Source organism: Oncorhynchus gorbuscha, linkage group LG25 (genome assembly GCF_021184085.1).
Source record: "Oncorhynchus gorbuscha isolate QuinsamMale2020 ecotype Even-year linkage group LG25, OgorEven_v1.0, whole genome shotgun sequence".
Lineage (NCBI taxonomy): Eukaryota > Metazoa > Chordata > Actinopteri > Salmoniformes > Salmonidae > Oncorhynchus > Oncorhynchus gorbuscha.
The window spans coordinates 6,176,251-6,464,608 of NC_060197.1; the positions used below are offsets into that span (position 1 = coordinate 6,176,251).

The 288,358-nt window shown below is 43.7% G+C and overlaps 4 protein-coding genes and 1 long non-coding RNA gene across 24 annotated transcripts in view; 1 reads left to right on the top strand and 4 right to left on the bottom strand.

Moving 5' to 3' along the window:
• Positions 1 to 14,656, bottom strand: part of LOC124013754 (synaptotagmin-1-like) — a 282,762-nt gene extending 268,106 nt beyond the window's left edge. For 2 of the 3 annotated variants that reach the window (XM_046328254.1, XM_046328250.1), the window contains exon 1: positions 11,199 to 11,522. The gene's annotated coding sequence lies outside the window, so the exon portion shown is untranslated. Of the gene's footprint in view, positions 1 to 11,198; positions 11,523 to 13,182; positions 13,236 to 14,262 lie in introns of those variants that run through there. The other variant, XM_046328251.1, reaches the window with a different exon arrangement.
• Positions 14,657 to 57,050: 42,394 nt separating this feature from the next.
• On the bottom strand, positions 57,051 to 156,192 carry LOC124013911 (PRKC apoptosis WT1 regulator protein-like). Of its 2 annotated transcripts, none has more exons than XM_046328472.1 (7): positions 156,050 to 156,192; positions 155,019 to 155,736; positions 86,898 to 87,029; positions 70,647 to 70,681; positions 68,063 to 68,186; positions 64,162 to 64,266; positions 57,051 to 60,394 (listed from the first exon to the last, which is right to left on the bottom strand). In XM_046328472.1, the coding sequence occupies exons 2-7, from the start codon at positions 155,577 to 155,579 to the stop codon at positions 60,308 to 60,310; spliced, it is 1,044 nt and encodes a 347-aa protein (XP_046184428.1). In that variant the 5' UTR covers positions 155,580 to 155,736; positions 156,050 to 156,192; the 3' UTR covers positions 57,051 to 60,307. The 2 variants fall into 2 exon arrangements, with proteins under 2 accessions (XP_046184428.1, XP_046184427.1); XM_046328471.1 differs by having other exon boundaries at positions 68,063 to 68,189.
• An 837-nt stretch (positions 156,193 to 157,029) lies between these two features.
• LOC124013912 lies at positions 157,030 to 161,683 on the top strand. The gene is made up of 3 exons (XR_006834936.1): positions 157,030 to 157,152; positions 159,843 to 159,911; positions 161,261 to 161,683. It is a non-coding gene; the product is annotated as an uncharacterized LOC124013912 (long non-coding RNA).
• An 8,005-nt stretch (positions 161,684 to 169,688) lies between these two features.
• LOC124013626 (putative ferric-chelate reductase 1) lies at positions 169,689 to 187,813 on the bottom strand. Of its 6 annotated transcripts, XM_046327959.1 has the most exons (15): positions 187,551 to 187,813; positions 187,221 to 187,354; positions 176,747 to 176,844; positions 176,395 to 176,536; positions 174,980 to 175,174; positions 174,605 to 174,706; positions 174,276 to 174,420; positions 173,836 to 173,943; positions 173,568 to 173,683; positions 173,087 to 173,173; positions 172,831 to 172,922; positions 172,659 to 172,717; positions 172,377 to 172,514; positions 170,654 to 170,679; positions 169,689 to 170,521 (listed from the first exon to the last, which is right to left on the bottom strand). In XM_046327959.1, exons 1-15 carry the CDS (start codon positions 187,741 to 187,743, stop codon positions 170,432 to 170,434), a joined length of 1,725 nt encoding a protein of 574 aa, XP_046183915.1. In that variant the 5' UTR covers positions 187,744 to 187,813; the 3' UTR covers positions 169,689 to 170,431. The 6 variants fall into 6 exon arrangements, 4 of the variants coding, with proteins under 4 accessions (XP_046183915.1, XP_046183916.1, XP_046183918.1 ...); XM_046327960.1 differs by lacking the exon at positions 170,654 to 170,679; XR_006834904.1 differs by lacking the exon at positions 169,689 to 170,521 and having other exon boundaries at positions 173,615 to 173,683.
• A 30,321-nt stretch (positions 187,814 to 218,134) lies between these two features.
• On the bottom strand, positions 218,135 to 281,102 carry LOC124014555 (protein phosphatase 1 regulatory subunit 12A-like). 12 transcript variants are annotated; one of them, XM_046329694.1, is made up of 27 exons: positions 280,773 to 281,102; positions 262,958 to 263,088; positions 258,206 to 258,324; positions 249,150 to 249,309; positions 248,332 to 248,476; positions 248,120 to 248,194; positions 247,794 to 247,885; positions 247,217 to 247,377; positions 246,570 to 246,676; positions 240,913 to 241,176; positions 240,388 to 240,479; positions 239,829 to 239,948; positions 239,124 to 239,276; positions 238,611 to 238,775; positions 238,216 to 238,374; positions 237,301 to 237,391; positions 236,582 to 236,761; positions 236,164 to 236,368; positions 233,204 to 233,337; positions 232,848 to 232,913; positions 229,303 to 229,319; positions 228,886 to 229,000; positions 228,652 to 228,756; positions 228,479 to 228,526; positions 223,889 to 223,939; positions 222,832 to 223,051; positions 218,135 to 219,900 (listed from the first exon to the last, which is right to left on the bottom strand). In XM_046329694.1, exons 1-26 carry the CDS (start codon positions 281,007 to 281,009, stop codon positions 222,911 to 222,913), a joined length of 3,333 nt encoding a protein of 1,110 aa, XP_046185650.1. In that variant the 5' UTR covers positions 281,010 to 281,102; the 3' UTR covers positions 218,135 to 219,900; positions 222,832 to 222,910. The 12 variants fall into 12 exon arrangements, with proteins under 12 accessions (XP_046185650.1, XP_046185649.1, XP_046185648.1 ...); XM_046329693.1 differs by having other exon boundaries at positions 238,611 to 238,760; positions 246,543 to 246,676; XM_046329692.1 differs by having other exon boundaries at positions 238,231 to 238,374; positions 246,543 to 246,676.
• Positions 281,103 to 288,358: the final 7,256 nt, after the last annotated feature.

The following is a 288,358-nucleotide window of genomic DNA, read 5'->3' on the forward strand; positions in this document are numbered from 1 at the left end:
CATAAAGTACGCAATTAAAATAAACCTCCAGGAAAAGAAAGTCATTGGCGTGAATAGAATGGTTTGGCACCTAAGGTTCTTGGTTCCCAGTAGCAAATGGGAAGAGTATAGGTTATCAACAGGGGAAGGAAATGGGTGTTACGCATGCTCCACGCCCCAGAAGACAGTTGTTGCCCATCCATATAGTCCATCTTGTAGCAGTCATTTGCTGTTGGTTGTGCTAGGTGTTGCTAGGTGTTGGCCCCATGCTGGGGAGACCTAGCAGATGGACAAGGTCAGACGAGACCCAGCTGAGATCTATCTAAAAGCCTTCCCACCTCCTGGCCTGGACACACACTCCCATTCTCATCTCACTGCCCATTACAATCAATCAAACCGCAAGCCAGGGGGAAATTGCACACCCAATTTACGCCCACAACTGTTTGTTATCGACGGCTGCCTCACATTTGTAGTGGTGGAACAATGACGACAAACCCCCTGAGTGGGGTCCTCTGTGCGCTGAGCAAACAGCTATTTGTTGAGATTGCTTTGGTGGTATTGTAGGAGGCAAAGCGACGGCTAGCAGAGCCTTGCTCGGGGTTTGATATACCTTCAGTTCAGAGGGGCCATGGCCACAGGAAGTCTATATACTGTAGGAGGGAGTTATATTTTTTTGCCCCAGATCTTATCTTCCTTCATTTTCTTTCTCCTCAAGAGTATTCATCTGACTGTAGAGTGAGGTCAAAATCAATGGCGAGAGCAGTGGCGAGAGTTAGAACCTGGGCTGGGAATCTATCACCGTACATATGGGAGGGGACAGCCATGTTCCATTACACATTCAAGGCCAATCTGTGCAGGGGATGGAAGGCAGGGTGTCAAGGTAATGAGTTCATTTAGGAGATAAGGAACGGCAAATGTATGCTCTGAGATTTCCCCACCAGCAACAATATGGACTCTCCAGCCACCACCCACTGAAGAGAGGAGAAAATGGCCGCTATTGATGCTGCCAAATGTGATAACAATGGCCAAATATGCAAATGTTCTACATTCTCTACATTTATTCAATAGAAAATGTTACATCTTATGCTTCAAGCTGTGCAATACAAAAGTCACAAGGTTTAATAGAGAGGAATATTATCTGTTACTACACTCCAGACTTCAGACTAGACACAGAGCTAGTACTACAGTTTAGCCAATTTAACCAGATGCATGGCTATTATCCCCAATGGGGCGAGTTGCCCTCTTGGCGCTGTGGTAATAAGTGTTGTTTTCTGTCTGACTGGGTGGACATGTTTTGGGGAGGCTTCCTCTGTCTGGCTCTGGAGAAGCCTGGCTCTCTCTCTCTCTCTCTCTCTCGTGAAGATACATCCCACTGGACACTGACGTCAATTCAACGTCTATTCCACGTTGGTTCAACCGGTGTGTGCCCAGTGGGATGTGCCGTTCCGTAAGCATGCCTACTCATTTGTATTGTCCTTCAGGGGATCCCAAATCCGTCAGACTGTTCCATTGATGGAGGGAGGGGAGACCAATCAAACAAAATATGAAACTAAGCAAGATGTCGCTATTTTTCACTTTTTTACATTTTCATTCTGCAGATGCAGAGCTATGGGCTTATTTTGCTATGTTATTATTATAGCAATTGACACGCGCTTAGCTCGCGGGCAATTTCATCTTTCAGGCGCAAGAGAGAAAAATTGAAGAGCCATGACTGGGGGTGTAATGTAAACGCAGCACCCTGAAAGACAATGGACTGGAAGAGGGTGGAGAGGCTCATTTGACAGATTGGGGAGATAACTAGATGGAGCACGCTGTGGCTTGTAACAAGGAACTGCCTGTGTTCATCTACAGCGCTCACAAGGGAGGAAGAGGGAGGGGTGAGGGAGGAAGAGGCGGCATGACAACCCACGGCAGGCGGCAAGACTTGGTTGCCATGGTGACAAACAAGGATGTTTGTATCAGAGGCTAATCTCGTCAGGCGGCCATGAGAGCCACACACACCTTCTACCGGGCAGTAATGGAGAATCACCGGAGCTCGACACTGGCCATTCATTCCAAAGAGGGGGGGTGGGGGTGAAACAGGTGTGGGAAAGGTATATCTTTTCTTATCACTCGGCATCCCTCCTCAATCAGGGTCTAGTCGAGCCGAGACCAGAAGAGGGGTTCCATTCTAGTACAAGTCGGGCTGGAGCTGCCATTGGTCTAGCAGCTATAATGTTTACTACCGCCTTGCTCTTCGGAAGGGAGGGACACTATCATCCACATACCAGGTTTCACTGTTTACTATCATTCATCCTTAGTAAATGATCAACAAGGATCAACAATGACGTTGGTAGTAAAACAACAGAGGAATGTCATTGGCTAGTGTGGGATTCATCCAACCAAATCTCCTCCTACCGAGTCACATCAGGGCAGAGGGAGGTCAAGAGCCAGACATTAAATACACTGTTTATAATCAATGTTAAGGGTATGGGATGTTATGATCTGTACACTAAAAAAGACCGCCCATACCCACATGTACTGATGTCATTCGTTTCTACTAGGCTAATCAAGTTAGTATGGCCACACAAACTCAACAAAGGATGTTTTCTGACATGGATGCAGTAGTAAGACATTGATTGTAATTGCGTGTACGCCTTGGAGGTGGCGCTGTGTCTTGTACATTACTGTCTGTCCTGTCCTTTATGACTCATGCGTCTTCCAAGGGCACCAGAGGCACTTGCTGTTGTTGCTGCTGTGCAATAGCTCAGAGGCCAATCTCTTGGAAGTAGTTTCTCTCATTTCGAAGCTGTCATGCTGGCCCTATTTGAGGGATTTCAACAGAGGGACGGGAGATAAGTAACTGAACGCGCTATTATAGTCAAATGCAATATAACAACATAAAGCAGCTCTTCAATAACACGCAACGTGGATATTCTGTACTCAGACTAGGCTGCTTTGTCCAAATAGATACGGTATTAAGAAGCTATTCAGTCTAGCTGTCATGTCTTTTCACCCTAAATGTAATACAGCGGCATGAGCCAATTTCCTGATCCTCTTTTTATTGTTGACCTTAATAAAGCAGTGAAAGGGTTTTTTCTCTGTGGTCATGGCTCTGATGAATGAGGGTCACAATATGACTCACCCCCACAGTGCCCCACCGAAACAAGTCTTATCGCTCTGATGAGACTGCCCAAACCATGTTAGCCAAAAACCATTGTACAACTCAGACAGTCATTACTAGATACTAGACATAGTTAAATGAAACAGCATCCTCTGTTGTATTAGCTTTTTTTTATCAACTCATTGCATGCTGACCACAGATGCATCTTGGGATGCCACGGACTGGCTGAGTGAGAGCATTTTAGGAAAGTGGCAGAGGGGAGAAGAGGGGAGGTAAATAGCATTCCTTTGAATGCTGCTCCCGTTCCTTATTGCGTTCATAAAACCGTCAAAATGTCCCACAACCCACCTCTGCGGCTCGGCTTTGTAATTATTAACATGTTCAGAAGCCTGGCGTTGAGCTTTTCCCCTCCAGGGCTGGTCTCTCTGAGAAGTTTTGTCCATACAGATGCTATTAAACTCTAATAACTTGTCTCCGCACCACCTTCAGGGTAGCAACAGTAAAATGCCGCTGGGTATTAGATGCATTTCACTTGGCTCAGTAAAAATCTGGATATTAAAAAATTGTAGGAAGCGAAAAGCAATATCCTCTTAAAAGGGATTTTGAAATTACAGCTTTGAGGGGGTAGTACAGTAAGTTTGTTGGCTGACAATTATTATAATTTTTTGGGCCCACCGTGTTCTACTTCTCCCCTGTTTATATACCTCACATCCCTTATAAATGACAATACTTATCTTTGATGTGGCCAAAAAATAAAGGCTGCTTGAACAGGTGTCGGAAGTTCAAATGTCCAGCTGAATGGCTTGATAAAAAAGGAATTTGTCCTCTAGCATACACTCCTCATAGGAGAACCCTTTCTGGTTCCAGGTAGAAATCATTTTGGGTTCCATGTAGAACCCTCTGTGGAAAGGGTTCTACATGGAACCCAAAAAGGGTTAATCTATGGATTCTAGATGGCACCTACTATGCTATCGCTATTCCATACTTACAGTTGAAGTCGGAAGTTTACATACACTTAGGTTGGTGTCATTAAAACTCTTAAAACTCATTTTTCAATATCTCCACAAATTTCTTGTTAACAGACTATGGTTTTGGTAAGTCGGTTAGGACATCTACTTTTTGCATAACACTAGTAATTTTCCAACAATTGTTTACAGACAGACTATTTCACTTATCCTTCACTGTATCACAATTCCAGTGGGTCAGAAGTTTACATACACTAAGTTGACTTCTAGAAAATGATGTCATGGCTTTAGAAGCTTCTGATAGGCCAATTGACATAATTTGAGTCAATTTGAGGTGTACCTGTGGATGTATTTCAAGGCCTACCTTCAAACTCAGTGCCTCTTTGCTTAACATCATGGGAAAATCAAAAGAAATCAGCCAAGACCTCAGAAAAATAATTGTACACCTCGACAAGTCTGGTTCATCCTTGGGAGCAATTTCCAAATGCCTGAAGGTACCACGTTCATCTGTACAAACAATAGTACGCAATGATAAACACCATGGGACCACACAGCCTTCATACCGCTCAGGAAGGAGACGCGTTCTGTCTCCTAGAGACGAACGAACTTTGGTGCAAAAAGTGCAAATCAATCCCAGAACAACAGCAAAGGACCTTGTGAAGATGCTGGAGGAAACATGTACAAAAGTATCTATATCCACAGTTAAACAAGTCCTATATCGACTTTTTGGAGAAATGTCCTCTGGTCTGATGAAACAAAAATAATTGTTTGGCCATAATGACCATCGTTCTGTTTGGAGGAAAAAGGGGGTGGCTTGCAAGCCAAAGAACACCATCACAACCGTGAAGCACGGGTTGGCAGTATCACATTGTGGGGGTGGCAGCATCATGTTGTGGGGGTGCTTTGCTGCAAGAGGGTCTGGTGCACTTCACAAAATAGATGGCATCATGAGGTAGGAAAATGATGTGGTTATATTGAAGCAAAATCTCAAGACATCAGTCAGGAAGTTAAAGCTTGTTCGCAAATGGGTCTTCCAAATGGACAAGGACCCAAAATGGCTTAAGGACAACAAAGTCAAGGTATTGGATTGGCCATCACAAAGCCCTGACCTCAATAGAAAATGTGTGGGCAGAACTGAAAAAAGTGTGTGTGAAACAGGAGGCCTACAAGCCTGACTCAGTTACACCAGCTCTGTCAGGAGGAATGGGCCAAAATTCACCCAACTTGTTGTGGGAAGCTTGTGGAAGGCTACCCAAACCATTTGACCCAAGTTAAACAATTTAAAGGCAATGCTACCAAATACTAATTGAGTGTATGTACACATCTGACACACTGGGAATGTGATGAAAGAAATAAAAGCTGAAATAAATAATTCTCTCTACTATTATTCTGACATTTCACATTCTTAAAATAAAGGGGTGATCCTAACTGGCCTAAGACAGGAAATTTCTACTTGGATTAAATGTTGGGGATTTTGAAAAACTGAGTTTAAATGTATTTGGCTAAGGTGAATGTAAAACGTCCGACTTCAACTGTATCTCATTTGCCAGTTAGTTTGGATTCCCCCTCAATAAAAAAAAGATTGTATGCAGGATGATGAAATGTTGTTGTTCATTAGTTTTGACTACTGTGAATCCATTCAATTGTTTTGAATTGTCACTTCATGCGCTTCTTCATTCCATTGTTGTGGCTCAAATAGGAAACAGACATCTCCAATATAGACGGTGCACTTCTACAGGCCTCATTAAACACACTGTTTCCAGCCTACAGTCTACAGTCATTGGGTCCACAGGACTAACTGCAATGGAACTGCAATTGTTTTCAGCACAGCGCACTCTGTAAATATGTATAGAAACGTTGGACAACAACATTTGTAGGCTAAACAGATTGAGCCTCGTTAAAAAGAGCTGTTTGTTTTTATGTTTTGCTATTGCACCAATGACAATGGCCTGAAGAAACTTCCACATGAAGGGAAGGACCTTGACCTTCACCCACTTCAGTTCAGTGTGAGTGAGTCACTTTCAAACTCCTCACAATATCCTTTGTACATGCAGTACATTCAGGGTCTGAGACAGAACTGGAGCAAAACCACAAGACAAAGATGCCCATGCCATCCTTTCTCTATGCATCAGCAGTGCCAGCGATTGCATTGTCAGGACATGTGGAGTGTGGTGTGCCCTGGGTCTGTATTATAGTAAAGGCCTCATTGATCACGTAATCTCTGCCTTATCTCCCCAGGTCTAACAGAGATCAAGGAGCCCTGAGTCCCGTAGACCTTGTTAAATACTGAGCCTTGTATCAGGATTTAGCCTTAAACCAGACTAATTAGACTATCAGAGCCGGGCCTTATAACAGAGTAATACCACAGGACCAAGCCCAGCAAAGCCAGAAATAAGCCATCACTAACAAAATAGAGGAGATCGATAGGCCAGAATTCAATGCGAACAAATAGTGTTTCAAAGTGCAACAAACCATTTCAGTTTCAAGCTCACCAGTGAGCCAGTTGTTTGAATGAGGAGTTTAATGCTCCCAACATCACATTGGTTGACTGTGGGCATACTGTACTGAATGTAGCACCATGGTAACACAGCTAGTCAAATGACAGCTCCTCCCTCCACCAATCCCTCCTTGCATGAAACCAACCCTCAACATGCAGGCAATATCTCATTGTTCACTATGTACTATGTTCACTCTCTCCTCTACAACAAACTCTTTTAAACACCAATGTTCTAGTGGTGGTGGTAGCCAAATACATGACTTATACAAATGTATTGGTATTCAATGCTTAGCTATAAACTATATACACACAAAAGAATGTGAACACCCCTTCAAATTAGTGGATTTGGCTATTTCAGACACCCCCATTGCTGACAGGTGTATAAAATCGAGCACACTGCCATGCAATCTCCATAGACAAACATTGGCAGTAGAATGGCCTAACTGAAGAGCTCAGTGACTTTCAACGTGGCACCTTCATAGAATGCCACCTTTCCAACAAGTCAGTTCGTCAAATTTCTGCTCTTCTAGAGCTGCCCTGGTCAACTGTAAGTGTTGTTATTGTGAAGTGGAAACGTCTAGCAGGAACAACGGCTCAGCCAAGAAGTGGTAGACCACACAAGCTCACAGAACGGAATCGCTGAGTGCTGAAGCTCATAGTGCATAGAAATCGTCTGTCCTCGGTTGCAACAATCACTGCCGAGTTCAAAACTACCTCTGGAATGTCAGCACAAGAACTGTTCGTCGAGAGATTCATGAAATGGGTTTTCCATGGCCGAGCAGCCGCACACAAGCCTACGATCACCATGCGCAATGCCAAGTGTCGGCTGGACTGGTGTAAAGAGTGCCGCTGTTGGACTCTGAAGCAGGGGAAACGCGTTCTCTGGAGTGATGAATCACGCTTCACCATCTGGCAGTCTGACAGACTAACCTAGGTTTGGCAGACGCCAGGAGAACTCTATCAGCCCCAATGCAGAGTTTCAACAGTAAAGTTTGGTGGAGGAGGAATAATGGTGAGGCAGTGTTTCATGGTTAGTTTCAGTGAAGGGAAATCTTAACTTTTAGACAATTCTGTGCTTCCAACTTTGTGGGAACAGTTTGAGGAAGGCCCTTTCCTGTTTCAGCATGACAATGCCCCCGTGCTCAAATCGAAGTTAATACAGAAATGGTTTGTCAAGATTGATGTGGAAGAAGTTGACTGGACTGCACAGAGCCCTGACCTCAACCCCATCGAACACCTTTGGGATGAATTGGAAAGCTGACTGTGAGCCAGGCCCAATCGCTAAACATCAGGGCCCAACCTCACTAATGCTCTTGTGGCTGAATGGAAGCCGCCTTTATTTTGTGGCCGGCATTGAGGGCGCAGTACGGGTGCTAGCAGTGAGATTACATTGATTGGTTGTCGATTGAAGGCTTGTTTAAAGGATCTCAGAGGGGAAAGATCAGGGAGGGTAGCTGGCCCAGGAGCTAAACAAGAGCAGAGAAAACCACAGAGAGTAGCGTTCTCTTTGATCTGTCCAGGGGCTATCACACCGCCCTCTCTGAGCCCCGTTGTCTGTTTGAATTAGAGGTGTGAGAAATGCAACTGAATTCATGCCTTGGAAATAAGATGATAAAACATATCAAAGGCATGATTCCAATTGTCGTCCCTATCTGGACCAGGTAAAAAACAACATTTGGACAATATAGAATTCTGTTCCACATATACACACGGTTGCACTAGGTATGTCATCACTATTCTCCCACTCTCCTCCACTTTCAATCTGATCTTGGGACAACTTGCTGCCTGAACACCACGAGATTTATCCGGCAACACTACACATCACTGGGGACCTCTTGCCCCCGTGATGTATCTGGCCCATGCAGAATGGTTAGCCAACTACAACCTGCTCTGTGATCCTCTGTCTTTGTCTTTGGTTTGGATGTTAAAAGGTGCTCTATGATTCTTCACACTCAAGGAATCTAAAATGCATTGCTTTTTATAGCTGGCTATAAAAGCTTCTTTAGATGAAAATAACAGCCCGTTCCACCTCTCAGACAGGCTCAGACACCCTCATATCTGTACCTCTTGACAGCCGAGAGAAAAATATATGTTTTAAAGTGAATTTCTGCAATTCTACACATTTTGCCATGGGGTGGAGAGAACAGTTTGTGGTTTTAAAGCTACTGTTATTTCATGCAATTCGACACATTTTGCCATGACCTACTGCTCATGTCGCTTATGCCTGGAGCCGGTCTTGTATCTGTACCATCTAGCCAGCCGACGTGAGTGTTTCTGGGGCTACTGTGAAGTTACTTTTGCCTTTGACATGGACAACCGAATCAGCTGCAGACAGTGAAAGGTGAAAGGGATGTCAGATCCTGATATTGGAAGCATTCATCAATGGCCAACGCCGAGACACAGGCCACTTCATGAGCATGTCATTGATCGGTGCACTTCCTTTCAGAGCAACCTGCTGCCAAGCGGTTGCACAATGTCGAATCATAACAGAGACTATTTTTAACCGCCTGTTTTGCTCTGACAACAGCGCCCTCCCCCTCCTCCCTCTCACCTCCTCTTCCCCCTTCTCCTCCTCAATCCCCGGCTCTCATTAACGCAGTTGTTTAAAATAAAGAGCTCTGAGCAAACACCAAGTCATCCTGCCAGCTGCCCTTTCTGACCCAGAAGCCTTGGGTTTTGAAAAGGCAAACCCAAAATAACCAGGGCTGAATCAAAAGGTTAGGGCTGGTTGCACATCAGGCTCGGGGCAGCAGCCTCCTAGTCCTCCTCATTATTGGCGATTTAACGAGGATGATTAAACATGATGCTACCTCCGGCGACAGAGGGGATGCTTGAATTATTTAAGGTCAACATCTGCCCCTCCCTCTCTGGTTGGGTGGTTGTTGCTCTCACGAACATTGTCTTGTTTGGCTTTCTCGAGGCCTTATTGGATTATTGGCCTAATTGGCCTTATTGTGGCGGCAGGTAGCAAAGCATTGGGCCTGTAACCAAAAGGATGCTGGTTCAAATCCCAGAGCAGACTAGGTGAAACAAATCTGTCAATGTGCCCTTGAGCAAGGCACTTAACCAAAATTGCTCCTGTAAGTCGCTCTGGATAAGAGTGTCTGCTAAATGACTCAAATATAAATGTAAATGGATGGGAAAAGCATGTCACACAGATCTACCCCAACGGTGTTTCCTGTATTCCCATATGACCGGTGAATGACAGAACTATTCTCTGCCTGTTGTGTTTCAATAAGTCATCACAATAACACAGTGAACATGGCATCCACCAGCTAGAGACCAGCCCCATCTTCCCCTATCACATCTGATTCAGTTAGTGGTTATGAAACGAAGCGTCTGCAAAGCTCTCCCAGACAGTATGTAAACAACAAGTTGCTGTCTGGGGAAATGAGCTGGGGAGGTAATTGTGATTTGGGAGAGGTGGCGGGAGCGAGGGAGGGAGGGCAGGAGGGAGAGTTGCTTCCCTTCTCGCTGCTATCACCTGGCAACAGTTTGACATGGGCACCTCCCGGCTAATATATTCACAGCGACCGAGGGAGGCTGGGGCTGAGAGTCTCAATTGCATGAGCCCAGGGCTACAGCTGAGCAAACCTGCTCGGTAGTCTCTCTCGGGTGGACTCTCATAGCAACGGGCTTATCCACACCACCTGAGATACGAGGTAATAATGGGCGGGCGGGGAAACAGGCGACCTGTGCCCATGCCTTGTTTGTCAGAGAGAGGAACAGTACAATAACTAGGGATATGCTTGACATGTTTCACACTGGGCTCAGTACATGGGGATATCACAGTACCTGTGTTCACTGTTGCAAAGGCCCCATGTTAGTGGACCTGAAGCCACCTGAGAGTGGTGATAAGAAGCTATCCTATTGGGGGTTTCCAACAATCACGACAATGACAGACGTTTGCAGCTCGAGGGCTCGCAACGGCTTTTCAATCTTATCAACAGCCATAGACTGCTGTGCAAAGAAGATACTGAATGTATATTAGGTTCATCCCACACACCTGTGCAGAAACAGGAAGCAGCACAACTAAGGGGTTAAAGGATTGAGATCAACGCCTGGCTCCCTATTCCAAATGTCATTATAGCTCTTTTCCGAATCAATAGTGTGCTCCGTTCCTCCCTAAGCAAGTCATGCCAAAGATAAACCCATCACGTGACGGATGGAGGAGGAAAAGACGGAGCCACAGCCGGGCCATTTCATCTGATGGTGAGAGAGATTAGCTTCTCCAGGAAGAAAGCAGCTGCTCGTCTTCCGCCCCCTTCCCTCCTCCTCATCCCTCCATCCATCCACCCAGACATCAACACAGTGGTCTCTGTTTCCCAACCAGAGCCGTGCCTCCAGCTACTCACCTTTCTGCTTATATCACCTCATCTCAACCTGTACACACTGCCATCTCCTAATAACCACGGCAACACCTCGCCCGCTGGGGCGCAGCCACACAGAAATGGGCGCCAAAAATGGTGCCACAGCAAAAGGGTGGGAGTTGTCAGAGAGTAGACTTCCCATGCCTCTCTCCCTCCACTCTTCTTCTCAATATCAATCAGATAGCAATCACACTCACCCAAACAAACACAGCCCCTCCCCCACATCCAAGCTACTCATGCCCATAACTTTTGCGGTACCCCAGAGAAGGAATGTCTCATTTTACCTGGCACAGCATGCTGTCAGCTCCCGATCTGTCCGTCCGGATGTGGAGAAGATCTCATCTGGAGGGAACGAGGGAGTCTCTGGGAGAGAGAGAGAGAGAGAGAGAGGAGGAGTCTCAGACAAGAGGAGGAGGAGAGCAGAGAGGAGCCTCCTGCTGCTAATGCTGATGCTGTCACCGTCTGCCGCCTTTATTTTGTGGCCAGAGTTGAGGGAGCAGTACGGGTGGCGCTCTATTATCCCCCGTTAGAAACGACAGTGGATGCAGCGAGCGCTGGGCTGAGAGAGAGAGAGAGGGAAAGGGTGAGAGGGAGGAGGTGGAGAAAGAGAGAGAAGGGAGAGACTGGGCTGTTTAAGCGGACCGTCGTCACGTGGCAGTTCCTTCGGAATCCCTCAAGTGAGAGGGGCGCTACATCACAGAGTCCTTGGCTGTGATTGGTTGAGCCGAGGGGAGATGCTAGGGACGGGGGATCTGTCGTGCTCTGCTCTGGCAGTTGTGAAGTAAGCTGACCCTCTCAGCACACATAACATCCCCTCCTGCGTCTGAGCCCAACATCGCAGGGCACACCATCAATGACAAGCAAGGACACTCCCAAAAATTCCCCCTTTGGGAGCTGTGTGAGTGTGTGTCTGTGCGTGTGTGCGTGTGTGTGTGTGCGTGTGTGCGTGCGTGCGTGTGTGCGTTTGCGAGTGTGTGAAGGGTGAGTGGTTTCTGTATGCATGGAAATTCACACACACACACACACACACACACACACACACACACACACACACACACACACACACACACACACACACACACACACACACACACACACACACACACACACACACACACACACACACACACACACACACACACACAGGTCCCATCAGATCATGCCCATGAAGGAGACATGATTTCCCCAGAGAGGAAGGGAGGGCTCATCCATAGAGGAGCTTGAAAAACACTGCAAGGCAATCTTTCATTAAAATGATGAATGGGTCATGACTCTGACCCAGACACTCCATGTTATACCAGCCTGCCTTCATTCATTTTGAAACAGCCTGGAAGGAGATCAGCAACACCATCCAATAAGTGCTATCCTCTGGTCTGCTCTGTATCCTTCAGGAAAGTTATTTGATGAGGATGTGTAACACTGGGCACCATGATAACATTGCTGAAAGTATATATTTATACCTCATTATGCAACATGGACGTAGTGGATCCTTACCTTTATAAGTAGATGGAATTCACAAAGGAAATATACAGTAGTTCACCATTCAAGAAAGTGTTCCTCTGTGCCTCAAATCAAAATCTCTGAAATACCAGTAAGGAATCAATAGGGGATTGAATGAGGAGCAGGGCTGGCTGGGCTGAAAGGTCATGATGGAGGTTTCCCACACACACAGTGTCAAACACAGCCTTGGTACATTCTGGGAGTGAAAAGGGGCTAATCTCAATCTGGAGATGTCATATTGAAAAGAAAATAACAATCACTATGAACAGCACGAGTAAAAATAATTTCATTTCCATACATGTTCTAGGCATTATCAAAAGGGCTCTAGTTGAAATTCAGAAGACAGAGGGGCAAACCAAGTTGTCATTTCTTCACCTCAGAGTGAGAACCACAAAATCACCTCGCCAGTCCTGACTGGACGGGGTTCAACACGATTCTTTAAACAATTTGGACATCTCTTATGTTCCGGTATAATTCGAAAATTCTCATCTTTCTCGCCATGAGTTCTTACATATGTGCATCGCCGCACCAGAAATGTGGCGGTGTTTTGAGAGAAGTACATTTTGCCTATGGTTATGCTATAATGAGGATTTACAGTTTAAGCATGTTGACAAGAACAACCCCTCCACTCTATCAGTTCCTCCCTATTGATATAATGACATCATTCCCTCATCACAGAGTAACATAGTTCAATGATCATTCTCGTGGTTCCGGCAGGGTGTGCAGACCCATAAACAACATGCATCAAGAGGTGTTAGTCATTTCCACCTGGCGGTGTGCTGATCAGAAGTAGCTTCTGTCGGTGTCTTTGTGTCCCCTCTCTGGCGTGGCGTGGGGGAGAGTGAGTCATCCAGGAGGAGAGGAAAAGAAAATAACTCAATCACTATGAACAGTACGAGTAAAATCATTTCACTTCTATCACTCTGCCATGCTTTATTTATTCAAAACATTTCTAGTTGAAATTCAAAGTATAAAGGGGGCAAACCAAGTAGTATTTTCCACACAGAACTAGCCTGAGTGGGTGAATGGGCATCATGTTTAATAACGTAGCTGACCCTTTTAGGATTTACTTTGACATCGGCCCAAATATGTTACATACAGTATCCATGTAGATACACTGTGCATCCTCAGTTAGAAACCGTTAGACGCCTGGTGGTGTCTCGGAACAACTGCTTTCCTCGTACAGATAGTCATCACAAATACCTACAGTGCACTCTCAGGAAACAGTCTCTGTGAACTCTGGGATGGGGGAGTACCAATGGAAGTCCTCTCTAACTAACTTTGGTGTGTAGCACCAACAGCTGCCTGGTCAGCAGCTATAACAACATGATGACAAAAGCTAGTCGTTCAGAATGGTAAAGATCAGTCGCCATTTTGGTATGGGTGACCTTGGCAATGACAGCTTGAACCCCCCTCCATACAAATGTCAATTTGATTTCCTTTGCCTTTCAGTCTATGTCTTTACTCTACATAATAAGGTAATTTACATGAATACAGGCACATGACTATATCTATTATATTTTACAATGCACATCAACATAACGGATGTATGTATTCAACTAGAAATCAAGCTTCCCCTGGTCTAATTCATTCACAAAAGGCAGTGAACATTTTCATATGCAAGCCCCATTACATCCAGTAATTGCCCAATGTCCAATTTCTTCACAAGACACCCGTTCGAGAATCACGATTTACAACCATGATTTCCAAATTCCAAAGCTTCTCTCTGTAGGTGAGTCACCAAGCTCCCTGCTGAGCTATCCCCACCTCCCACACTCCAAGGTCATCCTCCTACCACACAGTTACACAGAGCCATTAGTAGAGAAACATTAGAATATTCATACTTACATGTAATTGCCTTGGAACTTTGTGGCCATTCAAATTCCTCATCTCAAACGGAGTTTACTGAACTGTGTATTGGACAATTCCACAGTAACACAGTGACACAGACTCAGATTGTTCACTTTTTTTTTGTCCAACAAAAAACAATGATTGTTTAGGTAAACAAATCATACAGCACCCACGCACAAGGACTACTTTTAACAATTTCCACAGAAAAATTTACAAAAACAAATTTACTTGAAGAACGATGATTTGCGCTGTTTGTGCCGTCATTCTCTTACAAAACGATGCGTCTGCACTGTTCTTCAAGTAAATGTATTTTTTGTGAAACAAAATCCGTAGCAATTGTTCCAAGTAGTCCTAGAGTTGTTTTTTAAAGTGAAGAATCTGAGTCTCTGTGTTACTCCGTTAATGTGGAATCGCTCTACTATATTATTGGCTTTGGCCATAGATCTCTGCGCTGATTGTAGAGGGGGGGCCGGACCCATCCCCTTTGGAGGGCATACGGCAGCTCAGTGGCTCTGGGCTGAATGCCCGTCAGCAGAGTTGGCCTGGCTGTGCGTTCCACAGTGGGGACACCAGCTGTACCCTCCCCGCTGGCCTTCACACACAGCCTGGCCCAGCGACAGTCTGGCCAAGCCCCAGCCAACACCTCAACCCACTACGCTCCAACAGGCCCTGGCTGGCCCGACAGTAGATTTTCTGGAGGTTAGACTTCAGAGACTAAGAGGGAAGGGGTGGGGAGGGGGCAATATGAAGTTGGCACAGGGGATTGACATAATGTCATTCACCCCTAGTTGTGCTTCCACGATCTGCAGTCACATGGTCTCTATAATTTAATATCCTGACGAGAAAATCAAAGTGACAATATTAATCATGTGGTGGAGGAATAAAATGACAGACTAATAAAAAAGTAAATGAATCCCCCCTTCAGCCATCTGCACGGACAGATTACTGTTTGGCCGAGTGGGTAATGAAAGTGTGCATGCCTGTTTCTGCATGCAGTCATCAACAGCCAATCCATCCGTAGACACCTGAAGTCTTTCTGCCCTAATAGAGAAAATATACAACCCAATAAAACTGTCACAGTCTTCATTTCATCACCTCAGAGTGAAAACCACAAAATCACCTCGTCAGTTGAGGGGGTTCATCACGATTTTTGAAAATAATTTGGACAACTCAAATGTTCCGGTATAATAAAAAATAAAAAATGTAATCCTTCTCGCCATGAGTTCTTATGTGCATCTCCGCTCCAGAAAAGTGGTGATGGTTTGAGAGAAATACATTTTGCCTATGGTTATGCTATAATGAGGATTTAGGTTTGCAGTTGCCAGACAGCCTTAGAAGAATCCTTTCAACATCTCAATTTAAGCATGTTGACAAGAACAACCACTCCACCGGTGCTCTATCAATTCCTCCCTATGGATATAATGACATCATTCCCTCATCACAGAGTAACATAGTTCATTGATCATTCTCGTGGTTCCTGCAGGGTGTGCAGACACATAAACAACATGCATCAAGAGGTGTTAGTCATTTCCACCTGATGGTGTGCTGATCAGAAGTAGCTTCCGTCTGTGTCTTTGTGTGTCCACCCTCTGGCGTGGCGTGGGGGAGAGTGAGTCATCCAGGAGGAGAGGCCTGCTTGGCCTGCTGCACGGGACACAGAGACGGCTGCGTCTCTCACTCCATTGTTTACAGATCCGTGGCATTCCTGGTCCGGTCGACAGCCAATGACAGCCTGATGTGACACAGCAGAGTGCCATGGCACCCCCGGGGGGGGGGGGGAGCGAGGGAGACGAGACGAGACGGGCGACAGGCGGGAGGACGAGAAATTACCAAAACGAGACCAAATGCATCTGCATGGAAATGAGAGGCGCAGTGTCCAAATTACACATCGGAGATCTTCTCTGTGAGAGGCACAGTGTCCAAATTACACATCGGAGGTCTTCTCTGTGAGAGGCACAGTGTCCAAATTACACATCGGAGATCTTCTCTGTGAGAGGCACAGTGTCCAAATTACACATCGGAGGTCTTCTCTGTGAGAGGCACAGTGTCCAAATTACACATCGGAGGTCTTCTCTGTGAGAGGCACAGTGTCCAAATTACACATCGGAGGTCTTCTCTGTGAGAGGCACAGTGTCCAAATTACACATCGGAGGTCTTCTCTGTGAGAGGCACAGTGTCCAAATTACACATCGGAGGTCTTCTCTGTGAGAGGCACAGTGTCCAAATTACACATCGGAGGTCTTCTCTGTGAGAGGCACAGTGTCCAAATTACACATCGGAGGTCTTCTCTGTGAGAGGCACAGTGTCCAAATTACACATCGGAGGTCTTCTCTGTGAGAGGCACAGTGTCCAAATTACACATCGGAGGTCTTCTCTGTGAGAGGCACAGTGTCCAAATTACACATCGGAGGTCTTCTCTGTGAGAGGCACAGTGTCCAAATTACACATCGGACGTCTTCTCTGTGAGAGGCAAAGCTTCCCCATCAGGTGAAGGAAGTAGAGACCACAGTCAGAGTGGCAACACGGCCTGTCAAGTGGATCACTGACCATATTTCCGTCGGACAAATGGCATGCATCACTAATCTAGTTTTCCTCTCCACGTCGATGCTTCCTTACTCAGAGTCGCACCAGAGGTGACTCAGCATGTTCCTCGGATACGCACACAAACAAAACAACAGCCACGGACTACAATAGATTCATTAATTGCAAAATGATTAAGAGGCGATTCAAGCGCTCAACGTTGCTATTGAATCATTCTTTCTTCCAATCAATATGATGTCTCCAGGAACACCTTGATGTGGATGAAAAGCTGAATGACTTCAAAATGGTGAACTGTGATCGATGCTCTTTGAGATGAGACATTGTTGTTGATCTATGAAATGTATAGACCTTTAAATATTCCCATCATCGCCCTGTCTTATTAGTAACGCTCTGCATGCTGTTGGCTCAACCCATCGGCCTTCACATTGATCTGTTTTGTCTGGCAAAGCACTCGCTCACATAATTAAACCCGTTTTACACAGAAAAGACACAACAGAGAGAGGTCACCGGGGTTCAAACCCCAGACATAATGTGTAAGGTGTTCAACGTGACACACATTCTCCACGGACATAATACTGACAAATAATTACAAGAATTTCTAAAGCTGAATTGATTTGTCTATGAAACATGATTTGATTCCCCCAGGAGGACAGGGATGGATGGTTCGGGAAGAATGTTTGGCTGGAAACCATGCAATTTACTAGCCATTAGGGGGGACATTCAGATTAGAATGTTGGGCTTTACAGTCATGCTAATTGGATGTAGGTTTGGATAATATACAGTTTATACCGTGTACTGGGGTATTTCAAAATACCTACACTACCGTTCAAAAGATTGGGGTCACCTAGAAGTGTCATAATTTTTTTTTTTAATTGTCCATTAAAATAACACCAAATTGATAAGAAATACAGTGTAGACATTGTTCATGTTGTAAATGACTATTGTAGCTAGAAACGGCTGATTTTTAATGGAATATCTATATAATGGTACAGAGGCCCATTATCAAGAGGGGCTGGGACCGAGAGACTGAAAAACAGCTTCTATCTCAAGGCCATCAGACTGTTAAACAGCCACCACTCACATTGAGTGGCTGCTGCCAACACACTGACACTGACACTGACTCAACTCCAGCCATTTTAATAATGGGAATTGATGGGAAATGATGTAAAATATATCACTAGCCACTTTAAACAATGCTACCTTATATAATGTTACATACCCTACATTATTCATCTCATATGCATACGTATATACTGTACTCTATATCATCGACTGCATCCTTATGTAATACATGTATCACTAGCCACATTAACTATGCCACTTTGTTTACATACTCATCTCATATGTATATACTGTACTCGATACCATCTACGGTATCTTGCCTATGCTGCTCTGTACCATCACTCATTCATATATCTTTATGTACATATTCTTTATCCCCTTACACTGTGTATAAGACAGTAGTTTTGGAATTGTTAGTTAGATTACTTGTTGGTTATTACTGCATTGTCGGAACTAGAAGCACAAGCATTTCGCTATATTCGCATTAACATCTGCTAACCATGTGTATGTGACAAATAACATTTGATTTGATTTATCAGCATCCATCACTCCTGTGTTCCAATGGCACGTTGTGTTAGCTAATCCAAGTTTATCCTTTTAAAAGGCTAATTGATCATTAGAAAACCCTTTTGCAATTATGTTTGCACAGCTGAAAACTGTTGTTCTAATTAAAGAAGCAATAAAACTGGCTTTTTTTAGACTTTTGAGTATCTGGAGCATCAGCATGTGTGTGTTCGATAACAGGCTCAGCATGTCCAGAAACAAAGAACTTTCTTCTGAAACTACTGATAGGCATCAACAGGAGTGTTAGGAAATCATTCAACAGCAAGGTTCCAAACTGACATTCCAACTGAATTTTAATCATAAGAGGCCATGAGTTGACCATTTCCTGTAAATTAGGCAAAGTGTGCTTGAAGACAGCCAGATTGGATTCCACTTCCAGGGCTGTGCATCATACACTCCCAGTAAACCTATACTCTCTCTTCCTTCCAATCAAGGTGACCCCAGGTACGCACTGGGTCAATGAGGGCTCACCGCTCCTCAGGCTGTTTGACTTGCTAATCTTCTCTCTCCCTCCATATATCCCTCTTTCTCTGGTCTCTCTCTCTGGTCTCTCTCTCTCTCTCTCTCTATCTCTTTCCATCTCTTTCCATCCCTCATCTTGGGAGGCTGTGTCGCTGTGCTGGGATTTTATTGGCAGATTACTAATACTAATCATTTCTTTTTGTTATATGGAAATTGAGTTCAGGAGATGAGCCATAAGACGAAACGTGAGGCAATCCTCTGTATGCACAATGTGCATGATTGACTTAATGGGGATCTGTCATTATTATCTAGTCTGTCAAGTAAACAAGCAGCAAATACTCAAAGGAGAAGCTTAAGCCAAGGTTTAATCAGGTCATTAAATGAAATTATCACAATCATATCGCATTCTTCTCATCTAATGCCAGATAATGTATATCATTTGGAGTGATACTGGCCATATTTACCGCTAATAATTTGCCATATCTTTAAGGTAGATTCATCAAGATGCCGTTGCATACACTACATTACAAACACAAAGTATTGTATTGTGCTCATCTCAATAACTGCAGTGCTCTTCGTTGCAACATCGTTTCACTGGGCCTACCTTTAAGGTAAATCAGATTTACACCAAATGCTTAGAGACAACTGCAGGTGGTGGGGGACTAAAGTAGCTTTAAAGGGTTCAATCCTCTTAAGGGTATACCGAGCACACAGGTCTTGAACTGAAGGCCCACCTCTGATGGCGGGGAGCCACTTCTTATTATCAGTGGATCCAGACCTCCAGCCACCTGATCTCTGCTCATGCCCTTAGAGATGAGCCTGCAGTCACCATATGCCCAGGAGGCTCCACAGACATGTGCATCATATACAATCGACTAGTCTGTCGTCTCCTTCCTCTTTCAGAGAGGGATAAGAGTGGCTGGATTGTCTGTCGGCTCTGCCCTCTTTGGGAGAGGGATAAGAGGGGCTAGATTGTCTGTCGTCTCAGTCCTCTTTGGGAGAGGGATAAGAGGGGCTGGATTGCCTCTCGTCTCCGCACTCTTTCAGAGAGGGATAAGAGGGGCTGGATTGTCTGTCGTCTCAGTCCTCTTTCGGAGAGGGATAAGAGGGGCTGGATTGTCTGTTGTCTCAGTCCTCTTTCAGAGATGGATAAGAGGGGCTGGATTGTCTGTCGTCTCAGTCCTCTTTCGGAGAGAGATAAGAGGGGCTGGATTGTCTGTCGGCTCAGTCATCTTTCGGAGAGAGATAAGAGGGGCTGGATTGTCTGTCGGCTCAGTCCTCTTTCGGAGAGAGATAAGAGGGGCTGGATTGTCTGTCGGCTCAGTCCTCTTTGGGAGAGAGATAAGAGGGGCTGGATTGTCTGTCGGCTCAGTCCTCTTTCGGAGAGAGATAAGAGGGGCTGGATTGTCTGTCGGCTCAGTCCTCTTTCGGAGAGAGATAAGAGGGGTTGGATTGTCTGTCGGCTCAGTCCTCTTTGGGAGAGGGATAAGAGGGGCTGGATTGTCTGTCGGCTCCGCCCTCTTTGGGAGAGGGATAAGAGGGGCTGGATTGTCTGTCGTCTCAGTCCTCTTTGGGAGAGGGATAAGAGGGGCTGGATTGTCTGTTGTCTCAGTCCTCTTTCAGAGAGGGATAAGAGGGGCTGGATTGTCTGTCGGCTCCTCCCTCTTTCGGAGAGGGATAAGAGGGGCTGGATTGTCTTTCGGCTCCGCCCTTTTTCGGAGAGGGATAAGAAGGGCTGGATTGTCTGTCGGCTCCGCCCTCTTTCGGAGAGGGATAAGAGGGGCTGGATTGTCTCTCGTCTCCGCACTCTTTCAGAGAGGGATAAGAGGTGCTGGATTGTCTGTCGTCTCCGCCCTCTTTGGGAGAGGGATAAGAGGGGCTGGATTGTCTGCCTGAGAGCAGAAACGTTCTTCAGGAGCCATATGAAGATGCCTCCCACTTTTGCCCTCCAGCCCAAACCCAAGTCCAAAGTGCCTGTAGTGTGCCTTCCTGACAGTATTGATAGGATGTTGTGTTTCAGTTCATGCCAAATAAGAGGAGTTTAGATCTACATTGAAAACATAGGAAATCCTTGGGCAACAGTTGATGGAATATATATATATATATATTCCGTTGCTTCTCCTTCATAGGAACACAGGTAATGTATGATGGCATATATTTAATATTTATATTTTATTTTCAATATTGTTGTTTAACAGGAGAAATGCCATCAAAGTAACAATTGAATATAGCCATGGGCAACGCCAAGCCTTTACAAAACAGAGGCTGAGCTGCCTGAATTGGTTTCAAGCTTACATAAACACAGAGAGAGCTAACAGGCAGGCCTAAGGTTATCCCCAGCAGAACACACTAATATTCAGATCCATGGGTTTGATCAGGGCCTCTCGGAGAGTGTCTTAATTGCACATTCCCTGCTTCCAAAACTTGCCACCGGAGGCTCTTTATTGAAAGTGGATGGTGTAATGAGATGTGTAATCACATCATGTGGTCTTGAGATGTTTGATGGCTCATAAAACAAACAAAAAGGTACAGATGTAGGATCTTAATTAGAGACAGTTTGCTACAGCAGGAAAATAATCCTGCAGCAAAAGGAAATGTGAATTATTATGCGGATAATAATTCATGGACATGTCTTTGAAGGGGTTAATACATTTTTCATTAGGGCAAATCAAGTCTGACATTTTAAAGTGGAAATTACAAACTGATGAAGCGTTTTTAAACCTTGAATAAACGACAAGTTAGCATTTTCATCAGCAGAAAAATGTTGACTAAATTAAGATCATTTTATGAGCCGTTTCCGGCCTCCTCAGGCTCGGCCTTGCCCTGAACGTTCTGGACTCTTTAGTGTGCTGCCTGATGCTCATGGTCATTTCCATGTAAGAGGACCCATGAGAACCAACATGTGAAATTTGTAGGAGCATACCAACGTTGGTGTTCATTGAAAACTAAAGAGTCTATATTTTTGGGAAACAAAGGCATAGATATGTTTCCTATTCTAAAAATGCGGAATAAACAAGGGTTTTGATGTCTGGTCACACAGACGGGAAAATGGGTCTTAAAAAACATCTACTATAAAAGTCTTAAAATGTATTAGAAACACATACAAACAGAATAATGTTGAAGAAAAGACCCCTGCCAACTAATATCAACATTTATATTTAGTTTTGCAGAAATTATTTGCCTTCCGTAAGTTTAAGAAATATTGTCGACCGTCTTGTCATTCTGTTACCAAAACCCCACATATCTTTAAGATAGTCTAATTTCTCTCCTTCGTGAGGAGGGAGAATTCTGAAAGTTCACAGAAATAACAAGTAAAGGCAAATATAAATATTATTAAGTGATTAAAAGGAGTCCCTCTGTTACTATATTGGTAATGGAGTGACTGAAAAATATTTTGCAGCAGAGCACAGTACAGCACAGTAGAGCACAGTAGATCACAGTAGAGCACTGTACAGTAGAGCACAGTACAGTAGATCATAGCAAAGCACAGTACAATCGAGCACAGTGCAGCACAGTAGAGCACAGTAGATCATAGTAGAGCACAGTACAGTAGAGCCCAGTACAGTAAAGTACAGTAGAGCACAGTAGATCATATTACAGTACAGTAGAGCACAGTAGATCATAGTAGAGCACAGTACAGTAGAGCCCAGTACAGTAAAGTACAGTAGAGCACAGTAGATCATAGTACAGTACAGTAGAGCACAGTAGATCATAGTAGAGCACAGTACAGTAGAGCACAGTACCGTAGAGTCCAGTACAGTACGCATGAAGTAAAGAAAAGTAGAGTAGAGTATATTACTCTATTGGACTGTAATATACTCTACTCTTCTTCACGCTACTGTTGTTGTTTTACCTTTATTTAACTAGGCAAGTCAGTGAAGAACAAATTCTTATGTTCAATGACGGCCTAGGAACAGTGGGTTAACTGACTTGTTCAGGGGCAGAAGGACAGATTTGTATCTTGTCAGCTCGGAGATTTGATCTTGCAACCTTTCAGTTACTAGTCCAATGCTCTAACCACTAGTCATTCTGCATCTTTACTTTTACTCAAGTATGACAATTGAGTACTTTTTCCACCACTGCAAATTTGGTCTTGTTTGGTTGGCAGATTTCATTACAATAATAGCCCATGTGTAGAATAATACCCAAGCATGAAAAAGAGGATATTACATTTTTCTACCCTTGTGTACCTATTTAAGATACATCACAGTGAAGACAATGACATTCATAATTATGTATTTCTGTATAGTACAGATCAAAGACCCACGATGTCATTCTGTTCCCGTCACTCTGTTTTTGATTTTGATCCACTTCACTTATTGTAGTTCAATAACCAACATAAACTCAGCAAAAAAGGAAACGTCCATTTTTCAGGACCCTGTCTTTCAAAGATAATTCGTAAAAATCCAAATAACTTCACAGATATTCATTGTAAAGGGTTTCCCATGCATGTTCAATGACCCATAAACAATTAATGAACCTGCACCTGGGGTACGGTCGTTAAGACACTAACAGCTTACAGGCGGTAGGCAATTAAGGTCAAAGTTATGAAAACCTAGGACACTATAAAGAGGCCTTTCTACTGACTCTGAAAAACACCAAAAGAAAGATGCCCAGGGTCCCTGCTCATCTGCGTGAACGTGCCTTATGCATACTGCATTTAGGCATGAGGACTGCAGATGTGGCCAGGGCAATGAATTGCAATGTCCTTAATGTGAGACACCTAAGACAGAGCTACAGGGAGACAGGATGGACAGCTGATTTTCCTCGCAGTGGCAGACCACATGTAACAACACCTGCACAGAATCTGTACATCTGAACATCACACCTGCGGGACAGGTACAGGATGGCAACAACAACTCTCCTCGTTACACCAGGAACACACAATCCTTCCATCAGTGCTCAGACTGTCTGCAATAGGCTGAGAGAGGCTGGACTTAGGGCTTGTAGGCCTGTTGTAAGGCAGGTCCTCACCAGACATCACCGGCAAGAACGTCGCCTATGGGCACAAAACCACTATTGCTGGACCAGACAGGACTGGCAAAAAGTGCTCTTCACTGACAAGTCGTGGTTTTGTCTCACCAGGGGTGATGGTCGGATTCGCGTTTATCGTCGAAGGAATGAGCGCTACTGTACTCTGGAGTGGGATCGATTTGGAGGTGGAGGGTCCGTCATTGGTCTGGGGTGGTGTGTCACAGCATCATCGGACTGAGCTTGTTGTCATTGCAGTCAATCTCAATGCTGTGCGTTACAGGGAAGATATCCTCCTCCCTCATGTGGTACCCTTCCTGCAGACTCATCCTAACATGACCCTCCAGCATGACAATGCCACCAGCCATACTGCTCGTTCTGTGTATGATTTCCTGCAAGACAGGAATGTCAGTGTTTTGCCACGACCATCGAAGAGCCCCGATCTCAATCCCATTGAGCATGTCTAGTACCTGTTGGATCGGAGGGTGAGGGCTAGGGCCATTCCCCCCCAAAAATGTAAAAAGAACTTGCAGGTGCCTTGGCGGAAGAGTGAGGTAACATCTCACAGAAAGAACTGGCAAATCTGGTGCATGAGGAGTCCATGAGGAGGAGATGCACTACAGTACTTAATGCAGCTCGTGGCCACACCAGATACTGACTGTTACTTTTGATTTTGATCCCCCCCCTTTGTTCAGGGACACATTATTCCATTTCTAGTAGTCACATGTCTGTGGAACTTGTTCAGTTTATGACTCAGTTGTTGAATCGTGTTATGTTCATACAAATATTTACACATGTTAAGTTTGCTGAAAATAAACACAGTTGACAGTGAGAGGATGTTTCTTTTTTTGCTGAGTTTAGGGTTAGGGTTAGTAAAATGTTCAGAGGCAATTGTTAAAAGTAGACTTCTGCATATTCTGCAGGTGTGTGGCTTGTAAAACTTCACAATCAACGGTTTTTGCTTGGCATACATGTTTTGGGGGAAAAGTCAGTCTCAGCATCACTCCGTTACTGTGGAATTTCCCTCATGCATTAATAATGAGGACTTCGCTGTGGCAGGTAGGAGCAGTGTACAGACTGCATTAGTGGAGCTCTCAGGAGTCTTATCAACACTCCAGCAGGGACTCAATGGCCCATTTGAATTAATGCATAGGGAGGGGGACATGGGGTACAATAAGGACAGCAAAATGGTTGCCATGGGGAGGTGCATGTCATATACATGGATCTGCATAAGGACACTGTCTTTGGTCCTGAAAGCAGTATTGTCTGCGACCGTTCTGAGCCCTCTCCTGTACTACCTGTTCACCCACGACTGCGTGGCCACGCACGCCTCCAACTCAATCATCAAGTTTGCGGACGACACAACAGTGGTAGGCTTGATTACCAACAACGACGAGACGGCCTTACAGGGAGGAGGTGAGGGCCCTCGGAGTGTGGTGTCAGGAAAATAACCTCACACTCAACGTCAACAAAACTAAGGAGATGATTGTGAACTTCAGGAAACAGCAGAGGGGACACCCCCCTATCCACATCGATGGAACAGTAGTGGAGAGGGTAGCAAGTTTTAAGTTCCTCGGCATACACATCACAGACAAACTGAATTGGTCCACTCACACTGACAGCGTCGTGAAGAAGGCGCAGCAGCGCCTATTCAACCTCAGGAGGCTGAAGAAATTCGGCTTGTCACCAAAAGCACTTGTCACCAATCGAGAGCATCCTGGCGGGCTGTATCACCGCCTGGTACGGCAACTGCTCCGCCCTCAACCGTAAGGCTCTCCAGAGGGTAGTGAGGTCTGCACAACGCATCACCGGGGGCAAACTACCTGCCCTCCAGGACACCTACACCACCCGATGTTACAGGAAGGCCATAAAGATCATCAAGGACATCAACCACCCGAGCCACTGCCTGTTCACCCCGCTATCATCCAGAAGGCGAGGTCAGTACAGGTGCATCAAAGATGAGACTGAAAAACAGCTTCTATCTCAAGGCCATCAGACTGTTAAACAGCCACCACTAACATTGAGTGGCTGCTGCCAACACACTGTCATTGACACTGACCCAACTCCAGGCACTTTAATAATGGGAATTGATGGGAAATGATGTAAATATATCACTAGCCACTTTAAACAATGCTACCTTATATAATGTTACTTACCCTACATTATTCATCTCATATGCATACGTATATACTGTACTCTATATCATCGACTGCATCCTTATGTAATACATGTATCACTAGCCACTTTAACTATGCCACTTTGTTTACTTTGTCTACATACTCATCTCATATGTATATACTGTACTCGATACCATCTACTGTATGCTGCCCTGTACCATCACTCATTCATATATCCTTATGTACATATTCTTTATCCCCTTACACTGTGTATAAGACAGTAATTTTGGAATTGTTAGTTAGATTACTTGTTGGTTATCACTGCATTGTCGGAACTAGAAGCACAAGCATTTCGCTACACTCGCATTAACATCTGCTAACCATGTGTATGTGACAAATAAAATTGGATTGGATTTGATTTGATTTGATTTGACCTGAGAGTGGCGCCTGCGCAATATGAGCATCTATTGGTCCTATCGGCTAAAGTGAAACAACCCATTCAAACTATTTTAGCAGACGCTCTTATCCAGAGCGACGTACAGGAGCAATTATGGTTAAATGTTTTGCTAAAGGACACTTTGACAGGTTTTTCATCTAGTCAGCTCGGAGATTCAAACCAGCAACTATTCAGTTACCAGCCCAACGCACATAACCGCTAGGCTACCCGCCTTCATTTCCTTTTTTCTTCATTTTAATCTTAATCAAACCATTCCTGTGGCAACTAGCAGAGGAGGATTCCCATTGGTGGGGAATAGCACAGTACAGTAGTGGGATGAGCCTCATTTACCTGACAGATACTAATTACTGCACAATGCAGATTACTATGTCACTGACGGCACTGGAACCAATCTATTGCTCAATGTTGAAACTCCTTATGGCAGCCAACTGGTGATTTAATCCCCTACCGCCCTCCAGTGAGTCTATTTATAGCTATGGGCATTATCCCCATTGTATGTTGGGAGTGAGGTTATTTTTAGGCGGGTAGACACGTGATCACACCAGCTAGCTGGAGATGTAATTATGGCTCTCGTAGCGAGAATACACGGCAGGTGGAGTCACATCGCTCCAACATGTTATAGACCCACACAGCCCAGAGGCTGAGACAAATAACTACTATCCTGTAGCTTTCAGTATATTCACTAATACTCAATAATGCATGGCTATCTGCAGACATTTGAGTCATTTCCTATTCTCTGAAGCTCTGTCAACCAACAGGCTAGTAGTTCATGTAATGGCACTGGCACTTCCTCCAAGTCTGATGGGAACCGTGATGCTCGGGGAGCCCCTGGGCAGTAAACCTCCTTTACTGTAAGACAAACACACATTATCTTCACCTTACACGCCCCAGTGAACAGATATTACCCCAGTCAACCACTGTCATGTTAACTCTCTGTAGTTTAGCCTACACCCCTCTGTACGTGGTATTGTACTCACTCACCTCAACACAGGTTTAGCATGGACAATAGAGGTCAGTACTTATATCAATACATCACACTTCTACGGCAATGTCTAGAAATCGTGACTGTGCTGTAAAGAAAGAAGAAGAACGCACTAACAAACAACAAACTGCTCTTAATGCAGACGTGTGTGCCAGACTAACACCCTCACACACTCCTGTAGGGATGGAAGCTGATCTGAGGCCAGTACAAATCAAACCGGTGTTTAAGTAGAAATGACAGAGATGACTGACACACTATAATTTCCCGATGCGACTCTATCCATAATTTACCTCATTACATGGCACAAAGGGGTCATTACTCAAAAGTGCTCTATTAAATACTTTTGTTTGATAAGAATGGAGGCTTTGTCACACATGGCATGCTTGAGAGACAACTCTGTCATTTAAATTTCAAATCATGGGTGGGGGTTATAGTGGGCGGCAGGCATGGTCAACTGCTTCTGTTAAAAACAGTCACAACTCCCACACCTGAGAGAAAGATGATCTGAACCTGGGGTGGTGTTTTCCTGGAGAACAATGGGAGAGATGTTTTCACTGTCAGTCACTGCACTTAAGAGGTGGACTTCTCATTATCTCTCTCATCTGACGCTATAATCACCAAGTAGATTGGCTGGTGTTTTGCAAAGTTCAGCAACAGGAGCAGCAGTTTGTGATGAAAATGAAAGTTCAGGTGTTTCATGAACAAGGTAAATCTGTACATTTACTGAAAGCGTGCTGACACACACATGCCCTCCCTTTTGTTTATCTGTTGAATTAAGAGGTTTGAGCAGGTTTTCTTAATCTCACACAGATGCAGCAGAACACTGATGGGAATTGCGGCGTATTGCCTCACTACGGGGGATAATAAACCACATTCATTTCCAGCCAAATATATTACCATATAGCCTTTCCTCTTTCTCACCATTTCTCTCACTGTATTGCTGACTGACATTAGCAGATGTATTTCTGCTTTTCGCCATTTGCATTACAACTACTCAGACTTTTAGTGCATCGAAAAAACACCATTTTATATTGGCCAAACAGGTTTGCTCCATTTTCAGACCTTTTCCTAATGGGAAGGCTTTCAAAGCTTATTTTTACACAAATTATTCAAATACAAAGAGGAACGTTGTCTTTCATAAAAGAAGATTGTCAGTAGAAGTCCCACTTTATAATGCAGTTTTAAAATGGGCTTCATATACACTAAGTGAACTTCATATACACTATACAGCTATGACAGGATAAATAGCAACCCACTGTGTGTCGACATACGTGCTTAGGCGGCATGCAGACACGTCCACGTCGCTCAGGGAGAGAGAGAGAGAGAAAGAAAGAAAGAAAGAAAGAGAGATAGAGATAATGAACAGACATCTCCTTGGAGGCCCTGAGGCATTGTTCAAGAACCCTCTCCACCGGCTTCCTGAGAGACAATGTCCCAGCCTCATTTCAATTACGTGATGCCAACTCATGCAGACCGATAAGTGGCTATTATGAAATTAGCCAGTGATAAGCCATTCATTTATCTGACAAGACTGTGGCTGGAAAGCAGTGCTGAAGGAGGAGATGGTGGCAGGAGAGAGGACACAAATGCAGGTTGACAAGACAAGGCATGAACCGCTGCTTTAACTATCTGGTACAAATGGAACTGAATGAGTATTGTACTCAATATATTTTAAATGTTCGATGTGGGTTATTATAGATTGGCTTGGTATCGTAGCTTCGAGCAAGTACAACGACTAAGGTAGATGTGATCTTGGGTATATTGTACCTCGGGGACAAGGTGCCCTTTCTTGATCCGCTGTTCTTTAGCCGCCTGAGTCAGAGAGGCAGGGTTTAAACCTGCTTAGTTATGATTCTAATCAGATAGATCACATAGTCGCTCTCCTTCTCAGAGTTCAACGTATGACCAGACAAGGTCTATGGGTGGCACAATGCCTCATAATTCAGCTCTTAAACAGGGATGTTGATAAGATGTATAACATGCATCATCTTTTTGCTGTGAAAGACATATTGCTGTATGCTCAAAGGCATGCTTTCAGTCATTCTTTTTGATGAATGAATTCACATCACACAAATACTCACAAGAGGTAGAATAGCATTTAATGGTACAGCTTTCATGAACCTCGTCAACCACAACAAACATTGAGTCATGATCCCATTTCCCCTTCTAACTCTCACACAGCAGGCAAATCAGAGTGTGAGGGCCGACTGATTGCAGCTTTGCAGCCAGTCAGCTGGAGCCGCTCAACCACCACTGTCTAATCACCAGAATGCTCTCCTGCAGGGTTGTGACGAGATGGAGTACAGCTACGATCAGAAGTGACATTTCGTAGCAGGTTAGGAAAGCATTAAGTCTAACGCTAACCTTTTTCCTAACCTTAACATGATTCTCAAACCGGCTACCTTAATTCTCCTAACCTGCTATGGAAACAATCACTTGCGTTCATCGATGAATACCACCTAGTCAAAACCATCCTGTAGGGGTCTGTTCCTTCAAGCTGCAGAGTAGCTGAGGGATGTGGGTACTGTATACCCCACAGTCAAGCTCCCCACTGAAACCTATAGCTAAAAACCCAGAGACTAATGTGTTTTAAGGGCACACTGGGCCAAGTCACAAGATCAGACGGACACACTCGCTATCCTCGCTTCCCAGCTGTGCACCGCTGCACAATGGCATTGTGGGAGAACACTCCCTGGGCTGAGAGAACCTGCATGATCCCCTAGGCTGAGCGAACGTCTAGTCCTTAGATCGCATTGCCTCATATCCTGCTACTGCCAAGTCCATCCTCTCCCTCCTGGTACATGATTGTCTGTGGAGTGGCAAGTGGATATATCCCTTTCAAGTCCTTTTATGACAGAGCATAATGGCCATTCTATACAGGCTATGAAATGAAGAGCTCGCAGGCCTGAGAGGATGTCTCAGCTGCAGTCATCGAAGGAGTGTGTCCAAAGAGGCGGTGGTGACCTGCAATTGTTTGGCTGTGGAGTCTCAACCTAGTCAACTGTGCACTTAGTACCTACTATAAGGAGTCAGTGAAAACGTATATCACGGTGTTCTTCATGGACACCGAATCATGACAACCTACAGTACAGTTTGGCCCGAAATATTATACGGTCGATAACTCCATCAGTAGTCGCTGTTCTATATTGGAGTCATTATTTCTGCAGGGACAATGGCTGTAAAATAAAGCCTTTTGTGTTCTGTTCCCAAGACATGTTAATTAGAGCAAGAATGTTGTCTTTTTCACACATCGGTTACTCCAGTTGGGAAAGAAGGACCGTGTTGAGTGCAACTATGACATGATCTATTTCCCGCTCTCAATTATTCCGTTTAAATTAGGGAACATTCAGCGTGTTTTTTAGAATGCTCCGATGCACACCAACAGAAAAAGAATGTTTATTTCACGCAAGCTAACTCCTTGTAAATGAAAAAGGACCAGCAAATCTACAGTTACTGTCAATTGCTGATTGGTTATCCGTTTCACTTTGGAGTGCAGAGTGGTTTTGTAAATGAGATGTTTGTTTATTTCAGGAAAGCATTCAAAACAGAAAGGAGAGAGTGATAGCTAGATTATAGGTGATGCTAGTTCTGAACAGTATGATTTCATATAAAGAGTTTGAATGAGGACGAAACAATATGTACCGGTATATCGTGTATACCCTGAAGGGAGATGACGTCAACAAGCCACTGGAAGAGTACGTCAAGTTAAATCAAATTGTATTTGTCACATGCGCCGAATACAACAGGTGTAGACGTTACAGTGAAATGCTTACTTACAAGTCCTTAACTAACAATGCAGTTTTAAGAAAATCCCTAAAAAAGTAAGAGATAAGAATAACAAATAATTAAAGAGCAGCAGTAAATAACAATAGCGGGGCTATATACAGAGGGTACCGGTACAGAGTCAATGTGTCAATGTGTAGGGGGCAATGCAAATTGTCTGGGTAACCATTTGATTAGCTGTTCAGGAGTCTTATGGCTTGGGGGTAGAAGCTGTTTAGAAGCCTCTTGGACCTAGACTTGGCGCTCCGGTACCGCTTGCCGTGGGGTAGCAGGGAGAACAGTCTATGACTAGGGTGGCTGGAATCTTTGACTATTTTTAGGTCCTTCCTCTGACAACGCCTTGTACAGAGGTCCTGGATGGGAGGAAGCTTGGCTCCGATGATGTACTGGGCCGTACGCACTACCCTCTGTAGTGCCTTGCGGTAAGGAGGCCAAGCAATTGCCATATCGGGCAGTGATACAACCTGTCAGGATGCTCTCGATGGTGCAGCTGTAAAACCCTTTGAGGATCTGAGGACCCATGCCAAATCTTTTCAGTCTTCTGAGGGGGAATAGGTTTTGTCGTGCCCACTTCACGACTGTCTTGGTATGCTTGGACCATGTTAGTTTGTTGGTGACGTGGACGCCAAGGAACTTGAAGCTCTCAACATGCTCCACTACAACCACTTCGATGAGAATGGGGGCGTGCTAGGTCCTCCTTTTCCTGTAGTCCACAATCAGCTCCTTTGTCTTGATCATGTTGAGGGACAGGTTGTTGTCCTTGCACCACACGGTCAGGTCTCTGACCTCCTCCCTATATAAGTTTGTCATATGCAAACTTATTGATGGTGTTGAAGTCGTGCCTAGCCTTGCAGTCATGAGTGAACATGGAGTACAGGAGGGGACTTAGCACGCACCACTGTGGGGAAGTGTTGAGGATCAGCATGGCGGATCTCGGTGAAACACAAGATATTACAGTTTTTAATGTCCCATTGGTAGGATATACGTGCTTTCAGTTCATCCCATTTATTTTCCAGCGATTTAATGTCAGATAGCGGAATGGGAGGCAAGGGCAGATTAGCCACCCGTCACCTGATCCTCACAAGGCATCCTCATCTCTTTCCGCGAAACATACGTTTCCTTTTCCAGCAAATCCAAGGGATCTGGGCCTGGTCGGTTGTCCGTAGTATATCTCTCGCGTCCGACTCATTGAAGAAGAATTCCTCGTCCAATATGAGGTGGATAATCCCAGTTCTGATGTCCAGAAGCTCTTTTCGGTCATAAGAGACGGTAGCAGCAACATTATGTATAAAACATTTTTGATTCTGATTGCGTGAGATTACTCAACTAAGTGGTGTTTTCAATGTTATTTTTGTATGGAGGGGAGCCTTTGATTTATCAAAGCACTTCAAATACACATCTTTGTAAGAGCTGATGCCCATCATCCAGTCAAGGTAAAGCTTGCCTATATATTATGTTGCTTGCTTACTAACAACCAATGATCAAAGCAGAAAGATGAAATTGTCAAGGCAGATTACCCTAACACATTGCCTGAAGTAGGAATATTTTGAATAATTCCCACCACAACAAAGGCCCATTGAACTCTAACCCGCTTTCATCTACCTGATGGTACACACGCACACACGCACACACGCACACACACACACACACACACACACACACACACACACACACACACACACACACACACACACACACACACACACACACACACACACACACACACACACACACACACACACACACACACACACACAATGCCATCTTCTTAGTTCACTCACTAATGGCTTTGGAAAAGTATTAAAACTACCTGTTATTCTCCCTTTCTAGTATCAATGCACCAGAAATGTTGATCTAAATGCCATGATCATCTAGGCCAATTAGCTCCGTTGGTCAGGTGTGGTGCCTAGTTGGAACGTCATCCTGCAGTACCTGCATCACTCCAGGAACAGGGTTGTCTACCCCTGATCTAGGTAGCTAAATGTGCCATTTGAGATGCTGTGTGATGTTTCCAAACTACATTTAAATACAGTAATACAACTTAACCAAATTCAAGATGACTGATCTGGTGATGGCTGCTGGAATGACACCCGTCTCTCATATTGGCAGTGATGTTGGAGTGAAATTTGAACTGAATGTGCAGAACATGTCAACAGCCTGTCACATTGCCTAAACATCAGACTGTTACCATGGTTACTCCAGAAATGTTCAGTCTGACCGAAGTCACCCTAAAAAGGACTCTACAAGCGATCTACAAGCAAAATGTATGTATAAAATGATACACTACATGACCAAAGGTATGTGGACACCTGCTCCTCGAACATCTCATTCCAAAAGCATGGACATTAATATGGAGTTGGTCTCCCCTTTGCTGCTATAACAGACTCCACTCTTCTGGGAATGCATTCAACTAAATGTTGGAACATTGCTGCTTTCCCCCTTCTGATGACCAGGTGGCGAATCGCATCTCTGCATGTCTGGCAGACATATCAGTGTGGATGACGGATCACCACCTCAAGCTGAACCTCGGCAAGACGGAGCTGCTCTTCCTCCCGGGGAAGGACTGCCCGTTCCATGATCTCGCCATCACGGTTGACAACTCCATTGTGTCCTCCTCCCAGAGCGCCAAGAACCTTGGCGTGATCCTGGACAACACCCTGTCGTTCTCAACCAACATCAAGGCGGTGGCCCGTTCCTGTAGGTTCATGCTCTACAACATCCGCAGAGTACGACCCTGCCTCACACAGGAAGCGGCGCAGGTCCTAATCCAGGCACTTGTCATCTCCCGTCTGGATTACTGCAACTCGCTGTTGGCTGGGCTCCCTGCCTGTGCCATTAAACCCCTTCAACTCATCCAGAACGCCGCAGCCCGTCTGGTGTTCAACCTTCCCAAGTTCTCTCACGTCACCCCGCTCCTCCGTTCTCTCCACTGGCTTCCAGTTGAAGCTCGCATCCGCTACAAGACCATGGTGCTTGCCTACGGAGCTGTGAGGGGAACGGCACCTCAGTACCTCCAGGCTCTGATCAGGCCCTACACCCAAACAAGGGCACTGCGTTCATCCACCTCTGGCCTGCTCGCCTCCCTACCACTGAGGAAGTACAGCTCCCGCTCAGCCCAGTCAAAACTGTTCGCTGCCCTGGCCCCCCAATGGTGGAACAAACTCCCTCACGACGCCAGGACAGCGGAGTCAATCACCACCTTCCGGAGACACCTGAAACCCCACCTCTTTAAGGAATACCTAGGATAGGATAAGTAATCCCTCTCACCCCACCCCCCCTAAGTTTTAGATGCACTATTGTTAAGTGACTGTCCCACTGGATGTCATAAGGTGAATGCACCAATTTGTAAGTCGCTCTGGATAAGAGCGTCTGCTAAATGACTTAAATGTAAATGTAAATGTACTATAAAAGTCTTAAAATGTATTAGAAACACGGGCACTGACGTTGGGCATTTAGGACTGGCTCGTAGTTGGAGTTCCAATTCATCCCAAAGGTGTTTGATGAGGTTGAGGTCAGGGCTCTGTGCTGGGCATTCAAGTTCTTCGACAAGGATCTCAACAAACCATTTCTCTATGGACCTCGCTTTGTGCATGGGGGCATTGCCATGCCGAAACAGGAAAGGGCATTCCCCAAACTGTTGCCACAAAGTTGTAAGCACAGAATCATCTAGAATGTCATTGTATACTGTAGCGTTAAGAGGCCTAGCCCGAATCATGAAAAACATCCCCATTATTCCACCTCCAAATTTTACAGTTGGCACTATGCATTTGTACCATTCTCCTGGCATCCGCCAAACCCAGATTTGTCTGTCAGACGATGAAGCGTGATTCATCACTCCAGAGAACGCATTTCTACTGCTCATTTCTACTGTCCAACGGTGGCAAGATGAACACCATTCCAGCCAACACTTGGCATTGCGCATGGTGATCTTAGGCTTGTGTGCGGTTGCTTGGCCATGGAAACCCATTTCATGAAGCTGGATGAACAGTTCTGGTGCTGACATTGCTTCCAGAGGCAGTTTGGAACTCGGTAGGGGGTGTTGCAACTGAGCAAAGACAATGTTTACACACTATGCACTTCAGCATTTCAATTCTGTGAGCTTGTGTAGCCTACCATTTCGCATTGTTGCTCCTAGACATTTCCACTTCACAATAACAGCACTTACAGTTGACCAGGGCAGCTTTATTTATTTATTTATTTATTTATTTATTTTACCAGGTAAACTGGCTGAGAACACAATCTCAGCAACAACCTGGGGAATAGTTACAGGGAAGAAGAGGGGGAATGATTGAGCCAATTGTAAGTTGGGGATGATTAGGTGACCGTGATGGCCAGATTGGTAATTTAGCCAGGACACTGGGGTTAACACCCTTACTCTTATGATAAGTGCCATGCGATCCTTAGTAGACACAGAGTGTCAGGACACCCGTTTAACATGCCATCCAAAAGATGGAACCCTACACAGAGTAATGTCCCCAATCACTGCCCAGGGGGATTGAGATATATATATATTTTTTGAGACCAGAGGAAAGGGTGCCTCGTACTGGCCCTCCAACACCACTTCCAGCAGAATCTGGTCACCCATCCAGGGATTGACCAGGACCAACCCTGCTTAGTTTCAGAAGCAAGACAGCAGTGGGATGCAGGATGGTATGCTGCTGGCAGTTTAGCAGGGCAGAAATTTGATGAACTGACTTGTTGGAAAGGTGTATTCCTATGACGGTGCCACGTTAAAAGTCACTGAGCTCTTCGGTAAGGACATTCTACTGCCAATGTTTGTCTTTGCATGGCTGTGTGCTCGATGTTATGCACCTGTCAGTAACAGGTGGGGCTGAAATAGCCGAAGCAACACATTTGAAGGGATGTCCACATACTTTTGTATGTGTATTTACAGTTACTTGACTGTTTATACAGTACATGCTGTTGGTGCTTTTGGAGGTAGGAGGTAGAGATTTGTTATCCACAGGAAAGTGTTCATATCTGTCACATGTATTTTCAATCTCTTAATTAAAGCATAGCAGATGATGCACAATATGTAAACGAACATGGTCGACCGAAGCACATTTCCTCACAATCAGCCGAGATTGTTTGCAGTTTGGTCGGTGGTTCAGTTAGGCTCAGCCATATTGTGCAAGTGTTGATCACTTGCGAATTGCATCAGTATTGAAAATAAAAACCCGAAGTACAAATCGATATACAGACCAGTGTACTGACGGTCGGCTTGACAACACTTCCCTGTGAATATGTTGTATCAGATTACCTCCGACACAGGGAGAAGACATTCTGACTTGTAATGGGACTTTTGGGGAATGCTGAGCCTACCAGTGTGGAAGTATTTCCCTTTCTGATTCTAAAAGAGGCTACCTGTCACGGTGACCCTTGCAAACAACAGTGAAATCTTATTCAGTTGTAAACAATATGTTTGTGGCGGTCTGACAGCGGCAGTGTTTTCAGAAATGCGAGTAGTCTTACTAGGCTATTCTAATGAATGATTTGCTTCCAGGGAATATGTGTTGTTTCATGACTAGTTCTTATGACCTGTCCTTGTTATGATAAATTGAGAGATGCTGATCATTTCGGTGACATTTTTGAAAGGTTTGTTTTTAATGAACCGTTTCCCAGCTTGTTTATCTTAAGTGTAGGGAAGTAGCCTGCTGGTAGGCCCAAACCTATTTAGTGCAATCAAATATCACCTGGCGTGTGCATTCGACATTCAAACAAGCAGATAGATATGTTGTTTTATGGACAGGAATGACTACATGTCATGAAGTCATCATTGCCTATATGATCTGGCCAATAGAATATATTTAAGTAATTAGCCCAAAGAAATGTGGCATATGGCTGAGGTGCCTAATTGCTATTATAAACTGGTTAACCATATAATTAGAACAGTAAAATGACATGTGTTGTCATACCCGTGGTATACAGTCTGATATACCACAGCTTTCAGCTAATCAGCATTCAGGGATCAAACCACCAAGTTTATAATTAAGTGATAATGCTTGAGAGACCAGTGTTTGGAGGATATGTTGGCACGGGTGTTGTTAGGCCCGAGACGAAGTCGAGGCAAACAGTGCCAATATATCCTCTAAACACCGGCTTCGAGAGCATTATCACTTTTAGACAAAGGGTTACCAACCTATTCAAATAATGATTGACATATTTTCATTAAAAACTTTATTTTGATGAATTTATTTATACTATTTCATCCTTCCACAAGATATAGTCCCGAAAGCAAATCTACAGTAGGGTTGCTACCCAAGCCGGCTGGTCGTTTGTTCGATTGGTTCGGTTGCCAGAGACGCGACCCAGTCGTTCAGTCTTTTTTTTCTGTATCTACAGACGCGACCCAGTCATACGTTCTACATGTTCCATTGCCATTCTGGCTGCAACGATCTTTGACCTTGCTTGCTAGCTAGCCAACTACGGCTAAATTACAGTCACGTCAAACAGTGCAGCCAGAACAGTAGCTGCATTTGATTAAGCTGCAACATTTATTTGGATGCATCCATAACAATGAGCTACTGAGGCACGATTTCACCTGGCATAGAACATGTGCTCTCTCTTTAGTATACAAATCTCCGATGTTGAAAACGAAATGTTAGTCTAAGAGAAATGTGAGATAATGTCTAGATGCTTTTTATAGTGGAGATCAAGTTCATAACTTCCCTGCCTGGGCTGATGAGACAGTGGATTGTGCAGTCAGATGGAACAGAGTAAATAGGCATTTTAAAGTCATAGATTTAGCCGGTGATAACTTGTGGAATAGACACCTGCTAGAATACACTTTTAACCAATCGGCATTCAAGATTAGACCCACCCGTTGTATAAAGTATGATGTACCATGGCTTTCAGACAATCAGCATCCAGAATGCATCCGGAACGTTGCGCCATCTGAATGTCCCCATTTCATTTAGTGAGGAACATTTAGTGAGGAACGTTTAGCCTTGTGAAATAGACACATTCCTCATAAATCATTTATGTTTTTCTAAGTAGGCTATTCATTACAAAATGAGCGTGGAATTATAATAACCTCAATGCCAGGTCTTGAATGCAAAATATCCTCTTATTTCTGTAGCTACACGTTCTTTGGAATGAAAAAGTCTATTCACAGTCACTAAGGATATGATATACTATAAAAACAGAGCTCTCATCTGTTGGGCAAAAAACATTGATTACACAACTAGAGTAGTGTCCTCCTCCATCTCTCCCCAGTAACAAGCCAACATGACCCTGGCTATGGCACCGCTGTCGTTCCGTGAGGTTGGTGACATGCCGTGGCAGGGTGGACCCGTAGGCAGGACCACGCAGAGAGCGACCTTTCCAGTCATGTGTCACCTGCTTCTTGCGCTCAGGGAACCGCGGCGACCCTCTAAGCTCGGGTGTGTCTGAATGTCACTGTTGTGCTGCTCCACTGGAGCATCAAAGCGCTGGAGCTAAGCATCAGCCAAACAGACTCTGGTGGTGTGAAATCACTTTTATTCATTAAGGACTAGTGCAGTGGTGTCAGATTGTATTTCCAGTGAGGCTTTCTTTGTATTGTTGTTGTTGTTGTTGTTATTGCCTCTGTGGTCCTCCTATGTGGAGGCTTCTCAGAAGATGCTGCTGCCCCTTGCAGGGTCTGTGTCCACCTTACTTCAGAGCGTAATTTAACCTGTGTCAGAGGGGCATCCCCAGTGGGACCATTGGCTCGTTAGATCCTCCTGTGATACTAACCCCCAGGTTCGGTTTTTATTTTCGAAATAAGTTACGTTTTTTCTTTTAACGTGAGAAGGAGGCTTTGTTTCCGCTACCTTCGTGCCTGTAATTGGTTATGGTGATATCTTGTACATGTATGCCCCTGTGCTCTTATGACGTAGTCAGGACGATGAGGTTTGTTACAAACTCCAAAGCCCTCACTCATCACTGTACCGTCCATAAGAGAGTGGGCTGGCATTGTTACGTTTTTGCTTACAAGCTCACATGGTGTTTTGTTGACTGTGACTGATGCTGTGTTCGTAACCAAGTGGGAAGTTGGAATTTACCACTTACTACTGGGGGAAATCCACTTTAATGGCCCTTTGGCAATTACTACACATTTATCTTATTTTAATTTATTTTACAAGATATTAGACCTTAATCATCTCATCAGGTAATGAAGTTACTTTAGGTTAGGGCTTATCAAGTTAAAATAAGCAAACTCATCATTAGATAATTTAGCTTGGTAAGAGAAAGGAAAATAAAAAATACAAACGCTCAGTGAATTATCACCTAATGTAAGATATCTAGTTTGCTTAGAGTTTACTTTTTGTAGTGGGGAACTCCCACTCTTTCTACATGCTGACTAAGGAACTGACCTCTAAAACAGCATTTTTGGCAGTTAAACGCAACAAAACATTATTTTTCTTAAAGCAATCTATTCATACGGTTTTGGAACATAATATAATTTGTTTACAAGCGTGATAGCTGTACTTTTATTTTATGGTTTACGCGGCTTGTTGGACATTAGTGAATCGGCTTTGTTCAACAAGTTCAAAGCACGTGAATGCATCCAACTGGTATTTTTGACTTCATAACTGGTAAATCTCCACCTCTCATTTGGTTATGAACATAGCATAAGGCCTGTACATAGCTAGGGGGGAAAGCGTTCCAGTTCTCTGCCACTTATGTTTGGAACAAGCTTCAAAAGGTCCTGAAATTGCAGATTTAAATCTAAGGTAAACACTATGATGGGAAATTAAGTGGAGGGTCGTCAATGCTTTGACCCTTGGTTGCAACACACCATCTTGCTGCTCAATGTGTAAATGTATGTTTTTTAAACTGTGGTTCTTCGTGTTTATGTTGTAAATGTGTGAAGCTTTGTGTGCTGCTATTTTGTCCAGGTCTCTCTTTTAAAATATTTTTTTATCTCAATGAGACACCTGCTAAAATAAAGATTAAATAATTAAATAAAAAGTGAAGGCTCATGGAAACGGACATGCATAGATGAACCGTACTCCCACACTGCTAGCAATCACCCGTGAGTTCATAGGTGTTGATCATGTCAATGGATGGATGGATGGATGGGTGGGTAGATTCCATAATTGATTGATTCAATGATAGCTGAATGTTATTCTACCACAGAACCTGAATTGGAAGTTTTTATACATGACTTGTCTGATACAGTACTATCTCAGCTGTCAACAGAGTGTGAGTGAGAAAAACTTCAGGCACTCTGCTTACTGCACAAACATTATCCCCTGGAGGTGTTCTGCTGTCTCTGCGCCAGCCCAGCGGATGAGTCGTGTTGTGAGTGTTTGCGTCCCCGGGGAGTACTGAGAATGAGACTCTGCCTCTCTCCGACAGAGAGAGAGGCAGCGTGTGTGTGTGTGTGTGTGTGTGTGTGTGTGTGTGTGTGTGTGTGTGTGTGTGTGTGTGTGTGTGTGTGTGTGTGTGTGTGTGTGTGTGTGTGTGTGTGTGTGTGTGTGTGTGTGTGTGTGTGTGTGTGTGTGTGTGTGTGTGTGTGTGTGTGTGTGTGTGTGTGTGAATACTTAAATCATATTACATAACAACAAAACCACAACAGCAACAAGCTTTCCCAGAAGGGGAGCTAGACAGGCTGTCATGGAAACAGTGTAAAGTGACCTTCAGGGACCATTGATGCTCCCCAGAGATGTTTCATATTCAGTATGTCATGTGGCTTTTATGTGTAACCATCACAACCTTGAGATCCTGGCACTTTCACTGGAAATAGCAACTAGGAACCTATTTGAGGGCTTTTAGTATTCATAACGTGACAACTGTTATTGTGTCAAGAATTACATTGGGATGCATCACTATCATGAAACAAACGAAAGTATCCAACGGTCACAAATATTATCAGGTTTTACAGTCCAGAATATGGGCAGACTCAAGAGATCCTTTCTTTCTCTGCCTCCATAGTATTGACAGTAATAGTCTTATGCCTTTGTGTTTTGTCCATAGCTAGTGGTGGTGCTGTGAGAGGGAGGCTATTGTATAACACAGGACTCCCACAGGGGCTTTATGAGTTTCCACAGGCTTGCATGCCACGTTAGCATGATAACAGCACCGTTTTTTAGAACATGCTGCTCATTTGTGACTGTGCAGTGCAAAGGGTATTTTTATGTAATACAAACAACAGCATCCTGTGGCGTATGGCATTAGCATCAAATAGCCCCCGCGATATGCAACTTATCAGGGAAGTTGCCAATTTGTAAGTCGCTCTGGATAAGAGCGTCTGCTAAATGACTTAAATGTAAATGTAAATGTAAATGTTACGAACCAATATAGACAGGCAGTTAGGAAAGCAAAGGCTAGCTTTTTCAAACAGAAATTTGCATCCTGCAGCACAAACTCCAAGATGTTCTGGGACACTAAAGTCCATGGAGATTAAAGTCCCCCCAGCTGCCCACTGCACTGAGGCTAGGAAACACTGTCACCACCGATAAATCCACAATATTTGAAAATTTCAATAAGCATTTTTCTACAGCTGGCCATGCTTTCCACCTGGCCACCAATACCATGGTGAACAGCCCTGTACCCCCCACAGCAACTTGCCCAAGCCTCCTCCATTTCTCCAAATCCAGATAGCTGATGTTCTGAAAGAGCTGCAACATCTGGACACCTACAAATCAGCAGGGCTAGACAATCTGGACCCGTTCTTTCTAAAATTATCAGCCGAAATTGTTGCAGCCCCTATTACTAGCCTGTTCAACCTCTCTTTGTATCGTCTGAGATCCCCAAAGACTGGAAAGCTGCCACGGTCATCCCCCTCTTCAAAAGGGGTGACAGTATAGACCCAAACTGCTACAGACCTATATCTATCCTACCCTGCCTTTCTAAGGTCTTCGAAAGCCAAGTTAACAAACAGATCACCGACCATTTCGAATCCCACCATACCTTCTCCACTATGCAATCTGGTTTCCGAGCTGGTCATGGGTGCACCTCAGCCAAGCTCAAGGTCCTAAACGATATCATAACCGCCATCGATAAGAGACAATACTGTGCAGCTGTATTCATCGACCTGGCCAAGGCATTCTTATCGGCAGACTCAACAGCCTTGGTTGGTCAAATGACTACCTCGCCTGGTACACCAACTACTTCTCAGACAGAGTTCAGTGTGTCAAATCGGAGGGCCTGTTGTCCGGACCTCTGGCAGTCTCTATGGGGGTGCCACAGGGTTCAATTCTCAGGCCGACTCTTTTCTCTGTATACATCAATGATGTCGCTCTTGCAGCTGGTGATTGTCTGATCCACCTCTACGCAGACGACACCATTCTGTATGCTTCTGGCCTTTCTTTGGACACTGTGTTAAATAACCTCCAGACAAGCTTTAATGCCATACAACTCTCCTTCCGTGGCCTCCAACTGCTCTTAAATGCATGCTCTTCAACCGATCACTGCTCGCACCTGCCCACCCATCCAGCATCACTACTCTGGATGGTTCTGACTTAGAATATGTGAACAACTACAAATACCTAGGTGTCTGGTTAGACTGTAAACTCTCCTTCCAGACTCACATTAAGCATCTCCAATCCAAAATTAAATCTAGAATCAGCTTCCTATTTCGCAACAAAGCAACCTTCACTCATGCTGCCAAACATACCCTCGTAAAACTGACTATCCTACTATTCTGCCCTTGAGTTGCGTTCCCATGCAAAACTAGACAGATAGCTAACAACTAAGTCTTCAATAAAACTCCCAAGGCGTGACTTTTCTTGAATGAATATATTGAAACGTTTATGTTGTGAAACTGCAAAATACAGAAAAGAATATACTTTAGTGTTCAATTCACACCAACATACTGTAGCTGTACATTAAACATTTGAAGTTGCATAATACAAAGCACGTGCTAAGGTACCATGCATCTGGCATGATGCCAAACCATATATCTAATTGTTAACCATATGGTAATTGCTCCTTTCATTACTCTAATAATGTATAACCATCTATGTAGAATAACAAAGCATATTACACTAGAAACAGTAACAAAACTACAGTATTGTATATTTTACAATTCGTTTACATGACGCATGAGCAAAGTAATACAGCTAACGACATACACAAAAGGCATTGCAATTTGTGAGTAAATGCAACCAACATTGATATGTAAGAAACTCTATCAATAACAAGATTATCATCATTAGCTAAATGCTTGAATCGAACTTACAAACAAATATTTTTCCAAGCCTGAAGCGTGACAAGAAATAACTACATTGAAAGACCTGCACCGTAGCGTTGTCTGTAGCTGCTTCTATGCGTGCAAAACCAATTCTGAACTTCCCGTTTGCGTTGTCTTTCTAAGTACCAGAAAGCGCCACTAGGGGGCAAATAACACCATTGAACACAATGAAAATCCAATTTAACCATTGTAATAAAATAATCTGTTACCTTCTAACAGGATGGCAGCACACTCCCCACCTGGTATAATGAAATTGTGCCACTATTAAATAAAACATATCAAGAAACAAATGTCCTTTCTATTTTTATATTTTGTCTCTAGGATGCTTCAGAAAGAAAAACAACAATCTCTGAGATTGGTCTCAGAAACACCTTAGCAGCTCCTTGCTTGACAATTTTTAGTTCTACTTTCCTAACCTTTTTGTCAGTACTGGTAAAGGTTTTTACCACAAGCCCGACTGGCCAGTCATTTCTGTGTGCCTGACTGTCTTTCAATAAGACAACATCTCCCACTTTTACATTTGGCTTTTCTGCTGTCCATTTTCTGCGTCTCTGCAGCGTTGTCAGGTACTCCTGTCTCCACCTTTTCCAAAAGGTGTCAGCGAGACACTGGACTTGCTTCCACTGTTTCCATTTCTCTTCTTTTTCTGTTGGAAGAGTGACATCCCACTCACTCTGATCAGAAGAGAGTTATCTGATTAAGGCTTTACCTTGCATTGTTATTGGAGCCACGAACCCAAGGGGGTCATAAAGACTATTCACTGTGGACAGGATGCCTCTCCGAGTAAAAGGCTTCTCATTGTGGGACACCTGGAATGAGAAGCTGTCTGTTTCCAGGTTCCAGGAAAGTCCCAGGCTCCATTGAAAGGGGAGAGGATCCACTCCTAGGTCCAGATCTTTTAAGTCTTTTGCACGGTCCTCCATAGGGAAGGCTTCCATAACTGTTTTGCTATTGGATGCAATCTTGTGTAGTTTCATGTTGGACTCTGCCAACATTGCTTGTGTTTTTCTTAGAATGTTGACAGCTTCTTCTGTAGTAGCTACTGATGTCAGACCATCATCGACGTAGAAGTTCCTCACTACATATTGCTTGGGTTCTGGCCCGTGTTCCTTCAAATCAAATCAAATCAAATCAAATGTTATTTGTCACATACACATGGTTAGCAGATGTTAATGCGAGTGTAGCGAAATGCTTGTGCTTCTAGTTCCGACAATGCAGTGATAACCAACAAGTAATCTAACTAACAATTCCAAAACTACTGTCTTATACACAGTGTAAGGGGATAAGGAACATGTACATAAGGATATATGAATGAGTGATGGTACAGAGCAGCATACAGTAGATGGTATCGAGTACAGTATATACATATGAGATGAGTGTGTAGACAAAGTAAACAAAGTGGCATAGTTAAAGTGGCTAGTGATACATGTGTTACATAAGGATGCAGTCGATGATGTAGAGTACAGTATATACATATGCATATGAGATGAATAATGTAGGGTAAGTAACATTATATAAGGTAGCATTGTTTAAAGTGGCTAGTGATATATTTACATCATTTCCCATCAATTCCCATTATTAAAATGGCTGGAGTTGGGTCAGTGTCAATGACAGTGTGTTGGCAGCAGCCACTCAGTGTTAGTGGTGGCTGTTTAACAGTCTGATGGCCTTGAGATAGAAGCTGTTTTTCAGTCTCTCGGTCCCAGCTTTGATGCACCTGTACTGACCTCGCCTTCTGGATGATAGCGGGGTGAACAGGCAGTGGTTCGGGTGGTTGATGTCCTTGATGATCTTTATGGCCTTCCTGTAACAACGGGTGGTGTAGGTGTCCTGGAGGGCAGGTAGTTTGCCCCCGGTGATGCGTTGTGCTTCTCACCCTGTAGCGCTGCTCGTCTCATGCAGTAGATGGATACGGCTGGTGAAGGGCTGTTCCCAAATACATGGACTTTCATCCTGTACTCAGTTATGTTTCTATCTGGGTTGTTGTCTTCATACCAGAGAAACCTTAAGTAATCTCTGTGATCCTCACGTACACCAAAACAGTAAAACATTTGTTGCACATCTGCTGTTAGTGCAATGCAATCCTTGCGGAAACGCATTAGGACACCCAAGAGTGTGTTGTTTAAGTCTGGACCACTGAGCAGAACATCGTTAAGTGACACGCCTTGACACTTAGCACTGGAGTCAAATGCTACTCGTATTTGTTCAGGCTTTTGTGGATGGTAAACACCAAATATGGGCAGATACCAACGTTCTTTGTCTCCCTCTGGTGGCTGTGAAGGTTCGGCTTGGTCGTTATCCAGCATCTTTTGCATGAAGTCAATAAAATGACGCTTCATGTTAGGCTTTTTGTCTAAAGTCCTGCGAAGTGATGTGAGACGGTTCATGGCCTGCTCCCTGTTATTAGGAAGGCGACGTCTATTGGGCCGAAAGGGTAGTGGAGCCACCCAGTTGTTTCCATTATCCTGGAAAACCTGTTTGTCCATAATGTCCAAGAAGGCTTTGTCCTCCACTGATGGTGCTGGTTTATCATCGTCTTGTGTTTTGTCGAACACGGAACATCCCAGGCTGTCTGTGTTCACAGTTGTGATTGGATCTCTCAAGTGCACTGTAGAGGGAGAGATGTGTTTCTGAGCTACGCTGTTGTAGTTCTCTTTTACCTGGATGATGTCAGGGCAAGGGCTCAGATAGGATGTGCGACCATTTTGAAGTATGTTTGTCCTGAACACGTTAACATTGGCTGGTCAGTGAGCCGTTCCCGAGTCGCTGTGCATAAGGAGTGTTGTGGGGCCCATTGATTTGCTCTCGTACCTTGTGTACCCTTAAGATGTCTCGTCCTAAGAGCAGGAGGATGGGAGCGTCTGGGTCCACAGCTGGAATTCTGTCCATAACTGGTTGCAGATGGGGATGATGATACGCAATGTCGGGGGAGGGAATCTCCATCCTATCGTCTGGCATCATATCACACTCTATCAGAGTAGGGAGAGTGAGCTGCATGTGTCCATCTATAGACTCCACCATGAAGTTGACGGCTCTCCTGCCTGAAGTCTCTGTTACCCCAGAACACGTCTTCATGGTGTATGGAGCAGAGTTGTCATTGATGTTGAAGAGACTGAAAAACTCTGTCTTGGGCAGAGATTTGTTACTTTGTTCATCAAGCACTACATACATTTTGACAGCTTTCTCTCTTTTCCCAGCCGGATAAGCTTTGACTAAGCATATTTTTGAACATGATCTTGGATTGACTGCCTCACCACAGATCTCTGTACACTTTGAGGTGACAGATAGAAGAGCATCGTCACCTTGCTCCCCGCCATTATCTGTCTCTGCTGTAGCGGTGTATGTATTTGTAGGGGCTGGGCCTGGATGCAGAGCAGCAAGATGCCTGTCGCTGTCGCACTCAGAGCACTTGATTGAAACCTTACAGTCTTTAGCTCTGTGCTGAGTTGACCCACAACATCGGAAACAAATGCCATTGTCTTTGAGATATGATTTGCGCTCATCTAGAATTTTGTATCTAAACCCACGACACTTTTTAAGAGGATGAGGCTTGTTATGTATTGGGCAGTGACGGTCAGGGTTTTCAACCTTTGTCTTACTGGGTTTGGTTTGGTGGTCTGAAACCTCAGATGACACATCTGTCTTGTATACAGTCACAGGTGTCTTGCTGCTGTACCTGGCAGGTTTCTCACTTTTCATGGACACCTGGTTAGTTGAGGTGTAGAGGGTGAAGCTGGGGTCATTTCTAATTTTCGCCTGGTTCCTGATGAATCTCGAGAAGAACGAGAATGGTGGGAATGCTACCCGATAGTCCTCCTTATATTTGGATCCCTGTGCTATCCATTTTTCTTGTAAACTGAATGGAAGTTTCTCTACAATAGGGTTTACCCCCCGAGATGTGTCCAGATAAGCGAGGCCTGGAAGGTACCCTTCTACTTTAGCACACTCCAGTTCGAGAAGAATGTCACCTAGTTCTCTCAGTTTGTGATTGTCTTTGTTAGCCAGTTTTGGAAAATCATCAATTTTCTTCAACAGTGCATTCTCGATCACTTCGGGTATACCATAGCACTCTTCTAGTCGTTGCTAGACCATGTTAAGCCCTGCTGTTGCGTTGAAAATATGGACAGATCTAATTCTGTTTGCTTGCTCAGACGACTCTGCCTCTAGCCACTTGGTAATTAGATCTATCTCTTCCCTGGCTGATAAATTCAAGTCTCTGGTCGCATTGAGAAAGGATGCTTTCCATGCCCAATAATTTTCAGGGCGATCATCAAACTTCAGGAGTCCTGAACTCACCATCTCACGTCGTAGGAGGTACTTGGTGAGGTCTGGTGCCACTTGTGACTCAGGGAAGTTGTGTGTGTGTGACTGGAAGTGGGCTTGCTTTCCATTTCCACCATGCTGCTGTTCATTTCTTTTGAACGGAGAGTCTCTGCTCATGTTCTGTTGTTTGCTACTTTCTGGATTATGGCATGTAGCTGGGTCAACACTAAGCTCTTGTTTCTCCACTTCAAATGGAAGTTCAGCAAAGTAGGGCCTAGCATGTTGTTGCACATACTCACATGTACGTTGGACTGGACTTAAGGGCTGTGTCCCTGTGTCTAGTTCTTTGTGAAGCTCTCTGCGTTCTGATTCTACAGCTTCTTCAAAGGCTGCAGCTTCAGCCAACGCAGCAGCAGCTGCTCTCTCAACTTGGAGAACATATAAAGTTGCCTCGAGGTCAGCTTTTTGCTTCTCTGTTTCTGCCTTTTGCTTCAACAAGCTGGCCTCTATTTCTGCCTTTTGTTTCATCACAGAAGCTTCCTTCTCAGCATAAGAGACTTGTGCGCGTGCTGCCTCCGCCTTGGCGCGTGCTTTGACGGCTGCAGAACTCGCCGTTGAGGATCTGCTTGACTGTTTTGATGACCTTGATCTTGTAGATTGAGACTTGGTCCCAATGTGCTGAAGAGGCTCTTCCATCTCTCTCTGTTGAACACCTGGCTCTGGTTGTTGCATCGTAGACTGCTGGTCTTCCCTAGGATAAGAGGCTTTGTTGGCTGATGAACGTAGAAACATAACCACCGTGTGCAGTTATTCTTGTGCTTGAGCCCGCTGTGATGATGTTTTTTCACTATTCTGCCCTTGAGTTGCGTTCCCATGCAAAACTAGACAGATAGCTAACAACTAAGTCTTCAATAAAACTCCCAAGGCGTGACTTTTCTTGAATGAATATATTGAAATGTTTATGTTGTGAAACTGCAAAATACAGAAAAGAATATACTTTAGTGTTCAATTCACACCAACATACTGTAGCTGTACATTAAACATTTGAAGTTGCATAATACAAAGCACGTGCTAAGGTACCATGCATCTGGCATGATGCCAAACCATATATCTAATTGTTAACCATATGGTAATTGCTCCTTTCATTACTCTAATAATGTATAACCATCTATGTAGAATAACAAAGCATATTACACTAGAAACAGTAACAAAACTACAGTATTGTATATTTTACAATTAGTTTACATGACGCATGAGCAAAGTAATACAGCTAACGACATACACAAAAGGCATTGCAATTTGTGAGTAAATGCAACCAACATTGATATGTAAGAAACTCTATCAATAACAAGATTATCATCATTAGCTAAATGCTTGAATCGAACTTACAAACAAATATTTTTCCAAGGCTGAAGCGTGACAAGAAATAACTACATTGAAAGACCTGCACCGTAGCGTTGTCTGTCTATGCGTGCAAAACCAATTCTGAACTTCCCGTTTGCGTTGTCTTTCTAAGTACCAGAAAGCGCCACTAGGGGGCAAATAACACCATTGAACACAATGAAAATCCAATTTAACCATTGTAATAAAATAATCTGTTACCTTCTAACAGGATGGCAGCACACCTACCAATCCCTGACTTCGGTGATGTCAATTACAAAATAGCCTCCAACACCCTACTCAGCAAATTGGATGCAGTCTATCACAGTGTCATCCGTTTTGTCACCAAAGCCCCATATACTACCCACCACTGCGACCTGTATGCTCTCATTGGCTGGCCCTCACTTCATATTCATCGCCAAACCCACTGGCTCCAGGTCATCTATACGTTTTTGCTAGGTAAAGCCGAGCCTAGTTTTTGCTAGGTAAAGCCTAGCCTAGTTTTTGCTAGGTAAAGCCTAGCCTAGTTTTTGCTAGGTAAAGCCTAAATTTCACCGATCACCCCCAAAGAAAATTCCCCCTTTGGCCACCATTCCTTCCAGTTCTCTGCGGCCAATGACTGGAACGAATTGCAAAAATCACTGAAGCTGGAGACTCATATCTCCCCCACTAGCTTTAAGCACCAGCTGTCAGAGCAGCTCGCAGATCACTGCACCTGTACATAGCCCATCCAACTACATCATCCCCATACTGTTACTCATTTATATTTGGTCCTTGCACCCCAGTATCTCTCAGTCATCTTCTGCACATCTATCACTCCAGTGATTAATTGCAAATGTGTAATTATTTCACCTCTATGGCCTATTTATTGCCTTATCTTACCTCATTTGCACATACCATATATAGATTTCTTTTCACTATTTTGTTACTGGCTGTATGTTTGTTTATTCCATGTGTAACTGTGATGTTGTTTGTGTCACACTGCTTAGCTTTATCTTGGCCAGGTCGCAGATGTAAATTAGAACTTGTTCTCAGGTAGCCTACCTGGTTAAATAAAGGTGAAAAAAAAGAAGAAAAAATAAAGAAATTGCAGCTATTGAAGTCATTATTGTTCATGTCCTTTCATAAACATACAACTGAGGTATGGCAGGCAGGACTTCTGTATCCAAACAGAACAAGGGTATAGCATTAACAGGACACCGTGTATGTAGCAAACAGAGATATGAATCAGTCTTGTGCATGTGTCAAACTCATTCCACGGAGGGCCTAGTGCCTTACGGGTTTTCACTCCACCCTTGCACTTGATTGACAAATTAAGGCCACTAATCAGTAAGGAACTCCCCTCATCTGGTTGCCTAGGTGTTAATTGAAAGGAAAAACCAGACACTCGGTCCTCCGTGGAATGAGTTTGACACCCCAGTGTAGTGGATTGAATAGGTTGCATGGATGTGGTGAGAACACTGCCATCCACTGGTAGAGCAGAGCAACTGAAGCAGGGTAGGAAAACACATTGGTACTGAACATGATTGCTATCTACACAGTGTAGGTCCTTCTTTGAATTGAAATTCCTTTGAAAGTTGAAGACATTGGATATGTATGTTATTTCAACTAGTTTCTTCCACATAATTAAAATACGTGGCTCAAGGTGGTTTTGTCCAGCAAAAAAAAAGAAAGTGGTAACAAAATTCCCAGTCTATATATGAGGTATTCTGTCATTAGTGTTCTCACCCAACAATGCAAAGGATGTTGGTGGAATTAGCAGCCGGCAGGTTCTGCGTGTGTCTTCATGGGTGTGCGCAGACCATAGTTTAGAAAGATTGATCGGGATTCGCATCATAGCTCGTTGCCATGGTGACCAACATGTTTTTCTTTTGGAACAGCCAACTTTATTCCCAGCTGAGAAAGGAGGTACTGAAGCTTGTGGTGCTCTGGTTCTAATCACGGGACCTGACAATTCCATATGTTGTATGAGGATCTCTTGACTAGAGCATCGACAACTGTACACAAAAACTATTGAATGCATTCTGACTTACACAATCCATGTTGAGGCCGATGTAGTTCATTTTGAGGACGCAGCTTCAAGGTGACATTGATGCCTCCAACGTGACAGTGATCAGGACAATGAGACACCAGTGTACTAAGAAAATAAAAGGACATGTTACAACTACCATTACTACGGTGCCTGGCTGTTCAACTGTCCTGACTTAAAGTGAACTTGACCTCAAGTTTGACAAAAGGACCACATATAGAAATTCAGGTCCAACAATATCTCTTGTCCTACTGGCCATCACAGGCCAATGTCTGTGGCTTTGAGGAGAGGCACTCAACTAAGAGGAAGAGAAACATTGTGATTTCAGAATGCAGTGGGGCATACAGAAAAGCCAAGAGGACATGGGGTGCTTCCATGTTTGTTTTTACTTAGATGTCAGCAACCCCCCCCAAAAAAAGTAGAATATACATTTTAAGTCAACAAGAAAAAGGAACAACCTTCAAGTCTTACCGATTCCTTATTATACCCATGTAGCCCCTGAAGGGACTCTTATTATACCCATGTAGCCCCTGAAGGAACTCTTATTATACCCATGTAGCCCCTGAAGGGACTCTTATTATACCCATGTAGCCCCTGAAGGGACTCTTATTATACCCCTGATGTAGCCCCTGAAGGGACTCTTATTATACTCTTATTATACCTATGCCCCTGAAGCCCCTGAAAGGGACTCTTATTATACCCATGTAGCCCCTGAAGGGACTCTTATTATACCTATGTAGCCCCTGAAGGGACTCTTATTATTATACCTATGTAGCCCCTGAAGGGACTCTTATTATACCCATGTAGCCCCTGAAGGAACTCTTATTATACCCATGTAGCCCCTGAAGGGACTCTTATTATACCCATGAAGCCCCTGAAGGAACTCTTATTATACCCATGTAGCCCCTGAAGGGACTCTTATTATACCCATGTAGCCCCTGCCCTGAAGGGGACTCTTATTATACCCATGAAGCCCCTGAAGGAACTCTTATTATACCCATGTAGCCCCTGAAGGGACTCTCTTATACCCATGTAGCCCCTGAAGGGACTCTTATTATACCCATGTAGGCCCTGAAGGGACTCTTATTATACCCATGTAGCCCCTGAAGGAACTCTTATTATACCCATGTAGCCCCTGAAGGGACTCTTATTATACCCATGTAGCCCCTGAAGGGACTCTTATTATACCTATGTAGCCCCTGAAGGGACTCTTATTATACCTATGTAGCCCCTGAAGGGACTCTTATTATACCCATGTAGCCCCTGAAGGAACTCTTATTATACCCATGTAGCCCCTGAAGGGACTCTTATTATACCCATGAAGCCCCTGAAGGAACTCTTATTATACCCATGTAGCCCCTGAAGGGACTCTTATTATACCCATGTAGCCCCTGAAGGAACTCTTATTATACCCATGTAGCCCCTGAAGGGACTCTTATTATACCCATGTAGGCCCTGAAGGGACTCTTATTATACCCATGTAGCCCCTGAAGGAACTCTTATTATACCCATGTAGCCCCTGAAGGGACTCTTATTATACCCATGAAGCCCCTGAAGGAACTCTTATTATACCCATGTAGGCCCTGAAGGGACTCTTATTATACCCATGTAGCCCCTGAAGGGACTCTTATTATACCCATGTAGCCCCTGAAGGGACTCTTATTATACCCATGTAGCCCCTGAAGGAACTCTTATTATACCCATGTAGCCCCTGAAGGGACTCTTATTATACCTATGTAGCCCCTGAAGGGACTCTTATTATACCCATGTAGCTCCTGAAGGGACTCTTATTATACCCATGTAGCTCCTGAAGGGACTCTTATTATACCTATGTAGCCCCTGAAGGGACTCTTATTATACCTATGTAGCCCCTGAAGGGACTCTTATTATACCTATGTAGCCCCTGAAGGGACTCTTATTATACCTATGTAGCCCCTGAAGGGACTCTTATTATACCTATGTAGCCCCTGAAGGGACTCTTATCAACAAAGGGGTTATATTGTCTTCTCAGGAATTCAACATTCTCTGTGTTGTCTGACCAACCTCTCATCACACCTGTGGGAAGAAGAGGTTCTGTTGTCTTTACATCCTATAGGTCTGATATCTGATTGAGGTTAACTTTACAGTAATAATATTGGTCAACAACTCCGATTTTGAATAGAAACAACTCCGATATTATGAAGGGGTCTTAAAATTCATTGTTTCTCTCTTTTGTTCTAGACCTGCACCGGCTAGATACACTTTCTTTCTTCCTTCCTTCACCCCAGGGACTCTTGGTGCATGGTCTTTCAGGCTATGACCTCTCTCACTCTTCATGAACATCCTTAGTGCCTTGTAATGCTTGTTAATGCTTTGTAACTTAAGTTTGTGCCTTGTATAGTGTAGCATTCATCTTACAAATGAATGAAATACAATTTTGTATTTAGAATTTCATTCCCATTCCTTTCTTGATTGCCTATTACTAACTCAACAATAGTCTCTTGCATATTTGATGTTTGTTTATGGAATCAGATAAACAGGCTAATTGCATAGTCTTATCATGGGTCACGTGAGGTATACAGTCGTGGCCAAATGTTTTGAGAATGACAAATATTAATTTACAGAGTTTGCTACTTCAGTGTCTTTAGATATTTTTGTCAGATGTCACTATGGAATACTGAAGTATACTTACAAGCATTTCATAAGTGTCAAAGGCTTTTATTGACAATTACATGAAATTGATGCAAAGAGTCAAGATTTGCAGTGTTGACTTTTCTTTTTCAAGACCTCTGCAATCCGCCTTGGCATGCTGTCAATTAACTTCTGGGCCACATCCTGACTGATGGCAGCCCATTCTTGCATAATCAATGCTTTTATTGTCAGAAAGTGTGTGTTTTTGTTTGTCCACCCGCCTCTTGAGGATTGACCACAAGTTCACAATGGGATTAAGGTCTGGGGAGTTTCCTGGCCATGGACCCAAAATACCGATGTTTTGTTCCCCGAGCCACTTAGTTATCACTTTTGTCTTATGGCAAGGTGCTCCATCATGCTGGAAAAGGCATGGTTCGTCACCAAACTGTTCCTGGATGGTTGGGAGAAGTTGCTCTCGGAGGATGTGTTGGTACCATTCTTTATTCATGGCTGTGTTCTTAGGCAAAATTGTGAGTGAGCGCACTCCCTGGGCTGATAAGCAACCCCACACATGAATGGTCTCAGGATGCTTTACTGTTGGCATGACACAGGACTGATGGTAACGCTCACCTTGTCTTCTCCGGACAAGCTTTTTTCCCAGATTCCCCAAACAATCGTAAAGGGGATTCATCAGAGAAAATGGCTTTACCCCAGTCCTCAGCAGTCCAATCCCTGTACCTTTTGCAGAATATCAGTCTGTCCCTGATGTTTTTCCTGGAGGGAAGTGGCTTCTTTGCTGCCCTTGACACCAGGCCATCCTCCAAAAGTCATCGCCTCACTGTGCGTGCAGATGCACTCACACCCACCTGCTGCCATTCCTAAGCAAGCTCTGTACTGGTGAAGCCCCGATCCCGCAGCTGAATCAACTTTAGGAGATGGTCCTGGCGCTTGCTGGAATTTCTTGGGCGCCCTGAAGCCTTCTTCACAACAATTGAACCGCTCTCCTTGAAGTTCTTGATGATCCGATAAATGGTTGATTTAGGTGCAATCTTACTGGCAGCAATATCCTTGCCTGTGAAGCCCTTTTTGTGCAAAGCAATGATTTCCTTGCAGGAAACCATGGTTGACAGAGGAAGAACAATTATTCTAAGCACCACCCTCCTTTTGAATCTTCCAGTCTGTTATTAGACCTGACAGAGTGATCTCCAGCCTTGTCCTCATCAACACTCACACCTGTGTTAAGGAGAGAATCACTGACATGTCAGCTGGTCCTTTTGTGGCAGGGCTGAAATGCAGTGGAAATGTTTTGGGGGGGATTCAGTTCATTTGCACGGCAAAGAGGGACTTCGCATTGCCATCATATAAACTGAGGCAGCAGACTTTGTGAAAATGTATATTTGTATAATTCTCAAAACCTTTGGCCACGACAGTATACTGTATAACAATCGCAGTATATTCTATCATATTGAAATGCTTGCAGAGTTTTACAAATCATGTAAAAGACATACTGTATCAAAAATGTAATACAACAGCAATAACAACTTACTATAAGCCTAACCAAAGTACACAAACACAAAGAATGTGTAATTTACACCAAACCATATCTCAGTCATTGCTATGGTAACAGTTGTGGGAAAATGAAGGCATGATAATCTATCGCACTATGAATCATACAGTCGTAGGAGTTCTGTGGTGAATGAAATGCCTTTGGTCTATCAGCGGTTTATGTTGCTTATTGGTGTGAAAATAGCGCCTTTCCTCCTTATTGAAGTTAACAGGGCATTTCTGAAAGGGCAGCCCAGCTCGTGGTCCTGGTGTGTTCAGGGAAATGCATGTGTCTTGTGTTGTTCCACCTCCCCTCTCTCGGACATGGTGTTGTTCACGTTCCAGAGCGTTTTTGGGAGAGCACGAGTCGAAAAAAATCCCTCACTGGTCCAGTAGCAAGCCACAGAGATCCATCAGGCTTCCACAAATGCCAACGCTAATAATCTGTGTTACAAAAGACTTACTGCAGAATGTATCCTAATTTTGATACGAGTGCAATGTGTGGGAGATCTCGTAGGTTCCATATCAGTAGCGCATGATCTACTGGTTACAAAAGGTTTTCGGGAAATGTTATCTTATCCTAAACAAAACTCTATATGGGAAATATTTATTTTAGGAGGCATTTTTCTGAGCAGATGGTTCCAAGCCAGCCGGCCAATTCAGGGGAGACGAAATAACCCACATATATTCTCTCCCGCTCGCTCTCTCTCCCAGACCCCTGCCATCCTCAGCTGGGTGAGTGGTTCCTTGCACCAGAGATCCCAGAGATGGAGGAGATTGGCTCTGAGGACCAAGAGCAAGAAATCACTGATAATGAAATATGGCCTCCTTCAAGAAACAAGATAAGGGTTTGTTTGATTTTTTTCTCCAATGACTATCAGTTCCAAAAGATCAAATGCATTTCGGTGGACACGGATGTGCCCATTCCATCCATATCAACTAGCCTCCAGGCCTAATCTCAGTGAAGATCTAAGGTCTTCACTGAAATAAAAAAACGTTACCTCTATTACATTTCAGATCTACCAAAAGAAAACAAAGTTATTGCTTAAAAGTACAAAGGTAAAATGGTATCTGATAACACTGCAGTCCTGTAATTTCATTAGTGCCATCAGAGCCCAACTGTGTCGTGTACCAGTAAGAATAATAATTACATTAATTTAGCATGAACAAAACCTACATACCTCCATTTTCCAAACATGTCCCCGTGAGGCTGTGTGGTGGTGGTGAGAGCCTTTCAGAGGGCTGGTTAAGGAACCGATGAGGGGTTTTTAAATGAAGCTGAAGTTGAAACTCCGTTAATGATAGTTTTACTAAGCAGAGAGGAGAAGCAGTGAAGAGACTGTCAAGTTTGTGAATAACAAGACGGGAAAAAAGACAAAGCAGGGGGTTTAAAAAGGAGATTATTTCACAAACTAGAGGAAGGATGAGGAATGAACAGAATAGTTTCAGGCCTCCTATAATATATTACCAAATCACACGCACCTTACAACTTCCTATTAAAATGCTAATAGGAATGGTGCTGAACCACCCTGGGGCAGTTCTAGGAAGATGAGACAATTACCTTTACATTAGTCCTGATAGGAAGCCCTCTTCTCTCAAGGTGAGGGAGACTAATGACTTGGATGGCATTGCTGTATTAGTGCAGCGTCACAGTGTGTTGGAGGCGCAGCTTGCCAGGGATGGGTGGTCCCTCTCCAGTCAGACTACGAGGTGATTGGCGATGATGAATAACCATGGTCGGGGAGCACACAGTGTGTCTATTGTGACAACTGAACCACCACTGTCACATTACATTACCGGCTCAGTGGCATCGTATCATCACATCAAATTAGCCTTAATGAGACACTAACGAGTCGACAGAGAGATAATCAAACTTTTATTCAATGACTTCATCTTTTGTACATGCATAATGTAGAGAGAGAAAGAGGTGTCCCTTACAGAAAAACACGTGTCACATGATCACGTGAAGTTCATGTGACATGTAAAACAACACGCGATAACATGATATTGTGTGAAATAAAATGTGACAACATGGGAAGCAAAATGTCAACATGACACCGCTAAACTACACTTGACACCATTTGAGTAAATGTGGGGATGGGGATGAAAAACTTTAACATGTGGCAACATTTGAGCTAGACAAAAACCTCCAGGGGACCATGACAACATGCCAAGAAGGTCCTAAAAACGTCATGGGGAAAATCCTTGAAACAAACCGGGAACTAGATAAAACCTCCAGGGGACCATGACACAACATTCCAAGAATGTCCTAAAAACATCCCTGGGGAAAATCCCTGGAAGCAAACTGGAACTAGTCATTGAGGAACATGTTAGGGTGTTTGTAAGATGTTCTCAAGACCTTTGTGTTACCATTCATCAGGACGCAACGTGACGATAAGTCAAGTAATTACATGGTATGGGAGTTTTAAAGTAAGTGGTAAGCTGTTCAGCTAAAATAGTTAAAACATTTAATCAATGTCAATATGATTACATTAGACATGATCACTTGGTAGTTAAGTACTGACTTTTCAATATGTCCCCACCTGGGATTTGAGCTAACAACCTCTGGATTTGGGGTAAACTGATCTTTCTGCTGCGCCACAAACTCTGTAGCATTCCCCTACACCTCTACACTTACCAAAATAGTGCAGTCTACACTGCTATTTTAGTTAGCAGTGACTATTCTCTCATCATTTAATTAATTAACTTATTTCAGCAATTTGAGGATTTTCTGTATAGTTGCCTAATGTTTGTGGGGCATATTATTCTGTTTTAACGTTACTCCTGAATCACTCACTGATAAATATGTACTTTTAACAAAGCTGAGATTGACTTTGAAGTCCAAAGTGTAGGAGGAATGTGTCAGAATGCCATGAACAAAGAGGTTGTGAGTTGAAATCCTAGGTGAGGACATGTGGAATAATAATTACTGTCTAAACAAACATACACAATGTAATCATGTATGTCAAAGTGTGCCAAATATGGAAGTTGAAAGCATGATGTTATAAGCCCTGTTTGTGTGTTCTAACAACTCTTGTTTTATTTGCAGGGCATCACCTGTGAAATCTAAAGTGAAAAATATCCCCCAAAAAGATTCACATTTGAAATGAAAATGTGAAAGGTTATGTGAAACTTCAGCACGTGAAGTGTTCCAAAAACACATTGTGTTTTTTCCTGTAAGGGCTCTCTCTCTCTGTGTGTGTGTGTGTGTGTGTGTGTGTGTGTGTGTGTGTGTGTGTGTGTGTGTGTGTGTGTGTGTGTGTGTGTGTGTGTGTGTGTGTGTGTGTGTGTGTGTGTGTGTGTGTGTGTGTGTGTGTGTGTGTGTGTGTGTGTGTGTGTGTGTGTGTACAGGTAAGCAGGGTTTCTATATCAAGATGTACCCCAGTAAAGTCTAAAAACCTAAAATATTTACCACCAAGTGGGCTTTACAGAACACATGATGCAACAGCCACACATTTGTTTGTTTCAGCACAAAAATGGGCCCCTGTATGTAATGCAAAGACCTAAATACGGTCGGGATAAAGTAATAGAACTTCTCACAGCCAAGATCACAGTCTTGAGAAATCAAAAAGAGATGCATTTGAAAAAGTATGTTCCTTCAGTTGATTTGGTTACAACAAAATGCACTGCAGTAGCTTACTCTATAACTTTTGCTCACTATATACCAAGAGCAGCTACACCGATCAATATTGCAAACAAAACAAGTTGTAAATGCTTGAGTTACAGATGCAAAACACATTTCAAAAGATTCCATATGTATTTCTACCGGGGTGTAATCCCAGGACTTCTCACCATCAACAATACTATAATATTTCATTTTCAACATTGAAATGGCTATAAAGCATAGAATGAAATGAAAACAAATTGCTTGCTTTTTATGATTTATAAATGGGGATACATATATATATATATTTGAATGACTTCAGGTTTAAAATATACCGCCTGGATTGAAATCAGGGCGTCAATTGAGTATGGCAGTCATCATATCCTAGCTCAACACCAACAATATAAAATAGGCTACTAAAATCATTCCAATCACCATTAAAAGGTAATAGCAGTTTAGTGTATTATGACTGGAGTAAATTTTGCTGGTTTTTGCTGTTCTCTGAATAGCATTTTAGAGTTATAAATTGCGTAGAAACGCAGTAAATAAAGCGTCAACTTTATCCCCCACCCATGTCACCGGCATACCCTAGTTTTAGCTGAAACAACCCCACTGATTAAAATGTACCAAGTCCAAATCGGAACAAGAGAGTAAAACCGGCATTGACACGAACAGAAAAAGCACCAGGCTTTTTTTTATTTATCCCCCTTGGGGAAATGGAACTAATGGATTTTCAAAAAAGACCTCCGTAACATGCAAGGCATTATGCCCACTTTGGCTGATGGTAGCAGGGATTTTGTTTTTGAATTTGGTCTAAATGACACAGGCTTTATCACAGAGCCGGTTCTTTCACGTGCAGATGGAGACCAGGTTTTAGTGCTTTGAAGGACAATACGGCCTCTGAGCTGACAATGCATTGACACTGTAATGATGCAGATAAACAGGAGCACAGAGAGCCGTTGCACATAATCTACGCAAGTACTGTATACTTGGTCAACAGATCATTAGAGTCAAAATGGCCAAGAAGTCTTTAAGTTCCTAAAACCTACAAAGCATCCCTCATGTGCTCGGTGATGCACCACGTACATTCAATTTCCTTTTTAAGATTCATCAAAAAGAACAACAAATCTAAATGGCCTATGTACAAGAGATTTACATTAAATATACCATCACAGAACCTCATTTAGACATCCCATGGGATCTAAATAGGACTAGAGCTTTCGGTGGCTTCAGTTTCCCCTCTGAACTGAATAAAAGCATCCTTAGAGAGGACGCTCAAGGTGCATTTAAGACACAAAGGATCTAGAAGCTACTTTTAAAATGTCCTCTACCACCCATCGACAACAACAGAGACACCACCGACACAGAGAAAGGATATGCTGCTGGACTTGGAACGAGGGTGGAAAGGGAAGGGGGTGGGTGAGAGCAAGGCCTTGAGAGGGGCACTCCGTTGGAGGGGTAGGGGGTGGTTTGTTTTCTTTTTGGAAGTGGAGATCCGTGGCTCGTTGGGTTCTACCTAGTCAGCTGGCCCACCACCTTCAGGAGAGTTTTGTTCTCCTGCTTCAGCTGCTCGTTCTCATCCTCAATGTCATCGAGGTCCTGCAAAACAAAAACAAAGGATACAGCTCCACTTCAGCTTGATCTAAAGGAAGTCATATACCATCATTATGCAAGATCTGCCTTATTTTTTACCTCAGAGGAGTTAGCTTGTCAGTTTAGAGAAAGATGAGAGAGTGAGAGGTGGAACGAAGAGTTTCACCTCCCGGGTCTCCCTTCAGCAGAATTGCCTTGATAATAACGAATTAAACTTGAACAGCTCCAATTAGGCACAAATGAGGAGCCCCATTGCTATGACGCCCTCTCATCAAAGCGCTGATCTAAAAGTGACACTTCTCATTTTCGGCTTCCTCCATCACTGGCGGAAGCGACAGGCGACCGTCAGGATTAGCTAAGCCGCACTTGCCGGAAACTTAAAAAGCGAGGTAGTCTGCAAGTCAAACACTGGAGGTCGCAAAGCCACAGACATGGTGTGGCTACAGAACAGATCACTGTCTGAGCTCTGACACAAGGGGAGAAAAGCCGTCTCATTTCGCATCAAACGGCTGCTAGATTCACTCGATAGCCATGACATTGTTTTTCTGGCCTCCGGCATACCACTTTAACCTTTTTAAGTTACAACTGACTAATAACTTGATTCATATTTCATTTAATCTCCCTACATAGATTATATCTACATGTACTTCAACTTGCATGCAACCTGCTTGAGCCTGTATTCTATGTAGCCAATACCCAGAGTCAGATGTTCTCCGGGGTCATATTGTCTGCCAGCACCTCAGCCTTATCCAAGCCTTCGCTACAAACTCTGCTAGTGAGTCACAGTTCAATCTTCAAGCGCTGCGAGAAAGAGACGCCACACTGGATCTGTTCCTTATCTCCTGCCTTCCCATCAGGCCTTGCAGTAACCTCTCCGAGGGACATTTCTGATCACTATCGCACCGGCGAGAGTTCCCACAGGGCGACTTCCTCTTATGAGGTCCTGTTCATGTGATGCTATCAGGGCTCTCTGATCCAACAGTTATATGGCCTCCTCCACATGGCCAGATGGCTCATAGCCACTGCAGTCTCCACAGCCTTATCGAACACATGTGACGATAATAAAGACAGCCAGGCATAGAGGACAGGCAAGGCAAGTTCCTGAAATGTGCAAAATCAACACTGACCAGCAACTGTATTTGTTGGCAGGGGAGACTCGGGGCTTGTTTGCATTGGAATGCCTCATCGAGGAGGGCTGCAAACTCTCTTTTGGAATATTTCAGAGATGAAAGGCTTTTGGGAGCCCTCCTGCTGAGTTTCCCAATGCCAAAAACATTGCCAAAACCTGTGACCCAGATAGCGGGAGCAGGGGTCATGCGATGGGGAGAACTTGTTGATGGTCTCAGAGCGCTGGGAACACTGGAATACTGGCCCAAGACTGTAGACTCAGGAAACAGAAACTCTGACCTCTTATGAAACCAACAGCAAAGAGACCTGCTGTTCTCAATATTCAATGCCAGGAGCTAGACAATGATCTATGAAACATTGAATACCATCTACTTTAGAGAAATACTAAATAACAACATTGGGAGAAATGCTGAGGAATTTGTGTTTCTGAGGACCCTACTATTTGCCTCTCTGCATAATGTGGGTCTATAGTAGGTATGGAGAAAGGGGGTGGGGGTTTTGCCTCTCTGTATACAGTGTGGGTCTATAGTAGGTATGGAGAAAGGGGGTGGGGGTTTTGCCTCTGCATAGTGTGAGTCTATAGTAGGTATGGAGACAGGGGTGGGGGTTTTGCCTCTCTGCATAGTGTGGGTCTATAGTAGGTATGGAGAAAGGGGGTGGGGGATTTGCCTCTCTGCATAGTGTGGGTCTATAGTAGGTATGGAGAAAGGGGTGGGGGTTTTGCCTCTGCATAGTGTGGGTCTATAGTAGGTATGGAGAAAGGGGGTGGGGGTTTTGCCTCTCTGTATACAGTGTGGGTCTATAGTAGGTATGGAGAAAGGGGTGGGGTTTTGCCTCTCTGTATACAGTGTGGGTCTATAGTAGGTATGGCGAAAGGGGTGGGGGTTTTGCCTCTCTGTATACAGTGTGGGTCTATAGTAGGTATGGAGAAAGGGGGTGGGGGTTTTGCCTCTCTGCATAGTGTGGGTCTATAGTAGGTATGGAGAAAGGGGGTGGGGGTTTTGCCTCTCTGTATACAGTGTGGGTCTATAGTAGGTATGGAGAAAGGGGGTGGGGGTTTTGCCTCTCTGTATACAGTGTGGGTCTATAGTAGGTATGGAGAAAGGGGGTGGGGGTTTTGCCTCTCTGTATACAGTGTGGGTCTATAGTAGGTATGGAGAAAGGGGGTGGGGGTTTTGCCTCTCTGCATAGTGTGGGTCTATAGTAGGTATGGAGAAAGGGGGTGGGGGTTTTGCCTCTGCATAGTGTGAGTCTATAGTAGGTATGGAGAAAGGGGGTGGGGGTTTTGCCTCTGCATAGTGTGGGTCTATAGTAGGTATGGAGAAAGGGGTGGGGGTTTTGCCTCTCTGCATAGTGTGGGTCTATAGTAGGTATGGAGAAAGGGGGTGGGGGTTTTGCCTCTCTGTATACAGTGTGGGTCTATAGTAGGTATGGAGAAAGGGGGTGTGGGTCTATAGTAGGTATGGAGAAAGGGTGTGGGGTATTTGCCTGTAGGCTGTCACAGATCTGACTCCCTGGTGCCAAGGAGAAGTAATATAATTGGTCTCTAGAGAAAGAGGCACATGCGACACAGCTGTCTCTTTAAATTCAGAGTCTGTGGATTTAGCCTAATGCGTGGACTACTAAATGGTTACATATTATTATTATATTATTATTATTACATAACATTCAGGAGCAGATCGGAGGGGAGATTTAGTAACTCTTGACTAATGACAAACTAATTACAGGCTGATAACCCTAGTGGTTATAAGTCACGTTACATGTCAAGGGATGATTGAAATCAGAGTTGTACTTCACACTAGAAGGGTGTCTCTTGACCACAGTGTGTAGGATGTTGATTGGCATAAGGACTCTGAGTTATAGCAGGGGCCTAGTGTTTTCTTAAGACTAGATCCAATAGACTGTCAGGGAAGGGAAAATGTCATGTTTTGAAAAGAGCAGCTGTTTTAAGTTAGGAGGCACACAGCGAAACTCAAAAGTTGTTTCTCCAAACTGCCAAGGGGTGCAGGGGAGTGGAACTGAAGAGCTCTGCACCTTGAACGGGTCTGCATATCGTTTACTTCAGGCTCTGTAGACCAAAACCGGATGGGGTTACGACCCGTGCGGTTGACAATGAGTTTAAAATGTTGATAAAATACCAACATCAGATCCAGTTCAGAGGTTGGGGTACGGGAGATAAATAGAGCGAGAGAGAACATGAGAAAATCACTCTTTTGGGGGGGGGTGCCTGTGCGAGTGTTAATCCTTGCAAGCGCTGGATAATTGTAATCTTCTGCTTATCCGAGAAGCAGCTTCACAATATCAAGCTGATTGCCTGCAGATAGCGACGTGGTAATTTGGCAATCGGTTCTATTTAGTCCTCAGCTTCACTCAACACAGCTGTGTGAGACTGAATATCTCCAAGTTTCCTCTGCAGTGCACAGTTACTAAAAATGACAAGCTTTCAACTGAAAATAAGAGAAAATATAATAAGATTCACATAGAAATGGGTGTTATAGATCAGTCACTCATTGAAAGCAAGGCTAAGAAGTGGTAGATCTGTTCAATGTGTGCTATTTATATGCTTCCCTTACGTTACATTTTTTACTTTTAGTTTTGTACACCTGCTTTAAGCAAATGAAGAGAGAACCCTCTCCAACACTCACTCTATTAAGCAAGTCAATCTCCTCCTTCAGCTTTCCAATTACGTCGTCTTTATCCTGGTGGGCTTTCAGCAGCTGCCCGTTCTCCTGCCTCTGTCTGGCCAGCTCCTGAGGAAGAAGGGACAAAGTTTAACGTTAGAACACATACTGCAGCACTTTGGTACGGTCCACACACACACACACACACACACACACACACACACACACACACACACACACACACACACACACACACACACACACACACACACACACACACACACACACACACACACACACACACACACACACACACACACACACACACACACAGAGAGAGACGGAGTCAGAGAGACGGAGAACAAATATAGAAGCCGTAGCCGTGTTGACGTGGTCGCGCTCGACGTTGATCTTTACGCTGCTAAATGAAGCCTCGCCAGGAATCTGCCTCTCCAACTTATCTGTAGTAAAAACAACGTTAAGCGTGAACTGGTTTCCATGGAAACCCATAGAGCAACGAGAAAACAATCAAACATAATGAATGTCGCACGATGCCCATACCGTGGCAACCATACATCTTCAGGCCGCGGAAGATAAATGTTATTTTATGGAGGGTTACCCGGGTTACATGGGTAACTGAAGCTTCGAAGTGACACGTTCATTATCATGATGAATGACACTATAATGCGATACTCAAAGCAATCAAGGACGCTGCACATTTGTCAATGTTGTATAAAGCTATGAAATCTGCTGCATTTAAACAACAAGCCTGAGACCAGCGACAGAACTTGCTGAAATCAATACAAAACTATAGTGCGCCGATTGCTCTCTCGAACTCGCCAGTGATGTGCAAACTTTCATTTACAGGCGTCGTGGCAAGTGAAAGCAGTAGTTTTTCTTTTAGAAATGGACTGGACCGGGGTGACATTTGAGAATCTAAAAAGTGATTGAGAGGGAAAACAGAGTGTTGGGGAAGAGAGAACTCCTCCTCTCCCTAACTCCAGTAAAAGACATTCTCTGACTGAACACAGAGGAGTTATTGCCGCCAGGATTATAGGAAGGGCGACATCTGACTGAAGACGAACAGCGAGGCCAGACTGGGCAGCCGCTCAAACGATCCCGAGAGGAATTCATCTTTTTAAAATAAATCCTCAAGATTTATCAGGATGCTGATAGACGCTTTAAAAACAATTATAGGTCACCTCTCCCCAGGCCCTGCTGCTATCAAAGTATCTCTGCCCCTGTGACAGACAGACAGACAGACAGACAGACAGACAGACAGACAGACAGACAGACAGACAGACAGACAGACAGACAGACAGACAGACAGACAGACAGACAGACAGACAGACAGACAGACAGACAGACAGACAGACAGACAGACAGACAGACAGACAGACAGACAGACAGACAGACAGACAGACAGACAGACAGACAGACAGACAGACAGACAGACAGACAGACAGACAGACAGACAGACAGACAGACAGACAGACAGACAGACAGACAGACAGACAGACAGACAGACAGACAGACAGACAGACAGACAGACAGACAGACAGACAGACAGACAGACAGACAGACAGACAGACAACAGACAGACAGACAACAGACAGACAGACAGACAGACAGACAGACAGACAACAGACAGACAGACAGACAGACAGACAGACAGACAGACAGACAGACAGACAGACAGACAGACAGACAGACAGACAGACAGACAGACAGACAGACAGACAGACAGACAGACAGACAGACAGACAGACAGACAGACAGACAGACAGACAGACAGACAGACAGACAGACAGACAGACAGACAGACAGACAACAGACAACACAGGCAGACAACACAGGCAGACAACACAGACAGACAGACATACAACACAGACAGACAGACAGGCAGACAACACAGGCAGACAACACAGGCAGACAACACAGACAGACAACACAGACAGACAACACAGACAGACAACACAGACAGACAACACAGGGCTTTCAGGAAATGTGAGATGGATATAGAAATAGAAATAGCAGTAGACAGGAAGGATATCAAACACCAACAATAAAATGTCAAATGTGCCAAGAAGCGTAACAGTGATTCTGAAATAATCAACACAGACAGACAACACAGACAGACAGACAGACAGACAACACAGACAGAAAGACAGACAACACAGACAACACAGACAGACAGACAGACAGACAGACAGACAGACAGACAGACAGACAGACAGACAGACAGACAGACAGACAGACAGACAGACAGACAGACAGACAGACAGACAGACAGACAGACAGACAGACAGACAGACAGACAGACAACACAGACAGACAGACAGACAACACAGACAGACAGACAACACAGACAGACAGACAGACAACACAGACAGACAGACAGACAACACAGACAGACAGACAACACAGACAGACAGACAGACAACACAGATAGACAACACAGACAGACAGACAATACAGGCAGACAACACAGGCAGACAACACAGGCAGACAACACAGACAGACAACACAGGCAGACAACACAGGCAGACAACACAGGCAGACAACACAGGCAGACAACACAGGCAGACAACACAGGCAGACAACACAGGCAGACAACACAGGGCTTTCAGGAAATGTGAGATGGATATAGAAATAGAAATAGCAGTAGACAGGAAGGATATCAAACACCAACAATAAAATGTCAAATGTGCCAAGAAGCGTAACAGTGATTCTGAAATAATCAACAAAGACATGTCGTATTTTAATATTTCAAACATCACAGTCACATTATAAACATTAAGCATCTACAATCCCAAATTAAATCTAGAATCAGCATTCTATTTCGCAACAAAGCATCCTTCCCTCATGCGGCCCTCTTAAAATTGACTATCCTACCGATCCTTGACTTCGGGCGATGTCATTTACAAAATAGCCTCCAACACTCCACTCAGCAAATTGGGACGCTGTCTATCACAGTGCCATCCGTTTTGTCACCAAAGCCCCATATACTGCCCACCATTGCGACCTGTACGCTCTCGTTGGTTGGCCATCACTTCATACTCGTCGCCAAACCCACTGGCTCCAGGTCATCTACAAGTCTCTGCTAGGTGAAGCCCGCCTTACCTCAGCTCACTGGTCACCATAGCAGCACCCACCTGTAGCATGTGCTCCAGCAGGTATACAGTGGGGCAAAAAGGTATTTAGTCAGCCACCAATTGTGCAAGTTCTCCCACTTAAAAAGATTAGAGAGGCCTGTAATTTTCATCATAGGTACACTTCAACTATGACAGACAAAATTGCACTGCTCTAGAGGAGATCTGCATGGAGGAATGGGCCAAAATACCAGCAACAGTGTGTGAAAACCTTGTGAAGACTTACAGAAAACATTGAACCTCTGTCATTGCCAACAAAGGGTATATAACAAAGTATTGAGATAAACTTTTGTTATTGACCAAATACTTATTTTCCACCATCATTTGCAAATAATTACATAGAAAATCCTACAATGTGATTTTCTGGATTTTTTTTCTTCATTTTGTCTGTCATAGTTGAAGTGTACATATGATGAAAATTACAGGCCTCTCATCTTTTTAAGTGGGAGAACTTGCACAATTGGTGGCTGACTAAATACTAAATACCACTGTATTTCACTAGTGTAACTCTGTTGTTGAATGTGTCAAACTGCTTTGCCAGGTTGCAGTTGTAAATGAGAACTTGTTCTCAACTAGCCTACCTGGTTAAATAAAGATTAAATTAAATAAAAACATTGGATAGTGATGCTGGATAGACCTGCGTTGAAATTCAGTCAACTGGTGAACAATAGGCCTAATGCAGATCCCACTAATCCAATGTGTTCAATGCATGAGGGGGTGTGACTGAGTGCACACTTCTGGGGGAATGGTAGAGCAAGCCTAATTTTGAATACCTTTTCCAGTTCCTCCATCCTCCTCTCCAGTCCTCCGGGTGCGGCGGCGTTGCCGTGGCGGTTGCCGTGGCGGTGTCGACTGTTCCCCCCCGCCGCCTCCTCAGAACCAGGACCTCCAGAGCTGCTGCTGCCACAACACACACATCAATACTTCTGACCAACACCAATGTCCATGCTTTCAACACCGACTCATGTCAACAATAGAACTGGGTACGGTGCACGTGCACAATGCGCACACGCACGCGTAGTTTGTGAAGTAAATACAATAAACAATGTGTAAACCTTTTGAAAGTTCCCTGACATTCAAAAGCATCACATAAAAACTGAAAAGCTGTTGCAGGGTATGATTCAGAGCCTGCTGAACACACAACACAGCTCTAATGGTCATCTTAAGTGTGAGGAGAACAAGTACTTATACCTTTGATGCTTTTTGACCTTTTATTCCATTATGACATAAAAGCTGTCAGAGTTCTATTTCAAAGGGCGAAAAATGGATTCTGAATATGAGGCAATTTCAATATGACCATCTTGAATGCGGAGATGTGTAAAGAGAGCCCTGCATAAATCCACTTCATGTCATTAGCAAACAAAAGAGTCCCTATTCATCGGCTAGTGAAGAGAGGTGCTACGGGGTCCATGGTCTGCAGCTAGTGAGGAACATAAACCTCTCGCTCCCCCCTCCCCACACACACACACACACACACAGAAATCAGACCCATCTCCCCTCTTCCATCTCTTTTTTTAGCCAGGAGGCGCCACCACTCATAATAAAAACACTCAGATAATAATGCCGTTTTTTGAGGCTATTTGACATTTACTTCCTCAGTAACTCAGAGGCTGAGCCCACAGAGATTATTTTCACTCTTTTCAGAACTAAAGAGTGTTGTGCCCATTGCTTTTGATATAAAGTCCTTGAAATGCTCTCCATGGCACTTGCCTAAGCCAATATTTTTGCTGAGGGTCTTCGAGGCCACTCTTCCCTTGTAGATGCAAGCAAACACGCGCACACGCGCACACACACACACACACACACACACACACACACACACACACACACACACACACACACACACACACACACACACACACACACACACACACACACACACACACACACACACACACACACACACACACACACACACACACACACACACACACACACACACACACACGTTCGCTCTCTCTACATCCCTCTGTCTCTAGGGCTTGCAGCATCTGCCAGGCACCCAGTCTAAACAGCCATGTCCTCAGTGCTAATCACCCCATCTGGTCCATTAGCACCCCGCAGAGACCACACGGGAGACAGGCAGAGGCAATGATCCACTCCTGGAGGTCTCAGCAAGTGGGGGTTGGAGAGGAGAGGCAGAGCCAATAACAGAGTAGTAACCCAATGGCCACACACAACAAGCACTGAGATGCCTGGTGTGGTCTGCTAGCAGAGCCAAGGGGAACAGAGAAGACCCATCCATCATAAAGTCAAACTATCTCCAAAGACTGACAACCAGCAACAGGCTGATCGCTATAATAGCCCATTTCGACCATAGTGATAGTGTTGTGAGAGAGGATGGTGTGAATGCATTAGCAGCCTGTTGTATAGTTTTGTTGGCGCGTTCACAGAGACAGGGTTGTCCAATCTCTCAGCCATCTTGTGGCGCCCACCTGGCAGCCACTCCACTCCACAACACTGGACCATCCGACAGTGGAGGCCAGCCAATCACAGGAGGATATCTATACTGGGCCAGATTGGGAGCGTCAGCCGGTGTGAACTTGGCCGGGATCACACAGAACTTAACAATTTGATGGCGATTTCCTTAAGCAAATAGTGGAAAAGAATGCCCAATTGGTGGTTGGGAATTTAGCAGTGTGGTGTCCAGAAAAACCGAGGTGTCAATGGCCACACCATAAGCAAGAAATATACTGACTTGGTGTGGATTAATTGGCTCTTGTATGCTCTGATAAGTCAATCATAGTAAGTGTGTGGTATAAAGAGGATGTCAGCTGTAATCAGCAACTACTGTTTCCGACCTTGATTGAATTTCAACCCCTTATCGAGACATCGGATCGGCTTGATATGCCCTCATGTCACGTCAATGTTGCATCGCCTGCAAACGATAGTCTGAACAACACGCCTGTTGTTGGCGTACAGTCAACTACTAGAGCAGGTTTTTCCAGAAACTCGGTCCTGGGGCCCCCCCTAAGTACACAGCAGATTCAAATAGTCAAAGCTTACTTGAATTAGGGTGGGCCCCAGGACCGAGGTTGGGAAACCCTGTACGAGAAGAAAACCCGGCGAGTTAAGCTGTTCTGTCATTTCTGATGCATTGATATCAAAAACTGGAACTAAATGTTTTGACAGGCACCGTAAAACACAGAGGACATTTTCAATTGTGAAACTTTTAGATCTATTTAAGTACATACAAGGTCATCTGCTATGGTAATTAATGACCTAAACTGCTGCCTTCTCTTCCTGGTCTTCCAGGTTCTCTGTTTCTTCACTTAATCACCACCTTCCCTCCCACCATACCAGAAACAATAATACACGCCCTCATTCTCAACAGAAGTAATATGGAAAGTTTCTCACCTCTGGTGGTGGCCACTCCCGGATCTTGGAGTATCCTAGGAAAACAAAGGAGAGCCATGTCAGAGGAAGGGGATACTCAGACAACAAAAAGGCCCAGGGTTCTTTGGTACAAGTATATTACATACTGGTGAGCTATGTCAGGAGGAGGGCCATTTCTAATTGCTAAGGAATACATGAACAAAGGCAAGGGAAGTCTATCATACACATCAGAGGCAGATATGTTTGTTAGGATGAATACTTTGCCGGAGGAAAATGATGATCTGTAGCTTATGAAACTGTTTAGTCAGCATTTTCGTATTCAAACACTTGTGTCCAGATTGTGAAATTCACAGAGGAGACTTAAAATAAATCAGCTTGAAAAGCTCACTGCCTGACACAAAGCCCACCTTTCCTCATGAATCTGCCTTGGGTGCAGACAAAAACACACGCGCAGACAGACGTACACATACAGACGCACACCTACGTAGACACAGTGCAGGGGCAGGTGGTTGTGTGCAACAGAGACACGACAACAAAAATAGCATTGCGCCATCATCAGCAGAGAATCATCAGGAGTAGCTATTCCAGAAAGCCTGTAGGTTGTGTATAAACCTTCTTGAACCTCTACTGCTGAACTGACATAGAAAGCTCCTCTGAATCTAATAGCGTACCTATCACCACACAGCCTCCAGTTGCACCGTGGATACAATCAGTTGTGTAACGCGAGGTGCACACGTTAATCATGTTTCCCATTCTAGTATAATCTTAAGAGTTAAAGGTCCATACATTGGCGATGCCCCCACTGATCCCCTATGGTACAAAAATCGCATTAAAAAAAAACACAAAAAAAAGGTCAGGCCCAGAGATGCATACACACTACGGATGGATATCTATTCATCCCCTCAGGCCCTGAACAGTGAAACTCCTCTGGTGTGCTTGAGGGTCTCTGCCTCTCCTCCACTCGATCAGAGAGTGTGGTTTAGTTGGTGCCGGTGGTGGACCTTAGGCCCTACTGTAGCCGTCTCCCTGACAGTAGAACCAGAAAGGCCCCTTAATAAACTCTGGAAGAACTTCAAAGGAATCACACTTACTCAGAGGCTTTAGGGCTTCAAATACGTAGGTAAGACGTAGGTTTCTCGCTATAGAGAAATCAGAATCATTTTGTATGGTACAGAACTTCCACAGAGCACTTCAAATGGTTGTCTAAATGCAAATCTGTAAGTGTAGTGTGTAAAGTACTATGTTTTATGAATTGACTACAGTTGTTCCTAGAGGCTCTGGCTTTCGATATCAATCTATTCATGTCCTTGGGCTTTGGGATGATTATGCTCATATCCTCCTCTATGGTGGAAACACTTGCTGACAGCTTAATGAAAGAGGCACTGACACAGGGCTTTACTGTCAACTGTTATTTTTCACCTGGTGTTAGTATGAGAAACACTAAATAATGCATTGCGTGTACACCAGCCACATACAGGTAACTGCCAAATTAAAGGAAACGTCAACATAAATTGTATTAATAGGGTGTTGGGTCACCGCGAGCCGCCAGAACAGCATCAATTCCCCTTGGCGTAGATTCTACAAGTGTCTGGAACTCTATTGGAGGGATGCAACACGATTCTTCCACAGGAAATTCCATCATTTGGTGTTGTTGTTGGTGGTGGAAAACATTGTCTCAGGCGCCGCTTCAGAATCTCCCATAAAGTGTTCAATTGGGTTGAGATCTGGTGACAGACACACACACACCCTTTAAATTCTCTATGCTTCTTTGAGACCCCTCTTTCAAAGTCACGGAGATCTCTTCTTCTAGCCATCGTAGCCAAAATAATGGGCCACTGGGCATTTTTAGACAAAAACCTAAGCATGATGGGATGTGAATTGCTTAATTAACTCAGGAACCACACCTGTGTGGAAGCACCTGCTTTCAATATACAGTACTTTTTATCCCTCATTTACTCGATCGAGTGTTTCGTTTATTTTGGCAGTTGTCTGTATATTTCCATAGTGATAAGATCAAATCAGATCCAAAAGGTTAGTGAACATAGCAAATGTTTTCCTATAAACCCTGGGATTTATAAAACACATGATCAAGGGAGTAGTAGATTACAGCAGCTCTCGCATGTTGTAGAGCTCTCGCATGCAATGCACTGATCAAATAGATATTTGACTAGACAAAACAAGATGTACTTTATCGTCCATTAGCTTGCAGAGAACGGAATGCATGTCTTCATGCTCACAAACCAACATGCATGCATACCTGAAAGTGTCTTCATCTGGGGCGTATAAAACACACACAATGGTTACACAACAATAATGGCTTAAATGCGAGCATCTGTCAGCCCTTTTACGGAGCTGTGTGCTGCTCTGCACGACTCCACGAATACCAAGGGAGTCAAGGACTCGGAGGCTCGCCTGGCTGTTCTGTCGAGAGTTGTGTGAGAGAGAAACATGACACTGCTGCTGCGTGTCACGTTGAAAAAAAATGACTTGTTCTCAGATATTCTCCCAGTTTGCATGCATCACATTAACAGTCCACCGTGCGGCGGTTGCTTCCTGTCGTCTTGCATCCCGGGCTGGGAGTTGCTGAGACAAGGTTAATGACATTTAAGTGAGGATACTTCACAGCATTGCATTATGGGGCTGTGGGCTCCATTTATCTTGCTTAACAGCCTCTGCTGCGGCCCTAAGAGACACTATTACAGAGAACAGACAGGCCTCAGAGAAGCAGAGAGCATCGGAAACAACACTATGAAGGAGCTGTATTCATGTTACATTCCCAGCTCTTCTGTTTACATTGCTTTTGGTTTCAAGTTCTATTGATAACACTCATATAGAAGTCAATACAAACAGAAATCCATGAGCATACAACATATTAATGGGTACCAGCAACAAAATAAACAAACGAGTAACAACAAAACAATATGAATAACGTCTTGTGGTCTTAAAGTGACTCATTAACCAATGAGCAGACATGGATTGGTGACGTCATGCACCTTTCTGTTCTAGACTTTGGTAATAGTCCGTTTGTTTTGGCTACGGGTGTTCCTGCTTCCGGTCAGGGGGTAGCCAGTCTCTGAATTTAGACTTTAGGAGGCTGACAGCTAAGTCAGTGCAGAGTTGCGTCTTTCATGAAGCCGGGGTAGGGACAGTTGGCCTTCTTTTGATTTCATAGGAATACATATGATGGAAGAAAGATGTACAACGGGATCTTAACAATAGAAAACAATCCAACTGAAAAATACCTCTATATTGCTCAGACAGGAGAGTGTGTGTGTGTGTGTGTGTGTGTGTGTGTGTGTGTGTGTGTGTGTGTGTGTGTGTGTGTGTGTGTGTGTGTGTGTGTGTGTGTGTGTGTGTGTGTGTGTGTGTGTGTGTGTGTGTGTGTGTGTGTGTGTGTCTGTGTCTGTGTGTGTGTGTCTGTCTAAGATACACAAATCACACAGGATTTACAGTATGTTACCTGTAAAAACTTTTTCGGGGGGCATAAACCATTTATATATTCTGTGCACATGCCGGCACTGGTGATTGAGGGAGTAGGGGTATGCAGATGTGGATGGGCGTCTATTTTAATAAATCCATTGAATATACACCATCACAAAGAAATCTATGATTACTTTGGTTTAGGCAGGTGCTAAGAACCATAAGACTAATAAAATGCATTTTCAAAGGAATGAAATGGCATATTTTTTTGTTTAATTATGTTACTGGTCTATGCAGCCTGCAGGATACATGGCTGCGCCATGCAGATTAAATTAATAGTTGGCTATTTTGTTAATTAAAACAGAGAAGACGTACTTACATTCCCCTGCTCTGATCACAGGCAACACATTTTATAGTAATAATATAATGGAATATACTGTAACATTATCAAATATCAATAATATTTTCCCGCAACTTGAGTGACACGGTAACGCATGGAAACGCTGCCACGTAAACAAACAAGTTCTATTTTGAAACAGAGCCCATTGCCCTCATTTTTCAGAGTTGGTAAGTGATTGTATGTTAGAAACCTTAGAATCTGCTCTTTCCGATAATGTAAAGAAATGTAAAAGCTGACCTGGATCAACGTCCGTAGGATGATTTGAAAAAGTCACTGTTTTATCCACGTTTCATACATTTTCCTACCTTCACTTTGCTTTGTTAGACATCATGCACATTGATGTCTTGCTAACACATGTTTGCCAATTTCCTTTTTAATAGTAGGCAGCAGATAGTTATCTACAGTAAATAGGACTAATTGTAGGGTAGGGCAGCTCAGCCGCCGAAGTCACTTTAACAACCAAATGCAAGAATCTCCTCTGTGTTGTCTTAGGAATTCAACATTCTCAGTTTTATTTCTCCAACCCCCCATTGTCTCACCTCTGAGAAGCAGAGTTCACATCATATAGATCTGATATCTGATTGGAGGTTAACTTTATAGTAATACCATTGGCCAACAACTCAGATTTAGAATCTAAACAACTCAGATGCTTAAAAAATAAATAAATAAATAAATAAAAAATTTAAAAAAAGAGTCTAAGATTCATTGTTCTTTCTCTTTTTGTCTTCCTGACCTGCTGTAGTGAGATGCTCCCTCTTTCTTTCCTTCTTTCTCTACCCCATAGATTTCTGGGGCATGGCCTTTCAGGCTATGATTTCTCTCCTTCCCTCTCTGATCATGCATAGAATCATGCATAGAATGATTTGTTAATGTCAGTATTGCCTTGTAACTTCAGCTGTATGCCTTGTATGTGAATCCATTCATTTTCCAAAGTAGTAAAATACACTTTTATTTCAAATTCCATTCTCAGACATTTCTTCATTGCCTATTACTGTAACTCAACTATAGTGTTCTTTCATATTGCTAATTATCTTTATGGAGTAAGATAAACATTTTAATAGGCTAAATACTTAGTCTTATTAAGAGTTGCCCTTGAGGTATTTATAATATCATCTACACTGTACAAATATCTACACTGTCAAATATTACTTCCCACTACAGTAGCAAAACATGCTCAACATAAATGTCAACAAGTTATTGAAGCCTATAGCTTTGTGTGACTCCAGGAAAAGAGGAAAAGTACCATGGCAATGTTCTCCCTCTCATAAATCACATGCACATTGTTTAAAAAGGAATTTATGGGTGTTTGCGATCTGAAAGCCTTTGGCGCTTCGCAGCCCATTCAAATGTCAGAAATTCCAGAAGGCATTTAGCTTAATAAAAGTTCACATTAAAAGCAGAGTTGTAGTTTAAGTTTGACACGTATGTATATTTACCCATAAGTTCTTAGGTAGATATGAGGACCTTTAAAAATGTACCTTGTTAAATGTCAATACAAAAATATGAAATGCAGATTCCTGTGTGTGTTCGCTCAGGCTAAATGTTAAAGCATTTCTGTGACAATAGACATGTCCAGCTCAAGGACAGAACTACAATAATGTAAATGGAGAGAATAAATGCATTAAAAGGAATTCAGTGAAGCTTTGTAATTGACAGGTTTGATGTCGGACAAGAATAGACTGTTCATGATTTATTGTGTGCCAAAGCCGGTAAGATAAAAGGCAACGTTTTATACTGAGGCGTTGGTGGGACTATTAAACAGATTACTGCATTAAAGACTACCTCGCCAAAGAAAATCAATGTACAGGCTTTTTTTTACAGACAATACCTTTCATGGTAAAGTTAACAGCTTTTCAAGTCAGTCAGTCTGTGTCGGTCTTCCCATCTATCCATGGCCAAATATATAATTCATGACAATGTTCTCCCACTCATAAATCACATGCACATATCTTTTTAAAGAAGGAATTTAAGGGTTTGCAATCTGACAGCCTTTGTGTGCGAGACAGCCCATTAAATGTCTGAAATCCCAGAAGGAATTCCTAATAAAAGTTCCACAATAGGCCTATTTTTGCGTTCCAGCATTCTCCATCTATGTCTCCTTGCAAAGCTGCTAAATATCCCTATCTGTTACTCTGGAGGCTCTCGGTCATATTAGGAGTACACGATTGACATTTCAAAAGGTGAGGCCTAAGAATTCAACTGGAAAAATGAAAAGACTACAGCCAATGACCTATTTTAGCTGGCAGCAGTCTTGTAAAGGATAAATATGAATCTGGTTAACCTGATTTACTGACTTGTAATCTTGATCAACAAACGTGATACCCTCTGAAAATATTGTCTCGGGCTATACAACCAAACATCTGAACAGCTTAAAGAATATTACATCTAAGCAGGGAACCTTCATTTAATGCATTTGAAAACTGTCTAGGCAGGGAGGAGAAAGTGCCTGCCTTAAAGAAAGGATTCTCAAGCTTTGCTAGACTGACAGGTGCAAATAACAAATGGAAATGAGGGTTGTTAAAGTGTTGGATACCACAATGGGGTATGTGTCTTATTCATGTCGTTATACTCTAGAACGGTTTGCTTTAAAATCATTTGCACATACAGTACCACAATCAAAACATAATTGTTTTGCAATACCATATACTGTAGCTACATGTGTATACAGTGGGGAGAACAAGTATTTGATACACTGCCAATTTTGCAGGTTTTCCTACTTACAAAGCATGTAGAGGTCTGTGATATTTATCATAGGTACACTTCAACTGTGAGAGACGGAACCTAAAACAAAAATCCAGAAAATCACATGGTATGATTTTAAAATAATTACTGGGCCAATTGCGTGTCGCTTCAGGGGTCTCCCAGTCACGGCCGGCTGCGACACAGCCCGGGATTGAACCCGGATCTGTAGTGACGCCTCAAGCACTGCAGTGCCTTAGACAACTGCGCCACTCGGGAGACCCCCAAAAATATTTTAAGTCTTGAGACAATTGAGACGGATTGTGTATGTGTGCCATTCAGAGGGTGAATGGGTAAGACCAAACATTTAAGTGCCTTTGAACGGGGTATGGTACTATAGTAGGTGCCAGGCACAACGGTTTGTGTCAAGAACTGCAACGCTGCAGGGTTTTTCACACTCAACAGTATTCCATGTGTATCAAGAATGATCCACCACAATAAGGACATCCAGCCAACTTGACAACTGTGGGAAGCATTGGAGTCAACTTGGGCCAGCATCCCTGTGGAATGCTTTCAACATCTTGTAGAGAATATTCTCAATCCAAGATGGCGGCGCAGTAGGACGTGTATATCTGGCTTTGTCTCACCCAGTCTTATCCCTTGTAAATAGCCAGTCTTTTTTCGTATACATATCTTAATCTCACTTCTATCTACGAACTAAATATACTTTCCTGCAAACTGCCTCACCCAATGTTGTACGGATCTGCTATTTTTATTCCTTATAACTGGAACTTCCATCAGGTACTAGCCAGCTAACTAGCTAGTAGTCTGTTAGCTACGGCTAGCGGTCCTCAACTTCCCCCGGCCCCCCGGCATCAGCCAGCCCTAGCTCGGACAACACCTGCCAGTCTTGCACAGCGCGATATCAATCCCAGAGCATATCGGACTGCTTCTCTCTACCATATCACCGGATTCCTGCCGCTCTGGATCATTACTCCTAGCTAGCTGCTAGCTAGTTGCAAACGAGTGGCTACTGTTAGCTAACGCCTCTGTCCCGAAGCAAGCACGAGCTAGCCTCGAGTTAGGCCCATATACCAACTAATTCTAGGGCTACAATTACCTCCTTTGCCAATTGGCCTGGATCCTTTATTGTCGACACAGAGCCCTGCCGATCCATCACGACTGGACTGCCGACGTGATCACCCGATGTGGACTCAACAGGCTATTCTGTTACGATATCGCCGCAACTACAGAACCATCTACTAGCCCCGACCCGTTAGCTTTTTCTGAATGCTGTGTCACCTGCTCGCCCAGCGTTGTAGTGAATACCGTACAGCACCCCAACTCACCTATTGCTACTCTTTTGACCCTATGATCACTCAGCTACACAGCTGATGGCCCCTGGACAGTTTCAATAACACTGTACCTCATTTTGTTTACCTGTCGGTCCCAGCCTCGAACTCAGGTCCTGTATGTACCTAACTGACCCGCTCTGCCCTTTCTTCGCCATTCACCCGTTGTTGTCTTAGCTCTCCCAATCAACACCTGTGATTGCTTTATGCCTCTCTCAAATATCAAAATTCCTTGTCTACTGCTGTCTTGGCTAGTTCTTATTGCTTTATGCCTCTCTCAAATATCAAAATTCCTTGTCTACTGCTGTCTTGGCTAGTTTTTATTGCTTTATTTCACTGTAGAGACCTCAGTCCTGCTCAAAATGCCTTAGATAGCTTATGTTAATTGATGCCTCCAGACAAAGCCTCGCTCATCATCACGCAACACATAGGTTTACCTCCACTGTACTCACATCCTACCATACCCTTGTCTGTACATTATGCCTTGAATCTATTCTACAACACCCAGAAATCTGCTTCTTTTATTTTTCGTCCCCAGAGCACTAGACAACCAGTTCTTATAGCCTTTTAGCATGGGTTAACCTCTACATCACCAGAGGAACTGAGGAGGAGAAGGATAAGGGTATAAGAGTAGGATAATGTAGAGGTTAACCCAGGCGCTGTAGCCCCCAATTCCACTCCAACTCTCCTTCAATGGCCTCCAACTGCGCTTAAATGCATGTAAAAACTAAATGCATGCTCTTCAACCGATCGGTGCCCGCACCTGCACGCCTAGCATCACTACTCTGGACGGTTCTGACTTAGAATATGTGGACAACTACAAATACCTAGGTGTCTGGTTAGACTGTAAACTCTCTCTCTTCCAGACTCACATTAAGCATCTCCAATACAACATTTAATCTAGAATTGGCTTCCTATAAAGCAATAAAGCATCCTTCACTCATGCTGCCAAACATGCCACCATAAAACTGACTATCCTACCGATCCTAGACTTTGGTGATGTCATTTACAAAATAGCCTCCAACGCTCTACTCAGAAAATTGGATCCATCACAGTATCATCTGTTTCGTCACCAAAGCCCCATATACTACCCACCACTGCAACCTGTATGCTCCCGTTGGCTGGCTCACGTTGGCTGGCCCTCGCTTAATATTTGTCGCCAAACCCACTGGCACCAGGTCATCTATAAATCTAGCTAGATAAAGCTCCGCCTTGTCTCAGCTCACTGGTCACCATAGCAGCACCCACCCGTAGCATGCGCTCCAGCAGGTATATTTCACTGGTCAACCCCAAAGCCAACTCCTCCTTTGGCAGCCTTTCCTTCCAGTTCTCTGCTGCCAATGACTGGAACGAATTGCAAAAAATCACTGAAGCTGGAGACTCATATTTCCCTCACTAACTTTAAGCATCAGCTATCAGAGCAGCTTACAGATCATTGCACCTGTACATAGCCCATCTGTAAATAGCTAATCCAACTAACTTATCCCCATATTGTTATTATTTTTTAGCTCCTTTGCACCCAAGTATCTCTACTTGCACATTCATCTTCTGCACATTATCACTCCAGTGTTAATTTGCTAACTTGTAATTATTTCGCCACTACGGCCTATTTATTTCTTTACCTCCCTAATCTTACTTCATTTGCACACACTGTATATAGACTTTTCTATTGTGTTATTAACTGTACGTTTTTTTATTCCATGTGTAACTCGGTGTTGATTGTGTAGCACTGCTTTGCTTTATCTTGGCCAGGTCGCAGTTGTAAATGAGAACTTGTTCTCAACTGGTTTAAATAAAGGTGAAATAAATAAAATAAAAAACATATACCTGACGAATTGAGGCAGCATTGGGGGGGGGGGGGGGGGGTTGTTAGCGTTCTTAATGTTTCATATAATCAGTGTTTACAACGCACACCGTTTCAGAACTCAGAACCCAAACCACTCCCCCCTTTGGACCAGGCGCCACATGTGAAGCAGATAAGCTGGAGGAATGTTACCTATGGTGTTGTTTATCTGACAAGGCTCCAGGTTTAGGGAAAGTGTTTTCCTTGTACGGCTCACATACCACAGAGGGGTAAGGCCTGATAACCAGGAACACATGGGGTCCCCAGAGAGAGGCCCTCTGTGACACGGACATCACTGATTACACTACCTCACAAAGGAACGCAACCACAGGCAAGGAGAGAAAGACACCCATGTGTGTGTGTGAGAGTATTTGTGTATGTGCGTGCATACAGGTGTGTGTGTGATTCCATGTGTATCACAAGGTGATACTGTGTGGGGGAGGACGGGTTGGCAGCAGGCGATGGGGATACGAAATAGATGAGTAGGAACAGAGAAAGGATGACAGTGGAGGAGATAGTGCTGCAGCCATTACAGAACTCTCTCTGTTCTCCCTCTCACTGAGACTGGCTGGTCAGTAGGGCCGGGAGGATACCAGTATCACGATACTCGTTAGTATCGGGGGAAGGAAACAAAACACGAAGTGGGTTTAACATCTTTAGGAAAACAGCCCTGATGTTGGAAAACAAAAATCATTATGCTTTCATCCGGAGTCACATTTATTTTCCAAGCTGTAGCACACAATATTTTACATACAGCAGGTTTTTAAAGGACCAAAGAGTTTGGTCTGCTTCGTGTTTTCATTTTTTTTGTGGAAAACATATTGCAATACTGGTATTGTCACAGCAAAACTGCTCAGTGCTACAATGCTATTACCTAGTCTCATCTCCATGAACAGTTTGTTATAGGGCAGGAACAGACAGCTCTCCACAGAGGAAGAAGAAGGGCAGGACAGTGTTTTACTTGGTTCAGATAGATAGACCCAAGAAAGGATGAAAGGAGAGAAATACGAATCAACTATCAAATGAAAGTCAGAAAGCTCATTAATCAAGTTCACTTCTTATTGATGCAAAACTGTGTGGACTCAAAACGGTAGGGGATTATTTTGTTCTGCTGAAACATCAACGGTTCCTAGTATTTGAAGTTGCCAGTCCTGTCTCAGTTCAGACATCTTGATACCGGTGCAGAAGCTAAAAAGCCTGACAGTTTGATCTCGAGGTAGCTGTATATTACACAGACAACATGGCAAACGCTTGTCTGTGTGATAAATGGGGTCAGAATGAAATGGCACATTTTTGGAATGCTCTGTCTTTACAGATGTCGGCTTGACAGCTCCCTGTAAATCCACTCTTAAATTCTCTACGGCTCTCTCTCTCCCCCAACCCCCCCCCCCCCCTACTCTCTCTCGGTCTGTCTCAAATTCCCTCCTGTCTATATCAAATTTCAAATCAAATCAAAATTATTGATATAGCCCTTCGTACATGAGCTGATATCTCAAAGTGTTTTTCAGAAACCCAGCCTAAAACCACAAACAGCAAGCAATGCAGGTGTAGAAGCACGGTCGCTATTCCTCTGTTAGTTCGTCACTAAGGTCACAACGGCATGACACACAGCTGTCAAAATTCCCTAGACCAAAGGTAGGGAGTGGCAGAGCAATGGGTGAGATGCAGTGCGGGAGATCCCCAGTGGTTAGTCGTGGCGGTGCCCACATCTGCTCTGATTTAAGGGGAATAGGTTGTAGTGGTAAGGTGGGCTCAGCAGGCACCTCCATATTTCATTTCCTAGGGCTGAAGTGTAATCTGCTTATGTTTCAGCGGGAAGGACGTGTTACGTGATCTTAATCTTCTGGGTACACTATACGGCATGTCAACGGAGTAGAACCCTCTTCACTTTCAACACACGTGACACATAGGTTAAACGAGTGGGTGGCTCTTATTTCTAGTGAATTAAGTGTTTGTGGAGCTACTGACTTTAAATGATTAACTACATTTGGAAAGCTCTATATGAATATATCATCTGATACTGTATTGTACAGACAGAAACCATATCTGTAAATATAACACAGGGAGGAAATCCAAATAGTTTCCGCGGTTCCGCGGTTGCCTTCGTTACCAACATGTTCTCAAGTCCTTTCATGTCTCTGCATAGAGTGTTTGACAGCACTTCCATTGCACACTTGTTGACTGCACAGTAATGATCTCCTCAAGGCGAAAGTAACAGAAGATGATATTTCCAAAGTCACTGCTTATAGAAACAATCACATCAATAATAACCAACCTGATAGTAGGGTCTCCATCTTATTCACGTATGTTATGCTCTGGAATGGTTTGGTTTAAAATCAATTGCACAATCAAAATATCACTGTTTGCAAAACCATATACTGTAGCTACATTTGTATATATAAAATCAGTTTGGCCTTCCCATGGCATCTATTAACGCAGAGGCCTCAATGTTCCCAAACTGCATGCTCCATATCAATAGCATGTCATACATGCAGAATCATTCCTGCTGCAACACAGGCTCCAAATGAAGCTATAAGCACTTAGCCCTGTGGACCTTGGAGCTGAGCTGTGTTGTGACTGTCTCAAAAACACAGCTATCTAAGCAATATGTTTTTAGTACTGCTAATGTCATCACACCCAGAGAATGGTTATGGAATGCATTTGTATTTTGTAGCGTATTGTAGTGCATCATTTTGCAATACGAGCTGGTTTATATAGAGCAATGCATTGGTTGCGGCGCCCTCCTTCTCAAGCAGCCTATGGAGTGCTTTCTCTCTGACCAACAGTGCCTCTGTTTGGTGGCACTGTGGTATCTATCTATCTATCTCATCATCACATTCTGCTCAAGGGAGGGGAGTGTGTAAGTTGGGGCTGGACTCAGCTGTAGATCACCATGGGAATCAAGAGATCTTGTTTTGTACTATACACTTAGAAAAAAAGGGTACTTTGGGGTTCTTCGGATTATATTAAAGAAGCCTATACTATATATATATATATCCAGTGAAGACAAAAAACCTTGAGGGTTCTATCCCTCTCTAGAGTGTAATGGGGATTTTAGAAATTAAACAGCAAACAAAAGCTAACCCAGTCACATCAAAGAGCTAAGAGCTAACCTAACACATCAAAAGCTAACCCAGTCACATCAAAGAGCTAAGAGCTAACCTAACACATCAAAAGCTAACCCAGTCACATCAAAGAGCTAAGAGCTAACCTAACACATCAAAAGCTAACCCAGTCACATCAAAGAGCTAAGAGCTAACCTTACACATCAAAAGCTAACCCAGTCACATCAAAGAGCTAAGAGCTAACCTAACACATCAAAAGCTAACCCAGTCACATCAAAGAGCTAAGAGCTAACCTAACACATCAAAAGCTAACCCAGTCACATCAAAGAGCTAAGAGCTAACCTAACACATCAAAAGCTAAGAGCTAACCTAACACATCAAAAGCTAACCCAGTCACATCAAAGAGCTAAGAGCTAACCTAACACATCAAAAGCTAACCCAGTCACATCAAAGAGCTAAGAGCTAACCTAACACATCAAAAGCTAACCCAGTCACATCAAAGAGCTGCCAACCCGTCCTCCCCCACACAGTATCACCTTGTGATACACATGGAATCACACACACACCTGTATGCACGCACATACACAAATACTCTCACACACACACACACGGGTGTCTTTCTCTCCTTGCCTGTGGTTGCGTTAACCTTAATTATTCAATAAAGGTGTGTTCGACTCTCTCTCTCTATTGCAGAGCCTGGATGAGCTGGATGATGACGACGGAAGGGATAAGGCGAAGGAGGAGGAGCAGCAGCTGACACAGCTCAACACGGAACAGAACGAAGCCATGACCTCTGACCCTGGGGCATATATATATATATATATATATATATATATATATATATATATATATATATATATACACAAAGTTGATTATTTCATGAAAAATATATGAAGCCAAAGTCTTATTTTAAGCTATATACTAGATAAATAAAGTTGAAACGTTATTAGAATGAGCATGTTTGTAAGCTAGCTAGCTAAACAGAAAAGGCTAGGCTACTTTAATTTGCCACTTCACAAGCTAGCTTTCTCTTTCTAAGAAACCTTTTTTATTATGGGATATGCCAAATAGAGCTACAGACCCAGTCTGACATTAGTAATTAGCTAATTCTCTCTTTCATTTCAGAGTCAATTGAGGGGACTATGTTCATTAAAACCATTAGAAGACGGTTTCTGAATGAGAAGAGGTATGTAATAAATGATTTATAATAAATTATGAATAATAAAAATTGGTGATTCAATAGCCTAGTTAATCATTGCATGACTTTTAACACACAATCTTTTGCTCTCTCTTTCAGTATCCCAGAACTATCAGAGGCTCTCTCTTTCAGTATCCCAGAACTATCAGAGGCTCTCTCTTTCAGTATCCCAGAACTATCAGAGGCTCCCTCTTTCGGTATCCCAGAACTATCAGAGGCTCCCTCTTTCAGTATCCCAGAACTATCAGAGGCTCCCTCTTTCAGTATCCCAGAACTATCAGAGGCTCCCTCTTTCAGTATCCCAGAACTATCAGAGGCTCCCTCTTTCAGTATCCCAGAACTATCAGAGGCTCCCTCTTTCAGTATCCCAGAACTATCAGAGGCTCCCTCTTTCAGTATCCCAGAACTATCAGAGGCTCTCTCTTTCGGTATCCCAGAACTATCAGAGGCTCTCTCTTTCAGTATCCCAGAACTATCAGAGGCTCTCTCTTTCAGTATCCCAGAACTATCAGAGGCTCTCTCTTTCAGTATCCCAGAACTATCAGAGGCTCTCTCTTCAGGTATCCCAGAACTATCAAAGGCTCCCTCTTTCAGTATCCCAGAACTATCAGAGGCTCTCTCTTTCAGTATCCCAGAACTATCAGAGGCTCTCTTTCAGTATCCCAGAACTATCAGAGGCTCTCTTTCAGTATCCCAGAACTATCAGAGGCTCTCTCTTTCGGTATCCCAGAACTATCAGAGGCTCCCTCTTTCAGTATCCCAGAACTATCAGAGGCTCCCTCTTTCAGTATCCCAGAACTATCAGAGGCTCCCTCTTTCAGTATCCCAGAACTATCAGAGGCTCCCTCTTTCGGTATCCCAGAACTATCAGAGGCTCTCTCTTTCGGTATCCCAGAACTATCAGAGGCTCTCTCTTTCGGTATCCCAGAACTATCAGAGGCTCTCTCAGTATCCCAGAACTATCAGAGGCTCTCTCTTTCGGTATCCCAGAACTATCAGAGGCTCTCTCTTCAGGTATCCCAGAACTATCAGAGGCTCTCTCTTCAGGTATCCCAGAACTATCAGAGGCTCCCTCTTTCAGTATCCCAGAACTATCAGAAGCTCTCTCTTTCAGTATCCCAGAACTATCAGAAGCTCTCTCTTTCAGTATCCCAGAACTATCAGAGGCTCTCTCTTTCAGTATCCCAGAACTATCAGAGGCTCTCTCTTTCGGTATCCCAGAACTATCAGAGGCTCTCTTTCAGTATCCCAGAACTATCAGAGGCTCTCTCTTTCGGTATCCCAGAACTATCAGAGGCTCTCTTTCAGTATCCCAGAACTATCAGAGGCTCTCTCTTTCAGTATCCCAGAACTATCAGAGGCTCTCTCTTTCAGTATCCCAGAACTTTCAGAGGCTCTCTCTTTCAGTATCCCAGAGCTATCAGAGGCTCTCTCTTTCAGTATCCCAGAGCTATCAGAGGCTCTCTTTCGGCTGCTGCGGACAACGACATGCAAGTTGTTCTTCTACATCATAATAATTGTATGTCTGCATAGCATTTTGGCAGGTTAACTCATGCTTATTTCTGGAGATTAATTCATGTAAATTTTTTCTTCTTATCTGGAACCAGTCAAGCAGGTAGTCCAGTGCCTAAGGAGTTGGGCCTGTGGCTGAAAGGTGGCTGGTTCTAATCCCAGGTCGGGCGTTAAGACAAAATAAAAATGGCAGAATTGATCTGACAACTGGAGGGCTGCTGGGTTCATATCCTCAAAACATTCCCTTATGTTAGGCCCTTGAGCAAGGCCCTTAACCCCACAACATGCTCTCCATCAAGGGGCGATACATGCAGCTTGAACCTGTGGTTGTCTCAACTGTATGTGTGATGTCTGCTGTTTGGTGGTGGTTGAGAATGGAGCAGAAGACACCTTTTTGTTGATCACTAACTAATGGACAAAGTATTGTACTTCATATTTCCTAACTATGTTCGCATTGAATGGCAAATAATTCTAAAAACTATGCTGGTATTCTTTTGCCCATTATTTAATTGTTTATTAAAAGTATATCCTTAGCTCAAAATATGATTATTTAATAGTAGTAGCCATAATTCATAAATGGCACCGTTCAGTGTTCTCCAGTATATGGAACCATTTTGTTTCAGTGATCAAAGAACCATAAGTGTGTACAAAACTTGGGGAGCCAAAAGCCTTATTGGTTGATAGGACTTCAGCCCAGAGTGTTTCCTGGTCCGGTTACATGGTCAGGCTAAACTCCAGGCCCTAGGTATTACACTAAGGGGTAAAGGTCAGTGAGGTTGGGTGACATGTGACCTTGTCCTCACCTGTAGTAAGTGGGTGGTGGCCCCAGGGTCAGAGGTCATGGCTTCGTTCTGTTCTGTGTTGAGCTGTGTCAGCTGCTGCTCCTCCTCCTTCGCCTTATCCCTTCCGTCGTCATCATCCAGCTCATCCAGGCTCTGCAATAGAGAGAGAGAGTCAAACACACCTTTATTGAATAATTAAGGTGTGAATATAGGGGTCAACTTATTGAATGGTTTTTAGGTGCACATTTAAAAAAACATATGCTATACACTAAGTAACATATCAAAAGGATGTACATTATTGTAAGAGAGTGAGAGAAATAGAGAAATAAAGTGAGAGAGGCATGGGGAGTGAGACACCACCTTTGACAGCCGAGGTCATTCTCACTGTAACCGTGGTAACCTCCAGAGCGATGTGGCCCAGGTCCCCTTAATCCTCTTAAGACATTATTTATTTTACAGCCCCTAAACAGCTCTAACACAGCCTAGTCCACATTCACCGGGACATGCAGGAAACAAGAAGACGGTCGGCAAGGGGTCCTTACACTGCTGCTGTGGACGTGTAGTCAGAGAGGCCTTTTTGACAAGTGGAATGTCCCCGAAAACAAGGAGTCAACAACACCATGTGATGTAGGGGTCAGTCAGGGCACAGCGAGAAATTCTGAGAATGCTTCCAACTTTACTGAGGCATCTCTGCTCTCAGCTTAAATTGTTTATAATATATCATCTTGACTTCCTATTTAGGCAACTTAGTAGTGCATCAAAATAAATTAAGATACATTGAGAAAATGCAGTTTGACTTTGAACTTGGTTGTATCATCTGCATTGACAGAAACAGGAGCCAACCTCCCACTCGTACAGAACAAAAAACAGTCTTTCCTATTTCCACGCTGTGCAACGAAGAAAAAAAGTGCTTACTGAACGAAAAGGCCCTTGAATGGTAAAAATAGCCTTAAAAAAGGCTAAAAGGAATGTAGTCATTTGCAAAGACCTTCCTGCCAAAACATTTATCAGCACGCCTGGGGAAATGCCAACTCCTTTCTCCTCTAACTCAGCCAGAGGCGGACGCTAGCTGTTCCTGTCTGGCCTATGACATATTGACACACGCACGCACGCACGCACGCACGCACGCACGCACGCACGCACGCACGCACGCGCTACCTGTGTCAGTGCAAACCTCCTCAGTAAACGCACACTGCCTGCCTTTAGCCGTCTGACCCCTGCAAAGGGCACAGGGATGCTCTGTGCTATTTGATTTGCCAAAATGTTTCCCTACTCCTTCTCAACTGCCTACAGCGATACACAGCTGTAGTCTTCAGGGGTCAGAAACATAGAACTAATAACAGCCACATATGGAATAACGAGGGATATTACACAGTCTAACAGAAGTCAGTCTACATCGACACAGTGATTTAGGACTAAAAACGTTGCTATGCAACAGTTTATATCTGAAACTGGGTTACAAACGTTTATTTTGAATCACGGTGCTGGCTGTTTTACCCACTATTACTTCAAATAATTTCCATGCATTTGTCTTATTCCAGATAAAACAATGGGAGATCTAGGCTCATCCTTTTAAAAGGGATGTTTTTGTTTCTGATTTCAGCCAGTGAGGAGACTGTTAAGTCATATGGGTATATAACCTTGGTCCAGCATTCCCTTTCACATTATCAAGTCTTATAGTGAAGTATTATAGGATACTGTCCTTAGCATGCTAGTAGATACCATAGACTTCCAGTCATTGTGCTAATGCTGGCTAGCATTGGCTCGCAAAACTTCATACTGGAGGCAGAGACATACAAATAATAGTATACTGTATATGACTAATGTACAGAAACTAACTATTACGAATGGGTATACAGTATCATGGTGTAACTTCACAAATTATCCAACAGACAGCTGCATTTAAAATACAGATAAAACACACTTAGAACACATACACACACCTCGACTAGGGACAAGTATCACCTACTGAAAGCAGGAAGTGGTCTTAGTATTTTGTGTTTTCTTTATTATTTTGGTCAGGCCAGGGTGTGACATGGGTTAATTACGTGGTGTGTTTTGTCTTGTTTTTTTTTGTAGGTATTGTGATTGTGGTATAGTGGGGTTATCTAGAAAAGTCTATGGTTGCCTGAAGTGGTTCTCAATCAGAGGCAGGTGTTTATCATTGTCTCTGATTGGGAACCATATTTAGGCAGCCATATTCTTTGAGTGTTTCGTGGGTGATTGTTCCTGTCTCTGTGTTTGTTTGCACCAGATAGGCTGTTCGTGTTTATTCTTTTATTAAACATGTATCAAAATAACCATGCTGCATTTTGGTCCTCCTCTCCTTCCACGCAAGAAAACCTTAACATAGTGGTTGCCCTGGGAAACACAAAGTACATTTCCTCCCGTCGAGGGACTCAGATAAAGTGGTGATGATGACACACACCAGAGGGGAAGTGGAGGAGTGAGTTCTGAAAAGAAGCAGCCGAGTCCCAACATTCCTTCCTCTTCCTGTTTATAATGTGTGGGATCTCGGGCAGGCGTAAAGCGTGAGGCCTCTGAAGAGCGTTTACTCAACATGTTCTTGAGGTCTCCAAACGCCATAACACCCGTGTTCATGGGAAGACAAGTCCAGTTAAGAAGCTACATCTGGACCCGACTGTGGCGGTCTATTAGGAATGTGTGTGCTGGGTGGAAATGTGGTCTTTTTGGGGTAAAGTGATCTGCAATCTATCATTCTAATGCTGTAGCCATGGCAGGAGGAATTTGCTAAATGTCTGACTTTTGGCGTCTATACCTCCCTGAATGGACATTTCAGTGTCTGAAATAACACTGCTTATGTAATGGAGGTGAAGAATCTGAACTGTTTACAGCATCCACACCTTGTTAGATTTTTTTATTTTTAATCCTCAAGAACAATTTCCAACAGCTGCTCCTTGACAGAACTATAGCTGCAGACAGCTTGTACAGGCAGAGCACTCATAACATCTCTCTCTCCTCAGTGTGGTCATACTTAATATGCCCTTCCTAAACACTAACAATATCTTCTCTCTCTCCACAGTGTGGTCATACTTAATATGCCCTTCCTAAACACTAACAATATCTTCTCTCTCTCCACAGTGTGGTCATACTTAATATGCCCTTCCTAAACACTAACAATATCTTCTCTCTCTCCACAGTGTGGTCATACTTAATATGCCCTTCCTAAACACTAACATCTTTCTCTCTCTCTCCTCAGTGTGGTCCTATATCTAAATATCCCCTTCCTAAACACTAACACTCATAGTATCCTATCTCCCTCCCTCCCCAGAGGACCCATTTGAAAAATCGAACCTGACCGCCAGCGCCAACTTGTTAACGTGCCAGCGCTCTGTCCGTTTACTCCTCAGATGTATGAATCAACAAGCAAAGGGCACCTCCGTCCGCTGGTATCGTCTTCCCACTGGAGGCTGCTGCTACGGTGGTATTGTGCGACCGTGTTTAATGACTTATGTGCATTAATTACCTGCCGCCTGCCCTGGCACTGACCGAGTTCATTTGGATGATGTGTTAAGAGATGGAGAGGAGCAGTGAGGAGAGGAGAGGGACAACGGCACTGAGGTTATTCACACACTGCCCACTGTTCGTTAATAATCAGCGTTGTTCGTTCAGCCTCAGGTATGACCTGGCTCACCAATACAACACAGAGCTCTCTGGAGGAACTCAGGTCTGTCAGAGATCTTAGGGAGAAAAAACATCCACGGGTGAGAATCGGGGGATAAATGTGACACTTGAGGACGTTGTTGCCCATGTGGGTTAAAGTAGAGGTTTGCCAGCTATGAGGCCTGAACCATATCATCTGACAAGGTCATAAGAGCTGGTGTAAAATATGACTGTCTGGTTATCGCAACAACTTATGTTCCCAAGTGGAATAATAATATAATGGAGGCAGATTAGGTGAATGCTGCATTACCCACAATGCCTTTTGGCGGCATAAAGAGTCCAAGAGAGTGGTGTTCAGTGCCAGGATTCAGGCAAGCTGTCATGGCACGCACCCGCACACACAATGAGAGCGAAGAAGAGGCTGCAAACTGCTGTGGGCTGTCAGACAGATGGAGATGCTGGTCAGCTATTGGGCCAACCTTAGAAGCTCAGGGATGGTTTAAGTCAGTGCCAACTCTCTCTCCCCAAACCCAGAAAGCGGGATTTATCGCCCCTGTTAATCCCAGACTGGTTTTGTTCCCAAAATATGTTGTTTTTCATTTAACTTCTGGGTTGAAATTCCAAATAAACTTGTTTTTCCTTGCAGGGGTTGGCTTGGGCCTTTAAGTCAAACCGTGTACAAGACATTCTCATAAAATGCAGCTTGTCTTGGCTGTGAGTACAACTTCTTTATGTATATATATTTTTTAATCAATGTTTATGAAGCACAAGCCTGGACTGGGAAAGGACCATTAAACTGGGTCTAAAGCAGAAGTCCACATTTCCCCCTTTTTATCAAACTTTACAGCAATAATGTTTTAACATGGTGGATGTTTTAACCATGTTTTAGCATGGTTAATACTCCACCAGACCTCACAGGGATGGAATCTCCACGTGGGGTGACAGTAAAAGTATGCCATTACAAAACATAGGCTACAACTACTAGGAAACGCAGTATATTTCCTCATCAATCCTGAGACAGTACCAGCATCAGCTTCTCTCTCTGTTGTAGTTAGACCTGGGCAGCCAGGAGGCCAAGCAGAGGTCTACTGTCTGACCTCTGGCCCCAGATTTAGTCCATCTGTGGGAATAGACCATGCAACAACAACGCACTGTGTCTCTCACTGTGCTCTTGTTTTGCCAGCCTCATTCTATGCTCTATAACCTCTGTGGTTTGGCTGAAGAGCCAGGAATTGAACTGCTGGGCATGTTATGAGGCTTTGGGGAAGAGTGAGGGCAGAGAAGGTATTAAAACAGTCTCAGGGCCTAAACTCCTAAAATGGTAGCTTACACTGCAATTACCACCCAGCTCTGTACTAACCCCATTCCTAATGTTGTATCACAGAATGAGGTTGTCTTATTTTGGAGAGCATTACGATTTTATATCGACTGTGAAAGAGAATCAATTAAATGGAGCAATAATTGCCATGTGTAGCTAATGGATAACAACTGTTTGGTTGTCCATCGGTCTATGTAGCCCCCAGGAGAGGCCTGAGGCAGACCTTATTAAACATTGAATATATATGCCATTTGGCAGACGCTTTTATCCAAAGCGACTTAGTCGTGTGTGCATAACATTTTACATATGGGAATCGAACCCATGACCTTGGCGTTACAAGTGCCATGCTCTACCAACGGAGCTACAAAGGACCACCGGTCAGTCTCCTGACAGAGGCACTGCTTTAGGCAGGATGAGCCCTGACCTCAGAGGATGTGTGGTCATGACATCACCCCGGTTTCATCCGCAAGCTGTCAGACCGGTCATAAGAACAATGAATGAGAGTTTATCGAGTTGCTCAACCGCCATGAAAATATCAAAGGCTTTTTCATGGATACAATTAGGTGAAAACATACTTAAATTACATGTATTGCATTATGCATTCCTGGTGCAAAATTAACATAGATTTTTCATAGGCATCCTTCTATGAGGAGAGTTCTCTGCCTCATGTTTTATTCCCAGCCTTAAATGTGGCGTGCAATCAGACAGTCATTCAGTCAGAGACAGTGACAGTCAGACAGTCATTCAGTCAGAGACAGTCATTCAGTCAGAGACAGTCAGAGACAGTCATTCAGTCATTCAGTCAGAGACAGTCATTCAGTCAGAGACAGTCATTCAGTCAGAGGCAGTCAGACAGTCATTCAGTCAGAGGCAGTCAGACAGTCATTCAGCCATTCAGTCAGAGACAGTCATTCAGTCAGAGACAGTCATTCAGTCATTCAGTCAGAGACAGTCATTCAATCAGAGACAGTCATTCAGTCAGAGACAGTCATTCAGTCATTCAGTCAGAGACAGTCAGACAGCCATTCAGTCAGAGACAGTCAGAGACAGTCAGACAGCCAGACAGTCAGAGACAGTCAGACAGCCAGACAGTCAGAGACAGTCAGACAGCCAGACAGTCAGAGACAGTCAGACAAACATTCAGTCAGAGACAGTCAGACAGTCATTCAGTCAGAGACAGTCAGACAGTTATTCAGTCAGAGACAGTCAGAGACAGTCATTCAGTCAGACACAGTCAGACAGTCAGAGACAGTCATTCAGTCAGAGACAGTCATTCAGTCATTCAGTCAGAGACAGTCAGACAGTCATTCAGTCAGAGACAGTCAGACAGTAATTCAGTCAGAGACAGTCATTCAGTCAGAGACAGTCAGACAGTCATTCAGTCAGAGGCAGTCAGACAGTCATTCAGTCAGAGGCAGTGACAGTCAGACAGTCATTCAGTCAGAGGCAGTGACAGTCAGACAGTCAGACAGTCAGAGACAGTCATTCAGTCAGACAGTCAGAGACAGTCATTCAGTCAGAGACAGTCAGACAGTCAGAGACAGTCAGACAGTAATTCAGTCAGAGACAGTCATTCAGTCAGAGACAGTCAGACAGTCATTCAGTCAGAGGCAGTCAGACAGTCATTCAGTCAGAGGCAGTGACAGTCAGACAGTCAGAGACAGTCATTCAGTCAGACAGTCAGAGACAGTCATTCAGTCAGAGGCAGTCATTCAGTCAGAGGCAGTGACAGTCAGACAGTCATTCAGTCAGAGGCAGTGACAGTCAGACAGTCATTCAGTCAGAGGCAGCCATTCAGTCAGAGACAGTCAGACAGTCAGAGACAGTCATTCAGTCAGAGGCAGTGACAGTCAGACAGTCATTCAGTCAGAGGCAGTCAGACAGTCAGACAGTCAGAGGCAGTGACAGTCAGACAGTCATTCAGTCAGAGGCAGTCAGACAGTCATTCAGTCAGAGACCGTCATTCAGTCAGAGGCAGTCAGACAGTCATTCAGTCAGAGACAGTCATTCAGTCAGAGACAGTCAGACAGTCATTCAGTCAGAGGCAGTCAGACAGTCATTCAGTCAGAGGCAGTGACAGTCAGACAGTCATTCAGTCAGAGGCAGTGACAGTCAGACAGTCAGACAGTCAGAGACAGTCATTCAGTCAGACAGTCAGAGACAGTCATTCAGCCAGAGACAGTCAGACAGTCAGAGACAGTCAGACAGTAATTCAGTCAGAGACAGTCATTCAGTCAGAGACAGTCAGACAGTCATTCAGTCAGAGGCAGTCAGACAGTCATTCAGTCAGAGGCAGTGACAGTCAGACAGTCAGAGACAGTCATTCAGTCAGACAGTCAGAGACAGTCATTCAGTCAGAGACAGTCATTCAGTCAGAGGCAGTGACAGTCAGACAGTCATTCAGTCAGAGGCAGTGACAGTCAGAGACAGTCATTCAGAGACCGTCATTCAGTCAGAGGCAGTCAGACAGTCATTCATTCAGAGGCAGTGACAGACAGTCATTCAGTCAGAGGCAGTGACAGACAGTCATTCAGTCAGAGGCAGTGACAGACATTCAGTCAGAGGCAGTGACAGTCATTCAATCAGAGGCAGTGACAGTCATTCAGTCAGAGGCGGTGACAGTCAGACAGTCAGAGGCAGTGACAGTCAGACAGTCATTCAGTCACAGTCAGAGACCGTCAGACAGTCAGAGACAGTCAGTCATTCAGTCAGAGACAGTCATTCAGTCAGAGACAGACAGTCATTCAGTCAGAGGCAGTCATTCAGTCAGAGACAGTCATTCAGTCAGAGACAGTCAGACAGTCATTCAGTCAGAGGCAGTCAGACAGTCAGACAGTCAGAGGCAGTGACAGTCATTCAGTCATTCAGTCAGAGGCAGTCAGACAGTCAGAGGCAGTGACAGTCAGACAGTCATTCAGTCAAAGGCAGTCAGACAGTCATTCAGTCAGAGACAGTCAGACAGTCATTCAGTCAGAGGCAGTGACAGTCATTCAGTCAGAGGCAGTGACAGTCAGACAGTCATTCAGTCAGAGGCAGTGACAGTCGGACAGTCATTCAGTCAGAGACAGTCAGACAGTCAGAGACAGTCAGTCATTCAGTCAGAGGCAGTCAGACAGTCATTCAGTCAGAGACAGTCATTCAGTCAGAGACAGTCATTCAGTCAGAGACAGTCATTCAGTCATTCAGTCAGAGACAGTCATTCAGTCAGAGACAGTCAGACAGCCAGACAGTCATTCAGTCAGAGGCAGTGACAGTCATACAGTCATTCAGTCAGAGGCAGTGACAGACAGTCATTCAGTCAGAGGCAGTGACAGTCAGACATTCATTCAGTCAGAGGCAGTCAGACAGTCATTCAGTCAGAGACAGTCAGACAGTCATTCAGTCAGAGGCAGTGACAGTCATTCAGTCAGAGGCAGTGACAGTCAGACAGTCATTCAGTCAGAGGCAGTGACAGTCAGACAGTCATTCAGTCAGAGGCAGTGACAGACAGTCATTCAGTCAAAGGCAGTCAGACAGTCATTCAGTCAGAGACAGTCAGACAGTCATTCAGTCAGAGGCAGTGACAGTCATTCAGTCAGAGGCAGTGACAGTCAGACAGTCATTCAGTCAGAGGCAGTGACAGTCGGACAGTCATTCAGTCAGAGGCAGTCAGACAGCCATTCAGTCAGAGACAGTCAGAGACAGTCAGACAGTCAGAGACAGTCAGACAGTCATTCAGTCAGAGACAGTCAGACAGTCAGAGACAGTCAGTCATTCAGTCAGAGGCAGTCAGACAGTCATTCAGTCAGAGACAGTCAGACAGTCATTCAGTCAGAGACAGTCATTCAGTCATTCAGTCAGAGACAGTCAGACAGCCAGACAGTCAGACAGTCATTCAGTCAGAGGCAGTGACAGTCATACAGTCATTCAGTCAGAGGCAGTGACAGACAGTCATTCAGTCAGAGGCAGTGACAGTCAGACATTCATTCAGTCAGAGGCAGTCAGACAGTCATTCAGTCAGAGACAGTCAGACAGTCATTCAGTCAGAGGCAGTGACAGTCATTCAGTCAGAGGCAGTGACAGTCAGACAGTCATTCAGTCAGAGGCAGTGACAGTCAGACAGTCATTCAGTCAGAGGCAGTGACAGTCAGACAGTCATTCAGTCAGAGGCAGTGACAGACAATCATTCAGTCAGAGGCAGTGACAGACAGTCATTCAGTCAGAGACAGTCAGACAGTCATTCAGTCAGAGGCAGTGACAGTCAGACAGTCATTCAGTCAGAGGCAGTGACAGTCAGACAGTCATTCAGTCAGAGGCAGTGACAGTCAGACAGTCATTCAGTCAGAGACAGTCAGACAGCCATTCAGTCAGAGACAGTCAGAGACAGGCAGACAGTCAGAGACAGTCAGACAGTCATTCAGTCAGAGACAGTCAGACAGTCATTCAGTCAGAGACAGTCAGACAGTCATTCAGTCAGAGACAGTCAGACAGTCATTCAGTCAGAGACAGTCATTCAGTCATTCAGTCAGACAGTCAGAGACTGTCATTCAGTCAGAGACAGTCAGACAGTCATTCAGTCAGAGACAGTCAGAGACAGTCAGACAGTCATTCAGTCAGACAGTCAGAGACAGTCATTCAGTCAGAGACAGTCATTCAGTCATTCAGTCAGAGACGGTCAGACAGTCATTCAGTCAGAGACAGTCAGACAGTAATTCAGTCAGAGACAGTCATTCAGTCAGAGACAGTCAGACAGTCATTCAGTCAGAGGCAGTCAGACAGTCATTCAGTCAGAGGCAGTGACAGTCAGATAGTCATTCAGTCAGAGTCAGTCAGACAGTCATTCAGTCAGAGGCAGTGACAGTCATTCAGTCAGAGGCAGTGACAGTCATTCAGTCAGAGGCAGTGACAGTCAGACAGTCATTCAGTCACAGTCAGAGACCGTCAGACAGTCAGAGACAGTCACAGTCATTCAGTCAGAGACAGTCATTCAGTCAGAGACAGACAGTCATTCAGTCAGAGGTAGTGACAGTCAGACAGTCATTCAGTCAGAGGCAGTCATTCAGTCAGAGACAGTCATTCAGTCAGAGACAGTCAGACAGTAATTCAGTCAGAGACAGTCATTCAGTCAGAGACAGTCAGACAGTCATTCAGTCAGAGGCAGTCAGACAGTCATTCAGTCAGAGGCAGTCAGACAGTCATTCAGTCAGAGGCAGTCATTCAGTCATTCAGTCAGACAGTCAGAGACAGTCATTCAGTCAGAGACAGTCAGACAGTCATTCAGTCAGAGACAGTCAGACAGTCATTCAGTCAGAGACAGTCAGAGACAGTCAGACAGTCATTCAGTCATTCAGTCAGACAGTCAGAGACAGTCATTCAGTCAGAGACAGTCATTCAGTCATTCAGTCAGAGACGGTCAGACAGTCATTCAGTCAGAGACAGTCAGACAGTAATTCAGTCAGAGACAGTCATTCAGTCAGAGACAGTCAGACAGTCATTCAGTCAGAGGCAGTCAGACAGTCATTCAGTCAGAGGCAGTGACAGTCAGATAGTCATTCAGTCAGAGTCAGTCAGACAGTCATTCAGTCAGAGACAGTGACAGTCATTCAGTCAGAGGCAGTGACAGTCATTCAGTCAGAGGCAGTGACAGTCAGACAGTCATTCAGTCACAGTCAGAGACCGTCAGACAGTCAGAGACAGTCACAGTCATTCAGTCAGAGACAGTCATTCAGTCAGAGACAGACAGTCATTCAGTCAGAGGTAGTGACAGTCAGACAGTCATTCAGTCAGAGGCAGTCATTCAGTCAGAGGCAGTCATTCAGTCAGAGACAGTCATTCAGTCAGAGACAGTCATTCAGCCAGAGACAGTCAGACAGTCATTCAGTCAGACAGTCAGTCATTCAGTCAGAGACAGTCATTCAGTCATTCAGTCAGAGACAGTCATTCAGTCATTCAGTCAGAGACAGTCATTCAGTCAGAGACAGTCATTCAGTCAGAGGCAGTGACAGTCATTCAGTCAGAGGCAGTGACAGACAGTCATTCAGTCAGAGGCAGTGACAGACAGTCATTCAGTCAAAGGCAGTGACAGACAGTCATTCAGTCAGAGGCAGTGACAGACAGTCATTCAGTCAGAGGCAGTGACAGACAGTCATTCAGTCAGAGGCAGTGACAGACATTCAGTCAGAGACAGACAGTCATTCAGTCAGAGGTAGTGACAGTCAGACAGTCATTCAGTCAGAGGCAGTCATTCAGTCAGAGACAGTCATTCAGTCAGAGACAGTCATTCAGCCAGAGACAGTCAGACAGTCATTCAGTCAGAGACAGTCAGACAGTCATTCAGTCAGACAGCCAGTCATTCAGTCAGAGACAGTCATTCAGTCATTCAGTCAGAGACAGTCATTCAGTCAGAGACAGTCATTCAGTCAGAGACAGTCAGACAGTCATTCAGTCAGAGACAGTCAGACAGTCATTCAGTCAGAGACAGTCAGACAGTCATTCAGTCAGACAGCCAGTCATTCAGTCAGAGACAGTCATTCAGTCATTCAGTCAGAGACAGTCATTCAGTCAGAGACAGTCATTCAGTCAGAGACAGTCAGACAGTCATTCAGTCAGAGGCAGTGACAGTCATTCAGTCAGAGGCAGTGACAGTCATTCAGTCAGAGGCAGTGACAGACAGTCATTCAGTCAGAGGCAGTGACAGACAGTCATTCAGTCAAAGGCAGTGACAGACAGTCATTCAGTCAGAGGCAGTGACAGACAGTCATTCAGTCAGAGGCAGTGACAGACAGTCATTCAGTCAGAGGCAGTGACAGACATTCAGTCAGAGGCGGTGACAGTCAGACAGTCAGAGGCAGTGACAGTCAGACAGTCAGAGGCAGTGACAGTCAGACAGTCAGAGGCAGTGACAGTCAGACAGTCATTCAGTCACAGTCAGAGACCGTCAGACAGTCAGAGACAGTCATTCAGTCAGAGGCAGTGACAGTCATTCAGTCAGAGGCAGTGACAGTCAGACAGTCATTCAGTCAGAGACGGTGACAGTCAGACATTCAGTCAGAGACAGTGACAGAAAAGATGATCGGTTCAGGTGAGCATTATTTAAAATGACTCAATCAGAGAAAACAACCTTGGTAAGAAGATGCCACACAACAAGCTCTGAAAAATGGTGTAAAATATTATGAATGCATGTCATTCGCTGATCTTATGTTACGATGTAGCAATTTTCCAGTCGTATGGAGAATTGCTTAATTACATGGTTGCCTCTTCATTCCTAATGAATAATTAGCAGCTGGATGTTTGGTTGAATTTATGCAACAGAGGAAATTGGCTACTGTACACAGACTGTCTGTACACAGACTCACCTTGTAACTGTGATGGCCAACAGATCCACTCTCTCCCAATTGTCTTCCCTCCAGAACAACGTGATCTTACACTGTGTAAAAAGGCAGTGTGACGTGAAGGCACATGTATAGCCCATTCCAGCTGTTATGATTTTGGACCATAACGTACATCTTTCATACCAGGACATTGCATCCATTCATGAAATAAAACGTGAATATTCAAGACAATAATTCTGTTGGAGTCCATACAGCACATTTGGGCTCATCAGCATCCAATGAGAGCAGTGTTTAATACATCGGTCTAGTCTCCGTAATCAGAACCTCTTATAGAACCATCCCAGTAGGACTGTATATTGAGCAGACCAAACTAACCTGTTGGCCAGGGGGTCTTTATCTCTGTGTGTTGACTCTAGCTCCCAACATAAACTCTGCTTGCCTGGGTCTGATAGAAGGGTATGCAGCTTGTAGTTAAGGCCCCATTAGCAAGTCTACTGTTTGTTTTCTCTAGTGTTTGACCAGGGAGGAGTGCCACACGCACATTCAACTGCAAACAAATTCAAATGCAGACACACTCGGTCCGGTCCACTGCTCTGGCTACCCTAGAGTAGCTGGTTTGTGCAGGTAGACTCATTGTGCTATCATGATGACAGGAAACCTCTGCATGCCTCGAGGTTCAGACATGCCTGTCCGCAGGTATAGGGAAAGAGAAAGGGGGTAACTAGTCATTTGCCAGATGTTACATCCATCTTCAGTTGCCTGCAGACAGTTTCAAGGCCCTCACACCAACTGAACGCATTCAACCGAAAGGTGTCTTCTGCATTTAACCCTCTGAATCAGAGGTACGGGGGGCTGCCTTAAATCGACGTTGGCTCCTGTGGAGCAGTTGTTGGGGGTTAACTGCCTTGCTCAAGAGCAGAAGGGCAGATTTTTCCAACTTGCCGACCCTGGAATTTGAACCAAGCCCTTCGGTTACCGGCCCCACGCTCTTAAATCGGTAGGCTACCTGCTGCCCCTACTCAGAGGCAGTGTGGTTTTTAAATGATACCAACAGTTACGTCCAACTCTTCTAGTATGACACGGTTGACACTCTTCCTGTTTGTATGACAACAACACCATCACGTCTCCAGAGTTGGAGTGAGGGCCTTGAAACTGTCTGAAGGCAAGTGTAGATGGGATACATTTAACATCTGGCTCTTCTATCCACAAGCTAAGGTGCCTGTACTGTACCGTAACTCAACTAGTGTGAAACAGTGAGACCAGGCTCATGGTGGCTGGGACCTGCTAGAGTACTTAGACCTACAGCTCTGGAACCAGGACCATCATAATGAATCCCTGTAAACCAGAAGTAATCACAGGGTGTATGGTGGTGGTATATGGAGTCAGCAGGGAAGCTGGTCCTGTGTTTTGCCAAACGCCTCGATCAGACTGACAGCATCATTGGTTTGGACACACCAGAAGTAGATTCATATCCAATGGATAAATCCAACGTATTCATCAAATTGTATTTTTTAGACTTGACAGAAATAGCAGCAAAAGGTGAATGTTGAACTGTTGTTGCACACACATCCAGAACAAATGTTGGATAACATTGAAAAAAAATTGGGCTGCAGAATATATTATGCCGCATTGATGCAATGACGCTGTCTGTCTGATCGAGGCGTAAATCAATTCACATTTTATTTGTCACATGCGCCGAATACAACAGGTGTAGACTTTACAGTGAAATGCTTACTAACAAGCCCTTAACAGTACAGTTCAAGAAATAGCGTTAAGAAAATATTTGAATATTTAAAAAACAATTGAATAAAAATTATGGAGGCTATATACAGGGGTTACGGGTACCAAGTCAATGTGCGGGGGTACAGGTTAGTCGAGGTAATTTGTACATGTAGGTAGGGGTAAAGTGACTATGCACAGATATTAAACAGTGAGTAGTAGCAGTGTAAAAACAAAGGGGGGGGTATCAATGTAAATCATCCGGGTGGACATTTGATGAATTGTTCAGCAGTCTTACGGCTTGGGGGTAGAAGCTGTCAAGGAGCCTTTTGGACCTCAACTTGCACTCCGGTACACGTAGAACAACCCCGTGGTGTGAGGCCGTTTCTCCTCCAGCGCCAGGCCGCCAAGCTCCCTCCATTGTTCTGCCATTCACCGCACCATCCACACATTCCTACAGAAGCATGCAGGGGGAAGCAGTGCAGGTAGCCAGGAGACAAAAGGGAAAGCAGGGCAGCCTCAAATGAGTCCTCTCCCTTCCTTCCTTCCTTCCTTTATGGACAACCATGCGTGGCCGTTCCTTTGGCTCCCGACTCACGCTTAGGGGGATGTATGGGCGTCAGGGAAGGTGGCCGGTGCTGTTCGGGAGTTACCACGGTGGTGGGAGGGAATGATGGGACAGATATACAGTGTATTCGGAAAGTATTCAGACCCCTTGACTTTTAGTTTTTTTCTTCATCAATCTACACAAATGTAAATGTTAAAAACTCCTCCACATTTATAGAAAATATTGTATTTTTATTTTTTATTTCACCTTTATTTAACCAGGTAGGCTAGTTGAGAACAAGTTCTCATTTGCAACTGCGACCTGGCCAGGATAAATCATAGCAGTGTGAGCAGACAACACAGAGTTACACATGGAGTAAACAATTAACAAGTCAATAACACAGTAGAAAAAAAAGGGGAGTCTATATACAATGTGTGCAAAAGGCATGAGGAGGTAGGCGAATAATACAATTTTGCAGATTAACACTGGAATGATAAATGATCAGATGGTCATGTACAGGTAGAGATATTGGTGTGCAAAAGAGCAGAAAAGTAAATAAATAAAAACAGTATGGGGATGAGGTAGGTGAAAATGGGTGGGCTATTTACCAGTAGACTATGTACAGCTGCAACGATCGGTTAGCTGCTCAGATAGCTGATGTTTGAAGTTGGTGAGGGAGATAAGTCTCCAGCTTCAGTGATTTTTGCAGTTCGTTCCAGTCACAGGCAGCAGAGTACTGGAACGAAAGGCGGCCAAATGAGGTGTTGGCTTTAGGGATGATCAATGAGATACACCTGCTGGAGCGCATGCTACGGATGGGTGTTGCCATCGTGACCAGTGAACTGAGATAAGGCGGAGCTTTACCTAGCATGGACTTGTAGATGACCTGGAGCCAGTGGGTCTTGCGACGAATATGTAGCGAGGGCCAGCCGACTAGAGCATACAAGTCGCAGTGGTGGGTGGTATAAGGTGCTTTAGTGACAAAACGGATGGCACTGTGATAGACTGCATCCAGTTTGCTGATTAGAGTGTTGGAAGCCATTTTGTAGATGATATCGCCGAAGTCGAGGATCGGTAGGATAGTCAGTTTTACTAGGGTAAGCTTGGCGGCGTGAGTGAAGGAGGCTTTGTTGCGGAATAGAAAGCCGACTCTTGATTTGATTTTCGATTGGAGATGTTTGATATGAGTCTGGAAGGAGAGTTTGCAGTCTAGCCAGACACCTAGGTACTTATAGATGTCCACATATTCAAGGTCGGAACCATCCAGGGTGGTGATGCTAGTCAGGCAGCGATCGGTTGAAAAGCAAGCATTTGGTTTTACTAGCATTTAAGAGCAGTTGGAGGCCATGGAAGGAGTGTTGTATGGCATTGAAGCTCGTTTGGAGGTTAGATAGCACAGTGTCCAATGACGGGCCGAAGGTATATAGAATGGTGTCGTCTGCGTAGAGGTGGATCAGGGAATCGCCCGCAGCAAGAGCAACATCATTGATATATACAGAGAAAAGAGTCGGCCCGAGAATTGAACCCTGTGGCACCCCCATAGAGACTGCCAGAGGACCGGACAGCATGCCCTCCGATTTGACACACTGAACTCTGTCTGCAAAGTAATTGGTGAACCAGGCAAGGCAGTCATCCGAAAAACAGAGGCTACTGAGTCTGCCGATAAGAATATGGTGATTGACAGAGTCAAAAGCCTTGGCAAGGTTGATGAAGACGGCTGCACAGTACTGTCTTTTATCGATGGCGGTTATGATATCGTTTAGTACCTTGAGTGTGGCTGAGGTGCACCCGTGACCGGCTCGGAAACCAGATTGCACAGCGGAGAAGGTACGGTGGGATTCAAGATGGTCAGTGACCTGTTTGTTGACTTGGCTTTCGAAGACCTTAGATAGGCAGGGCAGGATGGATATAGGTCTGTAACAGTTTGGGTCCAGGGTGTCTCCCCCTTTGAAGAGGGGGATGACTGCGGCAGCTTTCCAATCTTTGGGGATCTCAGACGATATGAAAGAGAGGTTGAACAGGCTGGTAATAGGGGTTGCGACAATGGCGGCGGATAGTTTCAGAAATAGAGGGTCCAGATTGTCAAGCCCAGCTGATTTGTACGGGTCCAGGTTGTGCAACTCTTTCAGAACATCTGCTATCTGGATTTGGGTAAAGGAGAACCTGGAGAGGCTTGGGCGAGGAGCTGCGGGGGGGGCGGAGCTGTTGGCCGAGGTTGGAGTCGCCAGGCGGAAGGCATGGCCAGCCGTTGAGAAATGCTTATTGAGGTTTTCGATAATCATGGATTTATCGGTGGTGACAGTGTTACCTAGCCTCAGTGCAGTGGGCAGCTGGGAGGAGGTGCTCTTGTTCTCCATGGACTTCACAGTGTCCCAGAACTTTTTGGAGTTGGAGCTGCAGGATGCAAACTTCTGCCTGAAGAAGCTGGCCTTAGCTTTCCTGACTGACTGCGTGTATTGGTTCCTGACTTCCCTGAACAGTTGCATATCACGGGGACTATTCGATGCTATTGCAGTCCGCCACAGGATGTTTTTGTGATGGTCAAGGGCAGTCAGGTCTGGAGTGAACCAAGTGCTGTATCTGTTCTTAGTTCTGCATTTTTTGAACGGAGCATGCTTATCTAAAATGGTGAGGAAGGTACTTTTAAAGAATGACCAGGCATCCTCAACTGACGGGATGAGGTCAATGTCCTTCCAGGATACCCGGGCCAGGTCGATTAGAAAGGCCTGCTCACAGAAGTGTTTTAGGGAGCGTTTGACAGTGATGAGGGGTGGTCGTTTGACTGCGGCTCCGTGGCGGATACAGGCAATGAGGCAGTGATCGCTGAGATCCTGGTTGAAGACAGCGGAGGTGTATTTGGAGGGCCAGTTGGTCAGGATGACGTCTATGAGGGTGCCCTTGTTTACAGAGTTAGGGTTGTACCTGGTGGGTTCCTTGATGATTTTTGTGAGATTGAGGGCATCTAGCTTAGATTGTAGGACTGCCGGGGTGTTAAGCATATCCCAGTTTAGGTCACCTAACAGAACAAACTTTGAAGCTAGATGGGGGGCGATCAATTCACAAATGGTGTCCAGGGCACAGCTGGGAGCTGAGGGGGGTCAGTAGCAGGCGGCAACAGTGAGACTTATTTCTGGAGAGAGTCATTTTCAAAATTAGTAGTTTGAACTGTTTGGGTATGGACCTGGAAAGTATGACATTACTTTGCAGGCTATCTCTGCAGTAGACTGCAACTCCTCCCCCTTTGGCAGTTCTATCTTGACGGAAGATGTTATAGTTGGGTATGGAAATCTCTGAATTTTTGGTGGCCTTCCTGAGCCAGGATTCAGACACGGCAAGGACATCAGGGTTAGCAGAGTGTGCTAAAGCAGTGAGTAAAACAAACTTAGGGAGGAGGCTTCTGATGTTGACATGCATGAAACCAAGGCTTTTTCGATCACAGAAGTCAACAAATGAGGGTGCCTGGGGACATGCAGGGCCTGGGTTTACCTCCACATCACCCGCGGAACAGAGAAGAAGTAGTATGAGGGTGCTGCTAAAGGCTATCAAAACTGGTCGCCTAGAGCGTTGGGGACAGAGAATAAGAGGAGCAGGTTTCTGGGCATGGTAGAATATATTCAGGGCATAATGCGCAGACAGGGGTATGGTGAGGTGCATATAAAACTTCAAAGTCAAGAATTAACACCCTTTACTCAGTACTTTGTTGAAGCACCTTTTGCAGCGTTTACAGCCTTGAGTCGTCTTGGGTATGACACTAGAAGCTTGGCACACCTGTATTTGGGAGTTACTCTGCAGATCCTCTCATGCTCGGTCAGTCACTGCACAGCTATTTTCAGGTCTCTCCAGAGATGTTCGATTGGGTTCAAATCCAGGCTCTGGCTGAGCCACTCAAGGACCTTCAGAGACTTGTTCTGAAGCCACTCCTGCGTTGCCTTGGCTATGTGCTCAGGGTCATTGTCCTGTTGGAAGGTGAACCATCTCAGTTTGTTCCGAGCGCTCTGGAGCTCGTTCTTCATCAAGGATCTCGCTGTACTTTGCCCCGTTCATCTTACACTCGATCCTGACTAGTATCAAACATACCCACAAGATAATTCTGCCACCAGCATGCTTCACCTTGGGGATGGTGCCAGGTTTCCTCCAGACATGAAGCTTGACATTGAACTCTTTGGCCTCAATCTTAGTTTCATCAGACCAGATAATCTTGTTTCTCATTTACTAAGAGTCCTTTAGGTGCCTTTTGGCAAACTCCAAGCAGGCTGTCATGTATCTTTTACTGAGGAGTGGCATCTGTCTGGCTACTCTACCATTAAGCCCATGCTGGTGGAGTGCTGTAGAGTTGGTTGTCCTTCTGGAAGGTTCTCCCATCTCCACAGAGGAACTGTGGAGCTCTGTCAGAGTGACCATCCGGATCTTGATCACCTCCCTGACCAAGGCCCTTCTCCCCCGATTGCTCAGTTTGACCGGTGGACAACAGGTGGACTCCAATTAAGTTGTAGAACTATCTCAAGGATGATCAATGGAAACAGGACGCACCTGAGCTCAATTTTCAAGTCTCATAGCAAAAGGTCTGAATACTTACAGTGGGGCAAAAAAGTATTTAGTCAGCCACCAATTTTGCAAGTTCTCCCACTTAAAAAGATGAGAAGCCTATAATTTATCATAGCTACACTTACAATATGACAGACAAAATGAGAAGAAATCACATTGTAGGATTTTTTCATGAATTTATTTGCAAATTTAAAAAAAAATAAGTATTTGGTCACCTACAAACAAGCAAGATTTCTGCCTCTCACAGACCTGTAACTTCTTCTTTAAGAGGCTCCTCTGTCCTCCACTCGTTACCTGTATTAATGGCACCTGTTTGAACTTGTTATCAGTATAAAACAAACAGTCACACTCCAAACTCCACTATGGCCAAGACCAAAGAGCTGTCAAAGGACACCAGAAACAAAATTGTAGACCTGCACCAGGCTGGGAAGACTGAATCTGCAATAGGTAAGCAGCTTGGTTTGAAGAAATCAACTGTGGGAGCAATTATTAGGAAATGGAAGACATACAAGACCACTGAATCTCCCTCAATCTGGGGCTCCACGCAAGATCTCACCCCGTGGGGTCAAAATTATTACAAGAATGGTGAACAAAAATCCCAGAACCACACGGGGGGACCTAGTGAAGAGCTGGGACCAACGTAACAAAGCCTACCATCAGCAACACACTACGCCGCCAGGGACTAAAATCCTGCAGTGCCAGACGTGTCCCCCTGCTTAAGCCAGTACATGTCCAGGCCCGTCTGAAGTTTGCTAGAAAGCATTTGGATAATCCAGAAGAAGATTGGGAGAATGTCATATGGTCTGATGAAACCAAAATATAACTTTTTGGTAAAAAGTCGTCGTGTTTGGAGGACAAAGAATGCTGAGTTGCATCCAAAGAACACCATACCTACTGTGAAGCATGGGGGTTGTTTTTATGCAAAGGGACCAGGACGACTGATCCGTGTAAAGGAAAGAATGAATGGGGCCATGTATCGTGAGATTTTGAGTGAAAACCTCCTTCCATCAGCAAGGGCATTGAAGATGAAATGTGGCTGGGTCTTTCAGCATGACAATGATCCCAAACACACCACCCAGGCAAGGAAGGAGTGGCTTCGTAAGAAGCATTTCAAGGTCCTGGAGTGGCCTAGCCAGTCTCCAGATCTCAACCCCATAGAAAATCTTTGGAGGGAGTTGAAAGTCCGTGTTGCCCAGCAACAGCCCCAAAACATCACTGCTCTAGAGGAGATCTGCATGGAGGAATGGGCCAAAATACCAGCAAAAGTGTGTGAAAACCTTGTTAAGACTTACAGAAAACGTTTGACCTCTGTCATTGCCAACAAAGGGTATATAACAAAGTATTGAGATAAACTTTTGTTATTGACCAAATACTTATTTTCCACCATCAATTGCAAACAAATTAATTAAAAATCCTACAACGTGATTTTCTGGATTTTTTTCCCCTCATTTTGTCTGTCATAGTTGAAGTGCACCTATGATGAAAATTACAGGCCTCTCATCTTTTTAAGTGGGAGAACTTGCACAATTGGTGGCTGACTAAATACAGTGGGGCAAAAAAAGTATGTAAATAAGGTATTTCTGTTTTGTATTTGTAATAAATGGGCAAACATTTCTAAAACCTGTTTTCACTTTGTCATTATGGGGTATTGTGTGTAGATTGAGGAGGAAAAATGTTTAGAATAAGGGGTCTGGAAAAAGTCAAGGGGTCCGATTACTTTCCGAATGCACTGTATGAGGCTAACCCAAGGTTTAATGGTCTGCTTATCTCCTGAGCCAGTCCTACTGTGTCTGCAGCCCATTACAACCTGACCTCTAGCCTCATACACCCTGTAGGAGGCAGACAGACCCACATTCTCCACACACCCTTCATCTTTGGAATGCATAGTATCTGTACACATGAACAACCCATCAACCTCTGTCTGACCTGTTTTTAAGAATACCAGTACAAAAATGGGGCATTACACAATAGCCGACACCACATAATATTCTGTGTCAGCCTTTTGAATGCTTGGATCTAAGGCTACCTAGCAACCTGGCACAGAGAGGAGGACTCATCCAAGCAGCAGGGGAATCAGCAACAGCAGCACTTAACACTGGGTTATTGTGTCAGTAGTGGTTTGCCCCAACAAAAGGAGGCAATAGAGAGATGAAGAGATGTCTTGGCTGTGCCAGTACGAGCCAATAAGACCTCTCGGGACGCTTAAATAACACCATTGGTTCGTCGTCCCTTAGATTGGGTTTGTCTAAAAAAAAACATTGCCAACGACAGTCAGAGCCAAGCGCCATTCAGTCCCTCGCTCCTTTGTGTGAGCCCTCGCATTTTTTTGGCTCGGTTTCTTGGCAGCAGTTTCTTCACTCTCATACAGTCTCTCAACTCCGGGACTATTGGGGTTTCATAGAGCTATCAAAAGAGACGCTGGGCTGCAGCAAAGACGGTCCACAGCAGCCAGCTAGAGCAGTAGCAGCAACAAATGTCTATCACATTGTCAGACTGGAAGATATCATCACTTCTCATGGCCAGGATGAATCCAAACAACTTAAAGGGCCATGGTACAATACCAGCTTCCTTTGTCCTTTCATGGGGTAGAATAATATATTCTGTCGAGAACATGAGAATGTATTTGGCTTTCCACATCCTTTTACAACTATGACCCTGTAAAACACAGAGCCAGGACAAACACAATGCATGAGAATGGAACAAGTCCTCTCTGACCGCAAGGTTGTAGAGTCAATTTCCAACAGAGGTCTCAATAACTGTCACAACCTTTGCTTGGAATCAAGGTTCTTTAGATTCAGGTTAAACAAATACAAGAGGAATAAGATGTCTGTGCAGCTCTTCTGTAACGCATCAGGGTGCCTGCTCATCAAGTGACAGAAGGAGATGAGGAGATAAAAAGAAAAGAAGCGGTGAGTCAGACCAGTGTGTTGTGTCTCTATGGTTACTGATGGGCCAATAGCAGAGAGCGGAGCAGTAGTCGACTGAAGGCACCTGATGGCAGTACTGAACCATCCTCCCCTGCCAGGCAGCCACCTTCCTCCACTATACACCTTTACAGGTCTACCACAGATACAGCCACAACACAACACACACCTCCAACAACAAAACACACACCTCCAACGGGTCTCCTAGAAACACACTGACCTCAAGTACATGTAGGGAGCATGGAGCTGGACAGAGTGCAGAAGTATATCAATCAGAACAATCTGATGGTAAATGCATAGTTTCTACCTCTCTCATACTCTTGTCAGGCCCGTCCGTTTCATTTTCTGCTTTAGCTAGCATTTTTTGGTCTTGTAATGATGTGGCGTTGTTGGTCTGGCACCCAGGGCAATTTCAAAGTAGTGTGATAGCACAAACCACACTGTTATTGAGGGGGAACTGAGGACATCGAGTAGTGGGAGAACATGTTGTCCCTTTCTATTTCCCGCGTCATCCTTCACTTCACATTGGAGGTTGAGTTTGAAGGGGTATTCATGATTCAATCAAATACCACACACATGCTGCCTTCAATGTGGTTTCACTCTCAGGAACGCTAGAGTGGTGGGGCATTGCTGTGTAGCCTAGTTCCAACAGCTCCAAGGCAGGACTCTTTCAGTATGGCACTGAAGACTTGATTTCCTACACAGGATATTTTGCCTCCATCTCAGTAAGGGGACTGGCCTGTTTAAAAGCAATTTCAACATTACAACAAGCTAATTAAGGAGATAATGTCTTATGGCAACAAAACAAATACCTCTGGCAACCAGCGCAGGGCACTGATCTAGAGTAGGTCACAATTCAATTATTTCAGATGGAGCTCCTTGTTCTCACAATGAGAGAAAAACAGAACACACCAAGACTGACTCCAAGAATCAAATGTAGTAATGGGATTACCGAGCCTTGGGAAACAAACTGTCCTCCTCTTTTCTTATTAGCTTTGTCATTCATGCTCCTTTTCTTCTTAGCTTTTGTATCATCCCCCTTTAATTTGAAGGAATCAAAAGATGGAGCGAATGTTTAATTAGGCTAGGTTCTAAAATGAAATGCCACACACAGAGTATACCGCGTCATCTCCCATTTGTACACCGGATCATCTGTTAGTCAAACACATGAGGAGGCAGCGTTTTAAGCCGCTCAGTACATGGAATCGAAAAATGCCAGCCACCCTCAAATCCATGAAGGGTTTCTGGCAAAATATCAATCCATCTGCACCAATCCATGTTCCATCAACCACCATTTATTTACAGAAATACTCATTTGTGGCATTTCCTTGGGGGAGGGGGGGGGTGGAGGGGTTTAACGCTGCATGTTTCTATGGCAATTTAGAAGCTGAGGAGCATGGTGCAAAGTTGAGGTTTGGCATCAAATTGATGGACATCCTCCTCTTGGGCTTTGACTAACACTTTTGCAGTTGACACAATTTACATTATAGTGTTTATTAGTAATTTATATTTAGAGAACTATGTTAATGCACTTCTCCCAAACAAAGCATTTGAAAAAGGAATGTGATTAAAAGCCCAATGGCCCAAAGGAAAAATGTGCATGACCCTGGTCCCTGCATGGGTAGCCCCACATGAAGAATTCTCGATTGAGGTTAAGTCCAGTGTTAAGCTCACAAGAACAGCCTCTCTAAACACACACAGGGCTGACTGAACACCTACATTAACCTAACTACCTACCGCACGGTTGTGGGAACTCTGGGGGACTACTATATCTGATTGACAGCCCTCTGGAAGAAAAATAAAAAACAGGAGAACACTGAAGACGTCCCTCCCACCTCTTATTCCCCCCAGCCAAGTCCTTTCAAAGCTCATTCCTACTTTCATTTCCTCCAAGGGTTCTTGAAAAGGGGGACCGAAAGGGAAGCTGGGAACAGGAGGCTCGGAAAAACAGATGTTTTCTACAAAAAAAGAGAGCTCCGCTGAAGAGTTTACTATTCAGCAAGACAGAGAAGCTCCCTGAATTCCTGGGCATTAACTAATGAGGAACTAACGAGCCGAGCGAAGCTCCGATGTAAAGGTTGGATAAATCACACAGGCTCCAGGGTTCCTCACAGGCCTTGCGTCAACACATTCCGCACCCATTTGTTACCATTTAACAACGCAAAACCGAGAGCATGCACTGTGTACACTTGCACATATGTTTATTGTAAACCAAAAAACCCACACATAGCTCAAAATCCAAGAATCACAGTGTCCAAGCCAGGTCATATTCACCAGGCAGGGCAGTGGGTGAAGAGTGACGAGTGGACAAGTGCTGAGGACAGCCACCACACTCCCATTCTGATTGGTTCAGGCTGGGGTTGGTCCAATGAGCGCAGAAGGCCCAGAGACTAGTCTCTCGGGGCCCATGTACAAGTCTAAAATACTCTCTCTGCATTAAAACTAAGGGAAACAATAGTTAATGGGATAATCATAAAGTATTATGGCTTTGGGGTATATCACATATGTAAAATGCTTAATCTCATAAAGTCTCCTTTGTGACTTATATACTGTAATAACAGCGTTAACTTTCCAAGCCCATTGTATAAACACACAGAAGGTAAATATGGACTTGAATGAATCCCAAACCGGGGCCCAGTGTGTGTGTGTCTGCAGATAACTTGTGTTCTGGGGAAAATGTAATGAGTCTGAGTCCCCAGAGTGAGTTCTAATATCAGAGGAATGTAAATGAACAGAGTGCGGACCATCTGAGCAGTGGTGGCCAGTGGGAAGCTCATCAGGTTTCTGAGGGTTTTGCTTTGAGCTCTCTGCACTCCCAGCCATAGCGAGGGACGAGTAGCAGACTTTTAAGCAAATAAACCAGATGTCTAACAGCTCCCAAACAAGAAAATAGTCTGGTTGAGTGATTCAATTTTTGGGGCCACCGGCCAAATATTGTCGGCGTCGACACCGCGCAAGAACGCTGGGCTATGGTTGATGCTGCGGTGACAACGGGACGACAGGAGCTAAAGAAGCATTGGGGTTCTAGGCCTGTTATTGGTTAGAACCTCAGGACAGGAGACCCAAACCAACTATGTAATAAAATGGTGTTGACTTCTCATTTTGAAGACTAGAAAGTATGGGATTGATGAGAATGACAGACAAAAACTGACCTGAACAGAACAGTGTTCTATAAGCAAGGAAATTGCCCAGAGTGCCATGAGAGATCGAGACCCCACACAAAACACCCACAGACATCCCACTTATTTCAGGGCCAGGTTTATTCTTATCCTCCTATGTTTGCAAGGCAAACCAGAAAAAAATGTGTGAGTGAGCTTTGAGGCATTCTGGACTTCCTCTCCTCTCACTCAGTCTGCGCCTCCAGGCCGGGGACAAACATTCAATGTCTTTTTTTTTTGTTGCCAAGATTGGCATTCAAGCACAAGAACTTCAGATATGAAGGGGAAACTCATTTTTTTTTCATGACATCGCTCTCTCTCTTTGTGTATTTCATGCTTCCTGAATCAGGACAAGCTGGGTAATGCAACTCTCCTGAGGCTGGATCAGAGCGGATGAGGCTTCTGTCTGTGAACTCTTTCTCTAATAAACCTACTATTTGTTTCTAGGTTGAGTACTTCGGACTGAACAGTGTGATCTTGAGGCGCTCTTCCCCGTAGCCTGCTGTGGGTGGAATCACATGTAGGTGGCTTAGAGCTGGAGGGAGAAGCCTCTGCCCGTGGTTTGGCTGTGTGATTCTCTTATGTAATCTCAATTGGGTCTAACAGAATGCTGTAATAATCACAGCAAGTAGGCTCACCATCGTGTTCCATACCAGTTTGTGCTCCATACTGATTAAGTTTTGATTATGCTCTGCATTAGTGTCTAATGGTCCTTATCTTTTGTAGAGGATCTATTTTCCCTGCAGGACGACGACCCAGCCCATTCCTGCCAGACCCCTAAAGGGTATAAGTACACTGGAGAGAAAGAGCCATCTGAATTCCTCAGTCCTACTGTACATCTCTGGAGCTACTAAACCTCATCTTCAGTTCAGCCCATAAAAACAGTGTTTAAATACAATCCACAAACCACAGGTACACTTTGATTGGAGTAATACCAAAATAACCCAGTTGTCCAATGAAGCTTTGCACAAGTCCCAGCATGCACTGCAAATCCACAAGCACTATGGGAAGAGAAGAGAGTCATGCAAAAGGGTAGAGATTCATTGGCATCTGTTCATAGACACGATGACGTCCACTGCACATGGAGACAAACAGACGGGGATTTGGTACACTGGGCATTAAAAAAACATGGCCGCCGTGCCAAATCCCCAACCAATGCCAAAGGCTGATAAAGCACTTCACAGCACTACCGAGCTATAAAGTATGAACTAGCGCTCTAATGCCAGTTTACCCTCCTTTCCGGGACGAGCTGGCTGGCCTAACACCACCACCCCCGCTACCAGCTCTGGCAGCCCACCGTGTTAAAACAAGTCTGGCTAAGGGACACACTGCCACCTCTAAGGCTTTGAGTGAGAACAGAGCCGTGGCCACACTGAGTGAGGTAATGAGAGTGAGAATCAGTGTGAATTACAGTCTACAGGTTCAAATCAACTAATCACCTCCAGGCCTTAAGGGCAAGACCACCGACTCTGAGAAGATTAGCTGATAATCACAATATCAAACAAAGCCTATTTTACCATGTAGCAACTTCGGCCGCCACTGCTTAGCTTAAATTAACCTGAAATTAAAAATGTTTGCTTTGATGTTGAGCAATTTTTTTACATAAAAAAAAAAAAAATCAGGGCCGATAAGCAATTTGAAATTGAAACCAAAGTCTAAGAACCTCAAATCCTCCGTGAAGCGTAGAAGAGTGAGCATAATTAAATTCCATCAACTCTCTGATATCAGAAGCTATTAGATCCATTTAAACCATTTGCCCTTTGTAGAAGATTCCCATAAGCACTAGGTTTTAACAGCACACGGCTTCAATAACACTGCTCTTCCACACATCGACACTTGTTCTCTCTTGTCGCTCTTTCGCATGTCCCCCAGAGCGGTCTCTCCCAGGCCTACCCTTCCAATACACAATCCAGTCAGAACATGTTAAGCCAACGCCCTTTCACACCTGCTGCTTCACAAGGCAATGCACTAAACTACTCAACACAAAGCTTCCCACAATAAATTGGGTGATTTTCTTCCCATTCCTCCTTACAGAGCTGGTGTAACTGAGTCAGGTTTGTAGGCCTCCTTGCTCGCACACGCTTTATCAGTTCTGCCCACACATTTTCTATGGGATTGAGGACAGGGCTTTGTGATGGCCACTCCAATACCTTGACTTTGTTGTCCTTAAGCTATTTTGCCACAACTTTGGAAGTATGCTTGAGGTCATTGTCCATTTGGAAGACACATTTGCGACCAAGCTTTAACATCCTGACTGATGTTGAGATGTTGCTTCAATATATCCACATCATTTTTCTTCCTCGTGATGCCATCTATTTTGTGCAGTGCACCAGTCCCTCCTGCAGCAAAGCATCCCCACAAGTACGTTTATCTCTAGGAGACAGAACGCGTCTCTGTCCTGAGCGGTATGACGGCTGAGTGGTCCCATGGGGTTTATACTTATGTACTATTGTTTGTACAAATGAACGTGGTACCTTCAGGCGTTTGAAAATTGCGCCCAAGGATGAACCAGACTTGTGGAGGTCTACAATTATTTTTCTGAGGTCTTGGCTGATTTATTTTGATTTTCCCATGATGTCAAGTAAAGAGGCACTGAGTTTGAAGGTAGGCCTTGAAATACATCCAAAAGGTACACCTCCAATTGACTGAAATTATGTCAATTAGCCTATCAGAAGCTTCTAAAGCCATGACATCATTTTCTGAAATTTTCCAAGCTGTTTAAAAGCTCAGTAAACTTGTGACCCCACTGGAATTGTGATAGATTATTTCACTTATAACTCACTGTCTGTAACCACTTGTTGAAAAAATTACTTAGGACATCTACTTTGTGCATGACACAACAGACTTTCCCAAGCTACAGTTTGTTAACAAGAAATTTGTGGAGTGGTTGAAAAACTAATTTTAATGACTCCAACCTAAGTGTATGTAAACCTCCGCCTTCAACTGTAGCAATGTAAAATACCTACGGAGCTAGATGGACGGAGCCCAGGGCGGTGACTGGGCACAATGTTTGATACATTGTGCTTTGATCCGTGTGTGAGCGGAGCAAGTCAAGGAAATCCCAAGACACTGTTTTGACTGGCATTCCCGACTTGGGACATCTACTTATCATACAGGCAGAACACACTGACAATGTTTCAATGCCTAGAGTGGGAGAAAGGAGTTGTAGAAACATAATGAGAGGGTGAACTGAGGAGACGATGTCAGAGAGAGAGAGAGTAAGAGCAAGTGAGAGAGGGGGGGAGAGGGAAAGCCAGTGAGCGAGAAAGAAAGAGAGGGGGGTGGAGTTTGAGAGAGATACTAAGTGGGAGAGGGAGAATGTGGGGAGAAACTGGATCAATGGCTAGTTTACGACAGTGTTACATAAGACTATTTCTATGGCTCTTATCCAGGATGTGTTGATAGCTTCCAGGGCATTGTTCTTCTGGAGACACTTCAGAGAGATCTGGATTTCTGATGAAGTGAGAGGGTGTCACGCCAAGGCAGTGGAACTCGCCAGCTCATGTGAACTACACCTGTTGTTGCAGAGTTCCTGAGTTTATGACTCAAGTGAAGATCCATAAAATGCTAAATCTGTTCATTACTAACACATTACAATAAATGATGGTAAACAAGGGTTTCTTCAGTGTAAGTTAAAATACCTTCAATGATCGTGTTAGCATTGCTGGTTTGGTCAGTGTGGCGATACCCACTACAGGTCAGGAAGAGAAGAGTATTTTTAATAAAGCAAATTCTACAGATACACAGAAATGTTAAAACATGACCTTTATTTGAAAAAGGAGATAACAAACACAACCTTCCTCATGTTTCTCCAGGGCTTCAAGGAGAAAGTATTGCAATAGTTTGAACATACATTTTTAAGACCATCATTTTCCCCAACGTAATTCTGCAGGCCCAGTTGTCTCCAAACCCCTTTTCATTTGTTGCAGAGATGTGCCTGTGTTGCTCAGCTTCCATGGAAGACACACAACACCAACATAGATCTAACTTAGCCACATTTAGAGTCTAGCGAACATTATCTAAAATGGAGTACAACAAATAACTCCATAAACCGGAAATACTTGTCGAATGACTAAATTGTTTTCCTCCCAAAATAAACTAACAACCAGACAGACAGTGTAGAGCAGAGCTGATATCAGTGTGGAAAACAAAAAAACGTCTGGTTTTCAGCAATCGTTAATCAGATTCTCATTCTGTGATGTTTTTTGAAAGGTAAGAGTCTGGACCAGTCCTATGAAACACTCTCTCTAAAATAGTCAATACATACCCTCGCACACAGTAACTGAATAGTTTGAGGACTTGCCATCTTAAAAAAATACTCTGGGGCATCACAGTTTCCTGTCAAACATGACATATGAGTAATGCTACTTATTTGGCTTCAATGTGGTGTATTTGCATAAAGCCTTTAAGGTTGACACATATCAAACGTCAGTTACATCTATCTGCATGAAAGAGCAAATATGAATCCAAGGGCCTGTAGCTGGAGATTTTAACAAAGCTAACCCGAGAACAAGACTTTCTAAATTCTATCAGCATATCGAATGTGCAACACGAGCTGGTAGCATTCTGGATAATTGCTAGTCTAAAATTCTGTGATGCATACAAAGCCCTCCCCCGCCCTGCCTTCAGCAAATCTGACCATAACTCCATTTTGTTGCTGCCAGCCTATAGACAGAAACTAAAACAGGAAACGCCTGTGCTCAGCTCTATCCAACGCTGGTCTGACCAATCGGATTCCACTCTTCAAGATTGCTTCGATCACGTGGACTGGGATATGTTCCGGATAGCCTCAGACAATAATATTGACAAATACGCTGACTTGGTGAGCGAATTTATTAGCAAGTGCATCGGAGATGTCATACCCACTGTGACTATTAAACCCTTTCCTAACCAGAAACCTAGGATTGATGGCAGCATTCATGCAAAACTGAAAGCGCGAACCAACGCTTGTAATGATGGTAAGGTGACTGGAAACATGACCAAATACAAACATTTCAGCTATTCCCTCCGCAAGGCAATCAAACAAGCAAAGTGTCAGTATTGAGACAAAGTAGTCACAACTCAACATGAGACACGTAGCAGGGTCTACAGTCGATCATGGATTACAAAAAGAAAACCAGCCCCGTCGCGACTTCTTGCTCCCAGACAAATTAAACAACTTCTATGCCCGCTTTGAGGACAATACAGTGCCAATGACACAGCCCGCTACCAAAGCCTGTGGGCTCTCCTGCTCCGTGGCCAATGTGAGTAAAACATTTAAACCTATTAACCCTCACTAGCCTGCCGGCCCAGATTGCATCCCGAGCCGTGTCCTCAGAGCATACGCAGGCCAACTGGCTGATGTGTTTATGGACATATTCAATCAATCCCTATCCCAATCTGCTGTCCCCACATGCATCAAGATGGCCACCATTGTTCCTGTTCCCAAGAAAGCTAAGGAAACTGAACTAAATAACTATCGCCCTGTTGCACTCACGTCTGTCATCATGAAGTGCTTTGAGAGACTAGTCAAGAATCATATCACCTCCACCCTACCTGATACCCTAGACACACTCAAATTTGCTTACACATTTGCCATCACACTGCCCTATCCCATATGGAAAAGAGGAATACCTATGTAAGAATGCTGTTCATTGACTACAGCTCAGCATTTAACACCATAGTACCCTCCAAACTCGTCATTAAGCTTGAGACCCTAGGTCTCGACACCGCCCTGTGCAACTGGGTCCTGGACTTTGACGGGACGCCCCCAGGTGGTGAAGGTAGGAAACAACATCTCCACCCCATTGATCCTCAACACTGGGGCCCCACAAGGGTGCGCTCAGCCCTCTCCTGTACTCCCTGTTCACCCATGACTGCGTGGCAATGCATGCTTCCAACTCAATCATCAAGTTTGCAGACAACAATAGTGGTAGGCCTGATTACCGACGAGACGGCCTACAGGGAGGAGGTGGGGGCCCTCGGAGTGTGGTGTCTGGAAAATAACCTCTCATTCAACGTCAACAAAACAGCTGATCGGATCACTAGTCACTTTAAATAACACCACTTTAATCATGTTTACATATCCTACATTACTCATCTCATATGTATATGCTGTATTCTATACCATCTACTGCATCTTGCCTATGCCACACGGCCATCGCTCATCCATATATTTATATTTACATATTCATCCCTTTACATTTTGTGTGTATAAGGTAGTTGTGAATTTGTTAGATTACTTGTTAGATATTACTGCATTGTCCGAACTAGAAGCAAGCACAAGCATTCCGCTACACTCACATTAACATCTGCTAACCGTGTGTATGTGACCAATAAAATATTATTTGATTTGACTTGAAGAAGTTATTCACCAGTGAGGCAGGCACAAAGACTGGGTTCTGAACCAAGTTGTGTTTGTAGAATTTTGAATGTCAATCCAATGTTATTGGTCACATCCACATATTTCGCAGATGTTATTACGGGTGTTGCGAAATGCTTGTGCAAAGTTGCTTAGGAACCAGAAACAGGGCGGCCATGTCTAAAAGGCGCCATCTTGACTATCATTGTTTTTAAAATGTAAAACATTTCTAATACAATAAAAAAATATTCCAAGGGAGAGTAGAGAAAACACAAGAAACGTATTATTCAAAACAAAAATTCCTGAATTCTGAGGCTAAAACATCAAAACAGCTGTTTTGCTCAAGATCAGATGGGGAGAAAATTTTGAACTTTTAAACTCTCAGCTTGAAATATGCTTGGCATAGAGAGGCAGTAAAACACCTCGTTGGCACTGTAATAATGAGGATGTGTTGGGCATGTCTTGTCTGGTATAAAAGAGAGTTGGCTCAGTTGGTAGAGCATGGAGCTTGCACCGCCAGGTTGTGGATTCAATTCCCACGGGGGACCAGTACAAAAAAGGTAAGAAAACTATCCACTCACTACTGCAAGTCGCTCTGGATAAGAGAGTCTACTAAATGACTAAAATGGAAACAGCTCTACTTCTGAGGCTGAAACAACCCATTACCATATGGAATGTGTGGCTCCATTTGACTAAAATATTTTTGGGAAGCACATAACTCAGTTTACAGTCACATAATACAGATTAAGTGAAGCTTCATGAGTGAAACAGTTGTTTATTTGAGGCTAAAGAAAGCTGAACTTTCACTTTGGCACACATAAGCCAACTTCAAGCGACTCCATTGCCAGGTCAAGCGAGAATGCCACAATGCCGTGAAGTTGGCGCTCCTTCCTTTGTCTGTGTGCATTTGAAAGACAAGTCTGGAAATGTTGGTCAAACACCGCAAGACAGGTGTGGTGCTGCCATAGCTGCTGTAAAACCTCCCATCCTGGTGAGACACCATTCATTGTGAATGAGGACCATTGTTTCACTGTGGTACAGAGCGTTCAGCCCAGTGTTTCCGCGGCAGTTAATTCACTGTGGCGCTGCGCCATTGGCAAAATGATTGCCAACCACGGCAACAAAATATGGGACAGGAAAAAAATATTTTTTCAGAGGCGCACTTCGAAGATGCTTAGAACAGTCCACATTTATTTTCCTCTGCAACAAAATGAGTAATGAAGAGAAAATGCATACGACCCCCTAAGGTAGAGTAGTTCTATGCAAGAGAAAAATCCCTCTCAAGTTGCATGTGTAGGGACAGAAACATGCATTCTGACAAGCAGTGTCAACGCACAACAATTCATACTGCAATCGTGGAGAAAACATCCGTTTTAATAGCCTTTCTTATAAAGAGGATCCCAGCATTCCATTCCTACTTTATTTATTATTCAACTACTAAATATTTTGCGAATTTTAACCCCAGAGTTTTTAGCAGCGGCATGGTGAAGCACCTTACCACTCTTTAATCCACCATGAGTACATAGGGGAGAGTGGGGCTGAATGGAACACCGGTCAATTATAGGGCAGCTTGGGGTAAAACGAGACCCTACCTCAAAATATTTTTGGGGAGTGACAAATTGTGATGAGTGGGGTGGTTTCGTTGAGATGTACAGGCAGGGGCGTATTACCCCACGGTTTACCCTAAGTTACCCTAACATTATATTCACTGTATTTATATATGTTTTCTGGGATATAAAATTACTCAATTTGATGATAAATGATCACATTTGGGACTTTGCTAATGATTAGCTCAACAGGGTAAATGCAGATAGGCTGAAGCATGGGGTGGTTATAAATAAATAGGCTGAAGCATGGGGTGGTTATAAATAAATAGGCTGAAGCATGGGGTTGCCTATTTATTTATAGCCACTATGCTGCATCAGTTGGGATACAGGTGATAATGCTGATTGCTAATAGCATACCTGATAATATTGACCATGAATAGGCTATATGCATGGTCCAATATGTTAAAATCATTCTACCAATATGTTATTGGTGGAAATTATATATTTTTGACAGTGTTAGCATAATATAATTTGATTTAAATTCATTTGGGAAAAGAATGTCCTTTTAAAAAGTCACTAGAACTGAGATTACCAGTCCTTCTACATAAAAGTTATCCGGGGGACGACTTTCACCCATCTGCATTTACCCCATCCGCATTTACCCCATCCGCATTTACATTTACCCCCAACCCCCCGGCAAACATTTCCCCCCACTGCAATTCTTTTCAGAGTAAACACTGATTCAGCCTAGATTACTGATTGTGTCACAACATTCCACTCATTGCAAAACAAGAAAAGGGGAGGGGGTGCTCTTCTTGGCAGAACAAGACACACAAAAAACACCCCCCTTTCCCGACAACAGTGAAACTTCCTCTGCATCAGCATTGTTTGGGCCAGAGAGAGAGAGAATGTAGCCAAATTGCCCGGGTCTGGTCTGAGGACTTTTGTTTTGAAGTGCTGACAATGGAAAGCAGTCTGGCAGACTGGGTTAGGCAGGGCAGGGTTAGGCAGGGCAGGGCAGGGCTAGGCAGGGCAGGGCAAGGCAAGGCAGGGCAGGGCAGGGCTAGGCAGGGCAGGGCAGGGCAGGGCAGGGCTAGGCAGGGCAGGGCAGGGCAGGGCAGGGCTAGGCAGGGTAGGGCAGGGCAGGGCTAGGCAGGGCAGGGCAGGGCTAGGCAGGGCAGGGCAGGGCTAGGCAGGGCAGGGCTAGGCAAGGCAGGGCAGGGGCTAGGCAGGGCTAGGCTAGGCTAGGTAAGGAAGGGCTAGGCAAGGCAGGGCTAGGCAGTGCAGGGCTAGGCAGGGCTAGGCAAGGCAGGGCTAGGCAGGGCAGGGCTAGGCAGGGCTAGGCAGGGCAGGGGCTAGGCAGGGCTAGGCTAGGTAAGGAAGGGCTAGGCAAGGCAGGGCTAGGCAGGGCAGGGCTAGGCAGGGCAGGGCTAGGCAGGGCAGGGCAGGGCAGGGCTAGGCAGGGCAGCAGAGTTGCGTGAATAGTGCATTCCTACACTGCCGCTCCATTGGCAAAACAGTTAGGACAGACAGAGACAGTGGGTGGGCTTAGTGCAACAATGACAGGCCTGACACACACTCTCTGTTAGAGTGGATCACCGGTGGTAATTTCATAAACCCACCGGGCCCTTCCATCACTCCGAGGCATGAGACAGTAGAATAAAAATGGCCACTGTGTTACCTGAGAACCGTTACAGAAATCCTCCTATCACTCCCCATAACCTGGCGGCACAGGATGAGGGAACACAAAGAGATTAGAACCAACAAAGTTGGAGGTCGCCCCAGAGATAATGACGAGAGGAATCAACTCACGCCAGGAACAGACACACAAATCAAAGTTCATCACGTGTGCCGAATACAACAGATGTAGACCTTACAGTGAAATGCTTACTTACAGGCCCTAACCAACAGTGCAATTTTTAGGTGAACAATAGATAAGGACATTTTTTTTTAAACAAAAGTAAAAAAAGAGTGAATAATAACAGTAGCGAGGTTATATACAGTAGTGAGGCTATACACAGGCACCGGTTAGTCGGGCTAATTGAGGTAGTATGTACATGTAGGTATGGTTAAAGGTACTATGCATATATTTATTTATTTTTTATTTTACCTTTATTTTACTAGGCAAGTCAGTTAAGAACAAATTCTTATTTTCAATGACGGCCTAGGAACAGTGGGTTAACTGCCTGTTCAAGGGCAGAACGGCAGATTTTGTACCTTGTCAGCTCGGGGATTTGAACTTGCAACCTTTCAGTTGAAGTCGGAAGTTTAAATGTATTTGGCTAAGGTGTATGTGTAAACTCATTTTCACAATTCCTGACATTTAAGCCTAGTAACAATTCCCTGTCTTCGGTGAGTTAGGATGCCCAATTTATTTTAAGAATGTGAAATGTCAGAATAATAGTGAATACATTTGTGGAGTGGTTGAAAAACGAGTTTTAATGACTCCAACCTAAGTGTATGTAAACTTTCGACTTCAACTGTATGATAATCAGAAAGTAGCTTTAGCGTAAGAGGGGTTCGCGGGTGGTGGGTGACGGGACACAATGCAGATAGTCCGGGTAGCCAATGTGCGGGTGCACCGGTTAGTCGGGCTAATTGAGGTAGTATGTACATGAATGTTTAGTTAAAGTGACTATGCATATATGGTAAACAGAGAGTAGCAGCAGTGTAAATAGGGTTTGGGACACACACAATGCAAATAGTCTGGGTAGCCATTTGATAACCTGTTCAGGAGTCTTATTGCTTGGGGGTAAAAGCTGTTGAGAAGTCTTTTGGTCCTAGACTTGGTGCTCCGTTACCGCTTGCCATGTGGCACTAGAGAGAACCGTATTTGACTGGGGTGGGTGGGGTCTTTTGACAATTTTTAGGGCCTTCCTCGGACACCACCTGGTGTAGAGGTCCTGCATGGGAGGCAGTTTAGCCCCAGTGATGTACTGAGCCGTACGCACTACCCTCTGTAGTGCCTTGCGGTCGGAGGCCGAGCAGTTGCCGTACCAGGCAGTGATGCTCTCGATGTTTCAGCTGTAAAAACTTTTGAGGATCTGAGGACCCATGCCAATTTCTTTTAGTTTCCTGAGGGGGAATAGGCTTTGTCGTGCCCTATTTACGACTGTCTTGGTGTATTTGGGTCATTCTAGGTTTGTTGGTGATGTGGACGCCAAGACATTTGAAGCTCTCAACCTGCTCCACTACAGCCCCGTTGATGAGAATGGGGGTGTGCTCGGTCCTCCTTTTCCTGTAGTCCACAATAATCTCCTTACTCTAGGTTACGTGGAGGGATAGGTTGTTATTCTGGGACCACCCGGCCAGATCTCTGACCTCCTCCCTATAGGCTGTCTCGTCATTGTCTGTGATCGGGCCTACCACTGTTGTGTCATCTGCAAACTTAATGATGGTGTTGAAGTCACGCAGTCTTGGGTGAACAGGGAGTACAGGATGGACTGAGCACGCAGCCCTGAGGGGCTCCATTGTTGAGGATCAGCGTGACAGATGTGTTACCACCTGGGGGCGGCCCGTCAGGAAGTTCAGGATCCAGTTGCAGAGGGAGGTGTTTAGTCCCAGGATCCTTAGCTTAGTGATGAGCTTTGAGGGTACTATGGTGTTGAACACAGAGCTGTAGTCAATAAATAGCATTCTCACGTAGCGGCTCCTTTTGTTCAGTTGGGAAATGGCAGTGTGGAGTGCAATAGAGATTGCATTATCTCTGGATCTGTCCTGTTAATCCGTCTGGCCCCTCGGCCTTGTGTATGTTGACCTGTTTAAAGGTCTTACTCACGTCGGCTACGGAGAGCGTGATCACACAGTCATTCGGAACATGCCTCAGTGTTGCTTGCCTCGAAGCAAGCATAGAAGTGATTTAGCTCATCTGGTAGGCTCTTGTCACAGGGTAGCACGCGGCTGTGCTTCCCTTTGTAGTCTGTAATAGTTTTCAAGCCCTGCCACATAAGACAAGCATCAGAGCCGGTGTAATACGATTCAATCTCAGCCCTGTATTGGCGCTTTGTCGCCTGCTCGATGGTTCGGGTTAGAGTCCTGCACCTTGAAAGCGGCAGCTCTTTTGTACGAGCCTCTGTGTGTGGAGTACAGGTGATCTAGAATGTTTTTTCCCCCTCTGGTTGCGCATATAACATGTTGATAGAAATTAGGTAAAAATTATTTAAGTTTCCCTGCATTAAAGTCCCCGGCCACTAGAAGCGCCCCCTCTGGGTGAGCAGTTTCCTGTTTGTTTATTTACTTAAACAGCTGACTGAGTGTGGTCTTAGTGCCAGCGTCCGTCTGTGGTGGTAAATAAACAGCCACGAAAAGTAGAGATAAACTCTTGCCAAAAAGTGTGCTCTACAGTTTATCATAAGATACTCTAATTCAGGAGAGTAAAATCTAGAGACTTCCTTAGATTTCATGCACCAGCTGTTGTTTACAAATATGCACAGACCCCCTTCGTCTTACTGGAGTGTGCTGTTCTAGCCGGTGCAGCGTATATCCCGCTAGCTGAATATCCATGTCATCATTCAGCCACGATTATGTGAAACATAAGATGTTACAGTTTGATGTCCCATTGGTAGGATATTCGTGATTGTACTTAGTCTAATTTATTGCCCAATGATTGTACGTTGGCGAGTAATTTTGACGGTAACTGCAGCTTTCCCACTCACCATTTGCTACACCAACAGTTTCCATAATTAGTGGGCTGTGTGGGTGGTTGACAGTTGACACACCGGATGTGGTTCCGGGACAGGTGGCTGTGGGATAAGAGGCATCTAGAGTTCTTCACATTCCATTGGTTCCCATCAGTAGAGGACAGCCGCATGGCAACTTCCTCCCTCGTTTATCTAAACAACACCAAGAGGGTAAAGCACCATCTATGTTGTGTTGGGTATTAGTCTGTCTACCGTCGCATTCATAGTATACATCTCCTCCCTTTGCTTAAGTCTCGCCTGCAGAGAGGATCACTACAGAAATGTGCAATGGGCCCGGTGTGGCGTTCAAGGGAGCCGGAGCGTCCAACGTGGAAACAGAGAGACAAACAGTCAAAGTAAACGGCCAAGAGCGCAGCCCAGCATGACGTTTGTTATTCATGATTTTTTTAAATGGGTCTCTGCTCCCCCCCACGAGGAACTGGGAATGTTACTGTCTGGACAGAGTAACCTCCTCTCTCCCTTGCTCTCTGGATCTGAAACCAGACCAATATGGCCACCGCGTTTATGTCCGCTCACGCCATCACTTGTTATCTGGCACAGAGGGAAGGGCGGAAGAGGGGAGTTCAGCGTGTGAGGTGGGGGTGGAGAGAGAGAGAGAAAGTGAGAGAGAGAAAGAGTGAGAGTACAGGGTGCAGATGATGGATTTCCCTGGAAGTAGACCAACATTCACTGGGTAACAGTCTCCAAGAATTCATCAGGGAAAATTGTGGAGAAGGACAGAGGCAGGGGAAGTGAGATAGAGTGAGCGACAAAAAGAGAGAGAGGGATAGAGTGAGGATTTCAGAGCCTTGCAGATATGCAAGCAGACAAGTTCAACCAATGACGAGCTGACAAAACAATCATAAGGCAGAAAGTGTATGCATGCCTGCATAGACCGGACAATGAGAAAAAATCTCAACTTGAACTAAATCTCAAAACACCACTTGGAGGCATACATCTAAGGCATGCATGATTTTTACTACATCTAAAAATAGGCAAAACACGAAAGGGAAGGCCTCCAGAGCGAGATTATGGGGAGATATCAAGTCACGGCACCACATCATTTATCACAGCTAGCTGATAGCAGTTCCTTGAATATTTTAAAACCAAAGCGATGTGTTTGCCTGCTTTCAAAGCACAACTCGGGGGTGAGAGGGAGGGAAAAGGACCTGAGAGGGAGGAGGCAGTGTTTCACATGTTATCAGGGAAGCCAACTGGAAACATGTTCATCTGATTAATTGGACTCTGGCAACCGTGTGTCTCCACAATATAGATTTAATTACCTGATAAGGACAGCAGAAGCCAACAGGTTTAAAGCGGGTGCTGTTGTGTTAGTGATGGTCATGCAAGCAACGACTTAGGCTACTACCCCAGCTTTTCCCATTGTATCCACGCAGATGATGATGATGGTGACGGTGTGAATTCACCCTGATATAAAACAATGTTCATGATCGGCGTAGCAGCACAACGTATTTGGATGACGGGCCTCCCTATAGTTATATTATTGTAATGGCGATACCCTATCTGATATCTACACTGTGATAGGGTTATAAAACACACTGTTCACAATATCCATACATGACAAGCTTCCATGACCAATTGATCCACTACTAATAATCATTTTAACATAAAACACTGATGTTTTACTGGAACTTTCTCAGCTTTTGTTTAAGTAGGCTGGCTGCAGACAGGGGGAGTTCTATCCGTTTTGTCACTAAAGCACCTTATACTACCCACCACTGCGACTTGTATGCTCTAGTCGACTGGCCCTCGCTACATATTCGTCGCCAGACCCACTGGCTTCAGGTCATCTACAAGGCCATGCTAGGCAAAGCTCCGCCTTATCTCAGCTCACTGGTCACGATGGCAACACCCATCCGTAGCACGCCCTCCAGCAGGTGTATCTCATTGATCATCCCTAAAGCCAACACCTCATTCGGCCGCCTTTCGTTCCAGTATTCTGCTGCCTGTGACTGGAACGAATTGCAAAAATCGCTGAAGTTGGAGACTTTTATCTCCCTCACCAACCTCAAACATCAGCTAGCTGAGCAGCTAACCGATCGCTGCAGCTGTACATAATCTATTGGTAAATAGCACACCCATTTTCACCTACCTCATCCCCACAGTTTTTATTTATTTACTTTTCTGCTCTTTTGCACACCAATATCTCTACCTGTACATGATCATCTGATCATTTATCACTCCAGTGTTAATCTGCAATATTGTAATTATTCGCCTACCTCCTCATGCCTTTTGCACACATTGTATATAGACTCCCCTTTTTTCTCTGTGTTATTGACTTGTTAATTATTTACTCCATGTGTAACTTTGTGTTGTCTGTTCACACTGCTATGCTTTATCTTGGCCAGGTCGCAGTTGCAAATGAGAACTTGTTCTCAACTAACCTACCTGGTTAAATAAAGGTGAAATAAAAAATTAAAAAATTAAAAATCCTCACGCACCATTGCAGAACCTCTCCCTCCATCTCTCTACATGTGACAGCATGCTGGATCTCACAAGAATAATTCATCAAAAGGAGAGAGGAAGCAAAGCGAGAGATACAGATTCAGAACACTGAGGTCTGTACTTTCTGAGTAATTATTCCAGAGATATTAACCCTCGTCAGAGAGGGAGAAAGAGAGAGAAGAGGGAGTGACGGTGAAACCAACTGCCTCCACACAACAGGCATGTGACAACAAAGAAGCATCATCACCTGCAGGTGTGGGGGGAGATTCAAATCCATGTACACAAACAACAAAAGTGAGGTTAAAATTGGCAAAAGACACATTTCTTTCCACAGGGCAGTGGGGTGAGACAGGGATGCAGATTCAGCCAAGAACACACATATAAATTCCATCTAGACCCGTTGCCCTAGAGCACACAAAAAAACTTCCAAAGCTGTGAACAAGCTGAGAGACAAGGCAAGAAGGGCCATCTATACCATCAAAAGGAACATAAAATTCGACATACCAATTAGGATATGGCTAAAAATACTTGAATCAGTTACCGAACCCATTGCCCTTTATGGTTGTGAGGTTTGGGGTCCGCTCACCACCCAAGAATTCAAAAAACATTAGACAAACACCAAATTGAGACTCTGCATGCAGAATTCTGCAAACATATCCTCTATGTACAATGTAAAACACCAAATAATGCATGCAAAGCAGAATTAGGATGATACCCCCTAATAATCCAAATCTAGACAAGAGCCGTTAAATTCTACAACCACCTAAAAGGAAGCGATTCCCAACACTTCCATAATGAAGCCATCACCTATAGAGAAATTAACATGGAGAAAATCTCCTTAAGCAAGCTGGTCCTGGGGCTCTATTCACAGGACAGCAACACAATTCGACCCAACCAAATTATGAGAAAACAAAAAGATAATTACTTGACAACACTGGACAGAATTAAGAGTGTTAACATATGTTTCCCATGCCAGTAAAACCCCTTAAATTGAGAGAAGCAAAGAAGAAAGGAGAGCGAGGGACTGTTGGGAACATGAGGAAAAACCTGACAGTCTGCATGTGACTGCTGCAAGGCTTTGTGCCTGCTATCTCCCCCACAATCAGTCTGAAGTGTCTAATGTGACATATACTTTACGTTCCTCCCCGTGACTTTTAGCTGCAAAGAGAAACATCAGAAATCCCTCACTCACCTTCTGCCAACACTGCCTGTTCCAAGAAACTAAAACTTTAATACTAATAATTAGGTATTATGTTACAGAACACCTACTGTGGATTGATGGTGGTGACAACCTCATTTTGTGGATTTGGGGAAAAGTGCTAAGTTACTGATAGAAGACACTTCAAAGTTCATATCTTTTAATTTAAGAAACCACTCCTACTGTGGGTTTACCATTGTGCTTGGGACAATGTGGTTTTGGGAGTAACATTCAGGGAAAATAAAGCGCACCTTGCATGGCATGCCTAACGAGTAACACAATCTCCCAATATTCTGTGTCGGGAAACGGTTAAGGCATGTTTTGCATTCCTATGAGAAAGGGGGCTTTGTGTACAGTGGCCATTGTGTTAGGTCATTGGCAGACTAGAGTAGACCATGAGTCATTGAGAGCACTGTCTGGGTTCCAAGCAGGAGCCATTGGGATCACTGGGAATTGTGGGAAAGGTTAAGTCCATGTTTGATCAGGGGGGGAAACAGCATTCCCCTTTTCACCTGGGAACTATAGATGTTCAGACATGACACATAAGACACAAGACATCAGTACAAGAGCTTAACTGTAAAGAGAGTGATTTTAAATTACAGTTGTTCACAGAGCAAATAGCTTTTCCTACCAAGGCTGCTGTGTTAGCGTGGGGGGTTAACAGCGAAGCTCGGGAAACAGGAAATTCTATTTCATGTGCCATGCTAACCACATCAAAAAGCTGCTGCTGCAGTTAAAGTCAATTGCTGGAAATGTCCTCGTAAAAATGTTGGGATCAGCTCTTTCGGGAGCTCCCCTTGTGAAGATCATCGTTCTCCTGGTGGTATCGGAGTTATACTCACTGGGAATACTGGGTGAACGTTCACAGAATGAAGGCTAAGTGAGTTATTCGGTGAGAGAATATCCTCCTGACCACTATAACCCCATGTCAAGTTGTTAACACATTCTAAGAGAGAATCAGAAACAGATCTACCATGATTTACTACTACGTTATACTGCCTTGGCACAATGCCCTGTCGTTCCATTAAACGACAAGCATACAACTAAGTTAGGTAGATAAATTAGACACAAGTGTTTCAAATAAATATCATTATTATAACCAACGGGGGAGTGTTGTCATGAAACATCTGTCTGATATTAAAACATTAAATTGGCTAATGCCTTAGCGCATTGCACTGCATGAATTTGGTTTACTTTCTTCCTGTGCATTCCTTTGAAAGTTAAATTGCATATACCCAGAAGAAGCATGCGGTATTCATTTGCATCATTCACGTAAAAAGGAGAGTTGACTGGAGGCACTCTGTCCTCTCTGTCCCTTTCTCCCTCTCTAGATAATGCTGGCCCATGGACTATTTAGACTTGGATTGTGTGACCTTTGAGGCTGAGGAAAATAAATCCAGAGCTATGGACAGACGGAGCAGACGGCACCAGCCCCTTCATCCTGCTGGGGAAGGATCCAGCCATCTAGCTTTCACCGCTGGCCCACATGGGAAAGGGAAAGAGAGACTGAGTGAGACACACAGAAAGCGAAAGAAAGAGCAAGAGAGAACCACACCTCATGAGCACAGGCCACGCAAAAGGAAGAGCAGTGTATCTCCAACTCTCTGGACAGCGGACACAAACAAACACGGTCTGGGCAGACTAGACGACTGCCATGCAAATGAACAGTTTCACAAGATAAGTCAGAGAGGAGTGACCTCTAGTCCCCGGAAAGAGAGGAATGTAAAAATGTGGAACCGGCCTCACATAAATAAATCATGTGTATCCACAGGCTAAATACCATGCGAGGACTCGAGCAGCAAACCGAGCATAAGAGAGAGGAAGAACAAGAAATGGAAAAAAGGGAGCAGAAAAGGGGACGGGCGGAATCCCAGAGCAGGCATCCACAATCAATCAATGAGAGGGGTTTTGGGGATGAGAATCCCAGACCAGGCATCCACAATCAATCAATGAGAGGGGTTTTGGGGATGAGAATCCCAGACCAGGCATCCACAATCAATCAATGAGAGGGGTTTTGGGGATGAGAATCCCAGAGCAGGCATCCACAATCAATCAATGAGAGGGGTTTTGGGGATGAGAATCCCAGACCAGGCATCCGCAATCAATCAATGAGCATCCCAGACCAGGCATCCAAATCAATCAATGAGAGGGGTTTTGGGGATGAGAATCCCAGACCAGGCATCCACAATCAATCAATGAGAGGGGTTTTGGGGATGAGAATCCCAGACCAGGCATCCACAATCAATCAATGAGAGGGTTTTGGGGATGAGAATCCCAGACAGGCATCCAATCAATCAATGAGAGGGGTTTTGGGGATGAGAATCCCAGACCAGGCATCCACAATCAATCAATGAGAGGGGTTTTGGGGATGAGAATCCCAGACCAGGCATCCACAATCAATCAATGAGAGGGGTTTTGGGGATGAGAATCCCAGACCAGGCATCCACAATCAATCAATGAGAGGGGTTTTGGGGATGAGAATCCCAGACCAGGCATCCACAATCAATCAATGAGAGGGGTTTTGGGGATGAGAATCCCAGACCAGGCATCCACAATCAATCAATGAGAGGGGTTTTGGGGATGAGAATCCCAGACCAGGCATCCACAATCAATCAATGAGAGGGGTTTTGGGGATGAGAATCCCAGACCAGGCATCCACAATCAATCAATGAGAGGGGTTTTGGGGATGAGAATCCCAGACCAGGCATCCACAATCAATCAATGAGAGGGGTTTTGGGGATGAGAATCCCAGACCAGGCATCCACAATCAATCAATGAGAGGGGTTTTGGGGATGAGAATCCCAGACCAGGCATCCACAATCAATCAATGAGAGGGGTTTGGGGATGAGAATCCCAGACCAGGCATCCACAATCAATCAATGAGAGGGGTTTTGGGGATGAGAATCCCAGACCAGGCATCCACAATCAATCAATGAGAGGGGTTTTGGGGATGAGAATCCCAGACCAGGCATCCACAATCAATCAATGAGAGGGGTTTTGGGGATGAGAATCCCAGACCAGGCATCCACAATCAATCAATGAGAGGGGTTTTGGGGATGAGAATCCCAGACCAGGCATCCACAATCAATCAATGAGAGGGGTTTTGGGGATGAGAATCCCAGACCAGGCATCCACAATCAATCAATGAGAGGGTTTTGGGGATGAGAATCCCAGACCAGGCATCCGCAATCAATCAATGAGAGGGTTTTCAATGAGGGATGAGAATCCCAGACCAGGCATCCGCAATCAATCAATGAGAGGGGTTTTTTTGGGGATGAGAATCCCAGACCAGGCATCCGCAATCAATCAATGAGAGGGTTTTGGGGATGAGAATCCCAGACCAGGCATCCGCAATCAATCAATGAGAGAGGTTTTGTGGATGAGAATCCCAGACCAGGCATCCGCAATCAATCAATGAGAGAGGTTTTGTGGATGAGAATCCCAGACCAGGCATCCGCAATCAATCAATGAGAGGGGTTTTGGGGATGAGAATCCCAGACCAGGCATCCGCAATCAATCAATGAGAGAGGTTTTGTGGATGAGAATCCCAGACCAGGCATCCGCAATCAATCAATGAGAGGGGTTTTGGGGATGAGAATCCCAGACCAGGCATCCGCAATCAATCAATGAGAGAGGTTTTGGGGATGAGAATCCCAGACCAGGCATCCGCAATCAATCAATGAGAGGGGTTTTGTGGAATCCCAGAGAATCCCAATCAATCAATGAGAGGGGTTTTGGCATCCGACCAATCAATCAATGAGAGGGGTTTTGTGGATGAGAATCCCAGAGCAGGCATCCGCAATCAATCAATGAGAGGGGTTTTGGGGATGAGAATCCCAGAGCAGGCATCCGCAATCAATCAATGAGAGGGGTTTTGGGGATGAGAATCCCAGAGCAGGCATCCGCAATCAATCAATGAGAGGGGTTTTGTGGATGAGAATCCCAGAGCAGGCATCCGCAATCAATCAATGAGAGGGGTTTTGGGGATGAGAATCCCAGAGCAGGCATCCGCAATCAATCAATGAGAGGGGTTTTGGGGATGAGAATCCCAGACCAGGCATCCGCAATCAATCAATGAGAGGGGTTTTGGGGATGAGAATCCCAGAGAGGGGTTTGGGGATGAGAATCAGGCATCCGCAATCAATCAATGAGAGGGGTTTTGGGGATGAGAATCCCAGACCAGGCATCCGCAATCAATCAATGAGAGGGGTTTTGGGGATGAGAATCCCAGACCAGGCATCCGCAATCAATCAATGAGAGGGGTTTTGGGGATGAGAATCCCAGACCAGGCATCCGCAATCAATCAATGAGAGGGGTTTTGGGGATGAGAATCCCAGACCAGGCATCCGCAATCAATCAATGAGAGAGGTTTTGTGGATGAGAATCCCAGACCAGGCATCCGCAATCAATCAATGAGAGGGGTTTTGGGGATGAGAATCCCAGACCAGGCATCCGCAATCAATCAATGAGAGGGGTTTTGTGGATGAGAATCCCAGACCAGGCATCCGCAATCAATCAATGAGAGGGGTTTTGTGGATGAGAATCCCAGACCAGGCATCCGCAATCAATCAATGAGAGGGTTTTGGGGATGAGAATCCCAGACCAGGCATCCGCAATCAATCAATGAGAGGATGAGAATCCCAGACCAGGCATCCGCAATCAATCAATGAGAGGGGTTTTGGGGATGAGAATCCCAGACCAGGCATCCGCAATCAATCAATGAGAGGGGTTTTGTGGATGAGAATCCCAGACCAGGCATCCGCAATCAATCAATGAGAGGGTTTTGTGGATGAGAATCCCAGACCAGGCATCCGCAATCAATCAATGAGAGGGGTTTTGTGGATGAGAATCCCAGACCAGGCATCCGCAATCAATCAATGAGAGGGTTTTGTGGATGAGAATCCCAGACCAGGCATCCCAATCAATCAATCAATGAGAGGGGTTTTGGGGATGAGAATCCCAGACCAGGCATCCGCAATCAATCAATGAGAGGGTTTTGGGGATGAGAATCCCAGACCAGGCATCCGCAATCAATCAATGAGAGGAGTTTTGGGGATGAGAATCCCAGACCAGGCATCCGCAATCAATCAATGAGAGGGGTTTTGGGGATGAGAATCCCAGACCAGGCATCCGCAATCAATCAATGAGAGGGGTTTTGTGGATGAGAATCCCAGACCAGGCATCCGCAATCAATCAATGAGAGAGGTTTTGTGGATGAGAATCCCAGACCAGGCATCCGCAATCAATCAATGAGAGGGGTTTTGTGGATGAGAATCCCAGACCAGGCATCCGCAATCAATCAATGAGAGAGGTTTTGTGGATGAGAATCCCAGACCAGGCATCCGCAATCAATCAATGAGAGAGGTTTTGTGGATGAGAATCCCAGACCAGGCATCCGCAATCAATCAATGAGAGGAGTTTTGGGGATGAGAATCCCAGACCAGGCATCCGCAATCAATCAATGAGAGGGGTTTTGGGGATGAGAATCCCAGACCAGGCATCCGCAATCAATCAATGAGAGAGGTTTTGTGGATGAGAATCCCAGACCAGGCATCCGCAATCAATCAATGAGAGAGGTTTTGGGGATGAGAATCCCAGACCAGGCATCCGCAATCAATCAATGAGAGGGGTTTTGGGGATGAGAATCCCAGACCAGGCATCCGCAATCAATCAATGAGAGGAATCAATCAATGAGAGGGGTTTTGGGGATGAGAATCCCAGACCAGGCATCCGCAATCAATCAATGAGAGGGTTTTGTGGATGAGAATCCCAGACCAGGCATCCGCAATCAATCAATGAGAGAGGTTTTGTGGATGAGAATCCCAGACCAGGCATCCGCAATCAATCAATGAGAGGGTTTTGTGGATGAGAATCCCAGACCAGGCATCCGCAATCAATCAATGAGAGAGGTTTTGTGGATGAGAATCCCAGACCAGGCATCCGCAATCAATCAATGAGAGAGGTTTTGTGGATGAGAATCCCAGACCAGGCATCCGCAATCAATCAATGAGAGGGGTTTTGTGGATGAGAATCCCAGACCAGGCATCCGCAATCAATCAATGAGAGGAGTTTTGGGGATGAGAATCCCAGACCAGGCATCCGCAATCAATCAATGAGAGGGGGATTTTCAATCAATGGGGATGAGAATCCCAGACCAGGCATCCGCAATCAATCAATGAGAGAGGTTTTGTGGATGAGAATCCCAGACCAGGCATCCGCAATCAATCAATGAGAGGGGTTTTGGGGATGAGAATCCCAGACCAGGCATCCGCAATCAATCAATGAGAGGGGTTTTGGGGATGAGAATCCCAGACCAGGCATCCGCAATCAATCAATGAGAGGAGTTTTGGGGATGAGAATCCCAGACCAGGCATCCGCAATCAATCAATGAGAGGGGTTTTGTGGATGAGAATCCCAGACCAGGCATCCGCAATCAATCAATGAGAGAGGTTTTGTGGATGAGAATCCCAGACCAGGCATCCGCAATCAATCAATGAGAGGGGTTTTGTGGATGAGAATCCCAGACCAGGCATCCGCAATCAATCAATGAGAGAGGTTTTGTGGATGAGAATCCCAGACCAGGCATCCGCAATCAATCAATGAGAGAGGTTTTGTGGATGAGAATCCCAGACCAGGCATCCGCAATCAATCAATGAGAGGAGTTTTGGGGATGAGAATCCCAGACCAGGCATCCGCAATCAATCAATGAGAGGGGTTTTGGGGATGAGAATCCCAGACCAGGCAGGGTTTTGTGGATGAGAATCCCAGACCAATCCGCAATCAATCAATGAGAGGGTTTTGTGGATGAGAATCCCAGACCAGGCATCCGCAATCAATCAATGAGAGAGGGTTTTGGGGATGAGAATCCCAGACCAGGCATCCGCAATCAATCAATGAGAGGGTTTTGGGGATGAGAATCCCAGACCAGGCATCCGCAATCAATCAATGAGAGGGGTTTTGGGGATGAGAATCCCAGACCAGGCATCCGCAATCAATCAATGAGAGGGGTTTTGGGGATGAGAATCCCAGATCCGAATCAATCAATGAATCCCAGACCAGGCATCCGCAATCAATCAATGAGAGGGGTTTTGGGGATGAGAATCCCAGAGCAGGCATCCGCAATCAATCAATGAGAGGGGTTTTGGGGATGAGAATCCCAGAGCAGGCATCCGCAATCAATCAATGAGAGGGGTTTTGGGGATGAGAATCCCAGAGCAGGCATCCGCAATCAATCAATGAGAGGGGGGATTTTGGGGATGAGAATCCCAGAGCAGGCATCCGCAATCAATCAATGAGAGGGGTTTTGGGGATGAGAATCCCAGAGCAGGCATCCGCAATCAATCAATGAGAGGGGTTTCAATGAGGGGGTTTTGGGGATGAGAATCCCAGAGCAGGCATCCGCAATCAATCAATGAGAGGGGTTTTGGGGATGAGAATCCCAGAGCAGGCATCCGCAATCAATCAATGAGAGGGAGCAGGCATTTTTTTGGGGATGAGAATCCCAGAGCAGGCATCCGCAATCAATCAATGAGAGGGGTTTTGGGGATGAGAATCCCAGAGCAGGCATCCGCAATCAATCAATGAGAGGGGTTTTGGGGATGAGAATCCCAGACCAGGCATCAGCAATCAATGAGGGTGTTTTGGGGATGAGAATCCCATCGGTCACACCAGAGTGGAGCATTTCATTGGCCGTGCATCTTTTAAGAGGCCGCTGATCTCCACAGACAAAATGGTTCATACCCACAGAGGAGCGGAGCCAACATGGTGCAGGCAAGCCTGCTGGAAATTATCATTTGGTTTCTTCTCTATGAAAATGCAGTCATCACCCAGGAGATTAAAAGGAGGCATTCTCCATCTCAGAGACTCTTGCTCTTCAACTTAAACTTTTGTGCAGGGTTTTAGATGAGAGGTAATGAGGGGGGTGACACAAACTGGCAAAACTAATTAAGCCTGCATTAATTATGCAACAGAGTACTTTTGAAAGAGAGGGGGGGGGGGACTGTTCCAAACTGATACTTATCAGTATGCAGAAGGGGAAGGTCTAACAAGAGATAAGTGCTGGCGGGGACAGAGCAGTAACAGACTGACCTGATCACTGGACAGTTTTACAATGTAAGCGAGCAGATGATCTACATTGGAGGTGTGAGCAGACTCCTAGAGACAAACAGAGAGGAAATGACATGTACATGCTCTGTCTGTTTGGAATTACATTGCTGTTCTGAGTGTCACTGTTTAATATAACCCTTTGTCACTGTGGAATTTCTTGCTACTGGACAATTCAACAGTAACACAACTTTGACTCAGTTTTCTTATTTTAAAATGTCAAAAACCATTGATTTCAAAGTTTAACAAAAATGTAAACTATACACAAGGACTACTTAACAATTTCCTCTGAAAATTGTACGAAAACGAATTTAGTGGAAGATCTGTGCAGATGCATATTTTTGTAATGGAATTAGGGTGAAAACTCCCTCAGGTTTTTATGCAAACACGTTTTCCAAAAACAAAAACATCTGCTTTGAATTAAGATTCAGAGATGTCTGCAGAAACGATGCGGTATCAGCTATGATATCGCACCTTGAGTTTGAAAACAATTGTTTCGGTTATTTAACTATAGTAAGTGAAGTAGATTTACACCCGGTAAAGGAACTCTGCTAACGGAATGATATAATTGGTCCCCAATCTGTAATAAGCTTGGGTGGTATACAGTATACTGGGGTATTTAGAAAAAGCCACAGGATCTCTATTACCGTCAAGACAATTTACTTGACGTTTTTCAATAAATGTGAATATTTGTAGCTACTTGAAGTTAATACTTGCAGTCAACTGCAATATATTAGGATATAAAGCAGATTGCTTTCTTCATTTCGCCCATCACAGTTTACATTATGAAGCTTACCGTAGTTCCCCAGACCAGTTGAGCCAGTCACGTGTATGTTTGTAAATAGCACAACGGGAGAAGGCGAGGATCTGGTGAGTCCATAGCGTTTTATATCTAAAATCGGCACGTCTCTGTTATGCGGTGCACATGAGGTGAAGAAGTTAAACTTGTATGCAATTCACTACAAAATATTTGCCATCAGATATCTTAGAATGGCTTTCTGCCAGAAGTCAAAGCTCCGGATGAGTTTTTTTGTGCTTCCCACTAGTGTTTTTTTCGCCGTTCTTCTCCCCTCTGCTCCATGTACACACTTCTCCCCTCTGCTCCATGTACACATGCTGCTCGTCCTTCAGAAAAACATGGATCACAACATTGTACATTTGCATAATTTCATATTGTTCATGTTTGCTTGTTCATGTTGTTCATGTTTGCTTGTTCATGTTGTTCATGTTTGCTTGTTCATGTTGTTCATGTTTGCTTGTTCATATTGTTCATGTTTGCTTGTTCATGTTGTTCATGTTTGCTTGTTCATGTTGTTCATGTTTGCTTGTTCATATTGTTCATGTTTGCTTGTTCATGTTTGTTCATGTTTGCTTGTTCATGTTTTCTTGTTTGTTGTTCATGTTTGCTTGTTCATGTTGTTCATGTTTGCTTGTTCATATTGTTCATGTTTGCTTGTTCATGTTTGCTTGTTCATGTTGTTCATGTTTGCTTGTTCATGTTGTTCATGTTTGCTTGTTCATGTTGTTCATGTTTGCTTGTTCATGTTGTTCATGTTTGCTTGTTCATGTTTGCTTGTTCATGTTGTTCATGTTGTTCATGTTTGCTTGTTCATGTTTGCTTGTTCATGTTGTTCATGTTTGCTTGTTCATGTTGTTCATGTTTGCTTGTTCATATTGTTCATGTTTGCTTGTTCATGTTTGCTTGTTCATATTGTTCATGTTTGCTCGCTTCTATAACTTTATAAGCTGGATTTGCCAGTCTTTAGTTTTCACTTGCATTATCAATTTGCTAACAGAATTACAAGTTTTAAATCACTTAATGATAAAAGTAAAATCACTAGAACTAAATTGGTAAGTCTACCATCACTTGTTACTTCTGTGAACTTTCATTATCCTCCCTCATGAGGGAGAGAAATGAGAAAATATCTTAGATGTTTTTGGTAATGGAATTACAAGGCAATATTTCTTCAAATGTACAGAAGCTTAACAATAAAAAATATTAAATATAAAGTGTTGATATTATTTGGAGTCTTTAGGTCAACATTATGTTCTGATACCATGTAAGACTTTTATGGTTTCTAAGTTCACTTTTCCATCTGTTTACCACAAAATCAAAGCCTTTACTTATGTCAAATTTTTAAGATGGAAAACGGTTGAAAATCAAACCAACTCACTTTCCAAAAATAGACAGATTTCATTTGGCACCCAATTTGATATTCTACTATGAACTTAACATGTTGGAGCTCATGGGTCCTTTGATGGAAGTCCCCTAAGGTGAAAATACATTTCAAATACGTTGAGGAGGACAAAGAAGTGCTACTCTATTTAGTGTCAAACTGCAATGGTGGGCAGGTCACTGCGGTCTTGGACAACAGCTTCTCTCGGAGCTTTCACCTAGAGGAAAGACACCATACATGCCAACACCTCTTCATAATAGCTATGATTATCAGTGATATATGGATGCGCACAAACCATGCACTTGACAGCTTGTTAAATGCCAAGACGCATGCAATTGAGTGTAATAAACCAGCCTTGAGTAAACAGAATGACCCTAGATACTGTAGCTACGTGGATGCTCTGTTTTGATAAGACGTGTGATGAGGAAAGTGTGCCTGTTGACAGGGCGTGTCCATACCGTCAAGAATCCTCAGCTCCGGGTTGGGGACACTGACACAGTGTTTGTTTATGTATCTGCCCATGTGATTCTAGAGCACCGTGTTAACTTCTCATGCCAGGCCACGTGTCACCTAAGGCCACCGGGTTAGAGGTTAGAGTGTAGGACTAGTAACCGAATGGTTGTAAGATCGAATCCCCGAGCTGACAAGGCAAGAATCTGTTGTTCTGCCGCTGAACAAGGCAGATAATCCATTGTTCCTAGGCTGTCATTGAAAATAAGAATTTGTTCTTAACCTCTTAAGACTAGGCCTCAATACTGCCCCCTTTGGAGGAAGTGCGTGCCCATAGTAAACTGAAAATATTTTTTCCCAAAATTGCTAATATATGCATATAATAATTATTATTGAATAGAAAACACTCTAAAGTTTCTAAAACCGTTTAAATTATGTCTGTATGTAAAGCACAACTCTCAGGGCAGCCTTTCTCCCAAACTCTCTCTTGTCAAGAGAAAAGTTGGGTCAACTTTGACGTCATGGCCCCCACCCTCCCCAGGCAGCTACCGATCTGGGAACAGTATGTGTGTTCAGCGCGATGCCTGCTTTCAAATGGCACGTTCATTGTGAGAATCTCGCGAGCCCTCGTCGTTTGGCGGGCGAAAATGTTCGGGTCACTCTCAAATACATGCACTCTATTGCGCACGGCCGATTTGGGGCACTTTCTTTTCCAAGAAACACCAATTGAAGGCGGTTTGTCTGTTCGCGCTGATCATTGTTTTACATGTTAAAAACATCATAAAGCTCGATTCTGCACATAGTTTGACCAGTTTAGTCGACATATAATATGTACATTTGAAGTTTTGATGCGCAAGAGTGCGGGACCAGAAGTCATTTTGGGTGCATTTCAGCTGAAGCTGTTAGCATATGCTAATACAGAGACACACAATGTGAAACCAAACGATGTATTGGGTAAGTATGACTCCTTCTACGTCTTCTGATCGAAGAACATCAAAGGTAAGGGAATATTTGTGGTTATTTTGGGTTTCTGTGGACTCCAAACGTAGAGGAGACATACTGCTAATATCTGAGTGCCGTCTCATTGTATAGCCAGTGAACGAATTCTGTAACGTTAAAAATAAATGTAATACACTTCTTCTTAATGCAACCGCTGTATCTTTGTAACTATATGTAGAACATGTATATTTAGTCATGTTTATTGCTTGTTATCTGACGTTATCTGTCAGCGCTATCATCATTTCTCCGGACATTTGAGTAGCATTTTTTGAAATGTCGTCATTGTAAACATAGATTTATGGATATAAATGGCATATTATTGAAAAAAAAATGTATTGTGTAACATGTACTATTACTGTCATCTGATGAAGATTTTCAACAAACTCCCTCACGACGCCAGGACAGCGGAGTCAATCACCACCTTCCGGAGACACCTGAAACCCCACCTCTTTAAGGAATACCTAGGATAGGATAAGTAATCCCTCTCACCCCCCCCCCTTTAAGATTTAGATGCACTATTGTAAAGTGACTGTTCCACTCGATGTCATAAGGTGAATGCACCAATTTGTAAGTCGCTCTGGATAAGAGCGTCTGCTAAATGACTTAAATGTAAATGTAAAAGTTAGTGAATGATTTATTTTTTAATCCTGCTTTTATAATTTTATATTTTCTGGGACAAAATGGCTGCCTCTCGTCTTTTGTTTCGGTGGTGTTCTAATATAAATATTTGCTATGTTTTCGCCGTAAAACATTTTAGAAATCTGACTTGCTGGGTAGATGAACAAGGTGTTTATCTTTCATTTGAGCTATTGGACTTGTTAATGTGTGGAGGTTAAATATTTCTAATAATATTTTTTTGCATTTTGCGTTATGGTAATGAGCTTGAGCCGTAGTCACGATCCCGGATCCGGGATGGGTCGCCGCAAGAAGTTTTAACTGACTTGCCTAGTTAAATAAAGGAAAAATAAATAAATAAAGCAATCTTCTGATAGCAGAAAAGTGGAACCTTCGGCTGGGTTAATCGTCGCTGTGGGCGTTACAAAACGCACAAGCGTTCTCTAAGCGGGGAGGTCACTGAGGGGTGTAAGCGGACCAGACCAGGAGCACGTGGCGACTACTAATCCAGGTGTTCTGCTCTATGTCTCTGTTGTCTTTGGGCCTTGTACGCCTCCTAGCAGTATCAGGGAGGAAACCAAGCCTTCCTCCAGACCCTAGCACATGGCCGGCATGACCCACATAACGTCTTTGAGTCTTTGGGGCTTCCAGCACAAAAATAAAAACATGGATTTGGACAGCATCCCAGTGCCCCAGAGGCTTGCTGGAAAGATGTGAGAGGTTGGAGTCTTGGTTGGAATGCCACCTGGGAACACATACGTGGGTCACATGGTATGGGAGGAAGGTAGGTATGCTGCCAGTAGCAGCCAATCGCTGATCTGTTGTGGACATTGTGGGGTGTTTGACAGTAATGCATCATAGTTCAACACAGCTAAGTTGGCCCTCCGTCTACCCACAACAGCATCAGTAGGGGAAGGACACACACACACTCAAACAAACACACAGAATGAGGTTCTAGATTTAAAGCCAGGGGTATGATGGCATGTGGTTACTTTAATCCTCTAAAACATTCATTCGTCTTTGTTTGGTACAACAACTTAAAGATCAAGGCTTTATATCCACAGGCACTTTGAACCCACATTTTCATTCGATTTAGAGTGTTTATCAGCTACATTCTCAAGCTGTTTTCCTGAACCGCTTTTTCATTTGGTTCCTCTTTTGATGTGAGCCTGCCTGGCTGTATTTTCCATAAAATCAACTAAATGAGCCACACTAACAACATACACGTCAACAGTCAGAATATTATATTTCCTCAAAGCATTATGAATTCCTCCCATTTCTCCAGCTGCCAACAAATCAATTTAAGCCTCCTCAGGTATGCATGAAAAGTGAATGTGTTTTTAAAGATGGAGAGCTAGGCTTAAGACCCCCCCCCCAGTCCTACCAGCAGCACACAGTGGAATGCCAAACACTCCTGACAGCCTCCACCTGTAGATCCCCAATCGTATTCCTACACTCAGCTAGGTGTTGCTATGACACCCAGAAGACACTCTCTCCCCCTTATCCACACGGTGAAGCAGAATGAAAAGAGCAAAGACTTGTGACGTATGATTTGCATGTTTATTATTCATCACCATGGTTGGCTATATTGTTATGCTGCCGTGTCTGATACCGTAGCCGACTTCTGCTGACGCTTATCAGGGGACAAAGTGTGACAGGGAACCATGGTGCCATAATGGGAGGAGAGAGAACCCATTGGCCTGTGGTGGTGCTGGATCTCTCTAGCTGTGTGTGAAGTACCAACATAACGCTCTGGAACTCTTTTTGAGCCACTGTATGTTGACATATCATCTATAAGAGCTCATCCATAAAAATTAAGCGAAAGGTTTTACCAAGAATAAAACTCCAAAACAACTCTTTCCGTGCCCATAGAAAGAGGAGAGAAAGAAAGAGACAAGAGGTAGCAGCTGCATACTATTCTGTTCTGTAATGAATCCAAACAGACAGTTCTCCTGAATGCCTAATCATGCAGTGGCCTGATTACAGCTGACTCACAAATCCCCCACTGCTGCCAAGCACACAGGAATGTCCAACAAACAAGTTACATTTATGCAGGAACACACACACACACACACCACAGCTACTGTCAATCAGCAAGCTGATCAGCAGACAAACCCCAATCCACTGAATCTCTCTATGGGATTTCTGCATGCAGCAGTTGAATGTGGCAGCCCAAGCGTCGACAAGAACACAAGGGGGGGGGGCTAAGTGGCAGTTTCCAAAGGGGAGGCATGAAAACCACTACCCCATGAGTCCGTGTGAAACCATTAGCTATTAGTAGATATCAGGGGCAGGACATTTCGGTTACAATAACATGCAACAGTTCATGTTCATACCATTAGCGTGATGGCTGGTATTGGAGGGAACAGATACGGAAAAAGGAAAACTTAAGCCTAAACGTATGACGGGTGAAAGGAAATCACTGTCTCCACATCTGGTACTGGATTATGAAGGTGTTAACCTCAACGAGGGGAGACAACGACTTAGAAATCCCCATTTAGTTCAAAGGAGAAGGCTTCCATGTGCCGTGACAATTCCAAAGAATTGGCATTTTACTCTAGGTCTTACTGTAAATCAAGACGTGCCTTGCGGGGAATTGGTACCAAATTGTTTGTGTCCAACGAAAAGTTAAAAGTATGGGTCAACAACACACCAAGAGGGAAGATCAGTCACGCTATGATTTACTATTAGAACAGCTGACTTATCACATTCCACAACACAGTAGGACATTAACCTCAACACCATATTAAGTAACAAACACTCCCATATTGCGGCATGTCCTGGTTTTGATTGAGAGTTAATGATTGGCCAGTCAGACAGCCACTGCGTCATCCAGTGACAGAGGAGCATGAAATTTCTCACGCAAACAAAATAGGCAAACAGGCGTCTCTTTAAAAGGTAGATTCATAGGGACTGGCAAACTACTGTCCATTGGGACCAAGACTGTGTGGTTCTGTTGTGATAAAGGGAGGGGAACGGGTTGTTACTCATTCAGCAGACACGTGCTCCAGATGTCAATGCCCATTGACCCTGGGCAATCAGCTCTGCATTCTCGGAGAGAGGCAGCGCAGGGGATCATTATTTTTTAACAATAATAATCTATCACATGGAGCTCCTATAGCCTCATAACTAAAGAGCACTGACCCAATTACAGCAGAGAAATCTATGGCCTGGGTTAGAACTAGAGGTCGAACGATTAAATAGGGCCGATTTCAAGTTTTCATAACAATCGGAAATCTGTATTTTTGGGCGGCGATTTCCGATTATTTTTTATTCTAATTTTCAATGACTGCCTAGGAACTGTGTGTTAACTGCCTTGTGAAAATCTGTCGTTCTGCCGCTGAACCTTGTCAGCTCAGGGGTTTCAATCTTGCAACCGCAGTTAACTAGTCCAACGCTCTAACCATTGCACTCCACGAGTAGCCTGCCTGTTACATGAATGCAGTATTTTTATTTTTTTATTTTACCTTTATTTAACCAGGCAAGTCAGTTAAGAACACATTCTTATTTTCAATGACGGCCTGGGAACAGTGGGTTAACTGCCTGTTCAGGGGCAGAACGACAGATTTGTACCTTGTCAGCTCGGGGGTTTGAACTTGCAACCTTCCAGTTACTAGTCCAACGCTCTAACCACTAGGCTACGCTGCCGCCACGATAGAAGCAGTAGAAGCAAAGGTAAATTGCTAGCTAGCATTAAACTTATCTTATAAAAAACAATCAATCATAATCACTAGTTATAACAATTAATCCAGTTTAGCCGGCAATATTAACCAGGTGAAATTGTGCGTTTTTCGTGCGTTTTGCCAGCAGCTCTTCGCAAGCACAGCACTGTTTATGACTTCAAGCCTATCAGCCTAATGGCTGGTGTAACCAATGTGAAATGGCTAGCTAGTTAGCTGGGTGTGCGCTAATACTGTTTCAAACGTCACTCGCTTTAGATTTGGAGTAGTTATTCCCCTTGCGCTGCTTTTGTGTAGCGATGGGTAACGATGCTTCGAGTGTGGCTGTTGTCGATGTGTTCCTGGTTCGAGCCCAGGAAGGGGCGAGGAGGGGGACAGAAGCTATACTCTTACACTGGCAATACTATAGTGCCTATGAGAACATCCAATATTCAAAGTTATATGAAATACAAATGGTATAGAGAGAAATAGTCCTATAAATACTACACTGCTCAAAAAAAATAAAGGGAACACTTAAACAACACAATGTAACTCCAAGTCAATCACACTTCTGTGAAATCAAACTGTCCACTTAGGAATCAACATTGATTGACAATAAATTTCACATGCTGTTGTGCAAATGGAATAGACAACAGGTGGAAATAATAGGCAATTAGCAAGACACCCCCAATAAAGGAGTGGTTCTGCAGGTGGTGACCACAGACCACTTCTTAGTTCCTATGCTTCCTGGCTGATGTTTTGGTCACTTTTGAATGCTGGCGGTGCTTTCACTCTAGTGGTAGCATGAGACGGAGTCTACAACCCACACAAGTGGCTCAGGTAGTGCAGCTCATCCAGGATGGAACATCAATGCAAGCTGTGGCAAGAAGGTTTGCTGTGTCTGTCAGCGTAGAGGCGCTACCAGGAGACAGGCCAGTACATCAGGAGACGTGGAGGAGGCTGTAGGAGGGCAACAACCCAGCAGCAGGACCACTACCTCCGCCTTTGTGCAAGGAGGAGCAGGAGGAGCACTGCCAGAGCCCTGCAAAATGACCTCCAGCAGGCCACAAATGTGCATGTGTCTGCTGAAACGGTCAGAAAAGACTCCATGAGGGTGATATGAGGGCCCGACGTCCACAGGTGGGGGTTGTGCTTACAGCCCAACACTGTGCAGGACGTTTGGCATTTGCAAAATGAACACCAAGATTGGCAAATTCACCACTGGTGCCCTGTGCTCTTCACAGATGAAAGCAGGTTCACACTGAGCACACGTGACAGAGTCTGGAGACGCCGTGGAAAACGCTCTGCTGCCTGCAACATCCTCCAGCATGACCGGTTTGGCGGTGGGTCAGTCATGGTATGGGGTGGCATTTCTTTGGGGGGGCCGCACAGCCCTCCATGTGCTCGCCAGAGGTAGCCTGACTGCCATTAGGTACCGAGATGAGATCCTCAGACCCCTTGTGAGACCATATGCTGGTGCGGTTGGCCCTGGGTTCCTCCTAATGCAAGACAATGCTAGACCTCATGTGGCTGGAGTGTGTCAGCAGTTCCTGCAAGAGGAAGGCATTGATGCTATGGACTGACCCGCCCGTTCCCCAGACCTGAATCCAATTGAGCACATCTGGGACATCATGTATCGCTCCATCATTTTGACTTGTTTTAAAGGACATTACATCAAAGTTGGATCAGCCTGTAGTGTGGTTTTCCACTTTAATTTTGAGTGTGACTCCAAATCCAGACCTCCATGAGTTGATAAATTTGATTTCCATTGATCATTGTGTGATTTTGTTGTCAGCACATTCAACTATGTAAAGAAAAAAGTATTTCATTCATTCAGATCTAGGATATGTTATTTTAGTGTTCCCTTTATTTTTTGAGCAGTGTTTATTAACTACAACCTAAAACCTCTTACCTTGGAATATTGAAGTCTCATGTTAAAAGGAACCACCAACTTTCATATGTTCTCATGTTCTGAGCAAGGAACTTAAACGTTAGCTTTTCTACATGGCAAATATTACTTTCCTCTCCAACACTTTATTTTTGCATTATTTAAACCAAATTGAACCGGTTTCATTATTTATTTGAGGCTAAATTGATTTTATTGATGTATTATATTAAGTTAAAATAAGTGTTAATTCAGTATTGTTGTAATTGTCATTATTACAAATGTATTTTTATTTTATTTATTTTTTTACATAAAAAAAGAGAAGGTTTTATTTAAATCGGCATCGGCTTTTTTGGTCCTCCAATAATCGGTATTGGAATCAGCGTTGGAAAATCATAAAATCAGTCGACCTCTAGTTAGAACAGAACACTCTACAAACCTACACATTCGGAAGGTGACTCCAAATTAAGCAGGCTATTTTCTTGTCAGGCCTGCTGTAATGCATACATTGTTTTTTTTTATATATATATATATATTTTTTTTTAAATACTCCTGTGCTGTGATCGTGTTTTGTTACAAAACATTTAAAACTGGATTCCTTGCCAGAAAGTGAGCTCATTAACCTGTGACAAGCAAAGAGGATGTGGGGAGTAAGCAGAGGCCAGGTCAGTCAGAGGGCCATTAGAGGAGCAGCCAGGACTACTGTATTCTGAGTGAAGGCTCCAGTTTTCACATACCCTTGGTCTGTTTAAGTGATATGATTCACCCTGACAGGGTAATGGACAGCTATTCACTGGGCCTCACCTAGTCAGAGGGCACATTAATAAGAGCTGTCGTTTACTCAAGATTCCAAAAACATGCACAAAACCCTGTGCCACATCCTATTAGCGGGAGCGGGGTGTTTTATGAGGTGCTGAGAGAACTTTGGGTGCTCCCTGTATTAGGGGCCTACCTGGTAACCATGTCATGTAACAAGGCGAACAGTAGTTCCACATTCTTCCTCCTCCACAACTTCCTGTGGAATTCCCCTAACTTTCACCACACAGCTCTATTTGAGACTTCTTTCTATTAGTCCCACCCCCCTTAAAACTGATTTTGCGAAATATTCTCGTAAACAATCTACAACTCTTGCTAATTAGTCAACCTATCAAATGTTCTTGTAAACTCACATAACTGGCAAAGGAGCCTGGGTATAAAAAAATAAAACACTTTGGTCCTTCTGTAGCTCAGTTGGTAGAGCATAACATAATCCCGGGACCACCCATTCACAATGACTGTCCTTTTAAAAGTTCCATATAGTATAGCATATAGTATATAGATTAGAGTAACATAACAACCCAAAACCATGCCCAAATAATTCCTTGCTTACCCAAGTCCATGATCCAATCCCTATGGTATTTCCAGTGATGTTGTGACCTTGTTTGGGAAAGGTTTTATGAGCAAGTAAAACAGGCTCCACCCAATGGCACACTTACATTCATTTCAAACGGATGCATAGGAAGCTTTACATTTGACCTAATTACCTTACAATTAAATAACACCCTATTGCACTGCTACTCAAAACATTCCCTGGCCATTGCTTTCATGCCTATTAGAAGAAGTGAACGACAACTCCATCCATAGCTGCAGTCTGTGGGAGGCCTTTAGAACAGAATAATGTATGATCGTACTACAGCAGGAGGAGAGGTATCTTCAGAGGTGGAAACTGAACACAGATGGATGAGAGAAAGTACCACAGCATAAGGTAAGGAAGTAGAGGGGCAAAAACGTATACAGCTCACAGAGGACGGGCAGAGAGTGTAGCAGCATGAGAGGACTGCCGCGCAGGAATGCGCGATTTGATTTATTAAGGTCCCCATTAGCCAACGCCAACAATTTACATACATTTAAAAAACAACATGTATTGTGTGTGTGCACGCATCTATCAGTTACACAGAGTACCAGTCAAAGGTTTGGACACCCCTACTCATTCAAGGGTTTTCTGTATTTTTACTATTATCTACATGGTAGAATAATAGTGAAGACATCAAAACTATGAAATAACACATATGGAATCATGTAGTAACCAACAAAGTGTTAAATAAATCAAAATATATTTTTATATTTGAGATTCTTCAAAGTAGCCTTGATGAGAGCTTTGCACACTCTTGGCATTCCCTCAACAAGCATCATTGGGTAATCACCTAGAATGCATTTCAAAAATATATATATATTTGTTAACCTTTATTTAACCAGGGAGGCAGGTTGAGAACAAGTTCTCATTTACAACTGCAACCTGGACAAGATAAAGCAAAGCAGTGCGACAAAAAAAACAGTTACACATGGAATAAACAAAAGTACAGTCAATAACACAACATAAAATCTGTATACAGTGTGTGCAAATGAAGTAAGAAGGTAAGGAAATAAATAGGCCATAGTGGCAAAGTATTTACAATTCAGCAATTAACACAAGTGATAGATGTGCAGATGAGGATGTGCAAAGTAGAAACACTGATGTGCAAAAAAGCAGAAAGAAAATATGGAGATGAGGTTGGTTGGATGGGCTATTTTATGAGGGTATGTTTGGCAGCATGAGTGAAGGAGGCTTTGTTGCGAAATAGGAAACTGATTCTAGATTTAATTTGGATTGGAGATGCTTAATGTGAGTCTGGAAGAAGTCTGAAACGTCCAGAGTAGTGATGTTAGGTGGGCAGGTGCAGGCAGAGATCGGTTAAAGAGCATGCATTTAGTTTTAATAGTGTTTAAGGGCAGTTGGAGGCCACAGCAGGAGTGTCGTTTGGCATTGAAGCTCGTTTGGAGGTTTGTTAACACAGTGTCCAAAGAAGGGCCAGAAGAATACAGAATGGTGTCGTCTGTGTAGATGTGGCCTAGTTAACAGGTGTTCCTTCTTAAAGTATCCTTCTTAATACATTTGAGCCAATCAGTTTTCTGACAAGGTAGGTTTGGTATACAGAAGATAATTTGGTATTTGGTCCCAAATTATGGCAAGAACAGCTCAAATAAACAAAGAGAAACTACAGTCCATTATTACTTTAAGATATGAAGGTCAGTTAATCTGGACATTTTCAAAATTTTAAAAGTTTCTTCAAGTGCAGTCACAAAAACCATCAAGCACTATGATGAAACTGTCTCATGTGGACCGCCACAGGAAAGGAAGACCCAGAGTCGCCTCTGCTGCAGAGGATAAGTTCATGAGTTACCAGCCACAGAAATTGCAACCCAAATAAATGCTTCACAGAGTTCAAGTAACAGACACATCAACATCAACTGTTCAGAGGAGACTGCGTGAATCAGCCCTTCATGGTCGAATCGCAGCAAAGAAACAACTACTAAAAGGACAATAATAAGAAGAAACTTGCTTGGGCCAAGAAACACGAGCAATGGACATTAAATCGGTGGAAATCTGTCCTTTGGTCTGAAAAGTCCAAATTTGAGATTTGTGGTTCCAACCGGGTCTTTGTGAGACGCACAGTAGGTGAAAGGATGATCTCCGCATGTGTGGTTCCCACCGTGAAGCATGGAAGAGGTGATGTGATGGTGTGGGGGGGGGGGGGGGGGGTGCTTTGCTGGTGACACTGTTGGTGATTTATTTAGAATTCAAAGCACACTTAACCAGCATGGCTACCACAGCATTCTGTAGCGATACTCCATCCCATCTGGTTAGTGCTTAGTGGGACTAGAATTTGTTTTTCAACAGGACAATGACCCAAAACACACCTACAGGTTGTGTAAGGGCTATTTGACCAAAAATGAGAGTGATGGAGTGCTGCATCAGATGACCTGGCCTCCACAATCACCCGACCTCCACCCAATTGAGATGGTTTGGGATGAGTTTGACCGCAGAGTGAAGGAAAAGCAGCCAACAAGTGCTCAGCATATGTAGGAAGTCCTTCAAGAATGTTGGGAAAGCATTCCAGATGACTACCTCATGAAGCTGGTTGAGAGAATGCTAAGCTGTCATCAAAACAAAGGGTGGCTACTTTGAAGAATCAAAATTATAAAACATATTTTGATTTGTTTAACACTTTGTTACTACATGATTCCAGAATGTGTTATTTCAAAGTTGAGGTCTTCACTATTATTCTACAATGTAGAAAATAGTAAAAAGAAAAAAAACCTTGAATGAGTAGCTGTGTCCAAATGTTTGACTGGTACTGTACATGTCAGTACATACACACAACAAGTAGGTCACATGGTGGAGAGGCGTTGTGCTTTGAGGTGTGTACATTCCCACACCTTCTGGTTGTGAGAGTCAGACTGGCTTGACCAGGATTTTTTTGAAAGCAATAGGGGTGATAAAAATATAAACTAGAGCCAGGCCACTTTATCACATCAATGTTTCATTCCCCAGGGCTTCAGTACAGGTCAAGGGGGGAGTTCATGTAGTTATATGGCAAAACTCTGTCTCACCACATACCATATTTTCTGCTTTACCCCTCATTGACAGCACTGCTACTTTAAGCACAACAATAGCAAGAGATGCTGAAGAGAAAGAAACTGTTTCAACATGGCGGTATGTCACTCAAGAGCGTTTACAGATGTTTCGATGGTGTAATTGTAACACGAAGGCTTTGAAAATACATTTGTGGTCTGTCTGCAGATAAAACTCAACTCACTCGCCTGGAGAGAGCCTGTTGTGCATATATCCAGAGACAGATATGAGCCGATGGATCTTTAGAAACTGTGGGTTCAAACTGTGCTACCTTGTTGTAGCCTCACAAAACAAAGCGGTTGCAGTTTGAGCTCAAAATGATAATCCAACCAATCAGGCTGGAGCTGTGGCTTTATCTCCAAATGGGCCATAAACATTGAGGCAACGCCAACTGTCAAGCAGTTTATTAGCACTTTGTTGATGCAGATTCTCATAGGAAAACAAATGTTATAAATCACATTGCTTTGTCCGTGGAGTGAAAGATATCAGCATGATTATGTACAGGGAACACACATTCCTCTTAGCTCATGACAGATATGCATAAACTACACAAAAGTGATTGAACAGCAACCAGGAAGAAGCTCGGAGAAATCCCCTCGGCTATACCCTGCGGCCCTATCCTTTTTACATTTTAGTCATTTAGCAGAATTAGGGTTGAGTGCCTTGTTCAAAGGCCCAATTACAGATTTTCTTTTAACAAGTCGGCTCTGGGATTTTAACCAGTGACATTTTGGTTCCTGGACCAGCGCTCTTAAAATCGCTAAGCTACCCATCACCACAGTAACGGAATTACGCTGAGACTCACTTTAAAATGTATGCTAAACAAAAAAACATTGATTTCAAAGTTTAACAAACCATACAACTCTATGCACACTTGGAACAATTTACACAGAAAATAAATAAATAAACATTTACTGGAAACACAGTGCAGATGCAAATTTTGTGTTTTTGCAAAATGTCCCGTGGAAAACGTTAAAAGTAGCCCTTGTGTATGATCAGTTCAACTTTGAAATCAATGCTTTTGGTTTGGTATACATTTTAAAGTGAAAAATATGAGTCTCAGTGTATTCCGTTACCATGGAATTGCCCAGTGCTAATTGGCACCAATGTGTAGCCTGGCCTATCATACCGCTTGTTCACGGTTGCTATTGACGAACAGCCCTGGGTGTTCCAGACACAACAGCAGCAGACTTGATCAGAGAGATCCAGCCCACCACATGAAACAAAGTTCATGCTCCCGAGTGAAAGCAACTCAGTCTCCAAGCCGAGCCTTATAACACACTGCTGGTCATAAAACATGGATGGCCCCAGACAATGAGGCTCATCAACTAGGCCTAAGCCACGGTGAGGCCAACAAGAAACGGACCACTGACAACACACACATCCTAAAGAGAGAGAGAAAAGGAGAGAGCAAGATTGAAGATAACACTGTCTGAGTGAGTACTCACCTCGAATGAGACAAACGCACACATCACTTAAGCAGTATTTCATTGTTCAGTAAGCATTTGTTAAGCAGGTCAGAGGTCCCCAACAGCCAGTAGACACATACCATTCTCCGTCAGAGAGGGTGAGACTGACTGGGAGGCTGAAACGAGACACCTTCCTGGAATGGGGGAGGTGGTCCTGATTGACACTCCACAGAAGAGCCAGTGTTTGCTTCGGTTAACCGTGAACCATTATCAGCCCATCATAGGAAGAGTAGCGCGATTGGGTTTCCTATTGCTCTGAAACCCCCTCAACAGCTATTGTGCCCCACAGAACATGCAGGCTGATTATGCCCCAGCATACCTTTTCAATAAAATTCATAACACAAGGGGCCTGGTGTGAAGAGGGTCCAAATCATACAGTGATCGCCATGTCAGGGTTTAGATTTACCATCGGAAAGATGCAACGCAATAAACACAGGCAATGTTGTCGCATGGGGTATGATCGCACATAGTTTGGCATGATCTGTGGGGTTGAAACCTAGCATTACGGCTTGGCTTCTGACCAGCCTCTCAAACTCCTTGACTGGCACTGCCGACCGTCTAATAACAGGCGGTCACCAGCCAACTGAGACACTGGTCAACCTCCAGGTGAAACTTCATAGTCGGCAGCATGCTCTGGGCGTGGGCAGCTGTCAGAAAAGCCAGACCCCTAATATGTAGACTACACTCTGTGGCTTCAAGGCACTGAGCCAGTGTCAACATCATAAAACATGCCCATTATACAGTGCCTTCAGAAAGTATTCATACCCCTTGACCTATTCCACATTTTGTTGTGTTAAAGCCTGCATTAAAAATGTACTACATCGAAAAGATTCTCACCCATCTACACACAATAACCCATAACGACAAAGTGAAAACATGTTTAAAATGTGTGCAAAATGTGTTATTGACAATGAAATACATAAATGAGATATTTCTGTAAGTATTCACACCTCTGAATCAACCTGTTAGAATCACCTTTGCCATCAATTACAGCTGTGAGCCTTTACGGGTAAGTCTCTAAGAGATTTGCATACCTGGACTGTACAATATTTTCACATGATTTATTGTTTTATTCTTCAAGCCCTGTCAAGTTGGTTGTTGATCATTTCTAGACAGCCATTTTCAAGTGTCATTATAGATATTCAAGTCGATTTAAGTCAAGACTGTAAGTAGGCCACTCAGAAACTTCCAAGGTTGTCTTCCAGTGTCTGTTGGAAAGCAGACGGAACCAGGTTTTCCTCTAGGATTTGCCTTCTATAAAACACTGGAGTCCTTGCCGACGACAAGCATACCTATAATATTGTAGCGACCCGCACAGACAGCTGTGTGTTATGTGTTAGGCTAGTAGGTGGTTGTATTGTACTTACCCGTACCCAGTGTTCACGGGGTCCAACATGCCAATCAACCTGCTATCTGCCAATCACAGGAATGCCTGGAATGTTCTGATGCTGGGCATCCTGGCGGTTGGCAGAGTGGCGTGGAGGGGGGTTGGGCAGGGGGGTGGAGCATTGGAAGTTTAGACCGGGTTTAGCCTTTGTTCTCTCTCTTACGTCTGGACTTCACAAGAGAAGGTTACAATTGGCTTGTGGGTTATCTTTCATTTATTTGAGGTGGGCTACGGCCAAACAATAGCCTGTGTAAAGTTGGTTTAATTTCTTTGCCACATTTTTTGCAGTTGTACTTTAGTGCCTTACTGCAAACAGGATTCATGTTTTGTCAAATTTGTATCCTGCACAGACACCCTACTTTTCACTCTGTCATTTAAGTTAGTATTGTGGAGTAACTACAACATTGTTGATCCATCCTCAGTTGTTTTCTCCTATCTTGGCTTCATGGTGAAATCCCTGAGTTGTTTCCTTCCTCTTCAGCAACTGAGTTAGGAAGGACACCTGTATCTTTGTAGTGACTAGGTGTACTGATACACTATACAAACTGTAATTAATAACTTCACCATGCTCGAAGGAATATTCAATGGCTGATTTCTTATTCATCTACCAATAAGTGCCCTTCATTGTGAGGCATTGGCTTGAATCTGTGTATGAAATTGACAGCTCAACTGAGGAACCTTACAGATAATTGCATGTGTGGGGTACAGAGATGAGGTAGTCATTCGAAAATCATGTTAACCACTATTATTGCATACAGATTAAGCCCATGCAACTTAATATATGACTTGTTAAGCACATTTTTTTGCCTAATTTAGGCTTGCCATAACAAAGGGGTTGAATACTTGACTCAAGACAATTCAGCTTTTCATTTTTTATGAATTTGTAAACATTCCTAAAAACATAATTCCACTTTGACCTTATGGGGTATTGTGTGTAGGCCAGTGACACAAAATCTCAATTTAATCCGTTTTAAAATCAGGCTGTAACACAAAATGTGGAAAAAGTCAAAGGGTGTGAATACTTTCTGAAGGCCCTGGATACATACAATTTCCCTGATGGTGGAAGTTCTTAGAATAACAGGACAGACATATTATTGAGTGGGGGACTGGTGGTTGACAAGCTTTCATCAGCTTCCCTGCTGCCAGGCTGTGACACGATTTAAGTGCAATAACAACAATACTGCTCACTCTGCACATTTTCAGCATTCTCATGGAGACTTTTTTCATGTCTGTGCTAGACAGAGGGTCTTCATAAACACTCCACCTGAACAGACATGTTTATGTGGGCCTTTTGAAGGTCAGAAGAACGTTTTAGAACCCCATTTGAATACTTCTAATTAGTCATTAAAGCTACTCGGTCTCAAACCATTATTTTCCCACAAACATCCAACCCATCTGGTACATTAAAATGTTCGTTTCATAACGATAATGACACAACCTAATGGACCGATAAGTCCAACTTTTATTTCTCGCATAGTTCTACAGGTTGCCAGCACAGAGAATAAACAGTCTCATCCTACACCATGCATCATGCTTAATAACTAGGCGATGATTTGTAAACAAATGAAAGTTACAGACAGCTTGGACTCACCTCGGTGGACGGCATGCTGACAACACCTGTTGATCTGCGCTTCTCCCTCAGCTTTCTCTTCTCTATCTGTCCTTTCCCCTTCCTGGCGCTTGGACCACTGTTTTTCTTCTCTTTGCCTTTACTGGGTGAGGGGCTCTCCTTGTCACTGTCATGGTCATTGCATGCAGTGGGGCTGGACTCTTGTGGGGTGTAGGGCACTTTCTCCGGCTGCGGTGTCTTCTTCAGGTTACTCCCCGGTGTATCCGCTCCTCTGACGGCTGGTGTCGGGTGTGGTTCATCGTCAGGTCTCTTCAAGGCTGAGGATGATGATGAGCGAGCCATGGGGTATGATGTCCCGCGGTCCGGGTTGCCGTTGTTGTTAAGTTCGGTGCTCGAGGTAGCATTGCGCATCTCACTTTTGTTGCTGTGGCTCCCCAGGGACGCAGGGACAATACCACCAGTGCACGCGCCGGTGGCCGCAGCGATGTCCCCGAGCATTTTTGCCCTCATTTTCTCCCGTTTAGCCTTCCATTCCTCCAGAAAGTCTGTCTGTGCATTTGGTTTAAATCCACCCGTTGCCATGTTCCTTTTTGAATATGTGGATATTTCACCAGTTGCTTTACTAAGTTTGTAAACTACGTTCCTTCAGCAGTGAATTTGTAATTTCCGTTTCTAAATCAGGTTACCGTGCAATCGTCCTTCGCTTCTAATGGCACCACATTACTCAAAACGACTCGGTCTACAGGTAATGGAAAATCACAATTAGTGTAAATTTGGTACAAACTTCAATGAAACGACCTCATTTCGAAATGACTGTCCGTGTGTAAAGTGTATCAAGTTGTTTTTACAAACTAGCCTTCCCATATACAAACAGGGTTTGAACTATATATAACTCATAGCAAAGTTGGTGCTACAGTAGATAATCACAACAAGTCGATCATTTTTTTGAAGTTCTATTTTCTCCCCCAAAATGTTAAAGTAACTTATTGGAAATAACATGAATCACTTAGCGAACCATTATAACAGTGACATGCGTTTCTAATAAAACTCACCTGTTATTTAGCAGTGCTTTCGCTCTCTCAGGTGAACATTCCGTAGGAATGAATTGTAGCCTACTTCACTGCAAACTCGATGAGTCACATGCAACCTAGGGAACAGTGCGGCTCTGACTCAACTCCCTCTCCTGGGCTTCTCCGAACTCATACGAAGACTCACGAATACATACGAAATTCAATGGATTGAGCCGATTCCGTTATTAAAAATGTTTGCGTTGTACTTGCTGTGTCGAAACACCTTTCTTTGATATTTTTTAACTAAATGTTTTTTTTTTTTTTTTACAGCATCTAGGCTACAAGGTGGAAATAAAGAAGAAAAAAATGTCTCAGCCTAATCATAGACTATATAGTGTATATTATGTTTAACCTATAGGCTGTATAGGTGGAGGTTGGTGAGAGGAGCTATAACAGTCTGACTACACCGCTAGCATCACATGCACGAGCATTGAAAAATACATTTACAAATCTATATTATTAAATTATTGCACCCACACTGCTCACACAAACTGGCTGCGTGCGTGCATACGTTTATTTTGTCCCCCCACACCAAACACAGTCGTGACACGCAGGTTACAATATCAAAACAAACTCTGAACCAATTACATTAATTTGGGGACAGATCTGCTAGCTAAGTTGTCCTGGGATATAAACATTGAGTTGTTATTTTACCTGAAATGCACAAGGTCCTCTACTCCGACAATTAATCCACATCCTTTCACTCCGTCCTCTCTACATTTTCCTCCTCTGTCTCTGCTGCTAAAGCCACTTTCTACCACTCTAAATTCCAAGCATCTGCCTCTAACCCTAGGAAGCTCTTTGCCACATTCTCCTCCCTCCTGAATCCTCCTCCCCCTCCCCCCCTCCTCCCTCTCTGCAGATGACTTCGTCAACCATTTTGAAAAGAAGATCGACGACATCCGATCCTCGTTTGCTAAGTCAAACAACACCGCTGGTTCTGCTCACACTGCCCTACCCTGTAGGAAGCAGGTACCCACGTGCCATCTCCTCATTGGATTTACCCATGTGGGTGATATAAAGATGAACGAGGTCAGTGGCGGTAAGGCGTTGGATGAGTCACCCAGCCCCAGAGCGCTTCAGAGGTGAACATTATTAATCATGTTCACTATGTGCCTATGTGTGAGGGTCATGATGTAAGTGCATAGTTGTTTCCACACTTCCCATAAGAGCTGGTTGAAAATAACCCTAGGACGAGTGAGGGTGCCAGACTGATTCACAGTGATTTTTTAAATATATTTTTATTTATTTAACTAGGTAAGAACTAAATGACATTTTATTCAGTTAAGAACAAATTCTTATTTTGTAAATAATCTTATGTAGTCATTGTACTGGCCCAACACTCTAACCACTAGGCTACCTGCCACCCTTATATAGTGATGGTAATACAGCCATATGGATGAATGGGAGAAGACTCACTCAGATATCCTAGCTGGGTTCAAACAAGACAGTGACCTTGACTGAACAGCCAGTATAGAGCCAATAGCACCTTTACCATTCACCAAACCAGATTAATTATGTAAATGCAGGAGGTGCTTACAGTGTAGGTTCTCTTTGGGTTGATTAGGTTCAGTTCGGTGTAAAATATTTTACAATCATGCCAAACAGAACCTAGGAACCCACTATATTCACATAACAAGCTGTGATGATGTGAATACGGTCTGTGCTTATTTTCAGATCTCTTGCAACATACTGTGGAAGCTGCCATATCTCCTGGAGTTATTTACCTTTTATTTAGTCCTTATTTTTATGGATCTCTGTTTAAGGAAATATACTGCTGCATCTGTTGCGGTGTAGCAATGAATGCAGAGCTCCAATAACTCTGGTTGACATTCCTAGCTATTCAATCTGTGTTCTCATTCCCATTCCACTTCTCTGTGCAGCTCTTGCCTCCCTCTAAGGGCCCATTACTCCATCTCTACTCGCCCCGGACAAGCCCTAAACGTATAGGCTCTTGCTGTTTGAAACCTAATTTCATGCAGTGATAATGGCTCCATAGCTTAACTGTGCTGCTGCACTGGGTTGGTTACTGCTGAAGGAGTGTGCTCAGGGTAGGTATGCAGGAAGCTATAGCCTGTTTCCTAAGGTTGCACTGGTGTTTAGGCAACATTGTCAATGTCCAGATATGTGTTCAATAACAACATGGCACACAGTCAGAGGACAGGTTTTTTTTCTGACCATGTGACCTGACCAGGAAATGCTCCAGGCCCTAGAAAATCTTATTTTTTTAACCTTTAGCAGGGAGTCCTATTGAGACCAAGGCCTCTTTTCCAAGGGAGCCCCTCTGCATGAACACAATTGATAAAATGTGCAACATTGAAACATACAGTACAACATAATTAGTACATACAATATTACTAGCAATTTAAGAAGTAAAACACATTCCTCAACAATGAGGTCATCCATTAGCAATTGAACTACATTATACAATGTCTATATAATAATCTACTGTTTGTAAACTACATATATTAGACAGTATTGTACATGTGCTGAAATTATTTATTGGAGATAAAGGAGAAAAGTACCTAGGTGAAAGGAATTAGACACCTTTGTCTTAAAATAGTGGCTCATCTAAGGGTTGAGGTCACACTGCTGCATATTTAGCATTTTTCTGTCTGCTTTTTGGGAAGCTGAAATACGAGAGGGCAGTTGTTGTCGCTCACAGCAGCTCGCTCCATGCCAACACAAACTGTGCTCCTCTTTCAACTAAACCCCACTTAGCATTCCAATAATGCATTTCCCCTGGGAGAGATAACTGTGTGAACTCCCTTTCTGAATGTCTCACAGTGTTAAGTCTTATCTCTGGTGGGTTAAAGACATTCTGTAAAAGCAGTCTGGTACTTTCAATAAATGCCAAGATAACTTTTTCCTCCATGTTACACATAGCCCAGACTGCTCATTTCCGGTGGAGTTGTAGAAAAATACAGAGTGCAGTCGAACAGTAAAATCTTCATAGCCAGTAATCTCAAAACATAACATAATATCCAACATTTTTGTTTCACAGTTTTTTATCCATCCCACAGTTATGTATTAAGTTATAAGCCATGAGGTGGTCTATAAAAGGAAAATGATTTCCCTTTATTCAGTTTCAACTGGAGCTTTTTCTTGGATATAAACTTTTTCTTGGATATAAACATGACATAAACTGACCCGGTTAAAGCTATGATCCCTTATTGGGTTGTGCAACTCAGTATTAGGAAGGTGTTCTTAATGATTTGTACACTCTGTGTATATTGTACTAACTCTATGAAAACATTCACATTCCGAAGGGATACTCTCACCAAACGGCATCATCCCTCACCACTACATAACATTCCCTTATTTACCCATTTTGGGTCATAATACTTCATTTTATGTTCTAAGTCTGAGTCATTGTCTCCTTTCTATAAGTGACTGGACAATCAGACTCACAACACAGACTGCACCATACGCCTTACAAGTCTTGTGAGTGTTTGACATACCAGAAGAGCTGAGGAGAATGCATATGCCTCTCAGTAGAATGAACAGCATTGCTGGCTGGCCCTCTGAAAGAAGCTTGGCCAGAGGCAGGAAGGAAGTGAGGCAGGGTGAGACTTCCTCACACGCTGAGGGAGTGATGGAAGAGAGAGACTACCCCAAATGACATGCAAATAAGTTGACTAGCCACATCAGAACCAGATCCTTCTCTACTGAACCAAAGGCCCCAGTCAGGTTTAGGGTTTGTCCCCTGCCTGTACTCCTCTGGTGATGTGAACTCTGACTCTATGGATCCATTCATCTCTCTCTCTCTGTCCAGTATGTGTAGGTCCGTTACCCCTCCTGTACCCTCCAACGGCTTCTCATGCCATCTGCGGGGTGCCATCTGGTGAGTGTGATGTGGTGGGTGACTAAGTGGGACAGTTAGCCAACCTGTTCCATGTTCTGTACCACAGAGTCAGTACATCCCTCTGCTGATTGGCTGCTACTGTGGTTTAGCCAACAGGATGTCAGCTACAGATGATGCATCAGTAGATGTATCATACCATCGTAGGCAGAGTGTGCATGAATCGATAGCCCTGTTTATGTCTGCCGTTAGCATGTATCCTTCGTCCTCCTGATCTTGACCTGATTTAGTATATTTACACTTATAAGGTCTGATCACAGTCAGATCACAATGCGTCTTTTAATCATCTACGCTAAAAATGTGGGCACAATCAGAGTGTGGACAAGATCAGGACAAAGGCTGCATGTTAGAACCATGTATAAACATGGCTAGAATAGGCTAATATGGTTAGCTGCATAAAAGTGGTGTTGTCTTGTCCGAACTTGCTTTGGTCTAATCCATTCCTATACCCTGAGTGTCTGAATAATATGTGGTATGTCTGCTGCAGTAAGGCTATGTTTATGACTCCACGTTTGACACCTCAGTGAGAGGGAGCAGAGAATATGGGGGTGGGAATGGCAACTCCCAATGTTTTGTAACCCCGTTCCCAACCGCCCTACTGTACTGTATGTGGGGAATGACAGCGGACACAGAGGCAATTTGAACACTTCCAAAGCACAATGTTCTTCTAATTGCTCCAATTAACACTGCGTTGTCATTAATCATGCATCCAACTCGTTTGAATTGTCCAATCTACCAGATCTGTGCTTCCATAATGCGAGTATGGCACATGTTGTAACAGCCCGGTCAGCTATTGTACCATTGTATGTCTGTGGAGCAGAGGGGCTTTGTTCACCCAGCGTGTCTGATACGGGCGGCAGAGAGCTTTGTGCTCGTCAGCTGCTCTGTTCTGCCTCTGTTAGTTAGCCCACACCACACTCTGCAACTTCAGCAAAGTGCAGGACAGAGGAAAGGGAGATGAATAAGGCACAGACAGCGGTGGGAAAAATGAGGAGAGAAGACTAGGGATCAGAACGCGGTGTACGACAGGAGCTGCTGTGGAGATCTAATTCCCCTCTCTGGGTGATTTCAAACCCAGAAAAGCACATAATCTTGTGGCAGAACAGTTGTCAGGAATCAAAGAATCAGGCTTCGCTACCAATCATAAGCAGCTTTTAGGTCTAAGCCCCCAGTGATTTGCTTTGAGCCTCAGTGAGGGAAAATTCTACCCCATCAAATACAACAGATGAAGTCTGCCTCTGATGAAATGTTTATGCTTCATTCTATTTACCTACTGAAATCTCAGGGAAACAGATAGGTTGTCATCTAAGTGTTTTCTGTCTGATCCACAGGTTCACAGTGGAGATCAGGCAAAACAGAACACGTTCATCCTTTGCAGTGAGAAGAGCGATTCCAGCCCCTGTGTGTGTGTGTTATTAAACACACAGAAACCACTACAAACGTCCTCTAGATGTGTTTGGTTGGATCATAATGGTATCATCAGATACTAATAAGAACTCCACATACGCAGTGTCCTGACTATGTTTCTCAAACACTTGGTCTGTAATGCAAGCATATGACATTATGACAATTTCTGGTCTACAGTACCATTGTACTCTCTCCCTTGGGGATGCTGGGAAAGCAATGAATAGACTACACTAATTAAATCCATTTGTTTCTATAATTATCTCTGGTAATTTTCTAAACCTGGGAAGAGCTACCCAACTGATTTTTTTCCCATTAGCTTTGCGCAAGGTCCTGAAGAAGACAATGTGTTTGAGGTAGCTATGGAGGAAAGTCCATATGGACTCCAGACACAGACCAGGATCAGTCCCACTTACTATCATTATGCAAAAAGGAAATGGAAAAATATCAGATTATGCGACGTTCAGAACGAGACTGTAGAGGTAACTGATTAATTAGCGGCTGTTGTAAAATCGATATTCTGATATTCTTTTAGTTAATTTGGGAAATAGAAACTCAATAAAACTAATTTTCCCATGGTGCCCCAGGTTAATGAGTTAATAATTGCTTGATTCAGTTAATCACGCAATTAGAAACCTTTAATCATTCGATGAGCAACAGTCGTCACATTAACTAATACAACGTCACGACAACAGAAAATGACTCAAGTAAAAGTGAACGTCACCAAGTAAGATACTACTTGAGTAAAGGTATTTGGTTTAAAACTTAAAAGTAAAAGTACAAATCATTTCAAATTTCTTGTATTAAGCGTACCAGAAGGCACCATTTAATTTTTATGACAGATAGCCAAGGGCACGCTCCAACACTCAGACATAGTTGAAGTCGGAAGTTTACATACACTTAAGTTAGAGTCATTAAATCTTGTTTTTCAACCACTTCACAAATTTCTTGTTAACAAACTATAGTTTTGGCCAGTTGGTTAGGACATCTACTTTGTGCATGACAACAATTGTTTACCGACAGGATATTTCACTTATAATTCACTGTATCACAATTCCAGTGGGTCAGAAGTTTACATACACTAAGTTGACTGTGCCTTTAAACAGCTTGGACAAAATCAGAAAAGGATGTCATGGCTTTAGAAGCTTCTGATAGGCTAATTGACATCATTTGAGTCAATTGGAGGTGTACCTGTGGATCTATTTCAAGGCCACCCTTCAAACTCAGTGGCTCTTTGCTTGACATCATGGGAAAATTAAATCAGCCAAGACCTCAGAAAATAATTGTAGACCTCCACAAGTCTGGTTCATCCTTGGGAGCAATTTCCAAACGCCGGAATGTACCACGTTCATCTGTACAAACAATAGTATGCAAGTGTAAACACCATGGGACCACGCAGCCAGCATACCGCTCAGGACGGAGACGAGTTCTATCTCCTAGAGATGAACGTATTTTGGTGCGAGAAGTGCAAATAAATCCCAGAACAACAGCAAAGGACCTTGTGAAGATGAAGGAAACAAGTAAAAAAGTATTTATATCCACAGTAAAACCAGTCCTATATCGACATAACCTGAAAGGCCGCTCAGCAAGGAAGAAGCCTCTGCTCCAAAACCTCCATAAAAAAGCCAGACTATGGTTTGCAACTGCACATGGGGACAAAGATCATACTTTTTGGAGAAATGTCCTCTGGTCGGATGAAACAAAAATAGAACTGTTTGGCCATAATGACTGTTGTTATGTTTGGAGGAAAAAGGGGGTGGCTTGCAAGCCAAAGAACACCATCACAACCGTGAAGCACGGGGGTGGCAGCATCATGTTGTGGGGGTGCTTTTGCTGCAGGAGGGACTGGTGCACTTCACAAAATAGATGGCATCACGAGGAAGGAGCATTATGTGGATATTTTGACGCAACATCTCAAGACATCAGTCAAGAAGTTGAAGCTTGGTCGCAAATGGGTCTTCCAAATGGACAATGACCCCAAGCATACTTCCAAAGTTGTGGAAAAATGGCTTAAGGACAACCAAGTCAAGGTTTTGAAGTGGCCATCACAAAGCCCTGACCTCAATCCTTTAGAAAAATGTGTGGGCAGAACTGAAAAACCATGTGCGAGCAAGGAGGCCTACAAATCTGACTCAGATACATGGATTAGTTTCTACCACATACTAATTGAGTGTATGTAAACTTCTGACCCACTGGGAATGTGATGAAATAAATAAAAGCTGAAAAAAAATTCTCTACTATAATTCTTAAATTTCACATTTTGAAAATAAAGTGGTGATTTCCTCTCTGACCTAAGAAAGGGAATTTCTACTAGGATTAAATGTCAGGAATTGTCAAAAACGGGGTTTAAATGTATTTGGCTAAGGTGTATGTAAACTGCCAACTTCAACAGTAACTCAGACATAATTTACAAATGAATCGTGTGTGTTTAGTGAGTCTGCCAGATCAGAGTTAGAGGGATGACCAGGGATGTTCTATTGATAAGTGTGTGAATTAGACATTTTTCCTGTCCTGCTAAGCATTGAAAATGTAACGTGTACATTAGGGTATCAGGGAAAATGTAGGGAGTAAAAAGTACATTATTTTCTTTAGGAATGTAGTAAAGTAAAATTAATTAAAAATATAAATAGTAAAGTACAGATACCCCAAAAAACTACTTAAGTAGTACTTTACACTATTTCTAATTAAGTACTTTACACCACGGGAGATTCCATAGATTCCATAGTCTAGCATGGTATGAGTTGCAGTGGACTCTATACCATACCATGCATTTGAGTACAAAGCATTGTATTATCGACATAACCTTACCTCCTTTAAGCTTTGGTCCTGTGTACTCGTCCTCAACCACGGCATAGCAGAAAAGCAATATTTGTCACAAAGTGTTTAACAGCAACCCAACCTTGAGGAAGAGCATCTTATTTTAAGAAGGGACTCAGGGCTATGCTCAGCCCCTCTGCTGGCTTACTTCTCTAGGACTGGTCCATCTCTCACTCGCCCCAGTTTCCATCAACTATACAATTAAGCACATGATGGCACGCATAAACACACAGATGTTACTGTAATATTTGAACATTCAATTGTGTCAGCCAGACCACTCATAGCCCTCTATGTTCATAGATATCAGAATTGTAGAGGGGTAGGTATAGCCAATGACTTGCTTTCTGCAAGTGGCCATAACACACTGCAACCCCTGGGGGCGCCACCAGCCCAGTTAAGTTGATGTTAGTCAGTTCCGCAACCCTGAAGTAGTTTGACATTTATTGTCATGTGTCTTGTCCTGGAGGCAGAAATTAGCAATATCCCCTTAGACAGGCCAGTTTCAAAGTCAAAATTGGCTATATTGAAAACAAAAATTACCTTTTAGGTCTTCATCTAAGGTTAGCCATTAGGGTTAGCAGTGTGGTTAAGGTTAAAATCTGATTGTATGACGTTGTGGCTGTGCCAGCAAGTGACCACTTTGCAGAGCTGCCTCCAGATCAAGATTCATGACAAAAAACACAAACCTGAAAGTAATCTATGGGCCAGGAGAAACTAATCCATGGTTGACACGGGTCTAAATCACATCCCTATTAATGCAGGTGAAACAAACTGAACTGAGGTGGTGGTGGATGTAGACCTAGAGGAGCATGGTTGTTGGGCTCTGCCCGGCTGAGCTGGGTGTTTCCTTTCAATGTGTGTTAAAACAAACTTGCACCTTTACTTGGTACACATGAATAGGAATGAGTAGTTTCTAAAAACATGTACACTCGTTTGTTATAAACAAAATACAGGTAGCAGTTTTGACAGAGATACTAACATGGCTAATATAGCCCTCTATGTTTGTCGATATCACAACTGTAGAGGGTAGGTATGGCCAATGACTTACTTTCTGCAAGCAGCCATAACACACTGCATCCACCAGGGGATGCCGTCAGCCTAATTTTGTAATAATATACTGTATATAGATATATATAATTTTTTTTCTCTAATTTTGTAACAATGTTCTTATTGGAATTTCATCTTCCACATTGACAACAAAAAGATAAAACAACAACTACAATAAATAAATAAAAAACAAACAGAAGAAAATGAAATACTAAAGCGCAGTTTAAATAGAGTAATTAGGCCCAATACATGGAACATACAGTATAATCATGAGAGAAATAAACAACAAACTGCCTGCTGCCTGACGAAATCACCATATCAATAGTTCTTAAAAATAGATAAGGCATACTTTTAAGACTGCTGAATAACAACTATCAATCAATTATACTGAGGTTTTTAAATGTTATGTCGGGTAGAGATACTGTACCTAAGCAACTGCTCTCTATCTCTCTTCTGTGCTAGAGATGGTAGCGACAACAAGACATTCCACAACCATTTTTTTACTGGACCTGAACCACTATGGTCTACTCATTGCCCCGTGCCCGAGTAGGGGGTGCCCAAGAGACTGTAGAGACAGTATTCAAGATGAATGTTCGTATACGCCACTTCATGGGGCATGCCATCTTTCTAGAGCCAGTTTTACTGGGATTACTATGCCTGCGCACTCAGTGCACACAAGGAGCAGTGACGATGTCATCACGTTATCCAAAAACATGACAGACATTGGACGAATATAAAATTGTAATATCTTCGGCTGTGAGTGAAAGCCAAAGATATAAAAAAGTGTATTCGTCCAATGTCTGTCATGTTTTTGGATAACGTGATCACATTGTCACTGCTCCTTGTGTGCACTGAGTGCTAGTGCGCAGGCGTTGTAATCCCAGTAAAACTGGCTGTAGAAAGATGGCAAGCCTCATGAAACGGTGTATATGAACGTCCATCTTGGATGCTGTCTCTACAGTCTCTTGTGACAAGGTAGGGTTGGTATACAGAAGATAGCCATATTTGGTAAAAGACCAAGTCCATATGAGAGCAAGAACAGCTCAAATAAGCAAAGAGAAACGACAGTCCATCATTACTTCAAGACATGAAGGTCAATCAATTGGACGGCCAAGAAGAAGCACGAAGCTGAAAAGTTATCACCGTTTCATTATAACTACAACTCCCACCAGCTGAATATCTCACTTTCTCCACTTTTTGGGGGCATTTTCTAAAAGTACTGGCAGTCAGTAAAAAAAAAAGTGTCCTGTAACTAATGGGTTCTTACCATACTGTAAATCCTCAGTTCAAACAGGCACACTAACACCGGGTGGCAAAGTTGTTTTTATACTCTGTCACACCATTATCATTATATTACATGGCATTTAATAGTGGAACTGATTTATAATCAAGTGATTGCTCAATTTGTACAACATTTTACAAAATCATAAGGTGACAGTCAAGTATATTGTCACCCTTGCACTTTTCTTCAAATAAGTTGAAATAAAAAAATATATATATATTTTGGTCTCCACAACATTTTGGATCGTCAACATTGAATTTAAAAAAAACTTAAATGTACAATTTTATTTGATACTTGGTTGCACAGACAAGTGAACTGCAAAACAAGCAACTTGTTTAAAAAAATATAGAGAAAAATGCAACGCTGTCAATCAATAGAGATTGAAAGAGACCTTATTTTTGGGCTTGGCTGTTGCGGTTTTTAAGGCTATTTTCATTCATAAGTAGTACATTCGCTTCTTTTGTTTGAAAAAAGTGTCAAACTAATATCAAACACAGTACAGTATCAAGAAAGGCAGAAACAACTTCTCCAATAGAAAGACTAGATCACACTTGTAGTCGGTGTCATGGCGACGTTGGCTAGCTAAGCTCATGCGCAGAAACACGTCATCGAGTCTAACGGTCTTGTTGTGCGAACTGTGCATGTGCACTGACAAATCAAAGGCACTCCTTCGATATAAAGTTGATTTTGACCTAAATTAAAACATTTCAGTTATCACTTTCACGAGGTTGGAGTCATAACATGTCCATCTACTTAAGACATTGGCTCGACTCTAGGTTGTGCCTCTATATTTACAGATAATTAACAACTAAGGAAGAATTTCTCACTTCTCCCATTGACTCATACCAAATGCCTTTTATAAAACATATTTGACACAAGTATGACACATCGCCGAAAATTAGAAAAATCTCAATTGAACTAGCCTTCTCCTTCCGCCTTGATAGCATGCCGGAGCGTGCCTGTTTGAACTGAGGATTTACAGTATGGTAAGAACCCATTAGTTACAGGCCGTTTTTTTTTTACTGACTGCCAGTACTTTTAGAAAATGCCCCCCAAAAAGTGGAGAACGTGAGATATTCAGCTGGTGGGAGTTGTAGTTCTAACGAAACGGTGATAACTTTTCAGCTTCATGCATCTTCTTTGTCCGTCCAATTGATTGACCTTCATGTCTTAAAGTAATGATGGACTGTCGTTTCTCTTTGCTTATTTGAGCTGTTCTTGCCATAATATGGACTTAGTGTTTTACCAAATAGGGCTATCTTCTGTATATTCTTTAAAGTAACTGTCCAGTAAAAATCTTGTATTTTTTATCTACATTTTAAAGCTCATATTCTGTTTGCTAATACCCAAATAATGTTGTTGACTCTTAATTTAGCGGTAGGACCTTTTTAATTCTATGAGCAGTACATTTTGCCAACATTTTAGCATGGTGGGTTGACTCCAATTTTTTTTAAGAGACTTGCTCTTTTACTGTCCCCCTTGCTCCTGCTTCAGTAGGAGAGAGATCAGTCTCTCATTTTGTGAGTCTGATAGTTTATATACGAGTAATTAAAACATGACATTAATTGATCTTTAAGTAGTTCATAAAAAGCCTCTCTCTATTGGAATGTCTTCGAGGCCAGGCATTTCCCCTTCTGAAAGTAATCAATTGCCAATCATAGTTAGTCCTGTGAAATTAGGCCTTCAGAATATATTTTTGTGTAGCAGATAGTAACATGATTTGGGGAAACGTACAGGACCAGTTAAGAGTTTGGACACATCTACTCATTCAAGGGTTTTTCTTTCTTTTTACTATTTTCTACATTGTAGAATAATAGTGAAGACATCAAAACTATGAAATAACACATTCTGGAATCATGTAGTAACCAAAAAAGTGTTAAACAAATCAAAATATGTTTTATATTTAAGATTCAAAGTAGCCACCCTTTGCTTTGATGACAGCTTGGCACACTTGGCATTCTCTCAACCAAATGCATAAGGAATGCTTTTCCAACAGTCTTGAAGGTGTTCCCACATATGCTGAGAACTTGTTGGCTGCTTTTCCTTCACTCTGCGGTCCAACTCATCCCAAACCATCTCAATTTGGTTGAGGTCGGGTGATTGTGGAGGCCAGGTCATATGATGCAGCACTCCCCTTCTTGGTCAAATAGCCCTTACACAGCCTGGTGGTGTGTTGGGTCATTGTCCTGTTGAAATCAAATGATAGTCCCACTAAGCGCTAACCAGATGGGATGGCATATTGCTGCAGAATGCTGTGGTAGCCATGCTGGTTAGTTGTGCCTTGAACTCTAAATAAATCACTGACAGTGTCACCAGCAAAGCACCCCCACACATTCCCCTCCATGCTTCAAGGTGGGAACCACACATGCAGAGGTCACCCGTTCACCTACTCTGTCTCACAAAGACATGGCGGTTGGAACCAAAAATCTCAAATTTGGACTCATCAGACCAAAGGGAAAATTTCCTCCAGTCTAATGTCCATTGCTCATGTTTCTTGGACCAAGCAAGTCTCTCCATATTATTGGTATCCTTTAGTAGTGGTTTCTTTGCAGTAAATTGACCGTGGAGGCCTGATTCACGCAGTCTCCTCTGAACAGTTGATGTTGAGATGTGTCTGTTGAACTCTGTAAAGCATTTATTTGGGTTGCAATCTGAGATGCAGGTAAATCTAATGAACTTATCCTCTGCAGCAGAGGTAACTCTGGGTCTTCCTTTCCTGTGGTGGTCCTCATGAGAGCCAGTTTCATCATAGAGCGTGATGGTTTTTGCGACTGCACTTCAAGAAACTTTCAAAGTTCTTGAAATTTTACAAATTGACTGACCATGTCTTAAAGTAATGATGGACTGTCTTTTCTCTTTCCTTATTTGAGCTGTTCTTGCTATAATATGGACTTGGTCTTTTACCAAAGAGATCTTCTGTATCCCACCACTAACTTGTCACAACACAACTGATTGGTTCGAACACATTAAGGAAAGAAATTCCACAAATTAACTTTTAACAAGGCACACCTGTTAATTTAAATGCATTCCAGGTGACTACCTCATGAAGCTGGTTGAGAGAATGCCAAGAGTATGCAAAGCTTTCATCAAGGCAAAGGGTGGCTACTTTGAATAAAACATATTTTGATTTGTTTTATACTGTTGGTTACTACATAATTCAATATGTGTTGTTTCATAGTTTTGATGTCTTCCCTATTATTCTACAAGGTACAAAATAGTAAAAATAAAGAAAAACCCTTGAATGAGTAGGTGTGTCCAAACTTTTGACTGGTACTGTATATCACAAAACTCATCATCAACTCAGGTTGGAGGACCTTCCTCATTCAGAATCTCCTTTGGTGAGAAGGATTTCTCCATCGTTTGTAACTTTTTTCTGTAGGTTCTTTTTGGTCGGGTTACTATATTGAATTTGCTCTGGGAAAACAAAATAATAATAAACTCGGTCTTTCCTGAATAAATTCCTCAATCTCCTTTTGTTTTGTGTGTAGATTATTCAGGGATTCTGTAGTACATTCAACACCATTGATGTGTAATGTTAGATGTTCTATTTCTGTTGAAATTCTTTTCTCTGTTGACCGATACCGTTTTAGGGATGAAAATTGAATTGAATGGCTTCTAAAGGTACAATAATTGGGTCCACTGAACCAGTATTGTGCAAGAAAAAGTATGTTAAGAATTCCTTACTTTGTGTTAAGAAAGTAGTGTCAGTCAATAAAGCCTGGTTAAATTTCCAATATGCCCGTCCTCATGGAAAGTCTGTCATACTTATATGGAGGGATACTGTATAAATTGATGATCTGATCGCATTCAATCCTCAATCAATGGACAGATACTTTAAAACATTTGACAACAAACAAATATAAAACAACCTAAAAATATACTGTACAGTGAGCTATTTTATAGATATACTGTATCACAACATTCCGATCTCAGTCCATTGCTCAGCAGATCTTCATGACGAGCCAATTCCAACAAGTAGTGCCACCAAAAAGGCTATATTTCCAAGGAAAAACAAGACCAGCAGTAACAACTCCATTCTTGTCTGGGGGAGAAAAGAAAAGTCAAGTACAGCCGTGGCAGACAAAATAGTTGTTAAGAATGAGTCACTTTTCTAATTCACTGACACAATAAGTACATTTAAATGTGTGGGATTAAATGGTGGAAATCAGCGTACCAATTCAGAAGCACTCTCTGCATGATCTAGAAGAACAACCAAAGTCATTGAAGTATTTGAAAGAAAAATAGAAACCTGCACACTTCTCTTGCTTGTATCACTTTGTTTATTCAAGAGTACGTGTCGGCCTCTTATCCTTCGTCAGAGATTTTGACGTGCGCCAAGAGGCCGACAAAAGGTATATGGCAGATCCACAATATGAGGTTATTCAATATTATAGGGGGGCTATATATCATCAACCTGAATTTAACTAAATTAAGATCGATATCATTATGTATTATGTATATCATTATGTATTATATATCAAGAATGACCTTCTTGATCCAAATCAGTCAGGTTTCAAGACTAGTCATTCAACTGAGACTGCTCTTCTCTGTATCACGGAGGCGCTCCGCACCGCTAAAGCTAACTCTCTCTCCTCTGCTCTCATCCTTCTAGACCTATCGGCTGCCTTCGATACTGTGAACCATCAGATCCTCCTCTCCACCCTCTCCGAGTTGGGCATCTCCGGCGCGGCCCACGCTTGGATTGCGTCCTACCTGACAGGTCGCTCCTACCAGGTGGCGTGGCGAGAATCTGTCTCCTCACCACGCGCTCTCACCACTGGTGTCCCCCAGGGCTCTGTTCTAGGCCCTCTCCTATTCTCGCTATACACCAAGTCACTTGGCTCTGTCATAACCTCACATGGTCTCTCCTATCATTGCTATGCAGACGACACACAATTAATCTTCTCCTTTCCCCCTTCTGATGACCAGGTGGCGAATCGCATCTCTGCATGTCTGGCAGACATATCAGTGTGGATGACGGATCACCACCTCAAGCTGAACTTCGGCAAGACGGAGCTGCTCTTCCTCCCGGGGAAGGACTGCCCGTTCCATGATCTCGCCATCACGGTTGACAACTCCATTGTGTCCTCCTCCCAGAGCGCTAAGAACCTTGGCGTGATCCTGGACAACACCCTGTCGTTCTCAACTAACATCAAGGCGGTGGCCCGTTCCTGTAGGTTCATGCTCTACAACATCCGCAGAGTACGACCCTGCCTCACACAGGAAGCGGCGCAGGTCCTAATCCAGGCACTTGTCATCTCCCGTCTGGATTACTGCAACTCGCTGTTGGCTGGGCTCCCTGCCTGTGCCATTAAACCCCTACAACTCATCCAGAACGCCGCAGCCCGTCTAGTGATCAACCTTCCCAAGTTCTCTCACGTCACCCCGCTCCTCCGCTCTCTCCACTGGCTTCCAGTTGAAGCTCGCATCCGCTACAAGACCATGGTGCTTGCCTACGGAGCTGTGAGGGGAACGGCACCTCAGTACCTCCAGGCTCTGATCAGGCCCTACACCCAAATAAGGGCACTGCATTCATCCACCTCTGGCCTGCTCGCCTCCCTACCACTGAGGAAGTACAGTTCCCGCTCAGCCCAGTCAAAACTGTTCGCTGCTCTGGCTCCCCAATGGTGGAACAAACTCCCTCACGACGCCAGGACAGCGGAGTCAATCACCACCTTCCGGAGACACCTGAAACCCCACCTCTTTAAGGAATACTTAGGATAGGATAAAGTAATCCTTCTCACCCCCCCCCCCCCTTAAAATATTTAGATGCACTATTGTAAAGTGGCTGTTCCACTGGATGTCATAAGGTGAATGCACCAATTTGTAAGTCGCTCTGGATAAGAGCGTCTGCTAAATGACTTAAATGTAAATGTAATTAATGTATTTGATCTCACCATTGAGCTTCCAGCGCATGTGGAGTTCTAGCAGGATGTACAGCGTTGCCTCCCATCCAACAAACCCACCCATCACCTTCAGAAGCCAACTATCCTCAGAGGTGCTAAAATACGACAGCCCAGTGAAGATGGCTGCCACTGGAAGATAACGTCAACACAATTACTAACATGGTAGTAGTGCAACAGCAAACATGTTTGACAGATATTGGCTGAGAAGATATGGTACTTTGTACTATGCTAATAAAATCCAACAAAAACAATGTCATGATCACAGTTCCTTACCAGCTAAAACTTTTATTGCCACTGCATTCAAAGCATGCGACCAATTGAAGAGGAATCGCCTGTGAAAAAACAACACAAATATAATACATTACCTTGAGAAAACAAGCCACTTTTGGATTTACATACACATGAGCAAACTGACATACACTAGGTATGAGTCTGTATCCCTTACCAGTGATGTTGAGGTCCACATCGGAACATGGCAGCGATAGGCTGGAAGAAGGCCAGGATCATAACGATGCAGCCCAACACAGGATGGGCTCCCTATAAACACACTGGGCTCATAAACTGTCTCATAACTATTTCAATTATCGGAGCCTTCCATAATAGAGTAGGTTTCATAAAACTGTAGACGGCACAGCATTTGTCAGATAGGTCTGTTTGTTTTAAATAACAATCGGCGCGCAGTAAAGGTTTATGATACATACCCCACTCCAGCCTCCAACTTCTGAGAAGGCCAAAATGAAGGCGATGATGGTGGCGGCAACAGTGAGTGTCATAAGAGACACGTGCGCCTGAGGAACATGCAAGTCAAGAGTACAGATCACGTGGCATTATTATTTGGAACTAAAAACATTACTAATGTTTATGTTCATAATCTTATATATATTTTTTTCTTATTGTTGTTGTATTGTCGAGAAGGAACCTGCAAGTCAGCATTTTGTTGGACAGTGTATACCATGTGTATCCCGTACATATGACTAATAAAACGTGAAACGTGCCGGACGTCAGTCTGCTTGCTTAATTAACAGTATAGCTTCCTCGCCTGCTTGACACACTCTCCCAGTCACGCTATATGTGGAAAAGGCACCAATTCGATAGCAGTGAAAACATTTCAAGAACAATCTAACTTACGGTACAATCTCATTTTGTTACACTTTTACACTTGACAGTATTATAGAAACTCACCAGAAACCAAACATCTTTCCCAAAATAATGTTTCCCCTTGGCCACACCTTTCAGATACCTGGCTATGATCATTCCCAAACTACCCGTGGTCATCCACGCTATCAACATCAGGGAACCTGAAGAACAACAGGATAATAAATCAATTATCCATAATCAATACACAAATCTATAAGCTTGTATATGTAGTTATAATCAGTGTATTACCGTATAACAATTTGTTCGAGGTTATGCATGCAAACTCTCCTCACTAAGGAAACGGCAACCTTACCATGTGCTTTAATAATAGGTGGCTCTTTTTCACTTGTAACAACTTGAGGACTTGAAATGTCCACTTTAGTGTCACTGATGAAGGTGCCCGTATGAAAGCCGATTGTCCCTGTCAAAGTCAACCGAAAAGTGAAATGGAAGAGAAATAGAATGAAATGATATTATGAAACATATGACTGCTTGACTGAAGCGGACCGCTTTCTTCATCAGTACCAGGCCCACAATATTTGAATCCTTATTAGATAACAGGGCCCGTATTGATAAAATATCTCAGAGTAGGAGTGCTGATTTAAGATCCCGTCTTCCATGTCCATGTAATGTCACTCATTATTATCTAAAGATGTCATAGCACTATGTCCATAAAATGACAGTGGGATACAACTACTTCCTCTGTACCAGTACTGGTGCTACTATGCTGTAAGCTTTTGGCTCATACTGTACCACTACTGGAGGGTCCGTGAACGATCATGAGATAGTAGAGGGAACTGGACCCTCCGGATCGCTGAGTTGAAATGGGGTTCCTAGTCGTGAAGGAACAGCTAATGATACTATTATTCACTGAGGATTTAACATCAGAAACATTTCCCTAGAAAACGACAAACAAGAGACATTTGAGTCATTACTTTTGATTGTTTTGCGAGTCATTATAGCATCAGGGTAGGGGGTACATTCCATTTCAAATCAGTCAAAATCAGAACTTTAATTCCAGTCCATATTCCAATTTCTATTCTCCTCTTTGCATTTCATATGTCATAATAGCAAGCAAGTACCAGAGGAAGTATGTCCGGTATCTTCCTTCCTGTTGAAAAGGCGTGTTGCAATTGGATGAACCCGCCACTGTCCCGTCCACAAATATAGATGTCATCATTTCCCTTATGTGATGTAAAGGAAAACAGATTATGAGAGGAACACAATCAACCCTGCCACAGGCTACTTGAAGGTGCAGGGTACAATAAACAAAAATTAATAAAATAAAAATAGCACACTGTTGAATGCTCCTGCAGTTTATAGGCTGCCTTTCAACTGCCCTCATGTTGTTCATCGTTTTCATTGAAGTGAAAGTATCTGGACGAGTGCCTCGAAATTTAAATAAGCATATTGAATTGCAGGATGTGCATGCACTACTTCTGAAAAGGCTAAATTACCATCCTCTGGTCATCTGAGAAGCCGATGGCGATGTAGCCATCTGAAGGGCCAGTCATCTCCAACTGGATGGCTGTATCACCGGGAGAAGTCATAGCAGACAGGGAGTAACAGTCTGGGCTGACCCCAGGGTCACAGTTCAGAGGTTGGCTGAAACAGACCTTAGTGCTGCCACATCCAGTGCTGGAGTTGGACAACTATTACAAACATATTCAACGTTATTGTAAAGCACTTTGGGACAACTGATGTAAAAATAAATGTTATTGTTTGTTTGAAAATGTAATATGACAATATTGTCTGAGAGTGAGCGGCAGGTAGCCTAGCGGTTAGAGCGTTGGGCCAGTAACTGAAAGGTTGCTAGTTCGAATCCCTGACCCGACAAGGTGAAACATCTGTTGATCTGCCTTTGAGCAAAGCCAGGGTCGCCGTCAATGACCCCACTCTCAGGGGGAGTTGGGAAAATGCAAAAAACACATTTCCATTTCTCACCTCACGCTCGTACAGGTTACCCACTTCTACGTGCAATGAAACAGGACAAATACAAATATCCCCCTTTGATAGACTATTATTACACTTGTGATACATTGTTAAGGCAAGTTTATGTTTTAGATAAAAACATATCTGTACTACTATCTATTACCATAAGTACTAAGGATTTCAATGGAAATACTGAGTACATTTACATGCACACTAATAATTCGATATTAAACTGATTATGGCAGTAGGCCGAGTATGGCATTAGTCATGTAAACAACTTACTCTGCTTATCTTAATTGGCATAAGTTCATAATCTAAGTAAGCATACGCCGATTAAAACATCTGGTTTCTGAGCAACCTTTAGAATTATTAGGACATGTACACTCTTTAGAAAAAAATAGTTCCAAAAGGGTTCTGCAGCTGTCCCCATACAAGGGAACTTTTAGGTTTCAGGGTAGAACTCTTTTGCGTTCTATGTAGAACCCTCTGTGAAAAGGGTTCTACATGGAACCCAAAATGATTCTACTTGGAACCAAAAGGGTTCTACATGGAACCAAAAGGGGTTCTTCAAAGGGTTCTCCTGTGGGGACAGCCGAATAACCTTTAAGGGTAAACACTTTAATCGTAGTTCCAGGGTGTATTTGATCTGCGCATGTGATAAAACCAGCAGTGCAAGCCTCCGTCCTTTGCACGAGTGAAGGGAGTTAAAAATGTCAGAATCAAATTAGGCTTCCCAAAAATAACATGGTAGCACATATTTTGATTGGCAATTTTCTGCATTTATCAAAGTCCCATCAGTAGCCTGATTTCGTGTCCATATAAACAGGATTATTAGGGAAATTATTATTCTTGCAAAGCATGCAAATGTTTTAATCAAATTATTATATTAATCTGAATATTCACAATAATTGTATTATTGTGTGCATGTAATCTTACTCACTTTTGAGGATGAGGCGAAGGAGGAGGTAGAGGTGATGGATATGGATTTGCTGTTAGTTGGGGGCGCAGCAGCGATGTTGTATGTGACTGGAGAACTTCTCACTCCAACCCAGAAGGTGGAGTAATCTTTTACAAAGGATGCACTGTAAAAATGGCATGGCAGAACATATAGTAAAGCAATGTAATAACATTAAGGGACGGATTTTCCATTGAACGTGTGCTTTAGCCGAGAACGAGGCTTAATCTGTGTACCGGAAACCGAGGCTTAATCCGTGTACCGGAAACCGAGCCCCAGGCTATAAGACGTGGACATTCTGCTTCACGAGCTAGGGGATATTGGATGGGTGAATCACCTGAATTGGATGGAGTTGAGGTTGCCTGATATGGGGGCCCTCCATATTCCCTGGATGGAGGATTTAGGTGAATCTGATGTGTGAGAAACTGCAGAATTCTGAGAAAAGGAGAAAAAAAAGGATCCATGAAGATTGTTTTATTCAGATGCAACAGGGTGATTCCATGCCAGGGAGACCCAAAGATATTTAGGGTTTCTTAGATTGTTCTGGCTATTCTCACATATACATTTAATTGGGAGGAGGGATGTTTGTTAAGCTTCTTACATTTCTTATGGGGGGGGGCGCATCATGATGAAAGTGGCCATTTTAGACCTACAGTGCATTGGGAAAGTATTCAGACACCTGGACTTTTTCCAAATAATTTTATTTTACAGCCTTAATCTAAAATGTATTAAATTAAATGTTTTCATTGTCAATCTACACCCAATACCCCATAATGACAAAGTGAAAACAGGTTTTTAGAAATACCTTATTTACATAAGTATACAGAGCTTTTTCCATGGAGCCTCTAAATTGAGCTAAGGTGCATCCTGTTTCCATTGATAATCCTTGAGATGTTTCTACAACTTGATTGGAGTCCACCTGTGGTAAATTCAATTAATTGGACATGATTTGGAAAGGCACACACCTGGCTATATTAGGTCCAACAATTGACATTGCATGTCAGAGCAAAAACCAAGCCATTAAGTCTAAGGAATTGTCCGTAGAGCTCCGAGACAGGATTGTGTCTAGGGAAGGGTACCAAAACATTTCTGCAGCATTGAAGGTCCCCAAGAACACATTGGCCTCCATCATTCTTAAATGGAAGACATTTGGAATAACCAAGACTTCTAAGTCTACTTGCCCCAGGAAATAGGGGAACCCTTAAGGTGCCTGCTTACAATCAGGTTTCTGAATTTTACCTGGTTACATTCAGGAAGAAGAAAATAATCGCCCCACCACTCTGGGATCTGTGGCGCCACCTTTGAGTTATGATACATTTTATGAGCACCACCAACACAGTGAATGGTAAAATGGATTCAAATGGAACTCTGTCTGCTGGTGATTTGCCGAATGTGCAATCATAAAGGTCGCCGGAACTGTTCCCACCTGAGATTCAGGCAGTATACATACAGGACCAGTCAAAGGTTTGGACACACCTACTTATTCAATGGTTTTTCTGTATTCTTACTATTTTCTACATTGTAGAATAACAGTAAAGACATCAAAACTATGAAATAACACATATGGAATCATGTCGCAACCAAAGAAGTGTTAAACAAATCAAAATATGTTTTATATTTGAGATTATTCAAAGTAGCCGCCCTTTGCCTTGATGATAGCTTTGCACACTTTTGGAACTCTTTCTGGAATGCATTAACAGGTGTGCCTTGTTAAAGGTTTAACAAGGCACATCTGTACACTCTTGGAACTCTTTCTGGAATGAATAAGAGGTGTGCCTTGTTAAAAGTTGTTATAAGTTTCCTTCTTAATGCATTTGAGCCAATCAGCTTTGTTGTGACAAGGTAGGGGTGGTATACAGAAGATGGCCCCATTTGATAAGACTTACCTAGTTAAATAAAGGTGAAATAAAATGTAAAAAATTAAACTTAGCCTGAAGACCCGATGTTGTATTGCATAGAATTCTAATCTGGGCAGATATGTGCGTTTGGTTGAGCAAAGTTTCCTCTCAAGACCTCTACCAACCAGAATGATGAATAAAATGATACTTTTCCGGTTGTCCGTGAGGTTGGTCCTTTAGCAGGTAAGAATGTGACATCAAATATCCACAGAGTAGTGTTATCAACCTGACCTTCAGTATGCTGGTCTGTATTTAATTTGTATTTACATTTTTTATTTCCAGTGCTGATGCAATTCACATGTGACAAACACTTGCACAATATGGCCGAGCCTAGCCGAACTTCCGAGAAAACGTTCCCTTTGTCGACTACATTCAGCTATTGTTTACATATTGTGCATCACGCGCAATGCATCAACAGATTGAAAATACAAGCAAAAGAACCTACCTGTGCCGCAAATATTTGCGTAAGTTAAAGGTTTTCCGACTTGCGTGAGCTGCCGATGGAATAATCAGATACAACCAGAGAAGGTCCATGGGAGCAGCTCGACTGAAGGAGCGGCTGAGAACTGGTGGAGGGCCCAGAACCAAATCCAACCATGGTAACCTGGAGAGGCGGGACAAAGACCTCAAGCAGGAGATCCAGGGTCTATGACAATCTATCCTCACATCCCTCACGTCTCCCAAGTGGAGCTTGCCAGCCAGAGCCCATGAATGGGTCTGCCAACACCAAGTCGACTGAGGGTCGACGTAGCAGGGACTTCAACTCCACAGCAGGGTTTAGAAGTAGCAATGATGTTAAACTCCAGCACCAGGAGACCAGTCCAGCAGCACCAATGTCAACCCTCCAGCATTCCCGAGGAAGGAGCCGAAAATGCCTTCTTACCAGCAGAGGGTGGACATTGAAAATGACCTGCTGATGTTTTTAACGAATGGCCAAAGCTTGGCGGTGGCAAGAGGAAGAGTGGGCCTGCCATCTAAATCCATTGCTCAAGGGAAAGGCCATAGAGGCTTACACAGCAACTGATGAGGGGTTGTCCAAAGTCTACAAGGACCTGAAGGAAGCACTGCTGGTGAAGTTGGACATCTCCCCAGACACCTACCTTCAACACTTCAGAGCTGGATCAACACCATCGAGAGAGTCAGACGAAGACTTCCCACCGCCTCAGGGACTTTTACTGTCGATGGGTTCGACCGGAGGAGAAGACACAGGACAAGATCGGTGAGGTCGTCAACCTCGAGCAACTTCTACAAGTTCTTCTACATAACACTCGGATCCGAGAGCACGAGCCCAAGGATGGGCTTATGGCGGCCAAGCGGGCACTGCAGTACCTCAACATACGAAAAGGGGGCCCATCACAACCTGCAGCATCCACTCCAAGAAGCTTCAGAGGCATAAGGGACACCTGGAACACCAAAGATGGAGGTAACTCTGGGGGGATTGTGTCTGGGAGGAGTAAATAAGGGATCAGATGTGAGGGACCTGTTTTTATTGTCAGCAGCAAGGGCACAAAGCGTCAATGTGTCCACCACGTAAGTCCAAGCTCTCAGGTTACTGAGTTCCCAGAGAGGGAGATGGTGTTCAGGATAGGCAGAGTGGGGGAGAGTCAGTCTTGCTACCTGTGAAAGCAAATGGTCAAAGTCTCACTGAAGTGCTTGACATTAGTAGTTCCCTGTCTCTGATGCAGACCTTTGGAAAATATACATTTTAAAAACTCCAATCAATTTAATTTAACCTATACAATCATAAATCCAAAATGTATTTAAGGCAGGTCTAAAGAAACATGATATGAAGAAAATGTAGTCTATTTCTGTCACGCCCTGGCCTTAGTTATCTTTGTTTTCTTTATTATTTTGGTTAGGTCCGGTGACACGTGTGACACGGGGATTTGTGTGTTTTGTCTGGTCTAGGGTTTTTTGTATGTTTATGTGGCTGTTTCCTTTCTAGATAGTTTGTAGGTCTATGGTTGCCTAGATTGGTTCTCAATTAGTGGCAGCTGTCTATCATTGTCTCTGATTGGGAACCATATTAAAGCAGCCATATTCTGTGGGTACTTTGTGTGTGATTGTCTTCTGTCTTTGTGTCATAGCACCAGATAGGACTGTTTCAGTTTTCACATTTGTTGTTTTGTATTTTGTAGTGTTCTCGTGTATGGTCTTTATTAAAGATGTTGAACTCTAACCACGCTGCATTTTGGTCCTCCTCTCCTTCAGCGGAAGAAAGCCGTTACAATTTCAGAAGAACCAAATAGCATATTCTGAGTGGTCCATATGTTAGGCCCTGGCAATGTCATATGGCTGTGAGCTACAATAGCTAATTTAATCATTCCTGTGGCATTATTTTAAAATATGTTATAGTAAGATGAATACAATTCAACATAGCTGAATAAATAGAAATGATATTTCTGAGGGAGTGGGTACATGTGGCTATTCTATGTTGAGAGGTTAACAAAGTGATCATTAGAAACAGGTCCTCCTATATGCTTAATTTAGAGTTAATTATGCAACTTTAGTTGTGATACAAACCTTAGGATATACAGTGCCTTCAGAAAGTATTCACACCCCTTGACTTTTTTCACATTTTGTTGTGTTACAAAGTGGGATTAAAATTGATTTGTCATTTTCTTTGTCAACGATCTACACAAAATGCTCTAATGTCAAAGTGGAAGAAAAAGCCTAACATTGTAAAAGATTCACGAAAAATAAAACACAAAAATATCATGATTAGATAGGCATTCAACCCCCTGAGTCAATACATGTTAGAATCACCTTTGGCAGAGTTTACAGCTGTGAGTCTTTCTGGCTAAGTATATAAGAGCTTTCCACACCTAGATTGTGCAACATTTACCCATTATTATTTTCAAAACTGTTCATGTTTTGTCAAATTGGTTGCTGATCATTGCTAGACAACCATTTTAAGGTCTTGCCATAGATTTTTCAAGCAGATTTAAAAGGACTGGACCCTTTTAAAAAAAATGTTTGCCCAAAATGACATACCCAAATCTAACTGCCTGTAGCTCAGGACCTGAAGCAAAGATATGCATATTCTTGATACCATTTGAAAGGAAACACTGAAGTTTGTGGGAAATATTCTTGTTACTTACAACCTCATGCTAATCACATTAGCCTACGTTAGCTCAACCGTCCCGCGCCCGGGGGGGGGGGGGCACCGATCCTGTAGAAGTTAAGTCAAAACTGTAACTCGACCACTCCGGAACATTCACTGTCATCTTGGTAAGCAACTCCAGGGCCTTTTGTTTCCCTCTAGGATTTTGCCAGTGCTTAGCTCCTTTTCCATTTATTTTTATCGTGAAAAACTCCCCAGTCCTTAACAATTACAAGCATACCCATAACATGATGCAGCCAGCACTATGCTTGAAAATATGTAGCGTCGTACTCAGTAATGTGTTGTATTTGACCCAAATTTGTATTCAGGACAAAAAGTGAATTGCAAACAGGATGCATGTTTTGGAATATTTTTTATTCTGTACATGCTTCCATCTTTTCACTGTGTCAATTAGATTAGTATTGTGGATTAACTACAATATTGTTGATCGTCTCGTTTTAGTCAACTGAAATGAAAAGTAATTGTTGCTTAAGTATATTTTTTTTCTGGGTCTATTTAGTCAGCTATAGTCTTGTCAGTTGCCACTGACAAATAGGTGTTTGACATATTTTAGTCACTATTTTTGATCTGCACTGATTATGCACAATTGCAGGATGTGCTCTCCTAACACACACACAGTTTTGTATTGCTATCCTTGTGGGAAGCAAAGAATTGATTCCCATCCAAACTCCTATTTTCCCTAACCCTAAATCTAAATCTAACCTAACCATAACCCTAAACCCAAACCCCTAATCCTAAAACTATACCTAATCATAACTCCTAACCCCAACCCTAATTGTAACCCTAAACCTAATCCCTAGGCCTAAAATAGGGTTTTTCCTCATGGGGACCGGCAAAATGTCCCCGAATTTTCCTTGTTTTACCTTGCCCACAAGGATAGTTAAACAAACACACACAACCTTACATAAATATATTATTTTTCTCAGCCACTTTACCCTTGATTGTATGCTTTTAACTACCTCATCTACATTTGAAGTTGAAAATGTACATACACTTAGGTTGGAGTCATTAAAATTCGTTTTTCAACCACTCCACAAATGTCTTGTTAACAAACTATAGTTTTGGCAAGTTGGTTAGGACATCTACTTTGTGCGTGACACAAGTAACTTTTCCAACAATTACTTACAGACAGATTATTTCACTTATTCACTGTATCACAATTCCAGTTTACATACACTAAGTTGACTGTGCCTTTAAACAGCTTGGAAAATTCCAGAAAATTATGTGATGGCTTTAGAAGCTTCTGATAGGCTAATTGACATAATTTGAGTCAATTGGAGGTGTACCTGTGGATGTATTTCAAGGCCTACCTTCAAACTCAGTGCCTCTTTGACATCATGGGAAAATCAAAAGAAATCAGCCAAGACCTCAAAAAAAAATTTGTAGACCTCCACAAGTCTGATTCATCCTTGGGAGCAATTTCCAAACGCCTGAAGGTACCACGTTCATCTGTACAAACAATAGTACGCAAGTTTAAACACCATGGGATCACGCAGCCGTCATACCGCTCAGGAAGGAGGCGCGTTCTGTCTCCTAGAGTTTAATATACTTTGAGGCGAAAATTGCAAATAAATCCCAGAACAACAGCAAAGGACCTTGTGAAGATGCTGGAGGAAACAGGTACAAAAGTACCTATATCCACAGTAAAACGAGTCCTATATTGACATAACCTGAAAAGCTGCTCAGCAAGGAAGAAGCCACTGCTCTAAAACAGCCATAAAGAAGCCAAACTACGGTTTGCAACTGCACATGGGTACAAAGATTACTTTTTGGAGAAATGTCCTCTGGTCTGATGAAACAAAAATAGAACTGTTTGGCCATAATGACCATCGTTATGTTTGGAGGAAAAAGGGGGAAGCTTGCAAGATGAAGAACACCATCCCAACTGTGAAGCAAGGGGGTGGTAGTATCATGTTGTGGGGGTGCTTTGCTGCAGGAGGGACTGGTGCACTTCACAAAATAGATGGCATCATGAGGGAGGAAAATTATGGGGATATATTGAAGCAACATCTCAAGACATCAATCAGGAAGTTAAAGCTTGGTCGCAAATGGGTCTTCCAAATGGACAATAACCCCAAGCATACTTCAAAGTTGTAGAAAAATGGCTTAAAGACAACAAAGTAAAGGTATTGGAGTGGCCATCACAAAGCCCTGACCTCAATCCCTTAGAAAACATTTACATTTAAGTCATTTAGCAGACGCTCTTATCCAGAGCGACTTACAAATTGGTGCATTCACCTTATGACATCCAGTGGAGCAGCCACTTTACAATAGTGCATCTAAATCTATTAAGGGGGGGTGAGAAGGATTACTTTATCCTATCCTAGGTATTCCTTAAAGAGGTGGGGTTTCAGGTGTCTCCGGAAGGTGGTGATTGACTCCGCTGTCCTGGCGTCGTGAGGGAGTTTGTTCCACCATTGGGGGGCCAGAGCAGCGAACAGTTTTGACTGGGCTGAGCGGGAACTGTACTTCCTCAGTGGTAGGGAGGCGAGCAGGTCAGAGGTGGATGAACGCAGTGCCCTTATTTGGGTGTAGGGCCTGATCAGAGCCTGGAGGTACTGAGGTGCCGTTCCCCTCACAGCTCCGTAGGCAAGCACCATGGTCTTGTAGCGGATGCGAGCTTCAACTGGAAGCCAGTGGAGAGAGCGGAGGAGCGGGGTGACGTGAGAGAACTTGGGAAGGTTGAACACCAGACGGGCTGCGGCGTTCTGGATGAGTTGTAGGGGTTTTATGGCACAGGCAGGGAGCCCAGCCAACAGCGAGTTGCAGTAATCCAGACGAGAGATGACAAATGCCTGGATTAGGACCTGCGCCGCTTCCTGTGTGAGGCAGGGTCGTACTCTGCGGATGTTGTAGAGCATGAACCTACAGGAACGGGCCACCGCCTTGATGTTAGTTGAGAACGACAGGGTGTTGTCCAGGATCACGCCAAGGTTCTTAGCGCTCTGGGAGGAGGACACAATGGAGTTGTCAACCGTGATGGCGAGATCATGGAACGGGCAGTCCTTCCCCAGGAGGAAGAGCAGCTCCGTCTTGCCGAGGTTCAGCTTGAGGTGGTGATCCGTCATCCACACTGATATGTCTGCCAGACATGCAGAGATGCGATTCGCCACCTGGTCATCAGAAGGGGGAAAGGAGAAGATTAATTGTGTGTCGTCTGCATAGCAATGATAGGAGAGACCATGTGAGGTTATGACAGAGCCAAGTGACTTGGTGTATAGCGAGAATAGGAGAGGGCCTAGAACAGAGCCCTGGGGGACACCAGTGGTGAGAGCGCGTGGTGAGGAGACAGATTCTTGCCACGCCACCTGGTAGGAGCGACCTGTCAGGTAGGACGCAATCCAAGCGTGGGCCGCGCCAGAGATGCCCAACTCAGAGAGGGTGGAGAGGAGGATCTGATGGTTCACAGTATCGAAGGCAGCCGATAGGTCTAGAAGGATGAGAGCAGAGGAGAGAGAGTTAGCTTTAGCGGTGCGGAGCGCCTCCGTGATACAGAGAAGAGCAGTCTCAGTTGAATGACTAGTCTTGAAACCTGACTGATTTGGATCAAGAAGGTCATTCTGAGAGAGATAGCGGGAGAGCTGGCCAAGGACGGCACGTTCAAGAGTTTTGGAGAGAAAAGATAGAAGGGATACTGGTCTGTAGTTGTTGACATCGGAGGGATCGAGTGTAGGTTTTTTCAGAAGGGGTGCAACTCTCGCTCTCTTGAAGACGGAAGGGACGTAGCCAGCGGTCAGGGATGAGTTGATGAGCGAGGTGAGGTAAGGGAGAAGGTCTCCGGAAATGGTCTGGAGAAGAGAGGAGGGGATAGGGTCAAGCGGGCAGGTTGTTGGGCGGCCGGCCGTCACAAGACGCAAGATTTCATCTGGAGAGAGAGGGGAGAAAGAGGTCAGAGCACAGGGTAGGGCAGTGTGAGCAGAACCAGCGGTGTCGTTTGACTTAGCAAACGAGGATCGGATGTCGTCGACCTTCTTTTCAAAATGGTTGACGAAGTCATCTGCAGAGAGGGAGGAGGGGGGGGAGGATTCAGGAGGGAGAAGGTGGCAAAGAGCTTCCTAGGGTTAGAGGCAGATGCTTGGAATTTAGAGTGGTATAAAGTGGCTTTAGCAGCAGAGACAGAGGAGGAAAATGTAGAGGAGGGAGTGAAAGGATGCCAGGTCCGCAGGGAGGCGAGTTTTCCTCCATTTCCGCTCGGCTGCCCGGAGCCCTGTTCTGTGAGCTCGCAATGAGTCGTCGAGCCACGGAGCGGGAGGGGAGGACCGAGCCGGCCTGGAGGATAGGGGACATAGAGAGTCAAAGGATGCAGAAAGGGAGGAGAGGAGGGTTGAGGAGGCAGAATCAGGAGATAGGTTGGAGAAGGTTTGAGCAGAGGGAAGAGATGATAGGATGGAAGAGGAGAGAGTAGCGGGGGAGAGAGAGTGGAGGTTGGGACGGCGCGATACCATCCGAGTAGGGGCAGTGTGGGAAGTGTTGGATGAGAGCGAGAGGGAAAAGGATACAAGGTAGTGGTCGGAGACTTGGAGGGGAGTTGCAATGAGGTTAGGGAAAGAACTGGGCAGAACTGAAAAAGCATGTGCGATCAAGGAGGCCTACAAACCTGACTCAGTTACACCATCAGGAGGATTGGGCCAAAATTCATCTAACTTATTGTGGGAAGCTTGTGGAAGGCTACCTGAAATGTTTGACCCAAGTTAAATCATTTAAAGGCAATACTACCAAATACTAATTGAGTGTATCTAAACTCTTACCTGCTGGGAATGTGATGAAAGTAATCAACTTAAATAAACCATTCTCTCTACTAATATTCTGACATTTCACATTCTTAAAATAAAGTGGTGATCCTATCCTAATTTTTAGTAGGATTAAATGTCAGGAATTGTGAAAAACTGAGTTTAAATGTATTTGGCTAAGGTGTGTGTAAACTTCCGACTTCAACTGTATCTCCAGTATCCCTGCAGTCATATCAGTACATGTACATTCTTGTGTTCTTTCTCTACTGGCATTGACACTTACATTTATTTTTATTTTTTACTTTTATATTAACACTGCTATTTTTTGTAATACTGCATTGTTAAAGGTTTTCAGTGTAGACTTACAGCCTCTACTCTACCCGACAGGGTAGCAGGAGGACCCATGCAGGAACACGGAATAACTCATCTGTTTTTGTAAAACAAGAATGCTGTTTTCTGTCTCATAAATACATTTATAAGATCTAAACAACCATTACTGTTTCAATGTTATATGCAGAGATGCAACTTTCCCATTCTGAAATTGCATTTTTTTAAACCATTATTTAACTAGGCAAGTCAGTTTAGAACAAATTCTTATTTACAATGGCGGCCTACCCCGGCCAAACCCAGACTACGCTAGGCCAATTGTGCGCCACCCTATGGGACTCCATCACGGCCGGGTGTGATACATCCTGGATTCGAACCAGGGTGTCTGTAGTGACGCCTCAAGCACTGAGATGCAGTGCTGCGCCACTCGGGATCCCTATAATTGGAATGTGATACAAAACGAGGCAATGGTGTGCTTTAGGACCATGCAGATACCGAGCGGTCGGGTAGGCTGTTTGGAGTGTTAATCCGAGTGGATAAAAATAATAAATAAATAAAAAGTTATGCCCCCCCCCACACACTACTAAAACCAAAGTTGCGCCCCTGGTTATATGTAATACTGTAGCCCTCATAACATAACAGAAAAAGCAGGCAATAGGTCAGGTGGTAATAGATAGGTGGGAATAAACAGAATGAAATGTAATTATACAGTCTCTATGGGAATAGACTCACAGATAGTCCGTTGCAGGTGAGTAGCTGGGCCTCTCCACTTGTTACAGTGAAGGATCCCAGAGGACTGCTTCCTCCAACCTCTCTGGCTTGTAACATAAACCCAATGAATGGAGTGGAAGCTGCCAGGAGCCTGACTGTAAACAAAGGTGTTTAGTTGATTTAAACACCACCATAGAAAATGGAGACCGTTATTAATTCCATATCTACTTTTCAGCATATCAACCCATAACAGCCAAACCATAGATAAATAAAACCAAAAGGCCTAGTGGTGAGGGTTCAATATCTCTGCATGAACCCTCCAGTAATAGAGAAAACTTCATGATGTCTCACCGATAATTTCATCGCCCTCCTTGAAGTGGAACCGGTCAGTGGTGACAGAGAATGGAGCGAGGCTTTGCTGCGCGCCTTTTTTGTGTTGCGGTGTCATATTGTCACATGCCCCAGTCACCTTTCCGGAGCTGTAGCACCGCACCGCATGCAGACAACACACCAGTAACACAATGATAAATATGTATCGTTCCATTTAGATTAAATTATTAAAACGAAAACTGTAAAAATTGCCTACTGATGGAGACCATAACCTACCGATGCCGGCAAATTGTGAAGTTTGGGTGAGGGGCAGAATTTGTATTATAGTGCCTTGTGGGTGGAGAGTAGAATTGTCGCGACAGGTTATGCTGCGTTCATAACCAAGTGGGATGGTGGAAAGGACCAATTGTGACGTCGTAATTACAAGTTTGATGCATTCACTCCTTGACAGAATCCTGATTGGCTAATGGCCAAGTTCGCCAACAAGCTCCATCAACCATAAACTAAAGTACAGCTATTATGCTTGTAAACGAATGATAGTGTTCAAAAAACACATTAATAGATTATTTTTAAATAGTATTTTGTTGTTGCATTTAACTGCCGAAAATGCTGTTATCGAGGTCACTTCCTTGACTTCAGAGGTCAGCATGTGGGAGAAGTCGGAGCTCAGGTATAATAGACGAGTTTTCCTTTAGTAATTACCAGTTGGAGGGCCATTCAGGTGGATTTTTCAGAGTCGTATATGGTAAATACCACCTTCCCACTGGGTTATGAATGCAGGGTATAACAGGTTGCTTCCATAGAGATGTATAGAGCTGTTTTGTTATGTTATTGTTTGTTATTATGTTCAGGCCCGTGGCCGAATCTAGTTCCCATCCAGTTGACTACTTTAAAATGGTGAAAGTCCTCAATGGTGCTGCCCATGCTAAAACTGTTTTTTTGGGCACTCGAGACCTCTATAGAGTACCACAGTATGAGTCATAATACTCATAAAACGTAGTGGTCAAACAGGAAAAAGGTTCCAATTGTTTTTCCACCATTCATTTTTCCCATAGGGGATTTTAGAAACATTTAAAATAAGAGCTGTGTTTCGTGTAGGCTTACCCTGGCGTGACGTTTTAATAACTGTAAATCTCTTGGACAAGTTGACATTTATCAAAATTTTGACCGCTAGGTTTTATGGGTGTTAGTTCACCTCCACTGTGGGGCTGTATACATCTCTATGTTTGCTTCCCACAATACTGTACCAATGTTCCTTCCAGGCTTATGGTTTTCTACATTAGCTTTGGTGCAATTATCACAAGTACAGTGGGGCAAAAAAGTATTTAGTCAGTCACGAATTGTGCAAGTTCTCCCACTTAAAAAGATGAGAGAGGACTGCAATTTTCATCATAGGTACACTTCAACTATGACAGACAAAATGAGAAAATCACATTGTAGGATTTTTAACAAATTTATATGCAAATTATGGTGGAAAATAAGTATTTGGTCACCTACAAACAAACAAGATTTCTGGCTCTCACAGACCTGTAACTTCTTCTTTAAGAGCCTCCTCTGTCCTCCACTTGTTACCTTTATTAATGGCACCTGTGAACTTGTTATCAGTATTAAAGACACCTGTCCACAACCTCAAACAGTCACACTCCAAACTCCACTATGGCCAAGACCAAAGAGCTTTCAAAGGACACCAGAAACAAAATTGTAGACCTGCACCAGGCTGGGAAAACTGAATCTGCAATAGGTAAGCAGCTTGGTTTGAAGAAATCAACTGTGGGAGCAATTATTAGGAAATGGAAGACATACAAGACCACTGATAATCTTCCTCGATCTGTGGCTCCACACAGGATCTCACCCCGTGGGGTCAAAATGATCACAAGAACAGTGAGCAAAAATCCCAGAACCACACGGGGGGACCTAGTGAATGACCTGCAGAGAGCTAGGACCAAAGTAACAAAGCCTACCATCAGTAACACACTACGCCGCCAGGGACTCAAATCCTGCAGTGCCAGACGTGTCCCCCTGCTTAAGCCAGTACATGTCCAGGCCCGTCTGAAGTTTGCTAGAGAGTATTTGGATGATGCAGAAGATTGGGAGAATGTCATATGGTCAGATGAAACCAAAATACAACTTTTTGGTAAAATCTCAACTCGTCGTGTTTGGAGGACAAAGAATGCTGAGTTGCATCCAAAGAACACCATACCTACTGTGAAGCATGGGGGTGGAAACATCATGCTTTGGGGCTGTTTTTCTGCAAAGGGACCAAGACGACTGATCCGTGTAAAGGAAAGAATGAATGGGGCCATGTATCGTGAGATTTTGAGTGAAAACCTCCTTCCATCAGCAAGGGAATTGAAGATGAAACGTGGCTGGGTCTTTCAGCATGACAATGATCCCAAACACACCGCCCGGGCAACGAAGGAGTGGCTTCGTAAGAGGCATTTCAATGTCCTGGAGTGGCCTTGCCAGTCTCCAGATCTCAACCCCATAGAACATTTTTGGAGGGAGTTGAAAGTCCGTGTTGCCCAGCAACAGCCCCAAAACATCACTGCTCTAGAGGAGATCTGTAGGGAGGAATGGGCCAAAATACCAGCAACAGTGTGTGAAAACCTTGTGAAGACTTACAGAAAACGTTTGACCTCTGTCATTGCCAACAAAGGGTATAATAATTTGCAAATAATTTGCAAATAAATTCATAAAAAAATCCCACAATGTGATTTTCTGGATTCTTTTTCTCATTTTGTCTGTCATAGTTGAAGTGTACCTATGATGAAAATTACAGGCCTCTCATCTTTTTAAGCAGGAGAACTTGCACAATTGGTGGCTGACTAAATACTTTTTTGCCCCACTATATGTGGCCAATTTTCTAAACTCTTAGTACAAAAATCCAAACCGATAACTGTAATCAAATGAAACAAAGGAATTGAATGAAACATAACGTTTAGCAGCTACTAGTTTGAATCAAGCCCGTCTTGAGCATTTAGCCATTGGTTCTCATCGACATCACAGTAACTGTCCTCATTGTTCATACACCTGGGGGGAAAAACATCATGCCTCACATACAGTACCAGTCAAAAGTTCGGACACCTACTCATTCAAGGGTTTTTCTTTATTTGTACTATTTTCTCAATTGTAGAATAACAGTGAAGACGTCAAAACTATGAAATAACACATATGGAATCATGTAGTAACCAAAACAAGTGCTAAACAAATAAAAATATATTTTTGATTCTTCAAAGTACCCTTTGCCTTGATGACAGCTTTGCACAATGCTTTTCTAACAGTCTTGAAGGCGTTCCCACATATGCTGAGCACTTGTTTGCTGATTTTCCTTCACTCTGCGGTCCAACTCATCCCAAACCATCTCAATTTGGTTGAGGTCGGGTGATTGCGGAGGCCAAGTCATCTGATACAGCACTCCATCCCTCCTTTGTCAAATAGCCCTTACACAGCCTGACTTGCCTAGTTAAATAAAGGTTAAATAAAATAAAATAAATTTACACAGCCTGGAGGTGTGTTGGGTCATTGTCCTGTTGAAAAACAAATGATAGCCCCAGTAAGCGCTAACCAGATTGGATGGTGTAACACTGTATAATGCTGTGGTAGCCATGCTGGTTAAGCCTGCCTTGAATTTGAAATAAATCTCTTACAGTCACCAGCAAGCACCCCCACAACTTCTCCTCCATGCTTCATTGTGGGAACCACACATGCAGAGATCATCCGTTCACCTACTCTGATAAAAACACAGCGGTTGGAACCAAAAATCTAAAATGTAGAATTATCAGACCAAAGTAAAGATTTCCATCAGTCTAATATCCATTGCTCGTGTTTCTTGGCACAAGCAAGTCTCTTATTGGTGTCCTTTAGTAATGGTTTATTTGCAGCAATTCAACTTTGGCCTGATTCACGCAGTCTCCTCTGAGCAGTTGATGTTGAGATGTGTCTTCACTCTGTGAAGCATTTATTTGGGCTGCAATATCTGAGGCTGGTAACTCTAATGAACATATCCTCTGCAACAGAGAAGATCGTTTGGCGGTCCTCATGAGAGCCAGTTTCATGATAGCGCTTGATGGTTTTTTTGACTGCACTTGAAGAAAGTTCTTGACTTTTTTTATTTTTCGTCAAAGTTCTTGACTTTTTCCGGATTAACTGACTTTCATGTCTTAAAGTAATGATGGACTGTCATTTCTCTTTGCTTATTTGAACTGTTCTTGCCAAATAGGGATATCTTCTGTATATCACACCTAGCGCGCTGGGCCAGTAAACAACATTTTGCTGGATCAATTCCCTGAGCTGACAAGGTAAAAACCTGTCTTCTGCCTCTGAACAAGGCAGTTAACCCACTGTTCCCTGGTAGGCCATCATTGTAAATAAGAATTTGTTCCTAACTAACTTGCCTAGTTTAATAAGGGTTGCATACCTTGTCACAACACAGCTGATTGGCTCAAACACATTAAGGAAAGAAAGAAATTCCACAAATTAACTGCCACTTTTCAACCTCATTCATTATCTCCAGCTCCAAATCAGTATGTGAAAATGAGGCATTTCTTCATTTTGTGGAAAAAATATAACCTTTAAGTTCTACCGGATGACATGAAAAGTTACATTAAAAAAAAACAGATCTTTCAAACACTATGAGATTCGCAGTAACATGGGGAGCAAGAAAATACCCTCCCTCTGGCTAGAAACTCATTGCCAGTTTTGAAAATCACAGTTTTTCTTACATTTGGACTTTTCTTCTAATCCTTTTCACCACAGAAACACACCATTTTCACATGTAGGCCCCGGTTTGAGTCTGGAGATATGTTGAAAAGTGGTTGCCATTTAACAATGCTGTTTATACAGTTTGTTGACATTCATCCAAGGACACCTTGACTTGCATTACACACCCTGCACTGCAGAAACATTTTCTCATGAAATCATGGTTATAGAAAAAGATTTCTGTAAACGCGACCTGCTACAAGTAGGGAAAATGTTGTGGACAAAACGTAAATCTGAATGATGAATGTGTGAACTATTTTGTCATCTTTTTTTGGCTAACCACAATGGAACATTCTAATCTTTAAAGGCATCTAATCTTTAAGGCAGAACAGGTTTAAGCAAAGTATAGTGCCATAGTTCTCAGGAAGGTGTACCTATGGCGATAGGAGGGACAGGAGGCGGATTGCTGATACTGCACTCTGCCTTTGTATGACCTTAAAACTACATGGGTAAAGGAAATGTGTTTATCCAACTTTCTTGGCCGTCTCGTGGTGTGTCATGATCGTGATGGCCTGAACTCGGAACCCGGTAGAATACCAAGGCAAACCGTAGTAACTGCAGTCAAAACATGGTTAAAACAAGCCAGAGTGCAGTAACTTTACGTACTGCTGTTTTTTCTTTCGTTTTTACTTTAATTTTGTAGTTACTGCAAATTTGACACTCAATTTTCTCTAAAACAGAAGAAAATTTAAACAATACACTTTGTGACAAGATAAAACAGATCACAATTAAGACCGAAGTTATTGTGTTAAGAAGAATACACCTCTGATCTTGTCCAAATCAGATTGTTTCAAACTTCCTGGTTAAAATAATAAATCATCATAATAGTACATGACAGTATATCATACTTTATATGTTAATTCTTTACAAACATACATTTTCGTTCTGTAGTTCTCAAAATCTGTAGTTGGAAAGACAGTTTAAAATCTATAGGTTTACCAAACGGTTAAGTGATTATGGTCTGGGCATCCTCACTCAGCCCCTCTCCATTCCCATGGGCGTTAGAGCGATGGACAGGTGCTATATAGGCCGGGTCACCCACAATTACCACCCCCATCAAACTACGTGTGTCAGAGAACCACAGCGAGACGATCCAATTCCTGCTCATTAAGTCTCCTCAGGTTCCCATGGGGGATTCTCTTGCCTCCAGCGAAACAAGCCCATAATGGGCTTGAGCCCATTCTGACACACTCATTGCCAGAAGTCAGCGCAGCCTGCCCCGGGACGTCTTCCTAAGGGTTCGGAAGTTGCCCCGGACCTGTCCGCCATTCCAGAGGAGAACCAGGACATCCGGGAGGTGTTCAGTAAGGTCCGGGCCACTTCGCTTCCGCCATATCGACCCTATGACTGCGGGATTGACCTTCTCCCAGGCACCATTCCTCCCCCGGGGACGACTGTACTCTCTGTTGGGTCCAAAGACAGAGGCTATGCTACATTGAGGACTCCCTAGCTGCAGGGTTCATTTGCCCTGCATTCTCCTCTGCCAGCGCAGGGTTCTTCTTTGTGGAGAAGGACAAAACCCTGCGCCCGTTCATCGACTACCAGAGCCTCAATGACATCATGGTGAAGAACCGCTACCCGCTACCACTCATCTCCTCGGCCTTCGAGCTGCTCCAGGGGGTCACCGTGTTCTCCTAGCTGGACCTACGGAATGCCTATCACCCGACGAGGATACGGGAAGAGGACGAGTGAAAGACTGCTTTCAATGCGGCTAGCGGTCACTACGAGTATCTGGTCATGCCATTTGGCCTTAACACCCCAGCAGTGCTCCACGTCCGACTGATTCTCCAACGCCTCCTGGCAAACCAGCTTTTTGTGAAAGCAGAGAAGTGCGAATTCCATTGCTCCCATTCCTAGGTTACATCATCGCTGCAGGGAGTTTACAGATGGATCCCAGGAAGGTGTGAGCGGTGGTTGATTGGCCCAAGCCTTCGTCCAGTGTGCAGCAGCAACGATTCCTGGGATTCGCCAACTTTTATCGCTGCTTTATCCAGGGTTACAGCACCCTGGCTTCCCCCATCTGCACTCACCTCTCCCAACGTTCCGTTCACATTGTCCCCAACTGCTGACCGGGCTTTCCGGGATCTCAAACACCGTTTCACCACAGCTCCCATCTTGGTTCATCCTGACACGTCCTGCCAGTTCGTGGTGGAAGCAAATGCTTTGGATATCGGAGTGGGGGCTGTCCTGTCCCAGCGTTCTGCCCTGGACCCCATACCTGTGCTGCCTTCTCCCATCACTTCAATGCCATGGAGAGGAACTATGATGTGGGGAATCGTGAGCTTCTCACGTTGAAGATGGCGTTGGATGAGTGGAGGCACTGGCTGGAGGGGGCAGAACGTCCGTTCATTGTGTGGACCGACCACAAGAACTTGGAATGTCTCCGCACCGCCAAGTGTTGCGGTCGGCTCCCCGGTCCTTGAGTGGGCCCACTTCTCCAGGCTTGCCTGCCACCCAGGCTCCCGGGTGGACTTTGTGCGACAACGCTTTTGGTGGTATACCATGGTTCCTGACGTCTCCGTGTTCGTTGCCGTATGCATGATCTGTGTGCAGAACAAGACTCCTCAGCAAGCTCCAGCTGGCCTCCTTCAACCTCTGCCTGTCCCTCAACATCCCTGGACTTTGTCACGGGTCTCCCCACATCTGATGACAACACCGCCATCCTGACAGTAGTGGACCGGTTTTCCAAAGCCACCCACTTCATTCCTTTCCCCAAGCTACCCTCTCCCAAAGAGACGGCCCAGCTCCATGGACTCCCAGTAGACATGGTCCTCGACCGGGGTTCTCAGTTCTCGTCCCGGTTCTGGAAGGTGTTCTGAGCGAGAGTTGCACCCCTTCTGAAAAAACCTACACTCGATCCCTCCGATGTCAACAACTACAGACCAGTATCCCTTCTTTCTTTTCTCTCCAAAACTCTTGAACGTGCCGTCCTTGGTCAGCTCTCCCGCTATCTCTCTCAGAATGACCTTCTTGATCCAAATCAGTCAGGTTTCAAGACTAGTCATTCAACTGAGACTGCTCTTCTCTGTATCACGGAGGCGCTCCGCACCGCTAAAGCTAACTCTCTCTCCTCTGCTCTCATCCTTCTAGACCTATCGGCTGCCTTCGATACTGTGAACCATCAGATCCTCCTCTCCACCCTCTCCGAGTTGGGCATCTCCGGCGCGGCCCACGCTTGGATTGCGTCCTACCTGACAGGTCGCTCCTACCAGGTGGCGTGGCGAGAATCTGTCTCCTCACCACGCGCTCTCACCACTGGTGTCCCCAGGGCTCTGTTCTAGGCCCTCTCCTATTCTCGCTATACACCAAGTCACTTGGCTCTGTCATAACCTCACATGGTCTCTCCTATCATTGCTATGCAGACGACACACAATTAATCTTCTCCTTTCCCCCTTCTGATGACCAGGTGGCGAATCGCATCTCTGCATGTCTGGCAGACATATCAGTGTGGATGACAGATCACCACCTCAAGCTGAACTTCGGCAAGACGGAGCTGCTCTTCCTCCCGGGGAAGGACTGCCCGTTCCATGATCTCGCCATCACGGTTGACAACTCCATTGTGTCCTCCTCCCAGAGCGCTAAGAACCTTGGCGTGATCCTGGACAACAAACTGTCGTTCTCAACTAACATCAAGGCGGTGGCCCGTTCCTGTAGGTTCATGCTCTACAACATCCGCAGAGTACGACCCTGCCTCACACAGGAAGCGGTGCAGGTCCTAATCCAGGCACTTGTCATCTCCCGTCTGGATTACTGCAACTCGCTGTTGGCTGGGCTCCCTGCCTGTGACATTAAACCCCTACAACTCATCCAGAACGCCGCAGCCCGTCTAGTGTTCAACCTTCCCAAGTTCTCTCACGTCACCCCGCTCCTCCGCTCTCTCCACTGGCTTCCAGTTGAAGCTCGCATCCGCTACAAGACCATGGTGCTTGCCTACGGAGCTGTGAGGGGAACGGCACCTCAGTACCTCCAGGCTCTGATCAGGCCCTACACCCAAATAAGGGCACTGCGTTCATCCACCTCTGGCCTGCTCGCCTCCCTACCACTGAGGAAGTACAGTTCCCGCTCAGCTCAGTCAAAACTGTTCGCTGCTCTGGCTCCCCAATGGTGGAACAAACTCCCTCACGACGCCAGGACAGCAGAGTCAATCACCACCTTCCGGAGACACCTGAAACCCCACCTCTTTAAGGAATACCTAGGATAGGATAAAGTAATCCTTCTCACCCCCCCCCCCCTTAAAATATTTAGATGCACTATTGTAAAGTGGTTGTTCCACTGGATGTCATAAGGTGACTGCACCAATTTGTAAGTCGCTCTGGATAAGAGCGTCTGCTAAATGACTTAAATGTAAATGTAAATGTTCTGCACACTCATTGGGTCGTCGGCCAGCCTGTCCTCCGGGTTCCACCCCCAGTCCAACGGCCAGTCGGAGCGAGCCAACCAAGACCTGGAGACGACTCTTCACTGCCAGGTCTCCACCAACCCCACCACCTGGAGTCAGCAACTAGTGTGGGTCGAATACGCTCGCAACACTCTCCCTTTGAGCGTTCCCTGGGTTATCAGCCACCGCTCCTCCCTAAGCAAGAGGTTGGCATACCTTCGGCCACCCAGATGTTTGTCCGTCACTGTCGTTGTACCTGGAAGAGAGCCCGGTCGGCCCTTCTCAAGACCACCTCCAGGTATCGATGACAAGTGGACCACCAACGGACTCCGGCATCGTCTCAGGCAGAAGGTATGGCTATCCATCCGGGATCTGCCCCTCCGGGTGTAGTCCCGTAAACTTTCCCCCCGGTTTATCGGACCCAACTCCAAGGTCATTAGCCCCTCTACTGTTTGTCTTAAGTTGCCCCGTATACAACCCATTTTTCATGTGTCTAGAATCAAAACCCATGTCTCATAGCAGTTTGTCTCGTTTCCAGGGGGGGTACTGTCTGATCTGTTTCACCTGTCTTTGTGCTTGTCTCCACCCCCTCCAGGTGTATTTAGGGAAAGGGGGATACTTGTCACTTGTTGTGGTCGGTCCACACAATGAACAGATGTTCATGTACAACAATGCATTCAACTGAAATGTGTCTTTCACATTTAACCCAACCTCTCTGAATCACAGAGGTGCAGAGGGCTGCCATAATCGACAGACACGTCTTTGGCGCCCGGGGAACAGTGGGTTAATTGCCTTGCTCAGGGGCAGAATGACAAATATTTTCCTTATCAGCTCGGGGATTCAATCAAGCAACCTTTCAGTTACTGGCCCAACGCTCTAACCACTAGGCTACATGCCGCCTCTATTTATACCTGTGTACTCTATACAGTGTGTGCAAATTAAGTAAGATTAGGGAGGTAAGGCAATAAATAGGCCATAGTGGAGAAATCATTCCAATTTAGCAATTAATAACTGGAGTGGTAGATGTGCAGAAGATGAACGTACAAGTAGAGATACCGGGTGCAAAGGAGCAAAAATTATAGATGAGCTGTGTACAGGTGCAATGATTTGTAAGCTGCTCTGATAGCTGATGCTTAAAGTTAGTGAGGGAGAAATGAATCTCCAGCTTCAGTGATGTTTGCAATTTGTTCCAATCATTGGCAGCAGAGAATTGGAAGGAAAGGCGGCCAAAGGAGGAATTGGCTTTGTGGGTGACCAGTGAAATATACCTGCTGGAGCGCATGGTACGGATGGGTGCTGCTATGGTGACCAGTGAGCTGAGATAAGGCCAGGCTTTACCTAGCAAAGAATTATAGATGACCTGGAGCCAGTGGGTTTGGCGACGAATATGAAGCGAGGGCCAGCCAACAAGAACATACAGGCCGCAGTGGTGGGTAGTATATGGGGCTTTGGTGACGAAACTGATGGCACTCTGATGGACTGCATCCAATTTGCTGAGTAGAGTGTTGGAGTCTATTTCGTAAATGACATCACCAAAGTCAAGGATCGGTAGGATAGTCAGTTTTACGAGTTTTTATGTTTGGCAGCATGAGTGAAGGATACTTTGTTGCAAAATAGGAAACTGATTCTAGATTTAATTTTGGAGATGCTTAATGTGAGTCTGAAAGGAGAGTTTACAGTCTAACCAGACACCTAGGTATTTGTAGTTGTCCACATATTCTAAGTCAGAACCATCCAGAGTAGTGATGCTAGACGAGCGGGCAGGTGCGGGCAGCGATCGGTTGAAGAGCATGCATTTAGTTTTACTTTCATTTAAGAGCAGTTGGAGGCCACGAAGGAGAGTTGAATGGCATTGAAGCTTGTCTGGAGGTTTGTTAACACAGTGTCCAAAGAAGTTCCAGAAGTATACAGAGTGATGTTGTCTGCGTAGAGGTGGTTCAGAGAATCACCAGCAGCAAGAGTGACCTCATTGATGTATACAGCTTAAAAGAGTCGGCCTGAGAATTGAACCCTGTGGCACCCCCATAGAGACTGCCAGAGGTCCGGACAACAGGCCCTCTGATTTGACACACTGAACTCTGTCTGAGAAGTAGTTGGTGAATCAGACGAGGCAGTCATTTGAGAAACCAAGGCTGTTGAGTCTGCCGATAAGAATGCGGTGATTGACAGAGTGGAAAGCCTTGGCCAGGTCAATGAATATGGCTGCACAGTATTGTCTCTTATCGATGGCGGTTATGATATCGTTTAGGACCTTGAGCGTGGCTAAGGTCCACCCATGACCAGTTTGGAAACCAGATTGCATAGCGGAGAAGGTACGGTGGGATTCAAAATGGTCGGTGATATGTTTGTTAACTTGGCTTTCGAAGACCTTGGAAAGGCAGGGTAGTAATGATATAGGTCTGTAATAGTTTGGGTCTAGTGTCTCCCTCTTTGAAAAAGGGACGAACGCGACAGTTTAACAATCTTTGGGGATCATCTGACGATACCTAAGAGGTTGAACAGGCTAGTAATAGGGGTTGCAACAATTGAGGCTGATAGTTTTAGAAAGAGAGGGTCCAGATTGTCTAGTCCAGCTGATTTGTAGGTGTCCAGATTTTGCAGCTCTTTCAGAACATCCGCTATCTGGATTTGGGTGAAGGAGAAATGAGGGAGGCTTGGGAAAGTTGCTGTGGGGGGTGCAGAGCTGTTGACCAGGGTAGGGGTAGCCATTGAAATAGGCCTATAGCCTACTGTATAGTATATTTTAATGAGTCATCTCCGTTTTAATTTGAAGCGTCTTTTTATATTTCACTTGTTTGTATCAATTGCAAAGACATCGCAACCTTGCATTTGTAGTCAACCTTGTTTTGAAGTTATTGGTTTCACAGGTAGACAGATAAACCATGTGATTCTATATTTAGCGGAGATCTTCTGTTTATAAAGTGACGCACAAGGGAAAAATGCATCTAACAACCCACTGAGCTGTTCTAAAAGTGGTCTGAGACAGGTGTTAGATTACTGTCGTTTTCAAGTGCAGAAAATGGTTTTGGGAAACAGATCGGAGATTTAACAATGCGCCTACGACATACTTAGCCTTAAGATGCTTTTGGGAAACCGGCCCTGGATAGCTAGTGTCGCAAAGCTGGCTGTAGCCTTGAGCACTTAAAGCAGGGGTGTGAAACTCATTCCACGAAGGGCTGAGTGTCTGTGTGTTTTTTTCATTTCAATTAAGACCAAGACATCCAGGTTAGGGGAGTTCCTTACTAATTAGTGACCTTAATTCATCAATCAAGTACAAGGGTGAATCGAAAACCCGCAGACACTCGGCCCTCCGTGGAATGAGTTTGACACGTGACTTAAAGGCTTAAAAAGTGTATTGAAGGTAAAACGTTTTTTTTTTTATACTTAAAGGTGGAGAAAAATCTTCGCCATTTCCTGGTTGCAATTTTTTTTAAATCGTTTATCGAATTTCAGTTTATGTGACAAAACAAGCAGGTGTAGAGCCCCAAACTCAACTCCGGACCTCCAAGCCAGTGCCACTGCATTTTTTCATTGTTCCCCTCTAATCAGGGACTGATTTAGACCTGGGACACCAGGTGGGTGCAATTAATTATCAGTTGGAACAGAAAACTATCAGGCTCCGGACCTCGTAGGGTAAGAGTTGGTGTACAGAATCATTGTACCATCTAAACCACTGTGAAATATATTTTCAGTAACCACAAATATTGTATTTTCATCTGTTTGAAGCTGGGGAACAAAAGCTAAAGTAAAATGCACGAAAACTAAACTTAAGAATGGGAAGCATAGAAATTGCTCACATAGAAGAGATCTACAACTTCTTAGACTTGCTTTCAATGAGAATGACTGATCTATAACTCTATACGGTTACATATTGCAGCTTTCATTTAGCAAAAACGATAAAACAAAACTAAATGGCAGTATCATGTGATAAAACAACATCTAACCTTTCAGACATGGACCTTCTAGATTAGAACATTCTAAAAACACTGGTTTGTTTTTTACTGTGGCTTGAGCAATTAACTAATCAGGTACACCTGTAGTGTGACCTGCCATTCAAAACGTAGCTACTCAAAATTAAGACAAATGAAATACTTAAACAATTAACTGCTTACAGTTGGGACTGATAATAAGCGCCAAGTAGGCTATGGAAGGATTTGAATGTTGATAAATACAAAACATACAAATACGCTTGCTCTGAAGAAATAACTTTCATACACATTCAAAAGAGTCCAATGCCTCTAGTGAAGAAGCCTCTCCTTCACAGATGGCCTACTTCAGACATGGCATCTTTCCAGCTCACAGAGCTTCAGATGGACTGTATTACAATAATAAAGTAAAATAGAAATGATTATTATTAACTAACCCTTTATAACCATTTAGATGGCCATATAAAATATATATATTTTATAGCGTACAAACATTTAAATATAATTGATCTACTATCAGCTCAAAATATGGCACTAAAGGGTATTGAACATGAATTGTGGAAATGACATTATTGTTCACTTTAAATCAACTTCTAATAGTAGAAAAAAAGGTCATATCTAGAACCAAAATAGTTCTTCGGCTGTCCCTATAGGAAACTATGAAGAACCCCTTTTGGTTCCAGGTAGAACCTTTCGGGGTTCCCAATAGACGCCAAGTAACCAGTAAGTGTCTGGTGAACAAGATAAGGACACAAGTGCTGAAATCCCTACACTTCCCATTAGTGACAATAGAAAGACAATGAGTGAAGCCTGAAGCCGAGGTTATATTAAGACACCAGTCTCAATGTCAAACAGTGAAGAAGCAACTCTGGGATGTTGGCCTTCTAGGCAGGGTTCCTCTGCCCAGTGTCTGTTCTTTTACCCATCTTAAGCTTTACTTTTTATTGGCCAGTCTGAGATCTGGCTTTTTCTTTGCAACTCTGCCTAGAAGGCCAGCATCTCGGAGTCTTCTCTTCACTGTTGACGTTGAGACTGGTGTTTTGCGGGTACTATTTAATGAAGCTGCCAGTTGAGCACTTGTGAGGCGTCGGTTTCTCACACTAGGCACTCTAATGTACTTGTCCTCTTGCTCAGTTGTAAACCGGAGCCTCCCACTCCTCTTTCTATTCTGGTTAGAGACAGTTTGTGCTGTTCTGTGAAGGGAGTAGTATGCAGCATTGTACGAGATCTTCAGTTTCTTGGCAAATTCTCGCATGGAATAGCCTTAATTTCTCTGAACAAGAATAGACTGATGAGTTTCAGAAGAAAGTTTTGTTTCTGGCCATTTTGAGCCTGTAATCGAACCCACAAATGCTGACGCTCCAGATACTCAACTAGTCTAAAGAAGGCCAGTTTTATTGCTTCTTTAATCAGAACAACAGTTTTCAGCTGTGCTAACAATGGTTTTCCAATGATCAATTAGACTTTTAAAATTTTAAACTTGAATTAGCTAACACAACGTGCCATTGGAACACAGGAGTGATGGTTGCTAATAATGTGCCTCTGTACGCCCATGTAGATCTTCCATTAAAAATCAGCTGTTTCCAGCTAGAATAGTCATTTACCACTTTAACAATGTCTGCACTGTATTTCTGATCAATTTGATGTTATTTTAAATGGACAAAAAATGTGCTTTTCTTTCAAAAACAAGGACATTTCTAAGTGACCCCAAACTTTTGAACGGTAGTGTACGTTAAGTAGGTCAGGTGTTCCGATGTGTGTCTGCGTGTGGTTTGGTGGATTTCGTTCACTCTGGAATGTGTGTTGATTGATGATGTACATGCAGGTGTTTAAGTGTGTTTATTTGTTTTAGTGATTGGTTCAATGTGTGGGCAGGCATGGTTGAGCGGTTGTGGTTCACTCAGGAATGTGTGTGATGAATAAAGATGTGCAGGTGCGGTTGTTTATAATGCTTGTACAGTGTTCTGTACATCAGACTGTGTTTTTTCCCATGATCTTCTCCTTTGTGGTGTGTTTGGAGTTTAGGCATGTGTGTGTGACTAAGACGATGTGCGTCTCCTTTTTTTCCACACCTAACTGGGCGGAGAAAAACATCAACACATTGGACAATGTCACTACCAGTATCTAATAACAAACTGTAGGAGATTCCAGTGAGAGGATGAATAAGCAATGACTTTGCAGAAAAGAGTGGCTGAATCATCATGACTATGCAGAAAACAGCAAAAGAGGATTATTTCAAATGATTTATTTCTACTGGTATTATGAATACAAGTTTAAACAGGAACAATTTTTTAAAATGTTTTATTAAAGTGGTCGGTGGTGTAGCATGTAGATTTATAGATAAGATTTTCACAAAATATTTGATATTTCTGATTCACAGTTTGTCGCATCAGTCATCAGGGCAAAACGATATAGGCTATGGTATGAGACAGCAATTAAGAAAAAAAGTACTTTGAAAGTACTAAAAGATTATAGTCTACAAGATTTCAAAGCAATTCAAGATGTATTGACTAGGCCTACATTGACCATGCAAGACACATTTATACAAACACACATTGGCATAATATCCAGATGTAACAAAGAGGTTGAGGGGTTTAGAGATTTCTTATGTTGTTAAAGGCTGTTTTTTTTAGATAGACACCAGGTTCCAGCTATGGAGTATGAGATCATGTTTAAAATGTCTTCACTGAAAATACTGTCATAAGTTTAATATTTTTGAAAACTGGGAGTCTGAAACTAATGTGTTGAGAAGAGAGAAGTAGAAAATAAAAGAGAAACTATTCTCCATCTACAAATGTTGTAGGACCTCCAGTAAGGTGGTGATGGACCAGGCCTGGGTCTCACAGCTGAAGGGACAGTACTGGCCATTGTCATTGGTCAGTTCAAGTAGACCCTTCCAAGACAATCGTGTAGGTGATAAGAGAAAATATTGATTACGTTACAATTACAATCAACCATATCAATTGAGTGAAACAATGGAAAAATGTAATGTACTTCTGACTAAAAAAAAACACATTATTCCATCCTGTGACCATTTTGATCACTTACCATTTAAACAATTGAGAATGTTATAGTATGTGCAGTCACTTACATTCTTTGGCTTGTGTCTTACCTCTCCAAGAAGATGTTAAGCCTCCTCTTCACTAGGTTAACAGTCTCGTCGTAGATCTCCCATCTTCTTGGAAAAGTACAGTTGCTAGCTACTAAGAAATGTTTATGTGGGCTGTAAATGCATTAACGGATCCTTAGTGGTACTTGAAGCCCTGAACGACATTGAAATCCTCGCTATCCAGAGCGCTATCATAGACCCCACAGTACTTCATGTCACTTTATGAGGGGAAAGAAAATAGATAACATGTTAACTGTGGGTTAAGAATGAAAGTCTGAGTGTGGTGCAAGAGCTGGGTCCAGTCTAGTGAGTAACACAGACGTCTTCTGACTATTTCTGGGGAGCGAATCTTTGTTACACTGTCAATTTGATAACTGTTTGTCCTCTATCTTTCACCTTTCTCTTCTGATCCGATGTGTCTAAATAAAGCAACAACACAATAAGAATGATGTACTGTATGTGAATGTGTGGACAAAACATGTCAGTAGTTGTGTCTGAAATTATACCCTATGGGTCCTGGTCATAAGTAGTGTTCATTCCCAGGGGACCAACGTCTTCATTCCCAGGGGACGAGTAGCTTCTGCTCTGCCATCTCTAGTGCCTCCCCAGACTCTATCCACTGTGAACAGCTCTGAAGCCTGGAGAACACAGAGAGAGACAAGGTACAGACATCCCAGCAAACAATTCTAGGGAGAGAGAACGTTTTTGTAATGTTACCTGTAATCAGGGTGTGAATTACAGGGGAGCCAGGGGGGGCACAGCTCCCTTGATTGAGACATGAGCTCCCCTAAAGGCAATAAAAGTCCAACTTTGGGGGGGGGGGGGGGGGGTCTCTAAATAATGATAATCTGAATATTGGTGATACACTGGTAATGTTAAACACTACTCCCATCGTTGTGAGATCTGATACTCTGCCCAATGCAACTTGGGCTCCCGAGTGGCACAGCAGTCTAAAGCACTGCATCACAGTGCTAGAGGCATCACTACAGACCCTGGTTCGATTCCAGGCTGTATCACAACCGGCCATGATTGGGAGTCCCATTGGGTAGCGTACAATTGGCTCAGGCCGGGTTTGGCTGGGGTAGGCCAAGGTTAACAATTATGTAAATGGAGTTTACATGTTGGTGATAAAGATAAATGTTTTTGCACAATTGCTATTTGTGTCTCATGTAGAGAGTGGTTCCACTATAGTTATATCTACTGTTAAAAATAACTGTTTAGCATTTAGTTTGAAAACAATCAGAAATTACTAGGCTAACTGGCTATACAGTTATTTGGATACCAGTTTTGCTCATGTGGATTGCAGTTTCCTTCAGCATTCAATGAATCGAGACAAACTGACGCAGCCCACTAAACTGAAGTGAGTTTGCCAAAGCAAACACATTTCTCTTGCAAAATACACTAACACCATCAAAGCTTAAAATAGTCATCTCAAAATTAAAATCACTCCATCAAACAGTATAATTTGTCATTAATGAGAAGATTTATCCAAATTAACACCCTCTAAACTTATTTGCAATAGCTTCGCATACAACACGCTGTAGGCCTCACATGACAGTGATATTAGGCCTACAGTGTGTTCTCTACCAGAATCCGCAGCGAAGTCTGTATATTGATTATCACTAAGTAGACATGTTATTGGTTTATCATGGTTGTGAACACACTGTAGGCTTAACATGACATTGTGGTTGATGCACCAGGCCAGAACTTACAGGCCAGAACTTACCTTTCTCAAAACGGTATAATTTATCATCTATTAAGAAAGTAGTCTCACCATTCATTACATAGGCCTGATATCACAACAAATAATAATAAGGGTTCACAGTTAACACTGCCCACTAAACTGAAAGTGTGTTTGCCAAAGCAACACATTTCTCTTGAAAAATGTATGTGTGGGGAGGGGGCAAAAAAAAGAGTAGACACCCCCCATTCCCTTCATGTCAAACAGATGTTACCCATAACATGGTTACCATGTTTTCATTATTTAAAATATTACTGTTCCAGACATGTTTCATGGGATGTTACAAGACCATTCATGTGTCCAACTTTCTAAGGGTTTGGAGGACAATATGTTTCATTGGAACAATAGTCTTGGATATGTCACTGGCTAAAAGGGTGGGGGTGTATGAGGTTCTGAGCAGAATGTTGTAATTTCATCCCCGATGACACGGCTCCGGATGGATCAGTGACCAAGGCCCTGTCTGGTTTATCCACCCTAGCTCACGAGCTGGCAGAACTCTGGGGTGGATACTTCTCTGACTATTTGGATTGACAGTGTGTTTGGGAAATGGAAAAATGTCATAATCACTGTGTTGTGGGCAACCTTCACCTGTATGAGTGTTTTGGTTCTGTGTGAATGTTGTTTGATCCCTGGAGTGAAAGGTTCTCATTTCCAGGACTCTGGAGAAATCAATGACACAACAGATGGTGAGATACGGACCGATTCCAAGCTCTGACCAGTGGAATGATGAATACATACCTCAGACCTAGTAGATGAATGAATCCGTATACTTCACATAGAGAAGCCTGTTTGATGAGACCATTTTGATGTTTGGAGATTCTAGGTTGTATCTTGTTTTGATGCTAGACTGTTTCTTTGATGAAGACTAACGAAAATCCTGATAAGAGTTATGATTCTGATGTTGGCCTACAGCAGCCAGTGTAAATGCATGTATTGGTTTCTATTAGTTTGGATTTGGATAACAATAAGTATTTCTAATAAAAATAGATGTGTGCTTTTTAATATTCTAATAAAAATAGGTGTGATTGGATGTATAAGATTTAGTTATAGGGTGTTTTTTAAATTCTTTATACAATAAATGTGTTTCTTTTAACCTTTGTATTCTGAGTATGACACCCTTGTGGTTGTCAAAAGGGGGAGTTCGAAAAGCATATATCAGTTGTTGATTGTTTTCTGTGTTTCTGTAAAAAAAAAGAATAATAAACTTTATTATTTTCATGAAATGTTATTAACATATTACTATGTTGGGACCGCTGAAATAAAGGATAATGAGTGACACTAGGGGGTTTTATTCCATTTTTAAATAAATTGTTGTTCTTTTTTGAAATGAGGGTTTTAAGTTCCTAGGTGGCTGGTAGTCAATCTAGTACATAGTGGGATCGAATGGGGGACATGAAGGTACAGTGGGGCAAAAAAAGTATTTAGTCAGACACCAATTTTGCAAGTTCTCCCACTTAAAAAGATGAGGCCTGTAATTTTCATCATAGGTACACTTCAACTATGAAAGACAAAATTAGAAAAAAAAATCCAGAAAATCACATTGTAGAATTTATGAATTTATTTGCAAATTATGGTGGAAAATAAGTACTTGGTCACCTACAAACAAGCAAGATTTCTGGCTCTCACAGACCTGTAAGAGGCTTTAAGAGGCTACTCTGTCCTCCACTCGTTACCTGTATTAATGGCACCTGTTTGAACTTGTTATCAGTATAAAAGACACCTGTCCACAACCTCAAACAGTCACACTCCAAACTCCACTATGGCCAAGACCAAAGAGCTGTCAAAGAACACCAGAAACAAAATTGTAGACCTGCACCAGGCTGGGAAAACTGAATCTGCAATAGGTAAGCAGCTTGGTTTGAAGAAATCAACTGTGAGAGCAATTACTTGGAAATGGAAGACATACAAGACCACTGATAATCTCTCTCGATCTGGGGCTCCACGCAAGATCTCACCCCACGGGGTCAAAGTGATCACAAGAACGGTGAGCAAAAATCCCAGAACCACACAGGGGGACCTAGTGAATGACCTGCAGAGAGCTGGGACCAAATTAACAAAGCCTACCATCAGTAACACATTACGCCGCCAGGGACTCAAATCCTGCAGTGCCAGATGTGTCCCCCTGCTTAAGCCAGTACATGTCCAGGCCCGTCTGAAGTTTGATAGAGAGCATTTGGATGATCCAGAAGAAGATTGGGAGAATGTCACATGGTCAGATGAAACCAAAATGTAACTTTTTGTTAAAAACTCAACTTGTCGTGTTTGGATGACAAAGAATGCTGAGTTGCATCCAAAGAACACCATACCTACTGTGAAGCATGGGGGTGGAAACATCATGCTTTGGGGCTGTTTTTCTGCAAAGGGACCAGGATGACTGATCCGTGTAAAGGAAAGAATGAATGGGGCCATGTATCGTGAGATTTTGAGTGAAAACCTCCTTCCATCAGCAAGGGCATTGAAGATGAAATGTGGCTGGGTCTTTCAGCATGACAATGATTCCAAACACACCGCCCAGGCAACGAAGGAGTGGCTTCGTAAGAAGCATTTCAAGGTCCTGGAGTGGCTTAGCCAGTCTCCAGATCTCAACCCCATAGGAAATCTTTGGAGGGAGTTGAAAGACCGTGTTCCCCAGCAACAGCCCCAAAACATCACTGCTCTAGAGGAGATCTGCATGGAGGAATGGCCAAAATATCAGCAACAGTGTGTGAAAACCTTGTGAAGACTTACAGAAAACATTTGACCTCTGTTATATACCCTTTGTTGGCAGACAAAGTATTGAGATAAACTTTTGTTATTGACCAAATACTTATTTTCCACCATAATTTGCAAATAATTGCATTAAAAATCCTACGTGATTTTCAGGATTTTTTTTCCTCATTTTGTCTGTCATAGTTGAAGTGTACCTATGATGAAAATTACAGGCCTCATCTTTTTAAGTGGGAGAACTTGCACAATTGGTGACTGACTAAATACTTTTTTGCCCCACTGTATATTGAACTTTGTAGCTTTTATATGATTCATTGCTGAATTTTTATTCACACCCATAGGGGTGTGAAAAGGGGATTGTGAGGTTTGGTTTTAAAAAGACAGTGTTTAAAGGCCCTACTCTAGGACTATAATTGAAGCATTGTGTGGCTAATACATTGATAGACATTGTGCAACATAGCGTGACTTGTGACATTGTGCAGCATAGTGTGATTTGTAACTAATCTAGGGTGTCAACAGCTTCAGTGCCATGGGCCTTTAACGTGATGGAAAAATACAGAATAACACAAAAACAGGAGCTGTGCAATGGATGTAGCAACCAGGGTGTGGGGCCACCAGAGCTAATCTACTCAGAAGCAGATCCGGACATCTGGAGCACTGTGGGGCTGGGACCAGTCTGGGCGCCAACATCAACGATAGGCCAGTGAGTCTAAAACAACACCGAGTCTCTACTCTGACAGGCCAGCTCGGAAGCAGGAACTACTTCTGTCAGAGTATTAAAGAAGATACTGTTAGGGTGTTGGCCAGTTCTCTGTACTGCCCTGCGTGGTGTTACAGCGTACCCTTAATATCTGAAAATTTCATTTGCCATTTATTGCTTAGCTAATATAACTATATAGTATACAATCAGTGACTCAGAAACTCATAACTTGTTCTGATACCAGATTCGAATTGACGTAACCCTAACAGTTCCTTCTGGCAAACTCCAAGTCGGCTGTCACGTGCCTTTTACTGAGGAGTGGCTTCCGTCTGGCCACTCTACCATAAAGGCCAGATTTGTAGAGTACTGCAGAGATGGTAGTCCTTCTGGAAGGTTCTACCATCTCCACAGAGGAACTCTAGAGCTCTGTCAGAGAGACCATTGGGTTCTTGGTCACCTCCCTGACCATGGCCCTTCTCCCCCGACTGCTCAGTTTGGCCGGGTGGCCAGCTCTAGGAAGAGTCTTTGTAACCACCAACTTCTTCCATTTAAGAATTATGGAGGACACTGTTCTTGGGGACATTTAATGCTGCAGACATTGTTTGTACCCTTCTCCAGATCTGTGCCTCGACACAATCCTGTCTCGGAGCTCTACGGATTCCTTCGACCTCATGGCTTGATTTCTGTTCTCGCATGCACAGACATGTCAACAGTGGGACACTATATAGACAGGTGTGTGCCTTTCCAAATCATATACAATCAATTGAATGTACCACAGGTGGACTCCAAACAAGTTGTAGAAACATCTCAAAGGTGATCTATGAAAACAGTAAGCACCTTAGCTCAATTTCGACTCTCATAGCAAAGGGTCTGAATAATTATGTAAATAAGGTATTTATGATTCTATTTTGAATACATTTGCCAAAATTTCTAAAAACCTGTTTTCACTTCATAAAGGGGTATTGTGTGTAGCAGATTACTGAGGAGTAGTGTTTTAATCCATTTTAGAATAAGGCTGTAACGTAACATGTGGGGAATAAATCAAGGGGTCTGAATACTTTCTGAAGGTACTGTGTGTGTTTGTTTATTAATTTTTACTCTGTTTTCTCCCAATTTTGTGGTATCTAATTGGTAGGTACAGTCTTGTCCCATTGCTGCAACTCCCGTAAGGACTCAGAAGAGGCGAAGGTCTAGAGCCACACTGCTTCTTGACACAATGCCCACTTGACCCGGAAGCCAGCCGCACCAATGTGTCAGAGGATACACAGGGCACCTGGCAACCATGTAAGCATGCACTGCACCTGGCCTGCCACAGGAGTCGCTAGTACGCAATGGGACAAGGACTTCCCTGCAGGCCAAACCCTCCCCTAACCCGGACGACACTAGGCCAATTGCCACCCCATGGGTCTCTCAGTCGCGGACGGCTGCGACAGAGCCTGAACCCAGAATCTCTAGTAGCACAGCTAGCACTGTGGATGCGTTCGTTCTTCTATCCTTGTGGGGACTTAAAATCTCCCAAAGTCCCCACAAGGATAGTAAAACAAGGAAAATCCTTTACTATGTCCCCTTGAGGACAAAACCTATTTTGAGTTGTCGTTAGGTTTAAGATTAGGGTTAGAATTAGGGTTAGTGTACTGCGTTAGTTGTTAGGTTTAGGGTTTGGGCTAGGGTTAAGGAAAATAGGGTTTTGAATGGAAATACATTTTAGGTCTTCACGAGGATAGAAGAACAAAATGTGTGTGTGTGTAAGCATTTTAAGAAAGTGAAGCTCATTTAGAGCATTTCTACACAATTGAAGAACTCTCAAATGCTATTTGGAGAACAGAAAAAAGCAAGCAGAAATTAGCCCAACCATTATCACATTAGTTGCTGTAGCTTCATTCACCTCAGTCGATCTAAAAACACATAGCCTATTAGCTATACAATCAGGGGTTGGAACTGGTTCAGGGAACAGAACACTAAAATAACAAACAGTTTTAAGAAACAAATGAAAATGAAAGTAGTCCCTACTGTTCCGGAACAGAACCATTATTTTTAAAACATGGGAACCGGTTAATCATGTTCTTTTAGGTTCCTAGTCCCACAAAAAAAATGCAGCAAAGTGCATCTGCAAAGCCCTCACTCTGTCACTCAGAAATGTATTCCAGTATCTGCCTGCAAGCTGAAAATCTTTGCCAGTGTGTGCGTGTTTAGGCTACTCTACTAGCGTTACCATAGGCTACTCTACTAGCGTTACCATAGGCTACTCTACTAGCGTTACCATAGGCTACTCTACTAGCGTTACCATAGGCTACTCTACTAGCGTTACCATAGGCTACTCTACTAGCGTTACCATAGGCTACTCTACTAGCGTTACCATAGGCTACTCTACTAGCGTTACCATAGGCTACTCTACTAGCGTTACCATAGGCTACTCTACTTTACCATAGGCTACTCTACTAGCGTTACCATAGGCTACTCTACTAGCGTTACCATAGGCTACCTAGGCTACTCTAGCGTTACCATAGGCTACTCTACTAGCGTTACCATAGGCTACTCTACTAGCCTTACCATAGGCTACTCTACTAGCCTTACCATAGGCTACTCTACTAGCGTTACCATAGGCTACTCTACTAGCGTTACCATAGGCTACTCTACTAGCGTTACCATAGGCTACTCTACTAGCGTTACCATAGGCTACTCTACTAGCGTTACCATAGGCTACTCTACTAGCGTTACCATAGGCTACTCTACTAGCGTTACCATAGGCTACTCTACTAGCGTTACCATAGGCTACTCTACTGCGTTACCATAGGCATCTTCAGAAGATTTTTAATCTACTAGCGTTAATGGCTCTTCATTTTTTCAATGCTGAGTTATGAATAATATAGGCCTACATCACCTTTACCACTTGGCTACTCTACTAAAATCGTTACCATGGCTTTTCTACTAGCGTTTTTCCATAGGCTTTTACTAGCAGCAAGCTCAAAGGCTACATTCAAAGTTACTCCATAGAAGCTACTCTACTAGCGTTACCATAGGCTGGACTCTACTAAGACACCATGAATGCGTTACCATAGGCCCACTCTACTAGCGTTACCATAGGCTACTCTACTAGCGTTACCATTTCAGGCTACTCTACTAGCGTTACCATAGGCTACTCTACTGTCGTTACCATAGGCTAAATAGCTTACATGCCTGCTTTACTCATCGTTACCATAGGCTACTTTAATAGCTAAATGAACAAAAAAACTTAATCAGGTTAAAAAAGGAACAGAAAGGCTACTCTACTATTTTTGTACTCTACTAGGTTACCATACCTTTATTTACCATAGGCTACTCTGTTCAAATAGCGTTTGCATAGGAACAGTACTAGCGTTACCATAGGCTACTCTACTAGCGTTACCATAGGCTACTCTACTAGCGTTACCATAGGCTACTCTACTAGCGTTACTCTTATGCTAGCGTTACCATAGGCTACTCTACTTTTATTACCATAGGCTACTCTACTAGCGTTACCATAGGCTACTCTACTAGCTGGGATTACCAATACTCTACTAATTACCATAGGCTACTCTGCTAGCGTTACCATAGGCTACTGTACTAGCGTTACCATAGGCTACTGTACTAGTGTTACCATAGGCTACTGTACTAGTGTTACCATAGGCTACTGTACTGACGTTACAAGCATGGTTCAGAAGATTTTTAATTAGCTAGAGAAAAATGGATTCACTTTTTTCAATGCTAGTTATGAATAATATAGGCCTAGTCATCACCTTTCAACTTGGATATACTAACTCCAAAATCGTAAGATGTGTTTTTGAATTCTGGTGCCGCTTTTTCACACAAGTTTTTTTTAGCGAGCAGCAAGCTCAAAGGACATTCAAAGTTCCTCCATAGAAGCCGCTCCTTCTCGTTATAATACTGTGGACCCAATTAAGACAATGAATGTCATAAGATGCCCAGCGCTTCAAGCCTCCTCCTCAACCCTCTCTCCACCCGTAAAATTTCAGTCGCATCTTGCGTCATAGGCTACACTTGTCTGTCCATCACATATGTAAATAGCTTGCATGCCTGCTTTATCATCACTGATGGGTGAAGTAATTTAATGAGCTAAATGAACAAAAAAAATTAATCAGGTTAAAAAAGGAACAGAAAGGAAAGAAACAATTTTTGTAAAAAATGTTATACCTTTATTTACCTAGGCCAGTGTGTTCAAATAGCGGTTTGCTGGTAGGAACAGTGGTACGGAATGAAAAAATAATGGTTCTGTTCAGGACTAAATGATTAGCCGCTACATATTAAACTCAGTACTGGGATTAAAAACTCTAATTTAATACACAGATGGATCTGTTCGCAAAAAAAATATTTTATTAACAAAAGGAACACCCATACGTTTGCTTTACATAACTTTTTGTTGTTTAGGAGCGATTTCCTGAAATTCTACACATTTTGCCATGGGTTGGGGAGACATTTTTTGCAGTTTTAAAAGCTTTTCCAGCAATTCTACATATGTTGACATGACTTATGCCATGTTAATATGATACCTGAACGAGAGTGACTAAGAAACTCAATGGGGGCCCCCCTGGAGGTCTGGGCCCCTGGGCACATGCCCAGTGTTCCCGGACGGTAATTCGGCCATGATGACTACAAATTTAGATAGCTGGCTAGACTAACTAGACCAATTTAAGAAAAAGGTTAACTGACATGGGCTAATTGAGTGCCTGTCAATGAGTAACATATAACAAGAGGCAAATTGCTGATGCACAACCAAGTTTCAAAACTGCACCTTGTGTATTCTACCATTCTAACTCTCAACAGTAAACTACAGTCTGTAAGTTGTACTTCAAATTAGATAAAAATGTATCGGGCGAGTACACAAATTTGCACATGTTATCACAGGTGCAGCAAAATGCTTATATAATGCAAACATAATACCAAAAGTTTATAAAGAAATAAAAAATATATATAAGAAATATCAGAACGAGTAATATCAGTCGACGGAATTTATATACAGTACCAGTCAAAAGTTTAGACACACCTACACATTCATGGGTTTTTCTTTATTTGTACTATTTTCTACATTGTAGAATAATAGCGAAGACATTACAACTATGAAATAACACATTTGGAATCATGTAGTAACCAAAAAGTGTTAAATCAAAATACATTTTTCGATTTTTGATTCTTCAAAGTATCCACCCTTTGTTCAAAGCTGTCATGAAGGCAATCTTACATTTACATTTACATTTAAGTCATTTAGCAGACGCTCTTATCCAGTGCGACTTACAAATTGGTGCATTCACCTTATGACATCCAGTGGAACAGCCACTTTACAATAGTGCATCTAAATATTTTAAGGGGGGGGGGTGAGAAGGATTAATTTATCCTATCCTAGGTATTCCTTAAAGAGGTGGGGTTTCAGGTGTCTCCGGAAGGTGGTGATTGACTCCGCTGTCCTGGCGTCGTGAGGGAGTTGTTCCATTTTCCACCATTGGGGGCCAGAGCAGCGAACAGTTTTGACTGGGCTGAGCGGGAACTGTACTTCCTCAGTGGTAGGGAGGCGAGCAGGCCAGAGGTGGATGAACGAGTGCCCTTATTTGGGTGTAGGGCCTGATCAGAGCCTGGAGGTACTGAGGTGCCGTTCCCCCACAGCTCCGTAGGCAAGCACCATGGTCTTGTAGCGGATGCGAGCTTCAACTGGAAGCCAGTGGAGAGAGCGGCGGAGCGGGGTGATCGTGAGAGAACTTTTGGGAAGGTTGAACACCAGACGGGCTGCAGCCTCTGGATGAGTTGTAGGGCTTTAATGGCACAGGCAGGGAGCCCAGCCAACAGTTTGTCTGTGATGCAGTAATCCAGACGGGAGATGACAAGTGCCTGGATTAGGACCTGCGCTACTGTTCCTCGTGTGAGGCAGGGGTGTTCTCTGCTGTTGTAGAGCATGAACCCTTAGGAACGGGCCACCGTGTGATGTTAGTTGAGAACGACAGGGTGTTGTCCAGGATCACGCCAAGGTTCTTAGCGCTCTGGGAGGAGGACACAATGGAGTTGTCAACCGTGATGGCGAGATCATGGAACGGGCAGTCCTTCCCCGGGAGGAAGAGCAGCTCCGTCTTGCCGAAGTTCAGCTTGAGGTGGTGATCCGTCATCCACACTGATATGTCTGCCAGACATGCAGAGATGCGATTCGCCACCTGGTCATCAGAAGGGGGAAAGGAGAAGATTAATTGTGTGTCGTCTGCATAGCAATGATAGGAGAGACCATGTGAGGTTATGACAGAGCCAAGTGACTTTGTGTATAGCGAGAATAGGAGAGGGCCTAGAACAGAGCCCTGGGGGACACCAGTGGTGAGAGCGCGTGGTGAGAAGACAGATTCTCGCCACGCCACCTGGTAGGAGCGACCTGTCAGGTAGGACGCAATCCAAGCGTGGGCCGCACCGGAGATGCCCAACTCGGAGAGGGTGGAGAGGAGGATCTGATGGTTCACAGTATCGAAGGCAGCCGATAGGTCTAGAAGGATGAGAGCAGAGGAGAGAGAGTTAGCTTTAGCGGTGCGGAGCGCCTCCGTGATACAGAGAAGAGCAGTCTCAGTTGAATGACTAGTCTTGAAACCTGACTGATTTGGATCAAGAAGGTCATTCTGAGAGAGATGGCGGGAGAGCTGACCAAGGACGGCACGTTCAAGAGTTTTGGAGAGAAAAGAAAGAAGGGATACTGGTCTGTAGTTGTTGACATCGGAGGGATCGAGTGTAGGTTTTTTCAGAAGGGGTGCAACTCTCGCTCTCTTGAAGACGGAAGGGACATAGCCAGCGGTCAGGGATAAGTTGATGAGCGAGGTGAGAAGGTCTCCGGAAATGGTCTGGAGAAGAGAGGAGGGGATAGGGTCGAGCAGGCATTATCGGGATAATCTTGACATTATCTCAACCAGCTTCACCTGGAATGCTTTTCCAACAGTCTTGAAGGAGTTCCCACACGCTGAGCACTTGTTGGCTGCTTTTCCTTCACTCTGCGGTCTAACTCATCCCAAACCATCTCAATTGGGTTTGAGGTCGGGTGACTGCCCATTGTGTACAATCACATGCCAGGCATATAGAGATATGCCTGTAACCCTAGCTGGGAGGTAAAGTTGTAATTCTATGGTGCTGTTCTCATGTTACCTGGATGTGTTCTCTGATCTCTACAGTTTTCTTCGGCAGACTGTTGATGCCGTTCCTGTCTTTCTGGTTTGACACAGCGATCCGATCCTCTCCACTGTCCTGGCCTCCAGAACCACCACCTTTAAAAAAAAAAAGATTTTGTACAGTGGTGGAAAAAAATACAATTGTTATACTTGAGTAAAAGTAAAAGCTGTACATCAAATTCCTCACATTAAGCAAACACCACTTTTTTGTTGCTTTTTAAATTGACAAACAGGGTCACACTCCAACATTCACAAATACAGTGATTCTGTCAGATCAGAGGCAGTAGGGGTTACAAGGAGTTATACTGATAGTTTTTTGAATTGGACAAAATCGTTGTCATGGGTAACGCCAAGGAACATGGCATGGGCGATAGAGGGCACTAGACGTTCGTTCAGCCCAGCCTCAGACGAGCCCACAGGCTCTCCACCAAACGTGTGGACCAGTCTACCCTCCTCGTGACTGTCTCCTGCACTCATGGCCTCTGAGGAACAGAGACCGACAAAGAGACCGAGAGAGATTGTTATTATAGCAACTAGATAAGAGTTGGAAATATCAATGATATCTAAAACGAAAAAATAGTCACATTTCTCAGGGAAAGGTCAATCTTTACCACCCCCTTTTGGTATAGACTGGATATGACAATTACAGGCCGAAACTAGACCACAGTTTCAACAGCACTAGCAGCTGGCCTGGAGCCTAATACTACTGAAATATCAGCTGACCTGTAACCTAATACTACTGAACTATCAGCTGACCTGGCTCTGCAAAGTTAGTCAGGGGGTCATCTGACATCACCCAGCCATTGTGGGCCAGGAAGTGTCCGTCTGGCTCATTAAATGCATTTCCTGGTCAAATGCCAAGTTGTCCTCTGGTGAAATATCTCCACACCACTGGATGTTTCCCGGTGATAGGTCCCAATTTAGGCAAGGTAGCGCTCAACATTAAGCTCCTCAACCAGTTACAACACTCCAGGGCAGATGAGGGCGCAATACTGTAACACAAGCACAGGAGTGACAATCATTTGTAGCTCCAACACTAGTGACAAGGTAAAACCCAGCGCAAGATTATTGGGATCATTTTATTCAAGGTATTCCCGCTCCTCTAAAATGGGTCTAAAGCACCCTTCTCGGACATAAAGATCGAAATTGTGCTATAGAAGCATACAATATAAGAACGGTGATTCAACATAGCAATCACTGTATGAGCGGGTCTATTGCAATAATGGAGTATCCTAAAACAGACATGTGTGGCCACAAATTGTTTGTTTACATTTCTACTGTTGAGGCTAGAGGGAGTCGATTTAGGTGTACAGCTCCATCTAGCAGTCGCGTCGGGGACAACAGTTGACAACTATAGCATTAGCTTAACCCTAACCCTTTTCCTAACCTGCTATGTTAATTCACCTAAACCGCTGTGTTAAAATCCTAATCTGCTGTGGTGACAAATCACACCCCTAACCTCACAACCGTGTGATTCGCAAACATTCAATGAAATACTTCAGTATAGTCGTTCACCAAATCTGACTTTCAATCGTTGACATCCCAATATTATATTCGCAATAGCCCTGGGGACGAGGTTAGATGGTTCCTCACCCTGAAAGTAATCTATGGGCCAGGATAAACTAATCCATGGTTGACATGGATCTAAATCACATCCCTATTAATGCAGGTGAAACAAACTGACCTGAGGTGGTGGTGGATGTAGACCTAGAGGAGCATGGTTGTTGGGCTCTGCCCGGCTGAGCTGGGTGTTTCCTTTCAATGTGGGTTAAAATAAACTTGAACATTGGGAAACATTGAATAAGTAGGCCTTGTAATTTCTAAAAACATGCACACTCGTTTGTCCTAAATAAAATACAGGTAGTTGACAGACAACATGGACATCGTTGAAGGTCCTCCACAGCTTTAGCCAGTTGTTGGAATTGGGGACGTCCATAACACAGCAGAGACGACCCAAGAAACCATTCTCGTAACATGTTTCTGCTGTGCAATGGAGGCATCACTGCAGAAAGAGGCCAAGACAGAAACTATTCAGAGAAGTGACAGGTTAGCATGCTTGAAGGGCTATAGTCACCTTCAAGTGTACAATTTAACAAATTACAAGAATAAAATAGCCAACACAAGGGCTTTACAATGTACAAGTTTATTTTTAATGAACTCTTCAGTGGTTGGTAGTCACAGCACAGCTCGCATGTATGAAGCCACATGCCTATTTTACAAGATGGGAAATTTAAAAAGGAAAAACAGCAATGTAAACCAAAAGAGGAGATGGCCAACAGTCCAACTTCAGCAACATTTTCTTAAAAAGGCCACTGAAATGCATAAAATGTGTTTGATGCATGGACTTTATTTGATGGTGGCTGACATCAAATACTCCTCACATGGCATTGACAGTGCATGTAGACATTGTAAAAAGGACTGGGTTAGCAATACCTAAGATCTTTTAGTGACAACACCTTGGCTAATACTACAGCTTAAAAAACAACTGAAAAGAAAATGAACAGCACTCATCCAAAGATACTGAATACAATGTGTGAAATGTAGTGAAGCAATTATATTATTCGTATCTCACAATTACCGTGAACACTTAAAACTGGAAAGAAAAAGCACTGAACACTGCCAGCCCTTCCATTTAAGAGAGGCCCGGTTGTAATCCAATGTCTTTAGACTATAAATGAAGAAAATAGTTAAAAACACACTTTTTTTGTCCTCTGGAGTTTGTATATTTTTAATAGTAACAGACGGGAACCATTAATGCATGCCATGTGCTGGTCTCAAACGATACATACAGGTATATACAGCATCACTCAGTACCTGCTAAAACGAAGTGAGAAATACAGAGTATAAACCAACGCCTACACTACAACCTTAAAGAAAAGAGGGGGGGAGAGGGTCGGTGAAAGGGGTGAGCGATGGAAAGATGGAGGAGTGAAAATCCTACTAGTGATGGACTCATCATTAAAGCATTTTTATTAGAAATAAATGCATATTGCACATACAGTGAAAGCTTAAATTCCACCAAGTCCACCTGTTCTGTAAAGCGATAATTCCATTTACCTCGGAGGGAGACACACAAAGGTACAGAAATGGAAAGGGGGTGAGTGGCGTGGATAGAGGTGTGTGTGCGTGTGTGGTGTGTGTCGGGGGAGGGGTTGCGTGTACTAAGACGGGGTACAACTGGGAAGTCTTCTGCTGTGAGGCAGAGCCTCCAAAAACGGGGAGGACTTTTCTGGGGGGGGGGGATCAGAAAGAAAAGGACAACTACACATCGCACAACCCTTGTATGTAGGTCGAGGAACAAACAGGAAATGAAAACAAAAAGATCAAATAAAGGTTTGTGGCACGAATAAAATCAGGTGTGAAATAACTGTTCTTCTGTGACAGCCGAGAGATCGATACAAGTGTTTTATGTACAACTAAGGCTTATTGGTTAAATAGTTGAAGCTTCCCCGCCCGCAAACGCTTTTACATACCGTTCACAACCCTATCCTCTGCTAATGTAAACTCAGTGGTTCTATCTGGAGAGCAGCCACAGGTTGAAGTGGAGAATAACCTAATGGAGAGAGGGAGGACATTGAGGACACTGTGGTGGTGGGAGAGGAGCCACAGGTTGAAGTGGAGAATAACCTAATGGAGAGAGGGTGGACATGGAGGATACTGTGGTGGTGGTGGGAGAGGAGCGAGGCATAGAAGAGCTGAGAAGGAGTCTTGTTGCGGATGTCTCTTGCAATTAATACCTAAAAGTTGCAATTCCATTAGTCACTGCCATGGAGGAGTGGGCGGGCGCAGGAGGGCGGGGGGTTGTTCTACTTGGAAAGCTTGCTAATGACTCGAATAAGAGCTCCGTTCTCATCCTTTAGTCTCTGGTTGTCTGATTTCAAGTCTGGTAGCGTCTGGAAGAGAACAAAAAAAGAGGGGGAAACGGGCTTAGAGACACGTCACCAGAGAGACGCGTCACCAGAGAGACGCGTCACCATATAGAGACACGTCACCAGAGAGACACGTCACCAGAGAGACGCGTCACCAGAGAGACGCGTCACCAGAGAGACGCGTCACCAGAGAGACGCGTCACCAGAGAGACGCGTCACCAGAGAGACGCGTCACCAGAGAGACGCGTCACCAGAGAGACGCGTCACCAGAGAGACGCGTCACCAGAGAGACGCGTCACCAGAGAGACGCGTCACCAGAGAGACCAGAGAGACGCGTCACCAGAGAGACACGTCACCAGAGAGACGCGTCACCAGAGAGACACGTCACCATAGAGACACGTCACCAGAGAGACGCGTCACCAGAGAGACGCGTCACCAGAGAGACACGACGCGTCACCAGAGAGACGCGCGTCACCAGAGAGACGCGTCACCAGAGAGACATCGTCACCAGAGAGACACGTCACCAGAGAGACACGTCACCAGAGAGACACGTCACCAGAGAGACACGTCACCAGAGAGACACGTCACCAGAGAGACACGTCACCAGAGAGACACGAGAGACGCGTCACCAGAGAGACACGTCACCATAGAGACGCGTCACCATAGAGACACGTCACCATAGAGACACGAGAGACGCGTCACCATAGAGACACGTCACCATAGAGACACGTCACCATAGAGACGCGTCACCATAGAGACACGTCACCATAGAGACACGTCACCATAGAGACACCATAGAGACACGTCACCATAGAGACACGTCACCATAGAGACACGTCACCATAGAGACACGTCACCATAGAGACACGTCACCATAGAGACACGTCACCATAGAGACACGTCACCATAGAGACACGTCACCATAGAGACACGTCACCATAGAGACACGTCACCATAGAGACACGTCACCATAGAGACACGTCACCATAGAGACACGTCACCATAGAGACACGTCACCATAGAGACACGTCACCATAGAGACACGTCACCATAGAGACACGTCACCATAGAGACACGTCACCATAGAGACACGTCACCATAGAGACACGTCACCATAGAGACACGTCACCATAGAGACACGTCACCATAGAGACACGTCACCATAGAGACACGTCACCATAGAGACACGTCACCATAGAGACACGTCACCATAGAGACACGTCACCATAGAGACACGTCACCATAGAGACACGTCACCATAGAGACACGTCACCATAGAGACACGTCACCATAGAGACACGTCACCATAGAGACACGTCACCATAGAGACACGTCACCATAGAGACACGTCACCATAGAGACACGTCACCATAGAGACACGTCGAGGTTTACCAGTCAGCCCAGTTCCAGAAACTGTTCATTGCAGTGTGTGTCATCAGCATCTTTGACAAGCCAGTCTCAACCACTTTTTTCCTATTGTCTTTATATTCTTTGCTGAGAATGGAGCAAGCACACCCCAGTCCAAAGTTTCTGCTAAATAGCCATGCAGAACAGGCGGCTCCACTGGCAGCCAGGAATAGAACACACTCGTCAAATACACAGCATAAATCCTGGCAGCACAAACAGTGCACCTTTGTTTGAAGCATACAGGACCAAAAAAAAATATGCATGAGTGACAACTCAAACTGTTGCAGCATCAAATAATGCCTCTGCAATCGTTCAGTTTTTCTATTTGTCTTTGAGGTAGACTTATCAAATGTAAAGCTAACGCCATCTCGCAGTCAGTACCCACCCAATACCCATTTCTGCCCTGAACCAAATTTCCAAACTAACTGCTATATGAAAAATGGCATTACTACATCTGCCTTAATACAATGCCAGTAGTTATGTTATTCACCAACATAACTACAGTTTAGTCTAGTCTGAAATAGAAACTTTGACTAGTCATCAGTGTGGTGCCAAAGTGTTGTGGATTAAGGGGGTAATATTACGAGAGAACTACGAAATACTACCCAGTTTGTTTGACAAATGAAAACATAACTAAATCACAATGAGTCACAGATTTTCATTCCCAAATATAATTCCCTCAATATCAATCAAATCCATACTGGGCTAAGCAGATTCATGAAGCCATGCAGTCCAGCATTGCCTGGGGCAGTGCAACCATGGCGGATTTCCCAGTCCCTCTTCAAACACTTCAGCATTCACATAGGAAACAACTGAACATCCAGGTAGATCAAGAGCAAAACGTAAAACTGATCACCGCAAAACTATAAAGGCATTATATTACAGATGACAATCAACCAACCGGAGCTTCTTATGGCATGTAATGGAAATTGAAATCATGAGCAAGAGACAAATTAATATGCCTAGGTCACTGGGAAATTAAATAAGACCAAGTGGAAACCTGCATTAATGGGGTGACCCAGTCTCAAGTCTGGGTTGATGTCATCTATAAAGACTCAATTGAAATGGGGGTGGGACTGGAGAAAGACACTGAGGGGAAAGGAAATGTGTCCATCCTCCATAAAAAATAAAAAACATGTCCGCCATTTGACGCTAAAAGGAAGCCATGTCATGCAAAGCCAGAAACTATCCGAACGAAACAGCGGCACTCCCTGATAAAGACTTCAAGACTGCACACTGGGGGGAAAAGAACAAAATGGGGCACTCTCCTTTACAGTATATCAAATTATCTAGTAAAATCAATTGAATAAAGACCTAATCATGTAGTCCAATATGTATACTTCAGGTGCTACACTAACAATAAAGTAGTATATTTGCTTATTTGAAAATTAACACCTGAATTGATACTGATTGATACCTGACTGAAAATAACATTTAACTATAGGTACTGCAAATGGAAAGTGCCCAGTCAAAACACACTCCCCAATATGAAAACCAGAGATGACAGGGGGAGGAGATAACCTTGTAGTTGGGTGGCTGGGGACCTGCCTGTCTATGGGTGAGGTCGGAGCACGAATGGAGCATGAGAAGGGAGGGTGAGGGGGTGAGGAGGAGCGGTTGGGCAGGGCTACAGGTCCACGGAGGGGGGCAGCTGGCTGCAGGCTGACTGGGATAGCTTGACCACCACGCGGGCCAGGGCCCTGTTCTCTGCCTGCAGCCGCTCCTTGACCTGACGCAGGGCCTGAACCTGCTTTACCTCTGGGAGGTTCTGCAGGAAAACCACAACACAGGGAGAGAGGGGGAGAGCGAGAGAGTCAAACCAGCAGAGGGCAGAGCAAAGGGGGAGATGGGAGAGTGTACCAGAAGGGAGAGAAAGAATGGAAGACAAGGGGGGCCAATACAAATTATAGAAAGGATAAGAAGAGGGGCAAAGACGACAAAACAGAAAAAGGAGATTGTTAGGAAAATGGGACAGAGATTGGAACTGGAGGAATGACAAGTGCTTTCCAAGCAGGCTGGCATGTAGTAGAGACGCCAATCTACAGTAGCAGAGTAGAATAGAGAGCGAGAGGAAGACCGATATGGTCGCTGGGCTGCATATGACCTAGAAATAGTCACTACATTATGGTAGTGCTGGGAAGAAGGAAAACACTTGTTTATTTTGTTACCCTGTTTCTGAGAACATCCAATCTCCTGAGTTAGAAGGGTTACGTCAACATAGAGCATCCCAAAATGTGGCAATACTGAACGCGCACACAGGATACACTGGGGGCTCAAATCAAACACTGGGGAGTGTAGTGACAACAGCACTATGCTGACTGTCAGTTAGGATTGTTACGTTATACATCTACAATGCTATATTTCACAGCACCAGAGAGTTTATCAAATGGGACATTGAATTGCCTCCGGCCCTCCTCACATTGGTCCACACTAGCGGTGCAGCTAAAGTATACAGTATTGTTTAACATTGGAATATTGACTGCTGTTCCTGATCTTAAAGGGGCAATATGCAATTATGTCACTCAAAACCTTCTGGTGCCCTAGACACAAATAGGGCCTTACACCCAACAACATACATCGAGGGCCCAGTCACATAAGACAGTACCTTGAGTTCCTCCTCCATCTCAGAGATCTTCCTTTCTAGAGCTCTTCTTTCCTGCAGGGAGGGGGGGGACAAACAAATGTTAGCCCCGGGTTTACAGAAGAGGGAGACGAGCATAGAAAACACCACACAAAACAACCACCGCATACAGGCTCCCACAAACTGCTTCAGTTATGTTACCTCACACCTCGGCTCCGCAGCTCGGCTGTTACAGCCTCGAGTGACTCTGGCTCTGATAGCAGTGTTCATTTCATCAACAATATTTTTCCTGACTAAAATTATGACGATAACGAGACGAGATTCCATGGGGGGGATAACACACCAATTACTTTCATTTTAGTCAACGAAAATGTGACACTAATGGACATTTAATTTGGCATGACATGCGGACCACAGCGCTAAAGCCGCAACATTCGACAGTCAAGTGTCACCTGGCTTCGCATCAGTTCAAAAGATTGACGAGTGACTGAAGTGACGGCCTGGAGCTGTGTGGATCAACGCAAATCAGCTGCAGACCACGGAACATGAAGGATGCCAATTCTGCCAATGAGAGGACTGCATGAAATATTCTGAAGCATACATGTTTAGGATTGGACATGTTTGTAGAATTGAAATCTCTCAGTTGCACGGTCTGATTGATCTGATCCACCCAGCTCGCCTCCCACAGCTACCCAGGCCACTTCAATCACAAGTCACTCTTTTTTAACCGATGCGAAGCCAGGTGCCAGGACACTTTACTGTTCTAGTTGAGCTTAGTTACAAGTCATGTTTACTCACTTTCATGTTGGCTATTTTTGCTTTGATCACATCAGAACCTCCATTTTCCCCTTTGCGCTATTATTCATCTGTGTTGCCGCTCACGCACAGCGATGCGCGAATGCAAGTGGTTCCATTTTTCCTATGGGACAAACGAATGCTATTTGTTGAATATTAGGAGTATGGTAATACTTTAACATTTCTGGAAAGCTTAAATTCTCCCCTTTTCAAGAGACCACTTATTTACCCCCCTTTACGGTTGTGATGGGGGAGAAGATCAGTCGGAAATTTAACCTGTAGCAAAGGCTTCATAGCCTATATGGTTAATTGTGCCTGGCATTAGTTACAATCTGCCACAATTAATGTCAGAGGTAGCCTACATATTCATTATTTAATAGAAGAAAATGCAGACTTGTGGCTAAAATGTGACTACGCCTAAAAAAGGTATTTTAGACGAAATCTAAATTGACACCCGTCTGATAGTAAAACCTAGCTGCTGTTATATCCAATAAAGTGACTGTGGAGATGAGGTGTGAACGTCAGATAACAGATGCAGGTTGAGGAGCAACATGAAGAGAGACAGAGGCGAGAGGAAAGTGGGTGAGGTGCACTCGCATGATTGTGAAGCATCAAAAAGACCTAACATGTTTAGTGCTGCATGTCCCATCTTCTCCTGATGTGGTCATCTAAAACATGACAAGTTAATGAAATGACTCATGGGTAATGTCAGCCATACTGGCGGGGCCAATACAGCTAAAATAAAAGAAGCAGTTGGCTTCGCTTACAAAGGCAGACCCAAGCTGTGAAGGTTGAGGTATGCAGACTTTAGGGAACGCCAGGGGAAGGAGATCAAGGGAAGGTCATCTAAAATCTGGTGACAACATGGACTTTAATAAGCAAACTAAAGCAATAGATTAGGGTATGAGTAAATCATTCATGGAAGATGGTTGGAGATGAGGATAAACTTTTTTTCTTGGCCACCATGCGAACTACATGTGCCCGTTGTCGTTAAGGTGATGTTTCTATTGGGTCAATTTCACACCATATGTATTGAATTCAAAATAAAATAAATCATGAACATGAAAAATAGTTGAGAATGTAAACATGTTTGAGGACGGGTGAAATAGATTTTGAAATCAAAAACCAAACAAATAAAATAAATAAAATTGTAAACAAAAATACATTAAAAGCAAAACCCCAAAACATGTAAGCAAATCATTTTAAAGCGAGAGCAAAACTTAATGAAAGTATTTAAAAAAATATTTTCAAACGAATACAAAGTTTTCGGTTAAACTTTCCCAGCAACCAATCTTATTGAATAGATTTTGCCTACGGTCGTGCCTGCATGTCCTACCCTTTGGTTATGCTACTCGTATCTTTGCTTTCACTGCCAGTCTTTTCGAATGCAAGTTACGCATTATTTTTCCGTGAAAGGCGGAGTTTAGGGAGGCGTAGAGAAGTCTCCATTGGTCCACTAGTTTTGGAGTGACGGTTCGTCTTACCCCAATCAATTAACATGATACAGGCTTTTTCCCCCTATTGCCTACTTAAGTAGACAGTGTGATGTCCTCGTTTTAGGGTTTTAGCTAACGTACTTCAAACTGTCAGTCCGGGTCAATAATGTACAGATATTAGAAGCATGTCTATCTAATACATTTAATGGCAAACCATCTGTCAGACAAAGTTCAGCGCAGGTGTTGGCAAATGGTTCGCCATACACCTGCGCCGAACGTTGTGCAACAGGTAATTCATGTTTACCTAAAATATTTTTTTGCTCTCGCTTTAAAATTATTTCCTTAGAGTTTCGGGGTTTTGCTTTTGATGCATTATTTGTGTTTACAATTCTACAGCCATGGCCAAAAGTTGAGAATGACACAAATATGAATTTAAGTCTGCTCCCTCAGTTTGTATGATGGAAATTTGCATATACTCCAGAATGTTATGAAGAGTGATCAGATGAATTGCAAAGTCCATCTTTGCCATGCAAATCCCCCAAGAATCCCCCAAAAACATTTCCACTGCATTTCAGCCCTGCCACAAAAGGACCAGCTGACATGTAAGTGATTCGTTAATACAGGTGTGAGTGTTGATTAGGACAAGGCTGGAGATCACTCGTCATGCTGATTGAGGTCGAATAAGACAGGAAGCTTCAAACGGAGGGTGGTGCTAGGAATCATTGTTCTGTCAATCATGGTTACCTTTTTGATTTGCACAAAAAGGGCTTCACAGGAAAGGATATTGCTGCCAGTAAGATTATCCAATAAATGGTTTAGGTGCAATCAAGAACTTCAAGGAGAGCAGTTCAATTGTTGTGATGAAGGCTTCAGGGCACCCAAGAAAGTCTAGCAAGCACAAGGACCATATCCTAAAGTTGATTCATCTGCGGGATCGGGGCACCACCAGTACAAAGCTTGCTCAGGAATGGCAGCAGGCAGGTGTGAGTGCGTCTGCACACACAGTGAGGCAAAGACTTTTGTAGGATGGCCTGGTGTCAAGAAGGGCAGCAAAGAAGCCATGAAACACATCAGGGACAGACTGATATTCTGCAAAAGGTACAGGGATTGGACTGCTGAGGACTGGGGTAAAGTCATTTTCCTGAGACCATTCATGGGTGGGGTTGCTTCTCAGCCAAGGGAGTGGGCTCACTCACAATTTTGCCTAAAAACACAGCCATGAATAAAGAATGGTACCAACACATCCTCCGAGAGCAACTTCTCCCAACCATCCAGGAACAGTTTGGTGATGAATAATGCCTTTTCCAGCATGATGGAGCACCTTGCCATAAGGCAAAAGTGATAACTAAGTGGCTCGGGGGAACAAAACATCGGTATTTTGGGTCCATGGTCAGGAAACTCCCCAGACCTTAATCCCATTGAGAACTTGGTCAATCCTCAAGAGGCGGGTGGGACAAACAAAAAACGCACACATTCTGACAAACTCCAAGCATTGATTACGCAAGAATGGGCCGGCATCAATCAGGATGTGGCCCAGAAGTTAATTGACAGCATGCCAGGGCAGATTGCAGAGGTCTTGAAAAAAAGGTCAACACTGCAAATATTGACTCTTTACATCAAATACATGTAATTGTCAAAAGAACTTTGATAATTATGAAATGCTTGTAAGTATACTTCTCAAAACTTCGACACAACTGTATATATTTTGCCTTCAATTGTTTGTTTTTTGATTTCAACATCCATTATTACACCAGTCATCCAAAATATGTTTACATTCAACGTTATTTTTCATGTTCATGTTTTATTTGAATTTGAATTCAATACATATGGCGTGAAATTGACCCCATACATTTGTGTCAGTCGTTAAGGTGATGTGAGTGAACACTTTCCAAAAAGAATGGCAAAAAGCACATGCGTAAGACAACACATTTACATTGAAACAATCCATCATGTATATTCGCTATCACACACACTTGTCAAAAAGAACAACCATGGAGAAAGTGACCACACTGGCTAAAAATGTACAAAAACACGTGAGAGAAGGTAGGTAGCTCGTGCTTGGGTGGCGTGGCACGCCCCCCAGCCAAATATACAGGCATGGTGAGCCAGCCAGCAGGAGAGGCAGTAGACTGGAGAAAGTAGTTAGGTTTATAAGACCATACCACCCAGCTGAAATTGGGACCTGCTTGTAACCTTCAGACATAAACCAGTTGGCATTGATTACCACGCTGTTAACCACTACCAATACCAATTCAGTTCAAACCAATAATAATTTTATTTTTAAGTGCCTTTCATTCATACAACTCATTTTTGTAAGTTAATCATTTTACCAAACAAATGAAGTTAATATTTTTTAACACATAAAACACTTAAAAATCAGTACCCTTTTCTCCATCTCAAGCTGCGACCGGTCAGCAAAGCGCTCCTGCCTCTGTAATACAAGCAACGTCGATAACCCACAGTTAGCGTGGAAGTCCTATTTATTCACAATGAGTGATCCTAATGTTACATGCTAATTTCCCAACTGTACAGCGCAGCCTGGCCACAGTGCCTCACCTGTGTGGCCTTCTCCAGCTGTAGCTTCAAGTCATTCAGCTGCAGGTCTGTGTCACGTAACTGGGACTTCAGCTTCTCATTCTCAGCTAGGATCTGCTCATAAAGCTGAGAGAGGGAAAAACAGTCCGAAAAAAGTAACTTCACAGGGAAAATGTGACGATTTCTATGGTGTTGTCATAGAGTCTGGTGTGATTTTAACTAAGGTAGAAGGTGAGTGTCTGGGAGCTCCAGTACCTTCTTGTAGTCAGTGCTATCGTCTCGGTCCAGCCTGCTTGAGAATGACCTGCGACCCTCGCCACGGCTACCCAGGTGGTCATAGCGGTCAGAAGAGGAAGTGCTGCTCTCATTCCTGAACAGAATAAAAACATGGACACTTAGCTCTACAGCATCTTATTGACCATGTCTAATATTTACATAGCCATATACCAGTTTGTCAATTTATTTGGTCCAAAGTTGCACAAGCCCTCCAAGTGAAGGGCAAATAGACAGGAATGATGCATTCCCAAATGGCACCCTATTCTCTACATAGGGCTCTGATCAAAATTAGTACACTACAGGTGCCCTATGGGCCCTGGTCAAAAGTTGTGCACTATATAGGGAATAGTGTTCCATTTGGATAGACCTGAAGAATATACTGAATTTGGCACGTACCTGGACAGTCGGTCACTCTGTGAAAAGAAAAACAGCAGTGATTTAATGTCTTTACCCGATGTTAATACAAGCAAATCCACATGACCGATTCAAAGCAGTTTTCCTGTTGTCTAGACGAGCTCAGTATGTGGAATATAGATGATCAATTAGAGTGCATTTGAGGGTTTTGTTGTTCTGCTGGGGAATGTATGGAGCATCACAATGAAAACAGGATCTTTAAGGTGCATTCTATTCTCCGAACACATCTTTTTGTAAATACTAAATTAGATATACTGCTAGGTGATTAATTTCCTTGGCTTCAAAAGGTCTGCCTCATTGATTTGCAAAGAGTTGACAAAGCTAGATGTTGGACGAATTAGTGTCCAAGCCCCTCTCCCTTCTCATAGTACCTGACCCTGCTGCACTGCAACAGCCCCCCCCACACACACACACACACACACACACACACACACACACACACATTCCTGAATGGCTGCCAAGCCTGCCAGCGCCTTAAGGGCCTGCCCCTGATCCCAGCCTCTCCTAGCTCCCGCAGTGTTTCTCAGAGCAGGCGGGATGTGGGTCAGAGGGCCAAGCCTACAACAGTGTTCAAATTGCTATTGGTTTCCTGAAGCTGAAGGAGCCCGATCTCCAGGGAAAACCCTTGTGTATCAGGATGTCTTTAAGACCTTAGCTACAGAGATTAAAATGGTGAGGGGGAAGAAACCTATAATTCAACCTGTTGTACATGTCAGTTGTCAGAAAAATATACTGCTTAACAAAGACACCAAAGCATGTTTTAACCTACTTCCCTCAGGTTGTGATATATTTTGAAGATCTTGACCAATTCAAATCTCCCTCAAGTCAAGAAAAGAAGTGCTTCACTTCACACTGCAAGTAATTGATAAATGCAGGGACATTCTTCAATAACTCCAGTTGTCCTTGACTTTCACCACCACAAGGCCAGCTATGTTTACCACCTAAAATCAAGTGGGCAGAACTGGAGGGGTGAAACTAGTTACATATCACAATATTATATTGATACTTTGACTGCAAGTATCGATTTGTACTGAATGCACATCTAATTTACACATCTCCATCTGGCATTCGGGGGTCACCTTTTTTCCCCCAATTGTAAATATTTTATTAATTTTTTAATTGCAGTGTTTTAAAAATCCTATATCGTTGCTTTAAATCAATGTACGGGCGAGCACGCTCGCTCTCCATCAATTCCAATAACACTTCCGGTTTTGATGGGAAGTACCGGGTTACACGGGAGAAAAGTGATTTATTCTCAGGATGGAACATTGTAAAATACCAGGAAACTATTCAACCCTAATTGCCAGGTAACGTTAGTTGACCGTTACCTGCACCAAAACTCCTGTATTGTTCAGCCTATAGCTTGTTCTCCATCTTCTTAAATAGTGAGCGAATGTGTTTTCAGCCCTTTTATTTCCATGACCGATCAAAAGTCACTTTCACATGTGTTCTCATCCCTCTGTAGCAGACATGTAGTGATCAATAGTTTAAACATCAAATCGAAATACACATCGTGTATCGGCCCCTAAGTATCCTAACATTGTATCGTGAGGTCCCTGGCAATTCCAAGCCCAGGGAGAAACCCACATCAACTCTGGCAGGAGGGAGCAGCTCTTCCTGAATGCTTTCCTATTCATGCAGAGATAATAGACCATTTCCTATTTGGTGTTCCGTTAAGGCCCCGCCCCAACGTGCAGCCTTCAACAACAAAGAGATATGCTGGCTTTCTGGCTGGTTGCTCCGTCCACCAGCCCTCCTCCTCCCACTGTGTGCGTCTGATCTGCAGCCAAGCGCCTGGCCACACCACTGTCCGCTCCGCAGCACTGCATAGGACACACCCCTTCCAAAACAGGAAGACTTAGCCAGGGAGACTCCATCTTATTCAACCTTTATTTGACAGGGAAGTCATAAGACTAGGTAGGGTCTCTTACAGAGGAGCTCTGCATAAATACAAACAGATACAATGTACAACATAACAAAAAGAGATTAAAACAGATATATCAAGAGAGGTCACTGATCATTGACCAAGGAGGATGAGGTGATCTCATTTCAGAGAGCTCTGGAAGTTGATCCACATGAAGGTCGCAATAAAAAAAAAATTAAAGAATAAAAGCAGCTTTACCCAACTGTGGAGACCGAAGGGGCCTCCAGTAGTATCCAAGCCTGAGACTGGGTTTGGTCATTTGGAAGTCTAAATTGAGTTGATGATACAATAGAGATAGGAAGTTTCTTCATGAGTCCTTTGTAGATAAACAAAATGCCGCTCTTTTTACATACAAAGAGGCCTGACCCATTTTTTTGTTAGTCATACCGACCCTCTCAACCCCCTCCCAAAAGGTACAACAGGAACTCCATTGGGGTTCTTTAGCTATGATTACAGGGTGGATGTCGTGTCCACTAAAAATAAGTCATCGCGGATTGCAGAATGCCGGACATTTTTCAATGCATGTAAAAAAATAAACTTAAAGTAATTGTCAATATCTAGTTTTTTTAAAGTAACTAGCCCAGAACGTTTTAATTCCTTCCATTTTCTCCTATCGCAGAATAGTTTTCATAATAGTGAAAACTGCCTGTACGTTCAACATGAACAAGACAATTTCCTTTGTGTGGTGGCTTGAACTATGGTAGAGAGTTATTTGCGTTTGAGGTCACCTTAGCGACAGGACAATCACAGGAGAGGAACCATGATATCCAAAGTAAGCAGAAGAGGCAGTCTTTACAGTACCAAAGCTGGCCAAAATAGGCCAAATAAAGGAAAAGCAGAGGCACTTGCTTGGCCGTGACTATAGACAAAAGAGTGAAAGAGCAAAAAAAAAAGTTGATTGGGGTGGTTGAACTTCATCAAAAAAATGGCCACTCACTAAAAGTGTTTAATCAAAACAGTCTATCCTTTAGTTTGGGTCTCAGGCTGGACCACAGACCGTTGCGGTAAAGAGGTCAATGGAACTCAATCAAAAAACAATGTAAATGCAATTGAAACAAGTGGAATATCCTCAATGCCCCCCAGCAAAAACAGCCTATAGGCTATTGTTTATTATGGATATTTCACAATATGTTGAGGTATAAATCTGAGCATAACGCTTGTATGGATGTCAAACCCAATACATGTCATAGTCACCAATCAATGGGGTTCGTGATATACACCCACTGACACTTTAATGTGGACATGCCTTTCAGTTAAAAACAACTGCCTTCCATAACAATCTCTGTATGCTAGCTATGATACCATCTCATACAAACTTGAGTTAGCATTTAGCAGTCACTAGTTCAAAACGTGAAAAGGGGACAACTTTAAAACGTTATGCAGTGAAAACAGCCCAAAATATCCAAATCAGACTTTAGTAACCACCTTGAGCCCGTTTCAAATGAATAATACAAAAATGACAGATTTGACATATATCAACTTAGTTCGATCAGATTTGTTGAATTTGCGCAAATGAGGGCATCACAGCATCCTGAGTTCCAATGACCTCTTTACTGCATCTATTGTGGGTTTATTTCTGCATGGTTGTGTGGACTAAGGTTACCTGAGGTTCACCCTTGATGCTGCCTTCCTCGGAGTCCGCCGACTGGTCTGGGTCATTGTCATCACTCTGGAATGCAAGGAGGGACAAGAGGTCAGGAACAGCACCCGGACAGTTATTCTCAGAATAAACCCAAAGTCTGGCTGAAAAAGCCCAATCAGCTACATCCAAATGTTTCATGGAGGTGCACTTCAGTGTAGTACCTCGAGAGTAGTTGTACTGCTAAATCTATAAAATGGCTTTTCACCTCAAACTGACATGTATCCTTATTACCTTAAAGGTGGGTCAAGTGGGCTCTGTTCATTACACTTGAGGCATGTCCACATCAAAAAAAGTGTCAGTGTGTGTATGTCACAAACCCCATCTTGGGTCCAGAAAGACACCCCGGTGGAGCGTCTCTTCTCACGGGGCCGCCGGCGATCACGTATGGAGCGGGGCTGGGACTTATCCTCTCCCTCCTTCTCCTCCTCCTGCTGCTGCTTCTTGTCAGATTCTGTCAATTACAGAGAGACCGAGTGAGCCATATGCACTGGACCTAGTACATTTGGGGTGAATTCCAATTCATCAGGTTTACATTGTCAAATCAAAATGTAATTTTGGAAATGCATTTGACTTTACTGAGGAGCCTAACTGGTGACAAACTATTAGTCACCCAATAAATGAGCATGTCCTTCATCAATAGTGTGTGCCGACAAAGTTTCATTCCATCAAAGTGTAGTTCGGTAAACCTTAAGTTATATCTTTGGTTTGCGCCTCCCAAGTGGCACAGAGGTCTAAGGCACAGAATCGCAGTGCTGAGGCGCTAGTACAGCCTCGGGTTTGATCCCAGGCTGTGTCACAGCCGGACGTGACCGGGAGACCCATGGGGCGGGGCACAATTGGGGAGGGTTTGGCCGGCTGGGATTTCCTTGTCTCATCGTGCTCTAGCGACTACTTGTGGCAGGCCAGCCGCCTGCAAGCGGACGCGGTCGTCAGTCGGTGTTTCCTCCGACACATTGGTGCGGCTGGCTTCCTGGTTAAGCGAGCAGAGTCAAGAAGCAGTGTGGCTTGGCAGGGTCATGTTTCATTTAAGGCATCCCACATCCTTTCCCTGCCTGGGTGGAATTCAGGTTAACCAGTCTATGCTGTCTAAGAAACACCTTGGCAGCGATACAGCTTTAAGTAGTCTTCGGTGCCTGGATCAGCTTTGCATCTCTGGATTTGAGGATTTTCTCCCATTCTTCCTTGAATATTTTCTAAAGCTCTTAAATTAGATGGGGAGTGAACAGCAATCTTCAAGTCTTTCCACAGATTAAGTACTTTGACATTCTTGTTCTGAAGCCATTTCAGCGTTGCTTTGGCTGTATGCTTGGGGTCATTCTGCTGCTGGAATGTAAATCTTCACCCTCAGTCTAAGGTCCTTTGCGCTATCAAGCAAGAAATTGGCTGCATGTCTCTATTCATTGGTCCCTCCATCCTTACCAGTCTCCCAGTCCCTGCTGCTGAAAAGCATTCCCATAGCATGCTGCTGCCACCACGCTTCACGGTAGGGATGGTGTTATACGGGTGATGAGCTGTGCCTGGTTCTCTCCAGACATAGCCCTTAGTATTCAGGCCAAAGACTTACATTTTTGTCAGACTACAATCTATTGCCTTATGCTTTGAAGTTTTTCACATGCCTTTTTGTAAACTCCGGGCATGCTGTCATATGCTTTTTTTTCTCAGGAGTGGCCTCAGGGCTCTTCTGGGCTTTGTGGGAGAGTGGCCAGACTATTGTCCTTCTGGCAGGCTCTCCCATCTCAGCCAAGGAACTACGTAGTTCGGTCAGTTGGCTTCTTGGTCACCTCCCTGACCTAGGTCCTTCTTGCCCTGTTGCTCAGTTTGTTCGGCTGGCCAGCTCTAGGAAGAGTTCCATATTAATGGAGACCACTGTGCGCTTGGAAACTTTCAAAACTCTAGAAATTGTTTTAAACCCTACCGAAAGTTCCTTGTACTTCATGGTATAGTTTCTGCTCTGACAGTTATTTGACTTAACTGACTTGCCTAGTTATAGAAAGGTTATGAGAACACATTCTAATTTACAATGACAGCCCACATGCACTGTGGGACCTTATATAGACAAGTGTTTTCTAAAAATGTCCAAACAATTGAATTTGCCATAGGTGGACTCCAATCAAGCTGTAGTGACATCAAGGATGATCAAAGGAAATTACATGCAACTGAGCACTATTTGTAGTGTCATAGCAAAGGGGTGTGAATACTTATACACACGAGAGAACAGAACAGAAAATATAAAAAAGGAACATGTCAAGTGTTGGTCCCATGTTTCATGAGTGGAAATAAAAGATCCCAGAAATGTCCACACCCACAAAAAGCTTATTTCTCTAAAATGTTGGTGCATAGATTTGTTACAATCCCTGTTAGTGAGCATTCCTTCGCAAGATAATCCATCTACCTGACAGGTGTGTCAAGAAGCCGATTAAACAGCATGAACATTACAGGTGCACCTTGGGCCGGGGACAATACAAATACTAAATTGTGTTGTCACACAACACCACAGATTTCTAAAGTTGATGGAGCTTGCAATTGGCATGCTGACTGCAGGAATAACCACCAGAGCAGTTGTCAGAGAAATACATTTTATTTCTCTACAATAAGCCAGACCAGCCTCCCAGATAGCTGATTAAACTGAGGAGTATTTCTATCTATAATAAAACCCTCCCGGGCCTACCTATGCCCTCCCGGGCCTATGCCCTTTATTTCAATTGACTGATTTCCTTATATGAACTGTAACTCAGTAAAATCATTGTAATTGTTACATGTTGTGTTCATATCTTTGTTCAGTATAAATTAGATCTCTATTTCATCTTTAATAAATTGCAAAAATCTCTGTAACATGTTTTCACTGTAATTATGGGATATTGTGTGTAGATGGGTGAGAAATCCATTTAATCCATTTTGAATTGAGGCTGTAACAACAACATGTAGAATAAAGTCAAGAATTAATACTTTCTGAAGGAACTGTATATCTAATTATGTTACATACTCCAGCCATACCTCAATATTGGAATATATTCTACAGTAGAACTCAAGCTTCTTTTTTTCAACAGATAGGCCTGCTGTTGAAAGCAGGAGTATCTCAGTATAATATTTGTGTGTGCATGTGCATCTACTCAGTCACAATCAATGCAATGCTGACAGTATCCAGAAAGCTTACAGTTTGTTATGAGAGTACATAGATTTATCATACTGATACACCGAATGGCAGCAACATATGAGGTTTAATTACAATCCATAGCATTTAGAGATCTGCACCAGTAGCTCTTCTCTAATGGCTGACCTTTCTCAGTGTCCCTGGAGGAGCGGCTGTAGGAAGAGGTGATGCCCATCAGGCTGTTGGGCCTGTTGAGGGAGCTGGAGGAGGAAGTGATGCTGCTCAGGCTGTTGGGCCTGTTGAGGGAGCTGGAGGTGGTGGAGGACGGTGTGGAGGCCGTGCTCAGGGTGGAGGTGGTCGAGGTGGTGGAGGGACGGTAGCGCTGGTAAGTCTGGAGAGAGGATTAAGAACAGGAAGTCCAGAATGGTTACAGTCTTCTGATCAAACAACCAGGGCTTGAGGAAAACTGCCAAAAAAAATGTACCAAATTTATTTAGAAACCTCAAGTGATTGTCAGTTTACACATCAACAGTAAACTCATATGTTGCATTTCCAGATGGATAATAGAACCTCGTAAATAACTCGTGGGGAAGCCATGACATACCTCTTCGAAGCTGCGGTACCTCGACCGGTAGTCGTCCTCCTTGGTCTCACCAGTCTCCTTCTCCTCTTGCTTCTCCTTGTCTTGTTTCTCCTTCTCTTCCTTCTCCTCCTCCCGGGTCCGTGTGGGGCGGCTCCTGCCGATGGTCTTCTCTGCCTCTTGGAGGTCAGTCAGAGTCACACCCTGAGAGGAAACGGAGAGAATTTAGTGAATCTCTGCCGAAAGGGGTTACAGGCGCAAATGTTTGTTATTTAGCCATTTTGAAAACTACAAAATGTCAGTAATCTGCATTTTGGAAGATGAAACTGTACAACTAATTTCAGGCATTCTCTTACTGCACTGTGCACATTGTGGTTATGGAAAGTAGACAATTTACTTGGGCATTTTAAGCTGAACCATATTTAGTATTTGTGACAGCGTGGAAAAGGACCAGCCCAGTTTCCTACAGCTTGTAAACAATCTCATTAAAACTCGCCACGCTTAGGAATGTGTGCCACTGTACACAATGTTTATGTTTCGGCAATAAAAACAAACTGGCAATAACTTCTTTAAAAACAACAATCAGTTCAGCTATATTAGCCCAAGCCACATGTACATTACTTTTTCTTATTACAAAAGTCCAATAAGAAGTGACTCAGTTGACACCACATTTATCGACAAGTATTTGGTTGGCCATTTAGGGCCAGTTCAGAAGCAGAGTTCGGACAGACGTCTTCACTAACCTGGGTAGACCGTCTGGACTGTCTAGCCTGTCTGGAGCGGGCTTTCCTCTGGGACTCCGACTCTTCATCCCTAACAGGCGTGAGGTACGATCTGCAACAAACAAGGACAGGCGTGAGGTACAATCTTGAACAAAAACAAGCTAAAGCCACACGTAAGGATGAGGATGGACGTGGTAGTTATGAGATTGACAAGTGTTCAGGTAAATAGCCTAATCTAAAATGGCAAATCTAACAGTGTTTCTCTGCTCACTTCCATATTTGTATTGTACTATCAGCTGTGGAGATATTTATTCTTCGTTCACCTTTAATTTAGCGTCAGTCTCAAAATACTGCAAATACTGAGGGAACAACAAGACAGGTAATTGTAATGCTTTCTTTGAAAAGGGAATATGTTCCTTCACGGCATTCAAAAATATGAACACAATCACTCGTGAGCCTCGTCTAGGCCTTGAGAAACCCCATATTCCTTATAAGGAGAACTTTCTGAAGCAGTCAGGGTTCTAGTACCCTCCCAGAACAGGTGGCTTCTTTCAGCAGCAGTGACTTCACAGGAAGACGTGCTCTTATCCCCATTCATTTTAACAGACTCTCACTCCTCCCCCAGTGTGTAGGAGATCACACACAATTCTCAAGTAGAGGCAATGCAATCTCAAGCAGCACAGGATCCTGCAAGCTTCAAGATATTCCGCTTTCTGAGACGGCAGTTATTAGATTGTTTTCTAGTTGCATAAACAAGTGAAGAAACATGAGCTGTGTGTTAAATAGACACGGTGTGTATCAGTGACATCCTTGTTTTTCCCCCATGGGTGCACGTGTGGGCTTCCATTTCAGTGTGTGTGTGTGTGTGTGTGTGTGTGTGTGTGTGTGTGTGTGTGTGTGTGTGTGTGTGTGTGTGTGTGCAGGGGGTGCGCGTACGTGCGCGTGTCGGACCTGCGTCTCTCCCTGCCATCAGAGCCAATGATCGTGCCAGTAGTGGACGTGGTGGTGGTAGAACCAGTGTTAATCGTAGGGATGACTGCAGCAGACTCCTTCTCCCGCTCCTTTTCCCTCTCCGCACTCTCCTCTGCCCAGTACCTGATCCACACAATTGTACACAGTACTTCAAAAGAGGACTAACATTTTTTACATTCATGTGTGTAGGGTCCTCCCAGGATTTTAACACCTGTAACTGCCATTCCCAGCAATCTAGATAAAAATGGCCTTCTATGATAAAATAGAAAGTACTTATTTACATAGTGGTGCAGTGCTCCTCTTACATTATTTGGGGGAGATCTCTGTGTGTCACATGCATGTTTTACGTGTGTGCGTACCTGCTGGTGAGGCTGGAGGATCCGGTGCGGGTGGAGGAGCCCAGGCTGGAGAGCAGGCTGCGGTCACGGTGGCCGGTGGGAGAGGTAACAAACGAGGTGGTGGTGGTGCTAGTGGAGGAAGAGGTGGTCGAACCCAGGTCCTCGTGCCTCCTGCCAAAGGAACCACTGTGGATATCAGTGGAACAACAGTCAGAGAAGGAACGAGAGAACAGGAAAGAGGGAAGGAGCGTGAAAGAGGCTGGAGAGGACCCATTACCCATGCCAGGAATGACACGTTACAATCCAATACAGTTAACACTGTGGCCTTTGAAGATGAATTCCTGTCCCATTAGCCGTTACACAATATTCCAAAATGGGGTTGATTCTCTTTAGTTAATGGGAGGGTCAAGAGAACACGAGTCACAAACACACATGGAACTACACAACATTTATGCAGTCGAGACCAACAGACAGGTGACAGACAGACAGTGGAGGTGGATAGAGGTTCTTGTTCAGTGGGGGCTGGTGGTATACCTGCGGTAAATGCTGTAAGACTGGTAGTGGGAGGTGGGCGACTGCCAGGGTTTAGTGTTACAGGTGATAGGGTCCAAGCTGGAGGCAGATGAGGACTTGGCTGGCACGTCCCGCGTGCTGCCGCTCCGCCCTAGCGTTAGCGTGTGGGACGTGCTGGCAGTGTGTGGGGGTGGGGGGAGCGAAGATAGGCATGTTAGCAAGGGGGCACACCACACACATTTATATAACAGACAGACACATAACATATAAAAACTAAGCTCTGATACACTTGGTCCATGTCTTAGTTTCTTGAGCCATAGTGATGGATTCTGGATTATGTTGTTTTGGAACCTTGCAGGCTGTAAGAGTGTGACAATGGCAGATGGTAATGTAGAACCTAGTGTGTAGTATAGAGAAACTAAAGGCACAGAAACTTGACAGGACTAGTACAGTCATGCAGGAGACTGTGGCGTTTGTGACAGAGGCGTTGGACTGACTTGCACAGCTTTTCTCAGTAGAGGTTTGCATGTACATGCACTGCTTTCAAATGAGACATTAGCATTGAGCAAAACTACTAAGAGTGAACTAAAAGGTGTAACTGGATATGTCCACAACGTTATTAGTAAGTCCAGAACTGGTACTGAATGAATGGATGCGCTGATCTGGTGTAGTGAGTCAGTCACGTTGAGGACCATGAGGGGTAGCATATAGTGAAGCATGGCAAACCTGCGCTGATAGCTGGGTGTTGTTCGATTGGTGGAAGCGCTTCCTTCACTGTTCTTCAGCTCATCGTCCCAGCGTCTCCTGGTGTAGGAGCCGCTACGTACCAGACTAGCAGCAGAGTCCCTGGGATTGGAACCACACACACACTACAATAGCACCCAGGGATCCACAATATACAGGCAAGGACCAGCAGCCATGTGCTACAACAAGTCAACACTGGATCAATCCTAAAATGTAAAATCAGTAATGACTAACAAAGTATCAATGACCGATATATGTAACATATTTGAGATATTGTCAATCTAATTGATGCTGGTCAAATGTGAACCGTGAGAATATTATTTTCCAGTAACTAATTCCTCCACGTCATAGAAATATGTTTGAGGCCTCTTTTTAAATCTGTAGATTTTTCATTGTAAACTTAAGTACTCAGAGGCAGCAGAGCAGCTACATAAAGACAACATGCACTGCTGCTTTGGGCCTGTAACACACAGCAGTGAACAGCAGGTGGTGCTCCTGTCTATGCACTTTTCCCTTCGGAGGGACCACGCTGGCACTTCACCTGTTCTCCTTCTCGTCAATGTCTGATGTACTGGCCAGTCTCCTGGGGATGGTGGGGGCAACGTAGGCAAGTCTGGTTCCTTTGTCTTTTTCCTGCACATGAAACATTAGGAGCTCAAGCAAATGACTCAACACACAAACTACATCTACTAACATTCTTCACACATTGTCCCCTGGCCAACAAACCAGTCTCTGTCGACAGTGGATTTCAACTTCATGCAAATTTAAGACAGTCTGGAACGGTGATACGGTTATATGTCCATCAACTTCATCTTAATATACACTTCAATGTGTTCAAAGCTGCTGGACATATAACATGATTTGAAACAGATGTCATCAAATATCAGCACTATTGACTAGGCTAGACGGGGACACATTGTTATAGTAGGGGCATTGAGTGGGTCCTATAGGGTCATACATTAAGTATATGATATCGGGTCAGCACCAATGACAAGCTCAGATAGGGACACATTATGACGGCACTGATGCCTGGGTGAGACAGCGTGGTGTTAAGTTAGCTACTGACCTTCTCTTTGTCCTTGTTGTCCAGGGAGGAGGAGAGGCGGGGGCTGGAGGCTGAGCGCATCACCCCGGCCGTGTCCTTCTCCTTCTGGGCCTCCTTGGTGGCCGTGATCTCCGCCAGCGCCCCGTAGCTGCCCGTCTTCCTCAGACCCAGGCGCCACGACGCCGGGGACTCGTCCGATTTCTTCGTCTTGTCATCCTCCTGTTTATCTTTAGGGGAGACCTCTTTAGGAGAGACCTTACCGGCAGGGGACACCTGCTGGGCCACCTGGGGGAGAGAGAGAGGAGAGGGGTTAGTGGTTAGCCGTTAGCAAAGACACATTAGTAAGGGGGGTTTATACAGAGAGCAGACGAAGGCAGCAGTCCGGGGTTTAGTTTTCTAGGGTGAAGAACACAGCAGTCCACAGAGGTTAATCAAGAGGTCAAAAAGCAAAGGAATTTGTGTGGAATGAATCTGCAGAGGCTACAGTCTGATCTATGGCAGAACTTGATAACGTGTCATGGATTGACAAAATGTTTTAAGGGGGATGTTTGAGTAGGTGCGCATGGGGGGGCGGAGGCCTGGAGACATGCTCGAGACAACAAGTGACTTGCACCCCTAGAAATAATATAACCACATCTAGGTCGACTGCACCCTTGAAAAAGAGACCTTGTTCTCAATGGGACTCCCTGCTAAAATAAATAAACGCTGGTACTAGACTTTTGACTGAGGGACAGAGTACGGACTCCTTAATCTTAGCAGCAGTGGCAGGCCTAGAATCAGACACTAAAGAGACTAAACACTGTTCACTGAAACTCCAGTTAGTGATTAAGTCCTCACACAAGCCTTGGGAACATGGTTACACTGCACACATAATGGCTACAGAAACATCAAATAGACCACACCAGTTGGAGCACATGAGCCACAGACACACAGAGAAAGCATTATAGGACAGTGTGTTTGAAGACCCATGCAGAAATTAAATGTTTTGGCGGGGGGGGGGGGGGGCTGTCACTATGTTAGCAAGAGTGTTGATGATTAGGTGATTAGGCAAGTTTGTCATTTGGTGCGGCGGTAACAAGGGCAGGGTAACTAACAACTCTGGAACACACCAATGCCTCACCATGGGTTTTTTTGGGCACAAGAGAAATGCCAGTTTTGCGCAAGCCTTGACGCCACAATGCAGGACAGCTTGGCTCCGCCACAGGCATGAGGGCAGTAATATAATCAGACTAAAGCCAATCAAGACAAGAGCCATGATGAGAGAGGGGCGGACAGAGAGAAAGAGACAAATGGAGTGGGAGAGAAACAGAGTAGAGAGAGAGAAGCAGCAAAGACAGACAGTTCCTAGCACAGAGACAGATATATTTTAAGGCCTGACCACACCAAACAATGTCTGACAAGGGGGTCAATCGTTTCTATTGGTTGAGTGAGTGACAGCTCTCGCAGGACACGAGGCTTTTTGAAAAGAAGACAATGCTCGCCTCAAAACGGACATTGTTAATTGTTTTGATCACTCTCGTTAGACAGAAGACACTGTTGTGTGTGTGTGCTAGGCATTAAAGCAGGAGGGGAATAAGAGCATTTCTACAACAGAGATAGCAGGAAATATGGATAACTGGGATAGTGATGGGTATATTTCATAGTCTGGACTTCAGCTTGAATGCAGAGTCCTCCACAAAGAAAATGCAATCAGATGGGAGGATATATCCAACGGGAGAAATTTCCTTTGGCACATAACATCAACTTGAAGGGAAACGTGACCGTTTCAAAAAATATTGGACTTCAACTAAACTTAAAAACTTAAGTAGTATAGAACAGGTAGTTTGTAGCAGGTATTTTTCTAGTTTAATGATACTGTGCCAGTGGTGTTGACATTTAAAGTAAGAGTAGTTTGTAGTATCATTAGGATAATGTTGCGCAAGTCCATTGCCTCAGTTCTTATGAGGGAATAAAGCAGAAGTGCCCTCTAAAGAGTAACAGGCCTGCACAGAGACAGTATATAGACGGAGGTCACTGAGTACATTGTCAGCTCCAACGCCACATCTGCACTGCAGAGGGCAGCAGACAAAGGGAAACTGGGGGTCATTTTTGAAATAAATTCCCATCCTCATAGTGTCTTGTAATAATCAACACTGCTAAAATATTTGACTGATGACCTTACCTGTGTCCTTCCAGTGGTCAACAGTGTGCCATTAACAATGTTGAGCAAAGCTACCCACCCCCATGTACAACCATTGCTATGCCCTCAGACAACCCATCAAACAAGCGAAGCGTTAATACAGGATTCAGATAGAATCGTACTACACCGGCTCTGACACTCGGATGTGGCAGGTCTTAAACTATTACAGACTATAAAGGGAAACCCAGATGCGAGGTGTCCAGTGACGTGAGCCTACCAGACGACCTAAATGCTTTTTCTGCTCGCGTTGAGGCAAGCAACACTGAAGCATGCCCGAGAGCACCAGCTGTTCTGGATGACTGTGTGATAACGCTCTCGGTTGTCGATGAACAAAAACAGGTTAACATTCACAAAGCCGCTGGGCCAGACGGATTACCCGGACGTGTACTCAAAGCATGCACGGACCAACTGTCAAGTGTCTTCACTGACATTTTCAACCTCTCCCTGACCAAGTCTGTAATACCTACATGTTTCAAGCAGACCACCAAAGGCCCTGTGACCAAGGAAGCGAAGTCAACCTGCCTAAATGATTACCACCCCGTGGCACTCATGTTGGTAGCCATGAAGTGCTTTAAAAGGTTGGTCATGGCTCACATCAACAGCATCCTCCCAGACACCCTAGACCCACTCCAATTTGAATACCGCCCCAACAGATGACGCAATTTCAATCACACTCCACACCACCCTTCCTCACCTGGACAAAAGGAACACCTATGTGAGAATGCTATTCATCGACTTACAGCTCAGCATTCAACACCATAGTGCCCACAAAGCTCATCACTAATATAAGGACCCTGGGACTAAACACCTCCATCTGCAACTGGATCCTGGACTTCCTGACGGGCCACCCCCAAGTGATAGGAGTAGGCAACACGTCTGCTACACTGATCCTTAACAATGGGGCCCCTCAGGAGTACTTAGTACCCTCCTGTATTCCCTGTTCACCCACGACTCCATGGCAAAACAACTCCAACACTTTCATTAAGTTTCCTGACGACACAAGTGGTAGGCCTGATCACCAACAACGATGAGACAGCCTATAGGGAGGTCAGAGAACTGACAGTGTGGTGCCAGAACAACAACCTCTCCGTCAATGTGTGCAAGACAAAGCAGCAGATCGTGGACCACAGGAAAATAAGGACCAAACAGGCCCCCATTAACATCGCCGGGGCTGTAGTGGAGCGGGTCGAGAGTTTCAAGTTACTTGGTGTCCACATCACCAACAAACTATCTTGGTCCAAACATACCAAGACAGTCATAAAGAGGGCATGACAAAACATTTTCCCCTCAGGAGACTGAAAAGATTTGGCATGGGTCCTCAGATCCTCAAAAAGTTCAAAAGTTCAGCTGCACCATGGAGAGCATCCTGCCTGGTATGGAAACTGCTCAGCATCTGACCATAAGGCGTAACAGAGGGTCGTGAAAAGAGCCCTGTACATCACTGGGGCCAAGCTTCCTGCCATCCAGGACCTATATAATAAGCGGTGCCAGAGACTCCAGTCACCCAAGTTATAAACTGTTCTCTGCTACCGCACGGCAAGCAGTACCGGAAGGCAAAGTCTAGGACCAAAAGGCTCCTCAACAGCTTCTACCCCCAAGCCATTAGAGTGCTGAACAATTCATAAAAGTCTGCACGCGTCACGGTAAAGTCTGCACGCGTCACGGTAAAGTCTGCACGCGTCACGGTAAAGTCTGCACGCGTCACGGTAAAGTCTGCACGCGTCACGGTAAAGTCTGCACGCGTCACGGTAAAGTCTGCACGCGCGTCACGGTCTGCACGGTAAAGTCTGCACGCGTCACGGTAAAGTCTGCACGTCGCGTCACGGTAAAGTCTGCACGCGTCTGCACGGTAAAGTCTGCACGCGTCACGGTAAAGTCTGCACGCGTCTGCACGCGTCACGGTAAAGTCTGCACGCGTCACGGTAAAGTCTGCACGCGTCACGGTAAAGTCTGCACGCGTAAAGTCTGCACGGTAAAGTCTGCACGCGTCACGGTAAAGTCTGCACGCGTCTGCACGGGTAAAGTCTGCACGCGTCTGCACGGGTAAAGTCTGCACGCGTCACGGTAAAGTCTGCACGCGTCACGGTAAAGTCTGCACGCGTCACGGTAAAGTCTGCACGCGTCACGGTAAAGTCTGCACGCGTCACGGTAAAGTCTGCACGCGTCACGGTAAAGTCTGCACGCGTCACGGTAAAGTCTGCACGCGTCACGGTAAAGTCTGCACGCGTCACGGTAAAGTCTGCACGGTAAAGTCTGCACGCGTCACGGTAAAGTCTGCACGCGTACGGTAAAGTCTGCACGCGTCACGGTAAAGTCTGCACGGTAAAGTCTGCAAGGTAAAGTCTGCACGCGTCACGGTAAAGTCTGCACGCGTCACGGTAAAGTCTGCACGCGTCACGGTAAAGTCTGCACGCGTCTGCACGTCAAAAAGTCTGCACGCGTCACGGTAAAGTCTGCACGCGTCACGGTAAAGTCTGCACGCGTCACGGTAAAGTCTGCACGCGTCACGGTAAAGTCTGCACGCGTCACGGTAAAGTCTGCACGGTAAAGTCGTCACGGTAAAAAGTCTGCACGCGTCACGGTAAAGTCTGCACGCGTCACGGTAAAGTCTGCACGCGTCACGGTAAAGTCTGCACGCGTCACGGTAAAGTCTGCACGCGTCACGGTAAAGTCTGCACGCGTCACGGTAAAGTCTGCACGCGTCACGGTAAAGTCTGCACGCGTCACGGTAAAGTCTGCACGCGTCACGGTAAAGTCTGCACGCGTCACGGTAAAGTCTGCACGCGTCACGGTAAAGTCTGCACGCGTCTGCACGCGTCACGGTAAAGTCTGCACGCGTCACGGTAAAGTCTGCACGCGTCACGGTAAAGTCTGCACGCGTCACGGTAAAGTCTGCACGCGTCACGGTAAAGTCTGCACGCGTCGTATTCGGCGCATATGGCAAATATTGTTTGATTTGAAGACCAGAGCTCCTGTTATACAAACTAATCGGAACTCCCTCGCCCCCTGGGCCTCTGACATTTGTTTCGGTTCAGTGTACCGCAGGAGGCGACAACACCTACCCAAGTGTTGTACTCTTCATGTGACCGGCAACAAATCCCAGGTAACCCCCTTTATGTGAAATCTTTAACTAAACAGTGTGTTAAAGCTTTAACTGAACAGACATTGAATTATATTGATCTGTATACCGGGGAGGCGTTGCGCTGGCTCATTTCAGGGCCTCGCGTAAACTGAGCTCAGGCGTAGCTATGTAACCTGTAAACCGGGATACATCTTAACGCATCAGTGGTTAAACCTTCCTTTTAGGTTCTATTATTAACACATTTCTAGGACACGGAACCACTTGGTCAGTCATGTGACTCCAGAAAGAGTTCTTCAGTAGAGGGAGCTGTAAAGGTGTGATAAACTCTCTGCAGAAGAGGCTGACGATGACTAGTGGAGGACTTCAGTGGACCTATCCACCAGGCCGTACCTTCTTGACAGGCGAGGTGAGAGTCACCTGGTTAGTGGGGCTGGTTGGGGAGGTGGACACCGTAACGCTGGTCGGCGTTGGCACCACAGCAGTGCCGTTACTGTTGCTCACAGGGACAGGCGTCTTGCTCTTGTCTGGAGGGGAGGAAGAGAGGGGCTAGTATGAGTTACTGATGCATAAAAACTGGTTTATACTTCATCTAACCACATGCCTGTAGACCATTAAAATGTATCAAGCGGTTTCTTGGCAAAAAGATTATAATAAAAACGATACTCAGGAAGACTGTTGTCTGCAGACAGTCATTGCAACTGTTTGTAAGATTAGCTGTCTTTTAGACATAGCTTTTTAGTACTAAAATCATTTTTAAATGGATGGGTTTGTTGGTGTTAAAATAGAGCAGGTATGCTTTTTTGACCATATTTTGTTGATGTAATGCAGACTAATGTTTGTGTATACTTTTTCATAAAGATGCACGACCATAGGTGATGTCACAGACAAGTGTTTATGATGTCATTGCAACAAGTATGTACAGACACGGTTCCAAAGAGTACATCTACGACACACTTCAACATTTACAAATCAGTTCAACTAATGTAAACAGTCTACGGTCTTCTTCAGAAACCAGGTCAAGGTTTAGAAACACCTTGCCTGCCATTACAGTAGGTTGAACGTACCAGCTTCAGTCTCAGACTCAGAGTCTTCCTCCTCTTCCTCCTCGCTGGAGCAGCTGGACTCCTGGTCCTTCTTGCCCTCCTCTTCCTCGTCCACCTTCTCCGGTTCCAGGGTCTCGATGCGCGGGGCGGGCTTTTCGGGCTCCAAGAGGAGGGTCTCTTTGCTGGAACACACAATGTTTGGTACTTTCAGTCTGCATGGATTCATTATTATTAAACTACAAAGATATGTGCACCATTTCAGAGCAACACCCATGAACCCCCATATTATCAGGGTGCCTCAATTACTTAGAGATACTTTCAATGTACTGAATACTTAGAACATGAACTTAACTCTATATAGCGGGGGTACTGGCACAGAGTCAATGTGCAGTGGGCACCGGTTAGTCGAGGTAATATGTACAAGTAGGTAGAATTATTAACGTGACTATGCATAGATAACGGAGTGAAACCGCAGTGTAAAAGAGGCGGTGGGCAACCAACCCTGCGGTTCATTCATAAAAGACAATCCATTACATGACTAATTCACTGAGTGACTACCTAATGTCACCCCATTTCCCCCCCCAACCAGGACATTTACCTCTTAATGGATTTTAGATTTTGATTGTTGTCCCCGGTGGTCGTCGTTTCTATCAAGGGAGACTTCTTAACATCCTTCTTTTCACTATTGAGCTGCAACGGGAGAAAAACAAATGATTGAAGGCAGTAAGCACCCTAACGCTAGAAATGTAAAAGATTATTTATTTTAGACAAAGTCTGATTTGATCAAGGGCCTCTGCTCCGATAGCACCTGCAAGGCATATACCAGTGACTCGGTTTCACTTTTGAAAGCTTTAATAGCAGGTTATGCAGTTCATCCAAGCTCAAATGAAAGCGCTTATGTAAGCATTAACCACACTTGCTTACCAGATTCTGCTTTTTCTGTAATTCCTCTAAGTAGCCAAGGACATCTTCATCTGCAACATCAAAAGCAGTCTGACCCTGAGGAGGAAGCACACAATTCTCAGAACTAGTGTTATGAGAAGAGCACATATGTGCAGTACAGAACATGCTCCATATTCAACTGAACCTTAGAGGGTATGGATAGAGGATGGAGACTCCGTAGAAGTACTACCCACCACTTTATTGATAAGGTCCATGTCACACAGGTTCTCCACCAGTATCTTGCAGGCCTCCTCTTTGCCCCAATGTGAAGCAGCGTGGAGCGGGGTCCAGCCGTCAAAGTCTTTAATATTTACATCATACCCTGCTTGGATTAAAAGCCTGGTGGGCACAGGGGGGGGGGGACAAAAATAGTGTTCATGAGATTTAGCTAATCTTGTTCTTTTGGATTTGGTGCTGCAACCTAATCTTATCAGTCGTTGCCAGTGTCCAGGCTTTTGTTACTGTGCCAGCATTATGGCTGCATTTTGTATTAGTTCGGCAAAAACAGAACCCAAAGACACAAATAAACCAAAAAGTATTCCATCAACTATTTGTTAGTGTGCAACTACATTCGTGCGAAAGGTTTAAGAACCCTATTTCAGTCAATAAATGTCTTGCAGGACAGGAAAAATGTTGACCTCTGAGTATCTGGTCCTCAACATGGTAGATGTTAGTGTTAGCCAACTATGGCAGTGGAGTGTGTGGGAGACTTCGTTGGCTGCATTCCCAGGAGCAGATGGACAGGGTGCTGCAGTCCCTCCCTTAGGCAGTCTGTCTGTACTGACAGGCCAGAGATTGGCTCTTGATAACCACTGACACAGTAATGAAGTAAATTCCCACAAGGGACATGGCTATAAGCAGAATCCACTTAACAAATATCTAACGACAACATGTAAGTGGAAATCTCTTTTAAATCAGCATTAATAAAGGTGATAAGTCTATAATATAAAGGATTCCAACGATGGGCTACGGCTTGTTAGAGGTAAAGGCGAGGTAAAGAGTCTGGACTTACTTTAAAACCTCAGCGTATCCCTTGGCGGCGGCCACGTGGAGTGCGGTCCCCCCGGACTTGGCGTGTCGGACGTCGTTGATGGTTCCGCTGTTGAGCCACTGCCGGGCGTCCCTCAGCATGATTCGCTCCTCCTCCTTCCTGGCCGCCTCGATGTCCACGCCTGGTGAGGGCCAAGTGTAACGGTGACCACTGTTAGTCTGGCCTCAGTGGATTAACTTCTACTTAAAAAGAGGCATGTCCCTATAAACACTGGAGATTATCTAGGCTACAAAAGAGCAGTACAAGGCAGAAACTGTTAGGAAATAAATGCTGCCCGTCTGCCATTCAACCCCAGGGAACTAACATCAATATTACAGAAGTGATTGAAAGACAAAAATGGAACCCTGAAATTAGCTGAAAATGGCCACATCACATACACATGCTTGCCACACATGGCCTTAAGTGAATGAGTTGAAGGCTCACACAAATGGGGAACTACAGTCCAGAGTTTCATTTGAAACTAACAATGGATGAAAAGTCAATGAGTCTGATACCATTTACAGAGCAGAAATCTGACCTGGAATATTACACAACAGGCTAAATGTCCCTATTGTTTACGCGAGTGTTGTAAGCGAGCTATGGACATTTGACATACTTTGTTGGGGCGAGGTGTCAAAATCCAAGCAGGGTAGGCATGTAGTTTAAGCAAATAATCCACTTGTGGTTGAGCAAAGTGAGTGGGAGCAAAGCTAGCACTCTTTTCCATAGACTAGAGGCCTCTGACCCCTGACAAATTGCTTATTTCAATATTCTGTCCATGTTATCACTGCTCTGGGACTGATAGCAAACACAGTAAGTTTTCCATGTGGGTCAGTATGTCTAAGGTATGGGCCGGCATTATACAGGATACAGGCTGTTGCAGGAACAGGCGTGTACCGTCTTGCCGACACTCTACTGGAACCCGAGACGGCTGAAATTTGGAGCAACTGGTGAAGGCGTGACTGACTACTCAGCTGTGAGTTGATATGCTCATTGTTTATGTAGTTGAGCACTAAGTGCTCTGGGGTGGAAGCCAACACTTCAGCTGATCCTATAGGTTTTGGGTTTCTCGTATGATGCACAATCATCCCTCAGCTCCTGGAAAACCAGCTGGACTTTCTTTTTCTATCCATTCATGAAATTACTTTATTTGTCCATTCATGAGAAAGTAAAGCAGCATTAAAAAATTAAAAAATATACTAAGATCGAACATAAGGTCCAGGAATAGTTGATTTTATTCAAAAACAGATCGACGTTAGTTAAATCAGCGCTGGTTCAGTGCCTTGTTAACACTGTCATTGTTGATGAGATTACCGAGTTGAAGTGTGACTAATTAAAAAGGGACAAAAGAAGATTCCAACTGTCTGACAGTGTGTTAGGCTGGATGGACCGGGAGCAGTTTACTCCAGCCAGAGGTTCTGGCCTGGCGCCAGCGGAGAACAAGGGACGTAGATCTGTCAGCTAGGGGACCTTGACAAAAATTCCTGCACAAATTCACTGACAGAACGCCGCTTGTCTGCATGCTGCGTTTCAATCGTGGGAAGAAATTAAGACGACTCGGAAGATGGTCTGAAACTGTCTCCTGGCTGCCCAAGAACCAATCCTGCTGCACAGTCCATCTAGTTTGGTTTTACGTTCATATTGTGCAGTAAGAGTTAATGGTTATGACAAAAATACTTCCAGCTAAACTATAAGCCTTTGCATAGAGTTTCCCATCCCTTTCATCAACGACACCTTGGGTCACTAGGACATCTGGCTGCATGGAATAAACAAGCTCCATATGAAAGGGGGATGGGTGTGGCTCCACGAGTCAAATCCCTGACTCACTGCACAAATGAATGGTCCAATGAAACAGATTTTTCCAATACAGAAGTGAATCAATGGGTTCAGGCTGATCTTTGGGGCAGATGGCACCATGGCTGCAGTGTTCTGCAATGCTTTGCCCTTTAGTCCAGTCCATGTGATGCCATTACAGTGTAATACACAATGCCCTGCTGTCATAATGGATCTCAATTAGTCCTTTATTCTGCTGGGCTGCCGCGCATGCAGACTGTGGAGCGGGTGGACTGTGGTACAAAAGGTGAGATGTCCACAACCTCACAGATGCATGTTTTACAAATGCACCAGCAAGGCAGGGGAACTATTAGTCAAGGCATTATCAAAAGTACTATCCCTGCAGTAATTGGCCTGTATAAGTGTTTATTGCATCTGTTACAATAGGGCCCATCGCTTACTAGAGAACAGGGAATTTAAGGAGTAGCCTGTACTGGTTCTAGAAAAAGGCCTGGGAGACTAATAGATCCTAAGTAGGACTACAAAACAGCAGCCTGGTGGAGGAACTGGACACATTCAAAGCTGCTTTTTCAAGAGAAAATTGCACCTTCTACCGGGAAGCTGAGAAAATAAATAGAGAAAAGCCAGTAGACCAGAAAACTGACTGGATGAGGATTGAATCACTCTCCCTCCCTCCCCCTCTCTCAAAGCTAGGCCTACATATGGTCTGGTAAAGCCAAAATGGAAAATATCCCAAAGAATCTGACCTGGCGCAAACATGAGAATCCTCTGAGGAAATTCGCCTGGACCTCTGAGGATGAGATAACACAGGACTAAATTCAGTGAAGGGAAAACCTGCTGACAAGCCAAAACTAAATTACCCCTAGACATTGATCAGAGACAGCCCTTATGGGCAGTTATAGAGGTAGTGGGTGGGAGCCTAGTCACCTAATGACAGAGGCAGAGGGGAATGGTGGTGGCTCCTTAACGAGTTTTACCCCATGATTAAGGTACAGTGCCTTGCGAAAGTATTCGGCCCCCTTGAACTTTGCAACCTTTTGCCACATTTCAGGCTTCAAACATAAAGATATAAAACTATTTTTTTTGTGAAGAATCAACAAGTGGGACACAATCATGAAGTGGAATGACATTTTTGGACATTTCAAACTTTTTTATATCAAAAACTGAAAAATTGGGCGTGCAAAATTATTCAGCCCCCTTAAGTTAATACTTTGTAGCGCCACCTTTTGCTGCGATTACAGCTGTAAGTCGCTTGGGGTATGTCTATCAGTTTTGCACATGGAGAGACTGAAATTTTTTCCCATTCCTCCTTGCAAAACAGCTCGAGCTCAGTGAGGTTGGATGGAGAGCATTTGTGAACAGCAGTTCAGTTCTTTCCACAGATTCGATTGGATTCAGGTCTGGACTTTGACTTGGCCATTCTAACACCTGGATATGTTTATTTTGGAACCATTCCATTGTAGATTTTGCATCATTGTCTTGTTGGAAGACAAATCTCCATCCCAGTCTCAGGTCTTTTACAGACTCCATCAGGGTTTCTTCCAGAATGGTCCAAGATGGCTCCATCCATCTTCCCATCTTCCCTGTCCCTGCTGAAGAAAAGCAGGCCCAAACCATGATGCTGCCACCACCATGTTTGACAGTGGGGATGGTGTGTTCAGGGTGATGAGCTGAGTTGCTTTTACACCAAACATAATGTTTTGCATTGTTGCCAAAAAGTTCAATTTTGGTTTCATCTGACCAGAGCACCTTCTTCCACATGTTTGGTGTGTCTCCCAGGTGGCTTGTGGCAAACTTTAAACAACACTTTTTATGGATATCTTTAAGAAATGGCTTTCTTGCCACTCTTCCATAAAGGCCAGATTTGTGCAATATACGACTGATTGTTGTCCTATGGACAGAGTGTCCCACCTCAGCTGTAGATCTCTGCAGTTCATCCAGAGTGATCATGGGCCTCTTGGCTGCATCTCTGATCAGTCTTCTTGTATGAGCTGAAAGTTTAGAGGGACGGCCAGGTCTTGGTAGATTTGCAGTGGTCTGATACTCCTTCCATTTCAATATTATCGTTTGCACAGTGCTCCTTGGGATGTTTAAAGCTTGGGAAATCTTTTTGTATCCAAATCCAGCTTTAAACGTCTTCACAGCAGTATCTCGGACCTGCCTGGTGTGTTCCTTGTTCTTCATGATGCTCTCTGTGCTTTTAACGGACCTCTGAGACTATCACAGTGCAGGTGCATTTATACGGAGACTTGATTACACACAGGTGGATTGTATTTATCATCATTAGTCATTTAGGTCAACATTGGATCATTCAGAGATCCTCACTGAACTTCTGGAGAGAGTTTGCTGCACTGAAAGTAAAGGGGCTGAATAATTTTGCATGCCCAATTTTTCAGTTTTTGATTTGTTAAAAAAGTTTGAAATATCCAATAAATGTCATTCCACTTCATGATTGTGTCCCACTTGTTGATTCTTCACGAAAAAAATAGTTTTATATCTTTATGTTTGAAGCCTGAAATGTGGCAAAAGGTTGCAAAGTTCAAGGGGGCCGAATACTTTCGCAAGGCACTGTATCTCTTCAGAGAGGAGACCATGAGACGGGAAGAGAAAAACCACATTAAGCATACAGAGGGAGCTGCACAACACTTACATAACTGTACCTTACTGAACAAGGAGAACGGAGAGCTGCTTTAGCCATTATTGTGGTAAGGTCAAGAACAATGCGCATGAATTCATTCCCTACGTGGGGTTACATCTAACAGCCTGAGCATTCCACTCATGCTGCAACTCCGCTGCAAACTAATTGCCAGTGTAACTGCCCATAGACCCCCAAAAAACGTGGCATCACTGATCAGATACAGCCAGGAGGGAGAAACACTTTGCATATTAAAAAGGCCCGGTGGTCTGTCATATGACTGATGGTAAATGCAATAGAGGTCGACCGATGATTTTTCAACCGATACCGATTATTGGAGGACCCCCCCCCAAAAAGGCAGATACCGATTAATATGGTCCGATTTGTATTGATTTGTAATAATGACTATTACAACAATACTGAATGAACACTTATTTTGACTTAATGCATCAATAAAAGTCCATTTAGCCTCAAATAATGAAACATTCAATTTGGTTTAAATAATGCAAAAACAAACTGTTGGAGAAGTAAAAGTGCAATATTTGCCATGTAAGAAAGCTAACGTTTAAGTTCCTTGCTCAGAACATGAGAACATATGAAAGCTGGTGGTTCCTTTTCACATGAGACTTCAATATTCCCAGGTAAGAAGTTTTAGGTTGTAGTTATTATGGGAAGTATAGGACTATTTCTCTCTACCATTTGTATTTCATTAACCTTTGACTATTGGATGTTCTTATAGGCACTATAGTATTGCCAGTGTAACAGTATAGCTTCCGTCCCTCTCCTCGCTCCAACCTGGGCTCGAACCAGGAACACATTGACAACAGCCACCCTCGAAGCAGCGTTACCCATGCAGAGCAAGGGGAACAACTACTCCAAGTCTCAGAGCAAGTGACGTTTGAAACGCCATTAGCGCGCTGCCAGCTAACTAGCTAGCCATTTCACATTGGTTACACCAACCTAATCTCGGGAGTTGATAGGCTTGAAGTCATAAACAGCTCCTGGCAAATGCACAAAAGTGCTGTTTGAATGAATGCTTACGAGCCTGCTGGTGCCTACCACCGCTCAGTCAGACTGCTCTATCAAATCATAGACTTAGTGATAACATACAGAAATACAAGCCTTAGGTCATTAATATGGTCGAATCTGGAAACTCTCGAAAACAAGACGTTTATTCTTTCAGTGAAATATGGAACCGTTCCATAAGTCTAAATATTCCCGTTACATTGCACAACCTTCAATGTTATGTCATAATTACGTAACATTCTGGCAAATTAGGTGGCCCAAACTGTTGCATATACACCGACTCTGAGTGCAATGAACTTAAGAGAAATGACACAATTTCACCTGGTTAATATTGGCTGCTAACCTGAGTTTCCTTTAGCTAAATATGCATGTTTAAAAATAAATACTTCTGTGTATTGATTTTAAGAAAGGCATTGATGTTTATGGTTAGGTACACATTGGCGCAACGATACGCACCGCATCGATTCTATGCAACGCAGGACATGCTAGATAAAATAGTAATATCAATATCAACCATGTTAAGTTAACTAGTGATTATGATTGATTGAGTTTTATAAGATAAGTTTAATGCTAACTAGCAACTTACCGTGGCTGCATTCGCGTAACATGCAGGCCCCTCGTGGAGTGCAATGAGGTGGTTAGAGCGTAGGACGAGTTAACTGTAAGGTTGCAAGATTGAATCCCTGAGCTGACAAGGTAAAAATCTGTCGTTCTGCCCCTGAACAAGGCAGTTAACCCACCGTTCCTAGGCAGTCATTGAAAATAAGAATGAGTTCTTAACTGACTTGACTAGTAAAATAAAGATGTATATATATATATATATTTATTTTAAATTTATAAAAATTAGATCTGCCAAATTGGTGCCCAAAAATACCGATTTCCGATTGTTATGAAAACTTGGAACTGGGGCCCTAATTAAAATAAAAAATAAAAAATAAAAAGTAATAAATAAAAAAAAAAAAAAAATTGTCCACTCAGATTAAATTGGTTAACCTCCAAAATGCAGTGGTGTGCAACATTGTGATGCTGCAGGCAGGGGTTTGTGTCTGTCAGTAAGGTATCTTGGGAACTGGCCTACTGACGCCCAGCTTCAAAGCCGCAGACTGCGTATCCATCAAGCCCGGAAAACGAAGGCTGAAAGCTGCAGTCGGCCGTGAGATGTGCGGGGCTCCTGTGGGATAAGCCGCCGCCTCCGTTATATAATACTCTTAAGTAGCGTAGCATGCTAACAAACAGCAGGAGAGGTCATAACTGCTGAATGAATTCTGCACATTCAGCCCTTAGGACTGGAGTGTTAAAAGGATAGGGCTCTGACCACCTCAGCCAAGCCCTGCTCAAGGTCCCTCACTGCTGCCTTCACCTCATACCCAGACCTGGATCATGTTACTGGGTCTAGTCTGGTTCTACTTAAGGCTGGGCTGTATAGCATATTTTACTACATGCCATTATTGCAGAATGAACCGGTTTGGGTTTGTACTTTACCTACTATAAGGCTATTTGAATGTTTGGTTTGTTAAAATGTGATATGCTGTGTGTAATGTCCATTTTTATAGTTTATACGCTACTTGAGTCAGACCGAGCCCAGCCCACTGTCACTCAAGGAGCACTTTGTTGTTACTTGACCATGAGACACACAGGGCACGTTCGTAAATTCACTCTGGCTATCTACTCAGATGTGCCAAAGTTCAGAATAACTGCTGAACTTACGAACGCTCAATAACCGTTGAATATGTCCGGCATCAGTAAACATCGGGGGAAAAAGCGTAATTAAATTGTTAGTCATCAACACTCTGGGTAACATGAAAACAGCTTAACCAACTCTACTAGGACAAGTAAAAAGGTTGACTGAGGTTCTCATTCATGTCTGGAATTAACTAGCAAGCTAGCTAACTTTAGCCAGTTAGCTTAGGCACTTGACTGCCATTGTAATGTCAGAACGCTCAGATCAACCCTACTCCTCAGCCAGAGCATCCAGTGTGGGCTCGAAACGCTCTGAATTTACGAAATGGACAAATCTGACAACGCTCTGAATTTACGAACGCCCAGAGCACGTGGAGCACTCTGGCACTCGAGTTAATTTACGAACACACCCTTAAAGTTAGGTCTGCATTGGTCCCTACCCTGTCAACTCCTTATTGTCATGTCAAACACACTTCAAAATGCCCACTATTATTTATATTCTAACTATAGAATTAAAATAATTATTCTATTTCCATGATTCCAACAGTTTACCGAAGTCAAATCGCAGTTGCAACATTTGTTTACAAAAATAAGGCCTAGTTCTTTTGCCAATATCATGCAGCCCTTGTGGCAGTGGGGAAATTCTCAAATGAGAGCAGGAAATGCAGAAATTGGTGAAAGTGTAGGATTTATTTTTTAGGTTGAAGAACAGTATAAAACAGAATGGAGAAAGACCCATTGAAATGACTTAGAATGTATGTGTTGCCACTGTAGGGTCACACACTAACCATAAAGCAAAAGTAGAACCTTATTTCAAAAGCAACATCAGCATTAAAAAAATGACAGTGATGTGATATTTTGGCATATCGCCCAGCCCTAGTTCTACTCGTCTACACCTCAGGGGAGGAGCAACCTAAGCAGACAAGGGTGCAAATAACAGAGGGGGTGTCTGACAAGCTAAGCTACAACCTAACTTCTAATTATGGCTGGTGGCTAGCATGGCTAACAATGTAAAAAGTGCAAAGGTGTCCAGCCACACTTAGTGGATTTGAAGAGAGCTGCATTTGGAATGCTACTAGGTGCAGGAGAGCGCCACAATCTGCCGATAACGTAGAGGCATCATGAGCAGAGGAGTGGTTCATCCCCGGGGCCATTAGCATGTCTGAACAAGGCCTCCCAGAGGGGACGGGTACACGTCATCATATCAAGAACACACGGGGTCAAAAATAGAAAAACACTTCCATCCAGTTTAGAATCATCACAAAGAGAAACCCAGAGTTGAAGCGGATCGCATTAATCTCCATTATGTAACTTCTCCGAGGCAAAGCGTCGCAGCTGCTGGGACTCACTTTATTTCAGAAATACTTTGACACAGTACACACATGTTATACATGGACATCATGTACGTAAACATGGTATTGGGTGAAGTAGTGTAGGGGGAGTTAGACCAGACCAGTGAGCTTGTTGGCCGTGGAGGCTGCAGTGCTATTGAACCAAGCTGAGTGCACGCCACTGGAGGCCTGCCAAGACCTGCCTGATATGAACGGAGGCCACAGCGGCCTAGATGCATGTGCCACGGTCCATTTCACACACACCAACTCTCCTCCCTTAACTGTCTAGTTGGAGAGGCAGTGCATAACTGCCTAGTCTATTTCAAACACAATGATGCTAGCAAAGTAGCAGCACTCAGGTCATTAAAAAGTCATCTATTTTGAAAAATAATGAAAAACATTGACGTTTTAGGCACTTCCCTTCCAATTACTGATGTGAAAAGCCCCATTAATGATATGCTTGGTGGACAATGTTTGACTGGCAATGGTTCAAATGAAAGCAGAAGTGAAAGTTGTTGACTAGCAGGTCAGTGTGGGGCAGACAGTGAGTCAGTGCTGCGGTCCGTCTGTACCTTGTCGGTTGATCTCATTCTTCAGGAGCTCCTCCATGGCCTCCTCCTCAGCGATGTCCAGTGGTGTCTCCCCCTCACTGTTCACCACCCCCACACTGGCTCCCTGGCCAATCAGATACCTGCACAAACACACACACTTACTTAGGACAGGTAAGTAGTAGTCCAAATAGTATTAGTAACATTCAGTAGTCGTAAATTAAACTCTTCGCTGACTCAATATGTATGGATCAAGTCCCTTATTTAACCCAGGTGAATACAGGTTCAATCAAAATGCCTAAGAATGAGATGGATATGATTTCCATGTATTCCAATGTATTAGGCCTATATAAAGCTACTGCTTTAGGCCTATGAAAAGTTTGAAAACCAAAAATGGCACAAATTCTAGCAAGACACATTTATGAGGATTGGAAAATAGATGCATTTACCAATTACCATAATGGTCGATAATGTGCTCCCTTCACCTGCAGGGAAACAGTCAAGTGAATATATTATGAAAACCTATACGCCATAACCGGGGATTCAGTTAGGAAAATGTGGTGCCGGACATTTGACCGGCAGAGTTTAAATTTAGCGGACGGGGCTCAAAATGACAGAAATCCCAAGTAGATTATGGTAATTAATATTAACAGAACATACAGACGAGGACCAACAATGTGTGGCATTCTTATCGAATTCTGATTCGCACTTCAAATAATCCACATTTACTTTCTCAGCCAACAAGACGAGTGACGAACAGCAAAATCACTAACCTTTGACAATCTACTATCCCCCATAGTAGAAAAAGACATTCTACTGGCTAGCTTGTCGAGAAAGAAACAGCTTATTTCAAACAGACGGGGATGATAGATCACACCTTCATACAACCAAAAGGTCTAGGTTACATGTTTTTTTTTTATTACGTTAAAAAGCAAAGCGAGATTCATCAGAACGTTTCGCTTAAAAATGTTGATAAACTTATTTCCTCACATTATAAAGCACAGCAACACCCACAACGCATTGGGCTATAAGCAAATGTTCGTTCCGTAATACAATTATCATGTAAACACCATTGTCAAAAGCGCACCGCACATGCTAGCGGTTTAATGAATAGGGCTGTCTGAACAAACAAAAAATAAAAAATAAAATAAAGTCTGTCCGAGAGTTCTGTTCTTTTGACCAATTGATAGGTCGAAATGTTAAGTGTACTTTTCCCCTAGTGTTTTAATAAAATCAACTATATGCACTGATAGTGTCTGATGTGTTAAGCTTGATTAAATAATTAAGACAAATGACTAGAGGGAGTCGGACCGCAATCGATTTGATTGTGCCAAGCCTGGCTCGTCCTCCCTGCTGCAACGACCATCACAGAACATCAGTGTGTATCGTGCTGTAACCATATACATTTTCAGTAGCACATTTTAGTCTGATGGACTGTGCAATCCAAGGCTTCCACAATGGATCAGTCAACTCAGACAGGTGTCTTGTACGCCATTATTTATTTATTATTAGCTACTGCTCGACTAAAATCTGTCGACCAACAGCCTATCGACCAGTCAACTAAATGGGGTCAGCCCTAAATGTGACAAATGAAAATATCAGTTAAACGTTTAGAAAGAGGGGAGAGTTCATATGCAACAACTAGCATGGGTTGCTAATATGACTAGGACTGTTCCTTTACTAGACAATGAAAGAAATCTCATAAAATAATTGCCTCCACAGATATGGTCTGCGTTTGGTAGGCTACTTTGAAGTAAAATGGTCAGGTTTCAAACAATTAAGTATATGTTTTTAATATGCATACTACCTCCACAGTGGTGTGACCCGCTGTTGCCTATGCATTTGCTGTTTGAGATGCTGTAGCAGCAGATCTTGCACTGTCTGACAGATTTTCCATCAGTCTTTAGGCTTCGTGTCCATCAATGAAGGCTCAAAAGCATTATTTCGCAATTTTATCCATCGACTTTTTCATTTATTTACTTGCATTTTAAAATTGTCCGAAAGCCAGCTATTACCGACCAATGGAAACCCTGGTCACAACCCACTGGTAGCAGAAATCCCAGACCTTGGGGAAGGCTAGGCACATATCCCTCCACTGACCTAACCACCAGAGTTTAATGCTGTACTCCTCCACCCAATGGTCTTCATGCTGCATCCCTCCGTTGACCTAACCACCTAAGAGAGGAAGGTGTAAATCTAGATATCAAGTTACACCCATTGGTGCGTGGCCGTTTTTCTCGTTCGGGATAACAGTGGTTCACATTGACGGGGCTGAAGTGGAGCGTAATTATGACATAACATTAAGGTTGTACAATGTAACAAGAATATTTTGACTTAGGGATGCCACCCGAACAGTTCCGTATTTCACTGAAATAAACGTCTTGTTTTTGAAATTAGTTTCCAGATTCGACCATATTAATGACCAAACGCTCGTATTTCTGTGTGTTACGTTATAATTAAGTCTATTATTTGATAGGTAGCAGCAGGCTCGTAAGCATTCATTCAAACAGCACTTGTGCATTTTGCCAGCAGCTCTTCGCAAGCACAGCGCTGTTTATGACTTCAAGCCTATCAGCCTAATGGCTGGTGTAACCGATGTGAAATGGCTAGCTAGTTAGCAGGGTGCGCACTAATAGCGTTTCAAACGTCACTCGCTCTGAGACTTGGAGTAGTTGTTCCCCTTGCTCTGCATGGGTAACGTTGCTTCGAGGGTGGCTGTTGTCAATGTGTTTCTGGTTCGAGCCAAGGTAGGGTCGAGGAGAGGGACAGAAGCTACTGTTACACTGGCAATACTAAAGTGCCTATAAGAACATCCAATAGTCAAAGGTTAATGAAATACAAATGGTAGAGAGAGAAATAGCCCTATAAATACTATATTAACTACAACCTAAAACCCCTTACCTTGGAATATTGAAGTGTGTGAAAAGTGTGAAAAGGAACCAACTATCATATGTTCTGAGCAAGGAACTCAAATGTTAGCACATATTGCACTTTTACTTCTCCAACACTGTTTTTGCATTATTTAAACCAAATTGAACATGTTTCTTTATTTGAGGCCAAATGTATTTTTATGCATTATATTAAGTTAATAAAGTGTTCATTCAGTATCATTGTAATTGTCATTATTACAAATAAATAAGGCTTTTTTTGATCCTCCAATAAATTGCTATTAGCGTTGAAAAATCAGTCAGTCGACCTCTAATCCACAACACCAACGAACTATCATTGTCCAAACATACAAAAACAGTCGTGAAGAGGGCACGACATCACTGGGGCCACGCTTCCTGCCAGCCAGGACATGTACACTAGGCGGTGTCAGAGGAAGGCCCCAAAAATATTGTCAAAGACTCCAGTCACCCAAGTCATAGACTGTTCTCTCTGCTACCACACGGCAAGTGGTACAGGAGCACCAAGTCTAGGTCCAAAAGGCTCCTTAAAAGCTTCTACCCTACCGCATAAGACTGCTGAACAATTAATCAAATGGCCACCTGGACCATTTACATTGAACAGTTCAAATGAGCAAAATGAAACGACAGTCCATTACTTTAACCTCTACGGGATCAGCAGAGGGACAATAAGTTACTCCCCACAGTATGAAAACGATTTAACTGAACAATTTGACAGCTTTAACTCATTTTTAATAACTAATTTGTCATAGGGGTGAGAGGGAAGTGTAAAGGACATCGACGAGGCAGCTCTTGGATTTACAACAACCAATTGGAGCTGATGAAACACCATAAAAGGCTAAATTTCAGTCAATTAATAACCTTGGTAGCATAGTAGGATACTTTTACTCTAACTTGGGCAGCAGGACTGCACAGGGTGTGATAACGCTCATGCCAGGCTCCTGTAATGTAATATAATACAGAGAAGTAAAACAGGTCACAGCTCAATGAGTGCAAGTGAGCTCCTTCAGCTCTCAGCCTGTTTAAAATGTCTACTGATAATATCTCCCTCCTTGCTGGCCCGGTTTCTGTCCCTTTTAAACAGCCTTCTTACCTCAAAAAGACAATGAAAGGAAAGACTAGAAGCAACTGGAGTAATGACCGATGCTGGTGGTTACCCCCCGATTTCTTTATATTGATTACATCACAAGGAACTTGTGCGAGGTTGTTGGGGCCATCTGATAGGCGGTTGCCCCCATCAACATGTAATCTTGGAGAATGCACCTTGGAGAAACAGACCATTGAAAAAAAACTGACCCCTGAAAAATTTAGGCAGGTCTCCTCCATAAAAAGTAGCTATTAGGAATTCATTGATTAGCATTACATTTCAGTCTAAAAATAATTTAACAGAAAGGGTTAATTGATGATCAAAATAATCTATACAGGATGGGGTAATGGATGTTCCCCAAACATAAAGCCATTCGCACAATTACGTGTTCAACCAGCCATAAGCCTCAGCCTTGTAACATTTGGCGATGCAAAACAAACACTAAATCAAAAATAAAAACTGACCATTAATTCTTGATGTGCCTGTGAGTCATTGGCTCAATTGTAAAAAAAAAACAGGTTTGCGGCCAAACTGTCGTTTCTTATCCACAATGAATGTATACTATCATGTATGTAGCGGTCAGAGCAGCAGAATTAAATTCAGGACGAGTCATCAGGCAATGTGAAAGGGCTGGTACATAATGGGGTTATCCCAATGCAGTAATGTGTGTGTGGGTGGGGAGGGGCAAGAGACCAGCCATTGCCCTAGAGGTCCATAACAGTCTCCAGCTGGACCCTCGCCACGTCAGCCATGACATCTCTCTGGCCCAGCAGCTGTACTTACTCTGCTATGTCCATATATCCACAGGAGGCTGCGGCATGGAGGGGGATCCAGCCCTCATTGTCAGGCTGGTTGATGGCAGCTCCATGTTCCACCAGGAACGTCACCATGTCCACGTTGTCATCTATGCATGCCTGAAGGAGGGCGGGAGAGAGAAATAGTAAGTACGTTAGAAAAGTCCAACATTTAACACAAATACTTCAGCGCGACGACCCCCGAAAGGAGAAAAATCACAAGCTTTCAGAGACATGCAGGTAGGCTTATGTTCGTGTGTGATAACTTCCTCGGAGTGTCAGGAACCAACTAGTAGCACCTGTGTGTGTACACCCGGTTGACCCCGCTGACAGGTAGTGGTGTCAGTAGGAGCTGGCTCACCTCCCGTTTTAAAAAGAGCAGCCTCGTTTCTCCAGAAAATTATTGGGGAATGTTGGCGGGGGGGTAACATGGCCAAAATGCCAGGACATAGCCAAGGTGTTTGGAATACCTCAGTGCGTACTATTGCTGTTGGAATGGGAGAAAGTGGGTGTTCTCTGACAGCTCATATGAAAGTTTGTTGAACTCCTCTTTTGGGCTGTCCCATTCATCGGCTGTACCTATGGATTTATGTGCCGCTCTAGACAGCATGACCGATACGTCACTCCAGTCAAATGTGGTTAGACAGAAAAGACCATTGAGTTACCCAAAACACACTCGCCATTATACCCTGGACTCCATAGTGTTTAGTCCCCAAGAATAGGCTAATCCGTTGCATTCTAGGAACAAGAAACCGGTAAGTCAGAAATTCAAAAGGAGCTTTCTTTTCCTTCAAATACACATGCCAGGACTTGAGCGAGGCAAAGAGCACAAACCTGAGAAGGGAAAACATTAGACCTAAGCAACGACACTACAAAATGGCTGTAAAGACTAATCTGCTAATTTTAGGTTGCATCCAAAGACAAACCATAACAGCACAATAAATGACATGTGGGAGTGAGCCAGCAACTGTGTGCATATACTAGCTGGGGCGTTCCCTGCCTAGAGGCAAAAGGGATGACAAGGGCCAACTATCTGTAGTAGAGAGACAGAGAGAAAGGAGAGAGAGCGCTGTAGGGAGTTCAGACTGTGTTCAGAGGAATAGGGGCTACTGGGCTAGCTCCAGAGCAACCTCAGTGACGACCTAGGGGTTAAAATGTCACTCGCTTCAAAGCCAGCCAGATAACAAGGCGACTGTCAAAGAAACAAAGCCAGGCTGGGCAAAACATTGTACACAGAAATGACAGGATTAAAACTGGACTAAATTAGTTAAACAACCTTTCACTTCTGATGGCAACAGTTTCAGATCTCAGTAAGTGGATATCACCCGAAAGGCCACCCAGCTCTCATTTCGACTGAATGAGTACTACTGCTAAACGTTACTCTGGGATCCCTTTTCGGACCCAGGACTTGGAGTTGAAATCCCTGCTTTGCATTCCATAACCTTGATCCCTTGATAACTTTCCGACCTTGAAGCTATCCCCTTCCTAAAAGCTGCCTGTAATGTTTCGCACTCTCTCCTCAGGATGCTATGACGGCAAAATCAGTGAGGGGAAGAAAATATATATTATATATTTTTTTTTTTTAAACACACCGGACTCACGTTTGCGTCACACAGCTATCTGGCTGGAATCCTTGTCCAAATTTGGTCGGTTTACAGTATTGTACATGGCCAGATGTGGAGAAGAGTCTGCGTGGGGGTGGTGTGTGTATTACTATCTTCATGGGTACCGGAAATCAAGTCTCCCTCATGGGGACATTTCCCACGTGTATGTAAGACGTGGCCGTAGGATAGAAGCTGTTCAGGCAGCTGCTTAGAAGAGTGTATCCAGGTGCGTTTCCACCTTTCACTTACTGGCTGGCTGGGCTCGTCTGACTTCGCTGCAGGGCAGACAGAGACAGACGGCGCGCCACTGAGCGCAATCCACGCAGCTGCTCACAACCACACTCTGGCTGAGTGACAAGATGACGTTATGTCCGTCTGTCAAGAGTTCAGTCACCCCTCTGTCAAATTCCCTTAGAATCACACACATTGTAGTCATTCTTGATAAGAGAGAGTGTCTGCTAAACGCTGAAACCAAAATAATGTAGCTAAATGTAGATGGTATACAAACAGCTAGACCGGTGTTCTGCACCGTCTGAAAACTCATACCTGCAGGTGACTGATCGGCATTTAAGGTAGTAACGATTTTGGTCAGTTGATTTGTGTACAAGTCTTCACCATTTCCCCCTCTGTCGTGTCTCTGACTGCTCCCATACCCCTTAAGGAGAACTCACTGCCGGTTCCTGCTGCTCCCCTACAGAAGGTCCAGCAATGTAATCCCTTAATGGCTGTAATTGTTTGTAGCCGACAGGTGCCAGAGTTACTGCCAACATCGCAGGAATGAGTAGCATGGCAGCCAGGGGCACAGGGGGACAGCACCAGGGGGACAGCACCAGGGGGACAGCACCAGGGGACAGCACCAGGACCAGGGGGACAGCACACAACAGCACCAGGGGGACAGCAAGACCAGGGGCACAGGACCAGGGGCACAGGACCAGGGGCACAGGACCAGGGGGACAGGACCAGGGGGACAGGACCAGGGGGACAGGACCAGGGGGACAGGACCAGGGGGACAGGACCAGGGGGACAGGACCAGGGGGACAGGACCAGGGGGACAGGACGAAGGGGACATATTGCAGGCTTAAATGTGCCTCTCCCTCTGAAAACAGCCTGTTTATCCATTAAAATGGTTCAACCATGGAGAATAGTAAAGTAGTTGTCATCTCATGACGTCCAGCACTGGGTCAGGTAATGATGCACTTTCTGCATTACTGAACAACTAGCAAGTGATCGTGGCGGTTTATGTTTAAATAAGTAAATCAAGATGTAATCCTTACCAGTTGCAATATTTTTTGCATTTCTATAAGATACACAGCTCTAGCCTTCTTATGAATCTCTACATTTGAATAAAAAGTTAAAGGCAGCTACTGGAATAGTTTATAATAGTGGATCAACTCTCACCAGGTCTGCTTGTGATTAGAGAAACTCTGTGGGAATTTACCTCAGTGCAGGCTAGTTAAACCTAAATCTCAGTGCTGCTAAGTGACAGAACACTTAGTGTTTAAAGTTCCCGCCAGTGAAAATAAGATGCTAATACTACAACACTGGGCTGTTGTAACCGATGCTCTTTTCAAACACTGAAAAGTACTCCTAAATCAAACCTGCGCATGTTTATTGGGTGTGTGTGCGCGTGTACATGCAATTACCCATTCCCTTCAGTGGAGCATCAGCCGGCATGTGCCAGGAAGTGACTGTGGCTATGAGTGCACACTTCACAAAAGAGCACAGAGGGTGGGAGGTAGAGTCTGTCTCCTGTAGTCTGAGAGCAGAGCCTAAGCGGTGAAACCTGACCCATAGAAAACACTGGGTTCACACTGCAAACCAATGTTAGCACAGCCAAATGCCTCCACATCATGGTCCTGCTAGCTAGCCGTCCCATGTGCTGACAGCAGGAAATCAAATCAGCCGGCATCTGTCTTAGCCTTGTCAATCGTGGTTTAAATGGAGAAGAGTTGGAAGTGAAGAGGGAATCAACAGGTAGAATGTGTAAGATACACATGGCAGAATCAACCTCGTCTGCTGGAAGAGACTCTTGGAAGTAGCCTCCATGCTGACTGTGTTCACAAGCTCAGGCTACAATGAGCGACTGGCCCCCAGTAGTAGACTTTCTCCAACCGCAAGGCAATGAAGCAGTGCCCTTTGCGCCTCACACATTCTCTTCAATTTAGGGCACCCATATGGGGTTGATTACAGGGCACTATCTATAGATGAACTTAAATCAACCCACCACGAGCAGCAGGGATAAATATGGAAACATTATGAGCAGAAAGAATACAGTGTCCACATGCACCAAGCCTAATGCTAAAATAGAGGATTTCAAGGTCCCTGGCTAGCGGGCGGAGACGGGCAAAGCCGTTCTCAGAGAACAACAAGAAAATGCACCAATGACGTCCTCCCCGCCCCAATAGAGCCTGGGCCATTGCCATAGCAACCAAGCCCAAAAGAGGACGAGAGTTCAGTCTTGTCGGGCATTTGTAAGAAACATAAATAAAGAGAGAAAATAGTTAATTTAAAGCACACTGGGGTTGCTCAGAGAGCCCCCAAGGCAGCGCACGGAGCAGACCTCGCAAGTACAAGATCAAAAGCTAATCTTGAGAACAGGGGGAGAGAAGGGTTCCTTCTCTTTTTGGACGTTCCAAGTTCAGTCACCCCCACCGCTGTTCTCATGACTGGTTATGGTCAAAGGACAGACAACACCATTCTCTGTTGCTTAGACCTCTCAGCAAGGTACCAGTGCTCACCTCCAGAAACGCAGAGTATATTAATGGACAGGTTGAAAGCATAGGTCACCATTAACCATAATAGGTTAGCTTAAATGGATACAACAAATAGAATGGTGACAGCCTACATTAAGAGAACGCAAACTTCAGGGTGGCTATCCTTGTAGCCATTTCTGTGGAAGAACCCACAAAACCACACTCCCCCTCAAAAAAATACAACTTCTTGCTAATGGCGCGTGTTATCCATATAGCCAGACGTTGCATTAGTCAGAAGACTTTGCTGTATGACCACAATCCATTTTAGATACACTTTTACAGTCAAGTCAAAAGGGAACATCAAAGACTTCCACCCGATTCAAATGTGAATAGCCATTATGCGTCAACCAAGGGTATTTACCCAAAAAGATCATGCATGTACACAAAGTATCAAAGCCCGTGTATACAGGTTCTCCAATCTATTATACAATGGAGTCACACAATATAAAAACCTGTCATACAACATAATGAACCTGTGACAGATTCCAAACCCCATCTCCCACCCATAGTACAGTTCAGAAAAAGGACAGAGGGCTTTTTCCATACTTTAAAAGGCCCTGTACTTCCTACTGATACAGTTGGGGGTCATTGTGCAGAGCGCTCCATGCTAACTTTAGCAGCACTCCACATCAAGGAGAAGACACTTGAGGACCCCTCCCCCTCATTTCCTCTGGCAGGGCCCTCCGATGGGCAACTAAAAGAAATGGCCTACTCCAAACCTAGTCTGGAACAAGAAATCCACACAACCAGTAGGTCTAGACTACATTAAAATAAATTAAATGTTAAAGCAATGAGTCAGATGCAACAGATCTGAACGTTTAGATTCAAAATGTTGATTAACTTATTTCTTTACATTATAGGCGCAGCAATGTACACAATTCAATAGGCTGTGCGAATGTTCATTCCATATTGCAATTAGTTGGAAAACACTTGTCAAAAGGGCACTGCACATACGGGCGGATTCATGTGACAGATGAAAGTATCCGTTAGATTTAGAAAAGAGGAGATCTAATAGGTTACTTTGAAGCAAGTTGCCTCATATGTATTAAAACATTCAGTTTTAAAACAATTTACTATGGGTTTTCATAATGCATATGGCCAGCAGCTCACTGCAAAGTGGTGTGACGTTCTGATGAAGCGTTCAAAAGAACTGGGAAATTTGAAATCTGACTTCAGTGCATTCAAGACAACGGGGGGTCTAAATTTGAACGGATATCCAACTCGGAAACTCCGGCCTCTTTCTAGCACTCAGACTTTCCCACCTGAAGATGATGGAAATACCAGTCTAAAAGGGATTAGTTCGCAGTGGGACTCTACTTCGCACAGACAATTGGCCGGCAAAATTGTATTTAACGTCGGCTTTCAGTTATTTAAAAAGAAATAATAATAATAATTATACAAATAATTTTAACAAATTTGGACAATGGCCGGCTATTCCCAGCTAACGGAAACCCTGGTCTCAAACCCACCAAGCAGACGGGCCTCCAGCAGGTCATTCCAGCTGCTAGTAGCCATGGCTAGGACCCTGGGTAATTCCCAACAACGTGACTTGTACCAGTGTGGCTCAGTTGGTAGAGCATTGCACTTGCAACGCTGGTGTTGTGAGTTCACCAGCACAAAAATGTATGCACTCACTTTAAGTCACTATGGACAAGAGCATCTGCTAAATGACTAAAGCAAATGTAACATTACCAGGATCATATCTGGGCCCTAGCTGTAGGTTATATAGTGGGCTCCTGATCAGAAAACATCCAGGGCCCTTGGTAATAGTGTTCAAATATGGCACAGCCAGTGCTGGTTTTAGAAACTTTTGTTTTAGCACAGGAACCAGCTCAGAACAGATGACAATCATAAACAAAAACACTGTGTGCCATGAGTGGAGAACAGTGTGGTCACTGAGCAGCTGTTTAAACCCATTATGACTGAGCGAGGCCTGAGTCACTCTCCAGTGGGATCAAAGCACCAGCACAGCCACCAAGTACTTGGAGCTCTTTGAAAACATGAATTCATCAAATCTAAATGACAGCATTATTGGTCACAATATCAACACCATAAAAAAAGTATTACGGTTGTATTTTTTCTGTAACAACTATCACCATTCTATTATTTTGTCAACCATCTGCTCATGTGTTTCAGATAAGCATCACTGGCCTTTAGAGAAAACAAAACTGGTAATCGAGAGCCGAGAGAGAGGAACATTTGAGTAGCTGTCAGAAAAAGCAAAACATCCATGGGCCTGGCTTTAAAATATCACATGTACAACCCAAATATGCCTGCTGGCTTTTTGAGTCAGCAAATTAAAGGATTAACAGGAGATAGGGCATCCACAGTGGAGCTCGTTTTCTTTCTGGAAAATACCAATTTATTCCCTTATAAAGCAATAGTATGGAGACAAAGGTTCTCCTGGAGACCAACACGGGCCCCTTTCCGCAGCCACCTAGCATAGCTGCAGCCAAGCCACAGTCTAGCATAGCAGTGGAGAACTTCCCAGATAAGTAATACTCCGGGCTTCAAGGAGTGACGCTCTGGCCACACCTACTGGGCTATGTCACCGGCTCAGAGGCACGCAGCCACTTCCACAAAAGGAATTTCTTCTTACCGCCTGTGTGTGTGTGTGTAAATGAAAAAGAGGGCGCAAGTGAGCGAATGTGAGGGGTTTAAAAGCACAAAGCTACTGCAGAGGCCAGGGGAAGGGTTGGGGGGGGGGAAGCGCTGCGGGGCAGCCAGCTGGGTTCCGCCACGAGATGAGCCCTGTTGGGAGCAGTAACCTGGCTACACAGAACTCTGCCTCCACTGCTGCTGAGACCGACCATATATGGCTCTGGGATTCCCATGGAAAAAGGCCAGGATTGAAGCAGAGGGGGAAAAAGTCCAGGGAGATTGTAACTATACATTTCAGCTTAAGCTAGGCAGCCAAAACAATAGCCCTGCTTGACAGCCAAGTTTGTTTCCATGAGCTGTTGCTGTCAGTGGTCCAAGGAGAGAGGGGGCATGAGGGGACAACGAGGTCAGACGGCCACAGTAACACGAGTGTGTGTGTAGCACAATCTCCCTTAATACCGTGCATTATGTGGGTTAACCTACAGCCATGAGCAGAAAATGCTGATGAGGCCTGTTGCTCATGTCATTCTCCAGGCAAGCACTGCCTGAACTCCAGAGGTTAAAGGGACAGTGTGTATGCTTGTCTGCCCGCCAGGCATTCAAACAATCCATAGCCATTACGGTTGAAAAATATGGATTACCTCCATAGCCTTTGGAGTAAAGGCTCCAGCCGTTGTCCCCTGCACAGTGCACCGTCAACACCGCCACACATGATCTGAACTCAATGTCTCACATAGGACCGTGCACATTATATTGTCTTTCTTAGGCCTAGCTCACACATTATCTCTTTCGTTCCTGACATTACCAAAAGGCTACTCTTGGGAAGAAACAAGTCAAGACACAAATAAGCATCAAGAGTGTGATTTCCTTAAAGAGCTAAGCCACACAGTACTCGATGAGGAAACAGTTTACACAATTAGGAGAGTTGTCTTGGCTCGCCAATGTAAGAGGGGCATATAGTGCGGACTGGGCTTTCAAGTAGGAGAGGAGCTGGGTGTGTTCTGTGATGGTGGGGCGAATGCTGGGAAATGGGGGGGGGGATAGTAGATGAAGTAGGAGTTAGTAGATGAAGCCGTGCTCACTTGTGGAGCCTCGGCGAGGAAATGAGAAAAATAAACAAATACTTCCTGTTCCTCTGCCTGAAAAGTCTCTCCAACACCCCCATCCCCCACTACATCCTATTCCCCTCATTTAGGAAGAGGATAAACATTCCTGTCAGTCCTCCTGCCCTCTCAAAACAGACAACGACAGCAGGGCACACCTTTAATTAGCCAATGAAAATGAGGAGTCCTGAGCAGAGACAAAAGCTCTGGTGGAGACTAGGGCGTTGGGATTTCCGAAGGCACACCTAATCTCCCTGAGCCTCAGAAAATGTCAACTACATTGGAAGGCTCACATGAATCTCAAGTGTGGTCTGAGGACACTAAATTGAACCAAAATTACTGGTACACCAAGAGTTATACTTATTTTGTAAATGTATGCTCAACGGCTCATTGCTCATGAAAGAAAGAGTTCACTTATTTGGGTTGAAAAGGTTATACTTCTTGATTGACGTTGCTGTGCTTCCGACTGTAGCCTCCTTTCTCCAGACAGGCACATATGTACAGTAGGGCAGTGTGCTTAATTCTGGCTCATGTAATTATTCATTTGGAAGGCTGACATCTGGAATAGGAGCTCAATTAGACTTAACGACCAGACAATATTCGCAATCTACAAAATGTCAAGTCTACAATTTTAGGAAATGAACAGTGAAAAATATGCAAATGGTGAAATTGACACAAAATGTCCAGATTTTTTTTTTAAAGGCACAAGGGTGAAAATAAAAGTACATTTACCTTCTAGTATATTCCTGCTCTGAATATTTTCCTACTCTGGTCTGTTCAGCTGTGTTAATGGCACCACTAAATTACTGTACCTGGAGATACTAAATAAATCAGTGGTTTTGAATGATGTCCAATGCCTGCAGCCATCAAAACTCACAAGCCAAACACAGACACCCAGCTCGATTAACTGACACTGCTTCTACTCTGCAGTCAAATACACATGCACAACACACACACCAGACTATAATTAAAAGGCCCCTGTCTGCACAACAGCACGCAGCAGTTTCACTGGCAAAGTCACAAGGCTGGTGGTGGCTCAGTACAAAACTAGATCCCTCACAGGCTGAGGGGAAGAGGCAGACTGGTTAGCCTGTACAAAGGTTGCTAAAGACTTGTGTACTGACTGTTGTGTACTGGGTTGACTATAAGAAAGGCAAGTAGCAAGCACATAGGGGTGTGATGCCCATCATGTCTAGTAGGTTGTTGGTCCTTCACTCATACTCTAGGCCTACATCTTATGATCCTTCACCTAGGCCTACATCTGATGGTCCTTCACCTAGGCCTACATCTGATGGTCCTTCACCTAGGCTGAAATTGGGGCTTTACCTCAGGGATCGCGTTCGAGCTCAGATGTCAGCATTTTCCAAATACAGACCAACCCGATTTTAAACAATTTCACTTGCGTTTTATGTTGCTTACAACAAATTTTAAAAAACAACCATCATATTTCTAATGTTTATCATAGAAAGAACGTAGCCAGTTACAATTCCTAACGATTATCTTGAAGTTAATCTTGCAGTTAATCTTGCATTTTTCCAGAGAAAGTATCTACACAGAGTGCTGTCTGCTGAGAATTCATAAACAGGCATTTGAGTGGAGAAGTGCAACTGAAGCACTAAATTAGTCTGATGCCAAGCTGAAATTACAATAATAAGCATTTTAGATCTGCGTTTACAAAATGCAACAATGCATTTCATATACGTTCTTTTTTGCATGAAAACACAGAATTCTGTTTTAAATGTGACACCTGTACCTGTCAGTAGTTTCTGGTGCACCAATTTCACTGGCTGGAAAGATGAGGCCATTGAAAGATTAATTGAAAGAATGTAACTTCTCCCACCCAAGACAACAACAAAACAGACTGGGCTTAATTGTCCTCCTTGCTGCATAAGACAGGGGAACTCAGTCCTCAGCTTCCAGGTGTTTTCAGGTTCAAAAATCACCTTATAATCCCACACTCAGTGAGGCATATGACTGCTGGAATGCAAAGAACCCTGGGATGGTTTGAAGACCAAACTAGAGCAGAAGAGACTATCACAGGGTGAATAAAAACAGACAAGCTGCTGAAGTCATCCCACTAAAATTTTGCAGCAGCTCAAGACTATGCTAAAGCCCAAGTGTGACCGGAGATGTGGGGCAGCGGGGGAGGAGAGAAAGAGAGCTCTTGCCAGCTTCTCATCCCAGTTTACCTTACACGGATGTTGTCAACGGGTCTATGTGCCGGGACTATTTCTCAGAGACCCGAGGAGCCCTGACGACATAGTGAGAGATCTATAGCTTCTCACTCGCGTGAGAAATAGTTTGCATGTACAGGAATGCACAGTGACATCAAATGTACTTGAGGGAGAGTGTAGTACACAGGTGTGGATGAATGGCAGCCTGTAGTTTCAAAAATGAAATTGATAGCAGAGTCAGTTTTATAGTCTCGTTTTGATCATGGCCGATATCCGCGGAGCACCTAGCCTATCGGTTGCTAGTGTGGGACAGGTCAAGTCCATCTCCACGGGCTTCTTGGCTGTCATGTCTGTCTGAGCACATACGTGGAAAAAGAAGGTTGAGTTTACACCGCTGCTGAGGAATTCTATCTACAACCCCAGGTGAACCAGTTTCAACCTGCGGTGACGCTCGTCTTAAATACTTCAGACAGTTCCTACCACTAGAGCACTTTCATAATTAAAGCATCAAGAAATTGGGTATCAATACATCTCAAGAAAATGTGAGTGTTCATGCATTTCTTTTTTCCATGTTTTATTTGAGGTAACATTGGAAAAACTACCCACGAAAATCTGGAGTTGAACAGGCATGGAAGTTGTCTGCTTTCTAATGTAAGGAAGCCATGCCGACGTGTCATGATCAGAAGACTACCTGACGTGTTGTGAAGCAGTCAAGAGCAACGACACAAGGACTTCCTGCACTTGATTATAGGTTGCGAAAACACTTCAATGAAAACTTAAGACGGAGTCAGCCTGACAGAGCAAGACCTACCAATTATAAACAGGTAGAATGTACAAGTTCTGTGAGCTTTTCTAATATTACAGTTGTTACAGGCTAGAGGCCCGTGACGGTTATGATGATGATTCAGAGGCAACGTTGAATCAACGTTGGGTGACCCGCAACGCTTGAATTATAATATTTTATTAACGCACTTGTGTCCATAAACTGACAAGCAATCGACTGCTACGTTACGAATACATCCAATCGTATTAGCCAATAACCTTTCTACAAGACAGACTGAACGCATAGACAAAGAGTAACACAAGTCAGATTGCCTTAATTCCATACTATAAATAGCTGAGGAACATTCTCATGGTGCCATGTGCATTATTAAAACGCATGAATCTCTGCCTTTGGGCAGGTAAATTAGAAAGACAAAATTGAAGATACAAAAGGGGGTGGTTGAAATATTTTTCTTATAGATATAATGCCTTTCTACCAGAGGTACTTCAAGAGCTTTACATAGTAAAGGCTAAACTCCCCTCAACCACCAATGAAATGTGAATCTTAAAAAGCCCTCCAAAAACGACCAAATATTTCATGTCTGTTGACAGGGCCCAACACCAGAGGCAGCCGTTTCAGACCATTCCGCAGAATGGTTTCAAAGGAAGTGGGGCATTTCACTTTAAGAGTCCCCACCTCCACAAACCAAACAGTGCCATGTTCACGCTGCCCCTCCATACCCAGTCCACTGCCAAACAGGCCCCCGTCCAACTTTGGTTAAGGGCTAGGAATAGACACCCTCGATGAGCAACCTGGCTCAGAGTGACATTGAGTGACATCTAGAGGAAAAAGTATCAAGTAGAGAATGATGTCTAAAAGAACAATGCAAATGCAGTTTCTTTATCTTCTGGGCCTTAGTATGAGGAAAAGAACTGACTGAAAGTATTCCGTCTTGTTTTGTGTTCCTTTGATTATCTTCCGAGGTGAGCAACGACAAATGTCCCTAGTAATGAGAGGAACATGGTGCTCTCGTCATCAAAAGTCACACAGCTCGTTTCAACCCAAATCAACTTAATCTAGCCCTAATAGGGCAGCGCTTTCAGGTCCTGACACACACCAACACTCACTAAGGATCAGGTGATCCGTGGTATCCCAAAACGCTCTCCGCTTCCCTCCAGGGTAAGTGAGTTTACAGCCTTAAGAATATATTATTATTTTTTAAAGACAGAGTGCCGCATGACTGGTGAAAGAAATGTTCCAGAACATAATATTTCAGCTATAGGATCTGGATGAAGACGACACTTTACAAGGCCAGACCTTCAGAATTTATCAGGTCAACAAGTACATTTTCCAAATTGAATCAAGAGATTGAATTCAAGCAACAACAAAAATCTCAACACCTCTGCCACAGCTGAGAATCTTGAAGGTTGGGGCTGGAACAATTATGTAATGTGTTAATGTAACTGGTGCTGCTTTGGATGGAACTGCAGTGAGGGCCCCATGCACTGCTGTCTGCATAGGTTCCATTTCAAGATTCATGCAGTCCATGTGATTCTAAACTGCTGCTGGCTACTCTGCTCAGTCAGTGCTTATGTAACTCTGTATGTACACAAATCGGCAGACAAGCCACTTGACATGAGACGTTGCCATGGTTACATTGTTAGAGTTCACACACTGATAGTGAGGGCGTGGAACTAAACTGTTGCTAAGGTTAAAAAAAAAGTTTAAAAAGCTAACAGTTTGCATTTTATCGAGCCTATCCCAATGATGTCGTAAAACCTTCACCACAACTTACAAAAAGCTACTTTGAGCCTGTAAAAATTTAATTTCTATACAATACCTGTACCAGCCAGACTATATATACTAAGTACATTACCAATGATAGACAATATGGATGACTCAAGAAAGGCCAGATATGGGTGAATACACCTGTTGTTTCACTGTGCAGGCCCTGCCTTGATTGGGCACAGTAGGTGGCAGTCAGCTGGGTCCTGGCATTGCCTGGGGAGAGGCTGGCAGGCCAGAAAGAGGGTAAGACTGTGTGTGTGTGTGTGTGTGTGAAGGGAGGGGAGGGGGGAAAGCTGAGGAATGCTTGCTCTGCTCTCCCTTTGCCATGGTTTCCACCGACTGTCATGTGAGGAATGCACGGGCCAGGAGGACAGGGACGGAATGCTACCTATCCAGCACATATCTACAAACATCTCTCTCCAGTCCTGCCCCCTCATTCACAACCCCCTGTACCTCTTCACCCCTCACCTCCGGGGAGCTGTGAACTGTGTGGAAAGCGTTACAATTCTGGTTTACAGTAGCACCATTATAAGTCTTTCCCTCCCACATTTACTCAGTGGTCCTAGAGGGCTGCAGGGTGTGCGGGCTTGTGCCCCAGGAGTAAAGATGTCAGCATGCTTCAGTTCGGCTGGTGCCTCGTCAAACTCCAGTAGCTGAACGAGTGTGCTTGCATACTACTCCCTTAAAGACCTTTGCTTGATTTATTTATTTATTTTTATTTATGCAATATTACCGTTTGTCCAGGAAGACACCATAGCCAAAGTCAGAATTAATCTAAGATAACTCAAGAAATCTGTCATAAAATTGCTGTTTTTGCCAATGTGATCTTAGTTGCTCAGTTTTACATCTAAGACGTTTGATTCAATATATCTCAAGGGGGAGAAAAAAAATGGGCATTAAAAAAAACAAGTCATCTCCCATTCAATGACAGACTTTATTGAAGAATCCCTACTGTTGACAGATCACCAATGAAGTGGTGTAGACTTCTGCTTCAACTTGCCTCCTCCAAGTGTGCCCAACCAGCCCAAACTGTTGGGATAATATATGCACAAACTCTTTCGAACTGGAAGCCTTAACACTCCCGATTCAGATTAACAACGAATTATATCAGTCAAATAGGCCTAGTCTTTTGTGAAAGGCTGGGACAAATGTCCTCCAGGTCCAGAGTTAAGAACAGTGGTGGTCAGTCACAAAAGGTGAACATCAGAGGCCATTGTTCAGTGACTCGTAGGTGATTTCTGTTTCACATAGACAAACCCTTTCAAGTCAGACGGTCCACATGAACTCCAATGCATGCCAAGCCTCCAGTACAAAGCTAAGCAGTCCAGTGTGGCAATGACTCACCCAAACTTAGAATAATCTCCTCAAACCAAGCTATACTGAGAAGAACTGGTGCAGGGGGTATTTATAACCTGGCACTCAGAAGTGGCAGGAGGGCAGTGCAGTCACTGCACCCAAAGAGGAGTGAGTGACCCTCCGTGTAAAATCAGAGCATCGTTACAACCAAAGCTAGAGGTCACTGCCTTGCCACCAGGAAGGGAATGGTTCAGGGCATGTCATCAGCACCCGACATCCCCCATAAACAATTGTTGCAGATAAAATAACAGATCTACAGCTGCAACTGAAAGGAGACTTGCCACTCTACCATGTCAATTAGCCTACACTGCCTGGCTGGTCAGTGGTCACTCAGGTACCTGCGTGGTAGCAGCATTAGAGTCATGTTAAAGCCACCGTAGTCTCACTACCACAAGCCAATTATTACAGTAGTGGTGAATCGTGGCACCATGTTTGACTCTATAAATAAAAAGGCTAGTCAAACCGCAGGCAGATGACTACTAATCCTTACTAGACTGTTTGGTTTAGTTCCATTCAAGACCAGGACTAGGGTGCATTACCACTACTGGCCTTCTGCTAATAGGAGGAGAGTCCATCCCACTTTGGGAGAGTCATTAACCATTCATTCTGACAACTTTGATTCTCTAAGCCAACTGGCCCTACTCCTTGAAGGCAGAGATTCCCAACATGGATAATGGTTAGCAAATCCATCAGGGACAATTAACGTGGCAACCCAGACTGAGCCACATTAGATGGGGGTTAGCAAAAAAGGTCACTATTCAAATAGTATCAAGATATGTTTAACAGCAAATATGTTTATACTTTTTTTTTTACTCTGCATTGTTGGGAAAGTTGTAGTCAGTGCATGTGTCCAATAAAATGTGATTTGTCAGATATACGGAAATCTGAAGGGCATGTCTTTTTTCCACGTTGATTGGGCAATGCTACCAGTGGTTTTTAATGGGGAGAACGTCGTAACTAAAATGAAAGGTTAGTTTTTATTAAATGTATAATTTGAAATGTCATGGTATATTCTTGCATGTAACATGGATATTTTAAATTTAGAAAATGCTTTCAGTGTTAAAATAGACCTATACATTTTTGGATGCTGAACGTCCGATACTAACGTCCATTCAGATATTCAAATAACCGTGCACATCCCTAAACAAAATCTGTTGGTTTGAGCAAACCAACATCAGCCAGACCTTCCTGAAGTCCTAGGATTAGCAAGCTAAACGCCAATCCCTATATCACCTTCAACTCTTTTCCAAGACCCTGAAGCCAGGGATCACATGCTGGAACACAAACAAAGCTGCTCCAAGTCTCTCCAGACATGGTTAGGTCTCAAGCACTGCGTCGCAAATGCTTTCCTCATCTCTGCTTGTCCCTGGAGTGGACTCCGGTCCCAAAAAAAGGCTATATTTTCACCCAGTGAGCCTGCGCTGGTTTGACTAATTCCAATTGAAAGGAAGACAAACTCAGTCACCCTAAAGAAAGGCTGATTAAGACAGTCTCCAACTAGTAGTGCATATCTTATGTCAGATAAAAATAACTAATTTGTGTGAATCCCCCCCCCCCCATTTTTTTTTAAATTTTTTAAATCAACTAGTGATACAGCAGCAACTATTCTAGAGACAAGGCACCACTTCTACACCCCTGAGATCGGCCTTCGGGGATATAGCCTTGCCCGGCAATAACAGTTTATAAAAGGTGCACACATCACACTACTTAAGAGAAAGGGCAGGTGATGCATCACTTAGCAAAACAGGACATCTGGGTGATGAGATTATTGTAGATGTAAGGTGCAAGGCAGTTTGAGCATGCAAGACTTCAATAAACAATGTTTCATTCCAGCATTACTAAAATGCATTTGGTGAGACAGGCAGGCATACGCCATCCCAATTTTGCATTTACACCTGTGAAAAACATTGATGAACAGTTAACATGTAATTCTCTGGCTACAATGACAAAACAATAGCATGACTTAAAATGTTTATGTGCAATATCCATTTGAAGAACAAAATAACTTAACTGAATTAGATGTTTTGGTTGAATGTTTTGGTTGTCAGTATTCAAGGTAACAGGCTGGTGCTCCACCTGCCATAACATAAGCTAAAGTGTTGACTAATAACATTAACAGCCCAAAAACCTAGGATTGGCTTCTTTCACACAGCTGAAAGCGACAGGTATTGACATGTAAACCTCACACCTCCCAGAGAGAATGTGTCAGCTGTTATCCGACTGCAGAACAGTCTACTGTGCAGCAAAACACGTCAGTAATGCAACATTGCAATCCGAACACATCGGCAAGATAGGCTCGCTAGTCAAATCCAAAGTGTAACAACCTTTATAAAAATTTGCATATGATTCTAATTCTGAGCATTTACTTAGTGTTATGCTAAGAATGTTAGTATACTTTTCAAATAGCCTAGCTATCATAACTACTTTGAAACACCACAAGTTTTGATGTTTGCCAATCCATGCAGATAGCTTAATACAATTGCAAATTGCAATTACAAGATGTGGGTATGAATTGTAACGTTATCTGCTACAATAGTATAATCGATTATAGGAGTGATGTTAGCTACAGAATGTCAAAAGACGTGGCTCCGGAGGCTAAGGTTTGCTAGTAACACGTTAGTTTATGATCTTTAGCAAGCCTAAGAGTTACATATGCTGTTAACCACAGATAATATTTCTTGAAAATATAAGTATCATGACTGTAGGCTAGTTACATTAGTCTTTCTGCCCTTCAGTCTAGAGACTGCGGCATAGCTACTGTAGCTAAACATATAGTGAAATATTGTTGCATGTTATAGCTTCGACGTGATCCAAGCTGACATCTGATTCCTTTAATTTGAATGGTGCTTTTACTGCCGACCGACTGCAGTCAAGCTTATGCTTGGTAACGAGCAGTGCCACTGGACAGCTAAACGTTCTTTCCACCATTTGCACTGGTTAGCTAACGTTAGCTAACCGACTTGTAGTAAGCTAGCTAGCCATCAGCTAACAAACAAGTACATTTTCTGTACTTCCTATTAACTTCAATATAAAGCACAATTAACAGCAGTTAACTTCGCCAACGACTGTAATAATTGAGTATTTGTTAAACAACAAACCAACAATATTGAGTTAAGCTCCATTTCATAGCTTACACAGGTTAGCCAGAGCAGGGCGACATATCAGTTCCAAGAATGGTTTGCCTAGCTAGCTACAGTGTAACTGGCTGACGTTAACTAGCTATGCTAACAGCACCACCCAAGTGGCTGGTTAGATGTTAGCAAGCCAGTCAACGGCATTCTTCCTGACTATTGGATGTTTGAATCAGTTGCTGATAAACAAAGACCAAATAGCTAACTATCCATATGTTCAACATTACCTAACCTACGAATACATTTAACATACCTAGCTAGCTCAAACGGGATAGCTACCAATCAGGTATTTTGAGTTTAACCACCCCTTCGCTTCTGATCCAATTCAATCAACAGCCCAACAAATGAAATGGCCCTGTCTCGTCTAAAAAAAGACGGGCGTGCTAGGTAAACAGACTGAACTACAGCAGGAATTACTCCATTCTCCATTACTGTGGCAGGAGGTAACGTTAGCTACGATCTTCGGCAAGACATATGGTTGTCGTGCTCTTGTATGGGAAGTATCTCGGCTTATAGCTGTAAAAGACAAACCTGGTGGAGGGCAGTCAGACCGTCTACATTGGCGTAGTTGATGTCAGCACCCCGGTCAATCATTCGGAGCACCTCCTCGGTATCGCCGCTTGAGCAGGCAGCCAAAAACACGGCGCCATCGTCGAACTTCACCTTCGTCTTCTTCTTTTTCAGAATAGGAGGCTCGATGTCTGTCTCCGACCCTAACCACCGTTTCAACTGTTCGTTCCTTTTTTGCTTGGCGTCCGCCATCTTCATCCCCTCCCGTCTCGGGCTTCTTATCTTTCTCCGAGAGAGGATATACTTTATAGTGCCACTATCCCACAGCGCACTGGGCGTGGGAAGGGGGGCCTGAGAGAGCGTCTGGATTGTTTTCCATAAGCTCGCGAGACAAAGCAACGTCACCTCAGGATCTGCAGTATAACGTCATCATCAGCAGATGAAAGGAAAAGGAGGTTTTACATTCCTTGACAGAGTTAGAGTGTTATCATTTATTATGATAAATAAGAACACTGAGACCAGCATAATGTCGATGTTATTAATTGTGAGTTCTATCAGGATTGCTTCCAGCTTTTTTTCAAGGGTTTTTATGATGACTGGTCAAACCAAGTCGAAACAGTTGAGAAAATATGTATTTTATTTCTTAGACCAGAGATAGGCAATTGATAAACAAAACTCTTTCATTCTTTTTTTCAACTGTTAATTAATAACATTCAAAGAACATCATCCCTGTCCATATGAAACTACCAGAGGAAGACAATAAAAATGAAAGGACATTGGCAATAGAAATAGCAAGGGGGTTTATGTTTTATCAACAGTGGTAAAAATGGTGTAAAAGGACACAATCCCCAAAAGCAGAACTTGAAATCGATGTTGCAGAGCCAATATCAGCGGACAGGCAGGCCACATACTGTACAACACAGGCCAGTTAAATGCATGTCTCATCGAAATTATTTTCGGAGCCTTTTATTCATCAAGGATGAGGTGCTGTTACATTGTTTTTATATTTAGAGTTATTCGTGAGGCCCGAAAAACTCAAAATCACATCACCAGTGATTAAAGTGCCAGATCAAATTACATCCCAAATCATTTTCAACTGGGCCTTTAAATGAAATGTGACCATGGTCACTTAATCAGACTTTCAATTTTCAAAAGCTTGTTTCAAAACTACCACTAGTTGAACAAATATGTCTCTATTTTCTACTTACATGTCACTGTAGTAGCAGGATATTAGTATGTTTACTCAGTTTGTGTCCATCTGTGTCAGCTGTGCCACTCCTTCAGAGGAGCCATTATGGAGAGAGAGAGACTATTGTCCATGAAACATTAGCTGGCCAGTCCATGGAGATAATTACATTAGATATGAGAGAGACAAGTATAATTATTTATCCATGAGTACTTTGAAGCACTTTTGGTCAATAGGAAAATGTTTAGTGACCAGTGTGCAACAACAACTTATCTAAAGGAAACTAATGACTTCCTCCTTGGCCTCAAATTGGATTGGAAACCCAAGGGTGTAAGCCATGGTATGGACTGCTTTGTCTCTCAGTAGTGTTTGTGTGTGTGTTTTGTCGGGGGGGAAATACCTATACAAGACAAATCCACTTCATTTTTTGTGTCGGATGGTTATATCAGGTATAAACCAGTGGAGGCTGCTGAGGGGTTAATGGAATGACATGTGATGTATTTAATACCATTCCACTGATTGCACTCTAGCCATTACCACGAGCATGTCCTCACCAATTAAGGTGTCATGAAACTCCTGTGGTATAAACAGATGGTGATTCTCACCATTGCCACAAAATTGCTGAAGCAAAGTATGTTTAGGGCCCTCGAAGCACCTTGCATAGCAAATGTGGCTCTGATAAGACAAACATAACTGTCTCAAGTGGCTGTGGATACGCTTTGTGGCAGGACTCAAACACAAATATTCAATCTGCATTTTTTTGCCCATTTTCTTGCCCCTCCAACATGTCATCTATCAGAACATGGGTGGCTAATTACTGTAGACATAACAGGAGGCTGTTGAAGGAGACAGCTCATAGTAATGGCTGGAATGGAGTGAATGGAATGGTATCAAACACATGGAAACCATGTGTGCAAACCATGTGTTTGATACCATTCCATGTATTCCTTTCCAGCCATTACTATGAGCCCATCCTCCCCATTTAAGATGCCACCAGACACCTGTGGTAGACATAGTCTGTGTATTTGTGTCCCATTTATGTTCCTTTTCATAACAGAGACACAATGCACACCAAAGAGCAATATAAAGCACCTTTACCACAAACCAGTACCTGCAATGATTTGATGGGAGCACTTGAAGTGAAAGGAATGTCTAGTGGACTCAGCCTCTGGGGTGGTCCAGACTTAGCCCTGACTGAAAGCAAGGTGGACCGGCGAAGAGTGGTTTTTATTTTGGCACCACCGAGCGTTATTATTGGCAGACGCCCATGTGTACGCCGCAGGGGTGTGGTTTTGCTTCCTTGTATGCTGGTTGTGGAGTTGTTTCTAGAGGCCAGTTCCTAGGCAGTCGTCATGGAGCATGCCACAACACTATTTAAATGGAAGTGCCGTTTACTGTCATGTTCATAATGATAGTGTTTATGGGTTTGAGTACAATAATTGTTGGCCTAATTGTCCTGCTAATTCTGGTGGGAACGGCTCCTGGATCTCAAAATAGTTTATTTCCTACATGAAATCTAGAACATCCCTGTGTATAAAACAAGTGGGGATAATAGTGATACAGATACATGTATCTGAAGTTAGTTCCCCATTATAAGCTGCTTTAGTCCATCTTCTGTAACGCTGCTTGACACGATGCTTCATTTGTGAATGGAACCCTCTAGTATCTGTCAGCAGTATCAGAAATGTTGTGTGCGATTAATCGCCTGACTTTGGACAATCTGAGAAAATCTGACAACCTGAGCCAAAAAGCCATCCAAGCAAAGAAACGATCCAAAACATTTACACAGCTCCACCCACATGAGTTAAACCTCAAGACAGACCGACCACTGTGAGGACAGAGGGGGTGACAAGAGAGAGAGAGATCTCCTCTGCAGATCCAATCGGCTGCCACTTCTTATCCCAACCCTGGTCCTTCCATCAGACCCAGTGGATGTCCAGCGAGGACCAGTGGTGGAAAAAGTACACAATTGTCATACCTGAGTAAAAGTATAGATACCTTAATAGAAAGTTACTCAAGTAAAAGTGAAAGTCACACAGTAAAATACTACTTGAGTAAAAGTATAAAAGTTTTTGGTTTTAAATATACTTAAGTATCAAAAATAAATGTAATTACTAAAATATACTAGTATCAAAAATAGAAGTTAAAGTATAAATTATTTCAAATTCCTTATAATTTATTAAGCCGTCGGCACCATTTTCTTGTTTTTAAAATGTACAGATAGCCAGGGGGACACTCCAACACACATTTGTGTTTAGTGAGTTTGCCAGACCATAGGCAGTAGGGATGACCACGTCTTCTCTTGATAAGTCGGTGATTTTCCCAATTTTCCTGTCCTGCTAAGCATTCAAAATGTAATGAGTACTTTGGGTTGTCTGTGAAAATGCATGGAGTAAAAAATGCAAAAATGTCTTTAGGAATGTAGTGAAATAAAAGTAAAAGTTGTCAAAAATATAAATAGTCAAGTAAAGTACAGATACCCCCCCAAAACTACTTAAGTAGTACTTTAAAGTATTTTTTACTTAAGTACACAGTCGAGGACAGACTTTTTTATTTTATTTTATTTTAGTTTGTTTTTTAAATTGAATATTAAAATATACAATCTACTTGCAGTGAAGCCGGTCAACAATTACATTGCATTCAATCAGCTAACAGACTCCATCCAGAGCGACCCACAGAAGCAATCAGGGTCAATACCCTGCTGCACGTCGACTGATCTCCCACAAAGTTAGAAACGGGGACCCAAATCAGTCACCGGTCCAAGCTCCCAACCACCAGCCTGCCAAGACCCCAACCCCCCTCCCCGCAGTTCCCCGAGAGCTGCCCCCAATTGGAGTAAACTAATAAACACTTCTGCTTCTACCTTCAATCCATACATCTTATACACACTGTCATGTTTTGTCTTAGATTGTCTTGTCATTTTGCTTTTTCCTCTGTTCATTTTCCCCCTGCTGGTCTTTTTAGGTTCGTTCCCCTTTTTCTCTCTCCCTTCCTCTCTCTCTTCTCTCTATCGTTCCGTTCCTGCTCCCAGCTGTTTCTATTCCCCTAATCAATCATTTAGTCTTCCCACACCTGTTCCCGATCCTTTTCCCTGATTAGAGTCCCTATTTCTCTCCTTGTTTTCCGTTCCTGCCCTGTCGGATCCTTGTCTATTGTTCACCGTGCTGTGTCTATGTATCGCCCTGTCGTGTCGTGTTTCCCTCAGATGCTGCGTGGTGAGCAGGTGTCTGAGTCTGCTACGTTCAAGTGCCTTCCCGAGGCAACCTGCAGTTCTTGATCAAGTCTCCAGTCTGTTCTCGTCATTACGAGTAGAATTATGCCCTTTTGATTGTAAAGTTACTTTACTGGATTAAAGACTCTGTTTTCGCCAAGTCGCTTTTGGGTCCTCATTCACCTGCATAACACACACTCTATAGATACTCTACAGATACAGTCTACTTTACAATAGTTCTCTCTTGTTTGTTCTTAGTCCTTCCTCTATTTCTGATGTCCATCCAGTTTGATTTCTATTTGTAACTATGCTATTTCACAAAAGCTCCGAACCTATATACATTCTACAGATCCCGTATGCCCTACATTGTTTATCTTGTTACTAGTCCCCACCCTTCAGCTCCACTCAACCCCTCCCACCTGTCTCTCAACAGCATCCATTTCGGATTTCTACTTGCCATATATTTTCCAACTGTGCTGTGATGCTACACAAAATAATTGAACCTTCCTATTCTCATAGCTTCTACAGATTGTAAATTAAAAATAAACATTTTTGTTAAAATAATTATTATATTTTGATTGATTGAGTATGGCTTTTCAAATCAGCCAGTATTGCTATCTGTAGTGTTAGTTCTAGGCAAATGTTGCAATTCTTCAGCCATTCCTGGACCTGTAACCAAAAAGGAGCTTCATATGGACAGTACCAAAATAAATGATCTAATGACTCTGCCTCCTCACAGCAGAATCTGCAGAGCTGGGAAGATTGTATTCCCCCATATATATAACATTCTATTAGTTGCAAGAATTTTGTATAGTAATTTATATTGAAAAATTTGAAGTTTTGAATCCGGCGTTGTTTTGCGTATCAATTCATAAACCATGTGCCATGGAATGGGTACATCGAAAATCTCTTCCCAACTATTTAGCTATTTATATGGCACAGCTGTCAGTTTTTTGGTCCTTAAATTAAATTGGTATATGTTTTTATTCATCACACTTTTCTTTAATCATTTATGTTCTTTAATACAGGGCTGACATACAAGTTCCTTACTTTTTTCCCCTTCTACTTGCCTCTTCCATTTTTGTGGTAATGCTGCAATTAATTGGTTGTAATTTGGGGTAGAGCAGACATTTCCATATGTCTGTGTTAGCTGCATGTGTGACATAACTCCCTCCGTCCTATTTATGATATCATTCACTAAATTTACACTTTTAAAAAATGTATTCGATAAATACAGTTTTTTAAATCAATTAGTATATTTTAATTTAACCACAATATATGTTGTACTATTTGTTCTGTCCTTTCAGGTGGATTAAACTGAAATTGCAACCAACTTTCTAAGGCTTGTTTAAAAATAAAGATATTTTGGAGATTATTTCCTTTTCAAACAACCGAAAGTGAGCAGGTGTAATCTGAATAAAGGGGAAAAGGCCCTTCCTGAATATAGGATGAGGCATTCCTACCAATTGACTAGAGAACCAGTTTGGATTTAAGTATAACTTTTGTATGACTGATGCCTTTAGTGAGAGGTCTAATGCTTTAATATTTACTAATTGCTGCCCACCGAATTCATATTCATTATATAAATAGGCCCTTTTAATTTGATCTGGTTTGCCGTTCCAAATAAAATGGAATATTTTTTGTTCATATAATTTAAAAAGCAGGTCACAGGGTGTAGGCAAAACCATAAGCAAATAGGTCAACTGTGATATAACTAAGGAGTTAATCAGGGTGAATTTTCCACAAATAGACAGGTATTTTCCTTTCCATGGTAGCAAGATCTTATCTATTTTTGCTAACTTTCTATAAAAATGTATTGGAGTGAGATAATTTCTTTCCTTTGGGATTTGTATACCGAGTATGTCTACATCTCCGTCAGACCATTTAATTGGTAAACTACATGGTCATGTAAAATGTGCATTTTTTAGTGATCCAATACGTAATATGGTACATTTATCATAATTTGGATTTAATCCAGAGATGTAAGCAAAAATATCTAGATCCTCTAAGAGGCCGTGGAGAGACTCCAATTGTGGTTTTAAAAGAAAACATGAATCATCAGCGAACAATGACACCTTCATTTTTAGGCCACAGATTTCTAATCCCTTAATATTATTGTTTGATCTAATCTTTGCAGCTAACATTTCGATGGCAATAATAAATATATATACCGATAGTGGACAACCTTGTTTTACTCCTCTAGATAGTTTAAAACTCTCTGAGATGTAGCCATTATTTACTATTTTACACCTAGGGTTACTATACATAACCTTGACCCATTTTATAAAAGATTCCCCAAAATTGAAATATTCTAGGCATATATATATATAAACTCCAGTCGTATTTTATCAAAAGCCTTTTCAAAATCAGCTATGAAAACCAGGCCTGGTGTCCAAGATATTTCATAGTGTTCTATTGTTTCCAGTACTTGTCATATATATTATCTCCAATGTATCGTCCATGTAAAAAACCTGTCTGATTAGGATGAATAATATCTGACAATACTTTTTAAATTATATGTGCCAAGCATTTTGCTAGGATTTTTGCATCACAACACTGAAGTGTATAAACGGACTGGATCTTTATATATACCACTTGGGTTCTGTGTCAGTAATAATGATATCGGACCTTCTTGTAACGTGTCTGATAATCTAACATTTATATAGGAGTGGTTAAAACAAGCCAACAATGGTCCTTTGAGTATACCAAAAAAAGTTTTGTATACTTCCACTGGTATGCCATCCAGCCCTGGAGTTTTCCCGTCCTTAAAGGCCCCAATTGCCTCAAGCAGTTCCTCCTCTGTAATTTGGCCTTCACATGAGTCTTTCTGTACAGATATTAATTTGACATTTTTTAACAATGGATAAGATTTTCTTAGTAATCTACTGGAGAACCATTTAGGGTTCAAGTAAAACGTTTGTATAAGTGAAGCTTTTAGAGAGAGGTTTAGTGCTTTTATATTTAATCATCTCAACCCACCCAGTTCATTTCATTATATAGATATGCACGCTTTATCTTGTCTGGTTTAGCATTCCAGAGAAATCAAAATATTTCTTGCTCATATGATTAAAAAAATTAATCATCAGGAGAAAGCAGCGTCATAAGTAAGTGAGTAAATTGAGATATGACTAAGGAGTTAATCAGTGCAATTTCCCCATAAATAGACAAGTGTTTACATCTCCATGGTTGCAGGATCTTGTCTATTTTTAC

Bases quoted from the DNA above. Each gene is read 5' to 3' on its own strand.
- LOC124013911 (XM_046328471.1), bottom strand. From the start codon at position 155,579: ATGGCAACGGGTGGATTTAAACCAAATGCACAGACAGACTTTCTGGAG. The intron at 70,682-86,897 runs GTGAGGACAAGG...TTGTTTTCCTAG, and splicing joins CCACCACCCACTTACTACAG to GATACTCCAAGATCCGGGAG. The intron at 60,395-64,161 runs GTGAGTGTTGGA...TTTGTTTTGCAG, and splicing joins AGATTGACTTGCTTAATAGA to GACCTCGATGACATTGAGGA.
- LOC124013626 (XM_046327959.1), bottom strand. From the start codon at position 187,743: ATGGAACGATACATATTTATCATTGTGTTACTGGTGTGTTGTCTGCAT. The intron at 175,175-176,394 runs GTGAGTAAGATT...TGTTTGTAATAG, and splicing joins CCTTCGCCTCATCCTCAAAA to TTGTCCAACTCCAGCACTGG. The intron at 174,707-174,979 runs GTAATTTAGCCT...ACATCACATAAG, and splicing joins TCTCAGATGACCAGAGGATG to GGAAATGATGACATCTATAT.
- LOC124014555 (XM_046329691.1), bottom strand. From the start codon at position 281,009: ATGAAGATGGCGGACGCCAAGCAAAAAAGGAACGAACAGTTGAAACGG. The intron at 249,310-258,205 runs GTACAGACGGAC...GGCCCTCACCAG, and splicing joins GAATGAGATCAACCGACAAG to GCGTGGACATCGAGGCGGCC. The intron at 248,477-249,149 runs GTAAGTCCAGAC...TGTGCCCACCAG, and splicing joins GGATACGCTGAGGTTTTAAA to GCTTTTAATCCAAGCAGGGT.